This window comes from Rhipicephalus microplus, chromosome 5, assembly GCF_043290135.1.
Source record: "Rhipicephalus microplus isolate Deutch F79 chromosome 5, USDA_Rmic, whole genome shotgun sequence".
Classification (NCBI taxonomy): domain Eukaryota; kingdom Metazoa; phylum Arthropoda; class Arachnida; order Ixodida; family Ixodidae; genus Rhipicephalus; species Rhipicephalus microplus.
Window position 1 is genome coordinate 49,775,753 of NC_134704.1, and position 288,358 is coordinate 50,064,110.

The window sequence follows — 288,358 nt, forward strand, 5'->3', positions numbered from 1 at the left end:
GCCAGACAGCGAGGCTCCTCCGCGGTGTCGTGCGTGGCGCCCCAAAAAGGATGTTGCGTGAGACTCCATTTCCCTCTTGAGCTCCTGTGAAGCTCCCCCACCATTACCTTCTTCCTTTCTGAGTTCCTTCTCTGTCAGTGATGGCGATGATCAGAGGCACGTCGCGCGATGCCGTTGGTCTTTCTACGGGGATACAGCGCGGTTGCTGTGGGGAACAACTCCGGATGGCCAACTGTGCCGGAGAGAGCTAACCACAGCTAGGTGATTGTTTCCGCTTACACATCCTTCCTTCTTTTTCACCGTATATGTTTGTGACTCGATCGATGATTCTTCGCCTAACATTGGGCATGTTGTACGTCTGACGTCCAGGAGTGTCGCTGAAGCAATATTGAAAGTTGGGCCAGTCACTGGTACATTATGGGCGAAAACAGGGCTTATGTTGCGTTACCTTATCTTCATCCCGTTTGTCAGTGCGCTGTTTTCACCCATAGTGTCGATGGCCCTTCTGAGCTAAGCCTAAAGTAAGTGCGGAGCTGGGCAGCCTTCTTTGTTCCTCTTCGGGTTACTGCTTTATTTTTCTCCTCTCATTCACTATTTTTTTATATTTTCCTGGTCATCTTGTATTTCTGTCTTTCCTTCTATTTTCTTCCTATTTCTCTCTTGCTTCCACTATTTTGTTTCTATTTTTATGCGTGATTTTACTTGCGTTACTCCAAGCGACTATACAAAATACGACAGGATACGACAGCCCGGGCCCCTCTAACGCTCTGTATATATGTAAATCTATAGACTGTATGATTATATCAAGTGCTTCGCTATTGATATAATTAAGACGCTCGAAGAACTAGAAGACAAACACCTTTCCCTGGCATGCACGCGTGCTAAATATGCACTGTAAACCATTGACCACCATAGTAACGGTGCTTTCTAAAAAGTTTTACCTGGCATTGGTGGAGCAAGGAGACGAATGTCACAGGCTGCGCTGATGCAGACTACTGTCCTCTTCTTAGCCGAGAACTATGCTCAGAATTTGCACATTTACACCGACGCCTCAACCACCCAGGAGCCTTCCGCTTATGGAGTTTATGTCCCTTCTATACAAGACAAATGCTATCCTGTCGACTGCAACAGAAGACATCCTCGACAGCAGCAGAACTTCATGGCATCAAAGAAGCTGTCCTTTACATCTTGCGCCAAACGCTGGACTGATGATTAATAAAGAGGGTTAATTAAGAGAATTAAGAGGGTCATAACTCTAATAAAAAGATTTAACCTGTATTGCTAAACAGAGTTGTATAAGTGTGTATTCAGGACTCTTCGGAAACGAGACATGTAATCATTGTCTTGCTGTAGTGTAGAAGCCAGGCTGTTTATTGTGCACAATAAACCAGTTTACACCCTTACGGGGGTTTTGCCATGTCTATAACTAACACCCTTACAGCGTATGAAAGTGGCGTTTTCACGTATCAGAACTCCCATACCATGAGGTGTTCCGGATCACCTAAACAACCTTATCACAGAAAAAAAAACGTGAAAATAGAATCTACCATTCAGGGTATATGCATTTACAGATGACATCAGTATAGTCGATGCACGCACACTTCAAACCGTACACACAAGCGAGCGTGTAGCAATATGAAATACCCCATGAACGGAGCACTCGCTCTACATAGCTTTATTGGTATATAGCCATAGTATATAGCTTAAGTCGCTGTTCAGCGCCAGTAAGAATATTCCTGTTCTGTATAAATGGACACTGAACATTAAGAGAAAGCTTAAATTTATTGTATGATTGTAGATAGTCCTCAAAAAGACGTATCTCTTAATCCAAACTCCCCTAGGATCAAATGGTTCTTTAATCAGCCAGTCTAAATTATAATTTTGTTCACGGTTGTATGGACCATGAGTGCTTCGATAACACAAGGCACTCTTAACTCCTAAATGGTGTTTTAGCTAAGACAGCACCCCTTAAATGTTGTTACGGCAAAAAAAAACTCTCTTACACCCTTATTTTGCAAATTTTGGTTAGGAAAAAGGGCGCTTTGCTTTCTTGAAAATCCCTTTAAAGTACACTAAAGTCAAATAAAAATTTGCGTCAGAGTGATAGCTCAGTGTGTGACAACATCTAAAACGACAATATTATCAACAGTAGCACCCTACTTAATAAGAAATTAGGGTAAATGCACAAGAATACACGTGTTACAGTAGGACATTCTCAAAATAATCCCGATGACATCAGACGAACCGCCTACAATTAATCGCTAGTAATCAATCTAGCTGCACTAAACAAAGAATCTTCCGTGCATCAAGAGACGCAATGAGATGCTACTTGTTCGTTACTGTTTGATTCGTGTAAAACAGAACCGCTGGACGTTACTATGTGAAATGACGCTAGTGATTCAAGAATTAAATTTTCGTGTGGTTAAACTGGACAGTTCGGGTCACCTAGCGGCGCCCAGTTGAACGAAGACACGTCTGCCATCTCGGACCCAATCGCGAAAAATTTATCATTGGCCGCTGTTGCTGTTGTGGCTTTCGCTGCTTTCGTTCTGCTGCTAGTAGTGTTGGCGGCCACGCAGTAAAGCTGGGCAACGTTGTGCGTGACAACATTCACGTGAGTCAGTCCGATTCTTGAGGCGGATAAGTTGAAGTGCACTAACCCGACGTGGACCACTAAAACGTGATTTTATTTTAAAATAAGCCCTTCCTTGGCGCAAAAGGAACACTACGAGGTCTCTGGACCGTTATTTCAATAAAGTCGACTTGAAAGTTTGTCTCTTTAAAAATGTAAAGTGGTTTACAAAGTAGCAAGAGTGAGATCTAAAATGTGTATTCCTCTATGACACAGCTTTAGCTCTATTGAGGGCTAGTCATGTTCTACCCTACGCCATCCTACAGCAGGCCAGTTTGATTGATACTATAATTCTTGAAACTGAGCTTTAAAAAACACTAAAACAGCGGAGCTATTCTTAGTCTACCTGTTCATCTCTGGTATTCGTGGTAACGTACGCTCGTGCGCATCATAAACGGTTAAGCACCACAGGCATTGGGTTCACCCAGCAGAAACAGTTCACCCAGCAGAAAATTAGGCGATCTTCAAGCTTTACCTTCAAGAGTTGATTGCGATAGCGATACTTTGTCCCCTGAGGGTAGCTCAAACACTTTTAGGGCCTGAAAATCTTTTGAAACTCGTCATGTATCCACTACGTGGCTTTAAGGGAATACGTTCGGTAACGTGTGCGCCCTTTGCAGTGGGTGGCGGGCTTTAAACCATGAAGTAATCGTGATAATCACATGTTCTGACACCCGGTGGTAACGTACGCTTGTACCACGCAATATTACTGAAATATTTTATGCATTGCGAAGCATGTATTTCTGCGAAACGAGCTCTTTAACGCTATCGCGTAAGAACTGGTATGTTGCACAGAAATATGCGTGGACTATCAAAAGCTATCATCACCATAACAGCATGTGTGCCCCAGACATTGGGCAAATCCCACTGCACACAACTTCCACGAAAAAGGAAGAAAGCAACAGTTAGCGCAATAAATATCGTGCGCGTTAACATAATCAAGCCACTGTCACGTGGTACTTTGCGGTTATGAAAGGTGGTGGCTGCACCACTATATGGTGGTTTTGGGACGTTAAACCCCACAAATCAATCAATCAATCAATCAATCAATCAATCAATCAAACACCACCATCTCAAAGCTTACGAAGAGTATTCAATAAAGAGCAGTGATAGAGGATATCTGAAATGGTGTAACATAGAAATGCGTTATCCTGACGAAGGCAGCGCCACCTGTTTCACTGTTTCATTCGAGTCCGCGAAGCGTATAGCTTCCTTGAACTTTTTGGAAAACAAGAAAAATGGTGCTGTGGTTGACCGATGGGGTGTTCACGTAAGCTTTTAATAAAGCGTAATCCGCCTAGACCGTCTTGTCGGTACGAGAGTATGGTTAGCCTTCGTGATGTTGTGTCGTGTCGAGTTCTTTCGATAAGAAAACTTAATATTCTTTTTTTTTTTTTTTTTTGGTGATGCAGCAACGACTACAGCACCAACCGCAAGGCACATTGAGTGTCGTATATAGCCCAACTCAAACGAAGGGTCAGGGATAAAGTATACCAAAAATTGTTAGTTGAACACTTATACCACACCGCACCCCCTCCCCGTCGCGTGCAGGGCTTGATAGGTAAGCAAACTGAGCTGTGGGAGAAAGATGGAGAGATACGTAACATTTATTTGTGCCTCCCCCCCCCCCTTTTTTTTTTTCATTCCCATAGCCATCGGCCGTAATCCCTTAGGACTCGGTGTTGGTCAGGGCGAGAAAAGAAGCGATAGGCTTATAAAATAGATGCTGGAAATATCTGGTACATTCAACACCACGTGGATCTATGTCCAACTTTTCCGCCGTCACTATACAAGCTGACTGGTGCGGGAGCGTTTGTCAGCCATCTTGACTCTTCTTACTATTGCGCTATGTAATTGCGTCTTGTATATGTTTAAACAGCCACGTAATAAAACATTCCAGATAGATAGATAGATAGATAGATAGATAGATAGATAGATAGATAGATAGATAGATAGATAGATAGATAGATAGATAGATAGATAGATAGATAGATAGATAGATAGATAGATAGATAGATAGATAGATAGATAGATAGATAGATAGATTACAGCAATTTTTTCTTTTGGTACGCATTTTTTTCTGCCATGTCTCTATATAGTTTAGCTCCAGAACGCATGCATTTGATGTAATCCCGAACCTCTCCACAGAAACGCGAGACTTTTACGACCACCTTGCTTCGGGCGGCCACGTGCCTTCAACTCGCAGGAAGTTTTACGGGCAGCGAAGGGTTACTGACCAAAACGGCAGCTTTACAACGTCGAGGACGTGAAGACATTCACAGTTCGGGCAACTCCTTATCGCGAGCGCGGCTCGTGCTGCTGCTTATCGATAATTTATGAGCGATCTGCTCTCTTCCAGTGCTGCGTTCATAAGACGGCGTTGTTTTGCGGCCTGGTGTTAAGGCTGACCTTCACTGCTTCGTTTATTGTCGGGCGACCTCCCTTGTTGCCTGCTGAGAAGTAGCTTAATAGCGCTGGCACAGTGTCTACGAAAATATACTATAGGGGCTGTATAGCTCCGGGCTGGAGCCACAAACGTGCGCATGGGGGGGGGGGGGGGGAGGGTAGCAAAGAAGGTAGCCACCTCCCCCCCTCTTGTCACCTAAAAGAGGGGGCGCGAAGTACGCACCACACATTGACCCAGTAATAGGGAGAGGGGGGGGGGGGCTGCGCTTGTGGCAAACTTTTGTTCCCCCGACCTTTGTATAGATGTGCACACCTATGACTGGAGCTATCCACTGTATACCTCGCAGAGCTGTGTATGAAGAGCATGAATCTTTGTGGCAATGCTCCGACTCTTCTTTAAGTTCGACCGGAGTTCAGTATATGTTTACTGCAGAGCTCTACCGGATGTTAGAACACCAGAGTATAACTTTGTTAGCACAGTTTGGAACTCGGGTAGAACTTCAAAACAACACAGTAAAGTTCTATAATAGAACTCCTGAGTAGAGTTCTAGTGCACAGTACGAACGTGTATAAAACGCGGTTAGTAGAGCTTCATAGACGACGAGTTCAAGCAGCATGTTCGGCAAGCATGCAACTGGTAAGAGCGAATGAATTTGGCTCAACGTCGTCTTCTAGTGTCAAACGGCCTCGTGGCTTGCCTTTATTTTGTTAAAACGGTGCAGATAGAGGAATAAAGATTTGTTAGCCCACTCACTATAGGGTCACCCAGACAACGTCATCAAGGCGGAAAAGGGAGGGGGCATGTGAGTGTCCATAATTTGCTTTCGGGGGGTGGTGGGTGGACGGGGGTGTTAAAGTAGGGGAAGCAGCATTTAATATAATTCTCAGAGGCAGCCAAAATGAATCAGGCATTGCTGCAATCAAAACGAAGTTTAATTTCGCAAGGTTAATTGGTACACTGTATGTCAAGCTCTGCTTGTGACCCGGAGATGTTTGTGTGTGTGTGGGGGGGGGGGGGGGCGTGTAGCTATTCGTGTATAAGTACCGGAGAGGGGAGGTGGGGGGCATATCTACCCGTGTCCCATGGAACTCACTCCTCCGAAACGACATAACGCTTTATAAAATGCGAAACCTCCACTGGACATGCGCGTGCGCAGAAATTTGCCGTGTGTGAAAAGTGAAACTTGCGAGCTGGAAAGGATGACACGAAGTTGAATGTCTTCACAAAAAACGTCTTATAAGCCGCGTGCAAAAAGAAAATTGTACAACCGCGTGTTCCCAGCAGGTCGTTTTGCTGTTCTTCCGCGATTTGGCTGAATTGAACTTCTCTTTGAATTGATTTCTACAACTGAGTTGAAATGATCGCGGTGCTGGATATTAGGGGCCAAGCTTCTATAGCCGTGGGTCTGGCCGTCCCTTGTGACTCGTTTTGGTACATAACCACCTAGTTTTATGACTCACTCAGCAGGTGCGGATGAACAGATGGATGAATGGATGGACAGACAGACAGACAGACAGATAGATAGATAGATAGATAGATAGATAGATAGATAGATAGATAGATAGATAGATAGATAGATAGATAGATAGACAGATAGATAGATAGATAGATAGATAGATAGATAGATAGATAGATAGATAGATAGATAGATAGATAGATAGATAGATAGATAGATAGATAGATCGACGGACGGACGGACGGATGTATGATTCACGGTTTACCGATGAAACCCTTCACAGCTTCACCCCACTCATCATCATTCACTCTGTAGATATGCTGTTATTTTTTTTTTTTCTGAGAATATTCCGCAGTGCAGTTGCCTTAGTAGGTTACTGCACTGTGACACAGACTACCGAGCATGCGTAATGCGAATACGGCGTTATTTTCGTCTGCGTCAAATTCGTGGAATGCCAAACAATTGAAAGGTTCCGTTTTACTACGCGAGTTACGCAGGTTGCACGACCAACAGCCATAATATCAACAACTATACCCCCCCCCCCCCCCCTTTCATCCGCCCCCTAAATGCTAAAGCACCTGAGGAACGTGCGATAAGCTACTGACAACGTAGTCAAAAAGTGAACACGTGTCGGTTATAGAACGTAGGCATCGGTCGGTCAGAGTTGCCAGAGGTTTCCGGTGCTGCTAAGAAAAAGAGAAAGGTCATTCAGCTGAAGAACGTTCCAGCTCTCAACACTTACCCTTCTGATAAGCATCAGTGAGCCAAGGGTTGTGGGTATACGATAGAGATGGAGAGAGATAGAGACGAGCGAGAAGTGTGGTACGGCCCTTTATTCTTGAGTCTGCATATACTATAACACTACAAGGGCTCTCCTCACGCAGGGAAAGAACCCGCACGAGATATGCACTATAGAGCGAAGAACAACGTGCCATATAACGATCGACGCTCCCCCTTGCGGAGGAGATTAACATAGAATGAGCGGCGTGAACACGACGCTCGCACTTCCCCTTTCTCCCTCCCCCCCCCCCCCTTTTTTTTACGACCTGTGCGTGGTGGCGTCGCCCCGTGCAACGGCCCCTTTCGCCCCCAACTCAACATAATTGAAACGGTGCAGTGCTGTTTACGCTGTACGCGGTTCTTCTTGTTAAGCGAGGCAGGGGCGTAGCCGGGGGGGGGGGGGGCACACCCGGCCTGTACCCGTCTCTTTCGAAATTGCTTTTTCGCCATGATGCACAGAGCCCTCCCCCCCCCCCCCCCCCCGAAAAATTTCTTCTGGCGCCCTTGAAGCGAGGAACAGGGTATCCTAGATAGATAGATAGATAGATAGATAGATAGATAGATAGATAGATAGATAGATAGATAGATAGATAGATAGATAGATAGATAGATAGATAGATAGATTATTTGATTGATTGAGAAATTCATTGATAAGTTGCAGTAGTAGTAGTAGTAGTAGTAGTAGTAGTAGTAGTAGTAGTAGTAGTTGTAGTAATTTTTGTTGTTGCTGTTGCAGTAGAGAAGTGATGAGTGAAAAATACGTTACTTCTGTAAATGCGCATGTCTCAGCGTCTCTTGCTGCAATAGAACATATTGGTGCAAGGGCACGTGAAGTGAAAAGTCGCATTATTCTTCCTGTCATAGGCTCCGAACACTTTAAAATGGAAGCTGCAAAAGGGAAAATAAAATTCATCCACGTACGTTAATTGGTATGCCGTGTACGAACTATACGGGTGGATAGATACATGGATGCGAGCCAAAACAGTTCACGTGCGGTCACTATAGAGTAAAACTTGCAAACCCCCGTGTGCGCGATTTTTTCGCCCCTGCAAGAAGTGCCGATTGCGTTATTTGGAGACCTGACGCGATTAGTCCCCGTATTCAGAAACGCTCCTCGACTCGGATTCCGTCCTTCACTTGACTTGAGTTGAGCACTGCGCCGCTGCTTGACCGAAATTGACGCTGCGCTTCTCTAGAATCGCTGCAGAATATTGCCGATATGCAGTGCCTTGGTCCGCCAAGAGATGGCGCTCCCATCGACTTTTTCGGTCGCGCCTCTATGACAATAGCATTGGCAGCAGCCTCCTGTTCGAGGCGAGAGCTGGGGCTCTTCGCACTCTGGAGTACCGCAGAAAGTTTGATGCCACTGTGGTCAGCAACCTGTGCAGAGTTTGCGGCGTAGCGAGTGAGACACAGGAGCATCTCGTCCTTCACTGCAGGAGTCTCCCAACTTCTCAGGTGGAGGGTGCAACCCTCCCACAGGCGCTCGGGTTTCAAAGGCTTGATGAAGATGGAAGCAGCGACAATGGGGGGGGACGGTACGCGGTCGCAGCCACGAAAAGGCGGCTTACTGAGTGGTGGGCAACTATACGGCGGACTTAGGACCTAGACCACTGTGTGCGCGTCTCTTGCCTGTGTCGTTCAAGAGTGTGGATCCTGTTCTTGGTCCTTTCTTTTTTCTCTGTGCTTTTTGTTTTTCTTTTCCCACTTTTCTTTTTGAGGCCAGGACACTGAGTGTGTTCCCCCGTTGCAAAGGGGCCGGCCGCCATCACATCATCATCATCATCGGTCGAAATGGGGGAAGAGCGTTGGGCTAGGAAGGTTTTCAGCTACTTGTACATGAAGAATGTCGATACAAAATGGAGGAAGCGAACCAGGAAGTTTACTGGTAAATACTTAGAAAACAGCAGGTGGCCAAACCAAAAAGAACTATCGGTTAAGAAGAAAGTGAAGGAAACGGAGACTGACATGTGGAGAATGGGCATGATAAAGAAGTCCGCACTAGAGATCTATCGAACGTTTAAGCAGGAAATCGCCAAGGAAAGGATCTATGATAATACTCGGGGTAGTTCTCTACTGTTTGAGGCCAGAACGGGAGTACTGCGAACCAAGACATATCGGGCCAAATACGAAGGGGTAGACACAGTATGCAGTGCGTGTCGAGAGGAAGAAGAAACTGCCGAACACTTGATAATGTTCTGTAAAGGGCTTCACCCTATAGTTCAGGATGATGGCGCAGAGTTTTTCAAAGCACTGGGGTTTAGGGACCGGGAGGGCAAAATAAACTTTAAGCGGGTAGACTTAACTAGAAGGAGGTTATCTGATTGGTGGCTAAAGTCAAGGCACGAGTGAAAATTAAACTCTTCACTGCAAAGTACGAATCCTCAAACTCTTTTTCTTAAGGAAAAAAAAAATATAGTTTTTGGTTCATTGGTAATACGGCTTGGTGGCGCTGGCCACCGCCCGATCTAAAGGGTACAGCCATATCCATCCATCCATCCATCCATCGAGTCGAGGAGAGCCTTTGAGTGAAGGAGCGTTTGTGAATACGGGGGCAGGTCTGTTATAGCTGTATACATGCACTGCACGGAAACTTGCGGAACACAGCTCGGCATTGCTCTCTTTATAAGTTCTAACTCGCTCTCTCTGCTGAGCGCTATTTGAACAGACTGCGCTCCAAGAGGCTTCACGATCGTCAGCAGCAAACAGCTCTTCGGTGTGAGGGTCTGTTTGAGCCACCGATTACAACGTGAGGCGAAGTTGTGCGTACGTACATCGCCATCCCGTCCGCCGCCGCTCAGCCAAACGACGGAGAGCTGTTCTTTATAGCCGCTGCTGATAGCGAAGGGAACGCATGCGAGACGAGGAAGACGTGGCCCGGTGATGGGGCGCTCGTAAAGATAAAACAAAACTTCGCGGCAGCGTAAGCCGTGGCCCGGTGATCGCTACCCCGCTCCCCTCCTCAATGCAACCTCGCTCGCGTACAACCACGCGAGCGGCTGTGCGGGTAGCGCGTGTAAAGGCCCTTACGAGCGCATGTGAAGTGCGATACCCCGCAGCACTGGATCATCATCATCATCATCATATTTTATTTCCTTAAAGACCCCACAAGGGGGTATTACATAAGGGGTGGATGTACAGGATATAAAAAACATTTGCCACATAAGGGGCTGGTATACAGGATATAAAACTTTTGCTACATTCAAAATATAAAATATGCTACATAGGTGTGGGTATATACATTGCCATAAAGTTTCACTGACAGAGATGAGTTATTACATTTTTAGCGAAAGTTGATGGGCAGGTGATTGTGACGACGTGGTTTGGGAGGTCGTTCCAGTCCTTCACAGCACGCGGAAAGAAGGATGCGGAGAAGGTAGCAGTCCTAGTGCGGTAACGGGAGACTTGGAGGGGGTGGCTGGTGCGGTGCGAAATGTACGTCGGAGGGATGACGTATGGAGGATGGTTGAGGGGCGAATGAAACAGCTTATGAAACAGGGAAAGAGTGGCTATGCGGCGTCGAAGGGCAAGTGGCTGCAATCCAGATTGGGCTTTTAAGGATGAAACACTGATGTCATAAGAATATGACGAATGTATGAATCGGACTGAGCGATTTTGAATTGATTCAAGGTCATTGATTAGGTAAATTTGAGGTGGATTCCATATAGCAGAGGCGTATTCTAGTTTTGGCCTGATGAGGGATGTGTATGCGAGAAGTTTTACGTGTTGAGGTGCGCAACGCAGATGACGTTTCACGAATCCCAATATTTTGTTTGCAGATGAGATAAGTTTGTGACATGCGCATTCCAAGTTAGATCGGCGGACAGAGTGACACCTAGATATTTGAAACACTGTACTATTTCTAGAGGGGCGTTAGTGATTTGGTATGGGAATAGGAAAGGGTTTTTGCGGCGAGTGAATGAGACAACCTTACACTTGTTGGGGTTAAGTTTGAGAAGCGAATTGTCACACCATTCTTGAATGTTGTTCAGATCGTGTTGCAGGGTTAGTTGATCGGAAGCATTAGTTATTGTATGGTAGATCACGCAATCGTCGGCGAACATGCGGATTTTGCAAGACACAGTTAGTGGTAGGTCATTAATGTAGATTAGAAATAGCAAGGGGCCAAGGACGCACCCTTGCGGTACTCCTGACGTTACCTCGAGAGGTTCAGAGGATTCATTACTTACGTGCACGAATTGAGAACGATTAGCTAAAAAAGATTTAATCCATCTTAACACGTTAGGGTCAAGATTTAGCCCGGATAACTTCTGTATTAGTTTGTTGTGTGGAACTGTATCAAATGCTTTTGCGTAGTCAAGGAAAATGGCGTCAGTCTGAAAGTTGGTGTCAAGATTTGTATGTATGTCGTGAAGAAAGAGTGCTAATTGTGTTTCACAGGAAAGTCCCTTGCGGAAGCCATGCTGACAGGTGTGAAAGAAACTATTGGAATCGAGGAAGTTGATAACATGAGAATATATGACATGTTCCATGATTTTGCATGGGATGCTTGTTAATGAAATGGGACGATAATTGAGTGGGGAGTTGCTGTCGCCTGCTTTGTAGACTGGAACGACCTTACCAATTTTCCAGTCATTCGGAAGGTCGCCGGTGCTGAGTGACTGTGAGAATATGAGGTGCAAGTGTGGTACAATTGTACCGGTAATGTTCTTTAACAGTTTAGAATTAATTTCGTCAATGCCGCATGACGAGGAAAGTTTAATGTTTTTTTATTAGGGAAGAAATGCCGTCTGCGGAAAATGCTAGCGCAGGCATGCTGGAACCTATCAGGGTGGTTGTGGGAACGGAAGGCATACTAGGTTCTTTGGTGAACACCGACGAGAATGCAATGTTAAAAATATGAGCACACTCGGCATTTGTGGTCACTTCACCGGATTCGTTAGTAAGGGAGATAGTGCGAGATGGTTTTGGATTGACGGTATGCCAAAATTTTTTTACGTTATCACTTAGCATGTTAGGTAGGTTCGTGTTAAAGAATGCGTGCTTGGCGTTGCGAATTGCTGTAAGATAGTCATTTTCGGCGGAGTAGTATTTCTCCCATGCGCATGGCGTTCCTTTAGATTTTGCCTGGCGGAAAAGGCGTTTTTTTCTTGTTGCTAAGTCGGTTTAATGTTTTAGTATACCAGGGCTTTTGCTGCTTGTGTGCGAAGTGTTGTGGATCTTGCTTGTGTGCGAAGTGTTATCCATTAAGAGAGCAAAGATTCACCACGTCCCCACCTCCATCCCAATCCCATCGCGTTGGTCGAGTCCGATAGAAAACTAGCTCCGAAAAGTATGTAAAAATTAGAATACAGCTACGAAATGCTTTTCGCAATGGTTCGGCATTTGTCCCCGGCTTTCCGTTGGTGAAACTGAGATGTATGCAATTCTTTGAATGCAACGTGAGTTGTTCTTGGTCACCGTCATCGTCAGAACAAAAGGAAAAAAAGAAAGCATGCGTAGCCGTCACCCTCAGAATGAAAAAAAAAATACTTAAAAGTTCAGAGTGAGTAATAGTGGGGTGCATAATTACACCCCCCCCCTTCTTTCTTTACTTCGCCGCGTTCCTCGAGTTAGGTCGAGTTATGCAGATACGTTATACGCTTATCAGGACGTCATTCTGAGACTACTTCATCTCTCCTCCTCCTTCGATCGATCTCTAGCGGCCCGAGGGGGGCGCGCCTTACATCTCGCGTACAAACACACAGTGTTGCGCATAACTGAAGCACCGTGTCGTCCGCGCATAGGGGGAGAAAGCAAAGCCGCGTGTGGGTAATGGACGATCTACGCCAAGTATCGCAAGTGCATGCCCTGCACGTGCATGAATGGACTGATCTAAACAGATATGGCGGTTCGGGGACGGTAGAATTGCAAATGAGACGTGAACGCGGGCTCCGTAGTGCCGCCCAATCCTGTCGGGCTTGTTCAACGGAACGTGTGAAGCTTTCTTTCAAGTATAGTGTTAATGGCCACCTCGGTTTATCGTACCACGGAACGGTCTGTAAGGACGAATTCTGGGTGAAGCAATGCAGAACGCGTGACGGATCTGTCTTTTTTTTTTTAAGTACACGATCGATTGATTTGTGGGGTTTAACGTCCCAAAGCCACCATATGATTATGAGAGACGCCGTAGTGGAGGGCTCCGGAAATTTCGACCACCTGGGGTTCTTTAACGTGCACCCAAATCTGAGTACACGGGCCTACACCATTTCCGCCTCCATCGTAAATGCAGCCGCCACAGCCGGGATTCGATCCTGCGACCTGCGGGTCAGCAGCCGAGTACCTTAGCCACTAGACCACCGCGGCGGGGCTCGCAGTCGACTACGGAGATGTGTGCGAAATTTTCACATCGGTGACAAAACCTACCACGAAGTTTCATACCTATACACCTTCAAGCGTTATGGATATGCAGTGCGAGCGGATGGTGACGTGAAAAAGCTGTGAAAGCAGACGTCTTTATTCTCGAAAAGTGAGAGTGACAGAGGCAGAAAGAGAGGAAGGGGAGGGGTCATTTATCACTCGATGAAAGCGGCGTATGACCGGAACGCCCGGCTGAATGCGAGAGTGACGTCACTTTATATATATATATATATATATATATATATATATATATATATATATATATATATATATATATATATATATATATATATATATATATATATATATATATATATATATATATATTAATACTGCCACTTTCCTTTATATTGATCAACTGACCGATTCTTAAGCTTGCTAAGCCAAACGACACAAGAAACTTGTAAGAAAAGCGCTTTCGCTAACGTTGATGTTGGCTCAACATGTGGTTAACTACAGAGAAAATGCGTCTGGCTTGGTCTCCCTGTTGAGTTCATTGCCTTAACTAAGCGTTCCCGGTGTTCTACAGCTCATCGCCAGCTCCTCTAATATTCACCTGTATTCGCTTTTGACTGATGACTTTTATTGGTATCCGCTTTAAAAGGTCCCACGAAAGGTAGCAAGCCTTACCTATTTGTCGTAATCAGGTGCTGTTGCATATACTGCACTCTGCGTAATTATGAATGAATGAATGAATGAATGATTGAATGAATGAATGAATGAATGAATGAATGAATGAATGAATGAATGAATGAATGGGTGATTCTCAGCGACGGCAAGTTCCACGCAACTCGGTAAACTATGGCTCTCTCTTTGATCATTAGTTGGTGGTAACAAATGCAGTTATGACCTGCCTCTCAATTTTCGCCGATACTGAAAAAAATATTTGAAATCCAAAAGTTGGCGGTAGCATCCCCAGTCGCCAGAAGGGGTAGCGACGCTTCTTTCCACGAAAAGCATTTGAACCGAGTCCCACGTTTCCTGCAGCCCGGAATCGCACCCGTGTGCTGCTACGTTGTTTCGAGGGTTGTAAAGGCTTCGAGGGGGGGGGGGGAGGGTTTCAGGATATGGTAGGTTACGTCCTTATAGCGATTGTCATTTAGCCTAAGGATAACGTGCGACCGAAGCGTGAGCATCGGCTTAGCCAGCGTGCTGTGCTTACTGCTGGCTCAGAATTAGTGCGAAGCCAGCTTGAGCTCGTCGGTCCAGCTCTACGTCTCCGTGCTGTGTGGATTTGTGATGTCTATTAAGTATATAACCCGCTTATGTCACTTTGTCACGAACACACTTGCTATTTTGATGTAACATGGTCCGTTACATTTATAACCACTGTTTTGCGCAAACCATGTCCTTACGTCTGGGAACCTTCCAGGTTATTTCAGAAACCAGAACAGTCGAGTTTATTCTGGAACAAAGACGACTGTCAACTATAAGGCGTGAAACAAGGACGACTGATGTATAAGTGCGGACGTGCGGTACCGCAGATCATAATATCGACGGCAAACGCTCGAGCTGGTCGCCCTTACTGGTGCGCGTACAACGAGCCTTGCTTGTAGTTTGACTTCATGTTTCCCGGGCACAAGAATTCGTCCAAGCGTAGCTTCGTCTTGGACACGCCGACTTCTCTTTTCGTTAACGTCAGGAACACGTGACAATATATGCAACTATGTGTCGCCTCGTGTCTCTTGACTGTGCCGTTCGCGGCAGACTTATTTGACTTCTCTGTCGTATTCCTTCTTCTTTTCGCAATGTCACTTCGTATTTTAGCTGTACTAACAGCCATCATTGACGTGGACAGAGAGTGGCTTTAAGGGGATCAACGTACCTCACCTCATCCACCCCAGTGGCGTAACTAGGGGGGGGCAAGGGGGTACAAGTGCCCCGGGCGCCACTAGGGAGGGGGCGCCAAGCCGAGTCCTCGGGTTGGCGCCCCCTGGAAAGGTTGTCAATGTTTTTTTCCGTAAAACCGCCTGGAAGGGGGGAGGGGCGAGGTTGTAATGTACGACTGGAAGTGGGGATGGTGGTGAAGGAAAGGGTTGCCGCAATGGCTTTTGCATCGGGAAAAGGATCCTCTATTTTCATTTTGCTGCGCTACCTCCGTGCCTTCCCATGACCCTCGGCTAAGCTTTGTTTTGTGCTCCGCAGCACTGGGTTAGATGAGTTTCAGCGAACCCCACCAGCCTCCCAAACCACTTACTGAAAGCTTCCCTGAAACCAACCACGTACGTAAACAAAATAAAATAAAAAAGTTCGAATGCACCTTTTTTGAGTAAGAACAGAAAACTCCAACGAAATAGCCGATCGTCCAACGACTAATCGTCCACGCAGCGGCGGAAGGAAGGGCGAATATAATCCGTGACCTCGGCACCAAAGGCTAAACAAAGGCGTTTATTCGCAGAGTTCTCTGGAGGAAAGACGGAGAAAGCGTGACACGACGGCGACGTTTGTTGATTCCCTGCATCGCGGGCGCCAGCAAAGCAATAGAAGGGCGGGGGTCAACGTTTCCCACATGCCATCCACCGCCATGGGCAGGTTCATCCTTTGGCCCAAAGAACACGCACCTGCGAAAAAAGCGCAGAGCGTAGTGTACCCGACAGCATGTGCCGACTGCCCCGCTTCGTACGTTGGAGAAACCAAGAACTTCCCTGAAAGAATGCGGCCGCACAAGGATGACCTCCATCAATGGAACAGCGAACGGAGCGAAACGGCAGAACACTCCGACCAGTTTAACCCCCATACCAGACCCGAGGGCGCGGTGTCTAGCTGGTTGCTTTGTTTTGTACTCACCCTGCATTCCTTGGGATGCACAAATAGCGCGAAAGCTTAGGTACGAGAAACTTGGGCCTGGGAAGCGCCCGTGCCGTCAAGATTTTTGCAGTGTGGACTGGAAGAGAACAATGACGGGTAAGGGACTTCCGGAAGTTTGAATAAAAAAAGAAAAATACTATACAAAAACGCGGGCGTAGCTCATCGAAATCAGAACTGGTGGCCCTTGGCCTCCGAAATGGCCCGCCGCGCGCCAGTAGGCAATCGCGGAAGCCTACATTAGCGCTTTTAATGGGGGGGGGGGGGGGCTGTAGTAATAATTATTATTAATAATAATATTATTATTATTAATAATAATAATATTATTATTAATAGGAGCTGTAGTAATAATTATTATTAATAATAATATTATTATTAATAATAATAATAATAATATTATTATTATTATTATTATTAATAATAATAATAATAATAACAAACATTATCACGGGCATAATGAGGGGCGCGGAAATATATTTGCCCTGGGCGCCGTCCTATCTAGTTACGCCACTGATCCACCCACACCGAAAGTGAAAAAAAAAAACAATTCTGGCGGCGTCCTTGGAAGCAAAATAATTTCTTTAAAGGGACACTAAGGAGCAAATCGGTTTTTTTTTTAGTAAAGTACAATTTCACAATCCCGGAAACACCACTCTTACCGCGACGATACGCTTGGTAAGCGAAAAAACACGTGAAAAGAAACTGCGGGTGCAGACGCCACCTTGAGATTTCCGCACCAAACACTGTGACGTCATCAATTTTTGAGGGCCGTTCTACTGCGTCATACGTAGCATTCTAATCGATAAAATTGAAGGATATTGTAACTCCTGGGTGTCATAGACTTAGGATACGAAGTCTCAGAAGATTTCATACAGCCAATGTCGCGAAAATACGATACACACATTTTGGAATTGCTTACGTCACGCACGGAGATTACGGCACGAAATTTAAAAATAGAACTTGAACCTTGATTTTCTCCGCTAATAATGGACCTATGATAGTGCAACTTAAGGCATCAGAGTTCCCAGAGTGCCGTATATCAGTCTCCAACTACTCATTGTTTCTCTTTAGTGTCCTTTGAACCTTCACAAAGAAAGTGCTGCATGTCGATTTGCAGAAGTGACCACTGAACGCTTCAACATTACATATATACTCCTTTGATACAGCCGTCAGGTCGGGTTAACGTCGATTGTGTTAGTTGAGTTGCGCTGAAGTTGATCAGCTGGACGAAATTCACCACAACGTAAATAACTGTTCACATAGTATGCATTACTCGTTCATCTAACAGAAACCATGCAACTGATGTCATCATCGTCGTTATTAACGAATGATGGACAAAAACAAAGAACGTACGTATAAGTGCAAGATATGATAGATAGATAGATAGATAGATAGATAGATAGATAGATAGATAGATAGATAGATAGATAGATAGATAGATAGATAGATAGATAGATAGATAGACAGATAGATAGATAGATAGATAGATAGATAGATAGATAGATAGATAGATAGATAGATAGATAGATAGATAGATAGATAGATAGATAGATAGATAGATAGATAGATAGATAGATAGATAGATAGATAGATAGATAGATAGATAGATAGATAGATAGATAGATAGATAGATAGATAGATAGAAACTCATAAGCATGGCGCTAGCGACGCTAAGGCATGCAAGGTGTCTTGTAGCCGATGCATGTGCGATGGTTGTGTCGTCTGCGAGCACGCCTAAACACGGCCGCCTCTGAACTCTCGACTGCAACACACTCAAAGGGGGGAGCACGGCCGTGAACGAAAAATGCAGGCGGTTCTGCACGCATGTGGCTCGCCGGATTGCAAGCGTTTCTGGCGTGAGTCGGGGACGCGGCCTGTTATGTATAAACGGGCACGAGTTTTATTTTTCGGTTCAAAGCAAGGAGAGACAGTCAACTGAAATGCTTCCACAAATCAAGGTGTTTCCTGTTGTGTTGGGTTGATGAGGAAGGAGGCGAAACGGAAGTTCGGTTGGCTTGGTATGTTGTAAGCTGAGCTAGGCGAAGTGAAATTTACGTTAGCCTAGATTACTTTTTGATAGGCTAGGTTAGGTTATGTGGAGTTGGTGTAGGATTACGTTAGGTTCGGAACTATAAATTTGAACAGCTCGAAGGGCGAGATGTTACCTGTCTACAAGACTTGGTATGGCCACTTCGCGATTTATTATTCATGGGTGAGCTATGGTTAGCGTGGCGAAGCATTTCTGAGGTTGTTCATATTTTATAACTGGCCTGGTGCTGCCTCTTTGAACAAAGTACTGCCCGTCAGAGTTGTGCTTTTTTTTTTTTTTTGCTTACTGACAGGTGGTCCCGCACGCATCATCACAGGTTGAGGTTGTGCATGTTGGCGCTACCCTACTAACTTTCGCCTACCCACACCTCCCTCCTAGCATTTCAGATGAGCAAGCGTAGTCATTACGGAACGAATAAGCCAACAGCCTTTATTCACCCCCCTCTTCCCCTCTCCTACTCATTTGAAGGGACTCACTTGTCGTGGGTATTCACGTTCCATAACCTTGATCCTCCTAGTTAAAAAGAAAATACTGTCGTCATCGAATTGCTTCTTACGTGGCGCCGTGTTTCACCTGGACCGAACACTACATTGATATCATAACCGTGTGTTTAACCAGTTTTCTATTGTTCTCGTTCTTTTCAAGCTTTGTTAACGCAGGCAGAGACTGGCGGTGTATATGGCGCCAACACTCGAGATAACGTCATAGCGCGGCGATCGGTTACCACCATACGGTGCGGTGCCGCCATTGATACCGTATAAACCATTCTGCGCTTTTTTTTTTAATCTCTCTCTTACCGAAACGACATCCGGTCGCGGAAGCGTCATGCCCAGTATACGAGCATTTCCGTGGGAATCGGGTAAGAAGACCATGGAAAAACGGCCCATCGCGCCACCTCTGGCAAGTCTCTAATAACCATCGCGCGATGCCGTGCTCCCATCGCCGGCGTGCACGGCAATCGTAACCTGATTTTTTCCGCGGGATCGGCGGTGTTTGCGAACATTGCACGTTGGCGCGCGGCGGTGCCTTTTTAGCTACAGCGTGCCGCCGAAGGTGGCGGGCGGATGTAGACGGACGGCTTCGTGTGACGCGCGGGAACGCGACACGTCTCGTTGTCGTCGCGGCGCCGACGGGATACGACCACGAGCGGCCGTGCGACCGACAAATACAACCGTACACCGGTTGTCTCCTTCCTCGCGTGTCGCCGCGAACACTGGTGTGTGGGGCGTACCGTGTGTGTGTGTGCGTCCGTGCGTGCGTGCGTGCGTGCGTGCGTGCGTGCGCGCGCGCGCGCGTGTGTGTGTGTATGTGTATACGTGTCTGTACGTGTGTGTATGTGTGTGTGTGTGCGTGCGTGCGCTCTTGCCTCCTCCTCCGCCTGTCGCAGCTATCTGGGGTGCGTGAGATAGATTTTGTGTGTTTCAGAGAGCGAGATAGATAGATAGATAGATAGATAGATAGATAGATAGATAGATAGATAGATAGATAGATAGATAGATAGATAGATAGATAGATAGATAGATAGATAGATAGATAGATAGATAGAGAAAGAAAGAAAGAAAGAAAGAGAGAAAGAAAGAGAGAAAGAAAGAAAGAAAGAAAGAAAGAAAGAAAGAAAGAAAGAAAGAAAGAAAGAAAGAAAGAAAGAAAGAAAGAAAGAAAGAAAGAAAGAAAGAAAGAAAGAAAGAACGAGAGAGAGAGAAGCATTGAACGAGCCTTTCTCTGCCACCTCCGTGGTTCGACTCGTACTAGGGGCGTACCGTTGGGGTGTACTACACCTACCACAACGGAGCGCGGGAACGCAGCAGTGGCACGTCGAGGTGATGCGATCCTGGTGTCACTTCGGCATACGCGGAGAGCCGCGACACACAAGCCGCCTGGCGAGCCACCGTGACGTCGGTCTTTTTTTTTTTTTCCTCAACAGCCATTCTGGTGCCCCGATTGTTCTTTTTGCATATTGCTCGCCCGTCTCACGCATAGCGATTGGAGCTGACGGTCTCGCGTGGGTTTTGTTTTACCCTGACTAGTGTGTCTAGTTATTGCGTTCTTCGCTTTATTTCAGTTCTTTTAACTCTCGTGTGGAGGTATACTGTGTCGATAGGTTTCTCTCGTTGCGGGTGGTCCCGTCAACCAAGGTGACTTCGTCTGCTCGTTGTCTGGAACAGCCGTTCTGTATCCCTGGGAACACGCTGAACGAAAAAAAAAGTACAGACAACCTCGTAAGTCAGACCGGAGAGGAATGAAGACTGAAGATATAGCCCCGCTCATCCAGTCGTCAATGATGTCCATTGCCGGAGTCGGCGATCGTCTGGCTCGTGACGTCAGTCCGGAGAGAGCACCCCATTGGTGCAGACTTGTGTTTATCCACCCTTGAGGATAAAACTCCGCATGACTTCTGATTTCGCATCTTGAACAATCTTCTAATCATCATTGGCCAGCACAAACCTGCAATATCCAATTTTTGACCAACGTTAGCCGACACTAGCCACAGTGTAGCCAATAATATATCACTAACGTTGGTAATCGCTTTAGTGCTTGCGAACGAGCGGTGACGGTACGCGAGTGACGCATGGTCGTTAAGTCACGTGACAGTGAAACGCTACGTCAGACCTGCGCGCTGCCTCCTCAATAGGCCCATATTTCGGCGAAGAATCGGGGTATTGTACACCGCTACAGAACACTGAGGAGTGAAGCCAATATAGATGTTTCGATAACAAAACTATTACACGGGAAGAACGCAACGCAGGGGGCACATGCACTTTCGCTCGAAAACGAAGCGTAGGAATGAAATTACGATGCGGAACTGCTATAGCCGGCCTAGTTGGAACGCATTCATCCTTTAGCCACTTTGCATGGAACAAACAAGGACCAAACTAACAAGTGGTTTATTTTTGAAAATCCGTCTGCTCAACAACAATCCCTGTGATCCTGTATTAGCATGATTACTGCTGGAGCTTCACGTCCCACAACCATGATATGATTGTGAGGGACCCCGTACAGTAGAGGGCTCCGGAAAGTTCTGTCATCTGGTGTTCTCTAAAGTTCGCCTAAATCTCAAAACACGGGCCTGCCGCGTTTCGCCTGCGCCGATCCATTGTCTGTCACATCTCAGCATGTGATGTTATCCAAAGTTTTTCATCGACCTTTTCTTGATACCGTCTTGCCTTTGTCACAACGCTCAGTGGGCGATCTATTACAGTTGCTTGGCGCTTGATCTCGTGCCATATCGTTTAAAATTAATTGTCCCGACAGTATAAACTTATCTATAAAAGGCCGTCACTCTAGGCAACTCATGTCATTGCACTTCTCCGGTAAAAGTCATTTTGATTTATCGCTTCATTATTATGAACCTAAATATGCCGCCTGTACACTATAGCAGTGTGCATGTGAGAGATGGATTTAGAGAGAGTGTGCGTGCGTGTGAAAGAAAGTGTATGAGTGCGTGCGAGAGAAAGGAAGAGAGTGTGTGTGTACGTGCAAGAGAGAGAACAGAAAGAGCGAGAGAGAGTGTGTGTGCGTGCGAGAAAGCAAGAAAGAGAATGTGTGATTGCGTAAGAAGAGAGAGTGTATATGTGTGTATGAGAGAAAAAGAGAGAGTGTATGGGTACGTGTGAAAAAGAGGGAGTTAGTGTGCGTGCGTTAGAAGGAAGAGTGTTTGTACGTGCGAGCGAGAGCAAGAGATAGAATGTGTGCATGTGTGTGTGTGCGTGCGAGAAAGCAAGAGAGAGAAGGTGTGATTGCGTAAGAAGAGAGAGTGTATATACGTGTGTATGAGAGAAAAAAAGAGAGTGTGTATGGGTACGTGTGAAAGAGAGGGAGTTAGAGTGTGCGTGCGTTAGAAGGAAGAGTGTCTGTACGTGCGTGCGAGAGCAAGAGATAGAATGTGTTCATGTGTGTGTGTGCGTGCGTGCGGACCTACGCCATTGTTCACATCGCGAGTGTTACGGATAGAAAAAGAAAACGACTAACTGAGTGGTTAGAAAAATCTCGGGTTAATGAATTTAGCAAGTCGTTTGGAATGATGGGGCTTGTAGGGGTGGATGGGGGGGGGGGGGGGGGCTTGACCTACACAATGCGTTCTGCGCTTATTCTTCTATCTCGACAAAGGGACAAAGGCGGGAAGTGTGCGTTACTTTTGCGCTCGTCTTGATACGACTGTTGCTATGCGGGTCGATATTCTTGATATGACTGTTGCTATACGGGGCGATATTATATGCGAAGTTTCGTGCTTCGTGTAGACAGAAAAAAGGAACTAAAAAGAAATCAATTACATTGAAAATATATGCAATAAGAAATAGTGTTTCCTCAGGTTAACCTCGTCTTTCTTTCTTTTTTTACAGTTCTCGTCTTCGTTTAACAACCTTTTCCCGCTCAATTTGACCTGTATTTGTTACGATTCTTTAAAACCAAGCTATCGTGCTGTCTTAATGCTAGCTCAAACGAGTCACCGATTATGACGGTGATGATTCCCAAAAGAATGGCAGAACCCACTGCGGATCGAAAGTGCGGCAGTAGAATTTGTGGCCTCTTCCTGAAAAAAACTAGGTTTCAAAGTCTTCTTTTTTTCTTGGCGCATGTGCTGGCCTTAGTCTTATCACGAGTGCACGATATTATATAGTTTATACGATTGTCACTTGATTCATTGGAGGCACCAATTTACAACCCATGTCCGCCTATAGATTGTGCTGGATTGTGTGTACAAGGGACGGGGCTTATGTTACTCATCTTTCCATTCTTCTTTCTCAAAGTCACTGCCGCTCAGAGACGCACATCGTCACAGAACCACATCGGCGGAGCAGCCTTATTCTATTGAATCTCTTTTGCTGCTTGGCTGACACATATCTTTTTTTTTTTTTTCACACAGAAAACTTGTCTGTGATAAATGGTGCGTCTTCATACTGTTGTGCCTCGCCCAAGTTCCACGTGGTCTTCGCGGCCTGCTGGCACCTGGCAGCTGTTGATGAGTCAACCCTGCACCGGGACGGCGACGGACGCGGACAATCGGGAAAAACCACGTCGCCGGCTCCTCTTGACACAAAAGTCGTTGGCCAAGCTTTTGTCAGCCGCCGAGAGCAACACTCCGAAGCAGCGTCGACCCAGCAGCTGTACGGGGTATTCTGCCTTGCTTGAGTCAACCTGGCTGCATCAGGGAGCGACTTTGCGCATGGGATTCCACGTCATCTCACTGTGGTGCCACGCTGGCGCGTGGGGTCTCCCTCACCAAACAGCGAACTGGGCATGCCTTGCCCCCTTTCCTAGGTTCAGAGGGAGGCGGTGTTTGGCTTTCCCTCTTCGGGGACGGAGAGGAAGACGACGATCTCATTGGAGTATCCTGCGCATAAATTTTCTTTGCAAGGGATCTTGGGAAGGCGGACGATGTATAAAAACGCTAGCGCAGAGGCGCTCGGGTGTGATTCTCTTTTCATGTTGTACCACGCTACCATGTAAATACTGTATATAAACGTTTTTTTCTCCTTCTCCGGCTTCTCTACTCGTCCTCTCCGGGGACTCGGATGGCCCGAGTCCGCACCACGCTACCCAAAGGCGCAACAGTGGTGGCAGCGGTGGGATTCGCCTGCGTCGGCTGCATCGAAGTGGTGAGTGCCGCGTGTTTGCTCTTCTTTTCGCCAGACTCGTTAGCGCAGATGGTCGGTAACGTGGTAGGGTGATTTTGGTAAATTTTGATTCGCAGACCAAGAATTGGGTGGCTCGTGGGCAAAATTACCTTAGAAGAGAAACGGTGTGCATATCTAAGATGGAGAAGTTTAAGGTCCAAGAACTCCTCGAAATTTGTCAGGAGCTGAATATTTCGGTCGGCTCGGTTAAAAGAAAACAACAAATTTTGGAGCACTTGGGAAAAGAGGAAGTGAGTTTAGAAGAGGCCATTGAGGCCAGAGAAACCATTTTGGCAAAGAAAGAGGAGCGTGAGCGCTTAGCCCGTGAACAGAGAGAGGAGGAAATAAGGAGGGATCGCGAGGATAAAGAACATGAAATCCGTCTGAAAGAACTGGAGCTTCGTATGTCCGTGGGAAATCGAAATTCAGGGGGTGGAGAATCAAAGATAAAGGATCTAATCCACACCTTCAAGGCGGGTGACGACATTGCATTATACCTCGTGCATTTTGAGCGAGCATGCGAAAATGCAGGGTTTAGTAGGGAGACTTGGCCACAAAAACTGATATGCGTACTACCAGGCGAAGTGTCCGATGTTATCGCAAGAATGAATAAAGAGGACTCCGAGGTGTATGACAGGGTAAAGGCTGCATTGCTACGAAAATGTCGCCTATCGACAGAGGCTTTCCGCCTGCGGTTCAGGCACTCTAAGAGGGGCAACGAATCTCATTCAGACTATGCCTACCAAATTAGAGCCAACTTTGAAGAGTGGCTCAAAAGCGCGCAAGTCTATGGCAACCATGACAAGGTCATTGAGTTGATGGTACTTGAGCAGTTTTACCGGGGAATTCCCGAGGAGGTAAGGCTTTGGGTGCAGGATAGGATGAAAGACGTAGACATGAACAGGGCAGCAGAACTCGCCGAAGATTACTGCTCACGCCGTAGTCTCCGCAGTACACCACGAACTTCGAAAAAAAAATAAAAAGGTAGAAAGCTGGTCGGGAAACCAGGGACGCAAGAGGTTTGCAAGAAATAACTGGAAACCCGAGAATTCCAAGTTATTAGACAGTCAGCAGGGAAAGGACAGTGAGGGGACTAAGGCGGCACCTTCATCAGGTTCAAAGGCGCCTGGTGACATAGCGCATGCGTTAGAAGCGCGGAAGCCAGTTGTTTGCTACAGCTGCGGAGAAAAGGGCCACATGGCCAGGAGCTGTAAGAGGCACATGGCATTTGCCACAATTCAGGAGTCAGAGGATAGCTTAAAGCTGTTGAAGCCTTACATGAGGACACTCTCAGTGAACGGCCGAATGTGTAGGGTATTGAGGGACTCGGCGGCCACAATGGATGTAGCGCATCCAAGTTGCGTATCTTCCGAAGACTATATAGGAGAGTGTGCCTGGATTCGGCAAGTGGCAGAAAAGCAAAGCGTCTGCCTACCGATAGCGAGGGTTGTAATCGAGGGCCCTTTCGGCCAATTGTGTACGGAAGCAGCAATTTCAGCCAACCTTCCGGAGCACTTCCCTTACCTATTTTCAAATAAGTCTGAGGAAATGTTAAAAACACGTGGAGAATCATTTGCCACCGAAATAGCTTGCATGGCCCTTACCCGTTCGAAGGCGCGCGAGCTGACGCAACAGCTGAGCAGCTCACCCTCTGGGGAACAGACGTCCGAGGGCAGTGTAGGAAAACCTGAGGTAGTTGCGACGGAAAATGAGTCTGCCATGCGAGTTGTCGAGACGGAAACTGGGGCTATGGTCGACAACAGCGAGGAAATATCTCTAACGCCCGAAAACGAGGACTTGGTGACAGGCTCGGTGTTAACACCCGCGTCCACCAGTTGGTGTCAGCTAGCCAGAACCGACCGTGCAACGCTAGTGGTCGATCAAAAGGCCGATCTCGCACTCTCTATGCTGCTAGATGCCATACATAAGGAAGGTAACTCTAGGAAGAACGTTTCGTTCTACACCCAAAACGAGGTGTTGCATCGCAGGTATGAGAACGCTAAAGGGCGGGTCTACAACCAAGTGGTAGTTCCACTAAAATACCGGCGGAACATTCTCGACCTGGCCCACAGCAACGCCTGGGCGGGCCACTTAGGTATAAAGAAAACGAAAGCTAAGCTGGCTCAGGAGTTCTACTGGCCCGGGTGCTGGAAGGATGTAGAGATGTTTGTCCGTGAATGCGACACTTGTCAGCGGATAGGAAAATCAACAGACAAATGGAAGGCACCAATGAAACTAGTGCCAATAGTCACAGAACCCTTCCGTCGGCTCGTGATTGACATCGTGGGGCCTCTGCCTCCATCTAAATCAGGATATCGGTACGTCCTGACCGCGCTGTGCGTTGCCACCAAGTTCCCGGAGGCAATCGCACTGAAAGAGTTGAGTTCAGTATGCGTGGTGGACGCATTGTTGTCTATTTTTTCTCGGGTGGGTTTTCCCTCGGAGATACAGTGTGACAACGGAAGTGTGTTCACAAGCTGCCTTACGACTACATTCCTAGAACGCTGCGGGATAAAAATCGCGCATAGCTCTATTCACCATCCACAGTCGAACCCTGTGGAACGCATGCACTCGGTCATGAAACGCGTTTTGCGAGCTTTGTGCTTTGAGCATAAAAGTGACTGGGAGGGGTGTATACCAGCTGCGATGTTTTCTCTGAGGTCGGCCCCACACGAGAGTACGGGTTTTAGTCCGGCTGAACTTGTCTACGGCAGGAACTTGAGAGGTCCGCTGCACTTGATACGAGAGTCATGGACTGGATATGGGGAGGACCCTAATGTGGTTTCCTATGTACTGGATTTATTGGGGCGACTGGGGACTACACGCGAAGTGGTGGAGAGCAACATGCGCGCAGCACAGGCGCTTTCCAAGGCCCGTTACGATAAGTCAGCTCGAAAGCGAGTCTTTAGAGTGGGCGATGAGGTGATGCTGTTGTGCCCTTCAAGAAAAAACAAGCTGGACGTACAATGGGAGGGACCAGCGACAGTGATGTCAGTGCTTTCAGACACCAACTACGAGGTAAAGTGGGGCCGGAAATGCCCCAAAGTGTATCACAGTAACCTAATGAAACCCTACATGCGACGAAAAGCAGTAGTAAACCTTGCACTCAATGTTCCTGAGGATGAGGGCGCGGAAATCCTTTGTCTTTCCGATGGCACGGTCAGCAGCACATTATCAGATAGGGTAGACACAGGGAACGCCCTAAGTAAGGCTCAAGAGGAAGATTTAGAGCTTTTAGTACAGGAATTCGCTACCGTTTTCTCCGAGAAGCCAGGCAAAACGGATGTGATTAAGCACGACATTGAGCTGACGGTTAACAAGCCGATCAGCTGTAAGCCGTATCGGGTGTCACCTAGACAGAGAGAGATACTAGAGGCCGAAATTCGCCGCATGATCGACCTAGGTGTTATCATCGAAGCAGACAGTGATTTCACCTCGCCTTTGATTTTGGTTGAGATTCCGGGCCGTGATCCAAGGCCATGCGTGGACTATCGCCGCCTGAACTCTGTAACAGTCGACCAGACTTACCCTATTCCTAACATTGAAGAGAGGGTAGAGACAGTGTCTAAGGCGAAATACATTTCTACGTTAGACCTTGTTAGGGGGTATTGGCAGGTCCCTTTGACAGAGCGCGCGAGTCGATACGCTGCTTTTATCTCACCCCTGGGCACTTTTCGTCCTTTGATGATGAGCTTTGGGCTCAAGAACGCGCCGTATTGTTTCAGCCGCCTGATGGATAAGGTTCTCCACGGGCTCGAGAAATTTGCGCTGCCTTACCTAGACGATGTGGCGATATTTTCGGACAAATGGGAAGACCATGTTGAACACCTTCGGATGGTTTTGGAACGGATCAAAAATGCAGGTCTTACGGTAAAGAGAGAGAAATGTCATTTGGGCTGTGCTGAAGTAAGCTATTTAGGGCACATTGTAGGAAATGGGCGTCGTCGACCGTCCGAACTCAAGGTAGCCGCGGTGGTCGGTTATCGTCGTCCCAGCACTAAGACCGAGATGAGAGCATTCCTCGGCCTCACAGGTTACTATCAGCATTACGTCCCGAATTACTCCGAGATTGCCAGCCCTTTGACAGATAGTTTACGCAAGACCGAACCTGTGAACATTCAATGGGACTCTAAAAAGGAAGACGCTTTTCAGAAGCTGAAGCACGCATTGAGTGAGAAACCCGTCTTGAGGGCACCGGATTTTGCAAAACCTTTCACTATTCAGTGTGATGCAAGCGAACGCGGTTTAGGAGCAGTGCTATGTCAGACGGACCAGAGTGGAGAGGAGCGGCCGGTTTTGTATTTGAGTCGCAAATTGAGCAGCAGGGAAGAGGCTTATAGCACTTCGGAAAAAGAATGTGCTTGCATTGTTTGGGCCGTACAAAAACTAGGCTGCTATGTTGCTGGCTCTAAGTTTATTATAGAAACTGATCACTCTCCACTAACCTGGTTACACCAAATGTCACCTATGAATGGTCGTTTGCTCAGATGGAGCATAGCACTGCAGCAGCACAATTTCGAGGTGCGCTACAAGAGAGGTGGCCTTCATACAAATGCAGACGCCCTAAGTCGAGCGTTTTGACTCGTCAAAAGACGCGGAAGGTTTGTTTGATTTTTTTGTTTACCTTTACCTAGTTTATGTGTACTCTTTTTTTTTTTTTTTTTCAATGTGTTACAGTGAGGGCATAGAGAAATTTTTTACTGACTCCCTCGTTGTCCCGAGCTCTACAGTTTGCTTGTTTAGCTTGATTATAATGTTATCTCGATTCCAAATGGAATTACGTATGAAAGAGTTACTGGACACTTGTCCCGATTAGTATGCACATTGTTTCCTTGAGCTTAAGTTATTAAGATAAGATGTTTGCTTTGTAAAATCTGAGGCCTGGCGATGAGAGTGGCGTGCACGCGGTGCTTGTCGCATTGTGTGTGGCTGACAAAGGTCGTTTCTTGGAGCTTGTCACCCACTTTTCACCGAAGCGGGGCGCAGAGGCCAGCTCTTGGAGCATTCCAGTTTGACCAGGCCCTTCGAGAAAGCAAGAGCCTTGCCGGAACGTCGCCGACATCGACCCGGCCGAGCTGCATGGAACAACTCGACCTCCCGATGTATCATCTGGCGGCGGGGGTGCTGTTGTGCCTCGCCCAAGTTCCACGTGGTCTTCGCGGCCTGCTGGCACCTGGCAGCTGTTGATGAGTCAACCCTGCACCGGGACGGCGACGGACGCGGACAATCGGGAAAAACCACGTCGCCGGCTCCTCTTGACACAAAAGTCGTTGGCCAAGCTTTTGTCAGCCGCCGAGAGCAACACTCCGAAGCAGCGTCGACCCAGCAGCTGTACGGGGTATTCTGCCTTGCTTGAGTCAACCTGGCTGCATCAGGGAGCGACTTTGCGCATGGGATTCCACGTCATCTCACTGTGGTGCCACGCTGGCGCGTGGGGTCTCCCTCACCAAACAGCGAACTGGGCATGCCTTGCCCCCTTTCCTAGGTTCAGAGGGAGGCGGTGTTTGGCTTTCCCTCTTCGGGGACGGAGAGGAAGACGACGATCTCATTGGAGTATCCTGCGCATAAATTTTCTTTGCAAGGGATCTTGGGAAGGCGGACGATGTATAAAAACGCTAGCGCAGAGGCGCTCGGGTGTGATTCTCTTTTCATGTTGTACCACGCTACCATGTAAATACTGTATATAAACGTTTTTTTCTCCTTCTCCGGCTTCTCTACTCGTCCTCTCCGGGGACTCGGATGGCCCGAGTCCGCACCACGCTACCCAAAGGCGCAACAATACCAACGACATGCAGCAGCAGCAAAAAAAAAAAAGTTAAAAGCGAATATGACCCGGACGTGATTCGAACACGCAACCTTCTGATCTGGAGTCAGACGCGCTACCGTTGCGCCACCGAGTCCGCTCGAGTTCGCATTTGGAAAAAGCGCAACCGTATCGCTCTGGTTTCACTTTTTCATCTATGGGCTTATTGTTTTTTGAAAAATCACTGGGTAAGTAGCGAATCATTGCACATAGATAGATAGATAGATAGATAGATAGATAGATAGATAGATAGATAGATAGATAGACAGACAGACAGACAGACAGACAGACAGACAGACAGACAGACAGACAGACAGACAGACAGACAGACAGACAGACAGATAGATAGACAGATAGATAGATAGATAGATAGATAGATAGATAGATAGATAGATAGATAGATAGATACAGACGTCAACGGAGGAACAAGCAAAAAAAAATGGTGGATCAAATTCAGTTACATTATTCTTGTTGATCTTCACCAAATTTTTTCTAGCTTTTTTTTACGAATTCATGTACTTTCTACCAACGGCTTCATGCTCTTTCCGGAGAACCTCTGTCGCGATGCAGAAACTCCCACACCTGTTGCGTAAAGGCGACTTGAAGAGCACCGGTGACTTTAAAGCGAGCCCCTTTTGTCCTCCGCAACACGCGTTCAAAGCCCAACTCGGAAAGTTAAAAACATTAAAACGACGACGTCATTTATGCAGTCAACGTCAAGAATACTTTCGTCCCTTTTTACGACTGCCCTTTCTTTGAAGCCGATCCCCGAATCGACGGGCCGTTCACGCCTTTGACAAACAAAATGGCGGACGCCCGGATGTCGTCTGCTCTCTCGCACCTGTGGCGGGGCGGGGGTTGAGCTGTAGAAGGAAAGAAGACAGCACGTGGACCCAACCGTTTGCATGCGGCAACCTCTCGCTTTTTTTCGGAGTTGAGGTTTGCCGAAGAGATCTCGATTCACTATCTTCTTTTTTATTCTTTCCCGACGCTAAGTAAGCAAGCCTTAAAGCCCGCAACCGTGGCTCGCCGCCGCAAACACGAGCGCGCGGCGTCTCTTTTTATCGTCCTCCGCGAAGCCCGCAGCCGCTGCGGTGGAAAGCCGCTAGAGAGCGCCACCCACGCTGTCCGTGGGATAAACAAACAATGGCGACACATTCCTCGATGAGCAGAGACGAAGCAGCTGTACGAGTTTGCGGCTGTCTGCAAAGCCTTGCGCCTTGCTGACACAGCCGGGCTGGCAGGCAACGTGTGCTTTTTTTTTTTTTACGACTATCTGAAAGCTTTCTCCGGAATAGAGAAAAAAGTATGAACGAATGAATTGCTTAATCCCCGAAGCACACATGACATCTTAAGGTGTTTGGGATAGGTGTCGTATGCGACTGCCGCTAAAAAACGCTGGGATGGATTGCAGAGCGTTAGAAAATGCTGGAAAATCATAGCTACTCCCCTACAGGTATTCTACCTATAGAGAAATTGTCACAGAAGTCCGCGCTGGTAACGCGAGCGTAAGCTTGACAGATTGATGACAAGTTCTAAGCGCCGTGTTGATCCACTGCCCTTTATCCGCTCAGCCGTAAGCCCCGGTGAACTGAAAGCGTTTTTTTTTTTTTTTCACTTAGACCCAGGAAAATGAGCAATAGTTAGAAAAATGCCTGGTATTCCAGCCCTAAACTATAACTATCGGCTTTATAGATTCAGGTGCACGTTAAGGAATTCTTTGCCGTTCGTTCGAGGTGCGGTACTGCGCCATGACGCACACACCTCAATGTCTCTCACACACCGTCGATTCTCACTTGTTCCTCTGGAAGTTTCCTATCAATCACCGGCTCACGAAACCCGTGACAAACGCGAATGCCTCTTATTTGCAGGATTATCTTGGACGGTGCTATGGGACACACTTTCTCGCAAATGCATCGCCGACAAAGAACACACCCTTTGCCACTATGAAAGGTTGCGCCGGATAGGTTTCAGTATCAGATCGGTTTCAGTGCTGTGTTGGTACGGCAGCAAGTAGCTCGAGGGGTCATTTAAAGCTTTTTATAAACTACTTCTGGCCCCGCCACGGTGGTCTAGTGGCTAAGGTACTCGGCTGCTGACCCGCAGGTCGCGGGTTCAAATCCCGGCTGCGGCGGCTGCATTTCCGATGGAGGCGGAAATGTTGTAGGCCCGTGTGCTCAGATTTGGGTGCACGTTAAAGAACCCCAGGTGGTCCAAATTCCCGGAGCCCTGCACTACGGCGTCTCTCATAATCATATGGTGGTTTTGGGACGTTAAACCCCACGAATCAATCAATCAAAATAGGTTGTGAATCATCTCTCGCCCTGCTTCGCCGTGCACTCACACGCCGGTTCTACCTTGTCTCGCTTGGCCATCGTGCGTGGTCAGCTGATTTCGCATCGCTTTGAGCCCTTTTTGACAGCGCCAGTGGAGATAACAGCGTGCGGCCCAAAAAAATCCACGCATCTCCACGTATTGAATCATGACAAGTGGGCGACGCTGTGGGTTTCGTATGTTTGAGTAACCGTTCGTTACACGAGTGTTGCCCCATTTAATGTTAAATGAGTGACATAAATCGTATATATTGAAATGTAAGTTTATTTCGCCTTCGAGGTCAGCAATTCAGGAAGAATTTAGAAAATTGCTGGAGCGGGGGATGTTTGCAAAAGGTTTTGTACCATAGACTTTCACGTCAATCAGTGGCGTACCATCTCGTTCGCGAGTGGGGGGGGGGGGGGGACAAATTTACCTCAGGCGTATATATATATATATAAGAGAGGCTACAATAAAAATTATCACAGCGATAATGTTCGCAAACTTTCACTACGTTGTAACCTATCCTCGTAACAATTTCAATCTCCCAGAAAAAAACATAATTGAGTGATTACTGTTGTGATGGAAAACTACGCCTTACTTGTTGGCTTCCACAACGTGCAGCCAAGAGAGACCACTGTCGAAAGTGAGGGGCTCAGCCCTCCCCCCCACTTTTCTCAGGGTGGGGGGGAGGCTAGCACCCCCCTTGTCTTCCCGGCTGATACGCCTATGACGTCATTAACAATTCAACATAACATCATAAAGTTTGCTTACTGTAGATACGTTTGCGTGTAAAGAGAAAGTGGCCAACGACTTAGAGAACTCCGTAGTCTACTATATGGGACATCTGACAGCCGTCTCGAACGAAGAGTTTCCCTCGCAAGCCCAACGAGTTTGCGGCAAGCAGAACTTACTTCAAAAGTGAATCTGAGAATCGTTAGAATGGCGGTGGATTTGTTGGGATATACATTGCGCGACGTGTGCCTTGTGTTCCAGGTTTTTCTGAGAAGTCTAAAGATCTAGGCACATACCTACAGTAAAAATCAACTCATCAATACTCTTTTGGTCAAGTTTTTTTCGCCGAGAACTGTGATCTCTTATTCTACAATTATCTTATGTCTACGTTGAAGTCTATTGCAAAACCTTTTTGAGGGGCTTCCTCGCTTATTTTCAAGGCAGCGTGCTTTTTGCAGTGCCGAGCGCGCACGGACGCCAAATGGAGGGACAAGCATCGCCTGTAAAACATGACATCCTGGTAGGCTCCACACTTAGCGCTGATATTTTCACATGTCAAGACGGCGACTGTCGGAAGGGTGGTGAAGGCGTGAAAGAAACCACTCTCTCGCCTTTGAAATCGGAGTGGTTTTAGGGCACCTTTAAAGCGTTATTTTGGGCTTGTTTACACGTTTGTTCGCCCATTGTTCTGAGCGGCATGGGCACACGCAGCATATTCGATGCACGCAGAAATTGAAGGAAGGGTTTGTTGACGAAGAGTGTGGCCTGGTGAAAGTGCACAGAACGTCGTATTTAGCGGTGCTTGTTACGGAGAAAAAAAAAAGGCGCATGGTCACCTGAGACGTGTTGTTCTCCGCGGACACTAGCGCGTTGTTTTGACTAGACACACCAGCAATGGACCGTGTAAGCATTTTTTTCCTTTTCACATGAGCATCGTCCGACATTTCATCGTACGCGTGAGTTTGATCGTTTTTTTTTTTCTAGAATGTATACACACAGCTGTGCCTGACTGAATTCCTTGCGTTCTTTTTCGACGTTATACGATACGTGGCTCTGAACCGAAAGTCAACAACCCGTATCACTGCGAGAGTAAAAAAAAATAATAATAAGGTTAGCAAACAACACGAATGTCACTTGTGATCTGTTTACCAAACAAGAAAAGAAGGAAGAGTGAAAGAAAGCTGTCAACCTTTTCATGAATGAATGTCGAGAGCCTGACAGAATGTTTTAGATACTCATGACGCTCGCCTCAAACAGAACCAACTATGTTCAGTAATGTCAACTTTTCGAAATGTGCATGTGGAAACGGTTAGCTTTAGCGATACGGGTGTGACGTGTGCAGTACCGGATTCTCTCTATACAAATGGTTGTGTGTACACTCTACACAACTGTCAGCACAAGGTGATTCTAACTGAAGCCACCGACTTTGGCAGGCAGTGCGTAGCCAAGGGGATACACGCACACATACAAAAGAACGCACGAACACACATACGTTAAGTATGGTTAACCCACCCTCTCCCCTGCTCCAAAATGAAATTTCTGGCTACGCCTCTGTTGGCAGGGGAGCACAAAAACTGGCCCCTCCCCCGTTCTTCCCACCCGCGGTGTAGGACAGCTTCGCGATCCTCAAGACAAAATCATCATCATCATCATCATCATCAGCAGCAGCAGCAGCAGCAGCAGCAGCCTGACTACGTCCACTACAGGACAAAGGCCTCTCCCATGTTCCGCCAGTTAACCCGGACCTGTGCTTGCTGCTGCCAATTTATACCCGCAAACTTCTTAATCTCATCTGCCCACCTAACCTTTGTCTCCCCCTAATTCGCTTGCCTTCTCTGGGAATCCAGTTAGTTACCCTTAAAGACCCGTGGTTATCCTGTCTATGCGCTACATGCCCGGCCCATGTCCATTTCTCCTTGATTTCAGCTATGATATCCTTAAGCCCCGTTTGTTCCCTAATCCACTCTGCTCTCTTCTTGTCTCTTAAGGTTACACCTACCATTTTTCTTTCCATTGCTCGCTGCGTCGTCCTCAATTTAGGCTGAACCCTCTTTGTAAGTCTCCAGGTTTCTGCTCCGTAGCTAAGTACCGGCAACTTCAATCTCGTGGTTAGGCTCCGCGGTTATTACCTGCCCTAAGTAGACATAGTCTTTTACAACTTGAAGCGCACTATTACCTATCTCGAAGCGCTGCTCTTTTCCGAGGTTGTTGTACATTACTTTCGTTTTCTGCGGATTCATTTTGAGACCCACCTTTCTGCTCTCCTTGTCTAACTCCGTAATCATGAGTTGAAATTCGTCTCCTGAGTGGAGAGTACCTTAGTAACCTGCGCTTCGTCGATTACATTGCATTGCTGAGTAAGACAAAATCATGTCGATTCTAATGTCTGAAGCGTCGCTACCGTGTGGTCGCACACGACATTACATTCACGTGATAAGCATCGTGCGTACGTAAGGCACAAAAAAAAATAGTTACGAGATAAAGGAAATCGCATGCGAAGGGTACGAGATCGCACGCGCTGGTACTGCCCATAATGTATCACCAACTAGCCAAACTATCAGTCCTGCTTATGGTACGAGAAGCTGCTTTCATCAGCTGGAGCTCGACAACGCGAACGAGAGCGCAGCTTGCTATCGAAAAGCAAAGCTACGAGTTTCGATTTGAAGTTCGTTGCTTCAAAGTGTGCACATGCACATACCAGCATCCATATATGAAACGACGCTGCCTGTTCGGCACCCGTTTCAACGCGCGAGGAACAGCTGCAGGAAGTGCAGAGGCACGCACGTGACGTGCAGCTGTGTTTTCTACCCACAGATTTCCTTCACAGACGTCAAATACGTCACGTCCACTCACCGTCCCCCAGCTTCCACCGCGCTGGACCGGATTATAGCGCTCCGCTAATCGCCTTGTTGTCATTCCCCAGCTGCGCGGGGGTGGATGGCGGAAGGGTGATCAGGGCATCATCAAAAACAGACATTTCTCCTTTCTTATAACGTAAATGCCACGTCCCTCCAACCAAATTCAAGTCCCTTACATATACGTTAAAGGATGGGCCGTGCAAACACAAAGAAAGAAGTCATGACAACACAAGCGCCCCACCTTTGAGCACGAATCTATATCAACTGGCTCAGCCTTCTGTTACCTTAATCTTTCCATACGCTTCCCACTTTTCTGTTTGTAATCGATATAGCCGTGTTTCGCGGCGGCATCCAACGATACCCCTCACCCCAACTCTGACAAAGGACGCTGGTCCGAGTCAGCTCCTCACCTGGACAGGGGGGACCGCGGCACCGGCGCAGAACCACACAGTCGTGTGTTGGAATGTGTGCGCGGCCGGGGATTCGTTTTCTTGTGCCCACCTGAGCTCTCAGGGGGCGGTATATGGCAGCACCTGCATATGACACAGTGCTTTTCGGGTGTATGTGTGTGTGTGTGAGGGCGGGGGTGGGGGGGGGGGGGTCAGGAAGGAACTGGGAGGTGTCGGATAGAGCGCCGCACGTGCAGTTCCTTCCCCTTCTTTAAACTTTACTTTTTTTCTTTCTTAACCTACTTTCATTCTTTTCTTCTTACTTCCCCCTGAGCATCCCTGAAAACGTGTTCCTGTTTGCTCTCCGTCGTCTAATGGGACGACGGAGGCTGTAGACGGCCGGCAGGTGCGGATAACAGAGACACCGATGGCGAGGCGCTCTTCTTTTGTTGTGCGTCCAACTCCCCCCCCCCCCCCCCCCAGGGAACACTGACTACCACGTCTTTCCCTACTAACCCTCGCCCACAACCTCCTCACAATACGAACGCCTCCCCTCACAGCGGCTGAGTTTACGCTGGCTACTCTCAACACCGATGCCCTACACACACCGTGCCTCGCGAGTCGGGCCGGCCGGCGCCAGCCGATCAACGTCATTACCAGCGCAATATCGTACCACTTCTTCACGTCGTCCGCTGTGTCACTCATGGCTGAAGAACACAAAATGTGCGCTCACGAGGCAAGGAAGCATAAGAACTTTCGTACCGGGCATGTACACAGGCAACAAAACAACTAAAAGCACAATGTGGCCAGCGTCACTAGCAGCATTGCTACATTTAGCAAATGCGTTTTTATTTGAAATTATTTTAATGGTTTGTTAGTCGCATACCTACTTAATAGTGCTTTTTTGTAAAATCCGCATAACGAGGATTCACAAAAAAATCAATAGGGATGAAATTAGAATACTTTCCGGAAAATCAAACAGCGCCAGCTGAGCCCCCTCGCGGCAACTGTTACAACCTTGTCATTGCCGTGTGACACTGCCACAACTCCTTCTCCGTCGAACCCCCTAGGGGAGATTTACGTTGACGGTGTTCAACGGAGTTTGGTGGTGGCTGTGTGACAGGGGTATTAGAAGAATCCCCGTTCCCATATTTTTGCAGGATTGAGCCGGCAAGAGAGCTGGTAGATTGTTACCGAAAAGACATAAGACTAAACAAGGGGGGAGTAATGTCATGATAGTTCAACTTGAAGCGCTTTACCGTTTGAAGCGATGTCGGGTTGCCTTAGAACACGTTGTTATAAATCAATATTCAGTAAACAAGAAGAACAATGCGCATGCCGTGATGAACACAAGGAAACGACGGAGGATGTTCTGAATGAATGTGGATATGCACATCCGGGTGTGCGCTTGGAGAACGAGCTTATGCACTTCGTGAAGCCTTGGGTTTCACGACAACGGAAAGCTGAACACGAGCGGTACAGAAATGATGCGGATAGAGCACTGTTCGAAAATAACCAGTTGGAAAACTAAGGTAATTCGGCGGTGGGGCAGAGAAGGGCTGAGAAATTCCGTTTTTCGTTTTTTACGGTAAGGTCAATTTATTCGAAGTAGAAAAGCCGTTAGATCAAATAAAAGAAAGCAACATTTTCTTTTTTTTTCTTTTTTGTCTAGCCTAAGAGTGCACATGTCGACGTCCCGTATCAAAGCATCCCTCCATCCATCCAGCTGGTTTGTGTCCGGAAAATCGGTTCTGCGTAATCCAGCAAGGAAAAGGAATTCTTCAGCACTTCTTCCGTACAAACACTGACTATCCCACAATTTGAAGAATGTTGTCAGCTGGTTTGGCGTAAGTGTAGTTTTTTCGTCACCTAATAAGTAGAATGGGGTTTGAACAAAAGAAGTATGCGGGGTCAAGCACGCAACTCCTTTTGCACAGTCTTTTGCCGTTTTCCTGTTGTCGTGTATACATAGGCCAAACAAGTAGATGAATTAACATTAGTTTGCTGGAACACAGCCATTTTTTGCAAAGGAATGTTTACACTCACATGTTTCCCAACATGTTGCGCAGTGCCATTGCGCACATATCTTCCACGAAGCAAGAGTTCTATCGACGCATAGAGATCAAACCACACGAGGAAAAATTGAAGCATATAACATAAAAAAGGTTAGAATAATGCATTAGCGCGCCTTCTATACCCATACATGATAGTGAGGTTAGGTTCTGAGATGGAACGATATTTTAACTTTTCTGCTGTTGCAGAGTGCACGCACGTTGAATGTATTAAGGTTTTTTTTCAGTGTTCAAAATGTCAACTGATCTGCCTTTTCTTGCCTTAGTAGGGTCACATGGGTGTGTAGGTTGACGTGTTCTTTTCTCGTCCATGTTCTTCAATTACAAATGCAGTTGCCAGGCAGCGCTGTGGTTTGTCCCTCCGCGTATATATTCGTGCGCTTGTGTTACAGTTGGTTCATGGTTTCGGAAATATTTGCCTTTTGATATCTGCGACATTCCATACCACCTATATAAAGTGACTCGAAGGTGCTATTGCCACCTTATTTTTCTGCTTGGTACATCTTTATTGGAGCGTAGAACGCGTGCCGTGGCCTATAGCATGCCACTGCTTTGATTTGATTTGATTCCTCTAAAATTTGGCACATACCCACTCCGGGGCATCAGCCAAAAAAGCGTAGCGTAATATTTCTATGGGCATAACATCTATGGTGTCTTCTTGAGGCCACGCTCTCTCCGCTTTTGTTCGCCGTCCAAAGAAAGGCTCTCGTGTGACGTTACGTCACCCTACGTCACGCCAAAAGTTTGTGACGTTGTGACGATGTCACACAATGTTCGTTATCTGTGACGCCAGGATGACGTCGTCAGGCGATTTTTTTCTTCATCGCTCGTTTCATCGCTCGTCCCCGCCTCCGCGGGACGGTAAGTGTTCCCGTTTGATGAGCCATCTAAGTCTTTCGCTTAAATAATTGCCTGCAATGACAGAGATCGCGACAATTCGACCTTTGAAAACGTGAGACACAAATGAACATCACTCATGCTCATTTCACTGACGCACCTTCCTTCATTTTGGCTAAAGTCGCAAATTAAATAACGATTTCCTGTCTATGTTTGACATAGCAAGTTAGTATCACAAGCTTTAGTTTAAAGAGTCGACCCCGGCGATAAAATATTTTCTCAATTTTTCCCAACCAATTCTATTACAATGTATTCATGGTAATTAACTGCAGAATCGTTGGCATCAGTTGAGCGGTCTTGCCGGTCATTTATTCGGACGTGCAGTTAGCGCGGCAAGCAACATTTAGTCCTATATAGAATGCTATCGCTGTTCGATTGCCGTCGAACTGGGCCGAATGCGACGAGAGATCCTCGCATTCCTCTCTGAGGAGCTTTTTTTTTTTTGTTCCCCTCGGGTAGTACGAGCTTCTGCGACACTGGTCGTGCCCTTTCGTCAACGTTGTACCAAATAAAAAAAAATAACAGCAGACACAACTTTGGTTGTTATGGTCGCATTCGGTTGCAATTCTGTTTGTGTCCTCAGACGAGACACCACGTCGGTCTTTCAACCTGCCGAAACCCACTAACACTCATAGAAAAGTTGCGCTTTCGATCAGCCGCACATTCGATGCTCTTCTTCCGATAAACAGTAAAATGTCATTTCTGCACTTCTGCGAAAATGTCTCCTTTCGTCGTGACACTGTCGTGTGACACGAGCCCGTTGAAGGTGTTTTTTTTTCTCTTCTTTTGCTTTTTTGTTTTCCTGTTATATATATATATATATATATATATATATATATATATATATATATATATATATATATATATATATATATATATATATATATATATATATATATATATATATATATATATATATATATATATATATATATATATATATATATATATAACATGGAAACAAAAAGCAAAAGAAGAGAAAATAAAATATATATTGTCACGACTAAAGGCCAGTAGGGTGATTGAGGACGCAGAAGTGACGAGCATGAGCAGAAGCCACGGCTCAGATCAGAGCAAGACGACGTTGAGTCTCCTGCCCTTGTTTTTTTTTTCTTTGGGAACACAGATTGTGTTTTTTTTTTTTTTGTCTCACCATGGTACTGTCTCGTGTTATTTTCACCTTCTTCAAGTGCTTGCTCAGACAGCTCTTGAAAAAAAAAATGTTCTTCTACATTTCGTGTTTGATAGACCTTGTATACAACAATTTCTGCCTCACAACTGATGTATCACTTGTCTAGTTTACGCGTATATATCTTGTTGCTAAATAAATCCAGCTGTTATTGAGCGCTCGTGTCCGGTGTGTGTTCTTCGTCTCTTGTCTCAATTGCGCTATGTATCCTTATGAATGAGCTCTCCCAGATCAAAATCTTGCTGCTACAACAAAAACGACAACATTGAAATCGGGGGGGGGGGGGGGGGGAGGGGGATCCTTAAGCTTCGCCCTTAAGAGTTGAACGCGATGGCGATATCTTGTCCCTAGTGCGTATTTAGAGCACTTGGAATACACTTATTATTGTGTTTGAAGTTTACTTTAATCACTAATGTTGAAAGAGGCTCTTGTCAGCGAAGCTTGCACATATGACTCCATTCTGTGTATTAGGTGGTGTGTGTTCTTTTTTTTTTCTTTTTTGTTTTAACTTTCCACTTCTATTTCCTTATTTTCCCCCTTAATGCCTTTATGCCTGTTCCCTCCCCATTTCCTCTGTCTTCGTGTTTTATATGTACTCAAACCAAATGATGATAATAATAATAATAATAATAATAATAATAATAATAATAATAATAATAATAATAATAATAATAATAATAATAATAATAATAATAATAATAATAATAATGATAATAATAATAATAATAATAATAATAATAATAATAAGAGTAATAATAATAATATGCTTTAAACCATGAGCAATTATTCGTACGTAATCGTTTCAAACTTCGTATGCGCCCCCTATACGTGGTCCCAAGGCAATACGCGCAATAACGTTTGTGCCTTTTGTAATGGGTCCCCACCTTTGAACCACAAAGTGGTTATGATAATCACATGTTCTGATGCCCGAAGCCAACTTAAGCTTGTAGCACGCATCATTATGGCGATATTACGCGTAATGCGTAATATGAAACCTGTATAAAGTATACGCATGTTTCTGAAGCATGTGAACGTTATTCACGATGCATTTTTAGGCTGAAGAACTATTTTCCCTAAATACCGAGCAGACGGGTGGCTACGTGGCCCCGCCGCGGTGGTCTAGTGGCTAAGGTACTCGGCTGCTGACCCGCAGGTCGCGGGCTCAAATGCCGGCTGTGGCGGCTGCATTACCGATGGAGGCGGAAATGTTGTAGGCCCGTGTGATCAGATTTGGGTGCACGTTAAAGAACCCCAGGTGGTCAAAATTTCCGTAGCCCTCCACTACGGCGTCTCTCATAATCATATGGTGGTTTTGGGACGTTAAACCCCACATATCAATCAGTCAATCGGGTGGCTGCGTGGTAGAACATCTGCTTGCCGCATGAATGGCAAGTTTTTTTGCTATTTTATTTATTTCCATCTTTCTCAATTTTCGATCACGGACCAGATGGCGATTTCTAGCTCACGACCAACGACGCCGTCACCGACGCCGGAATATCTGTGAAACGAGCTCTTTGACGCTATCACATTTAACGTGTCTTCGCGATCCGTGCCTCGCAAATGCAGGTGCGTTATTACTAGCGCTGGTGGGCGCCTTCCGCACACCGCCCGCGAGCAACAGTTCAGCGGCCTCGAAAGGGCCTTTGCGTCCCACCCCATTCATACCACACACTTACGAGCAGGTATGAATGGGTGGTGTCGCAGAGATAGAAAAGACACAACGACACTGTACAAGCCTTCCCTCGCGTAATCGTAGGCTTCTCTGTAAAAAACTTGCAGTGGTGTGTTATTTCTTTGATTCATTGTTTCCTTCTTATACATATCTCGCTTTATTCAGAGCTCACAAACATCTCAAGCCAGTTCCTTGCATTTGCTTTCGCTTCGTTCATACCTGAAAAAAAAAAAAAAAGAAGACTGCGGGCAGTGTTTAGAATAGCGCATATGCGCCGCCCGGGCATTTTATCTCTCCGTTTTATCCTTCTGGCTTCCTTTTACATTTGTGCCTTCTTGCTATTTCAAAGCTAATTCCTTTTTTTCCCCTATTTCTCTCTTTTGACCGTTTCGTCGTATGCCGCCGAGTCCGCTTGGTAAACGCTTGATCTCCGCGTCTTGCCTTTTTCCAATATGCCAGGTGATTGATTGATTGATTGATTGATTGATTGATTGATTGATTGATTGATTGATATGTGGGATTTAACGTCCGGAAACCACCGTATGATTATGAGAGACGCCGTAGTGGAGGGCTCCGGAAATTTAGACCACCTGGGGTTCTTTAACGTGCACCCAAGTACCAGCACACAGCCCTACAGCATTTTCGCCTCCATCGGAAATGCAGCCGCCGCAGCCGGGAATCAAACCCGCGACCTGCGGGTCAGCAGCCGAGTACCTTAGCCACTAGACCACCGCGGCGGGGAAGCATGCCAGTTGATGGGGTCGACCAGCACCGTCTGGACTTATAGTCTGTAGAGAAGTCTAGACTAGTCGGGGATTCACTCGCTGGACTTCGTGCCGACCGGTTGTGCCCCCCCTCCCAATCTCCGACGACAGCACAGCTGTGGCCGACCGGCTCGCCCTCCGCCATCTCCTGACGCCGTGAAGCTCTCGCTGAGTGATGCCCCGTCCTCGGACTCCCGCGAACGTGTCCATCTTTCATATCTCCTCTTCCGTGTGTTGGTCGCTCTGTCCCTGCCCCTATCTCTATCCCTATCACTTGTATTCTTCCCTATTCCTTTTAATCCCTCCTTACTCCCATCCCTCGTGAGCCACTGTTTAGGTGTCGCTATATGATGCAGGCAGTTACGGGGCTCACTTTTATCTTCTTTTCTCTCTTCTAAGAATCACTTATTTATAGACAAGTCGAGAGGGTGTTGGTTCGACCCCCGACTCAAGCAAAGGGTGAAAGAGCGTCGCCGATTCGCTCATTCGTCCCCCGCTTATGGGAGCGGCAGGTGTGCCGGCGCGTGCGTTAAGGCTGGACGGCACGCGCTACCCGCACAGCCGCAACGAACGTGCCGGTGCCCCTGCCGCACGCAAACGGAGGACAAATAAGCCAATTGGCGACACTCTTGCACCCTTCAGTGCGGCAGGTGCGTTGCGGCTGTGCGGGAAGCGCGTGGAACGCTCCTAACTCCCCGAGTGCCTGAGCGCGTGAAACGCAGTCGTGTTATCTGTATCATGAATTAAAAAGAAATCAACTTAGAATAGTGACTTGAAGGTGACGATGGAAGGCTTACGATCGTAACGATGATGATGAGAGCAGAAATGAGCTAAGACGTGCCCCCTATATAACGAGGGGGATAATCTTCAGGGGCTTCGTCGGTGCCGACTCGAATGTCACGTGATCGAATCCCGGCCGCGGCGGCCGCATAAAGCAGAAAGCAAGGTGATATGGAAGCCCGTGTGTATGAATTAAAGGTACGTCTTTCTCATAATCATATCGTTGTTCTGGGTCGTAAAAGCTTCGTCCATTATTATTATTAGCAGCTTCCTCGCACTCTACGCCACATCTACCATACTTGTACAGCACTTCGGCCACATATTGGATTCCCGCGTGACTCCAGTCTTTCCTTCACTTCGTATGCCCGAATTTTTTCCTCGAGTGCTTACGAAACCCGCCTAAGTGAGATTTGCGTGTCAAAGCTCTACCGAAAAAAAACAAAAAAAGAAACACTTCCTCTTAAAACACAGTACGTCTAACGTTTCGTAGCAAAGCCTTTTTTTTTTCCTTCAAGATATGTTCGTTCCATATTCCTAGCTGCGAACGTGGTTTCCATCGTCTTCAAACGACATTATCATTTGTCGTGTAGCAGCTCGCAGCACCTAATGTCGTTTGACTTGTCTATTGTCATTGAATGCAAGTGACATCAAACATTCTTTTAACATTTAAAACTAGTACACTATGTAAGAATGACACGCGGCACTTCTTTGGCGAGAATGGGTCCGCCTAGCGGAATGTCGTTGCCATGGACCTTGAAAACAAAAAGAACTGCGCTAAACAGACGACATAAAAAAAGTGCTTAGCGCCGCATGTTTGGTTAGCCGGTCTAGAAGCAACAAGCACTCACCAACAAGATTTTTTTAACAGGCCAGCCTCAATGAAAAATATACAACATTTACAAGTGTAGTTCAATTAATGAGACCATGTGCATCTAAGAAAGTTCAAAGAGTATTTTTCGTTGCACGAATGCACATCTTATGCGTCTGTCAACAGAACGTTTCATAGGTCAGGAAAATGACCGCTTTGCAGGAATGTAGAGGTCGGACATTAGAAGTTATTTTTTTCTACATTAAACGCCATGTTATAGCAGAATATGTGATATATGTCCTCTCATTCATTGAACGCGTGCAGGGCACAACATTGACGACCTTAATTATTCGTTTCACAATACACGCAGATAGTTGCCGGCATTTTGACGAAAGGGGTGAAAACATTCGGCCATAAATCACTCTAAAATGTTTTCGGGAGTAACTGTGCAGTTTAACCGAATAGGGGTTTTGAAGGGCGCATAAGAACGTGAAAATTTCGAGGGTATGAGGTGGGGGCTGTACCTCCGAAATCCTTACCTGGCTACGTACGCCACTGCATATAAGGCCCAAGCAGTATATACGATAGTCAGTAAGAGTAAGCGTACAAGCAACAGCGCTGATTCCAAAGCATACAAATGACAGCGTTCATTTGTGTTTAGGGTTCACTCTCACATACATACATGAACACTCGCACACACGTGCACGCGGGTTTTTCATTTTTGTCTTTTTGTTTGTTTTTGCACCCTCACATGCACAATCTCTATCTCACATATAAACTCACGCGCGCACGTGCGATATAGTTCAATCACTGCTCATCGCAGATGCGAGCGTCTTCAAATAAGCAAGCATCGAAGTGCTTTATATCTGCTTCGTGAGCTTTGATGGCCGTGGGTCGAGGACCTTGGCTCAGCCGTCTGCTTTTTGTGAGTGCAAGCCGTAAATGTCCATCACTGGGTTGGGGGAATTTTTCATCTCTACCGGGCTTCCGAGGTCAGTTTCGTATATTTCTAAATAAATTCATAGTGCGTTCTATTGACCTCGGTCGACGCGTTTTGAAAGCTGTGGGAAGGAAAAATAAACAACTCGCAAGAGAGGCATGAACATGCTGCCGTAGTGGCGATAACCTTTGTGGATCGTGGACACTTGGTAGGTTAATTTAATATATCGGCGCACATGTTCCCGTGTTTTACAGCGGCACACTGGGCCGTCTTTGTTCGGACCACAAAGGCAACATCTCGCGAGTGCACATGCGTGTGTTGAATTCACAAGGTGCAGGGTATACTATAGAGCTGATCGGTTTTCTGCTTAATCAAACCACGAATCACGTCATGATAGTTTATATTTGCTGGAACTAAACTAAACACTGACGTAAGGATGTACTTACGTCCATTTTGAAATATGTCTCAGCTGCAAGGTAATCGAAGGAGAATCAATCTCGATTCAACAATCAATGTGACTTCATTTCGATCAACAATACGGGCATGTACACGCACACATAGCACACACACATACACGCACATATAAACTCACACGTACAAATACATATACACACGCGCACGGCGCGCGCACACACAGCACACAGAGACACACACCACACACACGCACACACAGGTACACACAAAACATTCTACCCCATAGCTAGTGTCTTAGCAGTTGTCGGTTACCGGGACGTAAATATCGTACCATAGTGGCCGACACGTAGCTTTTTAAAAACTCTTTAGCCGCACGACGTCGTGACAGTTTATATATGTTGAGTGCGCAAATTGAGAGTGCTTGCGTGAAGAGATTACTGAAGTGACACTGAATAAAGGGGATGGAGAGACAAACGTCGGCAGAGGTGTGCTAAAGTGCCACAGCCCCCCCCCCCCCCCCTTCAAGCCACGCCAGCACATGCCCTCATTCAAGCTACAGCAGTTCCAGCGGGCGTGGCAGTGCTCTTCCCCTCTTCCATCCGCGAAACAACACTGGTTTGCGCCCCGCAAGAGAAAATCCTGCCGACGACCATTGATGGGGATTGAAAAAAACAAAAGAAGAGTATACGTGCCGATAACGGCGGCACGGTAGGTGCGTACTTTACGGTGAAGCGGCATTGCAAAGAGACCCTATATACTGCACCACTTGTACGTTATCGTTTGGCGTATGTATACGCATGCAGGCGTAGCCAGCAAGGCTTCTTCGAGAACAGAGGCACGAACCTTTCCTGCAGCTAGTCCAGGCTTCTTCTCCGGCCGTCGACTCGTGCCACTTGCAGAACGGCCCTATGCTCCACGTGCGCGTGTGTGTACAAGAACAAAGCCGCTCCTTTTTTTTTATTGAGTTATCAGCGCAAAAAAAAAAAAAAAAGACGGGACATTTAGAAAGACGCACACGTACAGCGCTGTTCTAGAACCAACTCGCCAAAGCAGCAGTTTTACCGCTCCTTTTGTTGACATGACCGTGGCTCGAGTCAGGGGCGGTATAGGGCGCGGCCCTGCTTCTACTTCATTTTATTGCATTTCATTCTTTGAACAAACGATCTGACTGCGACACCGTCTTAACCGCTTTGTAAGCCTCATCGTCTTCTCGACTCTGCAAGTGTACTAACCGAGTGGTAAAGCAGCTGAAATTTAATACTAAACTTCATTTTATTATTACGACAAATACACAACTTACGTAAACAACGAGAATGACAGCATAAAAGCGGCATAATGGCAAGCTCAAAGGGACCCCGCCACACTTTTTTTTTAGCACGGTCAGAACGCACTGCTGATCGGTAGTGGATGCCCTTTAGGAGACGCGGACTGAACGTCACAGTGCAGCAGGTGGCCTGAAATTTAGTTAGTTCTTGAAGTCCGCTAGACCTCGTTCCCTCTTTTTTTCTACAGATGACGCCATATACCCAAAGTCACGACCATTGGCTCATTGGAGCATCGCGAGTTGCATAGTTACCGCTGCCGCAGTGGGAGGCCGCCACCTACCCTCTCTTTATCACACTGACAGTAAGCCGGGCGTTCGAAGGAGAGAAAAATAAAGCGCACAGAGTCATGATGCGCGCGTGACGTAACTTCTTTCCCCCTGTCACCCCCCCCCCCGCTTAGCTCCCAGTGTGCTTGTCAGGACGAGATAAGAGGGAAAGCAATTCGAGCGCGTGACAAATCTTTGTAACTCCGCTCGTATTTGATGGACCAACTATTATTATTATTATTATTATTATTATTATTATTATTATTATTATTATTTAGTGTTGGTAGATTCTTGAAGCAACATACTCCGTCAGTGAAGCGTTTCGATTGTTACTTGGAAATGTGTTTAAGGGCCCCTTTCCCTAGTTGATTGATTGATTGATTGATTGATTGATTGATTGATTGATATGGGGGTTTAACCTCCCAAAACCACCATATGATTATGAGAGATGCCATAGTGGAGAGCTCTTGAAATTTCGACCACCTGGGGTTCTTTGACGTGCACCCAATTCTGAGCACATGGGCCCACAACATTTTCGCCTCCATCGGAAATGCAGACGCCGCAGCCGGGATTCAATCCCGCGACCTGTGGGTCAGCAGCCGATTTCCTTAGCCACTAGAAAACCACGGCGGGGCTTTCCCTAGTTGACAAAGACAAGCAAGTACATGCCGAAAATGATTAATTCATCACACTTTTAGCAGCATCAGAAAAAAAAAAAAACCACACGCCGGAAAAAAAAGAGACGAAAAGCGGGAACATAGCGGATTCAAATGGCGCTGAAAATATTTTTCAAGGGACACATGTAAAAAGTTCCATTCACTATAACTGTTGGAGTAATGTGTTTTAAAAACAAAACATACGTTTTGATCGCATTGTTTAAATTGTTTTTTTTTTGTTAGGAGGCCACAGTTTGTGCTTGAACGCGAAAATGCCCAATGTTCAGTGTCTCGGTTTAGGCGAGAAGATTCAACTGCGCGGTGTTCACTCGTCCAACTAAACTCCCACGAGCTTTAATTGAACCATATAACACCAGCGTCACCCCGAAGGCTGATTGTGCGTCGAAAATTGCGGTACCGTATAGTCTATACAGACGCAGTTTCTTGGCTCGCGCACTCACTCGTGCGTGTGCTGCAAGTGTGTGCATAAGGAATGGACGTCTTACGGATCTGTCCACACGCTGCGCGCGCTTTTAGGAACTACACACTACTGCACTTCTAAATTCGTGCTCCCCTCCCTACGGGCCACCGCGTTTACGATCGTACATTCCTAGGACGAATTGTTTGAACAGCCATATCTACTCGCCTTTGCGCGCCTAGTATACGAGAAAGTTGACGACTGCCTCCTTGGAAGGACGTAAAAAAAAACAAAAAAATCTCGCTGCAGACGACGCGGGATGCGCACACCTAGTGTTGGAATATCTCGTCAAGTTTGTTCGCCTACGAGGGCCGTCTTTCTGCGAACGACTTGCTTAACCTTCACGTATATAGCGTTACAGCTCTATTCGCAGAAGAGACCACTCAAATGCTCACGGCATTACATGCATGGCTTTTGGTTTTCGCCTTTACCGTTCGCGCATGTCACCTGATGCGCTATTCGAAAGCACAGGTACAAGACTCACGGATGGAAGGGCGAAAGTTCGTCGTTAAGTAGTGCTTGCAATTTTGTTTCCATGGAGCGTCTACACTTCCAGCCATATCGGCATAATTTTGACTCGAATACTTACATCAGAGCCAAACATTACATTTGGTAGCCATATTTTCAGCGTCTCGACGCGGCTATCACGATCAAGTGGCCGTTGTCGTCAATATAGTATTAAACTTTCAGCAGATCCCGCGTACCTCGGGAATCGATGTTATGTGAAGCTTGCGCGGAGAAGGTGACTGTGTTGCATAATATTATTGAGCGAAACGTTCACGAAATGACGCTGAAGATATGTACGAGTCTTCTGCGGGCTGACATATCTTGAACAGTCGCATATGTTTTGTATAACCACTATAGTTTAACAGTCGCGTAATGATACAAACTGCAACATGAGTATTAGCAACACCAAAAGCAATATGGGCTCGTGACGATGATAGCCCTGGACCCTGCTACGGGAATCGAATTTCAGTGGATGGCGCTACCGAAAATTGACGTTAACCTGAGGTGGCGGCGGTAGCGTTAGTAATGTTCAAACTGGATAGCCAGCACTGCAGTCACAACTGGTGATTAACGGTCATTACGCCAACGCTACTCATGCCAGCTTTCAGGAGCGAAGCTTTTTAGGGCCGAGCTATATAGTTGGCGTTCATCACGCCCCGCAAAACCCGAACCGAAACTGAACAACGGCACAACAACAACAAAAAAATAATATGTGTAAACAGCCGACTTTTTGTTTGCAACGTTCCTCTCACTTATCGCACAGATTACACAATGACTTCATTTGCACCCGCGTCTGCGGCACCACTAATGCATTCAACTTCTCATCACTCCCACGTGCCTCCGCAGGTTGCGGGTTCGAATCCCGGCTGTGGCGGCTGTATTTCCGATGGAGGCGGAAATGTTGTAGGCTCGTGTGCTCAGATTTGGGTGCACGTTAAACAACCCCAATTCTTATTCTTCTTCCGAATAGGAAGAAGAATAAGAATTGGGTGGAGCACATTTGGCAAGCACTCTCAAATTATGACAGGTAGATTGCCACTATCCCTCAAGAGGAAGGTATATAACAGCTGTATCTTACCCGTACTTAGCTACGGAGCAGAAACCTGGAGACTTACAAAAAGGGTTCAGCTTAAATTGAGGACGACGCAGCGAGCAATGGAAAGAAAAATGGTTGGTGTAACCTTAAGAGACAAGAAGAGAGCAGAGTGGATTAGGGAACAAACGGGGGTTAAGGATATCATAGCTGAAATCAAGAAGAGGAAATGGACATGGGCCGGGCATGTAGCGCGTAGACAGGACAATCGCTGGTCATTAAGGGTAACTAACTGGATTCCTAGAGAAGACAAGAGGGTTAGGGGGAGACAGAAGGTTAGGGGGGGCAGATGAGATTAAGAAGTTTGCGGGTGTAAATTGGCAGCAGCAAGCACAGGACTGGGTTAACTGGTGGAACATGGGAAAGGCCTTTGTCCTGCAGTGGACGTAGTCAGACTGATGATGATGATGATGATGATGATGATGATGATGATGATGATTAAACAACCCCAGGTGGTCGAAATTTACGGAGCCCTCCACTACGGCGTCTCTCATAATCATATGGTGGTTTCGGGACGTTAAACCCACATATCAACCAATCAATCATCTCCCACGTGCCATACGCTTGTTGAATAGCCTTCCCAACAGCATCGTCCTACAGCGTAATCACGATAAATTTCGCGAGCATCCTGTCAACCAATTCGTTGGTAATTCTTAGCTAGTACATTTCCTTCCATGATTCATGCATCAGTTTTTTTTTTCGTTAGCAGAGTGAAGCTAATGTTTTGGGTTTTGTTCATTATTAACCACTGTAGCTACTAGTACTGGTAAACTGCGTGTTTTGTTTCACTGTTCTTGTATTCAGCCTGTCCAACACGCTCTTACATTTCTTTCTTTGTATTCAAACTTGCTAATCCAACTGACATGCTACGACCACATTGTAATTAAACTTATTTGCTGTATTGCCGCTGATTTTGATGATATTGTACACCGTTACTCATTTCGTGTACTGGCTTTGTTTTTTATGTTAAACCAATTTGTTTTTCACTGTGTATCGACGCCCCTTACGCAATGCCTTTCGGAGCCGGGTATTTGTAAATAAATAAATAAATAAATAAATAAATAAATAAATAAATAAATAAATAAATAAATAAATAAACTATAGGACAGCGCAATACATCATCACCAGCGCCGTCTGTCCGTCCATTCGTGAGTATGTCCACCTGTTCGTCCGTCCAGGCAAACGTAAATCTGTCCGTCAGTCCGTCCATCCTTTCTACTAGTCGGCGACCTCAATGTTTACATCATGGCTCTTAAAGCCTATAATTTCGCCCACTTGTAGTCATTTGCTTCGTGAAGGTGCACTGATTTATTTTAACGCTAACAAAATGAAATTACCAATGTCTTTTCGCGCCGTTTCTTGGCTGATATTAACGGTCAATCGCATGCAGTGCATTGTGCTGAAGTGCCCCGCCGCGGTGGTCTATAGTGCATGGTTAAGGTACTTGGCTGCTGACCCGAGGTCGCGGGTTTGAATGCCGGCGGCGGCGGCTGCATTTCCGATGGAGGCGGAAATGTTGTAGGCCCGTGTGCTCAGATTTGGGTGCACGTTAAAGAACCCCAGGTGGTCGAAATTTCCGGAGCCCTCCACTACGGCGTCTCTCATAATCATATGGTGGTTTTGGGACGTTAAACCCCACATATCAATCAATTGTGCTGAAGTACAGTTGATCTTAACCAGACGTGATGGCTGTATCGTAGCAGTACATGTGCAATGTCCATAAAATTGGATAGCCATAACTGCATCCCCAATTGACACTTGACGAACATTACGGTCTATTTGAAAAGCAGTTGCGGGACCTGCATGGTGTGTCTCTGTGGTAGAATACTTGGTTGCTACGCGGAATGCTGGGGTTCGATTCCTGCTGCGACCCTGATATTTTTCTTCACATTCTTCGAGTCAATGCACTCGATGTCAGCTGTTTCTTAACGCTCACGCGTTAAAATTACCCATGTGTGTTCTCATTGTTCCTGGGTAAATGTGAAGGTTCAACTACACCTGTGGCACATACCCGCATACCAGTAGCACGTACTCGCGCGCGGGTATATGCCACGGTCTGACGACGTACGCGACTGTTCTGTGACATTATTCATGTCATGTCGAGCGTGTCGTATTCGTCAAATCATCGTATACCCTCCCATAATAATTTTCGTTTACCTCAAGTTAAGAGGGTTAGATAGATAGATAGATAGATAGATAGATAGATAGATAGATAGATAGATAGATAGATAGATAGATAGATAGATAGATAGATAGATACACAGGCAGGCAGACAGATAGGTATACAGATAGATAGATAGATAGATAGATAGATAGATAGATAGATAGATAGATAGATACATAGATAGATAGATAGATAGATAGATAGATAGATAGATAGATAGATAGATAGATAGATAGATAGATAGATTGCTGCGGGGTGTCAGAGATGAACAAGGTTGGGAAGACAAGGTTTCTAAGCGTTCGCGGAAAATTCCGTTGCAATGAATGTAATATGCCAAGAACGTTCCAAACCTTCCAAGTGAGGCGAAGCAAGAAATTAAAAAAAATTAAAATGAAACGTCGGTGTCACTCACCCCTTTGACAATGGCGACGAACAGCCTCGTATATATACTTTATCGCCAAAGTTCAAGCAGCGGTCGCAAGGGGCGACAAGCAGCTGAAAAGCTGCATTGTATAGACGAGCACACTGTGCGAGAACTTTGTACATGTACCGGGGTTTATTTATTAACATATGTCTCGTAAGTGACGATGAACCTTTTATAGGCCGCGTATTGGGGCACAGCGTTGCCACTGCCATGCATGCCTTTCACAATCGATCACAATATCTCGACCACGTTCGATGTAATTATAGGGATTCCGAGTCATTGGCTACAGTTAAGAAAGCGGTGCCCTCGCGTGCAATGGTTGCTGTGGAATTGAATCGAATGGATTTCATTCAAGTGCACAACGAAAAAGATGGGATTAAAAGCACTGACGCCTAGGTGGCGAGGTCCTCGCACCTGCAACAACTACGGTTTGCACACAAGCACTGGAGCAATAAATGGAAGCGAGTGAAAAGTGTCACAAAAAAAAAAGTCACTGCCTTGCCGCAAAGGCGAAGCAATGAACGCGATAGCAACAAATTGGAAGGTCCCGAGCAGAACGGAAATCAGATCGAAACGTGCCGCGCGTTTGTCACGCACAAGTGACGCACGAAACGCACTCACAGGTACAGGTGCACGTGGATAGGCGTCTCAGTTTTTACTTCGCTGTGCCTGAAAAGCGCGCACTTTTCGCAAACGGAGACTGCAGTGATTGCAGTCAACGCCTCCTTAAAAAATTACGCCTGGAACGTTTGTCGCGAGCGCGCTGATTGATTGATTGATTGATTGATTGATATGTGGGGTTTAACGTCCCAAAACCACCATATGATTATGAGAGACGCCGTAGTGGAGGGCTCCGGAAATTTTGACCACCTGGGGTTCTTTAACGTGCACCCAAATCTGAGTACACGGGCCTACAACATTTCCGCCTCCATCGGAAATGCAGCCGCCGCAGACGGGAATCGAACCCGTGACCTGCGGGTCAGCAGCCGAGTACCTTAGCCACTAGACCACCGCGGCGGGGAAAAACAACTACAGTTTGCACACAAGCACTGGAGCAAAAAATGGAAGCGAGTGAAAAGTTACATAAAAAAAAGTCACTGCCTTGCCGCAAAGGCGAAGCAATGAACGCGATAGCAACAAATTGGAAGGTCACGAGCAGAATGGAAATCAGATCGAAACGGGCCGCGCGTTTGTCACGCACAAGTGACGCACGAAACGCACTCACATGTACAGATGCACGTGAATAGGCGTCTCAGTTTTTACTTCGCTGTGCCTAAAAAGCGCGCACTTTTCGCAAACGGAGACTGCAATGATTGCAGTGAACGCCTCCTAAAAATATTTCGCCTGGAACGTGAGTCGCGAACGCGCTGTCCTACCCTCTGATTTTCCCTCCTCATTCCGTACGAAGGCGAGCCTCTCCGACGGCCGCTCCCTGCGAACACAGCAATGCTCTCACAGTTGCCTCCGAGCAGCCGTGATTATGTCACGTGACTGAGCGGTACGGAGGCGAGCGGTCTCACGCGGCGGCTGGTCGCAACACAAGGTAGGAGGCATGGCCTCCGAGATTGTGTGCTGGCAGGAGGCTCCCACTTGAAAAGAGAGCGACGTTCCAGGCATAGTTATTCTAGGACTCGTTGTTGCAGTGACCTTTGTGCGCCCATCTACAACATAATTGTTCCAGGTAAAGCCCGAGGTCAGCCAAGACGCACGATTCTCCCCTCCTCTCCACCGCGAGATAAGGGCGCGCGAGGGAGCGTAGCTCCCCTCGTCTAAGCAAGGCAAAGTAAGCGTGGGAGATTAGAGCGCGCGCCGCTGCGCGATGTGGGGACGCTAAACGCGTGCTCGTTGCGCCATCTTGCTGGTAATGCTGAAAGCATTATAGTTCCCCCGAGATGCCCGTGAGTAGCAGTAAGTGGTAGATATAAATAGCTTGCCGTTTTAACGGTGAACGACTAGCTCCTCGGTGGCTCAGTGGTTAACGCCTCGCACTCACGATTGGGAGGACCCAACTTTGATTTGGCGCGCCGGAGTTTTGTGCGACTGGGTGTGACACATTTTCTTGATTTACCGAGAGAGTTGTACTTAATCTCATCGCGCTCACATGTATCGACGGAATTTGAATGGCGTGCCATGCCCTTTCCGGACATTTCAGCGCTGAAACTATAGCCGAGTGTCGGGCCGGAGGACGCCAGTGCCCATTTTGATAATCTGGTGTGTATCCGGCGGCACGGGCATTTGAACCCACGGCCTCCCGCAGCCGAAGCGGACACTCTACCACGAAGCCGTGACTGCGCGAATAGCAGCGCAAGTACCAGTGCTTCATATAAACTTATACAGCTTCTAGTGTTTCTAACATCTATGTCGCTGTTGTCATCGTCACGCAACTGCAAACCACTGCTAATATAGAACATACGCGGCTGTTCAACGTATATTTGTACGTGGATTTGTACATATATTTACCTCCTCTTCATAAAACCTCCCTCAACAACAACAGCAACCAAAATTATACACATTCACCTTCCATAGGCATGCGTCGCGTCCATTCCCAAGGTACGTGGGATCTGCCGAATTTTTTGATCTATCACCTCCCTTTTGTATTTTGACCCACTGTTTCTTTAAAAAAATTATGCGGTTGTCTTTTTTTTTAACTTGTTTCAAATTCTTTCCTTCCTGCGTGTTAATCCCCCACCGAACCTTTTTTTTAACAGTTAACAAACGTGTACTTAGGCATATGAGTAAGAATAGTAATTAGAAAATGAAAACAAATTTGCAGGGAAAGAACATTGACATACCGCACTTCTGCAGCACTCATTCCGGGATGCCATTGTCTGCGGCATACTTTCTCGAAGTTTTTTTTTCTTTTTTACCATTCTATACGATCATTGTGGTGAGCACAGAGGCAAGCAGTATCATTTGAAGAGCATAAATATACATACTCGCAGCATGAGAAGGCGGTACAACGACCCGCGATAATTCTCCAACAGCTGGGAAACAACTCCTCACTTTATTGCTCATGCAGCCATGCAGGCGACCTTTGGAACTCCTGCAGCTCTTCACCGCACATTTTGTTTGTTCAAAGAATTCATGAGCGGGAAGGGGGAGTCCGTAGCGGCGTATACATACAAGCCGATCGAGGATCGGTGACGTTGCGTAGAGCCGGGGTCAAGTAAAAACTGCGCGCAGGAACAGCAGCAAAGTGAAGCCCGCCCGCGGTTGAACTGGAGTCAACAGAGTTATGACTCCGCTCGCAAGACGCCGCACATCGCTCAGTCAGGTGCCAGAGACACCCCTTCGGAAAACTCTGTCGGCCAGAGAGAGAGATTGTGGTTATAAGAGGGAAAAGAAGAGAAAAGTGAGCCCCGTAACTGTCTGCACCAGCGTGCGACACCTCAACTGTAGCTCACAAGGTATGAGGGTGAGGAGGGATTGAACGGATATGATTAAAGGTATATATATAGAGAGATGCGCCAAGACAGCGAGCGACGACGTAAGAGAGATAGGAAAGATGGAAAAACGGTCACAGGAGTCCGAGGGTGGGGCACCACTTGCGAGAGCTCTTGTCAGCTACAGGAGATGGCGTAGGGCTGATCCAGTTGGCCAGAGCTGCGCTGTCATCGTCGTAGGGGACCGGCGGCAGGAGGTGGCGTAGGACCAACCCAGTCGGCCAAAGCTGCACTGTCGTTGGAGATCGCGAGGGCACAACCAGTCGGCACGGAATCTAGCGAGCGAGTCCCCATCGGCCAGACGCATTCCCTTGCTTTAGTATATCGACGTGTGCTCTCACTGTCTCCTAGCTCGTGTTTCATTTGTGTGTGGGTGGAGGGGGGTGAGCATGGGCATTCTCCCTGCACGCAAACGTAACCAATTAAAAGTCAGGGGGGGAGGGGTAGCCCACATCACAAGACAGCATAAAGGGCTTAAGCCAATTCATAATGACTGAACATGCAAAGTGTTCCGAAAGACTATTTCAAAAAGCCAATTAGATAGTTAAAGATAAATGGAACGCAAATAGGCAGTGTGTGAATGTCTATCTATCTATCTATCTATCTATCTATCTATCTATCTATCTATCTATCTATCTATCTATCTATCTATCTATCTATCTATCTATCTATCTATCTATCTATCTATCTATCTATCTATCTATCTATCTATCTATCTATCTATCTGTCTATCTATCTATCTATCTATCTATCTATCTATCTATCTATCTATCTATCTATCTATCTATCTATCTATCTATCTATCTATCTATCTATCTATCTATCTATATATCTATCTATCTATCTATCTATCTATCTGTCTGTCTGTCTGTCTGTCTGTCTGTCTGTCTGTCTGTCTATCTATCTATCTATCTATCTATCTATCTATCTGTCTGTCTGTCTGTCTGTCTGTCTGTCTGTCTGTCTGTCTGTCTGTCTGTCTGTCTGTCTGTCTGTCTATCTATCTATCTATCTATCTATCTATCTATCTATCTATCTATCTATCTATCTATCTATCTATCTATCTATCTATCTATCTGTCTGTCTTTCTGTCTGTCTGTCTATCTATCTATCTATCTATCTATCTATCTATCTATCTATCTATCTATCTATCTATCTATCTATCTATCTATCTATCTATCTATCTATCTATCTATATATCTATATATCTATATATCTATCTATCTATATATCTATATATCTATATATCTATATATCTATCTACTTGTGTTAGTGGTACTTCATGAGTGAGGGTCAGCGATCTGCCTATTCACTCCAACGTCATCTTTTTTGTGCATCTCTCTTTCGCTCTGATTTTCGCCTCCTTTTATGTGTACCATTCATTCATCGTGGCTCGTTGGGCTCCGTTTGTGCTCACATTTCGGAAAAGGATAACAGCCCCGCAGCATGGACCGAAAGGAAATCGAGCGTCATTCAGCAAGTCCATATATATGGCCTCATACATTAACTGATTCCACGCAGCACATGCGCAAGCTGAAGTGTTGATTGGCCTATAGGACGCGCGTCTTCTCTATAGTAAAGGCGGTCGATTTGTTTACGCTTTGCAGTCCCAATCACGTTCCCTTTTCCAATATGGAGACTGTCTCTTTACGCACGATACGTTATCGTCACTCGTAATGTCAGATTTCCTAGCGATTTTCTTTGCTGGCGATTGGGGTCAATTTGACGCGACGAATCCGAGCCACGAAATCACTTTTGTTTGTGTTCGAATGGATTAAGCCAGGGTTTTAAAGCTCACCGCAGCTAGTGGACCGCGGTTACCAAATTAAGTATCCCGCAAGGGCCGAGACAGGCAAGAACGTTGGAGCAACGGGGGTGTGGAAGAAGGCCTTCCACATATCTCATGCATTGGTCATCTCTAAAATTGATTTGACTACAGGTTCTGAGAAACGTGTCCATTATGATCCCGAGAATTACATACACCCGGACGCCGATTCTTAAATACAGAGCTTTTGTTCCACTGTAATAACTTAACACGTCGTCACCCCATGTGGTACCTGAAAGAGAGAGAAAAAAAGTGCTTGAGTCCAGTCACGTCTGTGTGAACATAATTATTTAAAAAAATTGAAAACGAAAAAAAAAAAGTTATCGAACCTAGACAATCGCGCGTAGGTCGGGCCACATGCTTGAGACTCCCGGTCTAAACACAGCGTTCACACATTACGCTCAGCGCCTTCCTTTTTTTAGATGCTGCACGGAACTATTCAGTTTAGATCGTGTCAATTTAGGCGCGCCTGAGAGCCCGTCATCTGCGCTCGTGAGGCACCAAACGAAGTGGTCACGATTACCCTGACTGACGGGTCAACCCTGCTGCTTCACATCGAGGGTGTTTCCTGTCCGTTTTCCCTTCAAGCGTCCATATTGCGCGGGAGTGTTTCTTTTTTTTTTTTTTTACGTGCGAATGCGGGAATGTTTGAGGGCGCCCGTGTACGAACTGCGCTTCTTTGTCGGCGCGCGTGTACGTCGTATGGATGACGACGTACCAGGTAGATTATACCATATGCGCCCTGCGCGACGTATGGGCATTCAAGAGATATGACAAGCTTATATGGTAGATGTCCGTGCAGGCCTGCCTTATATACCAGTTCACTCACCGGCTGCAGCTTTTGTTCTAACCAAACGTGTTTAATAACCTCCTTGGTTCCGAGATGTATGTGTGCTCGAGTGCGTTGCTAAGGGCCTTAGTGAAGTTTCTCCATCTATTCAGCCATACAGCATATTCTTCGAAGATTGCGTAAGAGAACTTTCAAGGCTCTCACATGTTTTGGACTCCCCCATTTTCACATTGAGAGCTTCAATCGGTTTCATCATCGAAGCAGCCGGCGAGTAAATGTGTATGATGTTTTCTTTTTTTTTCTCTTTTTTTCCCTTGTGTCTCTTTCTGCCCTGCGTTCTGTCACACACACACACACACACACACACACACACACACACATACACACACACACACACACACACACACACACACACACACACACACACACACATATATATATATATATATATATATATATATATATATATATATATATATATATATATATATATATATATATATATATATATATATATATATATATATATATATATATATATATATCTTTCCCGCCTCCGTTTCTCGCTAGATCTCTTTCCCTGACTTTCTAGCTTTCTTTCTACCTCATTCTTTGTCTCTCCTTCGTTCTCTCTCTTCTTTCGTTTTTCTTTACACTGATATCTCTCTCTTTTTTTTTTTATTTCCGTCTGGCTTTGGAGGTTTTCTGTTTCCTTTTCGGGTATGATTATATCTATTTATCTATTTCTCATTGTTTGCATATTTTTGTATTTTGATTACCTTCATTTCTCTCGCCTTCCTATCACTTTCTCTTTCTTTCACGCCTTCCACTTCGCCGAGCATAGTTCTCGTTTCAACGCTCGCACCAGCTTTTCTAGCCAGCGGGGCTTGTCCAATTCCTGTGGCACATACCCACCTGTGGAGTAATGCACGACGGACCACTGGGTTACCGGTAGCCTTAACACTTTCGATGCTCACTCTGTCGAGATCAAGAAAAAAAAAAGGCAAATAATTCCCAGTATTCTTTATTCAGCGAGGGGAAGGCGATAAGCAGCTGTCACTGTGTGTTTAGAAAAGTTTATTATCGCTGACATCAAAAACATTTCAACAGCAAGCACTTTTTTTTTGTTAGACATGCATTTAAGATGATGAGAAAACAGACTTTGTTAAGAGAAAAAATATTTGCAGAAACAGTAAACATTATCAACATTCAACATTCCAGCCGAGCATCACCTCAGGACAGAACACACACACAAATTTGTTATATATATATATATATATATATATATATATATATATATATATATATATATATACCGAGGCGCTTGTAGCAACGTCACGGCGAGTGGGCTCGGACGCCCTGTGCTTGAAGGCAGCCTTGCTATGCCAGTTGTCACGTGATCATAGATGGCGGAGACGAGCTTTGGACTGCCTACGCGGCGCAATGTCGGTACAAGCAACTCATTGGCTCGACGGCGCCTACCTCTACTTACTAACATGGAATAGGTACATCACGACGTGAGTAAGTATAAGGAAGTAAAAAGTCGAATGCACCAACCGGAGCGTTTTCATGCGCGTGCGTCCGCTGTAGCGCTGTTCATATTAGTCGTTAAAGATACAAAACGGCGAGGTTGAAAGCCAACGATGGTGGCACCGAAAGACATCCGTGAAGTAGCTTATAGTCAGTTACGACTTGTTACAAATGGAAACTTCGTCCCCACAACTTGCCAGCAATTCGTCAATATAAAGTCGCGCTCGGTAACGAGAAGTAATAATTTGCTAGGTTTTTGCGTATCAAAACCAAGATATGATTATGAAATTTCCTGTTCGTTTTTATGGTCTGTCGAACTCGCCCCATGATACCACTCGTGTTTAATTTGGCTAAAAATTTGGCGATAAAGTGTAATCACATCGCTACATTGGATACCTCTAGCTTGAATTTTCGCTCCTTTTCAAGTACACGAAACGGCCATTCTGGGTAGAGCTGACCTACCTTAAGAGGGGCTGAGAATATAACTACGCAACACCCAAAGTGGTTTTAAGAGATAAAGGAAGAGAAAAGTGAGCCCCGTAACTGTCTGTTTCAGCGAGCGACACCTCAATAGTATAGCTCACAAGGGATGGGGGTGAGGAGGGATTAAAAGGACAGGAATAAAGGTGTAGAGAGAGAGAGAAAAAGTATGCCAGAGAGCGAGGACATATCGAAGGGATATGAGAGATAGGAAAGATGGAAACACGGTCACAGGAGTCCGAGGATGGGGCACCACTTGCGAGAGCTCTTGTCGGCGTCAGGAGATGGCGTAGAGCAAGTCCTGTCCACCGCCTGCTAGAGGTTATGGGTTACAATATGGATGATTTGCACTGTTATTGTGTACAGTCTTGGTGTTGGTGCTTACTACCACTGTTCCTATGTTGTCTTTAAGCTTCTGCAGGAACATATCCGCCACTGACGTCAACAATGAATTGACGTCAGTGGTGAAAACCCTGAGTAGATGTTTCTTTCTTTCCTTTTTCTTTCTTTTTGCACTTCGCTCCCATAGCAATGCGCCGTCGGTGCCGGCAACTGAACCTGCACCCCGTTTAAAAGTACTTTTGTGAATAACAAAGAAAGTTTAACAAATGTGAATGTCCCACGAACAAGTCTTTGTACGTACTCATCCGCGAAGCAAGATCAATTTCGAAAGTTTCTCTCGCCTAATTCTGACCCTTGATCAGAAACGTAGCCAAAATTTTATGATTTCGGAGGGTAGTGGGGGAGGGGGGGATTTATTTAACTGTTTTTTATGCATGTTCGTCCGTGTGCTTTCATTCGCTCCTGCGGCATGTGTCTGCGATGATATAGCAAATTAGATGTTATATTTTTCCAAGACGAAGTTGTATAACGGAGTATGAATAATTTACGCCGTAATTCAATAATCGCATTTCCTCGCATTTAACCAGAGCTTACTAATCTTAGACAGTTCTGGATCAGCGATGAGTGTGCGCGCTCATAGCAGCAACCTCAATTTACTCTCGAATGAATGCGTAGTTGAAGTTTTTTTTTTTATTTATAAGACAAAGAACGCGTGGGGAAAGTCTTTTCCCCACGGTATTCTCAAGCAGCAACGCAAAGGGGTGCCGAATTAGTGTAGGCCACGTGTGCTCGAAAAACCGCTTCAGCCGTGCTCTCTGTGCGCGAAAAAGCAACTCGGAGGCATCTTCGCGACCGCTAACAAGAGCGACAACGGAAGACGGACGTGGTGGCGCGGGGAGTGAAGGCTTCTTTCTTAACTGCTCTAGATGCCGACGGGACCGGCCCCAGCTTTGGACCCCAGCTGTGGGGGTAGGGGACACAAAGACGGGCGTACCGCCGGGATCCCACCAGCGGCGCAGCGAACCCTGTATTCAGTTTTTGTGTTCGGCACCCGCAGCGCAACGGGTCGCGCTCTTTTATTCGAAACGCGAATAGGCGCGGCGCGCGCGCAAAGCAGCCCCGCAAAGCACGACTGAGAGAGAAAAACGGATAAACTGAAAGTGAGGAGGTTTAAGAAAGAGCGCTGCACCGTCAACTTGCGCCGCCTGGCGGTGGCGCGCGTAAGCGCGAAAGGTCACATGAGTTTCTTCGGCCAATCGGAGCGCGCGGTCGGGCGAGTGCGTTTGCGTATGGGCGTAAGATTCGTCCGCATCCCGCAAGGAGAAGCCTGCGCCCAAAAACAAAAAAAGCGGAAAAGTCGCAGCAGTCCGCCCGCTCTCGAGCAACCGCGGCAGGCGGGCGTGCGAGTAGTGACGGCAGTGCGTGTGTTTGTAAACGGTCGTGCGCGCTCGCGGAGTGCAGCATCGGAAAGCGGCGATGTCTTCACCACCTCCGGCAGTGGACATCGGCCGTGATCGTCGACACCGGCCAGTGTGATACGCTGTGTGACTAGGCGGCAACGACGACCATGTCGACGTTGCAGAAACTGTGCGATCGGTGACCTGTTCGGCGGCTCCGACGGTCTCCCTCGGAGAGACCAGGCTTCTTCGGCGGCCGCCGATCCGCCAACATGGCGACCTTCTCCCATTGGGTATGGGTCGTTGTTTGGACGCAGTTCGTGCTTTTCCTGACGCTTTCGGCGACCGCGGACGGGCAGAAGATGTACTGCCCGTCCAATTGTTCGTGCCTCGGCTCCCTTTTCGAGTGCCGTCGACGGGGATTGACCGAAATACCCAGGGATTTACCGACGTGGGTCGAGATTCTGTGAGTACCCGCTGCTGCTCTGACAGCTTCCTTCTCTTTCGTTTCGCTTTGCTGCTTCGTTTATTTCATCGTACACCACACGTGGATGTGATCGGCGCGTCGTTACATAGTAGCGCTATTCCCGTACGCCCATTGTTCTTGGGCTTTGCCATAAACGTCAGGACGTTAATAGATTGCACGCTCCCGTGCGTGGGACCGTGTACTACCGTCGCAGTTGTAACTCATCGCTGTCGCGCGCTCTCTCCTGTCATTTCGAGTATCTCGCACCGAATAATGCGTCACGGTTACGTGAGTCCCGTCTCTAGTTATTTGTACGAATATGCATCGTGGCCGAAGTGCGGTTGCGTTAACACGAAACCGTAACCGAGCGCGTCCGGCACACGGTTCCCAGAAGGAGAGCGAGAGCTGCTTGTACGACGGCGTCCTTCGTTAGGCCTAACCGCTCCCCTCCCGGCTCGGTCTCTCTCTCGCTCGGGATACCTTATTTCTCCGTCTTTTTCGTTTTGCGCGCGCAATTAGCACTCTTCGAGGTCGCATACTTTTCTCACTTCGTACCGCGAAGCCGTTCTTTCCTCTTACGTCTCACTTCCGTTCTCCTGTTGTAGTATGTGCAATTGAATGAGAGCCGCGGACGATTCCCGTTACCGCCGGCAGTTTTAGGGGATCGCCTCGGGGTTCGACAAGTTCGGCCGTAATAACGCCTGTGTTTTTGGGGCATCTCGCTTGCTCTTGCATCGACGGGCTTTAAACCAACACTTTAAAAGGAACGATGGTGTTTGACAGGACCGTGTGACGCTAGCTGCGATCATAATATAGCTTGGCAAGCATTATATTTTCGGCGTCGTGAAACGGCGTGGTTCGAATCTTACCTTTTAGCAGCCCGTTGCAATATTGGAGGTTAGTGCGTTGTTTCTGTGAGCAGCCAACCACCGACGGAGCAATAAAATGAAACTAAACTCGCGTCTAGCGCAGGTGTTCAGTGAAGCGCAGCGCGCCGGCGCAACGCAGTCTGCGATGCGTCGCTTATTGTAACCTTGATTTGTGCTCTTTTGCAAGCGCTCCCCGTTGGTGAGCGAGGGGCGGGGGGGGGGGGGTAGTGCGTTTTTCCTGTAGAATATGTTCGTGCTGGCTGCCTGCTGTAGAATTGGTCCTTACCTCCCCCGCCACCCATTCGCTAATAGCAAGCGACGGGTTTTGTTTCGCAAGCGGTTCGCATTTGACAACTCCGTTATCATCTTCGTTCGGGTCGCTTTTTGTTCTTATTAATCTTTTTGCATTCACTCGAACGATGTGTAGGTGATTTAAAAAGCACAGTTGGGGTTCGTAATTTCGTCTTTGAACGCCTGGTTCAACATGCGGTGCTAAAATGAAAGAACTACTTGCAGCTAATTTAGTGAGGGTTGAAAGAAACGCGCTCAGATCGGCGCGCTGCTTTCATCGCGCTACGTCCTTGGTTGGGTGGTAATAAAAAGTTTTAGAATGATCCTAGATTGTATCATGAATGTCTCTATTGGCTTCTGATTAACATCCACTCTACAATCTTCCAAAAAGAAATGCGACACAGCAGTTAACGTAGATTGCACACTGCTCTCGTTTGTTACAGTCGCTATAATACACTTCATGGACGTATAACATAATGTTGATGGTGTAATGTGCCGCAGTTCCGAGATTTCAAGGTTGCTCGCAGAGCTGCTGCATTTCGTCGATCCTTAATCACTGTTGCCGCGTATGTGCGTGTGTAGAAACGCCATTGCATAATCGCCCTCCGCAAAAGCTTCCACGTGCCGAAATTAATGCGCCCCGAGTTCGTTGCTTCTTTTAACATGGCGTCTGCGCATGCGCGAAGTATGTGGAGCGGCAGGGCGCAGCTTTCGGATCGCCTTGCCGTTGCTGTCGAGCTTTTTTTTTTTTTTTAGTATGTGTGGTTTCGTAGGGCATGCCAAAGTGACTGACATGCTTCTCTTTATGTTGCTTGTTTGTCGAGTATGGGTCTGCGAAGTTTTTTTTTTTTTTAATGAAGGGTCGGTCGCTCGTGGCTTGACGTTCGTGTGATTAAGGAAGGAATGTAGGGCTGTCGTAAATTTCGTGGCGCGCGCAGTTTCCGAAGTTGTGAGTGGCATGTCAGGATTGAGAGATACGTGAGAAAGAGTGTGCGGGTGGGGGGAAGGGCAGAGATAATTCTAACTACCTAATGAGGCTTTCGTTTTTCACGTGCCACCCGCATTTGCTGAAGTGCTTGACAGTTGCGGAAAAGCAAAGGAGTATGGAGGGATAAGGGGGATGTAAAACTTTGTATCTTTAGTAATGTCTTGATGGCTTCGCGCAAAGCTGCTTCTAATCCGTGCTATCAGATTTGGGTGCACGTTAAAGAACCCCAGGTGGTCGAAGTTTCCGGATCTTTCCACTACGGCGTCTCTCATAATCATATGGTGGTTTTGGGACGTTAAACCCCACATATCCGTGCTACTCGTAGTCCCGAGTTTTTTTTTCTTTAACCTTTGAAAAAAAGTGTGTTTGATTTGTGGCACATAAGAAGTATGGTATTATGTAAAAAAAAAAAAAGAAATGGGTGCCTACTAGGTCCTAAAGTGAAAAGAAAAAAGTATTCTAAGTGAAAGTAGCGTGGAGTGTGTGGGCTCATTTCGGAGGCCACAGTGTTGTAAACACCAAAAGGCACGCGCCACACATGTTCTACGGGCATCTCGCGGCTGTACCTCTTTATAACGAATTATCGGATATAGCGTAGTGATCTAAATTTGTCGCCAATATCAGCGCGCAGCGAGTATACATGCGGTAATGCGTCTGTACATGTGAAGCAGTTGATGCGTGATTTAAGAGGAAACGGCAGTCGAGAGAGATCTAAATAAACATTATTTAAAGGGCAGCCGACGATTATCATGATCCTCAGATAAGCGGCGTCCGCAGTCCAGTACGGCTTGGTTCCTGGCCGCGTTCCGTCCTCCGGTGGAAGCTGATCGCGGGAAAAGGAAGGGAACGCAACGGTGGTATCTTCGTGTGGGGTGCGAATTTGTCACATCAGGGTGTTTGTTACTTGCGTCAAAGATATGACATAGTTCAGTGCGTATCTGTGCTGCTGTTGTAATGGGTATACGAACGGCTAAAACCTGTAAACGCTTATTTCCACTGTCTGTGTGTGTGTGTCACATCGCCTGCGGAGTTGAAAGTATGCAGTACCGGCACTGGCTCGCAGCTTGGCGACAGTGTCTTGTTATATACAGCGGAAAAGGAAACGAAATGCGCATTTGCATATTCCCGGCAGGCGCATTTTCTCCGCGATATCGCGAAACGAGAATCGTAGCAAAACTGCTACAATACATGCCCCTGCCTGTTCACCGCGGTTCACTGGGTCGCCGGTTTCTTCTTTCTTTTCTTTTTTTGTCGCAGAGAATGCCGGGCACGTCTCCAAATGGAGCCACTTCCAAGCTTCCCCCCCCCCCCCCCCCTTATTTCGCGTGTTTTCCCGTTATTGTTTCGTTTCCAGCGTCTTCGTATATGTGTGTGTGTGTGTGTTTTTCCATTTTCGTTGTGTGCTGTGCGAGTCTCTTGCCGCGTTCTGGCATGATGCTCAGGGTCGGTGGCTGGCGCAGTGGATAATATTAAAGCGCGCGCATCAACACAGCGGTCGTTGCTGCAGCGGGGTGATGGCTACACGGTGGTGGTCTTGGGTGAGGATAAAAAAACAAAAAAAAACGCCAGGGCCTGCGCGGAACGCGCAGCACAGTCACGGTGAAAGCAGGAAGAACGGCCTTTCAGAGCCTGTTCTAAACACTCTTTGGGTAACTGCTACAAGCACACGTGCTGGGTACCCACTTCGCCAATAATAATCATAATTTATGGGTAGTAACAGAATCGAAAGTTGGGCTAGTTGGATATGGATGGTATAACTATCAGTTAAAGCGCACGAAAAACAGACAGGAAGACAGGAAAGCGCTTGTCCTGTCTTTCTGTCTGTTTTTCGTGCGCTTTAACTGATAGTTATGGGTAGTAGTAGGCCGGCATGTACTATCGTATGGTATCCTTCGTCATTCTTCGAAGGAACGTGGTGTCCGATAAACACTTGCAAGGAATTTTGTCGTGGCTGACGACGATGATGAATCGTGCCTGAAGTGGGTATGCGTTACTGTTAATAGGTGAACAAGAACAAGCTTTTGTAAATGGGTTGAAGCATTAAACGACTCACTCGTTACGCTATTCGCATTCTGTGACACCTGGTTGTTACTTTGCTGTTCAAAAACGCTTTATTGCTCATAACGCGATTCCTTTCCCGAGATCACGCCTACCTAAGGCAAGTTTGCGAAAGAGTCTTATGCACTAGCACGAGAGAGATATATATATAGAGAGGAAAGGCAGGGAGGTTAACCAAGCTTGGCTTGGTTGGCTACCCTACACTTGGGGTGGGGGAAAAGGAGAATAATAGAACGGAAAGAAATAGAAGAGGAGTAAGAAAGAGAAGCATGAATAGTCAGCTCGAGACTACACAGCACAGTCTCGCACAGTTCTTTCACAAACGGTCGTGAAGTCTGGTGATCCTTAAAAAGTACAAGAGGGCTTTCGTGGCTTTGCGCGAATGGGAAGCCGTCGGCCAAGGTCCCAGGATCTTCTCTTCTGTAAGCGGCCGTGAATCCAGCTGACAGAGCTTGGCTTCCATAATACGTCGGTCGGTCTGGTATGCTGGGCAATGACATAGATTGTGACATAGAATGCACCAGCATGGCTCAGTGGTAGGATACCGGGCTGGCACGCAGTGGACCAGGGTTTGAAGCTCACTGTGTCCTCTGTGTTTGTTATTTACCGAGTTTTTTTTTTTCGTGCGATAGTAGTTACGGACACCGGCGGCGGACAACTACGGTGCTGCGCGTGACCCGTGTTGTGATCTCATAACAGCTCTCGATATATATATATATATAAAAAGTCAGAAAGCCGCACTATAGGTTAACGAGGTCGCGACGAAGTGTTGCTCTATAAAGACTGGATGCATCTGACCGCAAATTCTCTATAAAGCGTTAGAAAAAAGTGTCAGGCTTTTAATATATAGAAAGTGGCCTTGATGCTCTAGTGCTGCTGTACTTGAGGACACGGGTTAGACTCCTAGCCGCGGCAACCGCGTTTCGTTGGGAGCGTATAAACTCAAACCTCACTATAAGAAAATTCCATCTTACACGAAAGAAGTTTGTTATATCCGAAAATTTGTTACAAAGGTACATTCCAAACACTATATTTATTGCAGAACTATTTTTAAGTACTTCGTTAAAACCCATATTTCGTTATATTTTGGTTCTTTATATCGAAGTTGGAGTATAGAAATGGACCACAGCAGTGGTCATAGGGACAACGACGGATTTATATGTGGGAGCGCTTCGCATAAGGGGGCTCAAGTAACGCAACTAACTTATTTCATGGCGCCCGTGAGTCAGTTTCGTTATAGTGTAGCGTTAATCGATTTGAATCGTTTACAAGCTCGTTTATATTCCACGCCTCACGGCTCAGCTGTTACGAGGTATGTAGCGAGCATAAATATAGTGGATCGTCTGTATCGGTAACCCTCGGCGTTGATTGCACTTAGCTCATTAACCATCGTTCACTATACAACACCAACAGGACCGGGAGGGCGGGGGGTGTAATGCTGCATGTTCTCCATTGTTCGCCTTCGTGTGCGCGCACAAACAGCACACACAACACGATGCGCAGTGGCTAGTGTAGTCGGTACAGAGCCGTCCAGGAATGAAAGAACAGTAAGAAGAAAAGAAAAAGAAAAGTTCGGCGTTGAGGATGACGATGTTGTTGCTTGCCGTTGCTCTGCCGATGGCTGCTGGCTTTCGCGTCAAGGCCCTTTCTTTCTTTTGCTCCGCTACGCTGTCGCTTCGTTGTCGTATACTTGCCAGGCTCGCTAAGGAGCTGCGACCGCTTGGAGGGGTGAAGGCGATTTTCCCCTCTCACTCTCCCCTATACGCTCTGCGAAGGTTGGCCGAGGCCTCACTTGCGAGTTCTCGATACGTTACACGGTGGCTTGCCGCCCCTTGTAACTTCGCCATGTAGCTGGCGCAGTGCGCGCTACCAGTCCTGGCTGGCGTGGTGTTTCGTCCCTGTACGCTGCTTTGCGACCCGAGAAAAAAAGAAAGGACCGCATCTCGGTTGGCAGCGCTTATTGGCACCGGTGTATACAGTGCGACTCGAGGAAAAGGACCAACCTGGCGTCTGCCCTCTTCTTTCTTTCTTTCTTTCTTTCTTTCTTTTTTTCTTTCTTTCTTTCTTTCTTTCTTTCTTTTTACTCTAGCGTCTTGTATGTCTCGCTGTTTATATTTAGCAGTGTCGCTTTGGAACTCTCAAGCGACCCTGTAACAGGGTATGCGCGTGTGTGTTTTGTGTGTGCCTCCCCTGACCTGCAGTGCAGTGCGCATTCAAGGCCGCATCAAAATTAACAAGAGCAACCGCCGCTCGGTGACTCCGGGAGAGAAACTGCGCCAACAGTACGCGCGTGGTGCCCAAAGTCGTGACTGGGCGGATGCGAGCGATTGCGTGTCGGGGTGACCCAACACAACTTGCGACGCGCGCAGAGTTCCATTTTTTTTTCTTCCTCGATGTTTGTTTGGTAGAGGGCGTTGCGAACATACATCATGTCGCTGTCGCAGCTGGTTGCATATAGTGAGGCTCGCGTTAACTCGTTGGCCCGAACGATGGGAACGGGATGGAGTTCTTGGGACGGTTTCGTGCGTTCTTGACCGAGTTTTCGCCGGTTGTCAAGCCAGGTGGACGCGTAGTGAAGTAATAGCAAGGTTAGGAACTCGGAGTACAGTTCGTTCTGAGTATTACAACGGCAGCGTATACCCACACACGAACAGTGGAATGAGAGACGCCGGAAACACGAGCGTGGTCGTGGGTTACCCTAACGAAATTAGTCGCTGGGACATAGTTGGTTCATTATCTCAACTACTGAATAGTATGGATTCAACACATCACAGAGAAAGTGCACCGATGCTCTTGTTTCGGGCTTACTGTGGTTTCTCTGTCCCATATGTAATCCGCGCAATGCGGTATTGAATGTTTATTTACCTCGTCCGTGTGCTCATGCGATGCCGTTGCGTAATACGATGTATAGCCCTCCCCGAAACGCACCGTATACCCGACGTGAAAGAGCTTGAGAACATTTATCGCGCGAATTTTTCTACAGCGGGCAGAAATATATGGTAAACAATGTTTTCTTTTTTTTTTTCGAATTGACCTTGATGCTAAATGGTGGTGTTTCTGGCTTTGTGGAGTGTGCGTAAGCAAAGCGAGAAGTTTTGTGCGCCAGAAAGTCAACCCCGCCATGCACTATACGCAGAAAGTGGCAGTAGGGAGCTTTAGAATAGCGCACCGCGAGCCCTTGCGGTTCGGTCGCTGCCACTGCGCATGCGTCGTAACGCGAGTCGACGTTCGCGTTTGTGATCCGCACGCAAAAATCCGAAATTGCGTGCGGTAATGGCGGCCCGCAGGCGCTGGTTTCGAGGCTACGGTGTCGCTGCGATCGTGCGTTGCGGTTCGCAACAGGGCAAATGCTATTCTAAAGCTCTTATGACACCCGCAGCGCTTTCAAACGGTATTCTAAAACTCCCTAGTGTCGCAGCCGTAACGTAAGGTGTGTCATCGCATACTTAATTGTAGTACTGCTGTCTATGTGTGAGTCCCATTAAGTCGACACTTCGTGTCTACAATCGCACGGAAGCTGTCACTGTTAATACATTCGATCGTCATGTAGTACGTATGTAAATAACCTGTCGTTTTCTTTCTTTCCTAAACTCTTGTATAAAGCCAGAAATTATGTGTCGCAAGAACGGCGTATAGCGTGGTCATGCGTCACACGGCCCTTGCTCAGGTTTGCAGCTTCGGAAAGCCTCTGTGTCGATACTTGTGGCGAAACTTCTCTCAGTCGTCTTCGTTCGGGTGTTGCCACAACTCGCCGACATTCGGCTTCGGAAACGACGTGGCTCAATAGGGTTTCGACTCTTCTTCGTCGCCGCCGTCGCAACTTCGTACGATCGATCAGACTTGAGAGGCGCGGGGCAGCGCAAAAACGCACGGCGCTTATGTGTACTCACTGTTGCCGGGCAGGAAGGCCCGCGTGGTATAGTTGTACGAGGTAATAACTGTCTGATATAACGTTTCACCTGGAATGGACGCCGCTTTCTCTCTCTCTGCGACAGATGCTTTATTATTCAATGGCGGGTTTCGTCATTGGCTTTTTGGTTGCGCTACGCCGTACACGCGTTGTAAACGCGTGACAGCAGGTATTCAATCGGAATGACGGATCTCTGCTGTTTCAATCATCCGCGCGGCGGTTGCAGATTTTTGTGAGCTCGCGCGTTCTACGAAAGAAACATTGTGGTGTACCCGGAATCGGTGAATGGGTCGTTTGCAATTCGCGTATTAGCCAACACTAGCCAACGTTAGGCAATGCTGGTGGTGTCTTGGTAAACGCGGCAGTTGAATCCGATCAGAAATCATCTTTATCAGATATAATCATAGTCGATGTGTGGGGACATGCCTATAGCAAGGCGTTATGCTAAGTATTAGTGCCGTGGGCCCCCAGTGGACATGCGTATGAACGCTATTTCGTTTTTTTTTTGTACTCCCAGCTGCACCCAAAGAGAGTACGAAAATACGCAAACAAAGGCTTGCGTATACCTTCGGGGACCCCGCCACTAAAGCTTCTCTGTTGGACAGTTTTAGAATATAGGGTATATGCAAAGCTTCGCGTTATTGTTATCGCGACGCCACTGCGCATGCGTCATCATACTCTTGCCTCTTAGATACCCCCGTGAAGTTACGAAAATAGCGTATCGTATACGCCCAGCGAACGCAAACGCTAGGAACACTCTTCTAAAATTGTCTCTCGCAAAAGTTCAGGTATGAACGATATAGAAACGGAAGCCTGTTGCTACACTTTATTGGCGCGCGCACCTGCGTCGGGCCCGTTGCCACACACACTTGCTGGAATTTTTCTTTTCTTTCTTTTTTGCTTTTTAAAGCATTGACTGTATGTGAAGAGGCATGTATCGCGCCAGCGCTGAGTCCGCACCGCGTTGCCTTTTAACGAGAGGACGCGAGTGCGTTTTTTTTTCTTGCGCAACCGCCGTCGCTAAGCGCGCTTGCATAAGCTCGGCCTTTGCGTTCATGTCGAACGCGTTATCATGTCTCGTTGCTGTCTTGTGTGCGTTTTAGGCTGCGTGCTCGTGGAGCCCTGCTATGTTCATACGTTATTTCGAAGGGGGTTCCATCTATGGCTGTTTCCCAATACTCACCGTAGACGGCTAATTATAGGCAGCTAAATGGACGGCGTTAATCTTGAGTCCCATTCCAATTTTCTCCTAGCCGACAAAGTAGACAGCTCCGAGAAGACCGCATCGTAGACAAATACGATGCAGGCTACTTTGCTGTCTAAAGAAGATGGCGGCTCAGCGAATCGCTCAGATAGATCAAATCTCGCCAGAATGGCCGTCTTCACACAAGTAGACGCTTTCGCAGGCGCTCAATGTGAGCAACGTTTATTTGTTTTTGATTTTAACATGAAATAAGGCAGAAATTACAACTATTACGTTTGTTTCTTTTAGCTTTTTCTTCTCGACGCGAGGTGGCGCATCGTCGCGTAAAAGCTCCTTAAACGTGTTCCAATTCTCTCTCAGCACGGGCTCGGTACGGTCTTTAAGCAGTCTGCGTAGACTGTCTACATGCTGTCTTAGTATTGGAACACAGCCTATGAAGGCAACTGATGTAAAAAAAAAAAGGGGACACACGAAATTACGCGCTTGAGAAGGTGTAGAGGTGAGAAAGGGGCGCTTGCGGTCAAGACGCGGAGAGCCGGTGGTCGCCGCCACCAGGCGGCCGCTTGTGCTCAAACGGGATCTTTGTTATCTTTCTTTTTTTTTCGTGTGGCGCGGCCGTTTGATAGCAACGGGACGACGACGGTGGTGGGCGTGGCTCTGGTTCCCGGAATTTCTTTTATTTCGTAATGGGCGAGAAGAGAGAACAGAATGCCTCCCGGGGAGCTACGGCTAGCTAATGCTGCGTAGAGGGGAATTTTCTGAGTGTCCGTCGCCGTATAGCCTTGAGTGAGGTGCGTTACGTAGTCTCCCCCTACGCGTTGTATATACCATGCAGCTGCCTCTTGTTTTCTCGTCAAGGCCGGAGATCGAATCGACCCGAAGCTAATTTTTTGAAGGAAGAAAGAAGCGGGTATTCAAAGACGCGAAGAATGGTGCCTCGCTAACTCGAAACAGATTCAGGCACTTGGCTCGTCTACTCTTCCATTTCAAACGCACCATTTCAAATCGGGTCTCGAAGTTCAAAATGGTTCGTTCTTTTCCTCGAAATATGAGCGCAACACAACAATAAACAATTAATTGCACAAGTGTGATTCCAGGCCCGCAAGCACGAATAATAGCCAATTCCGTGTACTACCCACAATTCTCCATGGTCGCTGAACGATCGGAGCGCCCGAATCCCCTCTCTAGTTAATTTTTGGAAGCTCTGTGCGTTACTGGGCTTCGCGAGAATTTGTTGCGCTTGGTTCGTCATCTAAAGGCCTGCGCAGTGATGTTCCGTACTTCGTTGAAGAAGTTCTCACTCAGAGACATGAAAATTCCCTATCTCGGGGATTTTTGCCTGCAAGCGCTGACAAAATTTCCAGCATATTTCCCTGCACAACACTACCGATTTCCTCCCCCATCCACGCACGCACGTGCTATAATTACGGGCGTGTCTCACGTACTGGCGACTAGCCCCTCCAGTGCCGTACAACAAAAGCATGACTTTTAATTCATATACTGTTAGTACATTATACATTGTGGTCTTCAAGTCTAACACGAGTAGTGAAGCAAAAATCGCTCCGCGTGAATATGAGAAACAAAGCTCAAGGGCTATGCTTGCGTGGTGCACGTGCCACAATTGATTACACAGATGAAGGCGCACTGTGAGCGCTAAATATCGGTCGTCATAGGGGAATTGACCATTCCTGAAATCCCCTGCAACATCACGAAGATTCCCTTTTTCTTTCCCCTTTGGCTCGAAATTACGGGCAAAAATTCCCCGGAAAAGGGAAAATTCCCTACACGGGACATCACTGGGCATGTGACCTCTCCCTATAGAGAGAGAGAGAGGACGCACAGCTTCCCGTAGCCACGTGTCTTCTCGCGCCTTCTCTCTTTCTATAGAGAGAGGGCGTGGCGCGCTGCAACGGCTATGTGTGGTCACGCCTGAAGTTTTCCGTCACGGCGCGCGTCGGATATTGGTTCGCGAATCGCGAAGTTGGCGGTGACCCGATTCCAGTGTCAGAATGGTTGCACGCGAGTAGTTTCGTATTTTTTTCTTTTTTTCTATACGAAAGGCACAGATTCTGTTCCTGTCGAGCTGTATTAGCGTGTCAGTGCTCGCACGAGCGGGAAAGTCGGGCGTGCTCTGTCGCCATTACTATTCAAGGGCTCGTGACGTATCGCTTGCCCTGGGACATGAAGTCTCCGTGCGACTGTATTTCGGTATCAGATAGATCAACAATTACGCGTCAATAGCGATCGATTACTTATTCTGTCTGTCTCTTCCCTGTTCTCTTGTCTAAATTTGCTTCGTTGCTCCAAGCGCATGATGATGATGATGATGATGTGGCTTTCTTCTTTGCATCGGTCGTTCGCACCTTTTGCATGGCGGCCCTGGAAGAGTTTAGCCTAAAGCGTGCCCCGATGCGTGCGCAGCAAGGCGCCCCGAATTATCGGTCAACGCAGCGACAACTGTCACTAGCGTTGGCGGCAAGCTGTATGCCCTGAAAGATGTGAAATCAGCCGTTCGAAGACAGCCCCACTTTTCATGGATTATACGTTTTCCGTAACGCTGCGAGTGGTCACGGAACTTTGTAAGAGAATTTAAAGTCGTGAACTCGGTAGGCAACCACATAGGTAGGTGCTCGTGGGCGCTGAAGGTATGGGCGTCGTCTCTTGTGGTCCCAATGTTTCGTTTCTTGGAGGGGGCTGTGGAGGGGGCGCGGTGGCGTTTCGCGTGCCCTTGCGGCCCTCGGCTTCCTGAGCGCCGGATCAAGTACAGCGCGGGGCGTCGCCTTCTACGCCACCACGCGACCGCCACGCCGCATGGCCACCGGCCGCCGGAGGGTCGGGACGGTCGTGTGGCCGTTTGCACTTTCGTTACTCTACTTTCGTGGACGCTTTTTTCTTGCCGCCTACACTACAGTGTCGCTATCTGTGTATACAGCCTTGAATACCTTCTGGAAAAGCCCCCGGAAAGAGCCGTTCGCCACGTCGTCCCATGACGAGCTGTGTCTCTGATGGGGGCGCTGCATTTGCGTGCAGCGTCACAGATATTCCGTCACGTATGCGTGGTGTTTAAGAATACATAGCTTATACTGTAACGCCGTGGTAGTTTTGGTGGTGACCTGGCGTTCCGCTGCCCATCCAGCAGGGTGTGTGGCCGCCTTTCGACGAACGTGGAAGGAAAACGAGAAACATGTCAACCTCAAAACGATGTCGTGATTTTGAATAATAAAACCGTAATAATAATAATTGTTTTGGTTTAACGTCCCAAAACCACTATAAGATTATGAGAGATGCCGCAGTGAGGGGCTCCGGAAATTTCGACCGCCTGGGGTTGGTTCTTTAACGTGCACCTAAATCTAAGCGCGCAGGTCTTAAGCATTTTCGACGAAGGCGAAAATGCAGACGCCGTGGCCGGGATTCGATCCCGCGACTTGCGGGTCAGCAGCCGAGTGCCTTAGCCACTAGACCACCGTGATGGGTTGATTAATAAAACCGCGTGATTTCATTAATGAGATAGGATTAGCATTGAAGCTGTCGTCAAGCAGGGGTCTGTCTATCTAGCAATTGTCAAATGCCGTAGAAATATTCGTGGAAACATATTTCATGAATAGAAAGGAGCAGACGTTTCTGGCTTGCTGATTCTCCTCGATTGATGCAAACGGAAGTGGTATGGAGGTAGATGTATGATCACGTCGACTTTGAGTTGTTTACCGCACACACTTCGCTTGCGAATTGTCCCGTGGGCGATCGCGAATAGCATTGCCACAGCATGAATGAGTAAAAGTTCGCAGTCGCACGTGGGTGGATTAGATTAATGCGGCGCGCGTATTGTGTACACCAATTAAGCTTAATCGAGCGTTACTCGTACACTGCATTTCGTAAGTTGACCCTTCCGAGCATTTGTTATACGGGCGTGCTATACGCCTGGCGTCTCGATTAGGATGATTAACGCTCGCTTACTGCGCAGGCGACCGGCGTCGCTGCTACTTGATGCAATGTCTCGCGAGTCCCGCTTAATACGTTTTTTTTTGTTGTTGTTTTCCAGTTACGCTCGCTCGGTCGCTCTCAGTAGGCTTCTCCGTTTGACCGTCACCCCCGGAAAATCTTTTCAGCTTCCGGGGGTGACGGTTTGACCCGGTAAAAAAATCGAGCACACCGCGGCGTTCGTGTCTCGCCAACCAGCGCTCCGTCGCCGTCGTCGTTTTTGACGAGAACAAAAAAAAAAGATAAATAACAAGCGGCGCGCGCATTATAATAGAGCTGCACCCCCAGTGCTGGTCCCCCCCAGTTATACCGCACGAGCAATCGGCGCCTACGTGTGTATACCCGACACCACGCCGTGTATATACCGCACCACTGTCATTCTCAGATTTTCTTATACGCGCCTTTCGTTCTTTGTTTTTGCCTCTTCCCGGCGACCCCCTCTTGTTGTTCACCGTGGGAAGCGTGCGGCGCGTCCCACGCCATCTTGCGGCGACTTGTCTCATTTCTGGGGTGGCACGCCGCCGTCTTGCGTATATGTAGTCTATTTATTTATTTATTTATTTATTTATTTATTTATTTATTTATTTATTTATTTATTGCGAATACTGCAGGCCAGTTTGTGGCCCAAGCAGGAGGGGCAATTGGCAATAAACATAACACTGTTACACATACATACAAAGAAAAAATAATAACAATAAAAAGGAGTACAATGCAGATTGGTCAAGGCATAGCACACCATACAATGCATATACTTAGTGACAGATGCTTTCCTGGAGCGCTTGGGAAAAATGTTTGGCTTGTATCACTGCTTCCGGGAGCGCATTCCATTCGGAAATTGTACGTGGGAAGAAGCTGTGCTTAAGCTGATTAGTTTTGGCGAAGATAGGCTGAAAGGAATGAGCATGCATGTGACGGGCCCTTCTTGTGCTTAGCGTTGTCTATAGCGTTGTGTATAAACCTCCCACGGTTAGACACCGCGAAACGTGTGCCGCCCCTTTTGTTACTCGCGACGCGCGCGCGCGTCACGTGCGTGCCAGTTAATGGGACTTCCGTTATGTGCCGCCGCGATTTGCGCCTACTTGCTCTATAGGATGCCAGTCACGCATCGTCCCGCCATCGAGCTGAGCTCGTGCACCGCCGACCGCTTGCAGCGCGCGCGCTCAGTTGCCTTGCCTTGCCTTGCACGCCCGCCTGCGGCGTATTGCGCGTGTTCGGTGGCAACACGTTTTCTTGCAGTGTGCCCCCTCGGGGATACAAAATGGACCGTGTACAATAACCCGTTGTTATTCGAGAATTGCGGTTACTATATAGTGTGCTGTTGGGATTATGGTGGCGGCGTCGGGATTGCTCCTGCGGCACGCTACTTATTATTTTTTTTTTTGTCGAGTGTCCTGTATACGTAGATGTGTACGTGGACTGCAATTTTTTAAAAGGTTATACCGTGATGCAATTAGGAGTTACGATGTCGCCCACGTAGGCTTCTCGGTGCGTTATACCAAGCTGTGTTTTAGTTCACGAAGAAATAAACTATAGAAAGCTTGCGCGCGGACACACTTCGATGATGGTGAAATGCACTATAGATTGAGGCCCGTGTGTTGTGCAATGTTAGTGAGTGCAGTGTTAAGGAACATTATAGATGGTCAAAATTTCCGGAGCCCTTCCTTACATGACGTGCCTCGTAATAATACACTCGGTGTTTTAGCGCGTGAAAGCTCGGATATCTTAAGTTGAAAGCTTGAGGATGCCTCGTCGAATGCCGACATGGCACGTCGGTACTGTCAATGCAAGTGATGCGAGAAAGTCGTGACGAGATGACGTCACCACCTGACGACGCCGTGACGACACAGGTCGCCAAAATCTATGACGTCATTGTGACGTTGCATGACTACACGTCATCAGATATTTCGTCGTCGCTTGGTCAGTGGTGGGGCCGATCACGGACGCCGTTCGGTGTGCGGACGCCGTGCAAAAAGTCGGTGAGATGCGGAAAGTTTTCATTGCCTCCGGGATTGGAGGCAGAGCGAAATGATTAGTTAGTTTAGTTGTTACGGACACGCAACGTTAACATTAAATGAGCAGCTACATGGAATTTCAAGCTTGAGATGTGGCCTTCACTCGATTGCTTGACGAGTGCTCAAGTTTGCTGAGTGAGGCAATTATAGCGATCGTTACGTGGAAGTTATTTAATTTAGAATCGTGCTCAATACCGACTCTACAAATCAATCTTAGAGATTTATTCGCCCCCTCCGTTGGCATTGTCGGTGGCGAATCGGGGTCGATAACTGCCACTTGACGCCGAAGAGGCGACGTAACGCACCCCTAAAATAGCGGATAAATGATTGCCTCTGGATCGACCTTCGAATCGCTTCGCGCTGCATGACTTGTGTCACGTACAGCAGCTTGTTAGCGGAGAGAAAATGTGCGAGGAATGCCGTCTCTTCGCGATAGCATTGTGTGTGCGCCGTTGCCTGCATGTATACCGTGGGGCAGCTCGATTGCGTAAAAAGCGCTCCTCGATTTATTCACGCTGTTCGCGCCGAAGCGCAGCGACAGCTTATCTGGACGCGGCCCCGACGAAAGGCCCTGCGTTAATTTTTAAGGCGGCGCGTGCGACCTTGAACGCCAAATGCACGCGGGGAGGAAGTTTCGGTTAACGAACTGGTTTGTGTAGTTTTTAGGCGGAGGTGAACGTTACGTTGGTGTTTCCGTTCTGAACGGTATATACGGCTGTTTCCGTTGGTTGTTCTTTCATCGTTTTATGTCAAGCGAATTGAGTCGTAAAAAGCCGGATTTTAGTTTTTTTTTTTGTCATTTTCTAGTTGTAAAGTCTTGTGTACCGTTATCTCGTATCTTTTGCACTTTTGCATACGTTCATTCGAAAGACTCCTTCTAAATTTTGAAATCTGATAGCGATACAAATTTACGACATGTAGATGATTCACGACATGGTCAGTGCCTGCGCATGGTTTGCTTGACAGGATTTTCAGTATCCTGTGAAGGCCTTCGTTGAAGTTTACTCTATAAATACCATCTTTATTCCATAAAAAACCGCGGGATAATCACGGGGGACGCTGTAGGGGAAGGTTTTTTTTGAAGTTCCGACCTGTATACCGGGGTTCGTTTAACGAGCGCATGAATAAAAGTGCAGGACCATTTCCGCCGCCGTGCAGGATTCCATCCCGTTACCTTCGGGGTCAGTGTTGAGCACCATGACCACCATGAAAGATAAAAGTATTCTTAGCCAAGCGTTTTTGTAGTCATAAACATGTTGCTGGACTGTCAGTTAAAAGTTGGCTTTTCTCGTTGCGTGGTAAATCGTATTGCGTCTGCAGTGGCGGAGCGCAGAGACAAGACTTCGGGCGTGGCACCCGTGTGAGACCTCTCGCTCTCCTTGTCATCAGAGGCCTTTTTTTTCCCCTCCCTCGCAGCGAATACGGAGCCGCCGGCGGAAACAACGCCCTATCGTACACGAATTAATGGCCACCCAAAGCCACACCTTTTGACATGAACGGTGGAAACTTTGGGTTGTTGGCTGCTATATAGCTGAAAGAACGTATAAGCTGCTATAGTTGAATACGAAGGGCGCGCGAAATGCGTGTTTCTCGACCAAATACGATGTATTTTTGCCACACGCGAAGCGGCGAGTCATTTCCACCGCTGAGCTTACAAGTGCCTTTCTTCGTTTCATTTTTTTTTTCACTTTTTTTGCTTCCTATATCTGCATCGTGACACAGCACTTGCTATGCGAGCCCAGGCTCGCGCTGCGCAACTTCTCCCAAGTGCGCCCCGCCGCGGTGGTCTAGTGGCTAAGGTACTCGGCTGCTGACCCGCAGGTCGCGGGTTCATATCCCGGCTGCGGCGGCTGCATTTCCGATGGAGGCTGAAATGGTGTAGGCCCGTGTACTCAGATTTGGGTGCACGTTAAAGAACCCCAGGTGGTCGAAATTTCCGGAGCCCTCCACTACGGCGTCTATCATAATCATATGGTGGTTTTGGGACGTTAAACCCCACATATCAATCAATTCGACGAGAGTGACTGACAGGGCTGGCAGACTCTATAGCGTATACACCAGCCAACAATATGCGAGCATGTTCGGTAATGTAGACCACTTGCAAACGCTCGCCTTCACTCGCAAGACGTCTGCTGGAGGACGCGGTTCTCGATTCCCGGCCCCGGCAGCCGAATTTCGATGCACGGACCAAATGCAAAACGCGTCGCGTGCTTGTGATGTAGGTGCGCGCGAAAGGCCCAAGTGGTCGAACCCAATCTGGAGTCCCTGAGTGATACGGCTTGGCTCATAACCGTATAGTTGTTTTGTCATGCGAAAAAAGTCTCGAACTTAACTAAAGTGTTCGGTAAAGTTCGTAGGTGGACCAGCCATCGGCGCTGTTGCGTAGCGTATGTTTATCAGCTCGCGACTGATTCTGCGCAGAGCTGATAAGACGAGCGGACGAGACGACGGTGAGTTAAACAAGGTTTATGTACAGCATATATACAGAGGCGTTACAATTTCGGCACTGGGGCCGACAGAGACTCGAAAAGCCGAGCTCTTCTCTCTAACACATAGGTCAGCTTTTCGCCTAAAACCGCCGACTCACACACATGCCGGCTCTCCGACACGGGGCCTCCTCTCACTCACATAGGACCGCCGGCTCGCTGTCACGTGCGCAGATGACTCAATGCACGTGGGCCAGAGACGCGCCGCGCGTGTTTACGCCGTTCGCGCCAGGCAGACTGCGGGCAGGCCTTGACCCAGATTGCCTTTTTCAGAGGCACGGCCGTTTGACGAGGACTCGCTGGCATAACAGCGCGTAAAGGTTGACTCTGTTCCTGCCCGCTTCGTCCTCTTTGAACAGGAAGGAAGTTGTTGGTTATATTCCTAATCCGCAGCCGCTGCTGCATTCTCGTATGACAAGTGGCCTTCCCGCGGTCGGTTTATTTTTGTTCGCATTCGCACCGCAACGTCGTGCCAGTTATAAAAGATGGTTATAGCATACATGCAAAAAGCGGGGCATGCATAGGTACAGGTGCTGTGGTGTTTTGTCCGCATCGCAGTCGGCCCAGTTCTCCTCTCCAGTTGGAGGCCGCGTCCTTGCCCGAGGCAAGGCAGCCGCCGAACTAGCTCCTCCGCCCATCTATGTGATCGGGCTTGCAGGGCCGCTCACTGCCCGCACGCCTGCTATGTCTTTCGAGGCGGCGACGGGCTTCGCTTGAGAAAGAATGTGCCTCCGCAACGTATCGAGCCTTGCCAGCTTATTCGAACCATCTCATTTTTTTTTCTTCTCATTTTCTTTCTATGTAGTTGTCGATCGACTCACCGTTGTGTTACCGAAGGCCGTCAAGGTCGCGTCTAACTCCTCCCCACTCACCTTCAGGACTGGTTATATGCGTATATAGCGGCGCGTCGAATTTCTCGGTTACGTCGTGTTGGCGTGGGACGGTTTAATTTGAATGTGCCTTCGCCTCATGAGGAGATTAACGAATTTCGTAAAGAAACCGGACAGCGTGGGAAAGAGAGAGAGTATTTTGGAGAAGAGAGTTACGCAGTCATTGTGGGCAGTTTTTATTTACTTTTTTTTGGCAGTCGTTAGTTCTGCATAACTAATAGCCAGCTGGAGTTTGTATGAGGGAGGGTGTGCCGCGATATCGTTGAATCTTTTGATTGCTTAGAAACTGTACTTGCTAGCTGGCCTCCCTCGACACGTTGAAGCGTCATCAGTAGCAGCACTTTACTGTAAAGTCTTCGTAAAAATAAATAAATCAAATATACAAGAATGGTAACTTCCGATTCCTGGCTATATTACTACCCTCATCTTAATGTATACCTCTATTGGCGAACATTGCCTTACTTCAAAGAGAACTTTCATCGGATGCGCCTTTGAACACTTGATATACACATGTACAGCAAACAGACTCCGCACGTTTTTTGTTCGTTTTATGGTGATGAGATCCGACCATATGTAAATCGATTTGCGCTCTGCCACTTGGTTGACGTCTCATCTCGCGCGCGCGCATGCACACACACACGCACACGCACACACACACACACACACACACACACAAACCAACGCGCGATGTGTGACTTCCGAGTCGTTACGTGTGTTACGTTCTGCGGTAATGCTGTGTATACCTGATGTATACACTCAAGATCGACCACGCCCCTCCACCCTGCTAAACGCGCTCCCAGGTCACGCGTTCCGAAGGGAAGAGCGTGTGTCTTCGTATAATAATACTACGGGTAATATAAAACATGCGCACGAAAAGAACGGACCCGGCGGGGCAGGTTGTCTAGCGCGCCTTGCGTGGTGTGCATCGCGGCAGCATGTTTCCGCATTGCTACGTGCCGCCGTAGCTTGCTTGCGAAATGTTTCGTGCCCTTGCCTTTCCTGGTATAGTTGAGTCTCGCAGTTTCCCCGTAACCATTTCTTGGTTACGACTCTCCGGTGTTTCTCGTCCCTATTTGGAAGTCTGCTCATCTTTGATGTCTCTCGCGTTCCAACGCTGTGCGTGTTGCGTTTAACGCGGAGTCGCGGCTGCCGTCTTATAGCGTATCAATGACGTATCCAGCGCGTACGTGTAAAAGGAAGCGCGATGCGTGGATGGCGCTGGTATTGGCATCCGTGCCAGGTTTATTTTTGTTTAAATTACCTTTCTTTTTCTCTCTCTCTCGATTTGACCTTCGTCCAGTTGTTCGTTCAGTTCGCGCGCTACGCGTAGCTTGAATACTCACTTATGTTGATGTCTAGGGGACTATGCTAATTTGAATAGTCTAAGCGTTGGAACGTCGTGTTCAGCGCGTTGGGGGACTATTTTAAATTGTGAGATTTGACGCTAATCGAGTAATGGTTAATTTAGTGGCTTATCTGTTAAGGTATTTCGATACTAGCAAGTGCTCGAAGAGCCCCATCCCACGCTTGAGCGGTGGACTGTTGTCAGATGTCTCCGTGCCCGTGGTGGAATGCCTTGAGCGACATTGTGCTTACCCGTTTTACGCACAGAAAATAGCCACAGACTACGAACGATTCACGTACGAGTAATAAATGGGACGAAATGCACTGTGCGCTTTTGTGATGTCGTGTGCGACGGCAAACTTCGCGGCCGACGAAGTGGTTCTTGAAAGAGAAAAGAAGAGAAAAGTGAGCCCCGTTATTGTCTGCTTCATGAGCGACACCGCCACAGTAGCTCACAGGGGATGGGGGTGAGGAGGGATAAAAAGGATAGGAGTAAAGATGTGGGAAAGCCGAAGAAGGAGAAGAGAAGAAGAGAGGTGTGGTGGTAAGCCACAGCGAGCGAGGACAAACCGAGGGGATAGAAGAGATAGGAAAGATGGAGCACGGTCACTGGAGTCCGAGGACGGGGCGCACCTGCGAGAGCTCCTTTCGGCGTCGGTGGATGGCGTAGAACAAGTCCAGTAAGTCAGAGCTGCACTGTCGTCGGAGGTGGAAGGTCGTCGGCGGCAGGAGATGACGTAGGGCGAGTCCAGTCACGAGATTCACGAGATTTCAGGTGTCTCTTTCTTTAAGTCATATGCGAGGCAAGTCAAGTGTTAAAAAAAAGTAAAATGAAAAAGTAGCGAGATCACTTTTTAAAAGACAATCGTCTTTCACGGAATTATGTTTAGAAAAATTGGTCAACGATTTGGGGCACTTGGTAATCTACTATAGGAGAGCATGAAGCCGTCCCGTGAAGTGTCGGAGGAATCGCATCACAGCTCTGTTGACATGTGCACGTCCGAGTACTGGCTGGACATAGGCACGACTGCACGAATAGGGTCCAACGAAGGAAGTTTTGCCTGTCTGCCTGTCATGCAGTCACATAATTGAACCACCCGACGAAAGTTTGAGCACTTGCTGAACGCCCAGCCATCTTGAACCGGTGGCTGCGTTCATACATGTGAACGTTGTCGATCAAAAATACAAATATTACGCATAACCGAGGCGCGGCATCAATACATAAATATAAAGTGGCGCCTTCTTTTATGAGAAATTACAGAGATACGTAATTCCGGAGACCATGATCTTTTTAGGCTGCGCTGAAAATGCGATGCTATATGTACTAAACAAGATGGCCGGCAGGATACTATATATCGTCTTTCGACGACATTTGCATCGAAGCACGCGGATACGCGGCCGATATTTTTCTCCTTCCTTGAGCGTTTTATACGGAGAAGCCTTAGAATAAATGAATGAATCCGAGACCTTATTTCAAATTGATTCTTCCGGCTTAGGCGGAGCCCTGAATGATCGTAAGCAGCTCTCTCTACCGGATATCTGATCTCCTGGTTTTGAAGATGAATCTCTTACGCAGGGACAAACAACTGACGGCGGCGTGGCTTTCGCTTAAGGTCATGCGCGCGCACTTTACGCGTGTGCGTAGTCGTCACGGCCGTTACGCTTCGCGGTGACAGCAGTTTCGGGGTTGCGTTTCTATTCTCGTCTCGGTGACGGATGAGCTTTCCAGGTTCGGCGTTGTTTGACGAAGGCTGTACTATATGTCTCCACTCGTTCGGCACAACCATTGGACGTCGGCGGAAGCGGAAGGTCGGTCGTGTGCGTGTACCTCGCTGACTTGTTGACTCAAAACGCGAGTTCAAAACTCGATTGGGATGTTTCGTTATGGGTATGTTGGTGTTTTGCGTCGCAAAACCACGATGCGATAATAGAGAGTTTTAGTACTGCGTACGCTGCGTACGTGGCGGCGTTGCGTACGTAAGGACGCCACGTTCTGCGTAGTGCGCATGCGCAGACCGCAACTCGCACGTATCGCGTTACGTACGCAGCCGCTACGTTCGCACGCATGAGATGCGTGCGTGCGTACGTATGAGCTGATCGCGCTGCTCTCGAACAAGTTCGCGACAGCGCGAGACTTCGTTTTGCAAAATGGCGGCATCGAAGGCAAGCACCGACCGGCTCTGTGGCTTAAAATATGGCCATAATCTGGCTATAACACTTGGATTGGCTCACATTGGCTGTCAACAACACGTGCTTCTATTTTGATCTACCAGATGGCGCAACACGCTTCACGCTCGTTACGTACGCGGGTACTACGGCGCACTAAAAGCCGATTAGTGGCAAACGACGCCACGTAACGCAAGGCGCTTGCGTGATGCGTACGTAGCACCATTCCGCAGTACTAAAACTCTCTAATAAGGGTTACCGTAATGGCTGAGCTAGGGATCGGTGCACGTTGAAGAACCCCAGGTGGTTGAAATTTCCGGAGCCCTCCACTACGGCGTCTCTCATGGTCATATGGTGGTTCTAGGACGTTAAACCCCACGTGTCAATCAATCAGCTCTAAGGAGCGGCACACCGGGCCCCTTCCTCTTCCCTTATTTCTTATTATTGTCCTCCGTTACGAGTTTAGTGCTGCACATCTCGTAAATACGTGTACACTTATCCAGGATATACGCACGACTTTTATCTTATCGTTCCTCCGTCCCTAGCTGTGTATCTCGTTGCACGCTGGCGCAAATGTTTTTCGCGTATTAATATTTTTTTTCTGCTTCGTTATAACAAACAGAGTATACCTTCCAGGAAGAACGTACTCCTGTTTGTTGTAAAGAAGTATTTTATAGTCATTGGAGCTGCGACCTTCTACGCATTTCTCTTGTGGCTCGATTGCCACTATAAAAGAGAGGTTTGGGTGATATTCGTTCGAGATAACTTGTACGAGCTTGTTGCAGCTTCATCTACTTGGCTTAGTACTCCCGCGTCTCGTTATTGAACTCCCCGGCTCTTTCAATGCGTAGCTAGTCGCCACACATTTAACGTTCGGACTATTTCGCCGTTTGTCGAATTTACTTAACTCATTTTTTTTAGATGTCTGCGTACTCGATGAAATGAGCTCTCCCTGTTTTCAAGTTCAAGCTTTTTCATTTGCATTCGGCACACCTGTGGGTGTGAATGGCAAGGTTGTTTTTCAATTTCCCGTCAGCGGTAGAATGAAAAAAGAATTAAGGAATCAGCGATTTTCTATTACATATTTTTTGTTTAATGTTCGCATCTATTGTGGCACGCGTGGCTGGCGTTGCGGACAGGTGACGTAGCGAATTTGCCGAGCGCGTGGTTGCCTAGCCAGTTGTTTTGTTGACTATAGCTTTCAGACTACACGGAGTACTCTGCTCTATAACATCCCCCCCCCCCCCTTCTCTAGGCTTGTTCGTGGGCATCGTTGATGGACAGAATGCGTGAATTCTTTCGCCCCGCTTTTTTCAGAAATGGGAACAAGAAAGAAGTCAAAACAAGCGTGAATGTAAGAGTATCTGACAGGATATGTTGCCGATTCAGCTGGCAACTTGCTGCGCGTGCCTCGCTGACGTACGCATGCAGTCACGCGAGCTGTTGTTGGCAAAGCGAAAGGCTTGCGAAACGTTGAGGCAACGAACTGGAAAGTTACAACGAGGTGAAGGGCGGAGACACAGCTACAGGCGTCTTGTTTCCTATTTACTAATTATGCTTTATGTACTCTTAGAGCACGTAATTTTAGACCATTATACTAACAACTTTACACTATTATTGGTCACTCTCTTACTGTTTACCGTGGCGCTTTTTGGCCATCACTGGCCCTGGCGCCACTAACCGGAAAACCCTACGGCAACCTTGGGTGTATGATCTTAACGACGGTCTTAACGGACGATGACTGTGCGTTGCGGTATAGTTTTAACCCCGTATTCATAAACGCTCCTCGACTCGACTTTCACCCTTCACTTGACGGAGTTGCGCACTGCGCCGCTGCTCAAGAACAGCAGCAAATTATAACTGATATGCAGTGACTTTCCCTGCCTAGAGATGGCGCTCCCATCGGCTTTCTCGAGTGAAGGTGGAACGTTGAGTGAAGGAGCTTTCTAGAATACGGGGATTAGACTTTTCTGGGTTATGCGTGGCTTGCCCTTGACATCACCTAAACCGCCATGTTTGGGCACTAACGTCATAGTGGTTTGAAAGGTTTCTCGTTCCAACCACTGTATACCAAGTCGAGAAGCGAAGTTTGTGATGTCACGCCTGTGTTTTTCAGTTACATCGCACGCTATTCGTGCACGGAAGCAAAACAAGAAAAATCCACTCCAGTGGCGTCGTTATGCGATTCAGCGCACGTTAACCGCCACGTGATTTTGTGACCCATGGAAGCCGCAATATTGGAGCAACAGTATACGTTACGAACTTGGGTCTCTTAGGTCGCGCGCAAGATGTAGTATCAGTAAAAGTGTAAACTGATGGAGCAATTCCTCCAAAACAATCGTTTCGAAGTTTCGTTCGTGAACTACTTCATTCACTGTGAGATCTATCGGATTAGAGAGCCCGACAACGCTTTTTTTTTGTCATCAGCTTCTCCGTAAGCCATGTGCACTTTTTTAACCGGCGTGCTTACTTGGCTAACTTGTGTGTTAGATTTTCGATTTTTTTACCTGCGATGGGCGATCTTCGCTTCTGTTTCAACCGCAGACTATATACCGGAAGGCATGGCGATGGAAAGCCTTTCCCGACAACAGGTGCATATAAGCAAGCCGCCTTTCACGCGTGTGCATACGCCAGTAGTATCTACACGTTGCTGTTTTTCCGTGCCTATCTGCGCTTGTGTGTGCATGTTTACAGTAACCCTTCATCTTGCTCACTCGAGGACGAGACGTAGTACGCCGAAGCACGTGCGTTACGGTACATAGTACAGTCTTACGAGCGTGTCTCTCTCTGCGCGTACAGGTTTGCGCGGTTTGTGCTTGTGTGTATCTATACCTCTTGCGAGGCGGGAAGGAAGAACCGTTTTTTCCCGTGGGCCACTTCACATAATCTCAAGGACTGCTCGCGCGCGTGCGATATACCTGATAGATAACGGGGCAAGACTGTCCTATCTGGTGGTGTACACGCTATACGTGCGTACGCCTGCTCCTTTGCTTCCTTCTCGCTGCTCTGGTTTTCCTTTACACACGTGGTTGCCTCAGCGTTTTCTCACTGGGCGCCGTAATCTCATCTCGTTTTTTTGTTTTGTTTACCTCTTCCATCTCGCGTCAACTTGCTTCCGTGGTTCTTTCTTTCTTTCCTTCTCTTCTTTCTTTCTTTTGTTTGTTGTTAGATGACTCGTTTCCCGGAGTTCGAATGACCCGGCTCTCCAAGGCTTTTGAGCAACAGCTATATACTCTCAAGTGAGAAAGAGAAAAAAAAAGGAGAATTAAAAAAAAGCCATCATTTGGTTAGTGAAACGCGTTTTGCATAAGCGCCTGTTATCTCTCAGCACCACCTGCAGCGTTCTAAGCGGCTGTGCGATTTGCAAGGACAATGGTTACCGTGGTTAACAAAAGAGCCGCGCAGTTTGATTTTCTAGCGTAAAATAAATTGAAAAAAAAAGACACGTCGCTTAAAACAGGGCAGTGTACTCTATGCACTGGCGTTAAAGTTGAGATTAGCGAGTTGTTTATCAGAGTTTACAGTGCTCTCGTTACACCAATGCTCGAGAGTTTCGCCACGAGGCCGTATTTTCTGTTCCTTCTGCGCGTTCTATTTGTCGTGGCCTCAAGTTGTACAGTTGTCGCGTCTTTCTCCATAAAATAATTGCGTTAACAGCGGGGTAAGCTTAACTGAACCCAAACTGGTTACCAAACCGCGATCGTATGCATCCGGTTCCCGTAAGTTGGCGACACTCCGCAACTTTACGACACTGATCGATTCGTACGAGTTTGCGAGCGGGACTACAGTTATCGGTGTGGCGCAAGATTAGTCAACCGTTCGTGCGGCCAGCAATATACGAAAATGGTCTGTGGAAACAGACAAGTATAGTTGCTGTCCTTTTGGGTAGTGACACGGTTGAGAGCAACGTTACTAGAATCTAGTAACGTTGGTTGAGAGCAGCACATGTTAGCCAGAAGCTAGTTGTTTGATAGACAGATCAATCGATTGATGTGTGGGGTTCCAAAACCACCATATTATTCCAAAACCATATGATTATGAGAGTCGCCATAGTGGAAGGTTCCGGAAATTTCGACCACCTGGGGTTCTTAAACGTGCACCCAGATTTGAGCACACGGGCCTGCGACATTTTCGCCTCCATCGAAAATGCAACCGCCGCAGCCAGGATTCGATCCCGTTACCTGCGGGTCAGCAGCCGAGTACCTTAGCTGCTGGACCACCGCGGCGGGGCTGATAGATAGATAGATAGATAGATAGATAGATAGATAGATAGATAGATAGATAGATAGATAGATAGATAGATAGATAGATTTGTGTGAGTCATTGATTGATTGAGTCACAGGCATCAACATTCGACAATGAGAGGCCTTCCAATAACTGGGACATTAGAGGGAGAGTGGATGACAAATGTCGAAAGTTGTCTGGCGTGAAACTTGGCTCTTGACGTGCATCGCCGTCCATAATGAAGTCTGTCCAGTGATGGGGTCTTACAAAATAGCTAACCGTAGCAATAACCAGAGCGAGCTGAAAGTTAGGGAATTAAAAAAGATACATATCCCTCGAAATGTGTCTGGCTAAATTGGAGCCCTCACTCTCTGCCCCAGTGTGTCGCCCGTATCCTCCCCCTGAGATAACTGCCTTCTTCCTGTCTACCACGGGGTCGCGGCGTTGCACTGCACACACTCGCCAACAACACTGGACTTTTGTAAGCTTAGCCACTGCTGCGCGGCCCGCTAATAAACTGCACACGTCCCATTTTCGCGGCTATGCTTAATCGACGTCCAACCAACTAGCCCAAGCTGTCGCACTTCCAAGCCCCGCTAAAGCGGCATCGTCCGCCCCTCCACCAGCCTCTCTTTCTTTAGTTTTTTTTTTTTTTTCGCACGACATCGTTCGCTGCATTAAGTTAACGCAGCATGGCTCCGCTGACCACATTGCGTCGTGGCCGAGAAATATTATCGGTCGCGGCGGGAAGTGGACGCAGTAACGAAGGAAGGAAAAAAAAAAAAGAAACTGGCGGGAGCCGTTCAACAGGCCAGGCCGAAACGGCAAAGTGGTAGGCCAAGAGGCTGGGACGCTTTTGCCTGCGCGGTTTTTCAGTCCGTCCCCCCCCCCCCCTCTCGCAATGCAGTGTCTCGTGGCGAGCTTTTCTTTCTTTTTTTTTTTTTGCGCACCTCGGTCGACCGCCGGAACTTGGAAATGTGAAAAATAGGGGGTGGGGATGCGCTCTTTTGAAAGCTAGGCCTATTCTCTTCTCTCTCTCTTTTCTCAGCACTTACTTTCTGCCAGCTGAGTACCACTACAACAGCCCATGTCGTATACCGCCCTTGCCAACCCCCAAGTCTTTCCTCCTCATCGCACATCCTCCGCCTGATCGTTTTGTCGGAGCGGCACACCAGACGTGGAAGCCGTTGCAAATTACATATATTTGACAAAAAAAAAAAAAACGTAAGAGAAAAAAAAATAAGGAAGAAGGTGGGGGGGGGGGGGTAGAAAGAGGAGCCGCTGACCGTTTTTTTGTTCGCGAGGAAAACGAGCGCCCGCCTGAGGGCGGTCGCGTCGTCTCTGAAGAGAGTTTGTACGTCACAGCGACAGGGAGAGTGAAAGAAGGGAGAAAGAAGGGTAACGAAATATTAAGTATAAAGGAAAAGCGTTTACGACTCGTGATGTTCCTGTTCGCGAAGCGCGGAAAAGTGGCCTCTTTGGGAGTGTAAAAGGGAAAGGGGGAAGGTGTGAGAGAGAGTGGACTGGTGCCGCCATTTTTTTTTTTTTTACCGGCTGGTTTGCTCCTCATCGCCCCTCCTTGCTTTCTCCCTCGCTATTTTGTCGGTCCAAGCCCCTGTGGTAGGGCAGTTTGGTCTTCTTGGACGGCTACCTACTCTGCTTCTTCTTTTTCGTCAAAGCTGCCGGGGAGAAACTCGGCGCACGTGTGTAGGAGCACACACACACCCCTGCGCTCTTTCATCCAGTGGCCTCCTCTTCTTCTTCTTTTGTTTACCCGGTAGTTGTCTGGTAACGGCTGCTAGTGCAGTGTGTGGGATGTTCGAAAAATCATCCGACACATTGGGGACGACTCTTGTCGTCCTCCCCTCTCTTCGCTGTGTACCATTGTTTCGCTGTTTTTTTTTCTGCGCTTTTTTTCCCCCGGTATTCTTCGTAGCGTTTCGATGCATGCCTGCTGCTGACCCGAAGGGCGCGGGTTCGATTCCCGGCCGCGGTGTCTGTGCTCGCCATAAAGCAGCGCCACAGCGTACCTGGAAATAACCCCGCGGTTCTGGCACGTAAGACCCTAGGTATTACTAAACACTTATAGTTTTCTGTTAGCGTGATAGCGGATGTTAAGGGAATAGCGTTACTGTGCGGCAGACGTTCGTTGCGGACAGCGTCTTATAGCTTAGAGTTTACGGTGTTTATGTGCCTCAGCTCGAATTGTGGCGCCACCTGTCGAAGGGTTAGCAAGTTAAAGAACAGTGAGAAGGAAACGAAAACGAGAATATTTGCCTGTGTCACCGCGCAAAGCATTGTTACAAGTTTATTTTAGTAATAATAAAAGTGAATAAATATTAACCACGCACCAAACGCGAAAGCACTTAAGTAGTCGGATTTGTTTACATCAGTCTACTAGTTAGGCCTAGAGACGTTCGAAACGGGAAGCTATCTCAAAATTACGCCAGCTTATCCGTAATACTCGGTCATCGAAGCTAACTGAAAGCAAACGGAGCCATGTTGAACAGTCGTGTGCTGCTATCGAAGTGAATCTCTCAACAGGTATACGCTAAAATCACTTGGAAGCGGGCGTCCGAAAGCGCCGCCATGTTTACGTACACCACGCCGACACGTTAACGTTAAATCTGAGAAAAAAAATAGCGTGCGTACGGTAAGTGGTACGGGTAACGTACGTATCTACGCATGCGCACTTCGATCCCACTATCGCGGTAAGCCTGCTATCCCGCTAAGCCCGGTATACTATAACTGTCTATTATTGTAGCATGCGACGACCGTCGTACAGCAATCTATGCCCGTATGCTATAACAGAGTTTCCGAGATTCGATAATCGCAATTGTGGCGGCGTCGTTTCTTCGTTTTTCCCCCCTTCTTTCTGGGGATATATACATCCATTCTCCTTGGCTGTCTCCTATCCGATCGAAGCGTACTGCGTCAGCTCGACCTAAGGTCCCTAGATGAAGCAAGTTATCTAGGGACCTGAGCTCGACTGGCGTCTCTTTTTTTTCTCTTTCCTTTTTTTTTTTTGCTCCCTCGTTTCTCATTCATTACGCCCCGGACTTCCTTCGTTTCCTGCGATATGCCTATAGATTCTGTACTACCAGTCTATGTTCTCTCGTGGTCGTGGTATAGTGAACGAGCAAGCAGTCGGTGTGTTCAAGATGAAACACTTCATTCGGGCGAATTTGTGCCCAGAAAACACAGGTGACATCATGCCCAGTGCGACATAGCTTAGATCAGCACAATCGTCGGTCGGCGAATGAACTGGTCATCGGAGAACGCGTGATCTTTTATACGCAAGTCAAGAAACCTTCTAGCGTTGTCGCTATAGTACTCGCGTAGGCTCTCGAACTGGCATGGCTCTTCGCGTCCTGTGCGTAATCTTAACATAACGATCTGAAATAAAAAAAAAATTGCGAAGCGTCCAGAACATAGCGCGGCAGTGTGCGCCGAGCGTTGCTTATAGCAATTTTCGTGGGTCAAACCAGAATGTACCATGGAAACGCGCGCCGCTTTGCGAAGCTCTTTCTTTCCCTTTGCCCGATTCTTCTAATCCATCCCTCTGTACCGTTATATATCGGTTCATCCACGTCTGGGATGAGTATCGTATAGTGTTCGTGTGGTTAGCTAATCCCGCAAAACTGGACCTTGGGTTCGTTTGCTTAGGGTAACGACTCGGCGGTAACGACTGTGCGCTCGACCGACTGTATTGGCCATGACGCTTATAACAGCTGCCGTGATTGTGTTACACATGATCGCGAAACGGATAGCTTATTAGAGTGTGGTACGCAGCGGGATGCCACTGGTCACTGTTTTAGTTAACCCGGTCGTGGGCGAATTAATGCGCATCCCCCAGCAGGATTAAAAGAAGATTACCGTGCCAGTGATCATCGTATACGTGGGCAAAGACGTTTGAGACGCCGTCTGCGGGGGTCTTAATCCTATCTTCTGTACATTCTCGATCGAGGCGATCTGGTGGTGTTCTAGTTGGGCCGTGACTGCTAGAATAACATTGCATTGAGACAGGATGCATATTGGATCTGTTGGGAGACGGGGTGCTGTTTGGAGAACACCTTATATGACTGGGTGTCGCCGCGGCGGGAACGCGAACCACGCGACTTGTCGTGCTCTTAGCAACTGAGCGGCCACTTTCATTTTCCATCTCTGTCGTGGTAAGTTGCCATCGGAGAGCACGAGATCGCACTCGCATACACACGCGCATGCGCAACTGTATGCTCCGTTAACTGTATATACTCCACTTTTTCACGCAAGCTCTTCACTAAAAAAAAAAAACATGCATCAAAAGAAAAGAGTGGGTGATTGAGGGCTATAAGTCAGTGGCGTGTAGCGGCGGGGGGCTTGTGTGATTCATCTTGGTAAGTTACCTGCATTCGGAGTACATATAGGAGTTGTTACTTTGGGTTCAGCGGGATTCCTATTCAACTCTCCCGCTTCATATACCTGTTTTATTTGTAATGTCTTGATCCCTAACGGTAATTTACGGACGTAAACTACCAAATGGGCAACTGAATGTCACGGTCTAGGTTCTTCTCTCTTTCTCCCTCTCTCTCTCATTCATCACTCATTCAGGTGAGTGAGTCAGCCACTCAACCTTTTACTCACCCACTTTTCCTCCTGTTCACTCTCTCACTCCCTCTCCATCTCACTCTCGTCTTACCCCCGCATTCACAAACGTTCCTCTGCTCGTCTTTCACCCTTCACTTGACAGAGTAGAGCACAGTGCCACAGCTCGGCACAAGATTACGCTCCGCTACTCAAGAATCGCAGCAGATTATCGCTGATATGCAGTGACTTGCCAAACCTGGAGACGGCGCTCCCAACGGCTTGCACAAATTAAGGTGAAGCGTTGAGGGAAGAGGCGTCCTAGAATACGGGGTTTAGACAAGGAACCTGACGGTCGCCGGGTTTATAGCCTATAGGGACTCGTGTGAGTCAGACCCGGAGGGGGGGAGCTCGAGGGCGAACGAAGGGCACACATATACACGGGCCCAGCTTGGGCCAAGCGCGACGCCGAACGCTCGTTACCCTTCTGAAAATACCGCCGCTGACACAGCATGCGACGAAGATGGGATCCCCTCTCCTTGCTGGGCGGACATATATATTTAAAGCGTCGCTGCGACTGTGCGGCGCAAAGAGATCATGTGATCGGAGCGGCGGGCTCGCCTTTCTTCGCGCACCTCTTGACCTTTCCCTCCTTCCTCTAAAAATGGCGGTGAAAGAGTATCGGCGCGGTTCTGGCTGAGCCCCGGAAGAGTATACCTGTTGTCGGGTGTTCTCTGGTCGTCGTGACATAACGCGAATGCACAAATGCAGCCACGGAGGCATGCAAAGACCCGGCGTCCGCGTTTTATGTCTTCGTATGTTTGTGTTTGTGCCTTTGCGCTACTATGTGTATGACGATCTTCTGAGCCCGCTGCGATGGTGTGTCCGCTTGCGCCATTCAGCTCGATACGATGCCGTCATCGGTTGGTGTTCGCATGCAGGTCATTCTCGAAGAGTCTGTCATTTTCTTCAGATTACGGCACAGTTTTCGGGCCTGGGGTGCTCGCGCGTCTCAAAAGGAATTGCATTTGCAGTGCCACAAAGGGGCACCAAGATGGCAAACGAAAGAAGCGTCGAGGCGCAGCGCTGACTAAGAGCTCAATTTATTATCGCTTATAGATATGACTAGAGAGATAGGAACAATATAGATATGAGCGATAGATAGGAACACATATGTATACTCATGACGAAGAGACAGGGCGTCCAAACACGTATACACAAGTTAAGACCCCCACGTGTAAACATTGACTAACAACATGCTTAACTTCTGTACTATTCGCGTTTGAACACGTACGGTATGTGACGTCACAGAAACAGCAAAGTGAAACGCCCCCCAACTACCAGTTTCGTCACTAGCAAGCGCATTCGCAATCGAGGGAACAACAACAACAAACAAACAAAAAAACTTTATTTCCGTGTCACGCGCGAACTCGGCCGCCCACACAATGGGTGTTTCGCGGCCTTCGTGTTTCAAGACTGCCCCTGCTGCTGCTGCTGTCCGCGCGGCACGTGCACGGTGCGGCGCATAGAAACAGGGGGTGACAACAGCGGCTCGAGCCTGCCCTTTGTGTCCTCTGTTTCTCTCCCTATACTGTACAATGCACAAAGAGAAGTATATTATACATAAGAAAAAGAGAGCGAACTTATGCATGTCCACCAACAGGCAAGCCTCTCGCCGCCCTAAAAGCGAAGCTGCGCGTTTCGCGAATAATATCTATTCCCTCTGTTGCTGTCCCTGGAGAACAATTGACGACGCGGGTATAGCCCCGACCCGACCCGACCGCTGGACGGCGGGAGCGTCAGATAATGGAAAAGAGCGCGGGCGCTTGATAACGCCTCCTGAAACAGGTTGCAGAGGAATAAGAGAGAAAGAGAGATAAAAAAAGATAGATGAGGATAGAACCTCGTACGACGAGCGCCGTTGCTCAACACTCCGAACTCGCGATGGTTTCTGGAGATCGGGGCGTTTTTCAGGCCGCCGGTACGATCAAGGTCGCGGGTTCGAATGCCAGCCTGTCCGGCGTGCGTTGATTCCGTGGATGCGTGTGCGTTTGTTGTTGTTGTGTACGCTGGTTGGCAAATGAAGCAATTTTGAAGGAGTTCCAGACGAGGCAGCTGAAGTTGAGGATAAGGCCACAACTTCCCCCGGTGCCATTTCACTCGCTAATGGCCGCCCTATGCGCGTCGCCCTCCCCCGTTTGTGTCGTCACTGTCGAAGTACCGGAAGTGTTTCGCGGTGTCACGCCGAGGCGGATCACAAGAGCAAGCTTTGCCCCCTACAACGAACTGACCGGCCCCCTCTCCCGCTCTCACCCTCTTTCACCGCAGTTCCAGGTGCGCCCAGCTTCGTTCTCGTGTCGTTGACGTTTTACAGCTTGGGACACGAGCCTCTTGCAAAGCTCGTACACCGAAAACGCCGGTGCGTGGCTCTACGAGAAATAAGTGAAAACAAAGCAGTCACGGACCGGGACAGTTTGATGTTTTTCCGGGTTCGCTGCGAGGGTAGCCCAGGAGTGGTCCCGAGCTCGCTCTCTCGGGGTCCAAACGACTCGTCGGAAAGACGAAAGTAAGGGGGTGGGGGGGAAGGGGACTGAGAGGGCAGAGGGGATCGTTTTCTTTCGCATCTTCCAGGAATAAACGGTCCCGGCGCCGAAATAAACCGCTCTCCAAGGTCCCCGGCGTCTCGAAAATAACCCGGGAACGGCTTCCTCTTTCTCTCTCTCTCGCCATCTTATCGCTGCTGCGTGCCTTCGTCTGGCTTACGCACGGAGAGCGAGTTTTGGAAGCACGCAGTCTAGCGTGAATGCTTGTGACGTGCGCGTGTATGTAGGTATTACGTGTACCTAGACACGGGGCCACGCTGTTCCTCCTGCGCGTCTCAAAACAAACGAATGCCTTCCCGAAACGGGCGCAACGAGCTGCCGGAAATCGGGGCTTCTTCAGAAAGTAAGACAGCAGCTGAGAAAGGCAGTGGAAAGAGTGGGCGTATAGTGCAGGGTCCCCCTTTCTGAAAGCACCGTTCGCTAAAAGGAAAGGGCACGCCCGGCATCGTCAAGGTCGATTGCCTCTAGCAACGATGACCTGTCAGGGTTATTTTTACGGTATACCGCGGCCGTCCCCGGCCTCGTTATGAATGGGGAATCAGAAGCGGCGGGATAACAAATAAGCAGCTTTTCGGCGTGAATGGGCGTGTGGTGAAAGACTAGCCCTTATATAACACTGCTTATCTGCGCCCATCTGTGAACGAAAAGAGGAGGAGCGAGCGAGTGATACGAACATTCTCTGTTCGGATCCCATCGGCGGAAAATGTCTTTTTTTTCGTTCACTTTCATTTTGTTTTTTGTTATATGAATAATATTGTTCAGCTCTATCACAACAGGTAATAACGCTTATTATAGGCCAGTTGTCTGGTTCATTCGTTAGGTTTGACGCTGTCATACCTCGTCTTTGTTGTCTATTCGCCTGACCGCGCGCTTCAATGAAACGCACTGTTGCTGTTCTGATCGTCGGATTGCCTGCGTTAACCGACGTCAGCCATAAGTAACACTCGCCGACAGTTGACCAGTACTCATGTGAACTTTTAACACACACGGAGCCACCCGACCTCTAGCTAAACGTCCTGGGGGATGCCTAAATCTTGTTGAGGAAGTTGAAGTATGGCTCCTGGTCAGGTGACGCTGAATCGATGATGCGCAAGCGTTTATATACTGCGCTTCCACCAAATGCCGCTGTCAGGCTTTCAAGCAGCTGGTATCGATCGGGTCAGGTGGAGGTTTAACAAAACCTCGTGCTGGCGCAGACGACGCATAAATAACTCTTGGGGATGCTTTGAGCGCAGAAGAGACAACCACATAGGCGATGACGACTTTCGTGCGTTTATCCCGTTTTGGGGGAGTGTTTGCTCTGTGCCTCAGTCTTTCCCGTGGCAGTGGGACAGCTGCAGTTTGAAACGTTTACGCAACTGTGGAAAAATGCGGTGTGACCCGAAACACTTAGAGCAGCGGATTCGAGCATTTCTCGCTCTCTTTCGTGTCTCTTCGTGGCAGCGTGAAAATAGATAGATAGATAGATAGATAGATAGATAGATAGATAGATAGATAGATAGATAGATAGATAGATAGATAGATAGAGAGGGGGGGGCACTCGGGAGCGGCGTCACCAACCAACATCGGGTCGTGTTGGTCGTGTCACCTCCGGTCCGAACAATCCTTCTCATTGTTCGCTCAAAGCGAAATACCCGTGTGACGCTGCTGTTGCCGGGCACACGACGGCACAGTCGTAGCGAAGCTCCGATGAAGAGGTGGTCGACGTAGGGCCGCGCAGCTGGCGTGCCGTAGAGACGTCGAAGACGGCCGCCCCAGCGTCGGAGTGCCCGCGGCCATGAGAGAGAGAGAGAGAATGTGGAGTGTGTTCCTGCTGCTGGGAATGGAAAGGGCAACCGCCGCGCGTCGCCATACAGTCTGCTGCTGTTGCGACCGCTGCTGGCGGCCAGGTGTGCGGGCGAGCGCGGGGTAGGGGAGAGAGAGGACGGGTCGGTCGCTCGGCGCAGCCCCAGCGCAACGCTCGTTGCGCCGGTGGGCGGCGGGGCTTTTTACGTCGACCACGTGTGCGCCCTCCGCCGACGTCTACGTCGTTCGTTCGCCGCTCTGCGGCGACAACAAACAGCACGTGACATGCAGACGAGCCCGTCCTTCCTTCGCCGCAGCTGTATCGAGGGCTGGACCAAACGCTGGGCAATTTGTGTCGACATTTGCAACGTTTCGGAGAAAAAAAGCACGGTTCAGTAACTAGCGTTGAAACTCGTGCGTAGAGGAGCGTCGCAGAAAACGCGTCGTCTTGTCGTTTCGTTCAAACGAAAGGTTGCTGAACCGCGCCTCCGCGATGGCAGGGTGCGAGTAGCAACCATTTTTTCGGGTTTGTTAACCGCAGTGCTACATGTACTCTACTTAATTGAAGAGCGTCGAAAGGGCCGAGACGACGATTTTTCGTCTCAAGCTTGGGCGTTGTCGGAATTCACGTGGTTCCCCCCGGACGGTTACGTACTTGTGCAGCCGAAACAAGTTCGCGTATCGCTCGAGCGCCTCAGTTTGACGGAAGAATGGCGCATTCTTCTTTCAAACTTCTCCTCCCACCTACCCCTTGACGACAAGCGACGGCATTGTCGAGACCGCTATCTTGTTTAGCTCGTAGTTGCAGCGTTCCGCTATCGGTCGTATACGCTATCTTGCTCGTAGGCAAATACGGCGCGTCCTCTCTGACGCCGAAGTAACGAGAAATAAAAGCGTTCGTATACGTGCAGCCAGCCCCGCGGTCACGTACGAGCCTCGACGAGCGGCAGTTAACCGCTCGCGATCTCGTGAACGATTTGGTTATTTTATTGCCCAGTAGGCTTGCGTTTGGGTTCACAACTATTTCAAACGACCGGTCGATGACTGGTCTGGACGAATTCTCCCTAACTTATACATGTAAAGCGCGCGCGCACGTGTGTACGTGTGTGTGTGTGTTAGGCCATGCTATCCGCATTAGGTTGTGGGGCGCACAGTGTACTTGGTGGCCCCGCGAGTGAGTTCGCAGTTTGTTTGATGCTGCTACATGCCGCAACGGGCGTGCCCGGCTCATCGTCCCCACGCGCCCTGTTCATGCCGCGAATGGGCAATAGGTGGCGCTCGGGTCGAGGACCGAAAGGGTTGTCGCTTTTTTTTTCTTCAAGGAAGTGGAGGCCGACAAGGACGTAATAGAAAAGTCGCTTGCAGTCAGCGCTGGCATCTATCTCTCTCTCTTGAATTGTAGAGTGATGAATTAAGGGTTCACGTGCGTCTGGCTTGGACCTATATGTGCGTCACTTGTAAGTTTGTCTAGGAGGTGCTGCCTGTACAGTGAGTGTTTTCGTGCATCTATATTTTGTATGCGAGTGACGCCCGTCCCGCGCATTACTGCCAGCATTTGTTGTATAAGCGTTTACGTACATCTTGTAATCGCCCCCAATCCCCCTCCCACGCGCAGGGTAGCAAACAGGCTGCCTATAGGCTGGTTAACCTGCCTGCCGTTCTTTTCCTCCCATTTTCCTTCCTCGTAATAGTGTATATGCACATCTTGAACGTATCTCGAGCGAGGTCATGCCGGCGCACTCGCCCACACAAGACGAACAAAAAGAAGAAAAAGGAAAGATTGGTGCTGCAGTCATTTCGTGGTGTGTGTCTGTGTGTGTGTGCAAAGCGACGTGGCGCACCAGCGCCGCCGTCGCTTCTGTGCAGCCGGAATACGGATGTGGGCGTGCGGGAAACATATTCAAGATGGCGGAAGGGCCATGCAAAACGAGGGCGACGACTCCGTCGCGGTAGTGCGGCAGAAAGCTGACCAGTGAACGTCAAAACAGCGAGGGCTCCGATACTACGTATCTACATATTATCCTGTAGATTGTATGTTTATCCCGCGTATAGACAGTGAGGAATGCTTGGATAAACGGCTTTGTCGTCCTGGGAATCCAGTTTTACAGCGTATATTTGCAGGGCTCAAAGAAGGCGGACGTGTGTACACTGGTGACGTCACGTTCCTGCCATCCTTTCGAAATAACGCTCCCCCCCCCCCCCCCACTTTATTTCTGGAACGTATATGGCAAGCCCATCAAGCTATGGGCAAACAGTTGTCCGTGTGTGGTATGCAGTCGCTAGTGTGTTGTTCACTTATCGATCAACCCGCCGCGATGGTCTAAGATGGTTGTGGCGCTTGAATGCTGCTGGCCCGAAGGTCGCGGGATCGAATCTCAGCGGCCGCATTTTGATAGAAGTGTGAGGCCCTTGTGTATACATAGGTCTAGGAGCGCGTTGAAGGAGCGCCCCGGTGGTCAAAATTTTTGGAGTCCTCCACTGTAAGCGAGGTCGCGGGATCGAATCCCGGGTGCATTTTCGATGGGGGCGAAAATGCTCGAGTGCCCTGCGCTTAAGATTTAGGTGCACGATAAATAACCCTAGTAGGTGGTCGAAATTTCTAGAGCCTTCTACTATGGCGTCTCTCATAATCATATGTTGGTATAGGAACGTTAAACCCGAACAATTATTATTATTATTATTATTATTATTATTATTATTATTATTATTATTATTATTATTATTCACTTTACAGCGTGGCGCAATAGTCATTTGGCGCCTTTGGCACGTGAAACCCTAGGGCATCGTTAATACCATGACAAAATATTCAAGTTTTACTGCCCGAAACCATGCTATGAGTCCAAGGGACACCCTAGTGGTGATTTCCGGAAATTTAGCTTGCCTGGGGTTCTCTAGCGTACAGCTTTTCGCCTCCATCGCGATGTGGCTGTGTGGCTGCCGTGGCTGAAATTGTTGCGTGTTAATGCGAGTTGAATGGTAGCTTATAATCCCTAGGCTTTGAAGTTTATATGCTGAATATCAATGTATAGTTTCATGGCGTGAGTCTGGTTTAAAATAAAGCCCCGCCGCGGTGGTCTAATGGTTATAGGTTACTCGGCTACTCGCAGGTCGGGGGATCGAATCCCGGCTGCGGCGGCTGCATTTCCGATGGAGGCGGAAATGTTGTAGGCCCGTGTACTCAGATTTGGGTGCACGTTAAAGAACCCCGGGTGGTCGATGTTTCTGGAGGCCTCCACTACGGCGTCTCCCATAATCATATGGCGGTTTTGGGACGTTGAACCCCACACACCAATGAATCGTGGTTTCAAAATGAAGGTTTGATTCAGGCGCGAGCTGTCTGGCCCCACGTGCGGGCATGTTGGGCGTCCGCTGCATCCTTGGCATACGTGGCACCCGTTGCTTTAAGTGACACGAATAAAGAAAGATAGATAGATAGATAGATAGATAGATAGATAGATAGATAGATAGATAGATAGATAGATAGGGAGGAAGGAAGGAACAATAGGAAGGAAGAAAAAAAAGAAAGAAGGAAGGAAGGAAAAGGCGTTACTGTTGCAGTCGGCCCACTGCCTCCTGGACTCCGTATGCCTGCCGCTCACTCTCTTAATTCGCACGGCGTGCTTTTTTTTTTTTTTTTCGACGGGAGGCGCGAAGCCGTCTGCGCGCGCGTACGCACATTACTACGCGAGTGTGCGTAATTTCTTGACACCCACGCGTTTTTCCACGCCCGCGCACTGTCGGCCCGGCGCGCTTCGTGCGTATTTGTGCTTTCGAATCCTTCGCCTACCTTGTACCTAGCTGTCTGTGTACCCTCGGGGCGCCAACGCGTCGTCGTTACCGGAATGACGCGGGCGTGTCGGTTCACGGAGTGACGGCCGACACGAACTCGCTCGCCCCCGAGCCCACGTTTTTTTTTTTTTTTTCGTGCTTAGTTCGAAGGCGCGGGCGGACTGTGAAGTCCCTAGATTTTTCCTTCTGGAAGACGGAGAAAACGTCTAGGGACTTTAGTGTAGACGCATCTGTACCATACAGCTTGCCGGTCGTTCTTAGATTCTGCGTAAAAAAAAAAAAATAAGAAAAACTGTTTTTCATGGATCCGCGTCAGCGGGAGTTGCTTATCATATATGGCCGCTTTAGGAGTAACGTACGCAGTAACTCTTTAGTTGTCTTGAACCTCGCGTGCCCCCATCCGAAAGCTTTCTGGAACTAACGGGGTTTTGTACTGCCTCGGAAATTGGAGGCATTGTAAGATTTTCTTCGCCTCACCTTGTATTGCACTGCCTCCGTGATCGGCGCACCTTTCGAACAAACAGTGGCGTCGTACGGTGACCTGACCTGTCTCGATAGTTTAGTAGCCGATAAGGTAATCGTGAACTCTTATTTATAAGATGCGATAAGATGCGTGAACTCTTTATTTTTGTCGTTTTGTGGTTCTTATCATGACGTAGCGCTGAATGAGCTTCTTTTGGTTATCTCGTTTGTTCCTGGATCCACCGATGGGGGGGTGCGTGGGCTACGTGAAGATATAAGTACAGTTCGTTGTTCAAAATAAACCAGTTGTTAGTTTGCGCCCGTGTTGTTTGCCTCTTCTCCTTTTGTCCGTGTACGTTTTTTGCGCAAAGAAGTCATGAAGGTAATCGCGCTCCTCGATATACTCGCAAGACGCTAATAAATTCGGTTTTCAGGTCACAGTGAGCGCAGTTCAGCGGGAAGTGAAGCGCAGCACACACTAGCTCCACCAAGGGCCTGATATCTCTATCGTGGTCATAGGTACGTGAAAACTTCGAATTTTAAAATTATTAATAATATAGAGCTCCGTAGCACGTTCCTGCGTGTTTTCTTTTTTTTTTTTCGCCGATCATTCGTTACACTTATTTGGACCGTTCGCGTTCTTCTCATTATAGTGTTGTTATTTCGCCCAATCGTGTGTGTTGCACATTGTATTTAATTTAAAACTGTTCATTTCTATTGTCTACTTCTTGTTCTCTCTTTCTCTCTCTCTTACGAAAGCCCGCTCTGCATGATCAGAAATCGTGAGACGATAACTTGGCCCGCTTGGTTCCTTCATCTAAAGGAACTGAGGCTTTATATTGAGCTCTGTGTTGCGTTTCTGCCCCTAAGAAAAGCCGGTCTTCTTTTTCTCGCTGGTTCGTTCGCACCCTACGATGGACATGCCGGGAATTAACGTAAACTGGTACTTTTTCTTCCTTTCTAGGCTGATTTACGTCATGGAACTTCGTGGGCGCTAAACGTAGGCACTTGTCGCGCAGCTATAGATAAACACACACACACACACACACACACACACACACACACACACACACACACACACACACACACACACACACACACACACACACGTGTTTTCCCTCTCTTTACTGATGCTCCTTGGCTCGCTCCTCCACGGATCTCTGAGACGGCGCACATTCATCCATCCATTCGTAGCACGCCCTCGTAATCCGTGCTCGCGCATCCCGCTCGCCTCCAAATGTAGCTCGTGACTCGTGGGCACGTTAGGCAACGTCTGGTTATATTTCGGTCCGCCCCCGCCGTTCTCTACCCCCTTCCTCTCCTTCCCATTTGCGCTCGCGTGGGTGTGTGCATTTTTCCGCGAATCCTGTACCGCCACCACGTATGTGTATATGCCGTGGTGCGTATGAGTGCGCGAAGGGCCAGCCGTGTTCCTTCCTTCCTTGGTCGTTCGAGCAGCAGATGTGTGGCTGCGTGGTGTCCCGATTTAGCGTGTGTGGTGTAATTGGCGGTCGTCGCGTGGGACTACCGTCTCTCCCGATTTCTCTCTCTCTCTCTCTCTTCGGCGTCGTGGCGGAAACGTCCGTCGTCCTTGCACGAGTGTACGTATAATTGCATAGCCGTGTCGTTTCTGGTCTCTTCTGCTTTTTCTTTTTATTCCAGTGACGAATGTGGATGCGGCTGGCTTCTTATGATTTTTTTGCTGTTCCTTTAATCACTGCACGCTCCGCCTCTGTGTGAAGGAGACGGTTTTCCGAATAGGCGGCCTCTGTTTACGTGTGGCAGCTTGGGCTAGTTGGTACGGCATGACGATAGTTATAGCGCGAGAACAAAACGACGACACAGAGACAAGGAGGACGCTCGTGTCTTTCGTGTCCCTCTTGTCTCTGTGTCGTCGTTTTGTTCTCGCGCTATAACTATCGTCCTCTGTTTACGGTTTTGTACGTGAAAGGTACGCGCACGGTTTTTGGTAGTGCACGCATGCATGGTGGGCAGCCCCGTCAATGAAATGCTTGCAGAGCACCCGTGCGTCTGGTCTCCCCGCGTTTTTCATCGCTACCTTTCACTCTCTCTCTCTCTCATTTGAGCTCCGCAGACTCGCATTGTCCGTCAATCGACACATATGTCGGTATAGGCGCTGTAAAAGACGCTTTTAGGCGGACGGGTTTTCTCGAGCGCACTGCGTAGGCCAGCCCCCCAAATGCTTCGCTCCCAAAACGCGCGCGCGGCTGGGGTTGTCGTGGTGCGCAGCGTCTTCGCTACTGTGCGCGTAATACGGTAATAGCTCGCGGCAGGGGCAAGCTGCGAGCAAGTAGTAGCAGCAGCAGCGACAAGCAGCAGCTGTTACTTCTGCTTACACGTGGCGCGCGCGCAGCTGTCAGTGCGACCGATTGTTCTTTCCGTGTCAGTTGCTTACACGCTATTGCGTCTCCTCCTCCTCCTGCTCGGCCTTGCCCTGGGTCCGCGCGTGCAGGTCCCCAACGCTGTCCCATCTCGAGCGGCGGCGGCGGCAGAGAGAAAAATCTAGGTATGCCCTAATATTCACCGCTTCGCCTGTCTGCTGGCGTCCTCTTGTTCGTCGTACATGCATGGCCCGCTTTCGGAAGGGAAGGGCTGGAGAGATGAACCGGCCAAGAGATGGGCGGAGTTACGCTGTAGACTATTCTCAAGCTGAGTAGTATCAGTAACGAATCATTTAAAATCGTAAGAGAGTAGAGACAAAGAGAGACTTTATATAAAAAAAAACACGTTTTTGCCGCCGTCTATATAGCGCTGACATGCTACTCCGCAAAGGAACGTTGAATGGGATTAAAGGATTTCAGAAGAGGAGGACGAAAATCATATAAATAAATGTGAACAAAGCGCGCTAGTTAATACAATAAACATGTTTACAACTAGGACATCAAGACTGTTAGACATTGTTTCGGCTGTTTCCAATGGCTAAGCATGATTCTCTCGTTTCCGTTGAAGTTGGGAAAGGGAGATCGCGATATTCATTTACTTGGCACAGTGCGCGAAAAGGCGACACGGTATCAAGAGATGGCGAATCTCTCTCTTTGCGTCATCTTATCCCCCGTTTGTTCGGGACTGCTTCCTCGTGAAGCTTTTTAACATCTCCCCGTTCTTTCCTCCACTGATCGCCGAGGAAGGCCTTGGTCGTTTTCTCTAATAATAATAATAATAATAATAATAATAATAATAATAATAATAATAATAATAATAATAATAATAATAATCTGGTGTTTCACGTCGCAAAACCACGATGTGATTGTCAGAGGCGCACCGTTGTCGACGGCTCCGGAAATATTGACCATCGCACAGCACAAGGGTCCCAGCCATCTCGCCTTCTCCGAAATGCGCGGAAGGGATCGAACCCGCTACCTTCGGCAGAGCACCGTGGCCACTGGGCCACCGTGGTAGACTCGTTTCCGCTTCCGTTCTCGCGGCGTTTCGAGAGAGTCGATTGCATGCTCGCAGTCTCATTCCTTCCCCCCTCTCTCTCTTTTCATTTTCGTTGAATGGAAATTCGTTTCGCCTCGCTATAGGGCCGATGTTTGGGCAGTGTCCCGACGCACCGGCGAAGGCCACGCTGTCTGCGATATTTTTGGGCGCGCGCCTTATCTCGCCGTCTGCGTTCTGTGTGTACAATAACAATAGGTCAAGTTAGTTTAAGTGAGGTGGGGAGGAAAGTAGCTGGGTCGCAGCTGCAGTTATATGAAGGTCAACTCTCGGAGTCGCACTGGACAATGATGTATGTACTGGCGCGCCTGGTCTTCGCTTTGTATAAACTAGCCTTAGGTCGTCTTTTACAAAAAGGCCATGGAGTCTGCGTAGAATAAAGGTTACCTCTAGGTTATAAAAAAAGTTTGTGTTGGTTTTCTTTTTTATGGCGAGTGCTCACTTGCCATGAGTATGGATCACTTCACAGAGGCACGTCAACTCTATTTGGGGTACGAGAATATGCTTAATAAGGTGTCGGTTCGAGCTAGTTCGTACTTTGTGATTAACTACATCTAACGCGAAATTTCTTAGACAACGCACGAAACACACACGGACAGCCGCTTGGCCCTGTATGTTTCGTCCGTCGTCTAATATATCTTGCGCGAGATCTAGTGGATCACCGAGAATATGGTTTAGAAATAATATATCTATTGGTCTGTGACATTAATTACGATTCTTCTTACGCGTTTCTTTGAATAATTATGCTCAGCAGCATTTTCTTAGCATCAGCCACGAACGTCACGTATTTTCCGGGAAGCCGCAATAATTTGCTTTACGAAAGTAGGTAGTTATCGATGTTCTATTGTTTTCAGGAGGCAAATGGACTATATACGCGGCTATAACATTTTTCTCAGCTAGAAAGAATTCTACATACTCGCCTCTCTATCTCACCATCGTCGTACATTAGTCTTCTCCCGTTTCCGCTCTTCCAGTGCAGAGTAGCAGGCTAGAGCAAGCTATCGCTCAGGCCGACTTCTCTGCCTTTTTGTAAATAAACCTGCGTCTCTCTATCTCTCTCAGTGGCATTCAATGACAGCCAGTATCTATTGATATTCAATTGAATGTGACGCGTTGTTTAATACGAAAGGGAATTTCCTACGTCCACAGAACGTCCCGAGCCATGTCTTATAATACCCACTTCGTCGGCGTGTAGTGTTTTAATGCGCAGTATAGTGGTGTTTCCTCGCCACCGCCACCATCAAAGCCGGGCCGGAAAGGCGCTCTTTGGTGTACCGGTCGGTGCTCTTGTAAGTACAATATGCTCTGCATAACACATCGACTCCCATCATTTCCACTCCACCCGCTGTAGTCGCTCGCGATGTGTTTGTTTTTTTTTTTGTCTCTCGTGATGTAAACCGACACCCCTACGGTACGACGATGTTGCCGGCGTGCATAACAACTAAGGAGAACAAAGAATACGATAGAGCGACGGCGCCTCCGAGGCTCGGCTGTCGCGTCGGTCCACTCCCGAAGAAGTCGGACAGTGGGCACACCGTGGACGCCGCTGTGTGCGGAGTGGCGTCGTTGCCCCTTGCGTGAAGTCCCCCAATCACTCGCTTCGTCGTCTACGACGACGATGTCGTCCGTGTCGTCTTTCTTATTTCTCGCTCCCCCCCCCCCCCCCCGAAATTCTCCGGGCTGTTGCGTCGCCACTGGCTGCCGCCGCCGCCTGTGTGTCGCCAGTCCTCGGTGCTGGTCCTCTTATTTATCCTCGCGCCGGCCCCTGCGCTGCCGTCTTCTTTGCTGCTCCTCGACGTCGCCGCGCTCTTCTCCTGCCAAGAAGCCTTGTTGCAAGGAGGGGCAGGTGAGGCAAGCGGTGGCAAAACTGCCCCCCCCCCCCACTCAAGACGAAGAACTGGGGGGGGGGGGATATACACACACACACAACACCGGTCCAGTTTCCGCTTTGCCTCTCCGCTTCAGCCCGCCCTTCTCTTCCTCCTCTTCTCCAACGCCGAGTGAGCGCACCGCCTTGCTTCTCCAGGTCGGCGCGCGCAATGCATGCGACACGCCGGCGCCTCGGCGTCTAATAAATCGGCCGCCCCTCCAGCTTTGTCGGCAGGCGAGGCTGGACGAGCGGTGTGTGCGTTGTCATAGCGTGGCTGCGGCGCTAAACACCGAAAATCGCGAGAGGAGGAAAGCGGGCTCGTGGTGTAGCGAGAGTTTGATCTTGCAAGAAGCGGAGGAGGGGGATGTAGTGTCGAGTAGCCATTTTTGTTTCTTCTCTTTCGGTACCGTGGCTTGTGGGGGAGAGTATGAGGTTATGGCGCAAAACGGGGCTTCCCTCACCAACTAACTCGTATAGCATCGTCATTGGCAGCGGCCATCTTGTTTCTTCTTTCACTCTCTCCATATGCGGCAGTCGGGGGGTCCCGCACCGGCTCGGGACGGTGCCCGGAGAAGCTCAGCGCTGCTTTTTGGCCCGCCATGTAGCTTCCCCCCTAACTTCGGTTTATTTCTTTCTTTTCGTAATTTTCTCTCTTCGTTGGCGCAGATTGGGGGTGGCGTCCCTCCACTGAGCGGTGCCTTGAAGCGGGGCCTCTCGTTGATACACACGGCGGGAAAGCAGTTTCTCGAAGGCGCTTATCGAGGTTCTTCTTCTACCTTTTTTTTTTTACATTTTAGGAGGTGCTTCTCCGGCGCTCTTCGCTGGTTGCTGCCGCGATGATAACGCGACGTGTTACTAGAAGGCGCGTGTTATCTCCCATGTATGTGTGTCAACTTTGCAGCGAAGACTTGGTGAAGTTGACGGGGCAAGGTCCTTTGAATCTTTCCTTTTTTTTTGCTTCCTTTCTCCTTTTACGTCTTGCCAACACAACTGTTACGAGGTGATAAGTCGCTTGAGAGAAAAAAAAAAACAGCGGTGAACTTTTTTTTTTTTTCGTGTGTCGTGAATCAACTTCCTCGGCCGTGGTGCATTTAACGTTGTCGATTTCGTCAATTGGACTGGCCGCGGCGTTTTGAGCGCCTGCCATACATGCACTTGTCCTCTTTCTTTCCGCAATCCAGATGTTTAACTCGATGGTCTGCCTGTTTTGACGCGGCTTTTAATGTACGAGACGCGATTCATTGATCGCCAGGTCTGCTTCGTCCGATTGCGAATAAAAATAAATGTTCGTAGTACGTTCGGATTTCGAGGCTTGTCTCGTGTGGGACTTGTCTTCGGTGCTTTATTTAATGCGTCGAGAAAGAAGTTAAAGGGCGTTCAAACACAGAAACAAGAGCGAAAGACTTGGCAGAACAAATGCAGTTTGCGCTGTTTCTCCTGTCTCGTGTCCGTAGCTTTACGAGCCTTCATGAATTTCTTGACGGACGGACGGACGGACGGATGGATGGATGGATGGACGGACGGATGGATGGATGGATGGATGGATGGATGGATGGATGGATGGATGGATTCGAAACTCAATTGAGGTCCCGGATGACGCGGCTTTCTATCGCGGTCGCTTACCCAATAGCCCAAATTTGGGTCGTTTATGAGCTGGAACGCGAAATTGGTGAGAGTTCGTTTGCACATTCCATTACTGCGGCAACCCGCGTTGGCTCTTTCTCGGCCTTCTGATGACGAACAGGCATATTTCGATATCTCTGACTTTGTGTGTCGTTTACGCGCGGCGTTGAAGCTCGGTTCATCGTAGGACCGGACTGCAGCACACCTTAGTGGAGAAAAGCGTTTAGGTTTCTTGTACGGCTAGCACTAAGGACACCCCGATTTATCCTTGAATGATGTTACCATGGGAACATGGGAGAGGCCTTTGTCCTGCAGTGGACGTAGTCAGGTTGTTGATGATGATGATGATGTTACCATGTAAGCGCGAGTGCCCACCCCGCTTTTTTTTTTTTGCTCGCATCACTTTAAAAGTGTGACGCGTAAGTCTGGTATACGCGCATAGTTCATGCGTCGGCATGCCTAACCACAGCTGGGTTCCCCTGAAAGAAAGGGAGGCTGTAGAGGAGTTCCTGGATCTTAAGAACGTAACCGCGTACACCCTGACCCTGGCTTCTCGGAAAGAAGGTGTACAAACCCATTCTCCACTGTGCTTGTTTATTTTTTTTCATGCGCCGTCGCGACGCGTGCACACGGTATGCGTATAATACCTGTTGTTGTCAACCCTATAGCGACGGCCGCTCCGCGCGCCACCAACCGACAACCCGGACACTTCAAGACGCACATATTTATGAACTTGCGCTGTTTATGCGGCTTCTTTCGCCGCGTCCTGTTTGTACCATCCCCGAACTTTCGTAACATGGTGGCTCCGACTCTCTTGCTTGCCGTTTTGTTTCTATCTTTCTCTCTCTGTCAACAAAAGAAAAAGAATGAAGTAACTCGGCGGTCGCTCACAAGCGCCGACGGACAGTCCCCCGGGCGCCGCAATAGTCGTACGTTACCCGGCTTCTTCATTTTTTTTTCTTTCTTAGTCGCCGCGTATTTATGCGACGTCGCACCGTTGTCCCCCCCCCCTTCCCCCCACTACGTCTCCACCCCCCCTCCGCGCAGCCCACCGGTAGCTTGTATGAGATACAGTAGCCGGGCAGGCCAACGATACGCAGAGGAGGGATCATATTTTGCGCCCCTCCAAGCCGCTGTCCCTTAATTCTCCTCTCGGAAACCTCGGCCGTCGAGCGTTTCGTCGCAACATATGCATGCATGCCGCAAGTCTTTGTGTGGTTTGGTAACTTTCCCGTGAGGTACGAAAGATTACGACAGCGTTCGTTCGCGGAACTTCGTATTGTACTCGCGAGACACCCCCCCCCCCCCCCCCCGCGCTGTGTATATATTTGAGGGTATCATACATATATGCCTGTAGCTTCACGTTGAGTTATACTTACGATAGTCAACGTGAGCGAAGCCAGAATGAACCGGCCCTGTGTTGCCGTCGGCCGCACTCTCGCTGCATTAACGGCGCTCGGCTGCTGACTCAAAAAAATGACGTGTTCAATCTCTACCGAGGCGGTCGAATTTCGATTAATTGGGGATGCTAGCGTGCTGTGCGATATCGGGGCGCGTTAAAGGGACACTAAAGTGAAGCAAGAATTTACGTCAGAGTGAAAGCGCAATCTATGACATCTAAAACGACAATATTATCAACAGCAGTGCCCTACTTACCAACGAATTGAGGTAAATGCACACGAATACATGCACCGCAGTAGGACATTCTCAAAATGATACCTATCACGTCACACGAACCGCATACAACTAATCACTAATATCCGATATAGCTGCGCTAAAGAACCTTCCGTGTATCAAGAGAGACACACACACACAAAAAAAAAAATGCTGCTTGTTCGTTTCTGTTTGATTCATGGAAAAAAAGAACGTTACTATGGGGAATGACGCGAGTGGTTCAAAAATTCAATTTTCGTGTGGTTGCGCTGTACAGGTCGTGCCATCTAGTGAAGCGCAGTAGAACCAAAACACGTCTGCCATCTCGGAGCCAGTGACAGGAAATTGATCAATGACCGTTGTTCATGCTGTGGCTCCCGCTGCTTTCGTTCTGTCTACTAGTGTCGGCGACCGCGCAGTAAAAAGCCAGGAAACGTTGTGCACGGCAACAGTGACGTGAGTCGGTCCGCTTCTTGAGGCGGGTAATTTGAAGCGCACTAACCCGATGCGGGTCACGAAAACGTGATTTTATTTTAAAATAAGCCATTACTTGGCACAATAGTAACACTACGAGGTTTTTGTACCGCTACTTCAACAATAAACGTTGCCTTTAGTGTCCCTTTAAAGAATACCAGGTGGTCGCAATTTCCGGAGGCCTCCTCTACGGCGTGCATTATGATCGTGGTTTTCGCACGTATGAACCCCAGAAAATAATATTTAATGAAGGCTGATTCGCGCATTAGCGATAGCTAAGCTATAAGGCTGCAGTTATTATTGCCTGTGAAGCTGTCGCTTAGCAAGTAACCCTGTTCGCTGGAACAGGGTTGCCTGTGTACATGATTCCAATTGCGTGAACGACGGGAATTCTGCGCATTCGTTGGGTTCGTGGCGATCGGGAAGGCCTTCCTTTGAGATCCTGCTCGCTTTTCGGTTTTGCGCGAACGCCAACGAACGAACGAGCTGCTTCAAATGCGCGACCCGGCGGACGAAATAAATGCGCCCGTAAATCGTCTTTGTCTCCCCCGACGTATTTACGGCTTCTTTGCGGACGCAAGCACCCCTCCTCGGGCCATCGCGAGCCTTCCAAACTGTCGTCCTGCAGCGGAACGACGCGTGACATTCGGAACATCGCGGGTGTGTTGCTGCAGATAAGAGGACGCAGCTCGGGATCGCAGGAGCAAAATCCGTCCCTTTTTTGCTTGTTTGTGCTTTGTGGATTGGGAAAAAAAAAACATGGTGAATTCTACAGTGTATGGAGTCTCTCGTTGAATGGGCAAGCTATATACACAGGACCGCAGTGTAAAAGATACGAAATGGGCACTGGCCGATGTTATGCGGGGAACGGGCTTCGCTATCGTGTCGTTGCGTTTTCGCGTATATAGTCTCTCTCTTCTCACGTTCGACCGATAAAGTACACGCGGTTGCCGCGCATATCGCTATACCCTCACCTATACACACACCTATACGGCTTGAAAATCAGGTAATACAGCTTCTCTCGAAACACCGTACCTGAAAAAACAAAAACAAAAACAAGATAAGTGCTTGCTTGTTGAGCTCGAAACTTAGTATCGCAATACTAACGGCGTTGCAGCAGTTGCCACGAACGATGTCGCGTGTGGGGATGAACCGGCGAGGCCGACTTGTGTTAGCCTTACGCTTTGACACACTTGTTTCGCATCCTTTCTCCGACGATCTCGTGTTAGACACTGCTTATATCACTCGCGTTAACCGTTGGCGTTGTCTGCATTGTTCTTGCCGTAATTTCTCATCACTTATGCTTTTCTTCTAGTAGTATACTTTCAGTGAGTGGTCACATGGCTCGCATTTCCGCTCGGGTCCACATATAGCTTTACACCGTTTTACACTTGCTCAATGACGCCGAGTGTCCCGCCTGTGAAATGAGTCGGGAGCGAATGTACGAGGCACTGCATTAGAATGTGGAGGGTGCGGAGAGGGTCACGTCCGTCGCAATTTCTTTCTTTTTTTTTTCAGGTTTGCATGTATATAGTTTTGTATGCAGCGTTGGAGGCGGCACACAATATATAGATGCACACATTTGAGCGTACGCACGCATATACTTGAGGTAGGGTTGCACCCTTCCCTCCATCACCAGTAAGGTAAAAGAAAAAAAAACATTCTGGCTATACGCTCTGAGTCGCTGAATAATCGTGTGTTCGCCGACCGATATCCGGACAACCGCTGACGTCGCGTGCTCGAAGCTTCGATAGATTGGATTTGACAGCAACAGCAGTCAGTGGTTGCGGCGTTGATAGAGAATTTTGGCACTGCCGAATAGTCCTAAGTAAGCATCACGCTAACGTTACGTGGCGTCGTTTGCCACGAATGGGCTTGAAATTGAAAGTACGCCGTAGTACGTGCGTACGTAACGAACGCGAAGCGTGTTTCGCCATCTGGTAGATCAACATAAACGTACGTGTTGTTGAAGGCCAGTTTGAGCCAATCCAAGTGTGCTAGCCGGATTATGACCGTATTTTTAACTGCTGTAGTACGCTACCGTAGCGAAACGGAAGTCTCGCGTTGTCGCGAACGCGTTCGAGAGCGGCGCGATCAGCTCATACGTACGCACGCACGCATCTCATGCGTAGCGGCTGCGTACGTAACGCGATACGTGCGCGTTGCGGTCTGCGCATGCGCACTACGCAGAACGTGGCGTCCTTACGTACGCAACGCCGCCACGTACGTAGCGTACGCAGTACTAAAACTCTCTATTAAAAGTACGCCGTAGTACCTGCGTACGTAACGAACGCGAAGCGTGTTGCGCCATCTGGTAGATCAACATAAACGTGCGTGTTGTTGAAGGCCAATTTGAGCCAATCCAAGTGTGCTAGCCGGATTATGACAATATATTTAACCGCTGTAGTACGCTACCGTAGCGAAACGGAAGTCGCGCGTCGCATGCGTCCGTACGTAGCGGCCGCGTATACGTAACGCGATACGTGGGCGTTGCGGTTTGCGCAAAACGTGGCGTCCTTACGTATACGCAACGCCACCACGTATGATACGTGCGCAGTACTGAAACTCTCTAATGACGCTAGAGAGTTTTAGTACTGCGGAATGGTGCTACGTACGCATCACGCAAGCGCCTTGCGTTACGTGGCGTCCTTTGCCACTAATCGGCTTTTAGTATGCCGTAGTACCCGCGTACGTAACGAGCGCGAAGCGTGTTGCGCCATCTGGTAGATCAAAATAGAAGCACGTGTTGTTGACAGCCAATGTGAGCCAATCCAAGTGTTATAGCCAGATTATGGCCAAATTTTAAGCCACAGAGCCGGTCGGTGCTTGCCAACGATGCCGCCATTTTGCAAAACGAAGTCTCGCGCTGGCGCGAACTTGTTCGAGAGCGGCGCGATCACCTGGTACGTATGGACGCACGCATCTCATGCGTGCGTACGTAGCGGCTACGTACGTAACGCGATACGTGCGCGTTGCGGTCTGCGCATGCGCACTACGCAAAACGTGGCGTCCTTACGTACGCAACGCCGCCACGTACGATACGTACGCAGTACTGAAACTCTCTAATGACGCTGATTCATCCGTGTACGTGCGCGCTGCAATTTTGTCTATAGCGAAACCCGTCGTGCCGTTCGCGTTTGCTAATGCATGTGGACGGTGCGTGCGCCACCCGCTGCGCTGTACACGCGCAAACGCATGCACCGATGCTCATACGCGTATACTCTCGTTCGATCTGGATCACGTAGGCACGGCACGACGCATTATGCTCGCGGCGGGACCCACCGCGGCGACCAAGCTGATAGCGGCGCCGAACGCTGTTCGCGAACCGAACTGTATAGATCGAGATTGCAGCGTGCATGCATGCTTATTGCGCGCGGATAGCTTTTGCTTTTGTTATGCGGTGTGTGTGTCGTATCGCGGTGGGAGTTTAGCCGCAGGTATAGGTTTGATCGCTGCTTCGCTTGTTGTCTCTTTTTTTTTTTTCGTTTACTGCTACAAAAATATACCGTATATACAAGATCGGCCACACTCCGTCTCTCCTTCTCTCCCTCTATGGAAACAGCTGACACACCCGGAAAGAAAAAATACGCTTCCTTCCATGGCGTGGGAATTCCCGCGCGCCGATTTAACCGTTGCGAGCGAGGCAACTTGTCATTGGTTCTAAACAATAATCACGATAAGCGCTGCTTGCTGCGTTATCGGGTGTCTTCGGGCGCGCTATACAGCTACGAGGTCGGGCCTCTCTTGCGCGGTGAGCTGGAACTCTTGGGAATTGGCTCTTCTTTTTTTTTTTTTTCGCGTGTTGGATAAAATATATACAATGTAATCGGCTAACCCGCCGCGAAGGCAGAATTTGTATGCGGTGGTCCACCTTCACGGCGACGTGCTGTGAGCCTTCGAAATACGGCCTCATATGTGTCATTTTTGTTTAAAAGTGACGCTGGCCGACGGAAGCAAATCTTCGCTATATCGGATAGTTCGCTGTAAAAAAAAGCAATAATGCAACGTATCTGTCGTGCTGATCTAGGCCAAGGGTTTCAAACTTGTCGCAGTTGGTTGCAGCCGCAGATGCGAAATTTCTCGCGTGAGAGTCGGGACAGCGATGTAGGTTAAAGCGAGGTAGAGGGCTGGGGAGGGAAGGGTGGTCATGTTGGGCTTAGGGATGGAGTGCAACGCCGACTACCCTTGTTATTTGAAAGATGTCCTATATCTTCCATATGGGTAAAAATTACGAAGTTCCAGCAGGAGCGTAAGCAGAAATGTTTTTGAGGGGGGGGGGGGCGCACCTCCTTGAAATGGTCATTTTTCGTTCTGCATGCCATGGGGAAAAATAAAAGGGGAAGGGGTGGGGTGGGGGGACTAGGGCCCGATGGGGTCCCGCGTCGCTACGCCAATCAATGGTCAGTACTCGAGAAACGTATCGACTTACTGATCTCCGTAACGGCAAAAATTTGAGCGCCGATTATGAAATTTAGTTTTCGTTCCATGGTTATGTTAACACATGGTGACCGCATGGGGTTGCCTCACGAAGAAAATGGTTCAGACCAGTGACGTCTACGTTGCTCATGAACGTATATATATATATATATATATATATATATATATATATATATATATATATATATATATATATATATATATATATATATATGTGTGTGTGTGTGTGTGTGTGTGTGTGTGTGTGTGTGTGTGTGTGTGTGTGTGCGCGCTTTTAAGGGAGGAACAGTCGTGTGCGGTACAGGCCGTGCGCATCCCGCTGTGTTTGGGCGCACCGGTGTAACGGTATGAGATAAATCGTTCGTTATACGGGCAGTTTGTTCCGACTGCATAAGGGGTTAAATTTGGCTCGACACTCTGCACCTTGCAGCGGCTGAAAAACTGCTTGGTGAGCAAAGCGCGCGCGAAGCCTACGCGGCCTTCTGGCGAAGCTCGAGTTGGGTCTAAGCCGGAAGTCCGATGAGGTGGGCAAAGATCCCGTCTCCTTCTGACGCCCGGCGACGATAGCGACGACCTTGCTGTTTCCCCTCGCCGTTGCCTCCGCTGGGGCCAGCGGCCCGACTAATAATCGGGCATATATGTACTGCATAACACGTACCTACCGCTGAGGTTGGGCCCCTTGCCGCCCCTACCCTTGCTTCTGGACTGCTCCTTCTGTTGATGACGACCGTTCCACTGCTCAATTAATCTTTCCTCTTCCTTCCACTTTTCTCCCTTTTCCCTTCCCCGTAGGCACTGCGCCGTGCTCCCGACCGGGTTGCAGAAATTAGGTGCCTTTTCTCATCTTCTAACCACTACCACCACCATAACACGTACGCTGTTTTGTGTAGGGGTGGTGCGGTGCCGTATGAGCGGCGTGGACCTTATAATATGCAATTTCCCCCCGCGCGTTTGGCTTTCTTCCTTTGGCTCTTCTCCCAATCGCTATTGAGTCGCTTATATACCGGAAGAGCTTCCTTGGCTCCTACACAATTCGAAAGCGTCGTAGTACGCAAGTCCGCCAGCTCCATGTTGAGGTTGCCCCGCCGCGGTGGTCTAGTGGATAAGGTACTCGACTGCTGACCCGCAGGTAGCGGGATCGAATCCCGGCTGCGGCGGCTGCATTTTGGATGGAAGCGAAAGTGCCGTAGACCCGTGTGCTCAGATTTGGGTGCACGTTAAAGAACCCCATCAGGTGGCCGAAAATTCTGGAGCCCTCCACTACGGCGTCTCTCATTATCATATGGTGGTTTTGGGACGTTAAACTTCACATATCAATCAATCGATGTTGAGGTTATTCGCTAAACGAGACATACATACATCACAAGTGTAGACTTGGACCCATGAACTGGCGCTCTTTGGCCATCAAATGGCCCTTGCGCCAAAAAACACCATATATCATCATCTGGACATCGGTGGCAGGTTGTAGGTTCGACTGGCCGCCGGGCACTTGTGCCGCTAAAACGTTTTAGGTTCGCGCTACGCTAACACGAAACGGTAACACAAAAGCATAAACGATGCGGTGTATACCCTATCAGCGCCTTTCCTAGCCGCAAACATGTATCTCACTCTGTATAGCAGCTCTACCAAAAGAGAAAGATAATGTCACGAGATCGCCCGAGTTGTTGACAGTGTACATCACGCGTCTTCGCGACAGTTCTGACTCAACTCCGACCTGACGATAATGCATGTCGCCATAGCGTACTCGCACGGCACACTTGTCGTTGTTTGTGTGTATACCTTGTATAGGAGTGATCAACAGTATTGACATCGGGCGTGCAAGAATCTGTTTTGATTTACTCCTCTCTCTCTCTCTCTCTCTCTCTCTCTCTCTCTCTCTCTCTCTGCTATGTCGGCAGACTCGACCGCTGCTTACTTTATCATTCGTGTGCGTCCACCTGCCCTCTTCGTTTTGTCTTAACAGCGCTTCTATTGTTAAAACGCCCGATTTCGCCTGCCCAGAGGAAGAGAGTTAGGCTGGCGTCGGCGTTCCTGAAAACCGACTGACCGGTGCGTGTTTGCAGTCGCACTTGCATTGCAGAGGCTTTCGCCGGCCGTATAGACACATTTGCAGTACATGTTTACGCTGTACTTTTACCTCCGAACACTTGTGTGGCGCGTCCGTTTGTGATCTCTCTCTCTCTCTCGAACACTAGTAACATGCGACACTTTCATTCTGTCAATGTGCTACACCTGTACAAACGGTGTGAGGTCTGTCAACAAATACAGGCGAATGATAATAATATCTGTGGTTTAACGCACCCGAACCCACGATATCGTTACGATGGACGCTGTATTTAGGGAGAGGCGGTTTCTGAAATTTCGACCATCTGGATCTGGTCGTAGCGCTCACATCGTACTGTACACGGGCTGCTGCAGGCGTTTCGCCTTTGTCGAAATGAGGCCGGTATTCAATGCGCGACTTGAAAAATACAGGCGAATCCGCATATATCGAGCCCACGTGTGACGCAATATTGCCTATGTCGAACACTTCTGAAATGTTGGATGTATGTTTATACGTGATATTGCCTATGCATAGAACATTTTTTCTTGTGATCTTTTTCGGAGTTGATATCTCCGGATTCGTTTGTATCCGTCGACGGGTTGCGCTATAAACAGAGCGATCGGAACGATAATCACAGTTTTCGAGATATTATTATCTCTTGCAATCACGCGATTGCCGTAGAACGCTGACTACTCCCACAATGAACTGCACCCTTTGATGCGATCGGGCAATCCCACTGTATGTTATATAGCGTTACGAAACGCCTGCATTTATTGAAGCATATTCTACGGTATACAGCACCGTGTTGAAGCGATATAATATCCGACACGGCGGTCTGCAGTTTGTTGTGTCATGCGTTTTCATTTAATCGTGGGAGGGGGGGGGGGGGCAATCGCTCGGCGGGCGCGATCACGATAGCACGAGGCAAAGTAGGCCTGTCTCCCCGCCCCGCGTACCCCTTTTATTTTTTCCATCGGGCGTGACTTCGAACCTGTTCGAACCGCATATCGATATTTCAACGCCGCCCTTTTTGAGAGATGACTTATATCGTCTCGGTTTCTCCCAGTTTGCGGTCAGTGATTGCTCGCTCGTGCCAGTTCTTTTTTTTTTATCTTCCTATATACTTGACGCACTTATTATGTGCACACAATTTTATAGCTTTTGTTTTCGATGATGGTACATTTATTATTATTCCTCGGCCTCATTTATTCCCGTATATGGGACGTCAGGGCAAATTATGCGCCGATTATATATATAAAAAAAAAAACGCCAGGCCTGCGCGGAAGGCGCAGCTCAGTCACAGCGAAAGCTAGAAGAGCTTTTTCGAAACACTCATTGGGTAATTACTGCAAGCACACTTGCTTGATATCCACTACGGCATTAATAATAAAAATTTTAGGGTAGTAGGCAGGCATTCACTGCGCTATCCCTCGTCATTTTTCTGAGAAGCGTGGTATTTATTCGCCAAACTATTGCGAGGATTTTTGCGCCAGTCGTTCACACAGTGACTGACGACGATGAGGAATTATGCCTGAAGTGGGTATGCGCCACTGTTAATAGGTGATCAAGAACAAGCTTTTGTAGTGGGTTGGAGCACTGGACGATCCGTTCGTTTTCTGCTCTAAAACACTTCACTCTTAATAACGGGATTTATTTCCCGACATCAAGCAAGTTTGCCACGAAGTCCCAAGCACTGGCGTGGCTCAGTGGTGGAACATTGGGCTGGCACCCAGCAGACCCGGGTTCGAGCCCCACTGTGTCATTGGTACTACAAGTTTTTTCTGCTAATTTCGCGTGAAATGGTTACGGACGCCGGTGGCGGCGGACAACTATATACGGCGCTGCGCGAGACCCGAGTTCGGATCTCATAAACACTTTCGATGTAAAAAAACAAAAACAAGAAAAAGCGGGAATGCACTGCGGATATAAGCAAGTCGCGTGACATTCCTGCCTTCTCGAATGTTTGGATAACAGAGCAATCCTTACATTAATTATTAAAGTAGCTGACTGGGCTATAGTTCGTTATTAATGCTTAAGCTAAGGTTTTCCACACTGTCCTGTGTGTTTGCATTTCGTGGCCGTGCTTTTATAGCGCCGTTCAGCTTAAGTTAGATCAGTACTTCCCTAAAGGGGTTCTTGATCCATGCACGTGGTATTTCTCAGATTATAAAAGCCTATATTAGGGACTGTTTCAAAAATAAATGACATGCGGCAATGCGCGGACGCAGTTCCAAGACGCACTTCGTATAAATTGCATCGATACACACAAACAAGTGTAAATTTAAGGGCTCGTTTTTTTTTTCTTGTTAGACACTATATACTAGTTCTCATTAATATCAACGCACGTATGCGGAAAGATGTGCGGCGTACCGTGGGCGAGCTGGTTTTTTGCCTCGCTTATTCATTCTCCTCATTTCTGATTTGGATGCGGCGCGATCGGGCGGCTGGTCCTGCTGTTTCGACTATACTCTGCGAGCGCTTGTTTATTCGTATAGGCTGCGTGTTTATTTCTACGTATACCTATCGTCAAATCTACATGTACGCATCCGTATACGTGGCAAGTGGTTTCATCCTTTCCGCGTCCGATTCCATTGAAGGGGCTTTACTGCCATCTTTTTTTTTTCCCGCCTCGAGACTGCCGATCCTCCTTCGGCTTCCTTATCGCACGATTTGCTAGCGGCGCGTGCACGACGTCCTATCGGTGTTTCTTTACTCTTCTTTTTACGATCCTTGGTGGCCGTTTCCGATCGCATTCACGTGCGCACGTCCGTTCTTCGGTCGTCCCTTCTATCTCTTCTTGCAAAGACCTCGTATACCGCCTCCTCACAACGTTCTTTTTCTCTTCTTTTTTTTTTAACTTTACACTCCACGCTCTAGTCGTTCTTTCTTTATATTTGTTTTCGCCACACGTTTTTCCTTCGTCGGGCTCCGCGCCACTTGTCTCCCCGGCGGTGTGTATGAAAGCGGATGCGCGATAGGCCTTTCCTCTATATATATGCGAACCGTCGTCGGTTCTGCCAGACCGCCTGTCTCCTTCTCTCCGCAACTGCGGCGCACATAACGTACCCGTCTGTATGCGGCGGCGACCGCTCGACCGAGAACGCATATACACGGCTTGCCACCTACTTACGTCTGCTTGGTTTTTCCGTACGACCGTGTATGTAGTCTTTTAACACGTATAGTTTGCTTCGACGCGTTACGCCGGATAGATGCATCGCAACTGCAGTGACGGCGATTAACGCGTTAATATTAGGTGGTACACTCTTACAAAAAGAAAATTAAAAGAAAATATTAAAATAAAGCATCTTTGCACTGTTAGTTCCAAGTTAGTAGCAAGTGCGGAGCCTTGTTTTTCTTCAGTTTTCTCGCTTTTTTTTCCCCCAGTTCTTTTGTCCCGTTTCTCTCTTCATTTCTATTCTTTTTTTTTCTTCCGATTTCCCCCTTCATTTCTCTCACTCTCTCTTTAGATCGCGCGACGTCCAGGTCAGTAGTCTATGGGACCGTTCTGGAAGTGTTGGTTAATACTGGCTAGCGCTGGCTGTCAAGTTAACTGAAGGTAATTAAATGAACGGTGAACTGACTGTCAGGGCAGTTCAAGGAAAATTAGATGCATTGGTAATTTTGCTTAATTAACCGTTAGCTAATATTGACAGCCAAGGTAAACAAAAGGTATTCCAAACGCGTTCACCGCTACGTTGCGATTTGCGAATGATTCCCCCCCCCCCTCCTTTTCTTATAGCAGCATTAGTCATTCAATATATGTCGCTGCTGTCTCTCCGATTTCGGTCATTTTTTTTTTTTTCATTTCGCCCACCACCTGTAGACGACTGCCCTTTCCTCCCCCCTGCTTAACATTCAGCACCGGAGCTCGTTTCCGGCCCCCGCGAATGTGACGTGTAACATCGCACACGTGGAGTCTCATTGCCGGTGGCTTTCGAGGGGGAAAAAAAAAGTAGTAATAGAAATGAACGCGTCAGTGGAACTTTCCCTATAGGACGCTTATCCGCAGCATTAAACGTCCTCCGCTGGGGTCGCGGTCCGAATTGGCAGCGCACGTGCCCGATTCAGCTTGCTGCGAGAACGATCTCTGCGTAATGCAGCCGATTAGTAGCGCGGGACGACGGACTGTCTGGTTATCGCGGGCTTATCATTCTCGTTTAGTCTGTGCTTGCATGGCGGGCGCTCGTTTCCAGCATAGTTCTCGTTTCATTCTGAGGGCTTGTTATCGTTAGCCCCGCGGATGCGTCTGGGTCCGAGTGGTGGTGGGTGTTGTGTACGCGAACTTGACCTTCATACACGTGGGCATTCGAGTCACAACCCTTTGAAAAAAAATGTACGCCAAAGCGTTTTCTTTCCGCGATTTGGGAACGGCGAGACCGTGTTGGTGCACTATAGTCTGTGCCGTATCTACTTGCGTAAGACTGACACACGGTTCGAGCACTGGCTTTTGTTGGCTGTAGCCATGACTAACACTGGATAAATGATGGCCAGTGCCGTGAATTTTGGCTGGCGGCATCAGTAGCGCTGGTTTATTTACTGTCGACAGTTGGGGGCTTGTGTAAACACACGCGTAACGCGCCTTACGCAATCAATCAATCGATCGATTGATCCGGGAACTCTTATCGTGTCATTCGAAAAACTTTTTTGTGTAAGCTTTCTTAAACATTCTGTGCAGACTACTCGTTTACGGCATCTCACGTCGGCAATCAGTCGATCGATCGATCGATCAATCAATCAATCAATCAATCAATATGGAGAAATTCCATCTTCTATAACGTCTTTCGGCATTCCACGCAGTCAATCCGACCAATGTTCCTCAGCGTCTTCTGAAAGTAAACGTGTGCGAGCTTTCCAGGACAACGCTGTATTTTCTCTATGGCGTCCCTTCTAATGCGTGTGTCATCGTTGGCTGGCGTGCCGTAGACGTTCGTACAAGCGCGCACATTCGATACACCAGGATGAGGAGAACTGTACACGTTCTTCACCGCGAGCGAAATCACCTCTCGTCCTTGCCCTTTCGTAGTTTTCCCTTTTCCGCCCTTGGCGCGGCGCCGTTTGGCCTGCTGTTGCATGTAACGCGCGTATATTTTATTATATATACACGCTCCGTACAGTATACATGCATGCGGAGAGATAGCCAGGCGCTGTCAGCAAAGCCGTCCGTTCTAGGAAAAGCGCCGCTCTCACGTATGCGGTGTGTATGTGCGTTTGTGGGTATACGCCGCGCAGCTGGGCCTTGCGTCCGATGTCCATTTGCCTGCCAAGGGCGAGCGCGCTGGCCAACGAGACCCTCTCCGTACTTGACCACCTCTCCCTTACTGGCTCGCCCGCTTGATGTGGTGGACGGGAGCCCATTTGCGCGCCACTTTTTCGTTCAACAGAAGGGGGGGGGGGGAGCTTATCATCTCTCCTCCGCTGCTGCGGACGCGTTCGCTTGGCACGGCGATGTTGCTAAGCGCGCCTCCGCGTGAAAATGTTCGCTCGGCCCACCCTTTTGCTCAACCTTCTCCCTCTTCTTGCTACTCATTCATGTGTTGACGCAACCGCGATGCTGAGTTGTTGCTCGCTACTGACTGTGACTTCTGTCTTTTCTGTTATTTGCTTGTTTTTTTCTTTGATCGTATAGCGATTGCGAAGGATTCATTTCGTATCATCTTAGAGAGAGAGAGAGAGAGAGAGAGAGAGAGAGAGAGAGAGAGAAAGTCCCGTGGGTGGATGTCGTGTGGCAACGCGACAAACGTACTACGCCACGCAACCAGATATCTCCAGCCGTGTTCATGCCGTCCTGTGTTCTTATTGTCACGCGGTGTATAGGGTTGGGTGGAGTCTTTTATCTCCCCCCCCCCTTTTTTTTTTCTGTTGAGCGTGAGCCAGTGGTTATTTGGTATACGAGAAGCGTCAGTGTACCCTTTGTTTATTATATCTACTGCGTCCGGCATCTCTTATCTCTTTCTTTTGTGTGTGCGTGTCTGTGTGTGTGTGTTGCGTGCGCCTATCTCGCCGCTGACGGGATGCGCTCTGTGAGGCAACATTGTTGCTAATAATGTATCCGCGGAATGGCTTTACCTGCTCACACTCGAAAGATGGACGTGTTATTCTTTCGTTTTCTTTGATTGTAGCTCACGGGAAATTTACAGCGCGTACTTCGAACTAAGTTATACGTCGCATCGTTTTGTTTTTTCATATCTGTGTTTTGCTTAAAAATATGGGTGTTCGAGAAACAGAGAAGTCGCAGTTTCGCCGCAAGGGCGAAGCAATGATTGCGATAGCAGCAACTTGCAATGTAATGCTGAGAACGGCAAGCAGATGGAAACATGCAACGTGGGGCTCACTCACAAACGACGCACGAAAACGCGTGTCGTAGCTTTTTCAACATAGCTTTGTCAAATATAAAGATATGGGTGTTCGAGAAACAGAGAAGTCGCAGTTTCGCCGCAATGGCGAAGCAATGAATGCGATAGCAGCAACTTGCAATGTAACGCTGAGAACGGCAAGCAGATGGAAACATGCAACGTGGGGCTCACTCACAAACGACGCACGAAAACGCGTGTCGTAGCTTTTTCAACATAGCTTTGTCAAATATAAAGATATGGGTGTTCGAGAAACAGAGAAGTCGCAGTTTCGCCGCAATGGCGAAGCAATGAATGCGATAGCAGCAACTTGCAATGTAACGCTGAGAACGGCAAGCAGATGGAAACATGCAACGTGGGGCTCACTCACAAACGACGCACGAAAACGCGTGTCGTAGCTTTTTCAACATAGCTTTGTCAAATATAAAGATATGGGTGTTCGAGAAACAGAGAAGTCGCAGTTTCGCCGCAATGGCGAAGCAATGAATGCGATAGCAGCAACTTGCAATGTAACGCTGAGAACGGCAAGCAGATGGAAACATGCAACGTGGGGCTCACTCACAACCGAAGCACGAAAACGCGTGTCGTGGCTTTTTCAACATAGATTCGTCAAATATGCTGACACGTCGCCGGAGGCTTTCCCGGGTGTTTTACAAGTGAACGCTCTATAGGGTGTTCATTTGCTGTATCAACCGGAGGCTTTCCGGAGAATTTCCAAATGATCACCCTATAGGGTGTTTTTTTAACGAAATAAAAAAATAAACGAAGGACTGGATGTCACCGTTACTTGGCGACGTCTACCCCTTTCCACTTGATCGTTACAAGTAAAGACTTGATTTGGGAAAGACTCCGGAAAGTCTCCGGTTCATCTAGCTATTAGATCGAAGCGAAGTGGATGAAACGGTTTTACAGTGCGTCTACAGTCAATGACATTTTACATTATAAGTCTGTCGCGCTGTTGCATGAGCACCCGACTGTTTGAATTGATGCTTCACTCGTGCCGCATTCGTTGCGTAAAGCCTGGCGGGCGTCGCACCACTCTCTGTTGTTCGAAAAAAATCAATAGTTCATCGGCAGCGCAATCGATGTGCTACGGCTGGTCTATGTGAGTTTGTACTTTAGCCTCCCCAGCTATAGGGACATCCGCTCCGTATATACGTAGTACATAGCGTCGGTTTCCGAAGCCCCCCCCCCCCCCCCTCTCTATCTCTCTCCCTTTTCTGCGTATATACATGCTCACCCTTCTTTGCGTGCGCGCGGTCCGCCGTCTCTCGCGGTTTCGTAATTTCGAATGTACGACGAGGGTGTAGTAATGAGAGAGCGCGCAATAATCGAACCGCGAATATTTCATTCGTTTCGTCATGTGGTTCGCGTGCACCACGCATGATGTGTGTCCTTGGGCAGCCTTCTATTCGGTTTCTTTTACTCTTGAAATCGCGCGTAGCCCGTTTGTGTGTAGTGACGAAAGCGCGACTGCTCAGTTTTTTTTTTCTTATGCGTTACCTTCCCCCTTTACACCCTTTTTTATCGCTGTTTCATGGAACCGCGTGATGGGTTTCTCGTGCAGCAATATTGTGCGCACGTCGCAGGTGCAGTATACAGCATGCAACGTGAGCAGTTTTAGGCGTATATGAATAATTGCTACCGCGAAATAAGCTATAGAACACGAGCCACCGCGGTGTGGTTTACATAATGCTCGACTGCTAAACCCTCAAAGTCCACAAAGCCCATCGGCCGCGGCGGCCGGCTATGGTATATAGAGGTGAAAAGCTGTAGGCCCGTGAGCTTAAGATTTAGGTGCACTCTAAAGAACACCGAACAGTCAAATTTCCGGAGCCCCCCCCCCCCCGCCCCCCCCTCACTGCGTTCCTCACAATCCTGCGATGGTTTTGGATGCAAAAGAAGAAATAGGCGGAAGGAAAACCTCTATATATAACCGAGAAAGGACAGGACCCCGCAAGTTCTCGAATTCGCACGGAAAAACCGAGCTTTTATATTTCATTTCATATAATTTATCATTCACAAGAAGATATGTGCATCAGTTTTTCGTTATAAAAGCAGGGCCCCATAACTCGCAAAGGAGTTGTGAAGGGGGCCCATAAACTCGGTTCTTAAACTCGGTTTTCCGAGTTTATGAAAATGTGCACCACGTGGTGGATGGAGCTCGAAGCAAGCGATGCGAAAACGTGGAACATCGCGCGCCGTGAGTGCTTCTCGCAAAAGTTGGGAGTTTCTTATATGCAAGGTGTTTCTTATATAGCACTCGTGCGGTGTTTTTGTTTGAACTGGTTTGATTCAGCTCGCATTAATACATGCACGAAGGAATCCGGCTTGTCTGTAGTACCGCCCCAAGTTTGTCCGGTTCTTGGCCCGTGTCGGTGGGGGCCTGTTTCGGAGTCCTGCTGCGGCGGCGTCTTGCTGCGACCAGGGGGAGGAAGAGAAAGCCGACTCGGGTCGGCAGCGCAGAGGTGAGACGTCCCGCTGGGTTCTCCGCCGCCCCGCGCGCACAGGTCGAGAAGAAGAAAAAAGAAAAGAAAAAAAGCCAAGCAAAGGGAACCTGTGGAGCGTGCGGATAAATTGTGGCCGTCTTTCTTGGTGAGCCCCACCCAAATCTCTGAAGCGCTCCCGAACGAGAACCGGCGTTCTTTCTTCTTTCTTTGCCACACGTCGCTAAAGCAAGTAAGAAACGCACGCTCGAAGAATATGGCTGCCCGTATGAAAGCCCCCGCTTTCTCGTCTCGCTGCTACGTCGCAAGCATAGTTCACTTTAGTTGCAGCTTAGAAGTGTGGCAGCTTGGGCTAGTTGGTATGGCATGACGATAGTTATAGCGCGAGAACAAAACGACGACACAGAGACTGTGTCTTTCGTGTCCTTCTTGTCTCTGTGTCGTCGTTTTGTTCTCACGCTATAACTATCGTTAGTTGCAACGTTGGGACGCGATGCGCCATTGCAGCATGCCCCGATACCGCCACTTTTCGTACTCCGATCTTTCGTTTCTTCGTTTATACAAGACGTTTCGTTTTAGCCGCGGCTGTGGTCGCCTCGTCGCGCATGCATCCCGCTGTTTTTAAATTGTGTGCGGCCTGGGACGTTCGGGAATCCTGTGTTGGCGGTCAGGGAAGGCAGAAACGCTAACGAATCGGTCTGATTGGATAGAGGGTTCATGCATGTGAGAGGACCCTTGTGGTGGCGGGTACCCCTTACCGTTTGGTCACCGATTTCTTGCGTTCTTATGTGCTTACGTGCACGCAAAGTTAAAAAAAAAAGTTGGCTTGGGAAAGTCGAAGGATGTGATGGAGGTACACAGAGTAAAAAAAGAGCGAGAAAAAAAAAAAAACACGTGTCTTGACAAATTTGTAAGCACGGCGCAGTGCTTACACGTCGGTTTACAGCCAGGCTTTCGGGATAAAATGCGACCCTGATTTTCTAGTTTTATTATCGGCTGTCGCGAATTCTCTGCCTTTGATAGCGTACGCTGCCCCGAATTTCGGCGAGACGACGGAGCGTAAACGCCGAACACCGTCTCGCAGGTGTGCACCTATACCGACATCGTACATAAAATCTGCGAAGGCGTCTGTCTGGCGCGGGTATCTTGGACGGAGCCGCGTGAACGGCCGTGTTTTCGTGGTCCCGAAGGTGTCGGCCAGATAGGGTTGACGCGACGGCTAATTTAAGACTGGCAGCCCACTGGGTGAAGAAGACCTGTTTACAATGACGTGCCTTTTTTTTTTTTCTCTCTCTTGTACAGACGCGCGTCCGGCCTTATGTAAGCTGTCGCAGACCACTTTCGCGGCTGGTGGCCGCGCGACAGAGCTGGACAGGTTCTGCTTTCGATCTATTCTTGATTCTGTTTCGGTCCGCGCGTGCGTGTGTGTGGGCCGTCGAATGCGTTTGCTGTCTGAGCGATCGTGGAGGGCGAGGGTTTGTCAGTGACTTTCTCGCCTGGAGAAGGGGTCGTGTTTATAAAATTTACTGTGTAGTCGTCAGGGAACAGAGAAAGGTTTACGCTCTTACTGGGAGCGATGCTATCCAGAGGAGTATAAAATAGTTATACCGCCTAGTTACTCTCGGGGGAATGACTCGATATTGCGCTCCCAGAGCCATTAAAAAAAGAGAGAGAGAAAAATATCCTTGCGCGAAGGCCTAAATTCAGGGCTAAAGCGTGTCGTGACAGGCTTCTGTCACGACACGCTCGCATTTTAATTTTGATCACTTTGTTCATTAATATGCCCTCAATTCATGAAAGGTGCACGCGAACCGCGTTTTACTTTTTGTTTGCTTTTGGTATTTCTTTGTTTCAGGCTTGTCACAAGATTTGGCCACCGAATATTGAGCCTACTATAGCGAGGTCGCGATCTTAGCTGCACCACAACGCGAACGCCTCTATACAACAACAAAAACAGCAACAAAAACTGGTATAACGAACGAATACCTTCTCGGCTAAACCATGGATATTGCGAACGTCACCGCACACAAGCTTTTACAGCGAGGTTTACAGCTCTATATACAGCTCAAGCATTTCATTCGCTGTAAAGAACAATTCGATACGGGCAGATATACGCTACATACACGCGTAACTCATGGCTTGGATCGACGTTCGTTCGGTGGCCGTCTTCCCGGTCCCCGTTTTGCCGAGGCTCTTTTAACGGTTCTTCACCAGGCATGCATCACGCCTCGTAGTGGGCCCATTTTTCGACGCGGCGCTTCTGCGAATCGAAGACTCGCTTGCATCTAGACAGAATAGCCTCGGGCAATATATATATATATATATATATATATATATATATATATATATATATATATATATATATATATACTAGACAGAGAATTGGGAAGGGAGAAAGCAGCGATGGAGTTTTCGTGGAACGGCGGGTCGCTTTCTTCGATTCTCCATCGGGCGGCGTTCGAAGGCAGACAACCGAGAGACGTTTGAAGCTTGGAAGATAGTATACGCGCGCGATATGATGCGGAAGAAGAGGAAGTGCTAATAGCGCATGCGTGCGAGGGGGGAAGGGGGTGCGTCCCTTACGTCCGTTCGCGGTCGCCCTATCTCTCATTCCTAATGGCTGGTACGCGAGAAGACAGACACCACCGCCAAACCGGATGCGTACATAACGTGGCGGCGAGTTCTGCAGTGCTCGTGCTTCGTTTCCGCTTTGGTGCTGATCGGTGACAAATCGCGTTTGCGAGCGTCTCGCGTTGTATGTAGTACGGCGATGTGATGGCTCGATGAATGTGGGCGAGCGCTCGCCGCGGCTCTGTCGTTTTTCTGTATTTCCTTTTCTTCGACGCGCGAAAAGCGAGTGTAAAATAATGCGATACACGATTTTTTCGGCCGTGTCGATGATCCATTGTCGCTAAGGGCTGTTCCGGCGTTTCGGAAACGCGACGTGGACGCTCGCGTGTTTCTTCCCGACCTGATTTGACGTCGTCAATGCTCTCTCTCACACTCTCTCTCCGTTTGTCTGTGTTAGAAGAGTAGGTTGAGAGGGTGCATTTCTCGGCATTCCTCTGGTATTTTTCGGTCTCATTGATAAATCGGCGCGCGACGATTGCGAGCTGTACTTTTATCGAGCAAACCGCGACCACATTTCTCACTATTCTATAGCATCCTCTCGGCTGTGTCCCCCGCCTCCTCTCATTTTGCTTCTTCAGACGCGTTTTCAGCTATGCGAACGAAATGGGTGTCACGGTGGAAATCGCGAATATGCGTCGATAACCACGTTATAATTACGTGTCCTATGGTTGTCTTGTTTTTTTTTACGTATAGTTACAAAATGTATGGATGTATTACACAGACGCTTTTGCGATGAAGGAAGGGTTTCCATATCGTGAGTTTTACATGCATGCGTGGCTTTCGTAAGTTAGAAGTCATATATAGTGCTTGTGTAGGCACACGTGAACTGGGTGTGCGTGTGTGCGCGCGTAGGGACCCTTTGTACCGGAGGCTCGCGCGTAGAAACAGGGCATTGTCTGCAGGGACTCTGTGCGGGAGCAGATAGCGACTATATAGAGAGAATGGAGCTGAAAAGGAAGGGTTCCGTCGGAGGAGGTCTTCACGCGCTTCGCCTGTGGTGTGTGACGCACACGCCGTGTTTCTACGTTAGGGTCCTTCCATTTAGTGCTTACCACGACGCGACGAAACCGTACATGTGGGCGTCAAAGATCACGACGAGCCGTCTTCATAGAGTATTTACTAATAGCGGTGGAGATACATGCGGTTGCGCGCTGCTGGCTGAAATGTGCGCATCCGGACTGGGCTTTTTCGTTTGGTTCTTTAACGCACGCTTCTTTGTTGCTTAATAAACTTTCTGGGAACCGTCGGTGCGCGATGGGCGTCGCTTCTTATTTCTTTCTCTCTCTCTCTCTCTCTTTTTTTTTTCATCGACGTCGCACTTGCTCGCTCGTGCCACACCTTGTGATGTAGGTGTGCGTGCGTCCGACGTGTGTTCGGTGTGGGGTGGTGGGGAGGGCACTATTGTTAGTATGTCTCGCTTTTACGCGTATGAGCGCCTTCCGATTGAACTTCCTTGACGCGCTTTTGAGGAACGTAATAAAGGGAAGACGAGAGTAGGAAGGAAGGAAGGAAGGAAGGAAGGAAGGAAGGAAGGAAGGAAGGAAGGAAGGAAGGAAGGAAGGGAGGGAGGGAGGGAGGGAGGGAGGGAGGGAGGGAGGGAGGGAGGGAGGGGGGAGGGGGGGAGGGAGAAGGCAGGGAGGGAGGGAGGGAGGGAGGGAGGGAGAAGGCAGGGACGTTAACCAGAAAGACATCGGGTTGGCTACCCTGCACTGGGGGATTAGGGAAGGGGACAAGAAAGAAGACGAGAGGAAAAGTAAAACAAAAAAAAAGTGCCGCCATATCCACGAAGTGAATGATGATGAGTGGGCGAAGCTCTGGAGGAAAACCTGGTAAACCATGAATCTTCCGTACATTTTGCCTACTCGAATTTATTACAATGCTCCCCCTAGCGTACGTCGCCGCACTAAATCGAACGATTGCCTTCCACCAATGACACGTGCCATATGTGACATCATTCCTATTTTATAACATCTCGCATCTTTCATCATCAACTACAAGTACCGCCGTCTAGTTTATAACATCTTGCATCTTTTCATCATCAGCAATAGGTCCCGCCATCTAGTGAGCACTGAAAGAACTAAACGAGAGGTGGCTACATGCAGGAGACGGTGCCGCCATCTAGTGAACACTGCAAGAACTAAACGAGAGGAGGCGACATACGGGAGACGGTACCGCCATCTAGTGGACACTGCAAGAACTAAATGAGAGGTGGCTACATACAGGGGACGTACAGCCCACGCCTTAAGGAGCTTCGCCCCTAAAAAGTGGACACGCCGTCTCGCGCCTTTGCAAAGAACTTCATCTCCCTCGGTCAAGCAAGAAGCTGATCCGCGTCAGCGCAGCGCTCGTCAGCGGCGTTAAAGCTCGCTGCCGCGCCGTCGTCTGCAGTTACGGGGAGCGGTTGCACCCCAAGAATATTAACGTAATGTCCCTTTCACCTCCTTATACTACGCAGACAGGGCTCGGTTCCTGATCGTTTGCTGCCCTCCTCCGCCCTTTCCTTTCCTTACCTCGCAAACACGTCGTAATAACGACGCTGACGTAGTCCTCCTCACTAAACGTTCTTTCATTCGTTCTGCGGGCCTCTCTTTATTGTTATGACATCTACCTTCGCATCGTTGCTACGGGGCCCCTTTTATTGCCTGCCCCTGGGTTGGTAGTGGTGGCGTTTATATCTCTCACTTTCTCGGTGCTTCGGCGACGGAAGTGAACACCACCGTTGCTTTCAAGGACGCCAGTTTCTCTATTTCTTTTTTCCGTCGTCGTCCTCGTCGTCTTTGCCGCATAATAATTTGTGCTGTGCACGCTCTTTAGATGTTGTTGTTTATGTTGTGTTTAGATGTTGTGTTTAGATGTTGTATACAAAACTGCTAATGCGCCGTTGTATACCGTACAGATGTAAGAACACATCGTTACGTCGGTCTATCGCGCATTCCATGTATACTGCACAGACTCGACGACACGCCTGCCCCGTGATTTGGGTCTGCAACGCCTTGTGCCCTTCGCCTTGGCGGAAATGCTAACAGCGTGAGTGATGTTCGGGAAACCATGTTGTTTCTACGAGAATGTCTGTGTGTGACTGTCGCGCGTGTGCGCGATCAAATGACCGCTATGCATCCATGGCTGTATATATGCTGTCGTCCATGCGCTAACGTTGATTGCTGTACTCCGTGCAATCCAAAGAGGTTTCCGGATTTACTGCGCACTTACCCCGAAAAGGGCGCTTTGCTCCCTCAAAACACGAAACGGGTGCAAACGTTTGCACACGGCACGGCAAGGAGCGGTGCTTTTATCCTTGTGGAGGAAAGCGCCCTGTTTTTTGGAGTAACTGCAGAAATGTTCGTGCAGTGTGCAGATGACCCGTCGGTGCATACATGAACCTGTTTCCTTCCAGACGTAGCGCGGCGTGGTGTAGTGGTTAGTGTACGCGTATGCTAATTGAGTGGCCGGGGAGCTCGAATACCGTGCTTGGTGCAAATTTTCTGAAATTTATTTCTTAATGTGACACTTGCACATCGATTGTGCATCTAATCGCATACCTGCACACACTTCGAAATGCTGGCTAAATCGACCGAAATCTATTTTTTTTCTTTTACGGAAAAATAACAACCCTTAAGGAGTAACCACGAGAGGGAGGAGTAACTTCGCAGATACTCCTATAACGTGGAGCAATGGGTGTGGCAGATTAGTTACTCCTCTAAAGGAGCAACCTAGGTACCCCTCTTCATCCTTTACGTTCAGCGTTATGGAGGCCACAGGCGGACATATTGACTTCTCTGTTTTCCTCATACGATTTACAATATGCGTGTCGTCTGTGCGGCTTCTCGCGTTTACGGTTTATCTGTCGTCTGCATAAGTTACATGTGGTCTATACGATTTTGATGTTGCCTGTGCGACATACATGTCGTCGGTGTGACATCTCGTGTTTACCACTTGTCTGTCATCCTTACAATTAGTCTGTCATGCACGTGTACGTTCTCTTTATCCATTGTCTGTCCCATTTATCTGTCTTCCGAAGGGAAGGAGTGTAAACTTACGGGCTTGTTTTCTTTGTTAGGCTACACATAATTGAGAAATGTAGAGAACATCTCGAACGTGACATGTTCGGATCCTTCAGTACGGTGGCAAGTTAGCTTTTCTTCCACTTCTCTTTCTTCACATTTGCATTACAATTACTAACAACATCCCCCATGCTACTCTTGGCATCCTTGTTCTCATTAATGTTCCCTCTCGTCCGTGCGATCTATTTGTGGTCTACACGATATTTCTGACGTCAGTACGACTTATCTGCTGTCGTCTGCAAGCGGGCCGACACGCATAATATTTATTAAATACATACTTGGCTTCTTGGCTTAACGTGGCATGAAAAACTGAAGCGGGGGGGGGGGGGGAGTCATTACGTCGCGCAATTCCGTCGCGTTAAGAATGATATAGGGGTGATTGTTACGCCTGAAAAACGGCGCACACTCATTTGGACGTCTGGCTCGCTCTCTGACGTCCGTGTTTCCATGGCAACGGGCAAAACTTGCTCGATTCTCTCGCGCCTGAAGGAAAACGTTACTTGTGTGCTCGCGAATGATTGTCGGTTGCCGGCGTGTTATCGAAATCGTTGCTTGCGCGTCCTACAGCTGTGGTGCGAGCAATATATCTCTCTCCTCCGATTCTGTTGTCCGGGAGACAGTGCTTCTTATTGCTTTTACTTCTGTACCCCATTTTCTTCCTCGTTAGTTAACCACTTGCGTAACTGTTATGCGCGGTCGCTTTCGTTGAAACTTGCGTTGTTCGGGTTGTCTTTCACAGAGACACTTGGGCTTCGGTTGTTCCTACGGGGTTTTTGTATGTATTTGACCCGCACTCCACTGTCTTTTTCTCTTTTTACTTTCTTTCTTTAGATTCATCCTTCACTGTCTGTGGCCCTTATCGTTACCGATATGGCGGTGGACGCAGATATATATATATATATATATATATATATATATATATATATATATATATATATATATATATATATATATATATATATATATATATATATATATATATATCAGCCGTGTGGAGAGGGCGTGTTGGCCGAAGTGCACTTGGCGCCAACCGTTTGATCGTTCTTTGCGCATGTTCGCCCTGTCTGGGCGAAGTTAAGCAGTAAATGGATTACTAGATACACCACCGTCTTCATTCGATCTTTTTCTTTCCACCTTTCCTCTTCATCGCTGACAGCGCGAGCTGTATACAAAGGTGACGCACTAATTAGAAAGTTCTTGGTTTTGTGTGAATTACTGTTACTGTTTTATTTTACGTTACAAGTATTCTTTCACACACCAAGCGTTGGGTGATAATCGAACGTTTTTTGTTTGTTTGTTTTTCACTCTGTTCTGCTGGTGTGCGTGATATCGTTGCCAAACGATAATCTATAACGCCAGATGTTTCAGTGTGTGCGTTTTATTTTTCTTGTTTTTGTTTAGTGAACTCGATTTAAAATGGGCGGGGGGGGGGGTTCGGTGGAGGGTGAAGAACGTTATGAAAGCTTTATGAAAACACTCCCAGTCTGTATATAGAGTGCCCCTCCCTTCAGATGTGCGAGCGTACTATTATTTCACGAAACGCGGCAGCTTTGAATTACGAAGTGTGAGTGTGTGGAATGCAAACACTGTGCTTCATTATATACCCATTCATGTTACGTCCTTAAAAAAACAACTTATAGTTGCCTTGTTTGCGTATAAGGTGGTGCTTGTTTATGGAAAAACCACGGTGTAGGTAAAACCCATCGTGCACCGATCGTTTAGTGTATTTTTGGAGGTTATGCGCTTTTACAATTATACGTTCCCCATCGCACGTTTCTTTTTGAGAGATAGACGGCGTTGAGGCGTTCGGGATGAAGTATCGAGCAGGCGCATTAAGCTGGGCAGCACATCGCGCCTTACTGGCGCTCTCCGTGTCCTCCGTCATCGTCATCGTAATCGTAGATTCTACCAGGGAGAGGAAAGCATCATTAGGACCGCCGCCGCCTTCTTGCTTTTCCGGTCGGCCATCGCAGCAGCGGCGCTGCAGCGTGTATTTATGCGCATGCGCGCGCGCGCTGCGTCGATCGCAGTAATTACCATCGACGCCATTTTATACCTCACGGCGCGCCTGGCTGGAGGCATTGGAGCGGAACCAAGAATGGGAAGAGGAAAAAGGCAGATGAGCGATATATAGATATGCGTACGCGGTCTCGGCAAGACTGAAATGCCCCCTTGCGGAGAAGACAAGAGGAAGATGATGAAGGCGGTGATGGTGGCAGGTCCGGTACGGGCCCTACCTCGCCTGCTTGATCGTTCCTTCTTCTTACCGTGCGATGGTTTTCTCTTTCGCGCCGCGGTTTTCTAGCGTTTTTTTTTTTGTGGGGGGGGGGGGGGGGGAGTCTTACAAACGGAGGAGGAGTTGCAATTAAAAGCTGACGAGCAGGTATTGTAGGAAAATGACGACGTCGCTCGAGATGATGACCGCGTATATGCGTACGTGTATAATAAGGCTGTGAGGATCGAGGAGGATTGTTAATGCCACCTGGGTTGGAGGGAGGGGAGCGGTATGGGGAAGGAGGAAGGGGGCAAATGAGAAAGGGGAGGAGGGTGCCAGGCCTGTTCTTCTGAGTAGGGTAGTGCAAGCAGACAAGAAGTGAGCGCCTCAGAGGCGTCGGAGACGCCAAGATCAGTGGACGTGATATGGCGCGACATGATGGATCCAGACTCTAATGAAGTTCCACCCCTCTTTCTTTCCTTCTCCCTTCGTACATCTCATTTTGCTTTTATTTAGGGCCATACTTTTATTTAAAGCTTGTGTCGTTTCGTTGTACCTTCCTGTGCGATGGATGGAATAGAGGATAGGAAGGTGGGGCATCGGCAAGTACATTGCTGATGTTAGTAATGATCATCATCACGATAGTACTTATAGAATGGATGATATCGCTTTTATCTGTGTGTGTGAGAGAGAGAGAGAGACGATTTGTCTGGCCTTGTATACTTCATGCTGTCCTCGGAGTACATATGACTGGTGTACTTCTGATAACACGGCATTAGGAGGCTGAAACGAATGAGTTATGACAGAGGAGGGGAGCACGATAGAAAGCGAGCGAGCTAGTCAAGTTATCGTTGATGACGATCACCATCACGACGATAACGTAAGGGTACATAAATTCTTGTCAAACGTCGCCAAAAACCAGAAACCTGAGCGCGCTCTGCGCGCTTGTCTCTTTTTACTGCCTTATAGACCATCGCCTCCTTTCTCGCTTTGCAGCCGGGCTTCGCAATTTTTCCTTCTTCGGCGGAATTACCGTGGATCGTTCTTTCCCTGCGCTTTCACTTGGAAGCCCTGCGCATCCTCCTAACAGCGCATGCCTGCCTCCTCCTCCTCCTCTTGGCTGGAGGGCGGGGAGAAACCATCTTTCTTCGCTCCACACATGTTCTTTTTTTTTCTTTTTTCTCCTCGCGCAGGTGCCGTCGTCTCGTATGTAGGATATAGTCGCACCGACGCCGCCGCAATTCATTAGGCGCCCGCATGTCTAACGAAGGCAATCATTCTTTCGGGCGGATTTTTTTTTTTTCGTTTCGTACTGTATGCTCGAGCGCTATTTCGCGGATAGTTCGAACATCGGCCGCACGTGGCGCGGGCGAAAGTTTTCCGTTCCACGATTTATTTCGATTTAGCTTTTGCACTTTTGGGTTGCGCAGTTGGTAGGAAACTCAAATGTACTTTTATACATGAATTGTGTTGGGTATTGCCCCCCCCCCCATTCCACATGGCTGCCACGTCATAATGTTTTATTCTATCTACCGGTTCATACTAGTATGGGTATGTTAAGGTTATTATACACTACTGATCATTGTCGTCTCGTTAGCGGCATCAAAATTCGTACAAGAATTGCCGTATAGTAGCCGCCGTGCTACAGCTACGGGGCTGCTTAACATCTGTTGACACATCCATACTAACATCAAAAAAAGGAGGGGGGGGGGGTGGCATCGATTTGTTTTATTTCTACTTTAACCGTAGGCAACAAATGTTCGATAAGTAAGCAAAATACGATGTCCCGCCGTGGTGGACTAGTGACTAAGGTACTCGGCTGCTGACCCGCAGGTCGCGGGATCGAATGCCGGCTGCGGCGGCTGCGTTTCCGATGGAGGCGGAAATGTTGTAGGCCCTTGTGCTCTGACTTGGGTGCACGTTAAAGAACCCCAGGTGGTCGAAATTCTCGGAGCCCTCCGCTACGGCGTAGCTCATAATCAAATGGTGGTTTCGGGACGTTAAACCCCACATATCAATCAATCAAGCAAAATACGATGGAATCTGTGACGGAAAAGAGAGAAAGGGCGGAGATTTGCTACCAGTGAAAGAAAAAGAAAATTCTTTCGAGTCACACCCTCCGGCGAGAACTTTCTAGTCTCGAAATTTTCGATGAAGCTGTCTTTTCGCCCTGTCTGGGAACATGGCGTCCTGAAATCGAATTGTTCTAGACTGTTGTAGTTGGCGCGAACTATACGGTTAATCGCTTGGTGATTCGTGGACTAACACAGTGTGATTTCGCGTTTGCAACGGAGTGCACGTCCCGCGAACTTTTGCCGCCGGTTGTACGCCGGGGCTGAGCTCCGTTGTAGTCGGGCCTTGTATGTCCGTCAAGAAGCAAGATAGGAAACCTGGCGCCCAGGAACTCTTAAAGAGTTTGCAATAGAACGAGTCTATTGGAAATTATAAGGGGAGAAAAAAAGAAGAAAAAAGTCGGGAAGGGAGGTGGGCAGGAAAAAGAGCAGCACGCCGCTAAAACAAAAGGGACCGTTCGAGCTTGTCGTTGTGGGCTGCCTTTTTGCCGAGGCCGCTGCTTTTCGTGCTCCGCCCATCGTTCAACGGGGAGGAGATTGGTGTGCCAGCAAACGATGTGCGAAGGCTGCGCACAACGTGCAACGCCAGTGTGCTCGCATAACAGAGGACGGGGAGGAAGACGGGATGGTCGGGGGGCGAACGACGCGCGGGGTCTTTTATTTTTTCGAGGAAGAGCTCCATTTATCGTCTTGGTGGGAGGATGTTGGGAGGTTGTTGCGAAGATGCGGCCCAGCGCGGATGAGCCTCCGGTCTCCCCTCTCCTCCTTGCTCCGCGTACTTTCCCGTCGCCACACGGAGCAGTTTGCCGCAGTTTGCTCTGGTTTGCGATAGTTGTGCTTGCGTCGCTGATATTCTCGGGGCAAGGCCGCCCTTCTGGTGCGAGTTATGTATAAAGGAAACGAAACAAAATGAAAGCACCCGCGGAGGCCAGCTTGAACGACGGCGTACAGATGGGCCCCGCTGTTTTTCTTTTTCTTTTTGCGATGTCGTTAGGTTTTCGTTTTTTAGCCCGTACACGTTCAACGTATTGGCGTTAGTTTCAGCATAGTATACCAACCTTGGTGTTCTAGCGGTTATGCCGCTTGAATGCTTATCCGAAGGTCGCGATGTCGAATGGTAGCCTTATTTCGATGAAGGCTGAATACCATAGGTGGGTGGGCTTCAATTAACCCCAGAGAGTCTCCACTACACACGGCGTCTCTCAATCATATCGTAGTTTTGGTACGTTAAGCCCCAACAATTATTGTTGTCATCGTGAGTTACGCAGGGACTAAGAACTGTTGTAACTTTGCTGTTGTGATAGCGGATAGCTGGCTTGTTTCACAAATTATTTTGGTCAGCATTATCAGCATAGAAAGAAGGTGAATGTTACTAAGGGGGCATTATCCCTTTGAAAACTGCACTTTCTTCGTGTGTGCTACCGCGGCGTATCTTTAGATACTGTACAGTATGAATATTTGGGTTGCACCAACAGTGCTAACTGTGCTCGGTGTAATTCGATATAGATGACAGTCCGAAACTTTCACACGCTGCTTTGAGCAATAGCCCCAGTCGGTTGCATTCACACCTAAGCGGAAGCTTCCGACGTGGTTTTTCATTGCCTCTGAGGTCGCAGTCACTGCAACTTGCGGCGCCTTCGGGATCGGCTCACCTTTCACCACCATATATATATATATATATATATATATATCCTGTTTGATAAGGCACACGAGGATCTTACCTCCATTATCCGTACAGCGTTCGCACCGCTCCAAGAAGCTTGTCGGTCGCACGACTCGTGCTAACCCATGCATATACTGCACCCCGATCTCGATCGTCCGCGCGGCAGAGCCAGGCCAGCGGCCTCACTGCCCTGCCCTGAGTCTTGTCGAACGTGGAGGCAGGCGGTCACACCGAGCGATGGTTATGCGCCTCCTTACAAGCCATCATTTGTAACATGCTCCCTCCCTTGCGAAGAAGGAGGGTAGCATCGCAAAGGTGCAGCCATCCGCGCGCGTTTCGCTGCATAGGTGCTCACTCTCTCCTCCTCTTCCATCCGAGTGCCTTCTCTCTTTTTCTCCTCTAATTTCGTTTCGTATTCTTTTTTGAGCAGGACGCCTCTCCCCCTACTCTGCTCCATCGGCAGCAATGTCGTAAGCGTCCTGTTTCCTTTTACCACGCCGCGGGCGAGATGAGGCGCCGCGCGCTGTCGTGTGTACCTGTTTATATTTCGCGCGCCTTCCTCCCTCCCCTTTCCCTCGCTCGTCCAGTTTTTGCCGCGGACGTTTTGTTTCTAGACTGATGGAAGGGGCAGGCAGAGGCGGGTAAAGCGACGGTTTCCTGCTGGCCTGTCTGCTCATATGGGGTGGTAGGAGAGAGTGTGCTCTCTCGGTGAGGAGAAAGAGGGGGGAGGGAGGTTTTAGCCGGCTCGCTGTGCCCCGCAGTGCGAGCAGCCGGCAGTAGATTACAGGCTCTCTGCGGGCCCCTGGGCTGCCTTGCCTCCAGGGGCGTCTTTCCTCCTCGCAGTTTCCTCTTTAATTCTGGAGATTCCAACGTACCGGCCCAGCCTGCATGCCTGCCTCCTTGTTCTCTGTTCTCCAGGGTTTCTGTTTCTTTGCACCGGTGAAAACTGCGCCCCCGTCCCCCTCTCCGCTCTTCCCTGCATGATCGCGGCCGTGACTAGACTGGCTCAGAGCTTTCATTTTTTTTGTTCTGTTCACAACATGCGCGTTATTGTGCGCTCTCTTTAGCCTTATAGGACGCCCTTCCTTACCTCTCTGTCTGTTTTTTTTTTTTGTTTCGTTTTCCACCGACTGACTGCCTTTCTCTCGCCGTTCTCGTCTCTGTAGCGTTCGCCCTTCGAAAGGTGTTAAGAGGACGACACTTCTCCTTTCCACGTACGTAGATAAGCAACCTCCGACGGGTGGAACGTGGGTCTGCGCGGTTTGATCGTTGTTTTTCGAAAGAGTTGCTTAATAAGCGCAACTGGTCGACGTAGATGTTAAAAAGAAAAAAAAAGATCCCTCAGTCATTTCAACTGTATATACTGTGTACTCCCCCGGTTCTACCACTTTCTACCACACCGGCGACTAGCAGCGGTCGCGCGACCATTTGCGACTGGTCGCAACCAGTCGCGAACGGTCGCAAACGGTCGCAAAGCGACTGCGTTGGCCAGTCGCTTCTTGACCGATTTTTCAGTCGCGCGACTGCAGTCGCAAAGCTGCTTAACCAATCAGCGATGCTCAATTTTTTTTTCATTGCGCTGGCTTCCTGCCGCCAGATACAAACGAGTGCGTTCCTCTGGGTTTGTGGCACCATGGCCACCACGGAATACTTGGCTTGGAGATGGCGGGCCGCAGCAACTCGAGCAAAGTGTCGAATTTACGTGGTGGCATTCGCAAGAAGCTAAACACCGTCAAAGTAAAGAGAAAATAAATTGTGCACTGTCTTTTCCCCGTATTCGGAAACTTTTTTTTCTCTTGAACTTGACTTGTCAGCGCATTCAACGCAGCGTGTTTGGAACGCGTTTGTACTTCATGCCTTGGCAACGACTTAAGACTCCACGTTCGAGACGCATTTGTGCTGCGTTGTAGGCTGTGGCAAGTCAAGGGAAATTCAAGGATGGTTTCTGAATACGTACGACTCTCGGAAATACTCCTCGTCGTGTCAGCGCAGCTCTGAAGGCAGGCGGCTTGCATGGCCGGTCAACTCCCGCGATCGAAAGGATGGTCACATCCACTACCGGCTTTTTTTTTTCTTTGGAGGCATCTGTGATGCCAGCGCTGACACCATGGCACAGTGCATCAGCACCTTGAAATTGTCTTGTTCTTCGCTTGAATCGAACTTGACGCTGTTGGGAACGCTGTGCGAGAACGGACTCAGCTGGCGGCGATCAGCTGATCGCGCCGGTCTCAGGAGTTCTCGCTCATAACGAGATCCGGACGTGACTCTCCGGTTTTGCGACTTCCGGTCGCTCGCATGCAGCCTCTGTCGGTGTGAACATCAGTCGCTTTTTGGTCGCCAGTCGCGAATGGTCGTGCGACCGCTGCTAGTCGCCGGTGTGCACCAACCTTTAGACTTCGCTTTGACCGGTGTGCAGCGGTGTAATAGGGTGGATTTCACTTACTCTTGGTTCCTTGCGTTACGTGCCAATCAAGTTGTGTGTTTTCATGCGGTGTTTCGAACTCTCCCACCCCTTTTTCCTGTGTAGGGTAGCATACCATCCCTCCTAGACTGGTTAACATTTCTGCCCCCCCCCCCTTTTCCCCTTGTTATTCTTTTCTTCTTTCTTTTATACGGTATCCATAGTGTGCATTCCCTAATGTGTGCTAAGGGTGGGAGCAACACCCCAGCCAACCCCTAGACCTTTGAAAAAGGACGGTTAAGATGTGTAAGACATTCAAAATGAAGAGGCAGTGGGATCTAATAATGATTCCCTACACACTAAACCAATTCTGACCCTTAAGGGTGTAAATGAGCTTGTCGCCAGACGAACACCCTTTGCTCCCTATTGGGTGTTCAAAAAAGGGTGCTGAGAAAGGGTGCAGAGCTCAGCACCCTTAAGGAAAGGGTGCAGAGCAAAAAATTTGAAGGGTGTAATGAGTGCACCCTTTAAAAAAAGGTGATGTGATGTCATAACACCCTTTCAAATGGGTGCTGGAAGGGTGCTCCACATCGACGTACCAGTGGGCCAAATCTAGGATTGACGCTGGAGATGGCTAAAAATGCAGATTGCTGTATACTCTGTAGACCATGCTGAGTGACAGCCCACATACAGTTTGTTAGTACTTGAACACATGTACTAAGTCGTCCATTCCACCCTGAACACGTGCACCATGCACGCGGCCGGCCCTCCACAGAGTGCCTTCCGCAGGCGCTTATGAAACTAGCACTGAAACACAGTGACAGCTCTAGGTGGGGCTTTTGCATCATCGTCTTTTAAAACACAGTGTCTCTGCAGTGAAGCTACTGGTAAGTTGGCTCCAGTGTTTTGCTTTCTCTATGTGTAGGCAAATAGAAAATCCGGCACTGTTATCGAGAAGTGCTGCAATTGTGCCTTACCCTGTCCAGGTGCTGTTCCTCATGTTTTCGTTTTCGGCTGCTCTGGATAGAACAAGCTGCACTTCTAAAGAACAGTGTCGAATTTTAGATAAGCTGGTACTGTTGCAAGAGCAAAGTTAGCTTCACCACAAAGGAAGTGTGATTTGGCGAAGCCGTTGTTCTCCAGCAGTCAACAAAGTGGAGGCCCACTTACAGCTGTCTGTACGTTTGTGTACTAGTTACCAAAGTGCCCTCGAGAAGCGCTCGGCAGAGTGCCGGATGCATGGTGCAATGTTCAAGGTGGAAGTAGACAATATGTAAATATATACCTTAAAGCAAGCTATATTAAATAAATATGTGTGTTTTAATATTCATGAAATTGATCCCAGAGTGCGTATATGGCCTGTGCTACCCATTTTTGGTCCAGAATGAATGTAATCTATTCAAGGCCCCTTGCTGCACACATGCATGCACAATTTATGGATGCTTGGTCATCATACAGACATGCATGCCTGCAAATTAAAAATTCACAAGTTTCGAATACTGGTGATTATTTCAAATGCCATATACTCACTTTGAAAGACACACAGATAATATGCACTAAATACAGAACCTTACCACATTGCGCTCTTTTAAATTATGTGTAGCAGACGTGAGCTTTTATGCATGTGAGAATGCAAGATATTAGGCCCCAACAAAAATTTATGACAAATAAATTAACATGATGCCAATAGTCACTATTTATTGTACATAGCATACAACTGAAAAAGATTGACAATAGTAAACATGAGCTATGACCTTCTGCATCGATTGTAATGGTGAGATCTTTGTGAGTGAGGATCAATCTTCTGTTTTTTCTAATCTTTTTTCTTACGAGTAGACATCTTTTTTGTGACGAGACTTCTTTTTTAACTTTTAACATTCTGACTTCCCTCCTTGCATAGTAGGTAACAAATAAATTATTTAGAACAACCAAATATAAGTTAGAGGCACCAGCAGTCCAAAGGCGCTTATTGAGGGTGTTGCCAGTGCCCACAAAATTGAAAAAGAAAATAGATAGGAGAGTAGGTGTGTGGTAAAACATGTGGGCTTATATAACATGCTTTGGTCATCATGCTAAAAGCCTTGACTACAAACTTGCTCAAGGCCTATTTACAGCTCTCCTTTTATATATGTGTGTGTGTTTCTAAACTTATGTGTTACAAAATCACAAATATTGACAAAGTAATGCAAGTGGTGTTGGATTAATATAATGTGATCATTCAAACACTTGCACAATCCATCTTCAGCTGCCCAGGCGACTTTGGTTCCTTTTACAAAAGTGTGGTCAGGGCGCTCCTTCTCTACAGCACATCCGCACCCGGAAGCCTAAAATAAAGACAGAAGTAATCACTAAAAGTTTCACAAGACAGACTGTCCAAGATACAATATGCGTTGTCATGCTGGAGTGTTCATGGTTCGATGTGAGTAGAAGTCAGCATCAAAATTCGCTTTGTTTTCAACGGAAAACATGCTTGTTGGAGGTCCCCCAGGCAAAAAACTGTGTAAACAACTTGACAGTACTTGTGGGCCTACAGAGGGTAGCACGTACAACATATTTCACATAAAAAACAAACAGCATAGTAGAAAGGAAATTTATACACAAGAAACATCTGAGCAATGATTCAGCATGATGCACACGTGAAACATGAGTTAGGTTCGAGTAAAAAAGCTATTCATCAAGTGATTGCGCATATCCGATTTGAACAAATCGAATAAGGCACTGAAGTTAATTAGGGTTTTTTAAGAATTGTAAAGTGCCAATAAGCAATATTCTAGTCTAGCTCTACAATAGTGTGTCATGTATGTAGTACTAGTATTTGCCTGTTAGGTATGCTGTAGTCATGAACATATTCAGTTTTCCTAATACCTTAAACTTATTATGTTGTAGTCCAGCTGTTCATGTTCAATAAATAATTGTTTATGGTAGCATTTAGGTTACAAAATTGATGCTAAAAATTTGGCAGACCCCACATACTTTGGGAATCGATGTTATGCGAAACACGCATAACATGTATTTTAATTTTTTTATTGAGCGATCTTATGAAGTGGAGCTCAATATAAGTACAAATTCTCGCACACACATACGTTAAACAGCCGCATATGTTTCATTTGTTATGGGGAGATGTCACACCTTTGACAACATTAGCAGTTATTTGCTGTTTCTTAACGATGCCAACAGAAACAGAAACACACTAGATAGAAGTGGTAGGCTGGTATGAAGCACTGGTGTTTGCGCTGGCACTCGCGACGATGGTAGCCCTCAACACTGCTACACAAATACTTCACAGGATGGTGCCTGACTACAATTGACTTTGACTCGACCTCACGGCTGCATCATAGGAGTGCACATGTAATAGTTATAAAATTTGATAGCCAGTACTGCAACGGCAGTTGATGTTACACAAACATTTGAGACTATTTGGAAAGTATAACCGAGGCCGGGCATGGCTCTGTGGTAGAATACTTAATTACCAAGCAGAATACTAGGTTTGGATTCCTGCTAGGACACTTGACTTTATTCTTTGCATTCATTTGGTCAATGCTGCCTATGTCAGCTTTTTAACATGATAGCATTGAAGAGCTCGTGTCGCAGAAAACCCGCCGCCGACGTCTGCCCCGTTGGTTGTGAGCGAAAAATCGTCTGTGCATCCGTGACCGAGAAATCAAGTTACCTAGTTTCCAGAAACTCAAAATTCCTACCTATGACCTAATGGAGGCACGCTAATTGCTGCAAAACAAAACCCCCAAGTTGACTACTAGACACTCAACACAGGGCTTAACACACGGAAGTCTATTGACATCGGCCAAAAATTAACGTTAGATGTACAGTGCTATTCCATTTCCCCATTTCATGAACTACACAATGCCATGATAATTGTACCCTGGTATTTTTGGTGGGCTATATCGCACAAAAAATGCAAGGATTATGTCAAAAGAATGGCATCAAATTTTACCGGCATGTCATCGAAATAGAGACACAGGCTACTAGTCTTATTTATAATGCTAAGATTATTTAAGGTAAAGGCATTGAAGATAGCTGGTGGCCTTTTTCACTATCTAGGTATCAATTTTTCACTATCTAGGTATCAAAATTCTGCCATGTCAGTCGTAGTTTACTGACATTGCAAGCTCAAGAAAAGTGTGGCTCTGAAGGCATCAACACAGCGTTTTGCCAGATCTTTTAAGAAGGCAGTCTTTAAAATTGCTAATGTTTCCAATTTTTTTTTGCTATAAATTTCGTGCTTTGCGTCCAAATGTACCTCCAACCAACTTGTTTTTTTTTGCATTCGTGCTCTCACTAACTGCTCACCTTGTCTTGTCAAGTGTTCGTTCACATAAATAGGACTACTTGATCTAAAAGGAAAGGCCACTGCAGACAGACGTAAGTTTTTTGTCTTATCCAGAACATTTCATTTGTAACATCGTTCATAATGCACTACTATTTTTTTTCAAACTAGGCTTGTTTGTTCCTACTCTGTCTGCAGTGTCAATATCATCACCAGTAATGGTTTTTCCATCATCGCCCGAAAATTTCGGACAGCGTCAAAAAAAAACCCTCATCTGAGACGCCTTTGATGTCGGATAGTTCAACCTTGAATACAGTGTAAATTCTTCAATTTTCATCTGAAGTTGCTTATTTTCACCTGGAAGTTTTTTGTGCCTGTTTCAAGGTGCGACAGGCTTTTCATGCAAAGCCTTTATTTCTAAAGAGAGCGCGTTGACACTGTCACCACCTTCATTCCACACTTCTTGAAGGACCAAAGTTCAGTATGAATTTTGTGCTTGAAATCCTCTGTTTACCATGACAAACAATTCACAGGAAACATTAGTACTCTTGCTTGGCAGGAGTGCATGCAGTACTACTAACACAATTAAAGCAGGAAATAAGTGTCTCACCTGTGCAATAATGATTTTGGCAAGCACTGTGAAGACCACACACACTGCTGCCAAACTGAGGAGAATATGAAGAGCACTTCATATAAGTAGGCAGCGTCCAGTACCTTGGTGAGGCACAGCGCATAAGCAGGTTGAACAGAGCTGATGCTTGAAAGAATGGTTCAGAGTTCGCTGGTGCTTGGGCTCCTTGACCTTGTCAGGAAATTTCCTTGAGCAGCCTCACTCAACTGAAATGACAGACCGTGCCGAAGAATTTCTGCACCAGTGCAAAAAAATTATTTTAGTGAGGTTTGTCTAGACTGCATGCGCTGCTTGCCGAATTGCAGTGAATGGCTAGAAACGCATGGCCAACATATATTTAGTGGCACGCAACTGAGAAATACAAAAAGGGCATGCTGCAGTATAAATACAACGAAAAACATGCTGCTGCAGAGCTTTTCATGTCGATGTCATACATGTGAATTTTCATTCACCTTTATAGCTCACTCATGCACGAAGATGAAGTTAGAACTTTTAGATGAAGACACTTCCTTTTAGCTGTATCGACTGCACGTAATTAAGAGATAAACATGCGTGAGTAATGCTGCTGCCTGGAATCGATAAATTATTTTCTTGAGGCTGACCAAATATATGCACGAGTGCATCCATAGAGGCACATTTGCATTTCTGTAGTTATGATACCCATGTGATGTGTTTCTTAAGTAAATGCCATGCAATATGCACCATATGAATATTTTATTCCGTAAAATTGCAATACCACTACATATACATGTCCGTATGCGCATATGCATCCACTGCAGATAAAGCATAAAATTAAAGCAATACTGACACATGAATTTTTTACGAAGGTAGTGGAGGGCTCCAGAAATTTCGACCACCTGGGGTTCTTTAACGTGCACACAAATCTGAGAACACAGGCCTACAGCATTTTCACCTTTATCGAAAAAGCAGCCAGCAAGGTCGGAATATCATCCTGCGACCTACGGGTTAGAAACCGAGTACCTTAGCGACCAGACCTTTCCGACAGGACTTCAATCTCGCTGTTCCCCCGTGTAGGGTGATAGACCGTCTTTGCTGGTCTGGCAAACCTCCCTGCCTTTCCTTCTCTACCATTTATTCTCATGATTTCAACGAATAAAGCTTCCTTCAAACGGCTAACATTCGGACGTTTATAATTTGCCTGAAATTGAGTTCACTAAATGAATATTGTGTGCTGCTTCATAGTGATCATTGATCTAAATTGTTTTGGTTGGCTAAAAAGGCACTACTCCTCACTTCTAATCAAACAGCACAAGCTGTCTAATCACCATAGGGGAGGAAAAGTGGAAACGCTAAGACAAAACATCAATCTTGAACCCCATGCCATCACAATGAAGCAGGCAAGCTTCTGCAATATAGACCGGCAACCAGGATCTCAGACACTGCAGATAGCTACATAACGTAATGGTTTCCCAACATGACGTAAAGGCAGCAGAATCACATATTGCCTAACCTGCTTCATTATGATAACGATGAGACAATAACGTTATTGGCCTCTGTATGCTAATAACAATTTACCTTGCATATCATGTGACATTAACATTCAATATGACGTCATGAATCTTGCATCCTACCATGTGGTCTAAGTACCAACAAGGTGGTTTTAGTGACGTTGGTGCAAGGCAGTAAACAACAATCACTTGGTGAACATTATTTTTGATATTATTCAATTGGTCTGATGCGTACATCTTCAAAAAACGGCAGTTTAGATTTGTTCATTCTTAGATAAATACAATGTCTAAGTTTGCATGTCAGCAGCAACATATGCACGCATACTGTGATGTATAACGTTATTGTGTTTTGAGCAATAAATTAGGCGTTCATACACTGCACATATCACAGGTCACTTGTAAATCTGCAGCGAGGTCATAAAGAATTTATGATATCAGATAAAGCATTACAGTTGTATTCGAAAGTGTCATTGGAAGCTTTGGTATAACTTAGTTTTAGAATGTTTGTAGACGTATAGGTATTCGGCGAAGTTTTAACTCTAAAGTGGGCTGCAGCGCCCACAATTCTTTTACAAACCAGAAGAATGCAATGATATGTGAGCAGGGGGGGAACAAGCAGTACCACCAAAATCGCACTCGAACGAGTGAACTACTGCTCAACCTAGCGCTTGCACAGCTAAGGTACGGCTATTCGGCCACTCATAGAGAAAATGTATTGACCCAGGCGTAATTGCACGCTTTGAGAACCACACCTACAGCACGCTGTGTCAAGTTTACGCACACCTAATTAAGCTGAATATCATGGTAATTTAATATTATACGTGCCCGGTGGATGCAAACACATTTGGTCACACAGGAAAACACATCTACCTTATAGTAGTCACACACATTTAATGATCATGTAGCTGTTGAAAAGAGGACGAGTAACATATAAAACTTTCTTCATATACTTCTTTGGCACAGAAAACGAACAAGGCCGCGTAAATACCAACGCGGACACCACGTTATTCTTCTCCATTCTTCTAAATTAAATACGGAAAGATCTAATTCAACGCGAATCACCGTAATACTCCAACGCACGCGACACACAGACGACGCTTACGGCTTCCATGCGCCGTCCCCGAACGGCGTCCGACAGCATTGCAAAAATATAGTGATTCATAGCGTGAAGAGCATCGCCCGCCGACTCACAGCATCACAGCGCACATTGCTTTAACCTCCTTCCCCACAGAAAAAATTCATCCGCGCGTAACGTCCCTGAGCTTAGACTTGAGCCTAATGAAATCAGACACGCCAGCAGGCTCGCTACGTTAATAAAAACTCACTTATCGTCTACCGGCTAGAAAAACCTTAGTTCACAACGTTATTATACTATAGCGCTTTCGGTGTTAACCGCGGGAGGAGCATAACAGCCTGGATCGGGCACGCCGCGGCCTGGGCGGAGAAGCAAAAAACAAAGCGTCGACAGCAGAAACATCCACCTACCTTTTCAGTTTGGCGAGCGCTCGACGGTACAAAGCAGCCGGTCCTCTCTTGAGTATAGTGCATCTTCGTAACAAGCAGCACCGACAGAACACGAAAGACAGCGCAAGCACACTTTGAACAACATAAAAAAATCGACTTTAAACGCTCGGCACACGGCCGTTGCGGCCTCCGGAAAGATACCGCCATTTCTGTCCTGCTGACGCCATCGATCCGCATTTGCGCACATAACTTTTTATATGATAAGTAAATAGATTATTTCTGCTTAAATTTTAAGTAACAAATAGTGAAGATAGAAGATACGCTAGTGCGTATTGCATAGAATATTTTTTACCTTTGAAAATGACAAAATCACTTTACGCGTAATTGCGCGAAATTTGAAATGTGAAAGAGCGCGCGAAATTTGAAACGTTTATTTGCTTGTGTATTTCTTATACCAATACCTTGTTAACATCTGTACATTGGTTGAGTGGTTAAGCTGGCTGTTAAAAGCAGTGTCAAAGCGGTTGTATATTAGTACAAAGTACAGGCAGCAAGCAAAATTTGTCACATCAAAATAAGCGTATTAGTTGGCAAACAATATTTTAGCTGTCTTTAGTGAATTTTCTTTAGAAAAATGTTTTAGTCAAGGCTCATTTTAACTTGCTTTGAAGAATATTTCTACGAACAAAATCAAGAAAACGTTTCTTTAATGTTATAATATTAGAACGTCAAAGTCCGTAGCCTGCCATAAAAATTGGTAACACGTGTCAACTGATACATTGTAAGGTTAACAAATATTTGTACAACACAAAAACTGTTTTATCTACCACGGTCTTGTTGGTTTGTATTTCTTTGCATCAACAAATGTATGATTTATATATACTGTCATGGACGAAGCTTTGTTTTCAGTGTTAGGCGCAAACGAGGCTATGTGTAAGTCACAATCCTGTTGTAGCTCTACAAGCTGCGTACTCCGCCATTGGCTAGTGAGCTTGTAGCGCATGGCTTGGTCAGCGCCGGCCGTGAGGCGACGAGAAAGAGGCAGCAAGAATGCAAGAACCAGTGCAGAACTTACGTTCAGCCGGGCACTCTCGCTCTTCAGATATCAGTTACTGCGGTGGGGCTATTAATGAGACCATGGTGTCTAACCACTAGACATCTAAAAGCTGTTGGTTATGCTCTATGACCACGTTACTCACAAAGCTTTGTCGGCAACTGTGCACCCTAATGGGTGCTCATCAGCACCCATTAGTTGTTGCACCCTTTTTGCACCCTAGTTTCCACCCTTTTGATGTGTTCACCCTTTAGGTTCCGCTTGTAGGGTGCTGAGACGCGAATAGGGTGCTCAAAGGGTGTGCTTAGGGTGTCGGCACCCTTTTTGCACCCTTAAGGGTCAGAATCGGTTTACTGTGTAGCTCAAGTCCAGGAACGCATCCATCTACCTGAATGCGCTACACGCGCTCTCGGTGCGTCTGCTCCTCATCCGTCGTCGTCGTCATCATCATCATCATCAGCAGCAGCAGCAGCAGCAGCAGCAGCAGCAGCAGCAGCAGCAGCAGCAGCAGCAGCAGCAGCAACAACAACAACAACAGCAGCAGCAGCATGTCCAACATACACGGCAGGACGAACGTCTCGCCCAGTGGTCTCCAGTCACCCTGCCTGTCCTGATGATTCCACTTTATACCAGCCAATTTCATAATTACGTCGCCACTACCCCCCCGCCCCCCTCACACACACGCACTTTGCCGTCCCTGGTCGCATTTCTTCACCCATTGTTATTTATTCATCCCGATTTAATGACTTATCTTCTGTTATTTGACCTCATAGCTTTAAGAAATGAGATACATAATTTCCTTTCAATATCTACTTGGATATCAGCTACCTCTGTTTGCTAGCCGATCAACGGCACAATTTTTGTTAGTTATCCCTGAGAAACCATTCTCAAGTAATGTACTAATCTAACGGACCCGTGAACATACCTGTATATCTAGAACACGCCTATTGTTTGCTTGTTTTTTTGCTTCTTAAAGTAAGGAATCTTGCAGTGCCTCTTTCGCGCAGCAGAGTCGGGGCTTCAGACGACTGTCCTCTCTCACTCCATCGCGGGTGACAGCTTGCGGAGACGGAGGGAGAGAGGAACGGCTGGTCACTCTTTTTATAGAGCACTATTTCTATATAAAAAGACAGGGACCACATACAGTGCGGTAATGGCGACGCCGCGAGCGGCGCATGACATGCCGTCGCCTCTGTGGCGTGGCACCGCCGCCTGCTAAACTGGGCTATACGGGCGTTCTTATTCTACTCATCTCTCTCTCTTCCGGAGGCCAGCAGGCTCTATACGTCTTCTTGCTTGTCTTGCCCCTTTGTCTCGCCGCGCTGTGGCTATTTTATACCCGACATCACGTGGGCTGCTGCTGCTGCTGCACCTCGTCTTCTTTCTTGAAGGCGAGCCCGGCGCAACACTATCCACCCTGTGTTAATAATCGCTTCGTTTTGGTCTTCCTGATTCTCCGAGAGATTCTATAGCGCACGGGTGCTATTCTGGACACTGTCTAATTCCGCCCATTTGTCAGATTTCGTAATGGCGGCGTTTCAAGCCAATCACAGGGGTCGTACAGCTAACTTGGTCAATTAGCATCAATCAATGGTGGAATCTGACAACTTTGCGAAATTCGACAATGTCCAGAATAACACCCCGCATCCTCTCATTGCGGTCGTCATGTAGTTCCGATTCGAGGGTCACCTTTCACTTGATAGTATAGGTGGCTCCGGAAAGATAACAAGAATGTTGAGCGTGGAATGGGGTTATTACATCTGTATATGTTGGGCTAGCTATTAACCAGTCAGTACAATAATCTTTATTATGTCCCAAACTCGTGATATGATTAAAAGAGACGCCGTAGTCGTTGTGCGGGGCTTCGGGAATTCGGATCACACAGTGTTTCTTTAACGTGCACCTGAATCGAAGTTATTATGCCTCCATCGAATTGCGGCCGTCGCGGCTGGGATTCGATCTCGCTACCTTGCTTCGGTCTGCTGTCGAGCTCCGTTACCACTAGAACACCGCAGCGGGCATGTTAACTTAGTTAACGCCTATGCATTGCGTACAGCGTGTAATAATTAGTGTGTCGCGTGGTGTGCGTTATTCTATGGGAATTAATGGCGTTCCGTCGGAACGAATGCGGCTGCATTTCTGGCTGCGTTATTAGCCGACAAGAACTCTCTGACGTCATGTAGGTATACATCCTTACAGGTTAAGCGGGATCGACTACTTGGTTAAGTTCCTGGGTGCAAACTTTCTCGTGTTCTGCAGAAGTTTCATTATTAGTGAACAGCATTTTATTTTTTGAGTTCTCGTTCCCCGTTCTTTAGTCGACGGGAACGATAACCGTAGATTAGAGAGAGAGAGTTAAAACTTCCCCTCGACAGGTATGCAAAACTGGCCAACGCGTTGTCTCTTTGCGGCGGCACTGTCTTCCATGTGCACGGACGAGCGCCGACGTTGACCGCCATCTTGCAGGCCTCATAGTCATCCAATCATCTCTCTCTCTCTCTTCCTCGGTCATTACCATCGCGTTATGTCGGCAGAGATATATACGCTTCCAACTCGGTCCGGTAACGAGCCGGAGCGACGATGATCCCACCATCGACTGGCCGCCACGCATACTGTGCTGTTGGCGCTTCCTATATGCATGCGATGCTGCAACATCTCCTTGGCCTTCTCCCCCCTTCCTTCCGTTTTCATGCCCGGGAGGTCTTGATTTTTTTTTCGGCTCTCGAGCGGTCATTACGAACGCCATATATGCGTACTATAAAACACGCCATCTCGTGTCGCTGTTTCGGACCGGCATCATAGGCAGGGGGAACGCTGCTCTGCGCGGGCAAACCTGTAACGAGAGGACACTGTTCGCGGCAGTCGCCTTCCCCGCCGCACAGCGAGGGGTGGGTGTGGCCTGGCTTGGCTCGGATTGAAGGTATACGCGCCGGACCGGCGATATTTAGGACCTCTCTCGGCGTTCCCTTCGGTAGACAGGCTCCCCCCTCCTTCACAACGTTGTCTACTCATCCGAGCGAAAGCTCTCCAAGCAAGGTCTCTGCTCTAATGCAGCTCGCTCACGCTCTTTTTGGGCACAGGAGCCACGGGGGCGCCAGAGGACCTGCATTTCCATATGCATGTCGCTCGGAATCATTAATTCGCCTTCAGCTTTGGAGAAGACCAGCCCTCCCCCCTTCCCCCCTTTCTGCTTCAGGGGGGGTAACTGCGTCTACAACTCTATAGCGCCTATATGTCCACGCGTACTTACTTACACTGGTATTACGTGCAGGCGAGCTTACGCGAAGGATTGTCGGTTATGATGATTATACGATTATTACCCAAGAGGGTATTGCACGCTCCGAAGACGCCTGCCTGCCTGCTTGGGTTAAACGATATGGCACGTTGCGCGTTGCATCAACCTCCCTGGACCTCGATGTTGCGTCTTTGCGTCGGTGGTGTTCGTGTCGTCGACCTTTAGTAAAAGCGTGCATATTAAACGAAGTAGATTAGCGGCGTCGACATTACAAGGTAAGGCTCGGGGAAGCGCTTCATCCTTTCGTGTGTTGTATAGAGAAAGGGTTCGGAAGTTACGCCGTGTGGTGGCTTTTCCGAATCGCCTGCACCTAGTGTGGGTATTACAGTAGCGGCTTCGCTCTCGTGTATAGGTATACGCAGCAGTATATGCTTAAGCGCCCGGCGGAGGCCATTGTACCTTTGATGCTCTGTCTTGAAACTGCAGCACGAGCAGTTGCAGGTGTCGTGCCACACCCGCTCGGCTAACTATACACGTAATCTTGCCTTATCGGCGCACGAGTTTTCTGACTCGATGATACCGTCCATCTTTAGTGCGATTAATGATGCCGATCGCCTCCATTAGACGATAGGGAAAGTGGGGCTGAGTACACTGGGAGTCGGCGCATATGGCCAACCGGAATCAGACGTAGACGAACTCACTACTTATCGTTGTGTTGTCTGAGGTGACGTGTTGCTGTAAGTTCGATAACGTGGGTTTGGTTCATGGCGGCCGCATTTTGAGGGGGTGGGGGGAGGGGGAGGGGAGGCATACACATCTGTGTGCTTACACAGGTTTAATTTCGAGTTAAATACCAACACTTGGCGACATTTTCGCCAGCGTCGTGCGTGAGAATCGTATCGTTGGTTTTGGCCCCTTAAGTCCAGAATTTATCCAACAAAATTTTGCCTAAAAGGGACTGTCTACAGCTGGGAAATATTTTTTTCTGATTGTGGCGCAACTGAAAAGATCGTTCATCACATCGGTGGCAACGAGCATGCTTTCGGGCCAGAAACAAGTAATTATAATTTTTAATTGATGTTGAATGTCGATAAAAAGTGACCACTAGCGCCACCCAACAACGAATGTTGTCAATCTTGACAATGTGTTGGTAGGACAATAAATCCCCGCTGGTAAACTTGTTTTGCTTCAAAACAAACACGTTTAACTATTTCAAATTGTATTTTATGCACCTGAGGCAGCTTTGGGTTGCGCCAGAAACCAATTTCTGTTTTTTGTTTTTCTCACGTGCTCAAGTAGGCGCTCGGTGGCGCTGCCAGCAGTGTGTTCGCTTGCCTGCATGCTTGCCTGCAAACGGAGGAGAAACACGACCACGGCGTCCGCCGCTGCTCACGAGAACAACAAAAGAAGTGTGTGTGTGTGCCTAAAACGACCACTAAGATATTTGTTTTATTAATAACCAAACTTCATGAAGCCTGCGAAAACCACGCGCGGTTTCAGTTTTGCACTTTCACTGGCACCGACCAGTGTTGTGGGCATTCGTCTCACCCGTGGAAGGAGACATAACGCGGACAGAAAATTCTTGTTTTAAAATTTTCTATGCACTTTTCAGAGAAACCGCTGGAAGGTTAGACACTCCACGCGGTACGCTTTTTATTGCCACACAAAACAGGAGAGCAGCGAAGGACTGTAGACAGTCCCGGCATTGTGTGTGATCGACACGATGGCGGCATCCAGCATCGCTCTTTTCTAGAGAAAAAAACAACTAAATAGGGCTTTGTTCCAAACTGGCGTCTGTTCGTCTTTGCTTTCATTCTCGATAATGGGATGCCACTTGTAATAAACCGAGCTGCTAAATGTGTGTGTGTGCGGTGAGGTGAGCGCGCAATACAAGCCGGTCGTTTGCGAACTCAGCAGACGACAGGCGCGAAGTGCCTGTCAACACTCTGTAACTGTCCCTCCAAGCTTTTAATCTTACTGACGAGCAAAAAACTCATCTGCTCGTCGGAGAGCGTTAATTGCGTTGCTCCCATTAGCAGTATGAAGCGTCGTTAAGCAGCTTCCTTTTTTCTTGTCGTTCACTCTCATAGATGATGCTTCGCCGAAAGGTCACATCCAATGAAACCAACAGAGAAGCGGCAGTTCCGCTTCTTTCGTTCTGTCGGGAGGGCACTAATTCAAAGAAAAGGGAAATGAAGGTCACGAGGCGGTGTTCTCTTTAAAACGAGCGTGGATTTTATTGTTTGCCGGGGTATATAGAACAGTTGGCGGCTCCCAACACGCCCCACAGTTGTGATAGATTGCGTCGCAAATTGCCCATATTGTTGGAAAAGGTGGCGACGGCGTTCCCCGCGAAGAAACAATTCCTCGTCTTTTGCGAAGACGACGACGGTCTTTCTCGGCAACCTTACGTAGGGCGCGTGACGCTACAGCAAGGCTATTTTAATTGTTCCCGTAATAGAGACGGAGGCGGGGCGTTAAGTTCGTTAAGCCGGGAATGATGGATGTGTTGCGCAGAATAGAGAGGGAGGATGTTAGAAATCTATCGACTTAACGCTTCTGACACGGTTGTCTATAGGCTATCGGCCCACGGCTACCTGGAATTAGATGACCGCCCACCTTCGGGCGTAAGCGGCCTGGCTTTAGAAATAGAGCTTGATTCTCTCTGTCTCCCGCTCCACCGTTCGTTTCTTGGACGAATACTGGGCTGAGCCTTCTTTATAGGCTCAGCCTAGGACACACTGCGAGCTTCCAATATCTAAAGCATGATCGGGTAGCAAGACCGCATGCAGAAGGTGCTAGCAGTCCGGTACACCCATGTTAGGACCAGGAGGCTTGACCTCTCGGTTCCGTTTAACGTGGGAGTAGTTAGGCGGGCTCTCCAATTTTGTATAGGACATTAGGTTTATTTTCTTCCACACCTCCTCCTCGGTAGGCCAACTGCAGGAATCGATTTTTTTTTTTTTACCGGGTGATCCGTTTGAAGGATTCATAATTGACTCGTCGTGTACGTAGCACGACATAGATTATAAAAGAAGCAGACACATGCACAGCATTGTGTCACTTTCTACTTAGACTTTGTCGTGTTGCGCAATGCTATACATCTGACTCGTCAATCCTAAACTAAGAGCCCAGACACTTGTCCTAGCTGCTTGAAGGCTTTCGTTTTGTATTTGCTAGGACTGCGTCAGGAAGGTACGGGACGCTGTGCAAGCTAATAAACTTTGAAAAGGAGGAGGCAGTCGGTTAAAGGGAGGTCACGGACAAGTCTACGTAGCAGCCATCTCCCCCCTCTTTCACCTGTGCGTCCGCAGTATACCTACGCGGCGTGTGTGTATGGCTGGCGCCGTCTCGTTTCGATTCCGACTCCGAAACCTTCGCCTTATCGACGAATCTCGCGCCCTGACGCAGTTTGTTTTTACGGCGCCGGTCCGAGACTTGCGTTACCTGCGAAGAGCGCCGGTCGGGCGCGCTAGTGTTGCCTACTCCTGCGCTCAACAGAGACGGGAGTGACGGAGGCAGCCCTGAAATGTTATTTCAGCGTTTGTGTCTTACGGAGATGTCGTTGAGCGCGAGTGGAAACGTGGCGTAAGAGAAGGAGGGCTAGTACGAAAAAGAAGCAGTAATCATGAGCAATACCTGACAATGGGCTAGTTTCTTAAACATGATCAGCTTTCCTGAGTTTAGCAAAAGGTTGAGGGATTTAGAGTACTGTATAAAATACCATAGGAGAGCGATAAACTGTCCGATAGGAAAGCTACTTTTGCTAACTAAAAAAAATACTGGTTATTATGAAGGATATGTGGTGTTTAGAAAAAAAATGTAACAATTTAGAGTACTTGGTGCTCTACTGTGGAAGAGCAGAAAGCCGTACAATGCGTACATAAAGCCTCGCACTGTTCTCATACACCATCTACAAAAAGGACGGGGTTCAGCCGTAGGACGTACAGATCGCGCGAGCGCAAATGTAACTGGACACAACCCCCTTAATTCCCCTTCCTTTGGACAGAGCGGCTCATACAGAACGCTAGAGCGAAAATACATTTGCGCTCTGTATCTTTTGTAGCTGCGTCCAGGTCCTTTAGTATAGTTAGCGCCAGGAAAGTCGATCAGGCAATAGTCCCTTAAACAAAAAGAGGATGCGGTTTTCTGTATGGGGGTCTTCTTCTAGTCTCGTCTGGTCGAGAAACGAGAGAGACGCAACTTGAGGGTTAGGCATGGGGAGCGCCGGAGGGAGAAGGGCGTTGGGGGGGTCGTTGAGTCCCCCGAGGAACCAACCAACCCACCCCGGCCTCCTCCGCGTCGCGCGCCTGCCTGCCTGCCTGGCTGGCGCCTCCGAAGAAATGCCGCCGAATGTCGTGCCCCCGCAGCCGGTCTCCGCTGCTGCATCCACGCGGACGGAGAGCAAAACCGAGTTTGGCGCGCTTCGCGATGCCCGCCCGGCCGGCCGGCACGCTCTTCTTCCGCCCCTCTTTCGCGCACGCTTGCGAAGCAGCAGTTCAGCCGGGCTTAGCCGCTTCCACCCTCCTCCTTCTTCCTACTACTGGCTTCATCTTCGCACTTTTGTTTCTATGCTTCTGGCGCTCGTCACTTTCTTTCCGTCCGGCTGCTGCTGCTGCTGCCCCTATGCTTCGGCCGTGGAATGAGCGAGGCGCCTCCGCTTGTTTTTGCGCTTCTCCGCCGCCCGCTGGCGGAGGAGCTTGATTGGGTTGACCGCCGGGGTCACGTGGTGCACACACACGCACACACACGGACGTACGCACAGCTAGGCCGCCTACCGACTGCGTGCGCAACAGCAACACACACACAGCTTGCACACGCGGCGGGGAAATCTTGCAGCCGTGTGCTTGAGCGTGCGTATCTATTTTGCTCCTTTCCACTCCTCCTTTCCGCTCTTCAATCGCGTTTCTCACTGCGACCAGCCCAGCCCAGCGCTGAGACGGAGAAGCGATGCAACAGCCGCGTAAATCATTGTCAGAGAAACATTTGACAAGTCCTGGCTCCCTCTATCTCCTCGCGCTGTTCTCCCCTCCCGCTGTGTTGCCGCTCTGTAGGTGTTTGTTTGGTTTCCGCCCGATGGGACGGACGTTTCGCTCGCTTATGTGTGTACGCACGTGTGAACGCTCTGCGCCGCCCGAAGTGGTGCGGCGCGTGCGTTGAGCCGTAGCCCCCATATCCCCCCATTCTCCATCTCCGTTGAGCTAGCGCTGATCATCTGTTTTGAGCGCGCGTTGTCTGCAGGTCTCGTGGAAGCTTTCCGTGAGGAAAAGCGCATGCGAGCTATGCGCTGCACCAGCTGCGCAGTTTGGCGAAGTGTCCGTTTTTTTTTTTTTTTTCGTAGCCGCACTTGGCTGCAGGCGTTAATAAATTGGCCAAGAGCAAGATAAACGAGTGTTTTCCTGAGAGATTGAAGGGAGAGAGTGGTAATCTTAACAAAAGAAAACAACGTAACGAACATTGTAACACGTCGGAGGTGTGCCAGCGCAGCATGCTATCTCGCTCGTGTTGTACACGCTTGCATGTGCGTCATCTGCACGCAGCCGCTCCGTGACGCACATACCGTGGGTACGCCGACCGGAGCGGGGGTTCTGGCTTGGTGTATTACAGCTTTCCGCGAAATGTTGTAGAGGTCATCTGGCCAGGGGAGGGGCGCCGAGTTATAAACACTTCTCCTTCACGTGAGGGGGTATGGCTTCGATATAGCACTGGACTAAACAGAGTTAATTAGTATCACGGTCAGCGTGGGGGCGCGGCACCTTTTCCAAGTTCGTTAATGAAGTCGCTCCCCCTCTCCCCCCCCACCCCACGAAAAAGAGGATTGCCCGAGAATAGCGCGAAAATAGGCTTCAAGATAGAGCCGGACTAGGAGATATGCAGGTGCTATAATGATGGTTAGCGCAGTATGAGATAAATAATACTCTTGTGTAGTATAACAAAATGCGAAATGATTCCTTCTCTGGCTTTCTGTTCATGTTTGACTCTTAACCATCTGCATGCCAGAAGCAAAGTCATCTCATTGCCGTCAGCTCGCTCCGTTTTTATTTTTTTTAAACATTGTTCGACGTTTGACAGCAGTGACCTACTTTCGATTCACTTAACTGTCAATTTTATGAAATCTCGTCGAACGAGTGCACACGTAGTGTGCTTGCGTGAGGACAGATTGCGGTCGTGTTTGAAACACGGCGGAATTCGACCCTTGATTTATTATAACTTTTGAGAAGACTCACACGCACGGGCTGTATACAGACTGCCATTTCTGGGTCATCGTAATAAACGTGGTGCTAACATGGCTCAGCGCCACGGGGTAAGCGGCAGAAGAATGAATGAACGAGATGTGTACGTTTAACCAGTGTGCGGATGTGGTTAATCGACAAAGCGACTATCTATACACACGTATACTGCCGCCTTCGAAGGGCGCAGACGATTCTGGTCGTCTGCTTCCCTCACTATACGCATTTATGCGTTTATGGCGGCCTGCCGCGGGCGTATTACATGATTTACGCTCGAAGCGTGCTCCGCATTTTTACCGGGGCGAGCGTCTGCTTGGCTCACTCGTTACTCTGTACTATTATACTATTATTGCTGGCCTCCGGCCCCCGCCGGTTGCGCCGGTGCATGTGAATTGCGACGCCTCAATGGGTGCCTCGGCGAGACTTTTTTTTATGGTGCGGGGGGCAACTGGATGGACCGTTAGGGTCGGCCGGCCTGGTTAGCTGGTCGGCTCTTTCTGTTGGTCACGGCGCGCTTCAACGAGCCGTGAAAGCCCGAAACGGGGCTCTTGACCGGCTTGAATCGTCTTGAATGCCCCACGACGGCTCTCTTCATAACGGAGGCCCGTGGACTGGAACGTGGACCGGACAGTGTAACCGTTCAATTTGCCTGATGTTATCGCGCATTTCGAAAGCGGGAGACACGGCTCTCTTCGTTGTACTTCCTTCCCCGGCCGTGGAACTTTTTCGACTTCTAAAATGAGAGAAGGGTTTATTTCTCGCATTTAGGGCCCTATCTTCAGGCGCCCTATATTCCTCGCCGGTTACTCCTTCTCAAAACGCGTGTACAACGACAGCAGCAACCGTCGAGCCTATCAAGATTTCGCGCTTCCGACTACGTGCTGGCTACACTTTTTTTTTTTTAGTAATACCGAAATTAAATCTCGGGTGGCCTCAGCCTTTCGCGAGATATATGCCTGCCCCTTCTCTCGCGTGTTCCCGTCTCGCCTCGTTTCCAGACTCTTCTTCGAGAACGAAACGACAGCGGGGCCTCCTCCGTAGAGCGCCGGCTTCCTCGGATACGACGATGAGCAAGGCAGCTCGTCCGTGTGGGGTGCCGCTGAGAAAGAGTGGATTTCCGAGCCAGGGGTGTGTGCGTGTTGAACCCAGTCCTGTTCCTCACTTCTCCTGCTGTCATATCCTCCGCAGCGAATGCGCACGCACGCACGCACGCACGTACAACACTCGAGGCTCGAGTTCTCCATCAACACGGGCCTTCTTTCCCGTCCTGAAAGGACGGGCGAGTCCCCGGCTACGTCCTTTTTCTTTTTCCTCTGCCCTTTCTGTAGCCGCTGCTAAACTGTCGTGTCTCCGCGTCTTCCGACCCGCTGCTCCCAGCTCCCGTTGTCTGTCTGGTGTCCCCTCTCTTCTCTCCACTGTCTCCCCCTGTCTTGCCTCGGCGAGCATGCGGCCTCCATCTTTTGTGTGTGGGGGGGGGGGGAGGGGGGGGTGTCTCTCGAAATACCCGCCGTTCTCTCGAGGTACTCGCCGTCGAGTCGTCCTTGCAGCGCAGTGAAGAACGCCGCGGGAATCCCGTCGGTCCTTTGGGTCTCCCAGCCAGATGCACCAAGGCAGTGCGAATTCTCGCTTCTCGCCCCCCTTTGTTCGTCCCTAATACCTCGGCCGCGCCGGCGGTGTCGTCTGAAAGGAAAAAAAAAAAAAAGAGAGATCGTCAAAAGGGTTAAAACCACGGGAAGCCCTCGCTTTTTTTCCTTGCCTGGCGCACGCAGCTGCTTACTACGGTTGTGTAGTAAACGCGACTCGGTGCGTGGAGTTGTTGTCGCCCGCAGTGCACGGAATTGGTGAGACGGCGCTGCAGTTTGTGCTGCCGTAGGGTGCCTGAATGGTTTCCCTCGCCCGCCGCTCCGTACAGGGTGGGGACAACCGCGTCGTCTGCTAGAGCGTCCGCCATTACATATCTCACCCCAACGAAACACACTGCCTGCGCGCGCGTATGAGGAGAGTTTGAGAAGAGTTTAGTGCGAGAAATGGTATTTCGCGCTATAAAAAAGCAGTCTGAATATGTGCGTCTGTCATTGGAGACTGTTTGCAGGATAAATCTACATTAATTCATGAAGCGCACGCCTTTTCCTGTTACCTAAACTCACCGCACTCCTCAGTGGCTGTGCAGCGTGCCAGCCACTCAGTAGTGCTCGCATTGTACGCGTTGAACTTACTTCATCCTGCTTTTTCCCCCGCCTTGCGTGCCCTCGCAGCTCTGAATAATCTTGCGGGAATGAGATTCAGATTTGTTACACAGCTATTTTTCTGTTATAGCTGGTTGAGATAGTGAAACAGCGTAAACATCAATTGAATCTCTCGTTTTTATGTGACCACTGAGAAAAAAATCTTACTAAGTTATTGGAAAATACAAGATGAAATGCAGTAATAACGATTTTGATGCCCTATACCTGTTCAGTTTTTCTACTTTCCATAGATATATGTAAGCGAGCAATCTAATTATCCGAGAAGTATCACTCTCGTATTCTGCCTCTGTGACGCTGTGTCGGTATTGCTTCGACCGCAATAATATTAACTTACCATAAACATTCTCCAAAGATCACAACCTTAGTCAGCTTAAAGATCACAACGCTGTTTTTATCTAAGAATGTGATATTGTATAACAAATAAGAAAAATGTCTATGAACTTAAGGAGGAGGATGAAGAAAGGACAGGGAGGTTAGCCAGTTCACAATGAACTCAAAATATTTTAATCAAACAATAAGTGTTCTGAAAGAAAAAATAATAAAATTTATAAGTGACTGGTCCAGTTCGGCTGGTCACGGAAGGCTTACCCCAGCGCACGTCTTGCTTCCGTGTTCATTGACGCCGTTTGAACTAACGTGGCGCAAATGCACGCGAAGCCTCAGTCTTGCATAATTCGCAATAAGGAGTTTTGCTACGGCGTCACTGTGCTCGGAGCAAGTCTTTACGCAAGGGCGCACCATCTCGTTCAAATAATCGGTCACGGCCTTCAACGGGGACCTTAAGCGCAGCAAGCCCTCACTCCAACTTATGATGCCCCTGAAATGCTCTTCACACGACTTGAGTGTCAGCAAAACATCCTTGCTGGGATATGTGAGGTTGCCACCTTCACTCCTGTACTCCTTCAGAATAGTCAGAGTTGCGTGCTCGCTTTCAGTTGAGCCTAACAAGGCAGAATTACAATGCCCGCATCCCGCTACAACACTCAGCATACCTTTTAAAAGGAAGCCGCCGATGTAGAAAAGGATGTTGCATTCGTTTTCTTGAAGTTCTTCAATGAACAAAATTTCCGAGTCATCAATGACATCAGCTTCCACCTCCCCGTGCTCTTGTTTGCCTTTTGCAAGCATGTCGGCGAGGTACTTAGCATCGTCGACTTCGTAGCTTGACGTTCCGGGTGCATGAAGGAACTGACTCACGCACACAAGCTTCAGGGCACACTTTAAGTCATATGCGTTAGGAACAGGCTTCCTGATGCGCACCACCGAAAACAAATTTTCGAGGCAGTCTTGCAAGATTCTGCTCGTGAGGAAGAATTCGTATCCTTCACTGCGCAAGAGAATGTCTTGGAGACGAAGAACGACTTTTGTTGTTATTAGTAAACCTGCTTGCGAAGGCTTCCACTGTGCCTTGCTTCCCATCTTCATTCCTTGAAAAACTTCGAGGGCCGAGTTCAGTAGCTCAATTGATTCGTGGTACCTCCGCATGTCTCGAAGGCTGAGAGCAACTGATGGGTGGCGGGAAGACATTAGCGTGTACCAGTTGAATACTAATTCTAGAAACCAAGCTGTTGTCTCTGCCTCCGGCTCTATCGCGTCCTCTTTAATTAGGTACCGAATCGCTGCAGGAGCTTCCCTGAAGAAGCGGACAGCAACTCCCACTTTCATTTTTGTGAAATGGCCTCGCGAAATGTGTAACTCTGAGAGCCTCGGGGCGACTTTCAGCTCTCGTTCAGCATCATACTTAATTACACTGCGCACATGGTCCACGTTCACTTCTTTTGATGGCAGATTGTGCTGGCATACTGTTGCATCACTCAGAAAGAATACTTCCGATGAAAGCAACTGTGACTTGACATTCTTCAGCACGTGTGCAGCATCTGCTGTGAAAAACAATTCTTTGTCTTCCAGACAGGGGTGAGGCACTGAACATACAGTAATGGAATTCCTGTGGCTGGAGAATCCGAGCTCGCGCCACATAGCCCGATTAGAAGCCCCCATGTCGCAAGTGACGACACGGATTCTTAAAGAGATTTCCGCGCAGAGCTGCACTATCTTCATGACGTAGTCCTTGAGGATACTACCCTCTACATGACTTCCGGTGAAGTGGTAGGCAATCACTTGCTTCCATCTCGTATTCAGGCCTCCTACCATGAACACTAGTGCGTGATGTGCAGGTTCGTCTGGATTTTCTGGCATAGTTTGCCCCCCCAACACCACATCCTCAGCGCGATCGAGCTCGTACCCGCGAGCAATCTCCATTTCATCCAAGAACAAAGCACAGTCTTTTTCAATGTCTTGCATGTTCTCTGCTTTGATTTTGAGAACATCGATGACTTCCGTCAAAATTCCGGGAAGAAACTTGAGGCCCTGAAGGCGACGTGCAAGGGTTTTTCCGGATGGCAAGGGGTAGCCCAGATTTCTTAGTGTCTGGTAACCAGTTTTTCCACAGGAAAACTTAATCTGAAGCGCCTGCTTGATTGTTTCTGCAGACCAAGTGCTTCCCTTATTACTCTGGCGCCCAAGAGCCTGCAGCTGGTCATCATTGAGGAATTTCAAACGCTGTCCGAATAATTCCATTTTGGTTTCCAATTTTTTCACCTGTTTTTTTAGTGCTTGAATGGTTGAGGTGGCTTTCCGATGGACTTGATGTAGCTGAGTGTATTTTCTGCCCATATCGGAGAGCTGCTTATTTAACTGCTTGTTTTCACGTGCCCCGTCAGGTGCATCGGCCGAGATCACAACTTCTTCCCTTTCCATAATGTGCGGTACTGAATCAGGCGTCTGAGAATTGCAGCTTTGCGGTTGCTGTGCGCCAAGACTGTCTGTGCGTGAATTTAAATTCGCCTGTGCACTTGTGAGTGGCGTACAATTAATGGCCGTAGAGTTGTCACCGCGTGTTTCTTGGCATGCATCAGGCAACACAGCAGGTCCTGCCCTGTCCTTTGGCGCCTTCCTTTGTGGAGGCAAGCCTGCAGTGCAAAAAAGGACAGTCACAAGCTGCAAGTATTACAAGGTAGCCAGCTCTAATCACAGGCCTGTACTGGATTTTAGCAGTATTATAGGTTGCAGACATATGCCTTTTCTCAGGTCGCAGGCACGTACCCCGACTTTCTTAATATCCTCAAACGAGGAATTCCACGGATCATCCTAATTTTTGAAACTAAATCATTTTAGCCTTGTACTGTTGCCACCTGTTAGGTTCATACAGAATCTTTGACGCACAGTGAAACAGTAACTTACCCCTGAAAGGGAACACCGTTGGCACAGCGTTCGGCTTCAGTTTTATCCACTGGTCAGCTCGGTGCTGCTCGAAATGGCTTGCTTCAAAATGTGCCTGTAAGTCCGTTATGAACCATGAATTTTAGCTTAGCTTAGCCTAGACAGAATTACTAGAAAGACACAGTATACCACACAACTTTTATTGAATTTCGTGATTTGCAATAAACGAATGAAAAACACTTTTCTGTAAATACGCAATTTAATAACAAGCAGCCTATTTTGTTTATACATATAGTGACTAAAAACTGGTACAAACTTCAAATACTGCGGCTGCGCCACACGTTTCCATAGCTGCACTTTTAGAGATCGCAAAAAAAGAGAGAAACACTGCAACTTAGACGTGAAGCGTTTACAGCACCGACAAAGTGACCCACAGACACGTATACACATTTAAAAAAACAAGTTTCAAAGTTCTCGACGAGAAAAGAACACATGTCGGGATACTCACACTGCATACACACGAGGACTTCGTAGGCTGCCACTTGTCTCGCTTAATCTTCACCATCCATAGCAGCCTTCTTTTGGGCTCTGTCGGAAAATGGTAGAGTTTCCAACCATTTCTGGAGTTGTTCGTGCACATGGGCACGCAGCACCCAGTCATTTCCCTAAAAAAGTATATGACAGAGCGGCCACAGCTCCTTCTTTGCTCCCGTCGCTATGCGAAGTGAGATCTGCAATGGCGGCGGCCGTCAGGAAAAACCGGTCGCGGCGGCGAGCACCCCGTCAAACAATGTCCCCACCCTGCAAGGAGCGGCGGGCGAGGGAAACCATTCAGGCACCCTATGCTGCCGCGCGCACACACACGGGCAGGCCGTGGCAGCCAGCGGCAGCAGCCGCCAAGAGTCCGGTCCGATATTCGGGCTTTCCGGCCTTTTCTGCTCTGCGTGCTAGATAAACAGAGATTGGTAGTGGGCGCGAACCCTGAGATCCTTCCGAAACGCGTTTTTTTTTTCCTCTCCTGTTGCGCATTCGATAGAAGCGATGCAACTTCCAATACACCCCTTCCTTCTCATCTCTCCCCCGTCACTTTTTATTATTCGGTATGCGTCACTGTAATATTTCGAAGTTACCAAGCTGACCAAAAACTTTAAGCAGTGTGAACAGTCAGCTTGCTGACCTACTCGGTGTCAGGTTCATCCTTGCTGGTGTGCAGTGACAGGCCGGAACAGCCTTCTTCCGGTTCCGGCCTGGCACAGAAGCCTCCTCGTGCTTGCTGCTCGTGGGGACTCACGGCGGCCTCTCTTAAGAGCTCATGTTCTCGCACCTCCTCACGCACGTGCCGTTCTTTGCATGCCAAGGGTGGCCGAGTCCTTTGGTGACCTTTGCTCTCCCTCCCGTCCGAAAGTAAAGGAGCGGCCATTCAAGCAGCCCTCAGACTTCTGTTCCTTCAGTTTCCGAAGGAGAGAAGCCTTCATAAGTCGGTGAGCTCATTCATGAGTCGACTCGCTCATAGTCGCCCCACCGCGGTGGCCCAGTGGCTAAGGTACCCGGTTGCCGACCCGCAGGTAGCGGGATCGAATCCCGGCTGCAACGGCTGCATTTGCGATGGAGGCGGAAATGCTGTAGGCCCGTGTGCTCAGACTTGGGTGCACGTTAGAGAACTTCAGGTGGCCGAAATTTCCGGAGCCCTCCACTACGGCGTCTTTCGTAATCATATGGTGGTTTTGGGACGTTAAACCCCTCATATCAATCGATCAACTCACTCGTAGTCGGATGAAGCCGTGATTCTGAATCCGAGTGAGTGATTTATATTTTATCGAATCTTGAGTTCGAGTGAGTACGGCCGACGATAATGCTCGTGAGTTTGAGCCCGAGTGATTCAGGTTGGAAGAAAGTTTAGTGAGCCTGAGTCCGAGTAGGTTGTAAGCGAAAGGCATATTTATTGAGTGAATCTGATTGAGCTCCATTTATTACGGACGCTTTGGCTGGCAAGTTCCCAGAGAGAGCCTAACGTATACTTTCCAGATATCTACTGCGGAATATGCAGCGATCTCCGTACGTCTTTCGCTTCATAGACGCCAACGCAATGCAAGTGTGTAAACCCGAACGTAGTTTGTAGTTGCCTTCTGCGTGAACCGAGTTGACTTTGTTGTTTTAAAAAAAGGTAGAAAGAAAAAGGAAAACGTGGTCTTGCGCTTATGATGCTCGCTGTTATTTACATGCATTGCGTCCCGTATTTTTGATGATCTTCTTTTCTGCAATGCTGGCTCGCTTTGTATTTCATGGCTTCACGACGCAAATTGAGATCTCAATCGTATTGGGACGCGGTAAATGTAAAATAAAAAATAAAATATAAAAAATAAAAAAAACTGCGCGCGGCGCCGTGTATGACTGTGAATAGGTGAGCTTTGTCTTTTCCGCATCGTCGCCATGGTTTGTAGCCAGGCGCATAAATTTGCACCGTAAAATTGTCCTCGACGTCTTATAATCCCTTCGCGTGTAAAGAGGGAAGCTTGTTTCGATTTCCTGTTGCTTCTTTTCCGTCGGGATTATTGCAAAGTGAAGAGAAAAAAAAAAGAACTAGCCCACGCTATCATTTCTTTACCATTCTTTTCTCTTTTTTTTTCTTATACCCCTTTACACCCCCCCCCCCCTTAATCTCTCTCGATCTCTTCGTGTAAAGCGCTCGCTTCGTCGCGCAGGTCGGGGCGTTGCGAGTCTTTTTTTTTTTTTCGTCCTCTTCGTCTTGTTATCTTGGGCTGTGCTGCATATCGGCGTCAACTCTGCGTGTGTACACACATCGCCTCTGCGTTTCTTATCTACGTCGACCCGGGCACTATATCTCTGAAACGACACACACACACACACACACACACACACACACACACACACACACACACACACACACACACACACACACACACACACACACACACACACACACACACACACGCACGCACGCGCGCGCACACAAGGAGTCGCTGCTTTATCTCACGACGTTGAGGCGCGAAAGGTCAAACGTCGGTAGCCCCACTTTTGCTTCGTCAGGATGTTGAGTAGACTGAGCGCGCTCTGTCAATAATATACGGCGCGGCCTTGGGATGAGAGGTTTGTGGATGGACCTGTATCGGGCACGATGTGATGGACGGGATCAACAATGAAGACATAATAGCGGCGATGTTGCCGACCGGTATGGAGCCTCGTTCTTTGTGTGCGCCTTTGTGTAACGGTAATCAACGAATGCGCACTGCTTCGACCTCTCTCTATGAGCACGTATTGTTTTCTCTCCGCCCTCTCATTTCTTTTTTTTTGTTGCCTCTGTCGACCTTTGGTGTCCTACTTAAAAGAGATATCTTTGTGCCACCCTTTGCGCGTCTGGGGAAGCCATTGTGATCGCCGTTGGAGGTCTTGACTCGCTTTGGTTGAATATTCCGCGGGTATTCGTTGCTCTGTACCGTGTGGTGACAGGCATATCGGCGCGCTGATTCGCTCGCTTTCGTGATTCTTTTTTTTTTTATTGCGGCAAAGACTTGCCTTTAAGACAATGCCGTGATCGTACAATAACTCCCTTTCGTACGCGCAATAACTGCTTCAAATATTCTTTTTTTCCCCAGAACTGTGCAGGATTTGAATAGTTTAAATAACCATCAAGTCACAACACAGTCTTTAACATCCTTTGCCGCTGGTCTGGAACAACAAGGAAAATAATTTTACTTGTGTGCTAGTTCTGTTTTCTTTTCTTAAAGTGAGAGTGATGTGTCATCGGTTAAAATTTTGTTACGTTTGTTTACGTTGTAAAACGCAAGTGATAGTTATTTGTTCGCTTTGTGTTATATGGCTGCCTACTATGTGAAATGTGATAGGCTGTTCTATCTGTTTGCCTGGTGTTATATGCTGATGTTTACGTCTTTTGTACCCACCTGCTAAAATTCCTCCAGGGGATTGCAGTACCAATAAATAAATAAATAAATAAATAAGACGTAATATTTTTGTTGAATGTGTGCTGTTAGGTCGGTGTTGTGTATGAAGGGAAGTAGTGTCTTGTGGAATCTGTTTTCATGTCTCCAGCGGTTGTAACTAGCTGTGTCGCTGTAGCGAAGGCCGGCTTGAGCGGCCTTCGTGATCCATTCGTTCGTTCATTTATTTATTCGTTAGTTCGTTGTGACTCATACAGGCTTTCTGATAAGGGAATTTAGGGGCCTCGAGGATATCCGCACCGCACTATCTTCAAAGGATGGATTGATTGGTTGATTGATTGGCGGATTTCGAGTGCACCCTTCCCATAAACACGATCGTCTTATATACATACACACAACACAGGTCGTGTACTCGATAAGTATTCGTTTTTTTTTCTTTTTATTTTCCTTCTGCAGTACTTGCTAAGCTCTTAACGTACAACGACTCACGGAACCGATGCGTTGCTTCCCTCCCTCTTTTGAGGGGAGGTGTATTTAAATTTAAACTCATAACGTGGGGTTTAAGTAGGACAATTGGTTTGTTAATCAGCAACGCTTTTTCTACACATTGTTCGCAATGCCTTATGTGCATGGGACTGATGCAATGAGCCGCATTCTGCGCCTTGCCTCGTCGTCGTCGCGCCTTCTAATTGCGCCCTCGTCCTCACGTCCGTTTCGCTGCTCGGCCTTCTCCGACGGGACGTTTCCTTAGCCCATCCCGTAACCTTTTTTTTTTTTTTCATTTCCCAACCGCGTTCACTGGAGCGTCATTGCATTGCATCGATAGTCGTCAGTCCAAGTGTGTGTACACACAGTGTGTGTGTGTCGATGCATTAGCGCGAGAGCAGCTTTCTTATCGGCGTTCCGCGAACGTTTCTGAAGAGGAGGAAAGTGACCCTCAGGGTCGAGAAGATGGTGGGGCAGTGGCGAAAAACGACGGCGACGTGTGAAAGGTCGTCGGGAAAGTTGACCTCGACCGTCGCCGAGCCATTGCGTACGTGGTGTAGTGGCAGTGGTGGTCCTTGCTTCGTGTCGTCGTGCTCTTTCTTCTTTTTTTATTTATTTATTTATTCACAATACTGTAAGCCCTGTCGGGCTGTTACAGAGTGGGAACTACATCATACAATGACAATTCTAATTTACCAACAAAAGATTCAACTGTGTCTACGTTCTCAAAGAAATAGGCGGCAGGACAGTTCCAGTCGACAATCGTTCTGACAAGAAAAGTTTTTAAATGTGTCAATTCTCGGTGTGTAGGGCATAATTACGTGTGGGTGATTGGTTCTTGATGAGACTCTTCCTGGGGGACGCAAATAGAGAGAAGGGTTTAAATTGAGCTTATTGTTGTAAAGCTGATATAAAAACTTTAGTCGAGTGATTTTTCGGCGAATGGCAAGTTTAGGAAGTTTAACCTCAGTGAGCAGGGTTGTTATTGACTGCCTCCTCTCATAAACGGAAAAAATAAATCGCGCTGCTAGCCTCTGAACACGCTCCAGTTTATCTATTTGATATTGGTGATGCGGGTCCCAGATCACACTAGCGTATTTTAAGGTAGGCCGAACAATAGTTTTGTACGCCTGAAGTTTAACCTCAGGAGGAGCACCTCTTAATTTACGTCTCAGTAGTCCAAGTTTCCGCTGCGCTGATCCGCAGATATTGTCAATATGTGCATTCCAATTTAGTGTATCTGTAATTGTCATACCAAGATATTTAATTTGGGTGGATCTTTTGATTTGGTTAGTATTCACTGTATAGTCAAACATTAAAGGCGTTTTCTTGTTTGAGACTGTCATGCAGGCAAACTTCTTAGGGTTGATTTCCATATCCCATTTTGCACACCAATTGTGAATAATATTTAAGGCATCATTTAAACAAGTTTGGTCAGAGACATTCTTGACGGTCAGAGACATTCTTGACATTCCGAAACGAGCGCGCCAGTCACCCTTGCTTTTACGGGATTTTAAAAAAGACCTTTGGGTGCCGTCGCCTTAGGCTGTGGAACGAATGTTCTCTTATTTTTGCAGGTGTCAGGTGTTATCATGGGTTGAGGTGTCAAAATGGCGGCGCCGAAAGCAATCCGTAAAATGGTCCATACTTTTTTATCAGGCAAGCAGCTCGATGGAGTACACCAGTGCCAGCAGTTCACTCGCGTACGAAACGTTCGGGAACATTTATCAGAACAAGATGGCGGGTCTGACTTTTGTGTAACCACTTAGCTTTCACGCTGCCCTGTCCTATCACCTGAATTTTATTTGACTATTTATGTTCTTTTGTTTTCGCAATAACGAGGTCTTCCTTATCTGAAGGTTTCCTGCCATGGTAGTAACTGGGAAGGGGGGGGGGGAGAGGTCATGTTATTATATAAAGCTCCGATGCCCACGGGTGTTAGGTTTACGCTTTATTCCGAACGTGCGAAATCAAAAGCTCGCCGTATAACTCACGCCAAAAAAACAAAAAAACAAAACAGGTGCGTGCGTATATGTGGTCATTCTTTACAGCTTGCGTTGTGCGCGCTTGTTAAACCATTTGAGCCATCCTCATTTGGCACAACGCCGTCTGCTCCACCGGAAGTAGGACAGATTCCATATACTATAGACAAGTGGCCGTCACGTCAACCGTTTCTGGTTCTCCCTCGTATCCTTCACGGACGAGGCGGGTCCTCCTTTATGGGACTGATAGCGGTTGCCGTCTTCTGCGGCACTGCTTATCGCTTTCGCGAATTGCGTCACACCGGTGTTTACGCACTTTTATCTCTCCCCGCGTCCCCGCGTCACGGACTCCAGGAAAGCATGTACTCATTACTTGGTAGGAGAGATATCCCCCCTAGCCAGCCAAATTCTAAAACGGGCTCTCGCTGATCCAGCCCCGAAACGCATCGTATGGGCTCCTGGCCATCAGGGCTTACGAGGTAATGAGGCCGCTGACACGGCCGCCCGAGCGCTTACCCACCGGGCTCCTCACCTTGGCTCTTATGACTCGGAGGCCAATACACCGCTGCTGCGGTTCAAAGGAATTCTGACCTATTATCGTGACACTCACCGCCTTTACCCGGCTCCTGCAAAGGGGTTGAGTAAGGCGGAAGAGCGAACTCTAAGGCGCCTGCAGACAGGTACTCTACTCTGTCCTGCAATCCTAAAGCATTTCGATGCGAACACAGATGGGCGGTGCCCACACTGTGGGGAGACGTGTGATATCTTCCACATGGTATGGGCATGTCCGAAAAATCCCCACCTACCCCCTTCCCCTACCCCTTCCCGAGAGGCATGGGAGACTGCCCTCCTCGACAGCTCATCACTAGAGTCTCAACGGGCTCTGGTGAGACGGGCGCGAGTAGGGGCCTCGTCATGCGGTGTCCCGGACTAAGGACGCCGACCATGTAGCAGGGTCATGCTTTGGCCCCGTACCTCTCTCTTTTACAATAAATGTTTTTCATCATCATCATCCCCGCGTCGCGCGCGCGCGCGAGCTGACTTCCCTCCATTTTTCTATTCACGTTCTCGTCGAGCCTACGTGTCTCAAGGCTCCTCCGCGAGCGCGACTTTAGCGCTCCGCGGTTTCAAAGCGCCGCCGCGAGACGTCTTCACTGAAGCGGTGCGTTAATTTCGTTGCCCGTTTCGTTATTCGCGCGTTCGTGCGCGTCTACGTGGAGAGTGTTATATCGAATACTGGGAATTTCGACCGTTTGTTGTTCTTAAACATGCGCTGACATTGCGCCGTACATGGGGCTATATATATATATATATATCTTTTCTCTTCCGTGGAAATGCGACCGCTTCGGCCGGGATCCTTCGTATTAGCAGCCCAGTGCCTTTTGTGTTCAACTGAGGCAGTAGATTATTCGAGAAAAGCGCATGAAAAGGAGGTTGTTTGCATCGTTTAATTGAAGCGCATAATAACTACAAGATAAAAAGGGGAAACGAAAGTGCGCACGGGAAGCGAACCAACAACCTCCGCGTTACTCGTGTATACGCGCGCGGTGCGTGTTGTGCTGTATAGGACAGCGGCTGGCATCGTCCAAGGTATCGTGTGTTTGTTTGCGCAAAAGATTCAACCCTGGGAGAATCAGTCATGTCTGCTAATTATTTTGTTTAATTAGAAAAGTCCCGTGAGTATTGTACACTCGCTCGCAGGCCACCGTGCGGCGTGTAACCGTAATCTAGTCGGATATAATCAACCCCCAATTAACAGTTTTCACAACCCTTTCGACCGGGAAGTAGAAATTCCCTCGCGAGCTCGGACCGTCTGGCAACGATCGCGCTAAGCCTTCTTTTTCAGATCGTCCTCCTCGCGCGCGAGGTACAAAATTGCCCATCTCACCAGTAATAACGGGGTTGCAGAGCTATAGCAGTTCGATCGCGCTTCCTCATCGAATAATAATAATAAAAGAAACCTTCTCCCCACAAATTGTTTCAGTTCGTGCGCGCATTGGACGAGGAGGACAACCGCCTTGTTAGCGAGAGCGGGGGGAGCCCGCTGATTGGCGCAATGCGTCGAAAAAAAAAATAACAAGAAGGAAGACATAAAACGAGTAACAGAGCCTCTTCTTCGTCGAAGGTAGCGCGGGCGAGCGTGTGCGATCTAATCGGTTCCGACCGGCCGCGCATATGTGTGCGCGTGCGCGCGCCCGGCGCAATTTGACAGATCACGCGGGGCTGCATGCGTCTTGCGAGGGAGCTCCGGGAGATCACGTGACCCGTCGCGTACGTCGTCAGCGCGTGCGTGTGCTGCCCCAGTGCGGACATTCATTTATGTACGCGCGTTTTCAGCCGCGCTGCTGATGCATAGCCGAGAGAAAGGACGCAGCTGTATACGATGAGGGGCTCACGATGCGCCCATTTAGGAACGGCTTGATTTATTTCGTTACGTCGTTTTTTTTTATTTTTTTTTCGTGCACGGCTCAGTTTGCGCTAGCGCCTTTCGCCTTGTGTATGTCTCAAACTCAATTACGCGCTCTTCATTCTGGGACAGAAGAGCACTATTTCGTGCGCCTGTCTGGATACACTGTCGAAATTGTGTCGGTAGCGTTTTTTTTTCTTCCATCTGTTTTTGTTTTTTGCTTTCTCTGGCAATTCGTGAGTCAAAGCTGACAAGGTGACGACTTTGACACTGTGACGTAGTTTGAACACCGGTATTTGTCTAGCCAGCGAACTGCCTGCAAATGACGCGCCACGACGGCGGGGCCTGACACAGTTAGCGCCTTTTTTTTCACGGTGCGACGGCGCATGCGCCGCTTCCCTGGCGAGAAAGTCGAGAAACGTTACGGTAGGGTTTCCGCCGATCTCGAAGGCTTTTGTTCTGGCGAGCTCGGTTGTCCCGAAACACCCGCAAAGCCCGAGCTCCCCCCCCCCCCCCTTTTTTTTTTCTTTAACAAAACGGCAGCAGAGGGTAGCGCAAAAAAAATAAAGGCGGCAGCCTTAGGCTGATTTTTTTTTACCTTCTTCATGATAACAGTTTTTCATCCCCCGATCGTTGAGTAAGGCGCTCCTGCTTTATCCTTACACAGGAGGCTCGCAACGCTCATGTGAATTTGAACAGATCCCCCTGAGCTGCGTGCGTGGCTCATGGCAGTTGGCAGACGTTCAGCCTCCCACCAACCCTGCACCACCTTCTAAAGTGGCGTGTATAATGATGGCGTTGCGTGGATCCAGGCGTATATCTGTATACGTGCACTGTGAGGGTCATGATTCACGATCCTCGCGCGGATACAAAGCTAGACTGCACCTCACGCCACCCCCAGCCCCCCGCGGGAAGCGCCGTTCAAAATGGTCTCCGTAGCGCACCAAATCCGTGCAGTGCAGTCGAAGTTTTATTACGTGTAGCATCAGCCAGTGCGCGATGTTTTTTCATTCAAGAAAACAAAAGGAAGGTTTGCCGGTAGAACATTTTTGTCTACTTCCGCATCACTAATATATTCGTGGTTCTTCATTCAACATGGCGTCGGGAGCAGGCCTTATAACGTTGGACACAGCGGATCAACGAGGCGTTTCCATCGCGTTGATGTGCGACCAGCTTGGGCCGTTTCACTGCAGATTCCCTTTATGTGCTGCACGGATTATCCGCGCTCCGAGATGTTCGCGCAGCTGCCGATGCGGTCCGTGCCTGTGTCTTTTTTTACCTCTGATGCGCACGTTCGCGGCTCGTTCTGGTGAATGACGACGTGCCGAACATTACACGGTTTTGGAACACAGACAGATGTGTGCGCTTACGCGTGGGCTTATAGTGAACATTACCATTCGCGCGCGCCTAGGAGGTATCTGCATTTTCCTCCCTCCCTCCTTCCTTCCCTCCCTCCCTCCCTCCCTCCCTCCCTTTTTCTTTTTTTGACAAGGCCTAAGGCCTTAGGAGATAGGAGACGGAAGGTCTCCTATACGACCGAGTCCAGACCACTAACCAGCCGGATTTTGTGATGAAGTTAATATGCACTTTCAAACTCCTTTAGAGTAAACTACGATGTATCATACCCCTGTCACGCGGGCACTTAAAAGTCTTTTAAGTAAGCGGTCTTTTTTCGAAAAGGAGTTCCTGACAGCAGACACACGGCACAGAGCGAACTCCTTTTCAGAAGCGGTCTTTTTCGTAAACGGAATTCGTCGATCTCTTTCCCCACTTGCCCTCGCATCCCCTACAGTTTATCAAATACCTCCCTGCGGCGCATCAGCAGCAACCAGTGCGCGCCACATGACGCGCTCGAAGCCGCTTTGAAACATGTGTTATATCTGGGTTCAACACTCTTTTCGTAGTTTCTCAATTTGTGGTTTTGGCAATAGTAATTAATTAGGGACTTTTGAATTTCAGAGCTTGTTTCGACTGCGTGGTCGGAGCCATAGTCTGTTTCGAGCTGCATTTCATCGCGCAGCGGTAGCCGATACCGCCTCGCCTCGCCAGTGCTGCACGGTATTAAACTTACCGGTCGCGGTTATTTCGAGATCTCGCGACCCCGTTCAAACTCCCCGCGCGTGTGCTTCTGAAAGCGCGCCAGCGTTATCGCATTCCGCACCTCTGAGGAGACGCCTCAGCCAAGCTGCCGCTTATGTTTGACAGAGAGGACTCGGTTTCGGCGTGTCCATTGGAATGGCGGGAAGGTTGTACAGATTCGGATTTGACGAAATCTCGTCGTAACGAAGTCGCGTTATTCCAACTGTCGCTTTACCCGAACTACATCGAGGCTGGGATCGAAGTATGCTGTGTCCAGCGCGCATTGTTCTTCGCCAAGCGGCGCGATCAGTCCAAGCGTTAAGGGAGTGTTTACACGAGTCCCATTGTGCAAGTCAGACGCACTGTGACAATCGGTACTAGCAAAGCAGCGTTTGATCACTCGTTCATGCTCCGGTTGTCATAATTTAAACCCAGCCTAAGGTTATGCAAGTCTTTTGAATGTTTTTTTCCCCCTTTGTGTGTGTCATCATCAAACGATGGAGTCTTATAAAATTCTCATTGAAGATCTGGCTTAATGTTGTACTTTTAAGAACATGGAGGAATTTGGAATATGTGTCTTGTCAAACTGTATCAAACCTGTTGAACAGCAATATTAATTCAATTGCAAGTTTTTTCCCCACCAGAACTAATCCTCGTGCGAAAAAGTTCACCTTAACAGAGTTCTTCTAAATTGGCTTGGCTACGACATTGGTGCAATATTGCGAAGTGTTGACAGAAACAGGGAAAGGCAATTGACATCTCGATCACTCATGAGGTTTTTTCCTTTGTTTGTCTGTGCAGGGACATCAGTCATAACGAGTTGACCGTGTTGGATGCAAGGAGCCTACAGCACCTCACTCAGTTAAAGCGCTTGTGAGTAATTGCATCACCAATGCACCTTTGCAACCCTTGTCTTATGGACATACTTCATCAAAGTTGTGTGAATGGAATGCAGTGCCCTACAGGAGCCAAACTGTTGATCGTTCATATAGACAGATGTCATTTTAATGTAAACTCATCCGACATAATTGAATCTTTTTTAAACACATCTAAATTTTTTCTGCATGTGTGATTATTAGATCAAAAAATTTGTTTTCACTTGTAAATTACAGTTTCACTTGTCAGCTACAAAAGCCATCTCAATATTTTTCCAACTTATTGAGTGTGGAAGTCGAAAGAGGTTCTGCTTCTGCCTTCAGAAGGGCATTTAGTGATACAATGGTTATTATAAACTATATTGTTTGTTACTGCATTTTTCTGAATCCAATCTGTTTGCAAAGAATATAGGTATGATTAAATATGTAGAGGATTATGGAAGGGAACCTGAAAGATGTAAGTCGCTGTAATGTTATGGAATTCATTAGTAGCCAGCAAAAATCAACCATTATTCACCGTGAGAGTGGAGTAAAAGGAAAAATGAATTGCTTCTTGGCAAAGATGGTAATGCCTTACTTGTAGGTTATCGCTCTCTGCAGTGCAATGCAATGCAATGCAATCAGTGCTTGAAATACAATCAGTTTTTGTGTCCGTTTACTTAGCATGGATGATGCATTTGGATACAGTGATGTTCATTGTGCCGTAACATTAAGTAGCACGACCTCAGCCATATTGTCAAGATATATAAGTTTTGCTCGCCCCTGACAGTGTGTTCACATCGAGATGTACAGAAGTGGCGCTCACAGCAGCATTGTCGATCTCGTTTCAGAAAAGCCGCCCACAACAAGCTCTCCGCAATTCCAAATCTTGGCTCTCATCCCCATCTAACCGACCTTAACCTGTAAGTCGATGTCCTGTTGAATAGATACTGTAATGCCGAAAGCATAAACAGTTCCAATGAGACATTTATTTAACTATTTCAGAGCTCACAACGCCATACCAGAACTTACCAGTGACCTGAAGAAGCTCCCTCAACTGAGAAATTTGGACTTGAGTTTCAACAAGATCACGTCTATTCCTGCTGGTGTGTTCACCAACAATTCCAACCTTCAACGCCTGTAAGTATTTGCAGCGTGGCATCTGTTATAATGACTTTAAGGCGTTATTTTTGAAATAGTCTAGATCTGCAACAATCGCTGCTTTGCAGCTACATTGTTTCATGCATCGTTTGCACCTCAATGTTAATTTCACCCTGCTATATGTCGATTGATTGATTGATATGTGGTGTTTAACGTCCCGAAACCATCATATGATTATGAGAGACGCGGTAGTGGAGGGCTCTGGAAGTTTCGACCACCTGGGGTTCTTTAACGTGCACCCAAATCTGAGCACACTGACCTACAACATTTCCGCCTCCATCGACAATGCAGCCGCCGCTGCCGGGATTCGATCCCGCGACCTGTGGGTCAGCAGCTGAATACCTTAGCCACTAGACCACCGCGGCAGGGCTGCATAATGTCGTGCCAATCATGAATATTCATTTCTACATCTTTCACAGCTATCAAAGTATGGTATACGCGTTGCTAAAATGTCACTTCTTAAAATAGAGAATACCGCAGCACTCCTGTGTGTAAAAGTAAAAAAGTGGCTGCTCTTGTTTCTTTGCGCAGGTTCCTAAGTTCAAACAAAATTTCGAGCATCAAGAATGGTTCTCTGGAAAACCTCACGAGCTTGCAGACACTTCAGCTCAACAGGAATCGTCTCTCCACCATTCCCAAGAACCTCTTCCTAAATCTTAAAAGCCTCAAGCAACTGTGAGTTTCGCACTTAAGTTTATTTACTGCTTCCCACTTTTCTTGTTTCACTACTAAAGGTGACATTCAGCGCTACTTTGTTGATCGTATAATGCGCTCATCGCATCACTGTTAATCAGTACCGGGCTGTTCGTAACCGAAAGTATTATGGCATGGCCAGCTAGAGTAAGTTTGCTTATGTGGTACTGTGCGCCGAAAGAGGAAAAAATGAAGAGTAGCTAAATTCTGCAGGCTAAGTAGAGCAAATTTGTCGCTTCAGCTGGTTCTTGTTAAATCACTATTGGAGACCTCAGTCGAAGTACGCTGGCTCTCACTTCTTGTCAAACAAGCACAGCCAAGTTTGGATGGTCGCAATGGAGAAATGATCAACCTTAGTTGGCTGTTTTAAAATTTATGCATGTTAATTTGTAAGCTATACTCTGTCACTCGCGAGTCCTCGGGAAATGTGCATAATGTTCGAAGAATGAGCGAAGTAACGCTTGCCTGGGTTAGTGAAACTGCTTACCTGCCCTGTGTTATTGTGAACTACGATCAGGTGCCCCTCCAGGTGGCAGTTGTCAGCTTGCTCTCTCCCTCTTTCCTCTCTGCCCTTGTGTATCTGTGTGTGCAAATCAAATAAGTAAGGTTCTGCTTCACTTCTTATGATGCCTGGTGTCTTACACATTTGAAAGAGCGCATTCATATCGACTGGACTTGTGGAAATGTTTCAAGGACATCCATTTTACATTTGATCTCGTCCTCCAGGGAGCTGGAAAAGAACCGGATCCGCTCAATCGAGGGCCTTAGCTTCAAGGGCCTCGAGGCATTGGAATCTCTGAGCCTACGCAAGAACCTCATCAGCCACCTCTCTGATGGGGCTTTCTACTACCTCAGCAAGATCCAGACTCTGTGAGTGAACTTTTTTTTTGTTATTTTAATGACTTAATGACATGACAGCATAGACCATTTGTTTTTTAATGTTATTTTATGCACTTGACAGGGTAGACCATTCGTGTCTGCAATACAATAAAAATTCTAAACTGGTCATTCACAAGAGTACTTTCTGGAGTTGTATCACTTTGTGTTGTCACTCTGGGGAATGCCTTTTTAACTATTGTGACACACAATTGACGTCCAACTTGACGTACCATTGCAGCAACCTTTTGCTGTTTACCAACTTATTCCCTGGATGCATGCAAGAACGTAAAAGCAATAATACTCACAAGTGATCAAACAAATTAAGACCCGGTTTGTCATTTGCAGCCTGAGTTGTAAGGTGATATTGCAATGTTAATTAAGTTGCTTGATGATGAACTGCAATGAATCTGCCACATTGTCATATATTCAAGTGCTCCTTGTAGGTATTGTAATTGTTATGACCCTTAATTCGAGGTTATCTTTGTTATGACTGCTCTCAATTTATGCTAGTTAGGTAATCCTTGTGTCCTTATATACCTTGTTTCACAACTGCTTAGCAAAGCTTACCTTGTCAGACTTGAAAGGTCTCTATACTCAGTAAGCTCTCCTTATGTTTAAAAAAGCTGGTATCTTGTGTATCTAGGTTTACTATCCACAACATAGCCTCCCACGCTTAGCTGTTTTACTATTTCGACGACTTCACCAGCACTTGAAGTTTCTTGCAGTGTAAAATGAATCTTTTGATTTTGGTGTGCCTCATTTTGTGAGCAATATCAATCCTTAATTCTCTCGGTTTGTGGCTCCTTGCAGCAACCTGGATTACAACAACATCACGGCTGTGACCAACGGGTGGTTGTACGGAATGTCGTCTTTAAGATCACTGTAAGTGCATCGCCGTTGCGACCAAAATATGTGTTTTCCTGTAGAATTTTTCGTGGTTGTATTTTAGATGCCTCACTTTTTTTTTGTCTGTCTCTGCAGAAATCTGACCCACAATGCCATCACTGAAGTAGACATGGGCGGCTGGGAGTATTGCAAGAAACTGACCCACTTGTAAGCACAATAAATAAATCAATCAAGCAGCATGTCAGGAGTAGCATATCGAGAACATGATTACGTTGGTTTTCTAATGCTGCTGCAAACCTCAACTGTAGCTTCTCAGTCTGATAGTAACAGTGGCACATTTTTGCTCGTATTTCAGAGAGTTGACGTACAACAATCTTCAGGCCATCACTAAGAGCACCTTCGCAAAGGCGGAGTCGTTGCGTTTTCTCTACCTCGGACACAACTTGGTCTCACACATCGAGGAAGAGGCCTTCAAGCAGCTCAACCAACTGAAAGAACTGTAAGTGCTCAGGCACTTAGGTGCAGTGCGGTGTTGTTCGTTTGCCAGCCTTGTAATGGCACTGGAACACGTATTTATAAGTGTTATGATGAGAATCTTGGATTATGATAGTGTCAGTCTGACCATTGGCAAAACGAACCGTCTTTTGTACAACAGTGATCAAACCTTCGAGCGTTATCGATGGTGTTCGCATAAGCTCCGGAATAAACTTGACTATTTGCATCCTGGGTGTAATCCTAACAGAACAATCTCAAACAATCGCAAAGCTTCCCACCGCACATGGCCTGCACTGGCCACTGCTAACAGTCTTTCGTTGGTAAAACTTGAATACACCAAAATACATAAACAAAGGCTCATGGTAATACATTGCGATGTATTGTTACTCTTGCTCTCTTTTTTTTTGACGCTTTTATAGTCTTTTGACCATCAGTCTCCCGAACACTTATTGTCTCGACGCCCGCTCATTGCGTCCTCGTCTGATGTGCCAATGCGTTTCAGGCACCTGGACCACAATGCCCTCTCGTGGACCATGGAGGACACGAACGGGCCCTTCTTCGGCCTGAGCAGCCTTATCCACCTCACCCTTTCCGACAACTTCATCAAGTCGCTGACATCGAGGGCGTTTGCGGGCCTCGGCCGCCTGCAATCCCTGGACCTTTCGAGGAATCCGATCACCACCATCAGCAAGGGCACTTTTGCACCGCTGCGCAGAAGGCTGACCACGCTGTGAGTGCTTGTTTGGCGTTTCTGATTCTGTTCAATATGTATTGTTCTTCTTTCCGAAAAGGAGTGGCTGTATATTTCTATGCATATTTCTTGATTAGCACTAAGCTTGGTGAGTGGTCAGTTTAACTAACGCTCAATTCATCGTTGCAAATGCACTGTATACATTTGCAACCATGTATTGTAATTATTTGGGATCAAGAATAATGTAATGTAACCAATAGTAATTAGCCCCGTTTTTTTTTCTTCTTCTCTCTCCCCTCCCCCACCATGCACACAATTATACTCTCCAGTGCTTGTAGTGTTGGCTTTCACTTATGAAAAGATGCATTATCAGTCCCCACGGAAGGTGGAACTCCCGTTCAAGATGGAGTCCGCAGGCGTACAAATAACGCCAACATAAAGTACAATATAACATGCTCCGACAGAGACATTTCAGTTGGTGGCGCCTTGCGCAACCCTGAAAAAAATAATACAAAACACTACCGACCAAGCGTGGCTGAACGCGCTTCACGTCCACATACCGCGACTGCGGCGGAATGGGAGCGTCAGGTTCGCTTAGAAACCGAAATGGTGGCAATTTTGTTTTTTCTGCCGCAAGACGCCACAAGCATGACTTGGCCCTTCAGCAATGTGACGTTATCAGTCGCCCCAAGGACCGGAGTTGCACCTCGCAGATGTTTCTCTCACTGTGCCGGTCGCTCATCATCACGTTGAACATTACAATTGATAGGACTAAGGGGTGTTTATTTCTTGCCATGAACAGTCTTCTGACTGCCACTTAACACTACCTTCTTTTTTTTTCTTTACAGCCTGCTGGACAGCAGCAGTCTTCTGTGTGACTGCAATCTGTTGTGGTTGCCTGCGTGGATCGTGCGCAAAAATTTCCAGAAGAGTGTCAATGTGCGTTGCGGCCACCCGCCAGCACTCGAGGGTCAGCGGGTACTTGACATCGCTGCCGAGAACTTCACGTGCAGTGCGTATTGTACATGACCTGCTCGCTCGCATGCCCTAAATGACAATTTTGAAAACACTTTTGTCAGGACACGCATACTCTAATAAGTAGGCCAAAGAGTGGCGATTTGAAAACATGTTCTAATTTTTTTGTCTTCTCGGAAACTAGAAGTGCTTGAATGTCAAAAAGCATTGTTGGACTTGTTCATCATATGTAAGTAGTAAATTATGACGTAGAACATGTGCAAGAGAGGGGAACACAGTGTGTCTCGTGATTTCCTCTCTCTTGCTTTCTCTCTTTTTTTTTCCTTTCATGTTCTCTGGCACTGTTTACTACTTGGATGTGTTTGACTGTGTAGAAATGAACACTGCACGGGTCACAAGAGGTTCTGTAAAACTTGTCCAGCAGCACAGGAGTAAACACCAAATTACAACTGATACTTGCCATTGTTCACGCTACTTCAAAACCAAAAAGGGTTTGTTTGGAAAAGTATGGTTAAAGTATCATTGCATGGTAAATAATTGAGTTACAGCAGCAGTTCCTAGAGTTCTGGTAAAACTGAGAGACCGGCCAAGAGCATGCAGTAGTAGATGTATACACGTGAATCAATTATGAATCGTCATAAGCACATTGTGGATACCTCTCTCGAACGAAAGAAAATAGCTGCATACAGTAATGTTAATATCACTGAGTAGTCAACAAATCAAGTGCAAGATATAGATGTGAAAAAATGCTAATGTTGATGTAGATGCTAATAAGAACTTGACATAATAAATAAACACTTAGTAAATCAATAGCTCTTTAGCGTAATATACTTCTTGCTGTTGTACTAAGTGGGAGCAGTAGCCTCAATGTCTTAAAGAGAGCACATCATGTTTGTTGAAAGGATGTTCGGTCTAGCATCTGTTGCATTCAATACCTCTCGTATTACCTTTTCATGGTGAAGTCCCAATGTTTCATTTTTCTTTTTTTTTTCTTTCTCTCTCCGGAAACAGATGACTTTCCCAAACCCCAGATATTGCTACAGAGTCCTGAAAACCAGGTGGCACTCAAGGGTCAAAACATCACCCTTGTCTGCAAGGCCGCTACTGCGAGTTCTTCCAGGCTGGAGTTTCAGTGGAGGAAAGAACAGAAGGTAATTGGAACAGATTGTTACCTCTCTTAGATCTATTTGGCACTTCTAAATTGCTGCCAATTCATAGTTACCTTGCGTACAGTTATCATTTGTTTTTTAACTAAGCACAGGCAGGCTCTTATAAGAAAGAAATGCCAAGCAAAAGAACATTAGATACAATTAAAAAAAGAGGAAACCGGGCAGGGCATTTGGCTGCAAATTATGCAAGGCTAGATCCGCCGGCTACCTACAACAACCTAATCCTAATCCAGTCACCATTTGGACGACTTCACCTGTTAACTGTTTTCACCCATGCTCCAATCATCATGCCGTTCAAGTTTACTAGGGACTAGTGAATCTGAGGAAGTAATACGGTGAAGACTTCAGCAAAAAATACCGTCCTGTGTTTAAGCTTATCACAGACTGTTTTAACGAATAATACATGTTTTGCGTGCTATGCACGATCCTACAGAATTACCATAGAATTTTGGAGCGATTTCATTTGAATGAGAAAAAAGCGAACTTGATTGGCATGTAATCATGTGAAAAGAGCCGTATTTATTGTAAAAATCACTTAATACAGTTGGGTCTGCTGGGTCTGCTGTTGTGCTTGGAAAGTTTGAGATTTTCATCAAAACATTCCAAGTGAAGTGTCTTTTTGCCAACACACTTTCCTATTGTTCTTTCCAAACAGTTCCTGTCCGACGTTGAAACCGAGGTCTCTGAGCAAATGGAGGCCAATGATGTGGTGGTATTCACGAGCTACCTCCACCTGAGAAACATTCAGAATAAAGACGAGGGCCGTTACCAGTGCGTGATCCGAAACCAGTTTGGATCCGTCTACTCCAATCAGTCCAACATCAGCGTCTACGGTGAGCGCCTTTCTCTCTCTCTCTCTCTCTCTCTCTCTCTCTCTCTCTCTCTCTCTCTCTCATCTATATAGTTTCATCACTCGTGCGCTGTTAGCACCACAGGCAAGTGCGCTTGTGGCTAACACTAAAACCTAATATTATTCACACAGTCAGCGTCACTAAACATGACATTGCCTTAACTGCAAGGGTGGTTTACTGTAGCCGGGCAATGTGCAGTACTCGCATATTGAAATGTTGCATTGTGGTTTTTTTTTTTATATTATGATGGCTTTGAGTAGTTTCTCATGACAATCGTATCATGTTGCTTCAAATCTGACTGCTAAAGGTAATGCTGGCTATGATGTAAGTTTTTGAGTAAAAGTTGTGTAGATATGACCCGAAGTGTGGACGCTGTAAAGAAAGGTGTGTGCGTTACTAAGCCTTACATTTCACGTTTCTATCTGTCAGTACTGTAGATCGTCAAGAAATGATTGCATTGCGTTCCTACGTTGGGGAGACTCCTATACAAGTTGCACAGTAAACAAAATGGAATGTGCTATGCAAAGTATCGTCCTAAGGTGCTTACAGAAAGTAGGCATGGAAATGTATAGAAAAGGACAAGAAAACATCGGACGAGATTGTGAGGAATGAAGGAGCGCTTATTTTTCTCTTCACTCTTCCAAATTGCAGTGCTGCCCTCGTTTGTGAAAACCCCTTCAAACTTGACGGTGCGCGCTGGAGGCACAGCACGTCTGGAGTGTGGTGCCACGGGCCAGCCGAAACCCACGGTGTCGTGGCAGAAGGACGGAGGCGACGACTTCCCAGCCGCCAGGGAGCGCCGGATGCATGTCATGCCCACTGACGTCGTATTCTTCGTGGTGGGCCTCAAGGCAGCCGACTCGGGTGTCTACACCTGCACCGCCCGCAGCCGAGCTGGCGTGGTTCGTGCCAACGCCACTCTCACAGTGCTCGGTGAGTGCCCTATACTCTTTCTTTCTGAAGTGTTGTAGCTCGGGCGACTTGGTCTTCCATGGACTTACCTTGTATTAGCTCGGTATATAGAAGAAAGAAAGACGACAGAGGCGTAAAGAAAGGTAGGCGCTAAACTTTTAGCTGTTTTCCGCAAAGACTCAAAGCAAATTGAAAGCAAATTGCGATGCGTCTTATGTGTGTGCCCAATGTTTATCATCGTGAGTAGTGTAAATGGACATCTTCAGCTGAACGTTGTTACTGCTGACTGAAAATAACAAAATATCTTAACCTCAAAGAAAAACTTGCGGACTTTCATAATCAACTTGGCATATATTAGCTATGTCAAGGTAACGGTATGCAATTGAAACACGCACAAAAGTCATAACAAAGCTACAATAAGAGCCTCTAAGTACGTGAACAGCCACAAAATTAAGTTTTTCATTCTTTGAAGGGATATTGTGCTTGTCTCTTCCTTTTTATCTTTTTGTAGTCTTCAAAATATGGTCATGCTAAAGTCTTAATGTTAAAATGTGGTGGCAATTCAGTCATGAGCTTATTTATTGTGAAATTGCAAAATCGAGTGCTCGTTAGATCATTGTAAATACTCTACTTGACAGCGTACCTTTTGTCAAGCTGAGCAAAATATACGCTTTACTTGTTTCTTTACTTCCCATTGTAGGTACTCCATTGAGTACTTTCAAGCAACATATTTGGGCATACTTGGCATGCTAGCTTTTGGTTTTTGGTGGCACTTTCTATAAGCCTTACAAATGATCGTGGTTTCTTCAAGTTTGTCTTAAAGGAAGTCTACTGTACTTCAACCGTTAGCATGGGGCAACGATTTCAACGATAATCCCAAAGAAAACTGCTCAACTTGGGCCTATGGTGAAGGCCGTTCTCCCATACCAATGTCTGCCCCCCGTACACATGCGCCGCCCCACCCGACAAATTTTCTTTTGCCTGTCCACAGAGGCCCCGGCATTTGTACGTCCCATGCGAAGCAAGCTGGTGGCAGTCGGCGACACGGCAGTGCTGGAGTGTCTGTCGTCTGGCAGCCCCAAGCCCCGGCTCACCTGGCTCAAGGACGGGGTGCCCCTGGTTGCCACCGAACGCCACTTCCTGGTAGCCGAGGCACAGCTTCTGGTTATCACCGACACCAGGACGTCAGATTCGGGCCAGTATGCGTGCGAGATGACCAACACCCTGGGCATTGAGAGGGGGCTCTCACTCCTCAAAGTGGTGCCAGGTGGGTATCTCGTAGTGGTGCCAAACCATCGATGGTATCATAGATAGTGTAGTAGTGTTTGTTTAGTCATTATCCGGGTATCGGTTGTACAAAAACTAATTGTAGTGCTATAGATACCATCGACAGTTTCATGCTAATAAATAATGACAGTTTCATGCTAAGAGATAATGAAGCCAGGAAAAGCATAGGAGGGGATATAAGTAGTTTCTGATATCTGGTACCTTCACTCAGGCATGTCTAATGAAAATAGGGTCCCTCAGTTCATTCGCCTTCTTTTGTTAACTTCAGTAGTAGTAGAAATATCATTGATTTCAGTATTTTAGTCACTGTCAGAATATTGTTAGTGCAAAGCAGCTCAGTGTACCATTGATGCTGGTGATAGCTTAGTCATAGTATGAATTGTTTTCTTTGTAACTGATCCTCACTGACATGACTTCGTTTTTTTGCAACTCGCAGCCAAGTCCTCCCTGGGTCCCCTGGGTCCCGACGCAGAAGGCATGACCACGGGCATTGTGGTGATTGTGGTTGTCGTCTGCATAGTGGGGACTTCCCTGGTCTGGGTGTTTATCATCTACAAGACACGCAAGAGGCAACGCCCGCCCTGCAGCGCACTCCCCGAGGCCCCGCCTCTGATAGAGCCTCTGCGAAGGCCTCCGGAGCAGGAGCCGTTCCTCACGACTGAGGCCGACGCCGGTGACATCCACGTGAGGCGGGACATGTGTGCCGACTCGGGTTCCGGTGGGTGCTCGATTCTATGCAACAAGTGCTGGCTTAGGCTGAACCTCATTGTGAGGGAATGGGATGCAAAGAGAGTAACTTACATGTTGAAGTAATTGAAATTACTCTTGAAATATACATTGAAATATGGTACTATCTACCCTGTAGTAATGCTGTAGCTTGGGCTAGTTAGTGCATTCTATAACACTTAGCAGGTAAGTGCCGAAATACACTGGCAAAAAAGAGTGTTGCACAGGACAGGCACAAACTTCCAGCTTTATTTGGGAACACCAAAGCAGAGCGCAATATAGATGTAATGTTGGCCCTCAATCCGCTGACGTGCATTCATGTCGGCTTGCTTTGGCGTTCCCAAATAAAGTCGAAAGTTTACACCTGGCCTGTATACCACTTCTATTTGTCAGTGCCTTTCGTTGATGCCCTGCTAAGTGTTCAACTATCTACACAATGTTTCGTGCGCGTGAAATCTTCCAGCAAATGCATTTACCAATCTCTTGGAACGAAATATGCGTCGGGAGTGTTGCTTTGTGCTCAATGCTCGTGTGGCATGAAGGTTTTTGGAATTTGACCCGCAGCATTAATCATCATTGTCGAGTTGCGAAGGTTTGCACTGTCCACTACCCTACTATCACTAGCTTACTATTAATGTGATAACGTTAGAAAGCTTGTGTCGCAGAAATTCTGCCGTCCGCATCGGCACTGTTGGGTGTGAGCGAAAAATCGAGAAAGAAGCAGATAAAATAAAGAATAAAATTTTCGGTCCCATTGCGGATCCAACCCGGGCCGTATGCATGGCAAGCAGATGTTCTACCGTAAAAACACCATGCTACTTGCAGCTGCTTTGGGAAAAAACACTACATAAATGCCATGTAGTGGAAGGAGTCTACTTAACGCATTTCGTTTGACTGGTGCAACGACGAAAACGAGCTCATTCGGCGATTTGTTGGTGGATTTGGGAGGCCATGAAACTACGTCGAAAAAAGCCAAGATAGTGCAGCCATCGCCGCTAAAAACACACAGGAACTTTCAAACAGCTCTTAAAAATGAACAACTATGCCCATCTAGCAGAAAGCATATGCCTTTCCAGAAGCATTGATCAAGCAAACAGCAAACGCTAGATAATGTGCTGCCATCTGTAAGGCATTGTGAGACTCTTTATGGCGAGCGCGCGGCGTATATCATGGAGGCCATGCTATCCTTGCTTTAGTTCAAAAATCTGTATGTACCATCCATGTGCGCGTGCTGGTACAATCTACTGTGTGTGTGCAACAAAACATATCAATAAGTATGCACTTAGCGGTTGAAGGGCGCACTAGGGGCCGCATTTTGCTATTGCAATCAACTCTTGATTGAAGACGAAAATGGTCTCCCAATTTTTTTCTCTCTCTTTACTCTCTCCCCCCTCGTTTTTTTTTTGTTAAAAAACTGTTTTTGTGGAAGAGCAAAATTTGAGCACTGTACTATTTGTTCTTGCAAAGAACAACTCTAAGCCAGCGAGCTGCAGTCATGCGATTCAGTTCCTCAAGGGCTGGGACAAGGAAGGAAGCAGGAGCAATGGGTGGGGTGTAGCTTGTACAGATTGTCAGTAAACATTACGATGTGATAGGAAGCCTGTACCATTTGTAATATACGGGTCATTTCTGAAGGAGATTTGGTGCCAGGATTCCAACAATATATCGAGACCGATCATCTAAATACTAGATGCCAACTCTAATTACCTTTTGTTTCATGGTCGTGTTTCAACACATGCCGACTGCATCAGATGGCTTGCAAAAACAGTGCTTCAGACCATGGTTCGGCAACCTCCTTCAGGGGAGGGCCACCTTGCATGAAGCCGACACAATGGGGCACACACAACAAACCCCCTGGAAAGGGGGGGTGGTGGGTGGGTGCGGCTGCAAAGAGGATCAAGTTAGAAAGTTTGCGCATTGGCAATACTGTATAAAACTAGAATAGAAATCGTCCTTATTTTTTGCATGCATGTCACATGGTTGCAATTTAAAAACATAAGATTACAAGTGCAAAACCTTATTGAAGTCAAAAATGTTATGTGGGCCTTCATGTAAGAAGTGACAAGGGAAGGGATGAGTTCTGTATTGTGCCATGGGCTGCATAGTACACTCAAACCTCATGATAACAAAGTTGCATCTTACTCGAAAATAAGCTTGTTATATCCGAGACTTCGTGATGAAGTTATTCCTAACATTGTATTGATTATAAGACTATTTTTCATTTATTTCGTTATAACTAAAATATCGCTTATTTTCGTGTTTGCTATATTGAGGCTTGAGTGTACTGCATTGTGAGCCGCATGTCGGACCCCTGCTTTGGACTAATTATGCCTGTGTAGCTCACCATCATACTTATTAAGAGAATTTTTAAAAAATTTAAGACGAAGACAGTCATGTGTGGGCCACGGGTTGCACGCAAGAGGTTTGCGGGCCGCATGTCTGAGGTTCCTGCCATAGAGCTTGCCTGCAGTGGTGCCAAATACGTGTCAAGTGAGGCGTGCCTTTACAGTCGTTTCTGTGTTTTGTCTTCACAGACCATTCAAGCAAGGAGAGTGGCCACCAAAGTTGTGATGACTTGGGCTCCCAGGTGGACACGAGCAGTCAGACATTCATTCTGGGGGCAAGCAGAATGCCTTTCTTCGCACGAGGTCAGTGCTTTCAGAATCAGTGTATTCATGTTGATAAATGGTGACAATTACACTCGGACCTTATCATAATGAAGTTGCATCTAACAAAAAAAATAAGTTCGTTATGTCTGAAAACTTGTTATGAAGGTAACTCCTAACGCTATATCTATTGCAAGACAATTTTTAATTTACTTTGCTATAACCGATATTTTGTTATATCCAGGTTCGTTATATCGAGGTTTGAGTGTACTTTTTGATATACTTGTAAGGAGGTCCCGTAGCTTGAAACTAAAACGGGACCTCCTGTACATGATGACAAGAATTATTATTACAATTATTTATGGCAATATATATATATTTAACAAGAACAGAGTTGGCAGATATTGAATAAATTGACATAAAAACTACAGTTTCAACATTTTGCTTGGTCTTTCATCCAACATCCTTTCGTTGCATAGTAGCACCCGACCATACTGTGTTGGAGAAGCCAACATTTGATTGGGCGTGATTTGTATGTTCTATGGTTATTGCTACGCTTGTTAAAAAATAAAACTGGTCTAGCGTGCCATATGATTTCTGTAGCGCTCTTTTGTGAATATGCTAGTGCTGTTGCTCGACTTACCCTGTAAGATTAGCAAGAGATCAAGCCCGGTGCTTTCTGACTTGGCACCCGTTATGCAACTGAAACAGCCACTGTACCTTGGAATGGGCCCTTGCGAACTTTTCCAGAGACCAGCATTTTATCTTTAGCTTGCCGTCATACCACTGTAACAGCGGAAAGGGGTCATACCACTTTCAGCTAATAACACGTGCCCTTGTGCATTTCAACTCCCATTGCAATATGGTTGCTACAGCCCATTGTTTGCTGTGGTAGTGCAGTGGCTGTGCTGTTGTGTCGCCGAACTGTGGATGTAAGGTTTGGTCAAGGATGTAGCTGCCACGTTTCGGTGGAGGTCGAAATGCGTGAGTGCTTGTGCAGTTAGCTTAAGAGTGCTTGTTAAGGGGGGGCGCGGCAAGTAAAGTGCCGATTTTGGTCAAAATATGCGATTTTCTGATTTATTTTTTTTCGTAATCTTCAGACCTTCAACTTCCTTGTTCTAAAATATTACAGCGAAACGTGCGCTACAAATCCCGCAAATAGTGTTTTTGCCGAGGCTAGTCGCCGAAAAGTGCGAAAAAAAAGCCCCTGAAACGGTGTTGTTCACGCCGCACAAACGCGCCAAGTTGTTGACCGTGGGCCGCCATTTTGGTAGCTTTGGAAAGAGGAGAAAGCCGGCTTCCTGATGGTCGCGGTCTCGTATTTCGCCGAGTGAAAATAAAAGCGCGAGGAGCAAGTAAAAAAACGAAAACGAAGAACGGCAATTGGCTGCGCGGGTCACGTGGTAGCAGGCGCGACCTCTTACTGGTCAAAGCTGCGCCGCGCACCTTGGCAACCTTGGAAGCGCGAGCGCATCTGCGGCCGCCGTGTCGAGAATCATCCGGCGTGCGCTTCGTTTTTTGCCAGTTTGCTGTTTTTGTGATAGTTCGCGTGCTTTTTTTACCAAGCTTTGTTTACATCGGTGGTCTCTTCTGAGTGCTTGCTCATACTGCGGTGCTATGTTGCCGCAAAAAAAGTTCCGGAGCGTCCACAAGTACGGCAAGCGTCGGAAAGCTTGGAACAAAGGGCAGACGACTGCGGCTGCCGTCCCAGTCGCAGTTCCGGACGGAGCATGCTCTTCAAGCGTCACGGAGCCTCTACTCAGACCCTTCGCTGATTGTTGTGAGGCCGAGAGTGTGGAAGGTGCCACATCGTCGTATGTCAGACCGCCGGATGCCGTCGACCGTGATGGACGCTCTCGCGAACCCGCTTGCGGTGGCACCGCGTCGGCAGCCGTTGCAACTCCGGGCGTGCGCGCGTCGAACATTCTATCGCGAGTTTCGGCCCAGATTCCGAGCAGTGAAGAAATCGCGCAGCGGGCGCAGACAAGGCGGGATGTTTTGGATGCCGTAGCATCGAAGTCCGCTTCAAAGCGGAAGCTCGAGCTTCTGAACGAAGGCTGCGACGAAAATGACGGCGGTAAGGACTCCACATTCTTCATTGTAAATAAGAAGATGCTGAACGGTCTGCTTTCGTCAGTAAAGTGCAACAAGTGCGACGAAGGGTCGATACGCCTCGAGACTACGCACTGCCTTGGACTCGCAGCGAGGATGGAACTTTTTTGTGACAATTGTGGCAGAGTGAACAGTGCGTGGTCGTCCCCGAGGTGCTCCGGGCAACAAAAAACGAACCCCTTTGAGGTAAACGTGCGTGCTTTGAGGGCTGTGCAGTCAGTTGGCAGAAAACAATCTGCCATAAATGACATTTTTTCTGCGATGGACATTTCGCATCGAGCACTGCACCACAAGTCCTACCAGAGACTGCAAAGGAAGTACAGCCACCCTGCCACCACATCAGCTGCCACCCGCATTGAAGCAGAAAGTGCACAGAAGGTGCATGACATTTACAAGGACCTAGGAGGAGTGCCAGGCAACATTGACGTCATTTACGACGGCACGTGGATGACGAGGGGGCACAGAAGTCATATTGGCGTGGGCTGTGTAATCGAGCTGTACACAGGCTTGGTCTTGGACCACTGTGTCCTGTCCAACTACTGCCAAGGCTGTGCTGTTGGCCCCAAGCCTGGTGACGACAACTATGAGGAGTGGCTTGAGAAACACAAGCCACAGTGCCAAAAGAACACCGATGCTAATGCAGGCCAAATGGAAGTAGAAGCAGCTAGGATCATGTTTGAAAGATCGTTTACCAAGTACAAGCTTCGATACATCAATGTGCTCTGCGACGGTGACAGCCGTACGTACCTTGCCCTCACGCAAGACAAGGTGTATGGCTACATGGTGATTAAGAAACAGGAGTGTGTGAACCATGTGAAAAAAAGAATGGGCACTTCCTTGCGCAACCTTCTTGATGAGCACAAATCCAAAGGCCGAGGACTGAGCATGGGTGGCAAAGGCCGGCTGACGCAGGGCCTGATAAAGAAGTTGACGAATTATTATGGCTGGGCCATTAAGAGCCACCCCAACGATGTTCCTGGCATGGAGAGGGCCATCATGGCCACTTATTACCATGTAACATCCACAGACCAGGATCCACACCACAACCTGTGCCCAAGTGGGACTGACTCCTGGTGCCCGCACAATCAGGCATTGGCCAAGGGAGAGCCGCTGCCGCCTCACAAACATAAACTGCCCCCTCACGTGCGAGTGGCACTGCTGCCAATCTACAAGCGCCTCTCGAACAAAGAGCTCCTTGAAAGGTGTGCGCAGGGAAAAACCCAGAACGCTGTGGAGAGTATGAACAGCCTCATTTGGTCACTCCAGTCCAAGAGCCAGTTCGCCTCCCTTCGAAGTGTGGAAAGTGCAGTTGCAGATGCAGTCTGCCGTTTCAATGGTGGCTGCAAGAGTGCGCTGCAAGAGATCACTGCTCAACTGGGCTTCAATCCAGGAGACTGCTCTTTGCGGCGAGCAGCCGAAAAGGATGCCAAAAGGGTAAAGAGGGCTCAAAAGGCGCATTGTTCCACGACAAAGAAGCGCAAAACTGGGTTGCGCTCTACAGAGGCCAAGGCCACAGCATCTCAGGATTACTGCCCAGGAGGATTCTGAGTGTTTCAGGCATGTTGTGAACTTCCAAACAAGAGTGAACTTTCAAAGTCAGTTTTCTCAACTCTTGATTTTCGCCTATGTGCCTTTGCTAGAACATCTGTCATTTTCTAACAAAGACTGATAGAGTCGTTCCGTTTTTTGCACTAGGCTCAGGAGGCCTTTAGCAGTGCAATAAAGCTTTATCTCTCTTCTTACTCATCATTTAAAATTTTTAGAACACATTTTATAATTACTGCGATGTGTGCGCAAAACAACATCCATGTTTTGGAAATTTTATTTATGGTTACAAGAACTAGAAAAATCAACTAATAGCTTCTTTGCACAAGTTGATGCTTTGGGAACATAATACTATGAAAAAATAATTTCATTTAGCAATAATTATCTCTTTAAGTGTGAAGAGCATTAATTAGTATAATTATGCTTGTAACTCAAAAAGTACAAGAGGTATTTGAAAACGGTTTTCATATTTGGAATCCTCACAATCATCCACATACACACACCAAATTTCATCACAAACAGTACATTAATAAAAAAATTAGTTTTACTTGCCACGTCCCCCCTTAAGCAAGTGCACCAGAAAGTCCCAGTAACTCTATTTTTGTAGACGGGTGTCTTGAAGGGCCAGCTGGTACGTGATACTAAGGGGGGAACAGCGCAAGAACGGGACGAAGTAAGAATGAATTGTGTGGTCATTCTCACTTTGTCTCGTTTTTGCGCTGTTTCCTCCTCGCTATTCTAGTAGTAGAGTCCTATTTTAGGTACAAAAAACTCTGGAAGTTGATCAAATGTCTCATTCGCGGCTGGTTTTCTCCTCGACAGGTCGGGGAGAAGGCAGCCTAAGCTCCAGAAGCGGCAGCAGCAGTAGTCACCCGAGCCCTCTGCATGTGCGGGCAACACTGACAAGTTTCCAGCCTCGGTCAGCGGGGGCAGCAACCGGCACCCTGTCGGAGCAGACCACGTTACGGCATTTGACGAGGCATCTCATCGCACCCGGACGGCCCTGCCTTCCTGGCGGCTCTCCCTCACCCGTCCACTCGCGAACAGCGTCCGCGACTGGGCAGGCCCGGTCCCTTTCGGAAAGCCATCTGGTGCCGTCACGGGCAGCCACCGTGCCCCTCGCACGCCGGCACGTGCGAGTACGCCGCGGTTCTAGTGCGAGCAGTGAAAGCAGCGGCGCTAGCGGTGGACGTGGCGGCAGCAGCGACGAGCGGGACTCTGGCTTTTCCACTTTTCCTCGAAGTGTACGGAGCTGGAGTTCGGCATCCCTACACTGTCGGCTGCAGCCCAGAGGTACGTTCCTGAAACAGTTGGTCAACTTGTAAAGTTTCCCATAAAAATTGCTCAAGTTACACCAATTGTGGTAGCTAAGAGTATGGTAGTCAAGCTGGCATGAGAAATATAGCGAAGGCATGGATATTCATAAACTTTGTAAGTCCTTGTGGCTTCAAACTGCACCCTAGCACTGCTCTGTGTTGGGCGTGTCGGTACTCGAACATGGAAATTCTGGTGGCTTTTGCTGTGGCTTGCACAATACTTTATCACTGAAAACTCATAATGTTGTGCTTCAGGGGAGCCAGAGATTCAACGTAGCAAGATCTGAGAAATTTCGATGAGTCAATGTGTTCAAAGTAAAGAGAAAGTAAAACACAAAAATGACGGTGTGATGTCATGGATTAGAGTTTTAGCAGAAAGTTGGAGGATGAAACTTGTCTTCATTTGCTCTTCTAATAACGAAGCCACGATTAGAAAAAGTGCAATTGGGCTCCTCAAAAAATAATCGTATACAGTAGACCTTCACTAAATAAAACTTTCTTAAAGACAACTGCTCCTTAAATGGAACAACTGCCTTTAATATTATTATTTTTGTACTTGAATTTTGCACCCCTGTTCAGTTCTCTGTTAATGAAACTCCTGTTAAACGGAATATATTTTACTGGTCTTTCTAGCTTCTATTTAACAAATGTAAATATAAACTGATCAGCGTTTCATGTTAAAGTCTCTATAATTAATGCGCTCATTTAAATCGTTCCTTTGTGCAGAGGTTGTCCCCAACGGAGGCAGCATAGCAACAGTCAGCGGGGCAGGTTCCCAGCAGTCATGCTGCCTCACACCAGCCTCCGTCAGTCAACAGGACGTGTCGTCTGCCGCAGCTGCCACACAGCAGCCCGTCGTGACAGACGTCCACCTTTCGCCGGGCAGGCGGCGCAGCCGAGCGACCCTTGCCATCGTCGGCAGCAAGAGGCCTCCGCAACCGTCGTCCCCCGCTCGTCACACACCAGCCACAATGGCTTCAGTGGTGTAGCAGCAGCGGCGATGCTTGCCGCCTCAATGTATCCAGCACAAACGGAGCGATGCTCCGTTCTAGCATATGGGGCGAAGTGAACACTTGAGCATTCGGTGGCCAGCCCGTTTTGTGAGCGCATTTGGCTTGCAGAGCCAGTGCCACTTGTGATGCCACTTTTTGAAGAACGGATGGCATGACAAGCGTTAAAAAGAGTAGCAGACCAAGCGATTTGGCTGCTGGTGGTGATCTTGAGGGGTAGCACTAAATTGGCAAGTCACGTAAGAAAGGTGCAAAATGACCTATAAAAGTGCCATCTTTCGACTGACCTCTAGTTGAAGATAAGCACTCTGCTCGTCATTTCAGGTCTTTCTTTTGTTATATGTTACTTCAACTCCAACCCTTAGGCCGAGGTAAGCAGTCGATTGACTGCACTGGCCCTTGAAACAGGCAAAGAAATACCATTGGCTCCCTGTGCCACGTTGTGCTGAAGTAGAAGAAACAGAGGTGGTCGGGTTGGTTCTCAGTAGGAAACTTTTTATCGGCTACGTTAATGATCACATACATGGGATGAATGCGGTTTGACAGAATGGCTGACGGAAGAGGTGTTTAGAATACCGATTCCTACGCGCTCCAAGAGCCATACACGATCGGCTTTGCCCGGTGGCTAGGTCTTTGTAGAAACGGGGTTTGGCCGGCCACTGTTATCCTGAAGTGTTCACTCCCTGCACACGAACTTGAACATGAGTGCAAAAACTGTAGAAATGCATTTCTTTTTTGAAATGTGCTGGATACTAGTCTTGCATCATTTGGGGGAGAACGCGTGGAGAAACCTGTTCATTGCACTAATGGAGGCACTTTTTCGAGTATCGTTAACTATTAAACACTGTTTGCCTGCAGTGAAAGAGTATGTTGCAGACGACTTAATATATATATATATATATATATTTTTTACCGATGTGGCTGAATTTGGTGCAGGTGTGCTCAAACTCGTGTAACATTTTTCTGCGTTCAGGCCATTTTTCTTCCCTGTGATGTATCATTTTGTGGAATTTCTTTCATTTTGCAAAAAGTGCATATAGTTTGAGGGGTAGCGGCAGCGAGGTTGGGTTATAAATAAAGGCACGCCTACTTCGGCAATAATATAACTTTTCCGAATTGTGGTTGCTCCGTACGAGCTACGTCATTTTGTGACCGAGACGGAAACACTCCCCTGTTGATGCAAGGCTGTGGCGGCGGCACTTCGCTCATATGAAGAGCAGCCAAAGATGTAATATTACGAAAAAATCCCGAGTGACGAAAAATGTGTGTGTGTGGGGGGGGGGAAGGGGCTACAAATGCGGCGCTCGCGCCTGTCGTTTCCATGCTATGAGAGATGTGCTATTCTGTGCCATGTTTTAGAAGAGAAGAAAAAAAACTGTTACCTGTCGTCGTGTTCTCATGCGTGCACATGTATATTTTCTCCATGTTTGTGTACATAGCGTAGTGCCAGATGTGATCGTCAGAGGGGGGGGGGGATGATGTTCGGGGAGAGATTTTTAGCTACATAATGTACATAGCAGAGCACCGAAAACACCACCACCTCTCTTAATTTAAGGAAGTAAGAATCAAGTCATCATGTATGAATGGTTGTCTCTGTGGTTGTATTACATATCTGTGGAATTTGCTCGTCCTAAACCCAACCGTTCCTAGAGGGTTACAAGCGCTTTGTAACATAGTCACGTCGCTGGTGTCGAGCGTGTTTTTAACATTTCGTGCCTCACGTTAGTCCGCCACGTACAATTCCGTTTCGTTGCCGCTGCCGGGAAAATAGTCTGCAAGATGGCCGTGCACGAGTTTGTGTAAAAAAGTGCTGTAGAAGCCGCCTCTTCGCACGGCGTCAGCAAGAACGCATTAGTGCCACTGCGACCCATGCGGTAAACTAAAACTACAGTCCCGCTTCTTTCCACGAGTCTTGCGTATATAGCGCAAGTTGGGCATCTTGTTTCGAAGTGGTTTCGAAATAGGAAGGTGCCAAATGAAATGGAGAAGCGCAGTAATCGTTGCTGCAGGAAGACCGATAATGGTGCAAGACTGACCAATTGGCTGTTTCTGTGGCAAAGGCATTAGCTTCTTTCTGCACCTAGATTTTAGGCTCCGGCTTTTCGCGATTAACAAAAATACCTGCAGCTACAAAAATGTTGTTTTTTTACGAACTGTTGCGGGAAGAAAAACTAAAGAATGAGTAGAACACATTGTTTGTGGCTTATTAATGGCCCTTACTTAACAGTCGGAAAAAGCTGTAGCAATCGTTCGAGCTTGCCATCAGTGCAGGGACGTGCGTGTGGCCACGGGAGAGAGACTACTCTCGACATGTTTTGTTTCTTCCGGTGCAAAAGCAAGCGTTCTCTGTGGGTTGTGAATAGTTATCGACAAAATACCACTACATACAACACGAAGTACCTGTATCTTTTTAAAAGAAAAGCGTCGCAGTCTCGTCGTGGCCCCGCTCAACCTTCCGCCTTTTTTTTTTATTCCCCTTCGTTTTCTTCGGAACGTCACTTGCTGTCAATTTGTTTAGCAGCTCGCATTGCACGTGAGGGCATTAACCGAATTCTGGAATGGGTCGAATTCTAGGTTTAGAATTTCGCCTGCCATGCGCCTCGTTCGACTGAACTTGATAGCGCGTGTGTACAAATCTCGCCGGTGCTTCTCTACTTCCCGTGTGCATTCGGAAGTCGATGGAGACCACTATTAGCCTTCGGAAGAGCGTTGGCTCAAGCGTCGTGGTCAGTGTCTCATAATCATCGCAGTCAGGTGTAAATACGTCATTGTACATAGCTGTATAGTCCTCGCGACAACAGCGAGATTTCATTTTAGCCTTAGTCAATGTGCAGAGAATATATAGTTTTATTTAAAAAATCGATGGCCCACACTCGCAGGGAGAGCGTTTTCGTATGGGCAGCGAGGAAGCGCGCGAACGTTTGTTTTGGCAGCATAGAAGGACGACTGCTTCGCCGGTGTGTTAGGAAGGAAATTAAAAGAAAGCTGCTGGATTGCTTTTTCTTTTTTTACCAGTTATTTCACAGCCACTAAAAGAGGTTACCTATAAAGTTCGTTTCTTAGTGAATTTGCGCGGCTGTGAATTCTCTGCAAAAGCTTTTTATCAAGAGTCTTAAGATTTTAAAGAATTTTTTTTTTTTCGGAAGGGGGGAGGGGAACGATCAGCCCATACAAATATTGGAGTTCAAGGTTGTACCATTGCTTCCCACGTCATTGTTATCTAATTGCTTCATCTGAAGACATTGCAAGGCTCTGTTGCTTTGACACGAAGTAATGTTTTTTTTTTTTTGCACATTTTCACTCAGGAAGGCATTGCCGTCAGTTTTATTGCCAGGAAGAAAAAAAAATACATAAATGAAGACTGAGGAAAACATTCCCCATCCGCATGGTTTATACTTTCTATAATTTTTAAAATCTGTTTTCTTGCAAGCTTCAATGCCCCAGTGCCAATCACCGTGTGTCAGGGTCCGCCACCTACTTTCTCCCCGAAGCTTCCAAAGGGACGATTGTTTCTTTGGTGTCGATATATAATATACATATTTGGTATTGTAGATAGCAAATTGTAAGTAAGTGTATTTAAGACTACATGTACATTTTTAATTTTTTTTTTCGTCGAGAAAAAGAAGTGATGGATATAGTGCCACTGCAATATGTCAACGGTCTAAACCAGTCCTCTTTTTTTTTTAATCTCTCAGTTGTGCCATATATGTTCTCAGTTTGTCTGAGCTCATTTACGTTGTTCTGTAGATTGCAAATTAAAGCCCACAACGGTTTTTACAGACAGCCTCTGTCAGATCAGAGAAAGTGTGCAAATTCTTGTTTTTACTCGTGCTGTGGACACATTGCATTTGTTATTTCCTGAATTCACCATTTTGCCAAATTTATCAGCTTTGTTAATGTTAATGCTTTTTTTTTTTCCGTTTCACACTTTTACTTTTGCCATAAATGATGGTGACACGTTTTTAAAGACTCAAAGATATGTCTAGCATTGTTTGTTTGTTGCAATATGCAGTGGCAATATAAAGAGTTGTAATAAAACTCAGTATGCACAGTATGTCTTTGTCCTTGTTAATGAATGAAGTAGAACCGCAAGTAGAGAGTTTTAGTGCTACATATGTACTGCATTCTCACGTATGCAACACAGTCACGGAAACCATTTACGGGATACCGAAACCAGCTATAAGTATTGCTTCTTTTTAATAGTGACCACTGTTACAGGCCCTTTAGCGGGCATGATCCACCTGCAATCATGAGTTGCAGTGCATTGTTCTGGTCTCCTCAAACTGGAAGTACAGCAGCATATCACACTTTCTCACGACGAGACTCATTGCTGTCAGCACTTATTTTGTATACGTGCACATGTGGAGTCACTTCGCAGCTTCGATCAATATTATTACTTCGCACAGACTGAAGTTAACGATTTTCAAAGTGCAACACGTATGAGGGATCATGCGGTATGTTTGCACTTGAAAAGATTTTTGTCGGTCCAACTGGTTGTTTACAGTTTGCTGAACTGCAACAAACAGTAACACACTTAAACGTTGAACGTCTATGTTGATGTTGCGACGAAAAAATCATAAACAGGGGTTTGTGTCGAGCCGTCATTTCGACAAGTCCGTTTGTCGAAATGTCGGCTCGACACAACCCCTGTTTACTGATTTTTCGTCGCAAGCTTCCATCTTCGCCATCATACCATTTTTTGGATGTTGATGTTGTTCCCTTTACGGTGCCAAATATTTTGAGGCAATTCAGTGTTCTGGCTATGCTGACCAGCCCAGCTTGGCACCCTTCTTGGTAGCTTTTCTCTCCTGTTCTGCTCAATGATCATGTTGCAATGAACACTGCCTGTCAACTGCAGTGCCTCATCAAACCTGAAAATTGCCTGGCGTCTCGCATCGGCAGTGTGAACGAGCGAGTGATGCAAAAAATAGCCACTTGATGACGTCACCCTGACATCACAGATCGCCGAGATGTGCGACGTCGCACAACGTGACATTGCGACGACATGATTGCATAGTCAAAGGTTGGCCGATGCCAGAGGCAGTGCAAAAGAAGGCGAGGTTCACAAATTCAAATGCCTCTGATCCTGTAGGCATTGCTAAACCACATTATTCGCAGAAAGCTTTCGGAGGGGGCACAATCTATATCAACCTTCGAAACCACAGAAAACATGACAAGCAGCCTTGGAGTGTAGGAGCGTCTGAATAAGATGCTTCTACCAAATAGTTTTGGTACAGAAGAGGCACAAGCTCTGCCAGGCTGTATTGAAAGCAATGTTAGCATCAGCATAATATCTTGTAGTTCTCAAACTTCCTTTGAGTACCTAATCTTCTTAAGCGTGAGAAGCATTCCTTCACTCTAAAAACGGGTGCAATCTTGCATGCACTCTATAGCAGCACGTTTTCTCTCGACGCACATGATGGGTTGACGCTTTTGCGCAGATCCCTGTTGGTGACTTTTGCGCGAGCCTCAACTAATTGTGCATGGCAAGGATAAACATTTGATCCCGGAATGTGTACAAGGCTGTGCCCGTGGTGCACCCTTCAGAGCGTAAAAAGGGCATCTTTTTGTCCCACAATAATAATCGGTGTCGTATCTTGCATTCCTTTCCTTGCACTATCACCATGTGCCTGGCACTGTCATGCCACAACATGCGTGTTATCAGCGTGGCATGGCTTTCTTGATTGGAAAGTGGCCATCACCCGAGATTTCAAGAAAGAAAGCACTAGCAAGTCGACGATTGTTGTGGGACAAAAGATACCCTTTTTACTCTATTTTTTTTTAGTTTGTTGCACTTCTGGCACATTACAAGAGTCTTCAATCTTGCATGGCTCTTGCTTTAACATTGAGTGCCTCTTGCTTTCACATCACAAACAATGCCTGCATAATATGCCTAACATTACTTCTTTAGTACGAAAGTAGCAAGCCCAGAGTGTTTAAGAAAATGTGAGAAAGCGAGGTGCCTTTTTTATGTGAGTGTGGCAGATAGCTGAGCCCAAAGGGAGAAACTGTTTCGTGACTAAAACCACAAAAATGTATCGGCGCTTCTTTTAAATGTCACTTATGTAGATAACCTGTAGTTGGATGCGCACCCATCTGCCTCGAGTGAGAAATACTACTGAATGTTTTATCTGGGTAGCATGGGAAATGGGGACGATGTAATGCTGGATGTCTCGCAACATTTTAGTATGTATCAAATAATGGTTTTTCTTATGTCATCAACCACAACATTGAGCTTGTTTATTGTGCCGCTCGAGGTGACTGTACGTCATTCTGTCCTGGATTATTGAAACTGCTTGCGAGACGCTGGGCTGGCATCTGTCACGCTCTGTGCATGAAAAAGGACAGGAAGGCACTGCAGGCCCTTATCAAGACAAGAAACTCCTGAAACCTGTTCACGACTTTTAATTGCACAAACATATTTTACAGTTACAACAGTGGAACACGAATATCTGTACTACCAGCGAGAAGTATGAACACAAGGACCTGTGCCATACACCAACGGGGCAGTGATATTTTCCAATTGCCCTAGCGTCGCAACATACCAAGGAAAAAACATTCAAAGGGACATGCAAGTCAGTCTATGCTTCTAAATCATTTGAAAACTATTGTTAAATTTCACAATCATGGGTTCATTAGAACACAAAATGAAGGTCTTCTCATTTCTAAATTTTGTTTCGAGCTGTAGCACCCAAGTGTTAATGTAGCATCGCAATAGGATGGGAGAAGGCGAAGACTCGAAGTGATGAGAAATCATCAAGCAGGGACATTCCCCTGACATCTCGTTAAGACGTCACTACACATTTCGAATGTACTCTTTCGTATTTTTCCTACACTGGCTCAATATTCAATAATATTCTTTATACACTTGCCATGTGAAGCCGCTGGCTCCCTTAGACAGCACAATTTTTACTGATTCAAATGTTACATATATAGGCTATAGCATACATCCTTGAAATCTGAGAAGTCACGGAGAGTTGGTGCATAAACCTCAAATCAAGAGTGACGTTTTCAGAAAGAATTTCTTTTTCGTCCATTTTTTTTTGCGCATCTTGCAGCGAGAATGGTGTCTTCGGTATTATGGAAGTGTAAATTGCTCGTTCGAGTGGATTCATTCGCATCAAGTGTTCTTTTAAACCTCGTGCTCAAGTGGTTTAAGCACAAACGTCTCTTGAACTAGCGGGCGACTTCACGGTAAGCGGTAAAACTACATCATAAAATGTGGCAACTGCTTGCAAGTGGAAGTAGATGTTCTTTTAAACTGCTATTAAGGTTTCAACTGCAAAATCTGCCACAAGTTCACAGGGATGTATTTGGCATGCACAGGAGTTCTGCTAAACGGATACGACTTATTGCTGTGCGTCAATGCTGCGACTGGGACATCTGCATTGACAATGGTAACTAGAGTCAATTGGAGCAATGCTGACATTTGGCAGGCAGTCAAACTGCAATTTGGCATGCAAGAAAATGTTGGCCTCTACAGTATTCTACTTGATGAGATGGAATAGTGCCAACAAACACTTTTGGCTTCTGTCCCCTTCCAGAATATTTGCCCCCAGGTTATGACAGCTTGCCCTATTATCATGTATTTGTACTTCACTGATGTTTCAGTGCTATGGCTGATTAAATGTGAGAACTGACGATTAACTGGAGATATGGTTAACGCAACATGGAAGGCAAACACATTTAAAATGTTCCGCTGTAGCAGCGCTCATTCTTCATCAGCAAGATGGTGTACCGAAATAGCCCTGAGAATTCAGATTACAGCAAAATTTTGCAGCTGCATGCTAGCTAGGGTTCTGTGAAACCAGAGAGAATGGGTGCTGAGCCATGCCTCCTGCAATGTTCAGTCATCTTTACTTACAATGATCAATAAAAGCGAGCGTGGAAACGTAGTCGCTCCAAATTAGAAATTTGTGTGCTTACAATAGTCCGTCTCGTCGCTCTTGTGTTGTTACCTCCCCTTAAACTTGTAACAGTACTTATAGAACAGGATATGATTGCACAAATACGGCTTCTGAACCTCTGCAACTCTCTATATACTGAACTATAGCACAATAACTAGGAAAATAAAAACAAAATGTACGAAGAAACGTCGATGAAAAAAAAAAAAACCGTACTAGTAAACACAAATCACAGCATCAAACTACGTGCACTCGACAACCGCAGTTGGGGACGGCTTCAACGAGCTCGTCGTTGGGATAAGTGAATTTCACATGTCCAGGGAACGAACAGTCGTACATAAATAACGCGCAAATGAAACGCACCCACAAAATAAATAACACGAAATCAGTAAGAGTACTCGGCAACCACGAAGAAATAAACAAGCTCGAGGGAGTTGGGATCACGATAAAACTTGCGCGCGGAACCTGCCAGCACGAAGAAGGTGAAAAGAAAAGAAAAAGCGCTCGATGAGCGTAGTGTGTGCATGTTTGTGAGGCGACTTGATTGTCGGTCGTGTTCACTGCAGCAGCTCTTCGTCGGTTTCGTTTTCGGCTAGCGCCGACTTCCTGTAGCCGGCTGACTGTCCGTTCATCCTCACAACACCTGCCGTGCGTGACTCCACGTCGATGGTAGCCGGAGAGCTCTCGTCGTCGTCATCGTCTTCGTCGTCCTCTTCGTCGGTTGATACGTCGACCAGACACTGGCTCTCTGTCACTCGCTCACCGTTCTGGCTGAGCTTGACGTAGCGAAAGCTTTTCGCACCGTCCGCGGCGCCCATGTTCCTCGCTTTCCGCAGGAGGTAGATAGATATGAACAGTACCCCCAGCGCGCCCAGAACGGCTACCACGACCAGTAGTGCATTTTTCATCGTCACCCCCGATAGACGCGCGCAGAGGCGGCTGTGGCGACGGCTCACATATTTCGACGCGACGACGCCCCCAGCCCGCGGGTCAGAGTGAGTCACAAAAACGAACACATGGTCACTCAGGAATGTCGCTGCTTCCTGAACGATCGCAGTCTCCGAACCAACACTCGACAAGCCTGGAATTCCCGTCGCGAACCGAATGTCCGCACGCAAACGCCAGCAGATAAGGCGATAAATGCAAACAAAACAAGAACAGCAAACAAGTGGCCAATGTTGGTTGACTTGAGGCTTAAGGTCGACTAAGTTTAGTTTCGCGCGAAACTTTTGGCGGGGTGCGGCGTTGAGAAGAAGGCAGCGCAATCACATACCACTTAGTTTTTCAAACCTGTTAGAAGGTAAGATACAATTTACAGAGTTTTATTGGAGTGACATGTGTTTCAACGCAATGCATTTTGCATTTTATCCGGATGCAGCGTACTACGTCAGGGCGTCACGCTGTGCGCGGAATGAAAGAACCGGATGTGGGACGCGCTTGAGTGCAGCGGCATCGCCATTGTCAAGCGGGGGCCTTCTGCTAAAAAAATGTAAAAACTTGGCGTTGTGCTTTCGCTACTTGTGTTTTGCGGGCGAGAATATTTGTCACTCCTAGAGCTTCCCAATGCGTTGAAGGACGTTGCGTGTACTACGGACGTTTGGCGTTCATCAAGTCGTACGTAGAGAAACCAGTGACCCATTTCTTTCACGCATCGTGCACCGAGTGCGTCCGATGTTGGCCCCAGCCTGCTGCGGTGTTCGCGTGGCTTTGTCCACGACGGGCGGCCGTATTCACTCGTAGCGTATCGCTCATTCATCGGAACTTTACTTTGTGAGCGTAGATTCGGACCCCACTCTATCCGGCTCACATGTATTCGTGTCAGCCTAACTGCGTCATGCCTCTAAAAGTCGTGCTGAAGAACTTTCTGAACCACTTTGAAACTTTGGAGGCCCGCAAGAAACTTGGGGACGACCTCTTCGAAGCCGAGTTTCAGGTACGTGCGCTGCGGTTTCTTTCGCATCCCGCGCAGTGCATGAGGCTTTCTGAAGGATAAGATGTGCACGGATAATGTTTGCGGATAGTTTTACGCTTAATAGTAAGCCCGGACGCCGGGTCGTTGACTTGTTTGATACAAAAATAGCGCCATGGCCCAATTCCTCTGCCTTTCATTCGTGATGCCGCTGTCTGAGCTGCGGCTGCTTCCTCCTTCTTTTTTTTTTTTATTCCAGATAACGAAGTTTATGACCTCGAGTGTTGCCCTCTTTCGGATTGCAAGGAACACCACTTTACTGGAATAGTTTGCCGTTTATACCCAATATACTGCGCATATCCTATGGCACATTAAGTGATAAGCTGCTATTGCGCCTTGCTGTGGAGACGATGATGTCCTTGTCTCCCATAATTTGACAAACGGCTCAGATTCAACCTTTCTTCACTTTTATTTCAGAGTTTGAAAGAACTTACAGAACGCCTCAAGCATGATCCAGAATATGCGTGTACCGAAGGTCAGAAGGAAGTCAACAGAAAGAAGAACAGATACAAAGACATTCTACCATGTAAGCATATCACAAGTTTTTATGAAGTATTTGTTCTATTCAGCAACATGGTGACACCAAGCTAACGCTGAATATATGTGCGCGAGAAATCGTCTCTGCGTTGCAAAAAGAGTTACTGTCTAGGAGCAGCTGAACGGCATGATGAATAGAGAAGTTCAAGAGCATGGCATGTCAAATTCTCTTGCTTGTTTTGTTCTCACACATCTGTCACATATATTTCGCTTGGATGAAAATTGCATGTGTAGCAACAAACTCATTGATTCCGTAAGACTCCCCTTGGGAGGCTACGTTGTGCTTATGCTGTGCTCACAGCCTATTGTGTGCTCATATACAATATATGCGACTTGATGTTACACCTGATATCGGATGTGCATTTGGAGAAGCATGCTTGTCTCAAGTGTTGATAGCACATTATTTTTTTTTTTTAATTTATTGCTTCTGTCTACTTGAGGTTTGGCAACTTTCATCACATTCTAAAATGTGCAGTGCTAATCAGGGCCATACTCAGGAAATTTTTTCGGGTGGTGTTTTTGTGTAGAAAGCTAACTTGGCAACTAGTGGTCGATGTGAAGTCGTGGAAATACTTTAATATCACTCGAAAAAGCTAAGGCATTAAAAATTTTCGGTGGGTGTCGGAACCCCCCTCTAGTTACGGCCCTGGTGCTGATGATTTCTGAATCAGCAAAGCATGACAATAGTCTTGACAACTCAGAAAATATTCCATGCTTATGCATATTAATTGTAAACTTAAATAATGTGCCTTGTGATGAGTTTCCAATTGATGATCTTCTCAAAAGAGAGTTGTACTATAGTAGTAGCAAAGCTGTCTCCACGCTTATATTCTATTGCCATTTGTACTGCAAGTTTCCTTGGCGTAGAAGAGGTTGCCTGTTTGTTTTTAAAAGCTGCACAGTGTGCTTGCTTTCAATGTATATCTTATGGTTTGTTGTATCTCTCACTCAGTATGTGAAACCTCCCTGATTGTCAGTGTAAGGTACTGATGCTTGCTGCCTTCACATTACAGATGATCTCTCAAGGGTTATTTTATCCGAGTATCCCGGAGTGCCTGGTTCGGACTACATTAATGCCAACTTAATCAAGGTATGGGAATCATAAAAAATCGGCGTTCACGGCGTTAAACTTGCTAGAATGCACCTTGATAAAGGCGAATGACTCATAACAAAGTGATGCAGAACTGTCATAGCAAATTTTGTGGTATATCAGTCATTCTTTTCTTTATCATTGCTTGATTGATTTGTGTGCCGTCTACTTTATGTAAACCATGAGTAAATAAAGCACATTAAAGTTTGTTTAGGTCTGCAGTGTGCTCTATGGCCTATGTTCCGCATTGTTTGATTCATTTTACACACAAATTCAGGAGTGCTTGTCATTATTTTCTAATGTGACATGATACAAGAAGGGTGAAAATTTGCTTTTGCTACGAAAAACAGGGCGCAAGTGGTTCCAGAGCCTACATAGCATCGCAGGGGCCTCTGCCAACGACAGTCATGGACTTTTGGAGGATGATATGGGAGTGTGAAGTGCAAGTAATTATCATGGCCTGCAATGAAAAGGAATCCGGAAAGGTGCGTGCACCATTTCCATATGTAAAGCATGCATAATAACATGAAAGCTTGAGCGAGTTGGTTGTACACAATGAACGTACTATGAAGGGGATTCGCCCTACGTATGGCTGACGCAGTAGCTTAGCTGATGTTTCAGCCGCACAAAGTCGTATTGTGCACGATTGACATCCCCTTCTTGTAGCTCGAGTCATCGCAGCTACATGGGTACGGGTGAATAAGGCAACAGGCTAGGTCAACTAAACAACACTTTATTGCTATGTTAGCAGAAATGCGTAAATGTCGCGTAGAGGGACTGTCCGCTCTAGGAGGATAATAAATGGTAGATGATTACCCCTTTGGTCGTCAATGTCCTTGGCTCACAGGGGGTATCTGGAGGTTTTTCTCCATCTGGTGGCCGGCACAAGAGAGACCCTCTCCCCAACGAGGAGCCAAGAAGGGATGACTCGACCTACGGGAAGGTCCCCTTCCCGTAGCTCTAGTCATAGGAAAGAAACGTGGGCGCACATGTTTTCCCACACATAAAAAGCCTTGTACAACCTTCTTCTTATTGTCATTGTCTCGGTTCATCAGTAGAGCATGCATTGTTGAACAGTACTGATGTGATCCCCCATTAGTGACTCTCATCGGGTACATTGAACTTCGTCTGCCTCCTAATTGGCAAGGAGCTAGTTGCGCCCATTTCAGGTTTACACCAGCTGCGGCACAGGAAGATAATTCCCTCTATGAACTGATGCTGATTTGTTGCCATGTGAAAATATTGTGTAGCAAACGCCAGCCCACCTTGCAGCAGAGTGGTGCAATCGTGGATTTTTGATTGGTTAGCATGTACAGCTGAACTTCTTTATGAAAGGCTTGCACCAGGGAGCAATCTTGCCTTTTTGTATGCGATGCCTTTTAAAAGCAGTGTGCCAAGTAAATTTTTCTTTATCAACACCTATTTCAGTGCAGGCACATTAGTGTTTCTTATACCAGCTTGTCTCTTACATCAGTATCTCTTATGAAGGGGTTTGACTGAAATGTTGCTTAAACAGTTATACAGCCGAACCCCTTTATGAGAGACACTAATGTGCCTACATTGAAATATGTTGATGAGAAAATGCATACGTGGTACTCTGCTTAAAGAGGCATCTCATATAAAAGACAATAATTGCTTTCTGGTGCAGGTCTCTTGTAAAGTGAGTACAGCTGTGTTTCGAAGTCAGCCCCTCACTATATGTGTGTTATTTTAATTTTTCGCTATGGTAACCCACTCTTTGTATTTGTACCTCGCCCCTTTCCTTCCGAAGTAACAGAGCCATTTCAAAGGCCTTATTTGAAGTTGGTGTAAATAAATACCGAGAGGTTTTGAAGTCTTTTTGCAAACTTTCTGTGGCTTATTTTAAAGATTTCTATGTCTCGCCAGCTTTTTGTATTTACCTATGACATCTTTTATTATTTCAGTATAAATGTGAACGATACTGGCCTAACGAAGGAGAGAAGAAACAGTACGGCAATATCACAGTTGAACTCGTAAGTAGCGAAGACAGCCAAATCGCACGGTTGCATCGCATCTCATTGTATCTGCTAGTGTAAGATCCTCAGAGCTTCTTCTGAAATCTTGGCTGAGGCAAAGGTTTTAGATCTGCTCAGTTTGTATCTATTGACACAAAGTACTTTGTGATGCCTGAACAAAAACGACCCTCTGAACTTCATTTCGATCAGACTTCCTTTTTTTATTTATTTATTTTTATTTTTTTTGCTGTTGCTCTCATTTTATCTTATCTTGTTGTCTATCATCAATGCTTTGGCATATTAGCTATTTGTTTGGAGATTTGGAGATGTACATGTGCCCTGCAAAAAGGTGGACCTGTCATGACTAACTATGGTACGTCTCTAGCCCTGGACATTAGCAACAAAAAATTATGGTCAAGTTCAATCGTAAAGGCTATATCTGCACTGCACAAAAGACAAACAAGAGGTGCATTGCTTCACTTTTGCTGTGGGAGTGACAGCTTTAAGTGCAGTGTGGTTTTCTTAGCAGGAAAGATTTTTCTAATGTATTTCCTGTTTTTCTCGCATTTGTCGTTAAGCTGTTAACCACAGATTGAATGTTTGGTTGTGATTCCTAAGTATGTCATAACAAAAAAATGACCCCCCTCCACCCAGGAAAAAAAGAACTGAAATACATTCATCCTAAAGAGTCTTGAATAATTTAACCCTTTGACACTCCATGTACCCATTCGTGTAAACCATTTGTTTCTGCTATTTCTATCGACCAGGCACTAAGAAAGAGCAAGATATAATGAGCTTTGAATGAATTGAACCTCCAACAAAATAAATTTGTCTAGATTTAACTTTATTTTGTAGTGTACTGTCGTATATAATCACTGTTCTGAAGGCATGACCATCTTTAAGTTGTTTCACATGCTGCTTGCTGCGAGCTATGTGAAAAGTATAATTTTTCTATGCTCAAAATAAACGTAAGAAAAAATGCACTTGCACTGTACTTTTAGCCCGAGATTTCATTCTGCGTATACCAAAAGTGGGCATCAATGACTTCAGGATAAATAGATTTTAATTACAGCTTAATTGTTGTAATTAAACTTGCTGTCTTCCACAGCCTTGTGTTTTGCTTTCAGATGGCAAACTTAATCAATAAATCATTCAGTAAGTTGCTCCATCAACCATTCTGTCACTCACTGCCATTCTGCCTGTGTAAGAAAAAAAAAAATCTTTTAGAAGCAATTATTTTGTCACAATAAAGACAAGAAATTGTGGTTCTCACTTTCCAAAATGCCTGTTCGAAGTTTACTGAATAATTATGACATCTATTTGTGCTTGCGAGTTGCAAAACTGTACTTTTCAAGATTGTTTGTGGTTTTACCTACATTGTACACTCCTGATTTTGACGTGTACATTGTAATTTACTAGCTCATAGTTTTGCATGTTGCAATAAAGTGTAGTTGATTGTTTGTGCTGTACAATGTGGTGTTTGATGTGGTGTTGTGTGCAGATTACTGTGTGCCCTTTATAGTAATTTATCTAGAATTTCAGGGATCATGGTTGTCGTCATGGCTACTGGGGGCACTCATGCATGCTCTCACATTTAAATGTACACATATGCCCCATAAAGTGGACGGAGGGATGGCCGCCATGGTAGCTCATTTGGTAGAGCATCGGACGCTACCGTATTCATTCACAGTACCGGAATGAATTGGACACTGCCGGTAATTTCTGCCGTATTTCTGGATGACAACTGCCACGGGATGAGACGTCACTAACACTTGTGCAACTAAGACGCTCCTTTGATGGAGATACTAGGTCCACCTATCAAAACTTCGGTAAGCCCGACTGAGGCACTTGTTCGTGCTTGGACATCGTGTACATAGCATGGCTGTTTTTGTGTTACTAAGGCACTAGGAACCAGGTCAGGTGTCTTAGCCTTTAGTTCCAGCACCACGACAGTCATTAAACTCGCATATTGTCATAAGTATATAGAAAAGTGCTACTAATAGCCTTGGTCAACCAGTCTTATCAATCGCTCACTTTGCCTAGTCAGTCATTGCTTGAACGCAGCATACGCTTTTTTGCCCGTGACACAGGTCAAATGGAAGCAGGTGTGCCCGGACTTTTTGCTCCGCACGCTGCGCGCCCGCTGCGGCACCGAGGAGCGCACGCTGTGCCAGTTCCACTACTGGTCGTGGCCAGACCACGGTGTGCCGACCTCTGTGGGCCCCATCGTGGACCTGGTGCGGCTGGTGCGAGACTGCCAGGCCTCGGAAGCCCTGCCTGTGCTAGTCCACTGCAGGTGCGTGGGATAACCTGGCGCTAGTGTTCAAACATTTCATTTCACCATGCTCGCAATGTATTTATGCAATATATAGAGTCAACTCTCAGTAGATGGAACTCCTGTTAAACGCTCAATAATGTCGGGACCCGCGGTTTCTCCATTAACCACAAGGTTAGATTTGTGTCGTATTGGGCTAGCGTCGTCTCTTGTGTCCCTCTGTCGTGTAGTCGTGTCTACAAGGGCCAGACAAGCCGGTGTTCAAACATACGTCTTAGAGAACGTCAGTCTTCCTAGCAGGGCAAACCCCTAACGCACCTGGCCTCGCACTGCGCCGAGTGCCAGTGCGAAACACAATTCTCCGCCACAGAGATCTTGTTTAGACATCAGGATCGCACAACGCAAGAGCTTGCCGAGGTTTACCATATTAATTCGAGGGCTCGTGTGTGTTGTCAGCAATTCTTCTTTGGCCCTATCGGACAAGGAAGTTGCACTACTCATGGAAAGGGGGTAGACTGGTGGGGAGGGGGATGCAGGAGGTACGTTCTTGGATTGATTTATTGCCTTCTATTTTGCCCACGATGCGCATGCGCAGCATTCAGTCGAGCACCAAACGTAAGTGTTATACATTTTTGGTTAAAGCATTAAAGCTTTCAGTTCTGAGTAAGCGCTTGTGGTGTACACTTTCTTGTCCATGTCTTTTTTGCGCTACATTTACGACGTAAATGAAACATATTTTCTTTGCCTTTTCAGGTTCCATTTAGCAGGAATCTATTGTATTTACACACACTCCAGTGGTGAATTGTACACATAAACTACAGTAAGTAAAGGGAACCTGAAGGGACCGGAAAAATGTTTCATTTAACAGGAGTTAGTTTTACTGGGAGATGAACATGGGTGCAAGATACAAGCCCGAAAACAAGCTTTGCAGAGGCAGTAGTTCCGTTTAACAGATTTCCATTTACTGAGAGACTACAGTAAATAGGTTTGTCATGCATGGTGTTTTACTTCAAAGGGCTTGAAACTCGATGTGCATGTTTGCACACACTTTCCGAGTGGACAACCAGCGTTCATTTAACTCCATTGCTGATTTAGCACAGTGGTTATGGAGCTCGGTTGTTGACCCGAAATTCACGGGGTCAATCTTTGCCGTGGCGGTCACATTTTAATAGAGGTGAAAAGCAATAGGCTCATGTACTGCACGATGTCGGTGCATGTTAACACCAGATGGTCGAAATTTCCGGAGCTCTCCAGGGCCTCCACTGTTGCGTGCTTCATTACCATATGGTTTTGAGCCTGAAACCCCAGGTATTTTCAATATAATCTAACATAGTCGCGACACATGTAGCTACAGATGATCACTTTGATAAAAATACTGCACCACACTTATAAGTCTTGACGTTCTGTGTTAGGAGAGTAATCCCAAAACTATGATTTTTATTTTCTCGGAATGAACATAACCATTAAGAAGTTGCTTATAGATAATGAAGCTAAGGTTTGATTATTTTCATACAAAAATACAACATCACTGACTTCAGAATATATAAATACCCTAGTTATCATATATTACTCATTACTATATTCTCTTTCTTGCTGTAGAATATCGAGTGCCTGAAAATAAGCCTGCATAAATTTGACACACTTAGAAACAGTCCGTCATAATTTCCGCTTGAAAGGGCTTATAGCGTGCATTTGGCAGTCTTTACAAATATTTTCTTACCAGCTGTTTTTGTCATATTCTTTATTGCTGTGCACAAACTTGGGGCAGCTTTAACCTTTTGAGACTCTAATTTTTTGCCAAATGCAGCCCCCAAGGTTGATTTTTTTTATTTCTGATTTAAATTGTTTAGGTGAATCTATTTCAGAAAAAAGTTGTTGGAACTTTTTTGGGGGATGAATGTAAAGTGACAAAAAGATTGCGTTGTCACATATGCATGGTTTACTCATGAATAACAGTAATATAACGTAATTCACAGACATCAAAACCAAGTTCACAAATCGTCGTCAAATGAAACTGGGCGGGAGAAAAGTCTCCTTTGGTCCAACCAGTATCGTCTCCCCTTAACGTTTGAAATGTCTCACATTTATAAACATCTGTCTTGCCTCGTTAGTAATTCCTCGTATGATGACTGATGTACAATGAAATCCAATTATTCTTAATAGGCAATCAAGTGTCAATTCGCAGGAATTGTCGCTAGACTCCCTTGTACTGAAAACTGGATGGTTGTACACGCATTCGAAAAGCAAAAATTAGCGAGAAACCTATATCCTCCATCTTATCGCCAATGAGATGTAGTTGGTTTCTGTGAGCCCCCAAAACGGAAAATGTAGTCACGGCGGCATCATTTGTGTCAGTTCTTACACGGAAGCAGGTGTAATCGCGCACCAAGGAGCAATGAATTATACAGTGCAAAGCGGTCAACTTTTGAGAGGCTATAAGCCAGACAATCATCACTTCTATAAGCGCAAAAAGTGGAAACCAACCGATGGACGAAATCCACGATATCTAAACCAGCCGCTGCAAGCCTCCTTGTGACCAGATGAGCAAGCGATAGCCTGTGCACCGCTGTAGCAAAGCATAAAAAAAAACACTGAGAAACATCGGCACTAGAGAAAAATTTCATGTGTTTCTATAATGTGGCAGGAAATGCCAAGCTAGAGAAATGATCAAAAAAGGCATGATTTTTAAACATACAAGCGATGATGTAAATGTACGTCATTTACCATTTTGAAGATTTTCACAAAGGATGTGTACTTCATTGATTCTTAAAGGGTAAAATGTCTTTTTTTAATGTCTAACTGAGCGATGTGTCGTCACTGTAGTCGTCATCAGCCTACATGTAATCACTGCAAAATAAAGGCCTTCTTCTTTCTTCTCCAGCAGCGTATCATGTTGAGTAGTACTGTCAGGTTGCTGATAACTTCTGGCAAACTGTGATATCATTTTGCTGTTCCTGCTTCGGTGGTCATGTGACTAGCACTTAAAAAGCCCATGTGAAAAATGATCTTATCTGGTGGCTCCATCACATACCAGAATGCCTGTGCCCTAACAACGAAGGAACGAAGGGAAAAATCTAATGGCTCGTATTTCTTTGTTAGACACAATAATGAGAACTAAAAGACAACAATGCCAAGAAAAGCATAAGGTATGTATTATTAGAAATTACAATATAATTGTGACAAAAAAAGTTGATAAAAAAACAGTGAAAGCCTTGCGTTTGCTCCAACTACAATGCTGAATGACTAGTGGTGTGGATGTCATCCGTGCCCTCACAGAGCTGCCTCGAATGTGTTTATTTTTAATGTCGCTTATTCTTTCCTTTGTGCTATTTACACAGTGCTGGATGCGGAAGGACGGGAACGATTTGTGCCATTGACTACGTGTGGGGCCTAATGAGAGTTGGGGTGAGTTGCTTGTTTCTAAATTCAGCATCTTCCATGTGTTACGCAATACTTTATATCTAGCAGTGAGGCACAGGCGCTTCGTCTCTCATTTTTCGTCATGCTGCTGAACCGTATGTTAAAGAATGTCTCGTCACTTTTACGCGATTAACACCCCACCCAAGTGCTGCAACCACAATTGGATGTGACGAAGTAGTGGCATACAATTGCAGATATTGGTAATAATAGAACCTAATTAATGCAGTAGGCGTACGGATGCGATTTCCCCATATCTTACCATGACCTTTCAATCATATTGACACGAGCATGTAGTGGGTTTCTGAACCCGGCTCTACGGAGCCTACTCGGCCTTTTTTTGGGGGGATTTCTGAATGCCTAACATAGCTGTCGCTGAAATTCTTTCCAGTTGGTGATAGACGGCTCATGGTTCTCATACCACATGTGAGCATAGTCTTCAAGCGCGAAATAGACGTAGCGAAGCTTCTTGTTCTCGTTCGATTTGTTGGCGGCTGCGACCCGATTGAAGTGGTCTAGCCAGTCATCTACGTCCTCTAATACATCACCATGAAACGGCTTCGGGGTGCGTGTTGTGTAGACGACGCTTGGGGTGGATGCGAGTTGGTCTACGTTGCTCTCTTGTCGTTGCCGTTGTGGTGGTCATTCTTGCCGAGCTCAAGGGACCAAATTAAGGAGGTAGTCCTAGCAAGCGGCGGCTGAGGCGAAGTGCCAGGTTTTACCCCGGAATTGTTGAAATGGTGGCAGAAGCTAGAAGCGGCTTGAGTTAAAACTAGCGAATTGGGATTGTACCCAGCCGCTCCACAGTTTGTCACAATATTAAAATCAGTGCAAGTAACAGTGTAGCAAACAGCGGAACAGCTTCGATGGAGAAGCGCGAGTTCGGGATCATCTTTCTGCCGACCAAATCCTTCGACACGCACAAGTAATGATTACACTAGCCACGCAACAGCCAGAAACCCATTACATGCTCGTGTCAATATGGGTAATTGAAAGAAATCCTTTTTTTTTTTTTTTTCAGGTTGAGGTGCTAATTGAGTTAGTCTTGAAACCTTAAGAGCTTGTTGACCAGTTGTGCAAATCCTTTTTTTTTTTTTTTTCATTCCATTTCAGAAGTTGAGCGATTCTTTCAGCTTGTACCAGATAATCCGGGAGATGAGATTGCAGAGGATTGCTATGGTACAGACAAAGGTATGTAGCCGCTGTGGATGTCTGCAAATTTTTTTTTTAAAGTTCTTGTGCCTTTGGTGTGAAATGTAGCGACAAAATGTTTTGTGAAGTTTATTTCGATAGCTGCACACGTGTTAAACTTTGTTTTTCCTGTTAAATAGAAGTGCTACACAGCCTTGCCAGCATGCAAATAACATAGTCGTGGCAGCTGTAACTGAAGCGTTGCAGGGAAAAAAAGGTTATTGTTTTTTACACCTAAATGCTTAGTTTATTTAGATCACAATGTGATGATATTGCTGTGAGACTTGTACTGTGGCACTTGCAAACAGCGCTCTCTATTTTTATGAAGGGTGGGAGCTTGGGCATGCTGGTAGCGCATAAAAAAAATGCGGGAACAGTGCAACAGACAAGGACTGATAGTAACAACACTCACAACACTGACTTTCAGCAACCTGTTGAAAGTTGCTCAACAATTTGTTGAAAGTTGACACTGTGTATCCTACCTTAATCAGTCTTTGTTGGTTGCACAGTTCTTATATTCATTATTTTTAAAGCATTCTTCAAAGTGCACATGGCAGTAAAGGTTGCACTAGCTGACAAGTGTCGTAATCTTGTTCCTGATGAGCTTTCCAGAGTGAATTTCTAAAATAGATTTTGTAGTTGAACAAGTGTTGCCCAGGCAGGCAAGTGCTCAAATTGTGTCACTTCTTTTGTGTATATTCTAGGAGCAGTATGTGCTGGTTCATCGTGTAGTGGCTGCTCTCTTCGAGCAGCAGCTCAGGATAATAGACAGTCACACTTACGAAAACCTTGACGAGGACGGGGAACCACTTCTGGGGTCTGGCGAAAACATTCAGAGCAACGAAAAGATCTACGAAAACCTTGACGACCTCGGTCTGGAAAACAGGAGCAGGGAAAAGGAAAATGCGGAAAACGGCAAGTTCTTTCCCCCTGTATGTCGAGACTGTCGTATGAAATGGCGTGGCTTGGCACATCACAGTAAAATTAAAAATTTGTGCCTGTTCTTGTGCTTGTTTTTGAAGATTTAGTGTGATCCGATTAGCTGTGACTTACCTAATTTAATTGTTTGTTGCCTTTACAGATGAAAAGTGCGATAAAGAAAAAGAAGTGGCTGTAGGCAGTGAAGAGTCGAAGGCAGCACCGTCGCAAGAACCTGTACCCGAGTCAACTGGTGCCGACGATGCTTCGCAGAGGCAGGCTCGGGCAAATCGCTCCATGTCGTGGAGTCCCGAGCCCAACTCTGCGGCGACATCGTCTTCCGCATTATCATCCTCTGACGCAAGGGGAGGTTCACGTAGTTCGGTTATTACAGACGACGAAGATAGCCAGTCCTGCAAAGACGACCCCGTGCAAGTAAAAAAGAGCCTCGGTAAAAAGAAAACAAACGAAGAACAAAGCAAAGCTGCAACTCTTAGCCGGGTTCGAAGCCTCTCCGCAACGAACATCTGCCTGGAGGAGCCACCTGGCAAGCCAGAAGCAGCGGACAGCGGAGGAAAGATCGTTGGAAAGGCAACTGTTATCCGCCGTCCCAGCATAGCAAGGCTCAAAGCTCTCTTCGAAAAGTCCGACTCTGACGACGTCAGTGGTGGAGAGGCAAACAGAAGGCGGCCTGTGTTCAGGAGCTACAGCCAGAGAGTCGCGCCGCGAAGACCATCGGTGGCGCAAGTTCCTGACGCCGTCGAAACACCATCCGTGTCGAAGTTCAAGCCATTGTTGTTAAAGCGCAAGAGCCTTGGTCCATCTGCTCGAAAGGCGAAGGAGTTCCGAGACCAAGAGAAAAGCCAGAAGCAAGTGGGAGCGAGTTCGGGCACTGCTTCGAAGAAGGAGAACCAGACAAGCCAAGTTGAACAGTGTGTGCCTGAGACTGCTACAACAACGAAGGTCACGAGTACACCCATGCAGATGGTGAGCTCGTCGAGCGAAGCGGCCGCTAAAGCACAGTGCCTTGCAGCGAGTTGGTATGGTGACAGTGGTGACATATGGGAGAAGAACGTTCTCTACAAGTCTTTGAGCAGCTCCAACCTTGCAGGCCTCAATTCGCACGGTGGCAACAGCGCACCAGGCTCAAAGCCTCTCTCAGAAACATCAAGAAACTCGATCTCTAGTAGTGTTTCGTCCAAACTGGGTCAGAAGTGCGATCCTCCGCCGCAGCTACCTACAAAAAAACGAACGGTGCAGACCCTGTATGCCCCTATTCCTTTTTACACAGTCGATGTATCGAGAAAATCTCATACACTTCCTGCCTTGGCTTGCGGTGGTGACAGTGCGCAGCCCCAGAAGTGTGAACCCCGAGAAAGCAGCATTTACGATTTCCTGCCGCGGAAGGAAGATGCACCTCCCCGGCTTCCGCCAAAGACAAAACTGACGAAGCCACAATCTCGCGTCGTACCCATATCAGCTTTGAACAACACCTACGTGAATGTTTCAGACATGGTCTTGGCCAGGAATGAACTCATGTCTCGTTTGTCTGATGGCCGTTATATGAACGTAAACTTGGAAGCAAAAGAGAATATGAATCGGATCGAAAATGTGATCAGGCAACATCCTCGGGGAGCCATTATTGATCTCACTTCGAGGAAGTCATTCAATGACCGCATCGCTTCCGGCTCCGTGTCCAAGTACGAACAGGTATGGGATGGGAAGACATTTGTGAAGAAAGATGTGAACAGCAATGAGGTGAAGATGGGCAAGAGTTCAATCGCTAGTCGGCCTCTCAAGATTGAAGGGGACTCTGCGGCTGGCACACGAAGAGACGGCTGTGAGAGCAGCACCCCTGCAGACGATGCCACCTCTGCAAACAAGGAAAAGTCAGCAACCCTTCCATTTGCGTTTCGTACGCACGCAAACCAGAAGGAGTTGCCTCGCCAAAATGTGAGGCAAGATCCATTAGCCGCATCTTCGTCGGAGATGGACACCTCCGACATTTACACGACACATGACGAACGATCAGGCACAGAGTACGACACCCTGTTTGCAGAATCTAGTGATGCTACGGAGACCGACGCACCTTGTGAAAAGGATGCCAGATGGAAGGGCTTTCTAGCTGTCCAGCCCAGACAAATGCAATCAGGACCTGCACACGTGACGAAAAATAAAAATGTTTCAGGTTCCCATGCTGAGCAGCATCAGCACGGTAGAACAGACACCGACGTGAAGCGCCCTCTGCCACCGTACGAGACCATATATCCAGTGCAACCGGGCTTTATCAGCAATAGTGGCAGGGCCCATTATTTGGCCAGCAACCCACCTCCAAAGCCACCACGCACATACGGCTTTGGCACCAAGTATGAATCTGGGCGTGCTAGCAATGTGACCGCTGGATCCCCGAAAAAACCATTTGAGAGCATTTACCAAGTGCCACCACAGCCAAGGACAACACCGCATATGATATCTAGACCACTGCACCGACTGCCATCTTCCTGCGATCCGATGGCCCACTTGGCGACGTCCGTGCCAACTTTTGGCACAGTCCCCTTTGCTCCCGTGTACCACCCACGCCAAGGTGTGTCGGCCATCAGAAGTCCAGACTACGAAAACGTGTATGCCTGCCCCTCTGCCGTAGCAGACGCTCAGGGTGCAACGAGGCAGCAAGGGACGCGCCTCGTGAAGCATCACTCAGAGTACCGTGCACAGATCAGGGTTCCTCAGCCGGAGCCCGTTGAAGTCTCGAAACCGGCCAGCTCTATGCCTGTTGGCAAGATGCCGCTACAACACTCGTTCTCGGACGCCAGTATTTACGAAGCACTTCGTGGTTCGCTGACCAACCAGCAACAGGAGCAACAGAGGCTGGCGGAAATTCAAGCGCAGTACGCGGTTGTAATGAAACCGAAGAAGTCCGGACTTCAAAAGAGCAAAACTGTGGTCTCGGAAAGTGCGCTTCTCGGACCATTGGGACCGTCTGCCCCCCCGCGGTGTCGGCGTCCGCCGCTGCCGGATTCTGCTGGTTAGTTTTATGCACTTATACTTGTTTGGCTGGCAATATATATAAAAATGAAATAGCCCTCACTAAATTTCGTCATACATTTTGGGCGAGTTGGTTCATGATAGAGGGAAAAAGTAGCTTTGCAAACAGGCACCCAGTGCTTGTGTGTATGTGACTTTTTTTTTTGGGTGATGGGTGTCTATTTGCTCTGGTACTTGCTTCCTTGAATACTGAACTTGTTGTAAGAACTCTCAAGCACTTAAGAAAATTCCTGTGGAAATGTTGCAAAAGTTGTAAATAATAATAAAAAGAACTGATGATTTAGGAAATGTATCCACTGAAATGGCTACACACAAAAGGTGTCTACTTTGTGTGAAATCGCTAATCCAGTCAAAAGGCAAACTTCCTCTGGCATTTGTCATGTACAGTGGCAAAAGCTAAAACAACTGGTCAAAATGACAAGGAATGTAAAAAATTTTCATTTTCTTACAGCTGTAACTCACTCCAGGATTCAATTAGTGTGTTGCATTTATAATACATACAATTGAGAAATGGCTCAATTGGAACACTGATGATAGTTACATAGCCTTGATAACCTGTTATGTAGAATATCTTGTGTAAAGAACAGACAAACACAGCAAAAAAAATGTAGACATAAAGCTTGCTCTTTTTCTGTCTTCTTTTTCTGAGTTTGTTCGTTCTTTGCACATCATCTCCTACATAACACATCCACCAACTCGCCAAGCTAGAAGTTTGCTTTAATACCCTCGCCTTTCGCTACCTTTTCGGAAAGCTTCTGTAGCTTAGCAGGAAGCATGTCTGTGTGTTTGTGGTTATATTTAATTCAAAATGCATTGGTTTAAATAGTTGGAGGAAACCTGGAAAATGTTGGCAAATTAAGACTGAGTTGTTAGCCCTGCAAAGTGCTGCAATTTCACCTACACAGTTCCTGTACCACTTTTTTCCAGATTCATCAGATGGTGTTGGCAGCAAAGTAAGTGTATATCACATTCACTTCTTTTTTTTTAAGTTCATAGATACTGTGATGAAGGAAGCATAATGTAAGAACGACAGTCTTGTCTGCAAGTAGGAAGCTCTACTCGTTAATCATCTCTCTGAAATAAATTTTTCAGTGCATAAAGTTGCGAATGCAGGAACCAAACTGAAATTTTTATATATGAACCGGGTATTGCATTCTTAGCGATGTGTGAGTGGTTTCTCACCTGACGGCTTCAAAAGCTGTATTCTAGGTATGTATGTGTTGCTTTTGGACGTCAATCAATCAAGCAATCAATTACTGTCCTAAAGAGAAGCCAGCGCTTTCATTAAGGTAGCTGCCTATATTTTAGCCACAGCGGCTGCATTTTACTGGATGCGAAACGCTAGAGGCCTGTGTACTTAGATTTAGGTACACATTAAAGGGACCCTAAACCACTCAGGAGTCAAAATTTACTTGTAGTGTTGCACGTGCGCATGAGCCTACAGCGAACTCTTAGCCGTGAGAATTTTTCGTAACAGTGCCGTAATAGCGAAGTTGTACGCAATCCATGACACAAAAAAAGCTGTTGCTCATTCCTCTCTTTTGCTGTGCTCTGTTCGTCGACTTGTCTCTCCTCCTGGCTGAGTGCTGCGCCTCATCGTGAGAGGAGAAATATTGACGAGCGGACGTACCTTCATTACAAGCAGGTTCTGTTTGTGGATGGCGTGAGCAGCCAGCAATGTTCACGTCACGGTGAATGCTGAGGGTCTGAAGACTACCAAAAGGCCGGGAGAGGAGAGGGACATCTTGAAACTTACTGGGTGCTCACGACTCGTAGTGCTGCCATGTCTGTTATTGTTGATCGTGATGGCATTCTGAACTCAATGCGTGTATTTATTCGAAATATTATAAAACTATCGAAGGTAGTTTGGGAGCCCTTTGAAGAACTGCGGGTTGTTGAAATTTCTAGAGCCCTCCACTATGGCGTGCACTAAAATTATATTGTGTTTTGGCATGCAAAACCTTGGAAATTATTATTAAGGTAGTTAGCATCATATTGGACCTGTTTGCACGTGCCACTATGAAAAGCTACTCACCATGATGTTGAAACCTGGTAATGTAGTGTTTCAAAAATGTTCCACTCTTGGCATTTTTCAGCTGGAGAAACAAGGCACTCCTGATGATGTTGCACAAGTTCATGTGAAACCGAGCAAAAAAGGAGCAGCTTCCGGAAGCAAAAGTAAGCGTTGTGAAAATTCAGGCTAGCCCGTTGCCTTTGCACAGGCTTTGCCGCCTCTTTCTGTGTTCTCATGACCTGACATGACTCCCCTCCTCCGGAATCTGCCACGCTGGGGGAGTGGGGAGTGACGTTTAACCCCTCTCACCCTGTAGCGGATGTCGACTGCGGCGCCGTGCGTGGAGTCTCTCAAGACGATTCCTGTGCGCGCGTCGGGAGTGAGAGAGAACCTCTCCGGGATGACATGGGCTAAGCACACATTTCTTTTCTGTCCGTCGGCTCCCTTTGTTTGGGGCTCGTTCAGACTTCGTCAACGCCGCCTTGTGCTCGCGTCGAATGTTTACTCTTTGTCGGCCCCCCTTCAAACTCTCGGCCGAATAGCAGTGCGGTGTTCTAGTGTGTGGTCATACTATGCCAACCCGTACTTCTCGGAAGTCAGCGCGAGCAGAGTTTTACCCTCGCTCGAGCGACTAAGCCCTTTTGTCCCGGTGTCCCCGTGAATCACCTTTGCCCACGGAGCCGTGCTCGCGACACCCCGTGTAGTGCATCTCGCCCGGGGTGTAGATAAGCCCATTTGCTTTTCTGTCACCCCTTTTGCAACAGGCTTTGTACTGCGTTCTTGGTGTTGCGGCAGACAATAAAGTGTTGCGACCTTAAGCACTACCGTGTTCTCGCCACGGCGACGGTTAACGCGTGCCCTGCGGCTTGCTAAGGCTGAACCCACGTTAGTGGCCGTACTCCTTCGGCATACGTGTAAACTACAGCGTGCACCGATTTCAGCACCTGTAGAGGCCGAACAAGTGGCATTCTGCATGAGCAAGACCTTGCTTTATGTATCTCTTTATCACAATACCTTCAAGTTTTTTTTCTTATGCTTGACAAATCCACTTCCTGTTACTTGGCCACATGAGCACATTTGGTAATGCAGCTACTAATGCTATTCTGTGTTTATATTAAACGAAACTTGGAATGTGTGCTATGATGACGTTTGATGTGTACTGCGCAGTTGTTATACGAAACCTTCTATTTTCCTTTCCCTTACACTTATTTGTAAATAAGGTGGTGGTCCTCCCACGAATGTTGTGCTTAAGTTTTCAACTTGTGGGCTGATGCTATTATAATTCCTGCTGTCCTCTATTCCCGCCATGACTAAAGCATCTGAAATGTGTTGTCTTTTTATCAGCGCTTGTGGGAGGAAACAGGGAATGTATTGGTTAGGGCAAGTCGGGCTTTTGTCAGGCTAGGTTAGATTACAGATCATTTGTCACTGCTACGTTTGTCATCCTTCAAGTTTTCTAGAAGTGTCTGACTGTTGCTCCTGACTCTGGATGCAGGCCAGTCCAAGGAAGGAAGCTCAAGCGGCAGTGAGGGCAGTAGTTTTATCTCGGGCACACTAAGCAAGGCCTTTGGAAGGCTGAATCCTTTCTACAAGGTAAGCAATGCAAGTCATTCGGCTATTTTTTATTGACTGTTTCCAAGCCTCAGTAATGCCTTGTCATGGTCGTTCTGGTTCTCGAGGTCACTCACACTGAAACGACACAAATGCCAACCATTGCAAGCCCAGTTTCAACCTTTTACGGACACATTAAGCAAACTCCAGTGTTCTTTCATATGTGCTCCTAAAGTAGAAAGGCCATTAAAGTGAGGTATCATTTCCTTTATTTCTTTTTTATTGGAATATTAGATATTATCATAAGCTAACATATACACTCAAACCTCGATATAATGAACCTGGATATAACAAAATCTATCTATAACGAAGTTAATGAAAAATAACGTAGTCTTGCAACTTTTATAACGAGCTTCTAGATATAACGAACTTATTTTTATGTAAGATGCAATTTTGTTATGATGATGATTGGGTGTATAATGTCACAATACATTATAGCATAATCAGAAGCACTCGCTTTGGTTAAATCACTTTGCACTGACAGCTGCTTGGTCAACATCGAAATTTCGTCACAGTTGTCCTATTGAGCATCGTCGCGAATTTCCTGAACAAAGTGTACTTTTGCAGGCTTGTTTTTCTCAATTCTAGATGTATAATCTTCGGAGTCACTTTTAATTTAAAGAAAATTTGTGAATGCTACATAACCTTAAGAAAAGTTGCAATAGACGGCATCACACTCTATTCAAAATGAAATTTCACTATCGTATGCATAAACTCTGAATAAGCAGCATCTTGTGCTGTCTCTAAATAGACTTCCAGCAAAAAGAACAGAATTATTGTTAATTTGTTCAAATAACTGCATTTTTTCTTTATTTTTGATTTGTAATTGATTGTTCTTTTTCAGTTATGAAGTATGCTGTCCCATGATTGCAAGTTCTAATGTTTTTATTACTATTATTATTATTATTTGCTTTCTATAGGGGAACTCTGGAACATCGGAAGAAGCAAAGAAAAAGACGCCCCCCGTGCAGCCTACAGGTAAGCACCGTTTAGTTTTGTGCTTTTCTGTGCCACTGGTCCTTACAATATAGTGTTAATTTAATAGTTTCACATAACTAGAATCATTAATTATTTTTGTCCCTTTTGTTATGACTTATAGTTGGGGTACTGATTGGCTTTTCGCATTGGACCTTTCACGATACCTTGTTCTTCGAGAAATTCCCAGCTATTCTTTTAGCATGGCAAAGTTGACATGAAAAAGTAAGAACATGAAAAATGAAAATAAGCAGGAATCTGTTATTAAAATGGCTAGGCTAAGGGTAATGTTTTGGAAACAACTTCATTGGTGTCCCTGAGGACACTGTATAGTTAATCTATTACAAAATACACCCTGAACTAATCTGAACTAATCGTTGAAATCTGTGTATATAAGGGTATGTTATTTGTACCAAACTTTCATCTATTACAAAATACACCCTGAACTAATCTGAACTAATAGTTGAAATCTGTGTATATAAAGGTATGTTATTTGTACCAAACTCAGCTTAACAAAAGATTTGCTATTGGGGTTACTCAAGACAAAGAATTTTTAAAATGCTTGGTTACAGATGCACAAAACACCTGGAATTTATATATGTCGCACTGTATAAAGCAGCATTACTTGAGGAAATAATAGGTTTAAGAGCATTCGAAACATGTGTATTATTTACGCATGCAAGCAGAATGTGCTAGCCATACTTGTTACTCGCATCTGTGTTGTCTTCTATAGCAGTGGCAAATAATGTCAGGCAGGTTATGGCAACGTTTCTGACATGTGGTCGTGTCGAAAAATGGTAGCAGCCATCCTGTATCTTTAACACACTGTGCTTGTCTTCACTACTTATCCCTTCGGAAAAGCCTTGTACACATTTTTTTTCCGTTGACCTATTGTTGTGTAATATTGTTTACAGCTGGGACTGGCTTAAAGAAACCCGACATTCCTAAGAAACCAAACAACATCGCCATGCTGCGAATGTCCAAGAAACGGCCTGCACCGCAGCCAAAAGTATCCAAGGCTCCGGACTTTTCTGATCGCCCTCTTTCACAGGGCCCGAATGACTTATCAGGATCCGAACATTGGACTCAGGTCTGAAAACAACCGTCGTGCTTGTTCTCAAAGGACATCACTTGTTATGTAGCAAAACTGTGGTATGTGCAGGTGTTTAGTGTGGCCTGCAGATTATCTTGTTGAGGTAGGTGCAACACTCTTGCTGTACAGTGTAACGCTCCTGGTAATGCTGCGTGTACGTCTTAGCGTTACCGTTTTGCCAGAAGATTCAGATGCGAATTCGAACGTCCGTGCCAGCGGCGGCATATAGTTCTGTAGTGAAATGATAATGCGCTGCAGTGTTGTCTTATTGCGCGACATTTCTCTGGTGAAAAATTGTATCGTATCACGAAATTCTTGTTCTTTTGAAAAGCTGTTCACCATCCAGCAATAGCACTGAGCCTTAGAACCCAGTGCAAACTAGTTGTGAGCAGCATCACTTGATGTTGTTACTGATACTTCCGTTCGCTGGCTTTTTTTTTTTTTCTCCTGAAATTTTGTCAAAACTGTAATGCTGAAATGTATAGCTACCAATTAACTCTCTAATGGTTTCGCTCGAATGAGTTAACTATTTTAGCACAATTCCATGCTGCTGCTGTCCCCTCTAGTGCATTGTAAGGCGAATGCACCAGCGTAAAGGTCTTCACTTTTGCCGCGCTAGTAAGCCTGATTTTGTTCACCGGCATTGCTACTTAATACGTTAGCTTTTCAAGCTGACGAACTCATGTGCAACTATCACTGGGTAGTTGACAAGAACAGATTCTCGAATTGTTTCTGTGTTGCCGAGTCAGTTTCGGTGAGTACCGAAGGGGGGTTTTATCGTGTCTTTATTTGCATAAGGGCGTTGCATTCTTTTTTTTTTTTCTCGCTGGTGTCATTTCCCTCATTTCATTTTTAATATTTATGTCAACTTTATTTAAAATTCTCGTTTTATGTTCCACTTTTATTGCTTTTGGGAACGGTGCCTGTTTTTGGATTGAACATTTGTAGAGGTGAGATTGTCGCATGCACTTTGTTGCTGTCATCTTGTTGCGGCTGGGAGTCAAACCTCCGACCTTTAGCTGAATGTTGACGGCTTCTCACTTCTGAGTTCTCACTTCTGCAAATATTTGATGCTCTTAGGCAGCATTGCCATACTCGCCTATGGTCTCACTTAAGAAGTGTTTTTCATCTTCTCCTTGAGAAGCGCCGAGCGTTCTTACCATGATAGTTCCTAGTGAGTGAAATCACTGCTTGTAGCTTGGCTTTTAATTTATGCAAGGACTCAAACGTGACACCGTTTTTCCAATAATATATGTTTTAAATCTTAACTTATTAACCTTCATTATCTATTTGTGCACACTTCCATGGCAACTGCATGGGTGGCATTTTGTGTGCAAGTGCTGCACGCCGGTGTTCATTGCGCGAGAGGTGTGTTGGGTAAAATAGCTCTTTGTGCATTTTTGTGCTAGGACTGTGACTACGGTGCACTGATATGCCAACACAGATTTCAGTGCACGTCTGCTCTTTCTGGCACCACTGCTAAAGGAAAGAACTACAAGAACTCCGCAGGTTGAATCACTAGTCCTAGGCTGTAGTGGCCTGTTTAATGACACGCAATCAACTGTGGCCAAGACGGCACTGTCTAAGCCTTGTGAAATCGTGAGTAGATAGCGCTGGGAACTTTAAGCCCGCCTTTTGCTTGTCAAGTAATGTAGGGCTGAAGTAGCTGAGTCAGTCTTGGTAATAGTAGGACGCACCTCAGGTAGTCCAGAAACTGTATATACAAATAGACCTGAACTTTGGTTATAAGAAAACCCGCAGGTCGCGGGATCGAATCATTGCTGCGGCGGCTGCATTTTTGATGGAGGCGGAAATGTTGTAGGCCTGTGTGCTCAGATTTGGGTGCACATTAAAGAATCCCAGGCGGTCAAAATTTCTGGAGCCCTCCACTACGGCGTCTCTCATAATCATATGGTGGTTTTGGGACGTTAAACCCCGCATATCAATCGATCAATTGGTTATAACAAAGAGACTGCAAGTTATCAGACACCACTTCGTCCTTCATTTTATGTGTGTTTGCACCTATGTTAAGGTTCTCCTACACAGCATGACATAACATTCCTCCTTTGATATGCCTCTTTTATGCAGTAACATTTAGAAAGATTATCATGGCTGGGATTTGAAACAGACTTTGCCTTGAAGCATGAACACGGGAATGCATCGATGATGCAGCCAAGTTGCAAATGAGATGCGTTCCATGGGGCTGCCAGGAATGTGCACGAATGTTCTCAATTCATCATAGTGGTTTTCGTTCCCCTCATGCATATTCCCTTGCTCGTGCATGAACTGTTGCTTGGCGAAATGTTGTAACTTATGTGATAGGCAATTTATGCTATGCCTGTAATGTAAAGATTGCTAGTGATATGTATATGCCCTAATCAACAGTTTTTTTCTTCTTGTACATTTTCTAGGTAGAACGGAAAAGGACTGTTCGTTTGTTATCAGAATATGTTATTGCCAACCAATGTTTACATAGTGCTGCGTTTCGAACAGTGATGTCTTTGAAATGTTATGGCACGCAACTTTTTTTTTATTAATACTTGTTGAGGGCAGTCAAATGCTGCATGACTGCTTCGGCCTGTTTCGGTTGCGTGGCACTTGATGGTTGTTACGTTCTTGCAACAAGTCCCAATATCGAGCTTCACATGATGCAATGATCTCCCGTCGTGTTTGTTTTTTTATCTGCCACTGTTCACAGCTGTAGCAAAAGTCAGGTATAGATGTTGGTATATTAGCTCTATTTTCAGATATTAGAATGTATTTTTGATGCATTTTTTGCAGCAACATGTTCTCCTTAACAGTGTGTACATCCCATGTCCTTACCACCCCTGTGGCATTGACTGCTTGCATGACAAAAAGAAAGGCTGCGTCACATGTGCAGATAACTTGCAAAAACTTCATGTAACGCCAAGTAAATTGCAGGTTCAAGTCTTTCACTAAAGAGTTTGACTTGAGTTCTGGAAACTTGTAAGCATCAAAAATGTCGAGTAAAGACATGTAGTGTCGGCGGCAAAAGTTTGCGTTATCTGCAGCGCATCGCGGCGGAAAACTCCATTGCTGCACCACATGCCATCACTCAGGCCCTGCCGCGGTGGTCTAGTGGCTAAGGTACTCGGCTGCTGACCCACAGGTTGCGGGATCGAATCCCGGCTGCGGCGGCTCCATTTCCGATGGAAGCGGAAATGTTGTAGGCCTGTGTGCTCAGATTTGGGTGCACGTTAAGGAATCCCAGGTGGTATAAATTTCCGGAGCCCTTCACTACGGCGTCTCTCATAATCATATGGTGGTTTTGGGATGTTGAACCCCATATATCAATCAATCAAGCCATCACTCGGCATAGAGCCAAGGCTATCGACTGTGGCCTCTGCGATTACAAGCTGCGTAGTATCATGGAAATGAAAGCTTTGTCTTCGATACTAGGTATTGTTAACTAATAGTGCACTGTCTTTGCTCAAGAGAATTAATGCTCGTAATTTCGATCATAAGCTGTGTTCATGCTGTAAACCGGAGATCACATTGTTGCCTTATTTTTGCTTGGCTACTTACTGCCTTGTGTGCTGCAACCAGTCTCTTTAGTGTTATAATGAAGCTGTCCATTTACGCTCAATTGTTTTGAATTCTCTATTATAGTACTTGAGATGTGCCAAATGTGCCAAAGTAGTATCACTTTGTGCTGTTTTGTTCACTGTTTCCTAAAACACTGTTATGTTTTTTGTCATATACAAAATTGTTGGTGTACCACAGTCAGACTTTGTTATTGCGAAAAAAAAAAAAAAAAAACTTGTACGACACAAGAGTACAGATGCAATTTTTGTTGTGACAATGAATTCCTGACAAGCTAATATTGGTGTGAAATTTTAAACTGTCACAGTATGTTTTGTGCTGATTAACATTGTTAGGTTCTAATGGTACCAGAGGTGTCAAAGTGTTCAATTGTGTTCAACAGATGAAATCAGTGCCCTTTATATAATTGTTCAAAAGTGTTTATGGTTTCTTTAGTTCGTAAGGTGGTTGACAGAAGTGTGAGCATTTTTTCATATTGAAACATATTTTATTTAGCGAAACGCCAGAGGTCCGTGTACTTTGACTTAAGTGCACAGTAATGAACACCAGACGGTCAAAATTTGCAGAGCCCTCCACTACGTCGCCCATCATATTTATATTGTGGTTTTGGGACATGAAACCCCAGCAATTATTGTTATCATTTTTTTATGCTAAGCCAAGACATCAAAGTTTAGAGGTGGTACAAATAGCATTTGTTATTTCAAATGAGACACGCAGGAATCTTCGGGGAGATGGTAGGCATGTTTGCAGGGGAATTGGGAGGTGCCATCTCTGAAGGAACATGCAGCATCGGCTAACCCTTCGATTCATTTGATTGAACAGCTTCTTCGAAAAGGGTATTAGTGCTTGGTTCATTTCTGAGACCAGAACAAATGTTCCTTCGGATGGGACGTTTTCGTTTCGAGAAAACCATGCGAGTTTTCTGCTGCGTAGTTTCACGCCCCTTTTAAATAATCGACAACTACCTCCCCCACAAGTGAAAACGGTCGACTACAGTGAAGTGCCTTCTAGAACAGATAAAGTGATGCAAGAATGAGATTGTGCTCATAGCTCTGGTTATGTGCATTGAATTGTAAAAATATACGCTTGCCATGTATGTACCTGACAGATGTGTTGCTCGCCCCACTGTTTGCAACTAGTAGCTTTTTTCTTGAGCTCAGGCTGTGATTGGGGAAGCCAGGCTCTTGCCCGTAGATCATCATTTGTGATCGCTTTGTCACGTGGTTCCGACTGAGCTGTACAGAGTGCCTTTGTTGCCGCTGGTGCAATGTGATGAAGTCGTGAACCTACTGGAAGCACACTTGCCTGAAACAGTTGTGCCTTCAGTCAGCTCGACATTATTGGCGTTTGTGGGTTAATGTTAATTGAATTTGAATCTCGCATTGTTGCCTTGACTTTTTCTGGCTGTGAAATCGTGAATCTGTATGTACATACTCGGATAAAACGCCCCCCCTTTTTTTTTGTCGCAAAATTAATGAGTCTCCATCCACAGATCCTACGAAATCGGACAGTTCTGAATGCCTTTACAAACTACACATGCCACTTGTAAAATATGTGTCCACCAGTAGTCATGGCATCCCGTGAAAAAGGTTGATACGTTTAAACAAATACAGACAAACTTTATGACATCCCATTCAAGTAACATCTGTTTAACTTGACCATAAAAGACACAATTTGTGAAATAATTTAGTACAGGACCATATCGGTGATGTTTTATGTTACTTAGCCACCCAAAAGTAGTGCGAGACATACAAACTCTACGAAATTGGATCAAATTGAGTTCATTTCAACAGATGACGCCCTGTGCAAAACTGCAAACTGAGAGAGTTCAACTGAGCATAGCGACTGCAGCGTAGCCTCTTTTGTGGAAATATTGCCATTTTATCATTGTAACTATATGGCTAGGTCACATGGCCTCTGCATTACAAGCGGCATTTATGAACTCGGTGAAGAGTTTTTGCAAAAAGCTCCTTTACTTCCTATTTTGTGGATACATCTTAAAAACAGACAAGTGATGCTGTTACATAGAGGTAGATCCAGTATGATTTTAATGAAATATGATGGTCTCTAAATGCTGCCTTGGGCAGATTTTCTATTGCATACTGAGGAAGTGTTATAGAAAGCACTTTTTTTTATTCATACATCAGGTTTACAGCTTCGTTTCCACAGTTGTATATTTTAAATATGTAAGCCTTAATGCAGACAAAATCGAAGATAAACTTTCAGTACATGAAGAAATAAAAAGAATATAAATATTTTAAATTGGACATTTAAAGAATATCAGTATATATTAAATATGGCTCCGCATGTTGCTCTGCTTCTAAGGAAGAGTGTGAAAGAGAAAGGAAAAATACTGCTTATTTCTATCACTGTGCACAAGCATGTTTTATAGATTGCTCGTCTCCTCTAGATGACTTTTTACACACACAGAAAAAGGAAAAGCCGTTACAGTTCATGACTGACATTAGAGAAAGCGTTTCAAATGAACCCTAGCCCATCTGAGCAGTGTCCGAACTTGAGTGCTATGCTCCATTTGTCGTTTGATTTATTTTTCCATGCTATTTTTTCGTTGTGCATGTACCAGTTCAATTTCAAGAAAAAAATTTTGATGTTCACAGCTGCCATTTACCCTCAGCCACAATCAAATACATTGATATGAAAGAAGTATTTTATTTGCATTCAAGATTTAAAACAGTCCCGCACTCCCAAAAAAGCACTATCACAAAATGTTTCGTTACTGTCACATAACATTCGTAACGGAAAATCTCATGCATAGTGATATAACTTCATTTTCATTTAGCTTTAGTATAGCCGTTTTGCAGTTTTCAATGCAACCAACAAAAGTGCTCCTTTCTACTGTCAAAAACAAGTTTCCTTTTTGTTCCCAATAAGAGTTAACATACCTTAAAGTATTAGCCGCTTGAGCAACATGCATGTTACTGATATCCGGAGCTTACACTGAGCAATAAACTGTGAAAGTTGTGAACACTTGCACAGCCTGCATGCACTTCTAAAATTACCAGCCTCGGATCCACAAAACTTCTCATACATCGGCACTGTCTGTAAGTGGCCATTACCGTTGAAACCATTGCCACGTCAACAGCCACCATGGGTGGCGGGTCTTCTAGCACCCAGAATATGACGACGAATATAGAAGAGTATTTGAAAATACAAGCTCATGTTTACAAATGGTGTTAGTACTTCGTGCGACTGAGATGTGTACTGTTTTTCTGTCAGCCAATGTAGCCTCTGCAAGGAAAAGCTTTTTTTGTAGAACTTGTGCATTGAAACTATTGATGACCCTATGCGAAAACAGTCGCAACATATCAACAAAGCGGTGACAGTACTATAGACATTCAAATATGTGCTATGAAGCTCGACGTTTGGTTGGTGCAAAAAGTACTTTTACTGTGCGGACACAGTGAAAAAAACAACAACGCAAATGTCGCAGACATTTTTGGCCAGTTCTTGTATGGTACCTTGAAACATTGCGATGGCACTGGGATAGTTTTCTGCATAAATGCTATCAGGATTATAATAACAAAAAAATACAAGACAATGTGGCACTGAGCTGAAGCATTTTGGCATTTAGTCATAGTAGTACCTTGTTTTTAATTATTCTTATCTCCAAAGTCAAGAAAACACTTAACACAAGCTCAATAATTGTGAAAATTGCAAAAAAAAATTCAAAGTTGTGAGCATAGTAGAATGAACACTAGAGTAGAACAAGGTATTACAAGTATTTCAAGAAAGAACTTAAGAAAGAAGATACATATCACAATAGAATTTAAAACCATAAATCGTATCACTTTTAGTGCAGAGCGTTGCAGGCTATGTACTCTTGTCGATCGGGATGGCACAGAGAATGTTACGTGATGGAATTAATGAGGCTACTAAGAAAAAAAACCATTATCAACGTGCAAGTACGGCAAATGAAAAGTACAGATACATGTGATCGAAGTATAGACACCAATATTTCAAAGTATCAATTTTCTTTCTTTTTGTTAAAAGCTGTCATTATTGGCCGCTTGCCTGTGTCCAAAATCGCATAGTACTATGTGGAATATGCATTTCAAAGGATGTCAAGTTCAAACTGAAAGCGGAGACGAGCTGTATCTCCGTAGCCTATATAGTAGAGAATCTTGCGCATTGTGAGGGAGCTGTGGGCTTGGCTCCTACTAGCAGCAAGCACTTTTTTTTCTTCGAACTTTATTTTCTCTCATTCAGTATTTAAACAGTCTCATAAATATAACTGATAACTAATTATACTTTGTAATTGGGAAAAGTTGACTAAATTTCACTCAAGTTTTCTGTCACTTCACTGTATGTAAGCATCGCACAAGCATTATGCACTAGGGTAGTTGCTTCACATTTCAAACAGCCCTTCTGTGAAAAAAAAAGGTCATTCCATGAATTTCAACATGCACCACCTAGAATCGCCTGTTCATACAAGAATGTAGCCACTGTGGCAACCTTTTTAAACTGTAAGCCATTGCTCGTCAAAGATGTACTGAACCACCCCATTAGTATTGAGTTACTATATCCATCGCCTTCTCTAGAACAGGCATCACACATTTCGACATTTCGAAATGCCTCGCTCCTACACTGATATGTAATAGTAACAAACACTACGTACAAGAACTTCCTACAAATCTTGAAAGCTTGCAAACCACACAAAGCTGCATAAATGTCTCTGCAAAGAGCACCCTGTAGATAGATTTCGCAGGTACAGATGGGTAAAGGGAGTGGTGGGGAATTTTTAAATATTGCTCAGTGTACATTATGTGAGCACTATGCACCAACATGAAATGGGAAAATTTTATTAGCATTGAAACAGTTATTTCTGCAAGGGTGTATGTTAATGATTCCCACTACTTTTACCATATTGTTCACATATAACATTTCTTTCAACTTCAGTTTAGCCCAGAAATGAGAAAAATGACTGGCTTCAAATGCAAACCCGGCGCTCTCTTCCATTTTGTGTCGGCTCATGGTGTACTGAGTCGTGCGCTCTTGGTAGTAACATGTCACTGACATTCACTCCTGCACATTTATTTAGGTTTAAAATTCGCAATGAAACATTCAGTGTAATTATGCAAAAATTAGTCTGCAGGCATTTTTAGCCAACGGACAGACACCATAGGAGAGTGTTCAAACAATTTCAAGCTGCCATCATGGTTGTCAACTTGAAGAACTCTTTTAGTACCATATCCAATGTAACCTGAACACCCAGTGTAAATAAAAGTAGTGGATGCCAAGACACATGCCTGTTAGTAAAGAATGAACATTTAAATTTTTGTGGCTATTGATACTAATGAAGCAGTTGACAACACTGAACATGAAAAATATGCAAAGCGCTGCTTGCTTTGGGTGGCAAAGTGCAAATAAGGATTGGAGTGCAGTACATAACTAATAAAGAATGGCATGAACTTGCCCACTTAGCATATTGTCTCCCATAGAAAACATAGTAGTTGACCAGAAGAGATGGTAAACCTTTAACAACACTACATTGCCTGTAAATTCATTCACTATATTAAACAATAAACCAGCTCACTACTTCGGTTTCAACCAATAGTTCATATGACAGCTCTGCTTTAGCAGATATCGAGAGTTTGGTAGCCTAGCAGCTATTTTAAGGTTTTGGTGTGATGGCTTTGCTTGTAATTCTGCGCTCTTGGAGACCCATGCATCTGACATCAACTTGCTGAGCCAAGGCTTATTAAGTGTCCTTTTCTGAGATATTTTCTAACAGCATCTCCGCTCACCGATGTAGTGGCTATTGCCTAAAAACATATTACTGAAGAATCGCCACGCCTGATACTTACACAACATTGTGTAAATTTTCATGCATCTATTAAATAGGAATACTTATTGCAATTCACTGTCGAAGATCCTACGAGACAAATTTATGCTTAGAACGGCCTGTGCGTACAACCTGAGAGCTTATTTACTGCCCTACACATGCAGCTGTTGAGATATGAGACATTTTGCCAGTAAAATGCTACCTAGCGGAAATAAAAGCAAATATTGGCCAAGGGAACATGCACATTCACTCATTAGCTTGGGGGCAATGTTATGATGAACCAACATTTGAATGAGCGGCGAAATGCCATCAAAACTTTCAAAACTACCAAATGAAGCGCATACAGTTCACAAGTGCATCAATTTAAGTTGCAAGCTTGCCAAGAGCTTTACAATGCATGAACAAGAGCGGCAAAAGAGCATTCACGGTGACAACACCACTTCTGCGCCCACGTACCTACCTAGATCGCTCGAATGGCTTTTAGTTCATGCCACTGCATTTGGTATATCTTCAAAACTACTGCCCAAATATGAAAGCCCCTACCGTGTTGTTGAAAGCACATGCGTGGTGAAACTACCTGATCGAACCCACAGGGCCATCTTTCGGGTGACATGTCATCGGAGATGACTGCAAATTACAAGTCAAAATTCAAACACCAGCTTTCGCTGTAAATATTGCAACTAAATATATAAATAAAATATAAGCCATAATAATGTCAGAACATCACAAAAGCGATGTATTAAAAGGATGCAAAAAGTAAAATGTTGGACCTGCTTGGCTTGATTTACACTTGCACAAAAACAAGTGCTGTCAATGGTCTCGAAAGTTATGGCTGTTGGAAGTCTTTTGAGACCAATTCATAAAGACCAAATGCTGATACTACTTTTGAGCATGACGATTCATTTGTCCTTAATTACCTTTAAAAAGGCTCAATGATAATTATTTTATTTCTGTACATGAAGGTGAGCAATACTTAAGTAAAGCATGCCTTGTTGATTTAAACACAATCGCACTCTTGAGTGGCCGACAGAACTGTACATCTAAGATCAAAAGTATGTGGAACACGGCCAACATGCATAACACAAATAATGAAAATTAACTAATCAAATGTCAACTACCCGATAAATCAAACAACCTAAAACTGCTGCATGCACTGCAATGTATGCAGTGTTTTTGCATAGCATATTATTCTTCAATGCTGAGTTACATGCCAAAGCATCTAGTTTTTTTTTTTATCTTTGAAAATCTCGGTCCACGTATTATAGATCATAGATGTACATGCAACACTAGTATACATGACAAAAGCAAACGACTGTGGATTACAATATGGTCTTGGCAGCATATTGCTCCTTCAAAAAGCAGTTTAACTTGCGCTAACTTTAATCCCAAGGACAAAACATTGTTCGCGAAAAGTTCCCTCTCAATTTGCGTATATCCAAAAAGCATATAATAATTAAAGTAGTACTCAGAATTAAATAACATATCATACAAAATCAATTTGTGTACATATATCCAAAAAGCATCTCGGGTTTTAAAACAGTACTCAAGATTAAACATTGTATGATACAAAACAATCAGAATTTGCATAAAAGCATATACACAGGTATAAAAGCAGATAAACAGGCACCGGCTGGTTCGAAAAAATAAAAAATATGTAGTGATGTCTGAGTCGATGTGCCGTCCATATACATTAGATAGCTTTAGTGCCGGATCTCCAAAGTAGCTCGTGTACGCAGGCTCTCGTGTTCATTTGTATTCTCTTTATGTGCAGCTGGGAGTTCAGAAGAATGCAATAGCGTGTATATACAAGGTGGTAGGGGTCCTTGACACTAAAACTTCCATTGAGCATAATATCACCAATTGGATACCATATTGCAGCAGGAATGTTTGTATAGGGCAGTATCCAAACACATCAGCATACAGAAATTCAGCTGCATGTTAAAAATAATAGCCAAGTATGGCCATAATTCACCTGGAGTCCCTAACCGTGGATGGTCCATAGTCCAGAAGATGATAAGAGCCTAATTAGCTCACTCAGTCAATTAACCTTTTTGAAGTGAAGGAAAAGAAAGAAGAGCTCCAATGAGCATTTCAAGTATCTGTGCCTGAAGCACGTAGTCGGGTCAATCATGCGTCGTTGTGCACATTTTACACCTGTGAATATAACATTAACCCGAGTGTCGGACAGGGGCAGGTTTTAACTACTCGTGGCTTAAAAACATCCTACATTCAGCTGCTCTTAAGCCGTGCTGGTCAGCTTTCGGAAGACCAAGAACTTTGCTTTGACCAAAATAATCTGACAGCTCACTTAAATAAAGTGACTTGAGAAACGCATAAAATGCACAAGTTTATGTTCTAATGTCCAACAGTGTGTGAAAAGAGCTTTTTCAGTTATCCAAATTATTATTGCTGTGAGCAGATGGCATTTGGGAGAAAGTTTGATACACGATGGGAACGTTTCTGTACAAGAAGCTATTGCACCCGCAGCGCTATGTTATCTAGCTGCCATGTATGAGGTCATTTCATGATGGTGGTGATGATGGTGCAGGAGGCGGGTTCAGCTTGCCATAAATGGCAAGGAATCGTGGCAGCTCAGCTTCTTGAGTCCATGTACTGCCTGGCAGAGCACTCTATAAAGTGCGTGAGAGTACTATTATCACCATGGAACGAAACGCATCAGTCTAGGCATACGCAACATGCTTTCGCTGTCTTTACTACGTCGTCAAAGTTTTGGCTCACATGCTCAGGCCAGAGTTCACGTCACTTTTTAGCAATCAGAACAGTAGTGGCCGGCACAGTGCTCTCGAGCAATTGTGCTGATTAGGTGTTCTACTTGAAGGCTCACTGTTGCCTTTCGTTCTATGTGTACTATACACACAGAGATTCAATACACAAACCGAGTCGTGCGCCGATTTCACCTGCACCTTCCGAGCTTGTACTTGCGCATGACATCAACGAGGAATTCAAATCTCTGCACCCTGTTGCGCAGTCTGTGTTGCGGGTTTTGCACGTGGTCCGCAAAATACGACGACGGCTTGTGCGGCACGTGCACCAGCCACACGTGGGGAAGCACGAGAAAGACGTAGCCAGCCGCGAAGAGCTCGGTCACGTGGGTGATTTTGTTCATGCCGTATCCTGTGAAACGCTCGTCGTACGGCGGAAGCTGGGCAGTGTTTTTGAGCACCAGGTATGGCTCGTACTTGTCGCTGAACGTTTGCACCACGTACGGCTTGTCAGTGCGGTACCACTTCCAGTAGTCAGTGCTCTGGTGCGACTCGGGGCTGACGTCGTGCCGAAATGGCTGCACAAAGGGATCCTGCCGGTGCAGCAGCTGCATCAACTCCTCCTTAGTTTGGGCAACACCATCAGATTTCTGCGGTAGCTCCAGGTATTCAAAGGCCGGAACCACAAATGCTACCTTGTCTGTGTTGGCCACTGACCTAGGAGACAAGAGAAATAGTCACATCACAGTTCAGTATATATAAATGGAGGATCTGTGCAATATCACAGGTTTGCAAATACGTAACAAAGCCTCGTAGAGTGTGGAAGTACACGGCTTTCATGATACCTTTCATCATACCTTTCATGGTACACATAGTACCATGCAGGGCCGTAACTAGGGGAGAGTTGCGGGGGTTCTGACACCCCCCAAAATCTTGTCGTGCTTTAATTTTTCGGGTGATACTAAAGTATTTACATGCCTTCACATCGACCACCAGTTGCCAAAGTTTGCCCTTCCACATATAAACACCCCCTAAAAAAATTTCTGGGTACGGTCCTGGTACCATGAAAGGTACAATATGTATCTTTAGGAAGACGATAAAGCCTGTGACGATAAGTGCTAGATGTCCAATCTTAAGATGATGAGCGTTAATTAATGGAGGCTTACATCAGTTTTTATTGGTACAATGGTAGCTGTTTTGTTATAATTTGAGAAGGTAAAGCAAACATAGAAATTTTGGAAAAGTTACCAGGAAGTAAGCAAGTTTTGTTGCAATTGGGATCCCACATAGATGCAGTGTAAGTAAAAAAGGCGTGCATCCTTCTAGCAGCATTGTCAACACTTCACTGCTGCTGTTGGTTGCTGCAGTTGGCATCTTTTAGATGCGGAGCATCTCTTGCTTGTGGGGATGTCGCCCGTCCATAGTCCGCGCTCACACTACACATGTGCGACCCTCCTCCCTTCCTCTCTCCAACAGCTGCACATTACTCTCGCCACTTCTCTCCCACCACCTGCTTGCACTCGCTCTCCCATTGCACATGAGCGTGCCCTCCACTCTCGCTTCTCATATACACTCCCCTCCCCTGCTTTGCAACGCCGACACAGAGAGCATCTGCTAAACCAGACTCGCTCTCCCCCTCCTCTCTTCTAAGCGTTCCTCCCTGCGGCGTCTCGCAAAGCCGACGGAGGCAGCGTCTGCTAGCGAGTTTCTTGATTGAAAAAAAAAAAAAAAAACCGACTGCTCGCTCTGCATAACCGCGATGCTCCGCATCACCGTTCAGAGAGATAGTGTAATGTTTTGAGATATTGTTTCACGCTATTATGTTGCAACTTGAAGCAGCTTTGTCAGAACTGTGCTGCCAATAAACACCTCATCAATTAATGCAAGTTCTACTTTAGAGTGTTAGTAATGTTCTGTAAGGACAGGGAGCAAACAGGGGTAGTGGACATTCTGGTCGACATGAAGCAAAAAAAAAAAAAAAAGATTGACTAGGGCTGGCCCCCATAATGCACAGGAAAAACAACCGGCAGAGAGTAAGAAACACAGAACGGTTAGGAAGGGACGGAAAACACAGTTGAGAAAAGCAGAGAGTTATATAGAGTGTCGAAATTGAGAAGTTTGCAGGGACAAAATGAAACCGGGTAGCACAGGACACGGTAAACTGGAGATTATTGGAAGAGGCCTTTGTCCTGCAGTGGACTGAAATTAGCTGAAAATGATGGGGGTGACGATTAATATGAAAATTTTGCAGAGCAGAAACTTCAGGTAAAATAGTGGATTAAGAAGAGAGCTTACCTAGTGGACAGGAGGAAGTGTTTGTGGAAATCGGGTGATGGCTGGAAGTCAGCATCGGCGGTGAGCAGGTATTCACAGTTTGTCTGTTTGATGGCAGCATTGCGGAGAGCATTGATTGGGTAATCTCCGGAGCCTGACACACCGTACGCAAGTGACACGTGGCTGTCTGGGTGCAGCTTCAAGTTCTGCAGCTTTTTCTGAACGTAGAGCTTTTGCCAGTCTCCGTCCACTTTTCCTCCCTGAAAGGTTATAGGTGTTTGTGAAGCATATATAGACATACATATGCATATCAGTCGAGCGTGCATATATTGCCACGTTCCATTTCCCAAATTTTTGTTATCGTTCCGAAACACCACACGATTCTCAGCGCAAACCGCGCCTGCAGGTTTCGAGAAGGTTCCGGACTGTAGTAGATCATTTCGATAAGATCACGCCCACTGTGCGAACGGTACAGATTGTTCTGGAACCTACGCCACCACCAGCGATAACGCTAGAACATTCGACGGCAAGAGTATAAATGCCGACGCGCTTCGCCGCTTGTCAGTTGTTGATCGAAGGCCGACGCTCCGTTCGCCGCTATCAGTCCGAGACTGCTATCTGTGCGAGACTGCTGCTGTAATTGGACTTTCCGTTTACCGGGCACGGGTTCGCCCAAATAAACAGTTAAATCCCAACAAGAAGTCTCCTGTCTTCGCCCACGTCACGACCCCGTGACAATATCAAGTTATCTACTTATTGCTAATATGAAGCATTTATAAAATTCTTGAATATATTTTTGATATATAAAATATTTTACATATCGAGTCATCTATATACAGAAATTTTTCTAATTCCCTTGGGATTCGATATATGTGGGCTCAACACTATAATCGTGCCTCAATGCACAACCATCTACAGATATTGAAAAGTTCCTTATTTTTCCATCTAGTTAACACAAAAATTAAGCATACAGGCCAGATGTTATAAAGTGGGTTTTCTAATTGAAGGCTCTTTATTATTGAAGTTATGTGCCAATTATTTCAATTAGGCTGTGTTAAAATATTTTATAAGGTAACTAACAATTCGACCAAAGGTGTCTCAAATTTGAACTAATGAATTCATTTCACAATTTTACTGTGGAAATGAAAATGCAAATAAGCCAATTCTTATTACAGCAGCATTGAGACATTCGTTTGGCATTATTATGCATTGCCTTTATAAATTTCTGAGAAATTATACTTTCATAAGAGCATGAAGGCATCAAGTTTCTGTACAAGGTCAAAATGATGCTGCTAAAGATTGCACATAGTATCACACAATATTTGCCTGAGGATGATAGATCTGCAAAGTTAAAAAGCCATTTAAAGTGTGCAGGACAAAGCTTAGACAAGTGTGTGTACTATCTTTTGTATGCTCGCTTGCTGGACCACTATGATTACGGCTCCCAAAGACTATATCACCAGTGTTCCCTTACGAAATATTGTACGAAACAATTTTTACGGCAATGCTCTTGCTAAACCATCACAATCCATCACAATTAAGCCCATATTTACTAGCTAACCTTATCCTTACTTCGTGTTTTCCTTGTAGGCTTCGTGCTTTTATCGCGTCTCATAAACAAAGTAAGCTGGTATTTGAAAAGCGATTTGATATTACCATTTTTGTGCCCTTATAACACATGTAGAGTGTACAGACACTTACAGATAACATGAGATAAGGATAAGGTTCGTTAGTGAATATGGGCCTTGGGCTTAAATACAAAAACATAAATGCCTAAAGCAGGATGTATAGCTATATCGCACTTCCTGGAGGGTCATTAAATTTCTATGAAAGTTAAGATGTGTTTGCATGCATGTTCTTATTACACGGTTTTGTTTTGATTGTTTTATTACTGGGTATAAGTGAAGAAACGTCAATGTGAGCGATGCCGTGTGTAAACTGGGGTTTGTTATAGATCCTTTAGAGCAAATTTAAAAATGAAAATAAAGAGCTTTAATTGTGTGGCTGGTATAATGAAGATAGGAAAGAAAAGAACCCTTCCTTCCTCCAAGCTTTAAGTCAAGCCGCATTCAAGAGAAGCAAAGCCCTGCATAAGCTACAATGCTCATAGAGCAGCAAGTGTCCTCCACTGAAATATAAAGGTTGTTTACACAATTACAACAAATCTGGGGAACAATCTTTGGCTATTGTGCTTATGTAAATGCTAGATAAGCTGGCCTATCAGTGGTCTCCAGCCAGCATTTGTTAAAGAAACACATTATCTTATCTCTGGTTTGTTTAGGGTTGCCATCTTTTCTCGAAAAAATGAACTGGCCCTCTGATGTGGAGGAGGCGGGGGGATGAGCTATCAAGAGATTAAATTAGTGTTGAATAATACACACCATGTCACATCTTCAGTATGCAGTGCCATTTAATGTAACATTGCTTCCTTGAGCCAAATAAACCTGATGTACAAACAAAAATGTCACACTGAGCTAACGTACTATAGCCTAATTGCTCGCATAAAAATACCTGTAAATACAGCGGGGCTTTGTTTACTGCTCAAACAAAAACCAGCCAGTGACGTCGGGTGGGTACCAGCAACTGGCCCACTCTTCTAAAAACCGGCTGAGCTGGTCTAAAAATATACATGTGGTAACCCTAGGTCTGTTAATACAACAGCATTTATCTTGCTTCCTTTCTTGGTAGATGTGCATTATTCGTTCTATTTCCTTAGTCCACAATCGTGTTGTAGCAACAACATCAGCCCATTACATGCATGTTGATGAAAATGTTGTCAAATTCTAGCTGCCTGTGCCTGAGTACTAGCCCACTCAACCCATGCACCCCTGTCGAGTTGACGTAGCAGCCATAGATGGCGATGCATGATTTTTCCTCGTTATTAAAAACAACGAACTATTTAGATTTTGTGCACCCAAACATCATTTGGAATCGAACAATTCTTGCAACTTGAAAGCCGCCCACCCTGGTGCATGCATTAATTTGTATGCCTACGGTTTCACGTCTTCTATCATTAGGCGGGCAAAACATAAATGTTTTTCATGTGTAGCCTTCACATGTAAGCGCCGATGCACACGTATATCTCTAATTTTTCGCTAATGGATCTTCAATCAATAACGGTGTATGTCTCTCGAAAATGGGCGCTATACCTTCAAGGGAACATAAATGACCAGCGATACGGGCCCTTCCCACAGCTGCAGCGTGTGTTCCAGGACGGGCAGTCGGTCCATCGACAGCTGCGTGACCAGCGCAACGTCCTTGTTCAGATGACGCTTCTTCGAGGACGACGAGCGCACTTTGCCCAGAATGAGCTCAAACTTTAGCTTCTGCCTGCGGTGCGTTGAGGGCAGGCTACGCGCCGTAGACGTCGGACAGTCCTCCAGCAGATCGCGGGCTCTGCATGCGTGGCCTGCAGCCGCGGGCTCGACTAAAGGCGCGAGCCTGACGTCCGTGAAGTGCGCCACGCCTGCGTAACCGTAGCAGCCGAGCATCACCGTCGCCGTGGCTACGGTACGATCAGAGTGCGAAGCCGCGTAGAGCCCTTCTCGTCGAGACAGGGTGCTCGTGCTCGCGGGGAACGGCACGCGCAGGAACTCCTCGCTGCCGTCGCTGAGTCTGACCAGAACGAGAGCGCCCAGAAAGGAGTCTGCAGTCTGGGATTCGAGTTGCTCGGCTGCGACGCGCAGGGACAAGCTAAAGCTGCGCAGCGTGAGGTTACGTCGGAACGAGAGGTGCTGGTAAATGGCGCGAATGGCATTCCGCTTGCATGTTATGGAGAACGCTTTGGAACACAGAGCCCACGGCTCGTTGAAGCACTGCACGTCCGTAGTGACGGCCGCCTGGTCCTGCCACCATCCGTGGACGTCGATCTGTCCCCTGCCGATCACGTCGCGAGAGAGGACGTTGGCCGAGTCGTCGGATGCGTGATCGGCGCACGGCCGCCCGTGCAGCGCCGTGGAGAGGTTCGCGAGTCCGTCGACGTCGTAAAGGTCCGCGCGCAAACGACCGAACCATTGAATGAAGATGTAGATGACGGCCGTGGACAGGGCGGAATAGACGGTTACGCCGTAAAAAGCGACGCGGATGGCAAAGCGTAGGTTTCTCATTCTGATTCATGCCAAAGCCGGAGGAGGCTCACACACTTTCAGGTCGGGTCACATATCGAGCCGGCGGGATGACGTGAAGCGCGTCTCACGAAACCTGAACACCCGGACATGAACGACACATCGCGACCGCGAAGCTGCACCGATCCGATGGAGTAGGTTGATCACGAATTAGCGATAGAGGCGATGTTTCTAATAAGTCGTGTAAACCTTGATCAGACGACGCTTCAGCCATCATTGCGGATTGCGCGTTGAAGTGGTTGCCAGCGCAATTTTTACAATGGTCATTGGAGCCCATTGACATGCTTTCGCGCGCAATCACTCCCGATTGTGTTGTAAACTTGCCCGTAATTTGAAAATATAAGTTGGCATGTTTTATTCGTATTATATTAGGCTTTTTGCAAACACCACCTAAAAGACTCAATTATTTGTTACTTCTGAATACTAGTTTTGTACCAGCTGCAAATCTCAAAGGCTATGCTTTTGTTAATTGGAAATATGGTTTTTAGGGGCCATACTGCAAGACACGTCGTCGCCTTGGGCCGCCATATCGTTGATATGGATTCCTTCCTACATGGTGTTTAGAATACCATAATGTTACCATGCATGGTATTATGGTCTTCGGTTATTATCGGTTATGTTAGCTTTGTAGTTACTTTGGTTTGCTACGTCACTACATATGCGACATGAAAACATGTTGACTTTTTATTTTTTAATTGGACACGTTTTATGACGTAAGTCAAACGAAAGCACGTGTGCCACAGGCAGCGTTTTCATTGGCTGCTATTCGCAAATGGGCGCCATCGTGCGTTTGCAAATTTGTTGCCGTCCTTTCCGTCCTTTCTCTCTTTTATGCTTTCGCGCGTTCTTTTGGCGCTCTCAGTTTTAACACGCTACTCTCTCCATCTTGCTTCCTCCTCTTATTCGTTTCATCCGGTTGTTTGCCTGCGGTTGGGGCATTGCTGGAAGACTCCTTCTTCGTGTAGCACCGCGACGTTTCTCTTCTACGCTATGTGCGCCCAGCGTTGATGTTTTGTGTTCGACTCGAGGCACTCATCTTTCAACCACCGAGCAGCGGCTAGCCTTTCGCATCACGCCAACATGCCTCTCGATGTACAGTGGCCCCTTCCGAACCTCAGCCAGCCCAGCAAATTATGGCAGCTCGGAAGCTCCGTGGTCGTTCCTGCCGTTGGCCTGCTCGCCAAACTGTTTCACGGTAAGCCAACGATCAACCATTACGGTTTGCCAAAAAGCCGAAGGTTGTTTTAGGTTCAACAACTTGCTTGTGTGTACGCTCGTTACGCAAACACGTAGCTGCACCGCCTACTTGCTTTCAATTAAATATATCCCATTTGTACACGCCGCACGATTTTGCGAACATCGACGTAATCCTTGTTACGCCGACTGAGTGGTGCAATCTGTTGTCCCATCTACGTTCTCTTATGGATATGCTACCCCAGGCGACGGTTGTCCGAAGCGAACAGCGAAAGGATTTCCCTCTGGGAAGTAGTCGGCTGTACTTCCGTCCTATTTAGGGCCGCCAGAGCCCTTCTATACTTGGATAAACGTTGCAACCTCTGTGGGCACCACTCAAAAGATCTTTCCTTGCTACCAAGGTAACCGCCAAGGCGATGCACCCGCGTGCCTCCTAATTAGCATGGCATGCCGTATCGGTGATTTGAAGGTGAGATAAGCCAAGGCCGAGCGAGGTGATCGAAGTGATTGCCCCCACTTCGAGTGCACCGATCTTTTTGACGTAGTTTTAACCTCACGAAAAGCAGTGATGACCGGTTCTGAGGGCATCAAACTTCTCACGCGCGCTTATTTATAACAGTTTGGTGTTTTGCGCAGTGTGATTTTGAGCTGTTGGCGCGTGACGCACGGAACGATTGCAAACGCGAGCCGAGGCTAGAAATGCATCATGCCATTGATACAGGGGCGAAGATTGATTCAAGAGAATAATAAAAACTCTATTCTTTTGGCAGCAATGGTGGTAAATCAGACATTTGTGAGACCTATAGTTACACGACACACAGCTGCCGTCGATCGTGATAGGTTCCATTCGGAATATTGCGCAGATCCCTGATTAGTGATGCTCCGTGTGACACGTATAGCTGCCCTTTGATAGGCATATCAGCAACGTTGAGCGATTATCTAAGCCAAACGTCAATCTAAAATCCTAGCTCAAATAAACAGTGCAGTATCACCAACCCGAACAATGGAATGAGTGTGCTGTAGTAGTTTCAAGATCGAAAAACCCTTAACCTTATAAGAGTTCCGGTCTCTGCCTTATCTGTCTAACTGTGCTAGGTACTGTAGTGCGTACACATGCGAACATCTATAATGGGGTATGGCAAAGTATGACTAAAAAAGAACTTTAAACATTGTGTTTTCTCACTGCATAAAAGAAATATCATTTTTGTCACTAACATTAGAGCAGTAGCAGAGACAAATTTAACTTGGGAAGATCTATCTAGGTTTTCCCACCAAAATCAGTGTAGGATGAGGCATGTGCCCGTACACATCGACCCTCTCACGTGCAGTGGTGAGCACTGTTTGGGTGAACACGTGAGCACGTGGCCGACGGCACTATCAATGCCAAGTAACATCCATCGTTGGAAACATTGTACATGCGCAGCATATGCTTTGCGAAACACTCTTTTCATTGCGTGCGTCACGTCATTGATACGCTTGTTCGTCATCTGCTAGCCGCATTTTTTGTTCGCTGAGCTGATACCTTCTGCATTTCAAGGTCCATCTGGATTGAAGATTGGCGCGTGAAGGAAAAAAGTGAGTGTAAGAGGGATAATTATTAAACTCTTTATTCAAGAAATTTGCACTTTTGCAATTCAAGTTAAACAAGACCATGAGAACAAATATAAAAACATGAGCAAATCTAATAGCGAGTCATGTGACCACTTACAGCAACGACTGCAGCTATTCTAGACGGTAACGAGTCGTAAAGTGATCGAACATATTCCCGATCGGCTTTCGGCCTTTCCCACTCGTTGCTGACTTGCGCCCACAACTAGCCCGAAGTCGCGGAATAAAGGGGCTTCCTTGTCAAAGAAGCTTTCAGGCGGCCCCACACGTTTTCTATCACATTCAGGTCCGCTCATTTCGGAAGCCATTCCAGTAGCTGCATGTACTGGTCCGCATGGAACTCCTTGACAGCCCGCCCCGTGTGTAACGATGACCGGTCCTGTTGGAACGGGTAATCACCGTCTGGAAATAAACTGGTCGCATATGGCAACAGCACATTGTTCAAAATGTTGCAGTATTGTTCTGACGATAAGTGTCCATGTATACGTTGCAGGGGCGCTAAACCATATCTTGAAAAGCACCCCACACGCTCACACTCGATCTCCCTCTGGCAGAAACACCTTGCACGTTGTCTGGGTCGTTCCTGCGTGGCATTTTGACGTTAACTAAAGCAATTGCTTTTCAAAGCAGGAAGTTTGCCTCACCGTGTGCCTGGTAGTCTCGAAACGCGCAATTTTTGGTCTTGTCGCTCATCCAAAAAGATGACGCGACCCCACTCTTCTGATGTCCATGCTTCGTGCAACTCAGCGAACTGCCGTCGTGCGTCCTTGTGTGCCGCCGTTAGTAGTGGCTTCTGCGCTGCGACGCGACTGTGAAGGCTCGCAGCACGCAGGCGACGTCGAACAGTGGTGTCCGAAACGTCCAAATCCAAGTCTTCGCGTATTGCTGGAACTGGCAAGAAAGGGTTACGAACAGCAGCTGCAACTATGAGGGCGTCTTCATCGTCTGTGGTAGCTTTAGGGCGGGGCGCATCCTAAATGCGACCTTCATACTTGTAGGCTTGAATTATCCTGTTCACAGTCTTCAGGGGCCTATTAACTAAAGCGCCAATATACCGCTGGGAATAACCTTTCAGGGAAAGATCGACAATTGAGCGCCATTCATCATCAGGAACCCTAGCCATAGTACGATCTGGCGACAGAATGAACGGCTGCAAAAGATGTTTGGTTGTTTTATATACGGCGTTGCATGCACAACAACCTTTAAGGGAACGAATAGACACGCCCCCATAGATATACAAGTTTTTTTCTTTTGTTCTGTTCAAGCACAGATGTTTAAAGAAATCTTAAAATGCAGGATGCATGGGCTCAGAAAACAAAAATGCGGCTAGCAGACGACGAACAAGTGCATTCATGACGTCATGCGTGCGGTGGAATAATTATTTCGCGGAAGGCGTGATGCGCATGCGCGTTTCCAGTGATGACCGTAACGGGGCGCTGATAGTGCCATCGGCCACGCGCTTGTTCACCCTAACAGCGCTCACCGCTGTACATATCAGCAGTTCATCCCCTCCCCACTTTTTTTTTTACCAATGCTACCTGGTGCCCCACCCCTTTAACTAAGAGTGACTAATTACTAAACTCGAATATTTGGAAACAATGATTAGCAAACTAGAGCTTACTGCTGTGAACCCTGTTTTGGAAGACTGATATCTTATCAGGTGTGAGAAGCGTATTGCCGAGCACCTATGCAAAGCTTGGTTTTACGCACACTTATTGGGCATTTGTGTACCCTCTGTTTTTTCTGTTTGAAAGCATTTTGTTTTTAATGCGAGCAGCTGTGGCTTATTTTTCAGTCTATCGCATGATGGTGCTTGTTTGTTCTCACTGACATATTGTTGGCAACCCACACGCAAAGCAATTGGCGTAGGAGAATTGGAAACCAAGTTGGGCAAATAACTACTAGCGTTATCGTGGGCAGTACTGCGATCTCGTAGAACAGGAGTACGGTCCTCTTCTACCTTAAGTTAAGGTGCACTGCTTAACTGACTCTCTATGCTAGAATTCAGCTAGCTAGGGCATTACCAGGGATTGCTGGTTAATCGTTGGAGAGGCAGATGCACCGACACAAAGTTCACAGCGTATGCTTTGGTACGGCTAGTTGAAATGGGACATTGTGATTTCTTTTTTTACTTTACATTGGTCTGACTGGTTTATGAAGGCTGTGCCTAAGTTAGACTGATCTATTAAACATTTTTCCAGCTGTGTAGGATAATGCCAGCATTTTGCTTTTGTAGGCCGCTTTTGAAGAATTTCCCAATATTTTATACATGACTTTAGGTGCAGCATCTGTTTTAGTTGACACAGTTCAGAGCAAGGACATTTTCCGACATACATACAGCTGATAGAAAAATCTGGGATTTTTCATTTAAACGTTATTTTTAACATTATAGTTGCCCCTCAGCTCACAAAAGTTACATTTTGTACTTATGTTCATTTTTTTTCAATGCAGATTAGCTATTGTATCATTTGCCTTTTCTAGCTGCCTATGAGCTTGCAAGGTAGACCCAATCCTAACGGCCCTAACCTGCTTAATTTGATTGTGCGACTCGAAGCCAAAAACATTGTTTTTTGATGTTGTGAATCAGCACTGTTCTCCATTTTTCGAAAATAAACTTCATGTAAATGGCTTGGCTAGTCTCCCTTTCCTATATCCTTTCTCATGTCTGCTTTTTGCAGTAAGAATTTGTGCCACCTGATGCAAGTGTTTCCAGAACTCTAGAAATGTCTGACACATACCTAGTGTTACTCTAGATAAGTGTTCTGGCATTCCATGTATGTAAAGTGCAATGTCTTGCATCTGGGATGTGAAACGTAAGCCAACACTGCTAACACGCAAACGCGTGTTCACGCCATATGTGTTAGTAACCCCTTGCTTACTGTTGCAGCGACGCGTCCAACTTTTTAGATGCGTTCCCAGGAAGTGTGTCAATCTGTTTTTATTTGAAGCTTCATCACATTACAATGAGATATTTATGCGGGCTGATATCTCGTCACACGAGCGTTATGCTTTTGAGGGATGATGCAATGCGCCACTGTCACTGTCGCATTTATACAAGTAGAGGCCATAGTACAATACAACACTGCAGGCTCGGAAAGTGTCATGCGATTCACTGCTGTCGCATCTATTCAGGTAGCGAAGGCTACAGGGCTCTGACACACATTGCAGTGTTAATGTAATTAATATGTTCAGTGTTCCTGTCTATTGCTCATATCTCATTCAGAATTATTGATGTAAGATTATTCATTATAACTGCTTGTTAATAATACATTCCCATTTTATTACCACTTGCTCATCAAGATTTTTTTTCTTCATAATCTAATTGCATTACACACATAAGGAATTCAGTTGACAGAGCCGTTCTGCCCACAGTGGAAACCTACATAAATGGAAAGAAGGTTTATGGGTCGAACTCCAGCTGTTATGGTTAGTACACTACATCACAGCCAAAAGAAAAAAAAAACGTGATGATGTTTATCTTTATTGCATCGTTGTTAGTAGTCCACAAATTTCAATAGTTATGTTGTCAGTCCTAAAACTAAGGTTCGTGACTTTTGACTAAGGCTCGTGACTTTTGTAAAAGGTTTACACATTACTAACGCTTCGGAGCAAGGTTTCTATTATGTGCAATGCAACAAAACAAATTAGCAAGGTCTTGTGGGCATCGTTCGAGAGAAATCGTTAGTTAGCGTATACTTGCAGGGAAAGAGAGTCATAAAGAAGTTGCCAGGCAAGTAGATTTTCAGACAGCTTTGTCAGTTACCATTTTTTGTGGTGTGGTCTTAAACAAATAAAAAAAAGAATATAAAGATCACAGGAACAAGTGAAACCATACTCATTACCATAAAAAAGGTGGCATCGCTTTTTCTGCGGAAGTGTTAAGTTACTTACACTTGGCATATTGCCTCCACTTGCAAACTGTAAATGTTGTTCTCTGCTGCCTAGAAAGCCTAGAAAGTGCTCACAAATTGGCCATTCCTTGACTTCTGGTTATAATATGTTGTCTGAAACATACATTACCATGAAAGCCCAATGAACAGGGCTTGTTGTGTGCTATGTTGAGAAACTTTCAGTATTAAGTGTTATAAAGTTTTCTCTTGTTTTTATTGCGAGGAACATCAAATATTTTTCTGTCCTAAATGATGTTGCATGTGTATAACTTGCTTCAAGGTAAGAATGTAGTTTTTTTTTTATGGTGTGGCTGAGTCTTTTCTTCTGAGATTTAAGGAAAATGTGACGTATTGGTTTTGTAATTAGTTTATGCTCACTGGCTGGTTCTTTAGTAATTGCATTGTTTATTGTGTTACAGTAGCAATGTTGAAGCTATTTGAAGCTTGAGGAATGCCCACTTAGAAATGGCAAGACTTGCTCCAGTTTTCATGATCCCTCTCTCAATACTTACTGGTCAGACGCATTGAAACTACATTTGCAAAATAATTAGCTCGGCTATTATGGTGGACTGTCTGTATCAAGGTGATAACGTTACGTAGTTTCTTTCCAGTGTGGAGGGCATGTGCTGGGAGTATTTAAAAACACGCTACACATCACCCTCGCAACTTGTCTAGCTGCCCTATATCATATATCATCTGAACAAGTGCGTTATGATAAGGTTGACAAAGTGGAACAGCCAATAAATCTGAACGCATAATCGAGCAGCTTGCCTTTAACTGTTGTGTATTGAAATACATGTCACTGTTATGCAACACTGTGTCCAGACACAGCAAAGTGCAAGACTTGCCTGGCAGCACAATACGGCATTAAAAGGACAATCGCAGCTCCAGGATATCTCTAACCAAACAAGACTGAGCTAGCGTATTTCATACATATGTGTAGGCCAACTTGTTAACCTTAAAACTCTCTTAAATCTTCTGGACCCAAAGTGACAATGTGTAGTGCCGTGCCACTTCTTTCCAGGTGAAACTTCAAAAACGCAATTTTCACCAAGTGGTTCCCCAATGAAAAACGTCTTTACACCTTTATCTAAAGCAAATAAATACTTAATATATGGCTGTTTTATTATATTTCCTATTGTAAGAAGGAAAGTAATATAGGAATTTCCCCATTTATAGCAACAGGGAACTTCAATTAGAAATATGTCGCATGAATGAACGCAAATATAGGCCTTGCTTCGTGCCCTGATATGATTTTAATGGACAAACAATGTTGGGTATGTAAAGAAGCGTTGTTTCTTTGGTTTATATATATCCACTTTTAATCATTTGGAGATAGCTGTTTGGATGATAATGTAGGATGATTCATAGTGTTGTAGATTGTAAACTGCACTTTGGCAGGGCGGTAAGCCGTCTGTATTGACAGTTCATAACGCGAGAACCTTGGCAACAATATAAACCAGAACAGATGAAACATGTCTAGAATTTCATGCTTGGAGAAAGCATGTTACATATGTAAAGACCTGGTGAGCTTCGCTAAGGGTCTCTACGTATTACATACGTAGAGACTCTTTAATCTATTGCGTGTTGGCTGTTTTATCCTGATTAACCTACCTTAAATCTTTAAGCCTTAGAGACATTGCTCATTAAAATAAATGAGGGGCACATTTGGATCTATGTTCTTTAACTAGTGATAGAACTCTTTTTATCGGTCAACAAAATCGGTGTTTTACTTTACATGAGCTTTTCGCGTTTGTGCTATGTCGGAGCACTTCACATTCCATCATTATTTGCATGGTGCGAAAGTAACTGTGGTTATCAGGGTCATGAATGAGTTCCCACAGCTGCAAAAAGAATGACAAGTGGCTGCAGCTTGCATTTCAGGAAACTGGCCAACAGGTATGACGGGAGAGGAATTTGATTGACGCACATGCTTTTTCCTGTTCCGTCAGTTTTCTTTGATGGCTACAGCTGTCTGTTTATTTACATGTTTCATGAACGTTCACAGCCTATTTAAATGGCTTTTCTGGGACGTGGGACATAGCTTCCCTTCCGTTCTGATAGTTTAACTATATGCACATCAGATTCTTGGGGATGGCACCTTTTTTTTTTTTTTTCAGTTAAAAGGTGTACATTGGCAGTTTTTAGTGCTTGCTTGGCCGTGTGTTTGAATGAGAGCAACACTAGAAAGAGTAGACCTCATTGAAGGGCTTTCTTGCTGCCATCACTTGCTAAAAGAAATAAGCTGCACTGAAATTTAGTGAAACAAGTTCTCTGTGCTATTTCTCTGTTCTGGACATTTTAGAAAGGGGATGGGAAGAGTTTTCAGAGCCTGGCATTTTTGGGAAATGCAAAAGACCTATGCGTTGCTTTTCAAGTAACTGTATAAGTACGATATAGAAAGCTGTCTGAGGCAAAGTTCTTCAATATCATCGAGAAATTTTTGTATCATCTGCAAAGCTTTCCCGGGTGTTATGTACACTGCTAAACCTTTTGTGCTCCAGGTTGTTTTCTCTAGCAAATCGGCCTGTGGCAGCCTCTTTTGCGAGCCCCTGTAGGTTTGGCTAGAGACGTATTGAGATAGCTGGGCGAGTCTGGATATCTTTGAAGTAAGTAAGTGACGTGGACGACAAGAGGCATTGAAACCCTCAACTGCAATTTCAATTCAGAAGCATGGGGGCTAAGTAGGACGAGACATTGGACACATATACTGCAAGCTAAAGAAACTAAAAGCAAAGAGACAGAAAACTACAAATCGGCAAAAGGGGAATGTGCAATAGACGACACATGGATCACGCTAATCAAGACTCAATTGCTTTTTTATGAAGGGCAGTCAAAGAATCTCCAAGACATTTGTCACATGTTGTTCTTTGTCACCGGCACTTGATGCCCACACTGTTTACATTCTTCAAAGAAGAACTTCTTCATATAGAAGCATTAAAAAAGAAAGAAATGTGTGCAGAAGTATCCTCTCTTGTTTCTACTTTCCCAGTCGTACATTTAACTTATGGCTGTCTTTCTTATGATTGTCTGTTTTTCTTTCATTTGGTGTACGCAATAGAGCCGCAGTTTCTTAAGAGGGCACAGAACCCACACAGACCCCGAGTATTCCGCACAACAGGTGAGCTTCCCTTGTGGAACTCACTTCTGCCTCGGTCTTTTGACCACTTTTTAAGAGTTTTTTTTTTTTTTTTTAGGATACGTAATTTTTTGCTTAGGTTTATATTTTCATGTCGCAGTCTCCCCCTCCCTCTGTTGCAGCACATTATGCGTGTTGTGTGATCTGTTGTATTGTGCACGTCTGTTATGCAGTGACTTGCTGACAGTTTGCATTATGCTTTGCATCTCAGTGCTCTTCAGATGAGTTTGCACACGAATGGCACTGTGTGCCTAATTTCTAGTGCATGGCATGTTGTCTGCAGCGGGAATCGTAGCAGTTAGGAGCACTACGTTTCATTCAGTCCTTCTTTTTGTTTCACAATATAGCTCGTGTAGCTAGTCCGAGGCACATGTGGTCTAATGCGACAGTGTCCGACTGGCTTGCATACCCATTTAACAAGAGATCGATATTGCGAAATCTCAAAAGTTGGCTTAAGTCCTAAAACATGATCATTTTTTAGTATCTGCTGATCTAGCTCATGCCATAACCGTGAGATGTCATTTTTGTCCAGGGCTTTAGGATGGGTTTCTTATTTGTCACCATTCTGAGATCCTTATTTGATTGGCACGGCCATGGCTTGGTTAGGAGCTCGGTTAACTTGGGCGACATTGGCTGCGGGCTGTTTGTGTGGCAATTGTCTTGAAGCATGCATCGTATGCTTTTGGTTACCGTTCGGGGCACGCTGTATAACTTTTTTTGCAGCAGAATTCGTTCAACCTTTGTTCAAACATAGAAGCTTGTTGGCATTGGCTATGCATTTATTGGCACATTTTGCTCCATTAGTTATTATGCAAGGCGTGTCCTGGAACTCAAAGAACTTGTTGAGTTTTGACTTCAACAACATTGAATACTTGTCTAGGTACAGACTTCTAGGAGCAATACCTTTCAATGCATGTGTAGCGCGTGCAATGCAGGAAGCATGCACAGTGCACATAGCTTGAAGCAATGTGCAGCATTTGATTGCATGTACTGCATATTTACGCTTACTTCACATCTCTTAGGAAGTTTGAACATTGGCTTTGACTGTCTAGGAAACTGTATTTTTTATCAGTGATATAGCGTTGTCATTTCAATGCAGTTATTTTCTTCAATGCACATATTATGTTGCATTATGAAGTTGGTAGTAAATGTCAAGTCTTTGCACGCTTGCATGACAATACGCAATCTAAGCTTCTGCTTGATTCTGTGTTGTGAAGTATTGATGTTATTTAGTGAGCCATTTTCGCCCTGCTTACGGAACCATTTGGATACGGGGGTCTTTTTATTTGTGCTATGTCCTTCAGTATATGCAAATGCTTCGGCATTAAGCACATTTTTGCACACGTAATCTGCCTTTGCACGTGACCTTCACTTGCACTAACGTTTCAAAAAAGAGCGGGCTTATAACTCCTCGCAATGCAAATTATTAAAAAGGGGTATTTTCACTGTCGCTACTTTCACTGCTCTACACTCTGTTAAAGCGCTGTATGGCTGCACAGTAGGGCACAGCGAATTACTGCAGAGCTGCACATCAGTGTAATGTCAATATGCTTGAATTTCGACAGAGGAAGGTTATTGATGTGAAATCAAGTCGTAGACATTGCATTCTAATTTCATCTGCTAAGAGTCGTGAATGGTGTGTGTTGGTAGCAAAGTCAAGTAGGCAAGAAGCCATTTGCTATCTGTAACTTTTTTTAGCTATAAATGAGCTTGCCTGAATAGAAAGAAATGCTGCTTTTGCATCAGACTTCTGTTAGCAGCCCCATCTCTGCTACTTAGCTTGTTCTTTTTTTTTTTTTTTCATGCTATTCCACAGCAGGCTTTTCTACACTGTGTGAATCCTCATGCACTTCACATACTTGCTGAATTTGACATGTACTCTCTTTTCTTTGTTTCAAGGCTGGTTCAACACAGTGAATGTGTACAACAAGGAGATCCTCATCAACGCCATTGAAAACCGACCGGAAGATGTTCCGTTGATCACAGTCTGCAACCACCACTCTTGCCTTGATGATCCTTTCATTTGGGGTGAGATAAGAGTGACATAATGTGCACAGCATCATTGCCAACATCTTTGGATGGTTGAATCTAAGAAGTTCTTGGTGTGGCTTTGTTGTTATTTGACTCTTGGGTTTTCCATATGTTGATTGCTCATGTATTGTACGTACATGGCTCATTAAGGTTGATTTTCTAACAGGTACTGTCATTGGTTCATAAAAAAATGTACATGAAATGTTGATACAGACAAGACCTTTAGTAATTTTTAAACCTGCTAATCTGCAATATATTTCGTTGTAAAGAATAACAAAAATGTGCTTCATGCAGATACACAGCGCAAGGAGGGTGGATATGGGTTTAAGGGGCCGATGCTTCTTTGAAATTTTAACCAGGCCCCTCGCGACCCATCTTAAAACACCACAACTTTGACCCTGTAGTTAGATTTTTCAGTGCTGCTCCTTCCCACTGAAGTTACTAAGTTCATTGTAGCTGTCCTATTTAAAAAAGAAGAAAAAGAAATGTTGCTATCGCATTCATCGGTTCGCCCTTGTGTCAAAACCAATTTTTTTTTCTTTCCAAGCTGAACAGTATCACTCGACCATTGCACATGTGTATTGTTTTAACTGATCTCACTAGATGACATTGTGGCATAAGCATCTTCATCTGCATTTCAGCATTACGCCAGTGTTGATAAATTTAAGCTCTTGTGTGGTCTTGCAGGAATGCTGGAGCTGAAGCACATACTCCGACAGAAGTGCATGCGCTGGAGCGTTGCAGCACACGACATCTGCTTCACGAATGAGCTGCATTCACGATTCTTCGCTCTGGGCAAGACAGTTCCCGTGTGTCGCGGAGAGGGTGTCTTCCAGAAAGGCATGGACTACTGCATCGAACTGCTCAACCGTGGCATGTGGGTCCATATCTTCCCCGAGGGAAAGGTCAACATGGTCACTCAAGAGTTCCTGCGACTCAAATGGGGTGCGTGGTCGTTGCAATCATTTCATTCCGCAGGTGCCTGGTAGTCGAGGGACGAAGTGTTCATTAATTGGTTTGCAGGCAGGCGCTCTCAGTGCCCATTGTGTTATTCATATTTCTTAGGTAATGTTTCATTATTAATGAGAAGGCATGATGTAGTTTTATAGAATTTTATGTAGGATAAACATTAATAGTGCTGTTAAAATACTGGCTTTAAAACCTAGTTTACTTGCTCTTTTTCCTGCCACATTGTTTTCACAATGACGAAAGTGAGGTTCAGTGTATTATAATAACCTTTGCACTAGCCATGTTTAATTGCGGTGGCAAGTACTGCTGACTGGGCAAATTGGTGCATGATAAAATCATATTGCTTTAGCCTAGCTCAGTTTGAGCGCAAAGAAAATATTCTAAAGAGATGACAGCGCTCTCACTGTCCACTGTTTTTTCCCCTTCTTGACTGCATAGCACCTTTTCTTCACGCTCAAACTGAACTGCGCTCAAGCACTATTATATACAGGCACCCTTGACGGGTTTTTGTCGTCGTCATGTTGTGTCCAAATCAATAACTGAGCTCGCACATCCTGTGTGCCAAGTGCTAGTAAAAGCAGGCATGCGTACGTGATGAGTTCAGTTCATGCAGAAATGAAATGACCCGGTCATCTTCATCACGTGAAAGACGCTTGCAAAGACCTCACCACACATGCGAGTTTTGCCGTCAGTGGTGTAAAAGAAAGACTGCAAGACTGCGAACTTTCGTCATAATTGCTGGTTTGCATTTCTTATTTGCCGAGGAAGTTCAGCAGATAGACGAGATTGACAACCTTGGGGGGATAGTGTGGATGGGGCAAGCACACGACCTATTTGCATAAGCATGGGAGAAAGTCATTGACCCTACTATGGGCATAGCAAACCTGATGACGACGATCACTCGTCATACTTGTATGGCATATTGGTTCACCGTAATACTGCGATGGTAGTGCACCGTAATGAACGCGGATGGTAGTGCAAATTTGCCCATGTGTCTTGTCATTCTGTTCTTCGTCTACGTTCAGTGAGCGTCTTACACTGCATTTTTGCCTCGCAGTTATCAGCGCTTGTGAGGGCAACCTTCCCAATCGTTTACTTTCAGGCGTTGGCAGACTGATTGCGGAAAGCAAGAAGTGTCCCATAGTCATTCCATTCTGGCATGTTGGTGAGTGCTGCAAGTCGATACGGCCGTGTCGACATCTCAGTCGTAAATAGATGTAATAACTGTCCGTCTCACTTTCAGGCATGAACAATGTTTTGCCAAACAAGGAGCCCTATGTTCCACAGTGGGGACAGGTATGTTCTTTTATTTGGTGATAATACTTGTGTTAAAAGTTGAATAATTGTAAGAAAGTAGGTTGTGCTAGTTTGTTGCTATGTGGGAGTTGCTTAATTAGTGTAAGATGAGCAACCACATGACGTGGATGGAATAATGAGAAAATTTGTAATTAAAGTACTAAGGGGGTGTCATTCAGCTTGGTATCAAGCTTTCAACTTGAAAGGTATTACTGCATTGTTTTGTTGTTGTGACATCAAATAATGGTGTAGCCAAAGAATTGTTTGAAGAATGAGCACTTTATTTGGCATATTTGTGTCTTGCAAAAGCAATTAGCAACAAACATTAGTAATGGTGAGTACAGTCTTTGGTTCTAAAGTTATGGTTTGCAGGTCTAAAGGAAAACAAATTCCGGGAGTTAACATGCCTGTATCAGGTCAGCCACCCTGATATAGTGTAAGCTCCTTGATTTGACCCTCGTTAATTTGTAAAATTTGATTTTTTGGACCTGCTCTCTCGTTCTGGCTAGCACATGTATTGCTTATTGGCATCCAACTCAATCATGTTAATTCGGACGAGTCTCGGAGGGCACTGCAGGTGTGCAAAGCGGAGAAATGGAAACGGTGCTCACGGACGAACGAAACTAAGTGGTGCAGTCTACAACCATGGGATAATGTCGGTAACAATGTTTGGGGGGATTTCAGCTTAGGATGTTTTGGGTTAGTTAGGACAGGAAGGTCGTGAGTAGCGATCACATTGAATGAAATCACGAGTGGTCAAAATTGCAGCGTTTTCCACTGTTCCTGTGCAAGGTAAGGGATTTACAAGTTCATAAAGAAAATTAAAGTACATATTTGTAATAGATATTTGCTTGTTGTTTTATTGATACTCTCACTAGTTGATAATTTGGTTAATTATGGCACTTATTAAGGCCCCGTAAAATCTTAATTAACAACCTTTTATTTCATGCATTGGTATAGCAAGGAGCTGTTGGTGGGTTCTGCCTCTGGCATTTGTGTTACATTGTTCTCTTATATCTGCCTTTGCATGCTTCATTCTACGGTGACCTCCTTACCAACTCTTTGTAGTTCCACTTGGGGATGCTTCAATTGCCACAATTTGCTTCAGAACAGAGGCACTTATTTCTCTAAATAAGCACCCCATCTTGCTTCTATTTATAGTTGGTGACCATTCTAATTGGAAACCCCATAGACTTCACCTGCCTCCGGAGTACCATGAAGAAGGAAAATAAAAGTGCGGTAAGGATGACATATAATGCGAGATCATAATCCTGCAGTTCACTGACATTCAAATGTGCCGATTCACTGTAGTTGGTGGTCACTTGTTGAGGCTTCGAGATTGACTTGGATGTGTTTTAACAGGTGCTGTGTACTTTTGAAATTCCTTAGAACGAGCTCTTTAAAATACAGTTTGTGTGTCTTGCTGGAATACAAATGTTTTCTCACACTTTATGAAACAACACTTTTTGTTTCTTTATTGCGCTGGCATTTTGATTTAGCTATGAATTTCTTGTTAGAGAACGTAGCACATTGCTGAAGCCTCGCGCATGATTGCTGAACCTTTGTTCCTTTTTGCATCATTGGTGGAAGGTTGTTATAGAGCTGTAACCACACTTTTCTTCAGTGCTGAGTTTTAAGGCATGATAAAGGACAATAAGAACGGTATTGTTGTAAATTTATGACTCACTGGTTCATTATTGGTAGACAAAGTAATAGTCTTTATTTTTAAAATTTTGCATTTGCATGCTAACAATGTTTTCTGATTATCACAAATTTGAGAGGGTTTGATATTTTTGCATTAATAATATAATTGTGTTGACTGGCTGAACACCCTTATTTGGACCATATCCCAACAAAGATTGCAAAGAAGTCATGACGTATTGTGTTGAGTCATTAAGTCGTTAAGTGCATTAATATTTACTCATTGATAATGTGATCCAAAACACTTCTCCAAGATTGACACAGACATTGTTACTACACATAATAGCATATATGTATGCCGTTGCTAAAAAAATAATTGCCTTCATCTCTGTTTAGCTTTTTGCAGTTGTCGTTTAGTGGGCATGTAGCCCCACCAACCTGTTATGTCCTTTACCAATGCATGACACACAAGTCATTCCCTCACCCAATGTTGATTTGGGTGCACAGACTATTAAAAACCAGAGCAGCGGCCATGCGTCAACTCCGAGCTCATTGACTGTGTAGAGGAGGTCTCTTCTATCTTGGTGTCAAAATCATCAGAATCCTCCGTAACTTGACGAATGATTTCGTCATCGGTCAGTTCCACACACAGCTCGAGGCCTTTGTCAGCATCGGCAAAGCCCTCAAGGGTTATCCCGGTTGGAATCGTAACACCAGCAACGTGCAGATCGTCGAAGGAAACGCCCACGGGTGGAATTTCATCACGCTGTCCACTCCGTGTGAGACGGCCGTCTCGACGTCTAGTATGAAGCTCACGGGAGTGAAAACTGTTCCAAGAGGTCTGTTGCGTAAACGCCTTCTACGAATCTGCAAGCATGCCGACGGCAGACCAAAGGTTAACAGAGTAGCTTGTCACGGCACAGCACCATGTGGCCTAAGGCTGTGGCCAAAGCTACAGCCAGAGGCTACGGCTGGCAATGTATTGGCGTGTGCAGGTTATGGGGAAGTTGACGGAAGTTGACGGAAGTTGACGGTCCAAATGATGAGTCCGGGAAATCGGGCATGTCCGGAAATGCTGGCGTCCCAGAAAGTTGGACTTCGACTGTGTTGATAAAGTTTGCTTAATCAACCACCACATGTTGTGATTACCCACCAGTTACGAAAACAAAAGCACCACTTCGTTATCATTTTCATAGGTTTCCATGTGAGCATTCGATTGCATGTACTGCATACCTACGCTTACTTCACAACTCTTAGGAAGTTTGAACATTGCCTTTGACTGTCTAGGAAACTGCATTTTCTATATAGCATATAGATATGATATAGCATTGTCATTTCAATGCAGTTATTTTCTTCAATGCACATATTATGTTGCATTATGAAGTTGGTAGTAAATATCAAGTCAAGGCTTCTCGGAAGTTTATTGATACACTCAATGGTTGCAGAGAGCATTGTTAAGTAGTGAGTAAAACGAAATATTGGTTATAATGAAATAAGTGAAAAGTAGCCTTGCAATAAATTAGGGTGTTAGAAATAACCTTTATAACAAAATTTTGGATATAAGGAATTTGTTTCCTTGCAAGATGCAATCTTGTTATACTGATGTTTGAGGGTAGTTGCAGCTTTTGGTTTCCCGTCACCGTTTGCCTTTATGTATGTGTGTGCTTAGATGTTAAACATGTGGCACAACAGTTTACGTGTCCCTTCCAAGCATCGTATCGCCGTAGAGGCAACAACACCACCGATGTGCTACGAGGCCGAGTTACTCCAGGCTGCCTATCGAGACGGCAGAACGACAGTGCACTGGGGATGTGTCTTCGAGTGAAGACGAACAAACACTGGTTTCCTGCGCCTTGGGAGAGCGTTATTTACGAGTTATATATTTTTGTTTATGGATATTCAGTGACGTGCAGGACTATGCGTTTCACAAGTGTACTCTGTGTGCGTCATGGTGTTTTATCATGTTGACCGAGTTTAAAAGAGGTGTGTCTTATATGTCATTTTTTCCTGCAAAAGTTGTGAAAAGTTAGGGGCGCATCTTATACAAAGGTGCTACCTGTACACCGCAAATTGTGGTACGTTCAGAGGGGTCCAAGACACAAAATTGTTAGAGGTAAACACAACTGGCTGAGCCATGTTAGTGCAATATAAAAACTGGCAGACACGTGCTCTTTTTTTGACGGTTTTTATTTTGTGCAAATACATCTCTGCCAGTGGTGCACAACTATCTAGCCCAAAGTTTATTCTTTGAGAGGGGAACACATTTACCGAAGCACAGACGGATGTGTTTTATGATTTGAGAAGTATGTTGTGAACATGCTGTTGTTTATTAAAAATAGTCTCAAAAAGACCACTGGAAGATTGTGGCAAACAGCAATCGGGATGGTCTGTGGACTGCTATGGAGGCTACGAAAGCAGCTGGGTTGTCATGACCATGGATAAAGTTGTGGCTAAGTTGCATCTGATAGTGGAGGCCTGCTTCAAGAGAAGATAACTCGAGATGTGGGCCAGCTTTTTGTAATGGACAGGGTAGCTCGCCAGTAGCCATGGATCCAGATGCATTTTGGCTTCACATTTTCAGCTGTGTTTGATTTTCCGGTGTGATTTTCTGTTGGAACAATCATTCATTCAGCGCTTTCCTCTTTCTTTAGATGGAGCAGAGAAAGAAGATAACAGACGTCATACAGGACGAGTTTAGCCAGCTGAAGACTCAGGCTGAGACGTTACATCATCTCAGCCTGCCCTCGTCGTCTTAGCATTGTCGGGATGTCGTCATCGGCTCGCTCGTGCGCGCTGCTGACTGCGGCGAAGAAGCCTCGGCACTTCACGGGTTCCTTCTTAAACATCCACCACTGAGGCCATGCACTGATAAAGAAATGGAATGACGAGAGAACTCGCTGCCTGTAGCCCTTGGTCGTGGCGAACGCGTGTGCCGAGCTGTAGGGCAGAGTTTGGTAGCGTAAGGTTTTGTGGGCAGCTGCACAGCTTCTTGAAACTAAGTTCGCTGGCGACAAATCTTGGGTGGCACTCGGGTTAAGGGAAGAGACTTGTTGTTTGCTTATTGTTCTGATCTTATGGCCGCTGGCTACTCTTCTTGAAGTGAGGGGACGAGAAGATCAGATCGAAATTAGCATTGTCGGTCGGTTTTCTCTTTATAGATTGATTCTGGGCCTCGTACAGAGACTTTTCTTATTTCGTATGCATCATTTGTTTTCTCCTCCCTTTTTCCATTACGTGTTACTTGCAATGTGTGTCTGATTGAAAAGTACAAACAGGTCGGTGTCTGCGCAAGCTAAACATCCGTAGTTAGGCTACGACATTTTTTAGGGCATAATACACTGAAATCTTTCACACGCCTTTTACAGTAAGAAATGCACTTATTCCATTACATCTACGTGCCCTTCTGCTGTGGCTTTTTCTTCTTTCTTTTGTTACGTTTTTGTTGGTTGGGGGATTCATTCAAGATGGCTAGTTTTGTGAATATGATTAGTTACGGGTTGTCTCAAGTTATTAGTGCACATTTCGTTGTTAGATTTTTTCTCATGCCCACTTCTTATCAAAGTAATATTGAGATAGAAACTGCATTCTGTGAAAATGCACCCATATTCATAGCTGGCCGTTTTTTATAATATCTGCTCTCAGGATTTTACATGAGTGTTGATATAGTCTCTCTTCATAAATACGATGTTTCGCTATTAACCTTCGACAAAAAATTTGTTTGCTTCATTGTGTAGGTATTTCTTCTTTTTTTTTCAATGGATCAAAATCAAACCATATAAGTAGGCTTGAAAAACTGTTTAATGTAACGTGTTTATATGAATAACAGTACACTAAAGTTTTTATTCAAGCTGTCTGTATACAAGCTTGTCTGTGCATACTTAAAAATTTCGTATAATTTGTAAGCATGGTAAGTGTTAGCGTTGCAATATTATGCTTGCCATTTTTAAGATGTATTGCACTAGCCAGCAATACATTCATGTTTTGGTACTTATGTGGTTAGGAACACTTAACACAGTAGACTAATTATTCAGATATTCGAGTTTTTACATTTCGAAAATATTTGCGAATAGATACATTGTTATTGTTATATTTTGGATATATTAGTTTTTTATTGGTGCATTGATAGTTCTGATAGCGATTTTATGCCTGAGAATTCATGTGCATGGCGTTTTCTTTTAGTGAAACACTTTTGTGACATTTGCGTTATTCCAGGTTTGCTTGCTGGCTAATAGCTTCTGCTTTGGGTTTATTCATTGAAGCGATCTTGCTTTTATTGTATTTGTGGTGTTTGTTACTATGAATTTAGAAAAAGCAATACCTGTTGCTTTCTGTTCATTTGCAGCTCCTGCTTGATGATAAGCTAAAGAATGGAATGTTGGTAAATTGTTTCTTACTGTAGCCGAAAGAAAAAAAATGTCATAAATACGTTCATTCTAATTTTTTTTTTTTGCTGATGCAGTTTTTCATACGTACATCAATTCAGTCTTCTGAAACCCATGCAACTGAGAATGCTTCCCTTTTTATCATATACTTTGTTTGCAATTGAAAATGGACGTAAAGGTGTGCGCGCACTGTTACAGCAGTGCCACTTTTTGTTTGGCCTTTTTTAAACATTTTTGGCTTCGGATAGGGTCACACATGTTGTGATACCAAATATCTTATGATTAGCATTTTTGGTCGGTTTTAAAAGTTAGTGCTATTGTCTTGCATCTACAAATATTCCTTTAACATTTGTGCTAAACAGCACAACAAAGCTGTGGTGCACCTATCTGCAATGTTTATCTGCTATGTTGAGGGAGGCCACCGAAATATTTTTTCTGTAAGATGTCAGAATTTTTTTCGAGACCTTTGTCACGTTGCTGCACCACATCGTTGCTACTAACAACAGCACTGTAGTGAACTTCCACCACCCTTAAGCTCCGCTTAAGTGATCAGTGCTAACTTATTTTTACAGCATTCACTGAACCCAGTTGCAGAGTTTCGCGCGGTTGGTTATTGTATGATCAAAAAAGAAAAAAAAAAAGCTCACGGGCCAAAAATTTTCTGTCGCAATTGTTGAGTGATTTTTGGAACTGTTGCTGTTGATTCTGTGGATACTGTGATATATATACATATATATCTTGGTTGTGCTCTACTGTCATGAAAGTTGAGTCCTAGCTTCGGTTCAGTCAGTCGTAGCTTTTTTATTATTATTATTAATCTTATTATTATTTTGTGATGCAACAAGTAATACGATGCAGTTGACGTTTGTATAGACTATGTTTTAAGTTATGCGTGTTCGCCACACGCTTATGCATTCGTTTTTGTTAGTGTAATGTGATTTCAGTACCTTTCCTTGCTTGCTACCTTGTTGTGCGACGTGTGTAATTGGCGTGAAGTGTTCTGCGTCAATCGCTGTCTTAGTAATTCTCACTTGCTACATGAAAGACCTCGACAGTAATACTTCTGCCCTAATTAAACTACGGACACTTTGCGATAGAATTGGTAATTTCACGGTACCACTTACTGCATTGAAGTACTTACTTTCGTTGCATACATGTTGTTTGCTTTTTTTTTTTTTGCTCTTTTTTTTCATACAGTCACGTCAGTTTTGGGACATGTTGCAAATTTTCCTGCCTCAGCATTGTTTTTCGATTGATTCAGTGTGCGGCAGTAATTCTGTGTTATGGCTGTTGTCTGTCTTGATCTGATAAAAAAAAACTTGTCCAACACTTCTGGAGTCATTTTCTTGGTGTCTATCCGTTTTCCTGCTTCCACATCTCTATTCGAAATGTTCGCTCATTTGCACTCGAGAACTGAGGTTTGTCTACCCAAGCAAGTTTTATGTTTTTTAATGAAAAATATTGGCTTGATGTGTAATATTATTATGAACAAGGTACTTTCTTCTGCCTTGTGAATGCACAACACTTTTTTTTTAAGGCATGCAAAATGTAAAGCTTCATGTGTGAGCGTACTTGCATTTAACTTTACTTGATGATCATAAATAGTACATAAAATTAACTGCACTGTAGTTTTGCGACTCTGCCTTGTTGGTTCTGTGCATGTTGATTTTTAAATTCTTGCAATACATATAGGCTAAACGCAAATTATGTGTTTCATGCGAGCTCGCATGGTGTTACATAGAAGATTCTAGTTTTTAATATGGTGCTGTTTTTTCAGACACTTGTATGATGTCTTCAGAGTTAATGGCTACTCTCCAGCCCCCCCCCCCCCCTTCCTTTTTTGCATACTTCAGTGCACTGCAGATTGATTAAATGGGTTTATTCATTTACTGAGGATGATTGATTTAATTTCATCCTGAAGCATTTTGATTGCATACTTTCATTGAGTGAGGCAATAAAACTTTATCTGAATACCTAGTAAATCATTAAAGATATTGTAGTTGCATTCTTAGGAAGGTAACACAAAGGCTTAATGATGCATTTTCCAGTTGCCCCGCCGCGGTGGTCTAGTGGCTAAGACACTCAGCTGCTGACCTGCAGGTCGCAGGATTGAATCCCGGCTGAGGCGGCTGCATTTTCGATGGAGGCGAACCTGCTGTAGGCCCGTGTGCTCAGATTTAAGTGCACGTTAAAGAACCCCAGGGGGTCGAAATTTCCAGAGCGCTCCACTACAGCGTCTCTCATAATCATATGGTGGTTTTGAGACGTTAAACGCCACATATTAGTCTATCATCAAACGCATCTTCCAGGTGCTGCTTGGTTGCAGTGACAATAACTAGCGGTCAGTTGTTGCTATTTTCTTTGTATTGCAGTAAATGTGTTTCGTATTGTAAACATGTTTAAGCAATTGTATTGTTGAGGACCTTGTAACAAGACGCACTAGCGCACATGCTATCTTGCATGTCAGTTGTTATAGAAATTCAGGTGCTTTGCCACTCACGCTTGCACTGTCATTGTAAACTACTGAGGTGTCAAGCCAACGAGAAAGCAACATTCAGTAGTTTCATGGTGGTTGACTCTCCTTGGTTGAGAACTAACTTTCATAGTAGTGTTGAGTCGGATTGTGTGTAGTTTGAATGCAGTGTTCAAAACACCGTTACCCTGTTTGCTTTGATCTAAGCATACCCTTTGTAGTGAACTGCAGACTCTAGGATATCGAAAAGTATGCCCCGGTGGAACAGTGGCTACGGTGCTCGGCCGCTTACCCAAAGGTTGCGGGTTCGATCTAGGCCACAGCAGTTGCATTTCGATGGAGGCAAAGTGATAGCGGCCCACGTACTGTGCGATGTCAGTGTACGGTAAATAACGCCAGACGGTCGAAATTTCGCGAGCCCTGCACTGGTTACGGCATCTTTCATAGTGGTATGGTAGTTTTGGCGAATGAAACGCCAGATATTATTAGGCTATGAACAACAATGACAGAGATAGACATTTTAAAAATGGGATATTGTATGTACAGCATAATGGAGTTCACCTAGAATTTGTTTAGTGGATAATTGATCTTTTAGGAATGTAAACAAAAATGCAAAAGCTGTTCTTTATTCTGTGGTACATGCTTGCGTGCATTCTTGCAATGTAACCTGCTAGTGACTTTCTACTATATCATTACTACTCATGAGCTTAAAACTTGGAGGAAGACTGATCCATTGCTTACGCTGAGCGAGTGTTCTCTGGTTGCCTAACTTTGGTTGCGAGTACTTTCTGTGGTAGCCTAGCTTTGGTTGTGAGTACTTTGAAAGCCAAAATGTTCAGTTAACCAAAAGCTTCATTAGGAATAAGTGACTTTGCAGTGTCTTAAAATTGTGACAGTTGCATATGAAAGCCTTAAGGTTTTTATTTCTCCCGAGTTGTTTTACTTAGGAGCTTAGCAAGAACGCTCATAACTGTTTCAAACATACTGGTACCGCTGTTTTGCAGCGTTGCTGAACGAACTGTTGTAAAACACGCAATGTTTACTGGCCAATTTGAGTGATCTTTTCACACTGAAAAATCGGTACCAGCTTGAACTATTGCTAATAGTTTCAGAGAGAATAGAAATGCTAAGCGACATTGGCATGTACTGCTTGAGTTGTCGGAGGCTGTGGCAGTAGCTGACTACTAATACGATTGTAGTCTCTGTGACAGTTTCATTTCGCAAAAAGCTTTTCCAAGTGCTCGCAAACTGTTCTTGGAAGTTTTTTTGCTGATCGTGTATGCACATTCAGTGTTTTTACAAGCTTTCTCCTCTGCAATATTTTGCACTATTGAAATCGCCCAAAAGATCAACTTAATTTTTGTTTGTCTTTAACTGATGTTAGAGCATGGACAGGTTGTTTCACGCTTGGGAGAAAACTCTTTGACTGCATTGCAATGTACTCCAGTTTTTCTCCACGTTTGAAACAGCCTACACACTCACCTATTTTCTTTGTGCACAATTCAGCACCAAAAGCTACTGTGGCGACTCTAAAATGGCAGTATAAAATTCAGCCATGTAATATTCAGTAACAAGAATGTTACAGATAACAAACTAAGGCTTGCATTCAAACTGTGCTTTGGCATGCGACCACTGATCTTGGAATGGGGGCGAGTACCTGCCATTGACAAAAGAACGCACATGTTGATGTACAAGTTTATTGCGTTGAATCGTGGAAAAAAAAAAGAAAAAGACAACAGTAGGAAATAAATGACTCAAAATTCAACAACGGAGGTAAAGGCATTTCCTTCCTCGTAAAATAGCTTCAAAACATATATGCCCATTGTTTCTTATAGTAAACGAAGAGATAAAAGGGATGCGGCTCGCGTATCACACATTGCGTTTTGCTCGCGCTGTCACACGTGTCTGGTAAACATCGCTTTTCTTTTTAAAGGACACATTGGCTGCAGACCGAACACTGATGGCCATCCTCTTCACATTCGCAATTGAGAAGGCAAGTTTGTGCATTTACACGAAGAACGGCTGCTCTGGTAGTCTGCCAACATTTCACAACCAACAGTTTTGAAAAATGCGAAACACATGCGAGGAACAACGCACAAAAAAGAAATCTGTGAGTGCATGTGCTTGTAGATTCCTTTGCACAAACGCAAAGGTCTCAAGCTTTTGCAGAGTCTAACCTGGCATGTTTGTATAGTTCCTGCCTAGGCGAAGGTTCTCGTTATTTATGTACATTGTATAATCTCTCTGTTGGCTCATTACGCGGTGCCGGCACTCGCCTCGGCACGACATTCGTAGCTATTTACAACAGCAACTGACTAGGCGATCTACAAACGCAACTCTGCACGGGCTGAAAAGTAAAAAGGCATCTGAGACTTGTGGGTGGTGTCGCAGAGCTTTTGATTATGGCGATGACCATATGTACAAATGGATTTCGTGCGTGGAATGCATGAGCAAGGCCTCGAAGGGGAGAGTTGATTAGCTGGTCTTAGTTTGCAGAAGATCGGCTATGGACGCCCATTTGCAGTTGTTCTGCATCCCCTGTTCGACGATGCTCTTGAATGTTTCGTCTCGGTTTGCGACGGTGCCGAAAGTGTACACCTGCAATAATGACACAAAGCAAACGGTTTACTCATTTTCAACATACACACGCGCATACTTTGTGCAACTCTCATCCGGTCGCATACGCAAAAAACATTGGAAGAATGGTTTGCAATCTTTACAAAAAACAAAATAAAGTGCATGCAAGTAGTCAAGTTATTAATAGCACGTTTGATGCATGACTGCCCCAAACAAACATGGGATTGATTACTTTGGATTTAAAGCACAATTAGGTAAGCCTCAAGGTGCGTGTGGCGACTTATTTCAGCGTTTGTGATGCATAACGCTTGTAATAACTGTCAGTCGCCAAGAAGGAACCACTATAATTTATATCTGGATATGCCTTCTTAGAAGTGGGAATCACACTTTCTGGATAAACTTTGTGTCCTGTAAGCTTTTGCTGCCAGGCGAAGATAATATAAATGTTTTGATCAAGGACGCCAGACTTGGTTTAATGATTGATTGATTTGTGGTGTTTAACGTCACAAAACCACCATATGATTATAAGAGACGCCGCAGTGGAGGGCTCCGGAAATTTCGACCACCCGGGGTTCTTTAACGTGCACCCAAATCTGAGCACACGGGCCTACAACATTTCCGCCTCCATCGGAAATGCAGCCGCCGCAGCCGGGATGTGATCCCGCGACCTGCAAGTCAGCAGCCGAGTACCTTAGCCACTAGACCACCGCGGCGGGGCGATCCCCCAGACTTGGTTTAAACTTCTAGTCCGCTGAGGATTGAAATCCTGGTTTTTTACCAAATTCAACCTTTTCATATATATATAAATGTTAGCTTGGTTTTGAAACTAGGTAACTACGAATTACCGTAAAGCTTTTTCTGTGCTTTATAAAAGATGAATTTGATGCTTGCTTGGTTAGCTACTCATCAGCATTCGGTCAGATATGCTCTTAAAAAAAAAACTGGGCACAGCGTACACTAAAGGCGCAAGGCTAAAGGCACAGCGGAGCTGATGCCGAGTTCCAATCGAGCCCAGCACAATCGCCTCTCGCCGTTTAGGCCATGTTGCGTCGTCGACTACATTAAAAGGCTTGCCCCACTTTTTGAGCATGGTCGGAAAATTCTGCCAATCGGTTGCGAAGGCTTCTGAGAAGCATGTGAGCCAATCGTAGAACAGCACGTAGCCCGGAATTTACAATTCTCAAAATTGGCCAGAAATATTTTTCGTTTATCTACAAATGATGCTACAGGCGGCAAATGACCACGCTATAAACCCAATGCTCATGGCTATGGGCGGATTTGAGCGTTGTGATCTGTATATTTACCGCTGCCGCCGTAAGATGGCGCAGCGTGTCCTCTCCCTCGGTCGCGTCCCCACTAAAAGTTAGCCGCACGTTCGAAGTAAGAAAGTGCTTAAGGTAGTAAATCACTCATGGCGTAACTTCTTTCCCCTATGCCATCCATCACTAACTAGTTTCTAGCGCGCTCGTCAAGACGAGAAAAGAGAGAAGGCGCTTACAGCGTGCTACAAATCCCTGTAACTCCGCTGGTACAAGATGTATTCTAAAGAATGACACTCGATTCGTGAAACAATAAACTTCCGCAAAGAAGCTGTTCAAAGATTACCCCGGAAGATGCTGCAGGGCTCCTTTACTGCAGTCTCGCTTCGCAGCGTGCCGTGATTCTCGGTAAGCGGCTTTCCCAGAGAACACCTAGCTTTCCGCCGTCGGTACGAACCTCCTTCGATATCTCCATGTCTGCGTCTGGCATCGCGCGCCGCCGCCACGCCTATGACGTCACGTCTGGCGCGGCCGAGCGGTTGCGCGCAGTGTCCAGGCAGGCGAGCTAGTTAGTGGCGTAGTAGTGTATGGGGTAGCTTAAACTTCCTTGGGGGTAGCGAACCAGGCGCGCAGCTGGTAACCGGTTGCTAAGCTATGCACGGTGGCGAATTCGAAACGCTTCCATTTTATTTCCTTTTTAGAGTTGGTAGATTATGCAATAATCATATCAGGTGTTTATCCTCCCATAAGTAGGATGTGATTATAAGAGACGTTTCGGTGGAGAACCCCGGAAATTTTGACCCTTTGGGGCTCTTTAACGTGCACCTAAATCAAAGTACACGTGCCTCCGGAATACAGCTCCGCTGTTAAAAACCCTACTGATAGAACAACGTGACTAATTGCTTACGCGCAGTGTTGTGCTAAACATTACATTAACAGGACAGAATGTACTGTGCCTAGAGAAGCTACTTACTTCGCCGCTCTTCATTGTCACGATGAGGGAAGTTCCATCGCCGGATATCCACGATGTTGGCTTTCCCTGAAATACAGTGGACAGAGGTTCATTACCATCAACCTGGAACTGTACCACTATACAAATAGCGTCACTCCTGCGGCGAGGAATGCTTCAAATGTCGTGAAATGCGCAAAGGAGAGAGAGGAAACTACTGATGGCGACGCCGCCTAGAAGTTCCGACGTCAGATCGCAGTGATGCCATAGATTTTTACGACGCCTGTTACAAAGTGAATTAGTTCTGCAGCTGTTGGGGGTATAGCTGGGCAAGTTTAAGGGTGACATTATTGGGCTAATGGTGATCAACTGCGAAAACAAAGAACTCAATTATGTGACGTCACACTGATATGTATCTGCTGGGGTTTGGAGTGAAATTCCGAAATGAGACTTTGACATTGTTGGTACATTACAATTTACTGCAAATGAGGCTAACCGGACCTTGTTTTTTACCAATGAACCTATGATCGGGATGCTCGTGGCAGTAGAGTACAAGAACTCATCAGTATGGACGTATTCATTTCTGCACTTAAGTCTCTCTTTGAGCATGGTTATTGCAGCAGTGTCTTGTCGAATGAGGGTTGATACATATTTGTGTAGGGACGACTCACCTTTTCGAGCTTCGAAATCTGCGAGAGGTGAATGGTGAAATTCTTGGGATGCTGCGTCTTGTACCGCAGAAAAAGCAGGTAGCTGCATTAAAAAAAAAAAGATGCAGACACGTTAGCAAACTCTCTGAGTTTTAAAATGTGTCATATAGTAAGTTTCGCGCCTGCATTACTTTGTGCATGGTGGTTGCAGATTTTTCGGGAGCAAAATGTAAGCTCACTTATTTTGTATTCTATGCACTTCATGTATTTTTCTTTCCAAAGGTGAAAGAAAATCAATATAGGAAAGGCAGCCGTGCAGTGGCGTAGTTACGAAGTGGCACACCAGGACTACCCCCCCCCCCCCCCCAAAAAAAAACGAACGTTTTTTTTTTTTTTTTTCCATGGCGTACATAGAGCAAAATGACAATTTGCCTGTTATCCTCGCTCCCGCCCCCCACCGAAAAAAAAAATTCTGCCGCGTATTAAACACGTAACTTTTCAAATTTTTATATTTCAAGTTGGTGCATGCATTGCAGGCATGGTAAAACTCGGCCGTTTTTCTTAGAGTCAACATTATTGCGTTCTAAGTGATACACAGGGGGCGTAGCTGACTGTCACCCGAGTAAATTGAAACGGAACATATGGCGCACGCGAGGATAAGGCACTGTTCGATGGAATCTAGCCTTCGTCAAACTTCTTGTAACGCCTCATATTCGTATTTACGCTACTCGGTGTTTTCATGGCGCTCTCCTTCACAAACGGCTGGAAACCATGTGTAGCCGTATACGTATGACGTATGCGCTTCGACCATGACATCGATGGAGGTGCCAGTTAGTGAAACGCTATGGTTGTGGTAGGGCACTTGGTAACCGTTGACGGTTTGCTTCGCTAGGTTACTTCTAGAGGCCTTCCCTCGTTGTACGCCACGCGTACGGCTGCAAACTCTGTTCTTTTGCAGCTAGTGTCACTGGCACATTCCTCTGCGGGCCCTGCGTTCACCGGGCGTTCAACATACCGCGAGCGCTCCATAGGTCACTTCGTGACAGGAGGTTGTTAACCGTCGCTGCTTTCGGAGCTTGTCCATACACCTGATAACCGGAGGTTGCTTTTTTCAATGAAACCACTGTTGTGATGAACCACTGGTTGTTGTTTTTTTTTTCGATGAAAATGATGTTTAGTGTCCGACTATTAGCTATACGCCGGTTGAAAAGAAAAATGGCCTATGGCAGGTACTACACATTTTGAATCACCGTTGTTTCCTCGTCGCAAGAAAATCACGTCTTTCCAGCGAGACGATGTTCTGGCCGGACGCTGCGTCCGTCAAAAGCGTTCCAGATGATGTGATACCATATAGTCCTACAATGCTATCGAAGACGCTGCCGGTACTAATTTTTGCCTTTGATGGCTAACGAAGCTCAGGAGTGGGCTTCCTCTTATAAAGTGTGTTGTTGCGGAGAAGCAAACTTAGGGAAACTTTTTTAAGTACAATTGCGCAAGAACGTTTACGGCCACTTTTACTTTTTTGTTGGAAGGAAGAGGGGGGGGGGGTGCAACTACAATATTTAGGACACCGTGAGTGACATCGGGGCAGTTTGACCAAATGTTTGCTGCAAACACAGACGCGCGTGCAGTTCCTGCACAGGACTGCTACAACGGTAAAATATTTGAAGTTTAAATGCACTACCTTTCTCACTGAAGACAAATCGTGAAATTTGCGCAGGTGAGCTTTTCGCTCTTATTGTGGTCGCCAAAAGCACTAGGCTACGGCTGGCTAACGTTGAACCCTGTGCACCCTAATGGCTGTATTTGCACGTTGCGAGCGGTGACGCGTTTGAAGCTGATATGGATCCACGGCATTTCCTCCTCGAAGGCGCACAGGCTTGCACTAATGGGTAACGCACTTCGGGCTTACGTCATGAGCCGGACGGCCCGTGACCCCGCCTTCAGAGAACATAGACGGGTCCGTGAGTGGGACTATTTCTTTAGTCGCGGAGGTGACTAGGCATGCCGTGCTTCGGTGGTCTGGGCGAGGCCTCTTCAGAATTCTTGAGTTATATGAGACTATCGAGTGACCCAACACATGATGCTCTTTTTAGTGATATCACATTCAATGAGAACCTCGCAGCAAAAATATTGTAAGCTTTTCTGGTGGTTTAACAGCGCAACAGTACAGGTAGCACTAACGCAGTTCACAACTTCATACTCACTGGTCTGTCAAGTAGAGGCGACCGTTGCGGAACGCTGAGGTGAGAGAACGCTCCTTCTTGACCAGCGTGCACTTCCTGCCTTGTTCCCAGCCTGAAATAGATCGAGAGAGAGATTAACTTTGAATGCATACATCGTCACGCCTGTTGAGAATTCATTGGTTCGCGAGAGAGAGATAGAAATAGAGAGGAAAGGCAGTGAAGTCAACCAAGCTTGGCTTGGTTGGAAAACCATGCACGAGTCGACGAGCTGATGATGCGTCCTCTTGTAAAAAGTGCTGTTACTGTAGCCTAATGAAAACAAACAAAAAGAGACATACACAGAAAAGTGGGTAGTTGACATGCATGGATGGGTGGTGTAACCTTAATGATTCCCAAAAAATAACCCTTTTTTTATTTTTCGTATTACCCCTTTTTTACGTAGTCTAAAACTCTCCGTGAGTCCTCCTTTTAGGTTTTAAGGTTTGGATTGTTCGAATGTGTTCATTGCGCATAGAACACACAGAGCTGGAGCCAATCGCAAACGCCGCTATATAGAGCCCTGTCCAATCAGTACACGCTGAAATGGACATTCCAACTAATCAATTGACTCCTAGAGGACCGTATACCCTTGACTATACTCTGAAGCAGTTGGGCTTCGTTCCTCTATTATCGCGGTCCATCACTTCGTCCACCGCATTTCCCGACTCTTAACTATACCCTGTAAGTGAAGCGACACAGCAGCGTGTGCTCATTATAAGTTGTGTGAGAGAGAGAGAGAGAGAGGGGGGGGGGGAAGAGAGAAAATAATTCTGAGCTGAAGAACGCGCCCGCAGTATAACGTACCCGGCAGGCACATCTCCGAAGTGGGTATGTCGAAGATGCTGCTGAGAACTTCGTCGATGTCGTCACCACGGAAGGAGAGGGGCGACTGGGACCGACTTTCGCTCGCGTTGTTGTTGATCGTTATCAGGGGCGGTTGCTGCACAGAAAATCAGCCCTCATTACAAACCCCCCCCCCCAAAAATACTCCTAAGCTTAGTCGATCTCAGGCCGTGTCCCTCCGTCTTTTGCAGGCGGAGTCTTACACCAATCCGTTAACGTTAACGCTAACAATAGATGTCCCGCATGAAATAAATCCGCCATGCTAAAGCACATCATGGTTGACAGTCGAAATTCTACCCAAAAAATCAGAACGGGGGAGTGGCGAGAACTCCTCACAAGTTCCACGTTCGACCCAACTCACGGCCATCCGGCGGGCCCGTGAGGTAGCTGATAGGCTGAGCCTGTCTGCTCCGACGTGGGCCTAAATCTGTGAGCGTGACATCATCGCGCCCTGCTGGACCAAATAAAGGTTGCTTTCATACATTCATTCCACGTTGCAAAGCTTCTCGTGAGTGACTGACACATAGCAGGCACGATTCTGGAACCGCGAAAGATGCCGTGGGCCAGTGGAAGGCCATATTTTGTTTTGAGAACTTTGAAAATTTTATTTTGCGCTTGCCGCTGCACCGTTCTCGCTCCAATTTCGCACAAAGAGCGCATCTTATTACTCTCGTTGTTTTCAGTCGACTAGCTTCTAATAAATGAAAGTAAAACTTTTTTTGTTTATTTATGGAGATGCTATAGGTCCTGCCAACATGGCGTTAGCATGTTTGTCGCTGCGTTCCGGAAGCTCAAAAGGCTCAAAGCGCCAACATTTACGGAATTCCGCATCACGGTCGTCGTATCTATACCGGGACTGCCACTCGGATTATTATTCATACTGAGTGCCGCTAAAATCTGATGGCGTTCGGAGTAAATATGGCGTGCCTGGTTCCCCTCGGTTACATTGTTATACTCGGCGACAACTTTTCTTGGCCCTGAAGGGGAAGCTACGGAGGCGGAGCTTCTGCACGTGTAGCACTACGCGAAGTATAGTCCGTTTTGGCGCGCGTCTCGTAACGCTGTGGAAAGTGACGGGGGCGCACCATCAGCGTTTCAAAGACGTCGCTTAGCGTTTGAGGTGTACGTAAAAAGGCGGGACTTCCTGGCGCGTTCAAAAATCCGAAGTCAGAACGAATAAATAAAATTAAATACGACTATCTCAATGGTGGGAGCTGCGTCCTGTCTCAAATAGCTCCACATAGAAAATAAAGGGGGAACTTCTGTATATCACGGTGAACATACGGGCGCCGTTGTGTAACTACATTCACTGGCGGTAGGATGACCGCGATTGGGCTCTGCTATAGCCTTCGCCCCAAAGCCCGGACCTTTTTAATGGAGAAGAGGATTTACTCCTTTCTGGGCTGTTGCACGAGAGTACGAAAGCCAACTTCACAGCCTCGGCAGTGAATTTCTTTGGGGGACTCGCGTGCTAACAACAGCCCAGAGAGGACTATACGGCGGCACCCAGAAAGCTTTGAATGAAAAGGTCTATAGCTGAGAAGTTCTCACGTCGGACTGAACGCCGCCGAAATCTGACGGCGTTCGGAACCGATACAGCGTTTCTGTTTGCGCCTCCTTTAGAGTCAATTGGGTGAGGATCGTGCTTACGTCCGACTTCTTCTTAGACAGCTTCTCCTTCTTCTTGTTCTGGCGCGCCTGCTTCTCGATCTCGGGCCCCGTGGGCAACTCGTTCCACAGGATCCACGCCAGGTCGTACTTGGCGCGCACGCGCGGGAACCGCACGAACACGTAGTCCAGGACGAAGGCCTTCAGAACCAGGCCCGTACCTGCACAGGACAACGAGGCATTAGTATGCACGAGTCTTGTCAAGTTAAGGATAAAGGAGTGTTTCAAGTGGTAGGGCATACAGCTGTGACGCTACAAATAATCCCAAGGAATACAAATAAGCAAAGCTCAGATGAGTTTTCTCAGTTGTAACAATGTTGTCGGAGAGCGAAGGAAAAGATGCAAACAACTTGGGAGAACTTGGCCACCTTAAACACACACAACAGAAAAGTAGCAGTTAACAACAAAAGAGAGAGGTAGAAAATGTGCCGCACATTTTACGTGTTATACAGTCATTCAGCCGACGTGAGAGGTTAGAGGACCACCAGGCCTGACAAAAATTTCCACCAATTAGCGACTGCATTTGGTCGAACTGCACAGTAAACGTGTCGATAGCAGGCTTTAGAACATAATAATTCGTGGGATTTCAATTTGACGTCACCAAACCACGATATGACTTTGAGAGACGTTGCAGAAGAGGGCTTCGAATTTTTTTACCACCTGAGGGTCTTTAACGGGCGCTTTAATTCGGGCCTCTAGAATATCGATTCTATAGAAACGCGGCCGGCGTTCGATCCTACGACCTTCGGGTTATAGCAGTCAACCACCATAGACCACCGCGGTGGTATAGACTTTACAACAGGCCGGAAATCTAAACTCGGGGCAGCCTGCTGAAAAGCCGGGAATATTCAGGTTTTCATTGAGTCTCACTGTCCCTAAGCATCTGACGCTGACTGTAGATGTGCGAATTGTACACGTTTAGTGGTACTGTTTTAAAATATTTGTTCATATTTCACTCAAGTTCTGCCCCGAATTTTTCCTGCCTACAATAAATCAGTAGGAATGTTATATGCTATAGAGCTTCGGAAATACTGTTGCAAGGCGTTATCCGGTTTTATGCATGGAACGTTCTCTGAGCCACGCGCGCCTTTATTATGCAAACGCATACGCGACACATGATCGCAACGATTTTCATTTCAGCATATCTTTGACGATACACATTTCAGAGCACGTCGAAATGGTGTGCTATGACATGCGGTCAGGGTATACACACCGAGTACTTTGATGACTTCCGCCGTGGGCCTAATCATTGAGTACAGCGTTAGTACAGCTAGGATGCCCAGTACTTTGACCGTCACTGCCGGATTCCTCCACGTCCACAAACTGCGACAGATGCACGTGCGAAGATTAGTACATCGAATTAATTACTTATTATTTATTGAATTGGTCTATTTGATCATACGTAATGATTTCAGAAAGACAGTCTGCATTACACGAGTCGCGCAAGAGGCACTCACCTTAGTCCTTTGTCGAAAGCGTCCGAGAGCACGTGAAACGTTTTCTGAAAGGTGGCAGGAAAGGGAAACGAATATCGTGAACTTTCTGTCTGTATATGTCTAGTTAACAGTGATAAACCACGTGGTTTCCGAAACGAACAGTATACTTACCGCTATCTTCATGTTGAGGGACATGATCGCGGGCACTTTGTCGATTCCCATGCCGATACCGAGCTTCTTGTGATCAGTCTGCGAAGTGAAAATGAAAGCAAAAAATAATTAATTAGATGAGAAAGAAGCAACTGATCGATGTTATGTGTACACGTTCTGCTCTTGCAGAGTGCAAAGGAAGTCTGCAACTTCGCTGGAGAGTCCTCACGACGGTTCGCGTGGCAGCGTTTGCTCTACTTTAGAGTATTTGTGCTTTGCTGTTATTTTACAGTTTCCGCTTTGTTCTTTTCTTATTTTACGATCATTAAAATGGAGCCACTAAAAACAAGGGTGCATTTAACTCACCGTGAAAACGTCGTCTGTAGTTGCGCCCAGGAAGCCTCTGCAAAAGAAGAAATGCAAATTTTCTTGTGAGTCAACAACACTCGTTGCAAGTGTTTACAAGATATGTGAACAGAAAGATTAGTTAGAAGCAATTAATATAAAGTGGCGCGTTCCACTCAGATGTGAAATATCTTGTTTGGGGCAGTGTTTATAATCTTTGTTGTTTTTTTGTGTTTTTTCGCTCGCCTTTGTTGACAGCGGCAACCTGTCTTAGCCGCCATAATATTCTGGTGCTAACAAGTGCGCTCTCGATCTGATGTCAGTTTAAAACGATAACATTCATAACACTCCTACAAAATAATATAATTCAAACACATTTATAACACTCTTATAAACACTCTGTCTTGTGGAATTCGTCTCAACCGATCTGCCATGGCGTAGAGCAGTCACTTGGTCTAGAACTTACGTTGTGATTACAGCACAGCAAAGTAATATGGAGTGGAATCAGCGTTGATATAGGTAACGGGACACTCACTTCATGCTCAGGTAGTTCTTGACGAGACCCAACGCGACTCCGACGAAGATGAGAGTCAGCAGGCAGTCGTTCCAGAGACCGTGGAGAATGGCCTGCGCACAAAGAAAGCCACGCGTTGTTCCAGTATTGATTGATTGATTGATTCATTCATTCATTCATTCATTCAGACACATATACGACGTTACTTTAGGGAGGGGGGGGAGCTAACAACAATGCAATACTTGTCTACAAGCAAGAAAAAAAGTAATCAAGGAAAAGGCATGTGCAGAAAGCGCACTAAAACGCATAACACATTTGCGTGGCGATGAATGACTTCTTTGCGGAGTTTTTTTTTTTTTTGTTACGTGCAGGCTTACCAATGATCATAATACCATGACTAAAATGTTTATGAACATTTATGATACCCTGCCAAAAAACGTTTGTTAAATTTGCGTACAGACTGTTGGAATGGGCACTTCTCAGCCTTCCCTGCCCCGCCGCGGTGGTCTAGTGGCTAAGGTATACTCGGCTGCTGACCCGCAGGTCGCGGGATCAAATCCCGGCTGCGGCGGCTGCATTTCCGATGGAGGCGGAAATGTTGCAGGCCCGTGTGCTCAGATTTGGGTGCACGTTAAAGAACCCCAGGTGGTCGAAATTCCCCGAGCCCTCCACTACGGTGTCTCTCATAATCATATGGTGGTTTTGGGACGTTAAACCCCACATATCAATCAATCTCAGCCTTCCCTGTGACGTCCCAAAGTAATCGACCCAAGGTTCTTGAAGTGGCCGTGCACGGCTGTATGTTGTGATTCTCCTCTAAAGATTCTCCGAGCTTCTCTTTCTTTTGTTGTTTAACTTTTATGACTATGACAAAAACTATACAAACAGACAAGCGATGCTCACCGCGACGACGAGGAGCGTTTGGAGTGGCGACTTCCACTGGAGAAGCTTCGTGCACTCGTGCTGAACCGCCCGCAGGGAACAGTCGACGCACGCTGTTGGAAAGAAAACAAACAACAACAAAACCATAGCTTATCTCCTTATATAGAAATCGGTGTAACAAGAAAGTGAAACGTGTCTTTGCAGAGGTAGTTGAGCGTTCAGTGTGCATTGTTTTAGCAATAGCTAGCAACGAATGGCAATGTCACGTTATAGGTATGCCAAGCAGCTCGGAACATGCCGTGCTCACATCAAGCAGAAATCACTCGCGAAATTAGCATACGCAGGACGAGCGCGGACTAACAACTGTCACAGCTGAACATTTAAAGCGCGCTGTTCAAACAGAAAAAAAAAAACGCACGAAACGAGCGCACAGGTATACACCGGACAATTCTTCCAGCGTCGTGTGTCAGCAGCATGCTGCTTTTGTAAACGCGGCCGTGGGAGCGTGCGCAGTGACCTCCGTCCTCTCCCAAATACAAGCTCGCGCAGAAGAGACCACGCTCCGTGGAGGCGGCGCTTCGTGAAGGCGGCGACCTTTAGAGTGCGCCCACCGCGAGCCTTTCGCGCCACATCGCTACTGATAACAAAAATGTGCTAAAGTTAAAAAAACTCTGAGGACAGCTAAACGGTGTATGGTGTATATAACCAGCTGGGTGTTAGCTCTCCGGACGACGTACTAATTGTGGCGTAGTGGTTAGCGCCGCGCGCTGACAACTGAGAAGTTGCTGGTTCGATTACACGCGACCAATGCTTGCCTTCTGTTTTTTTTTCTGCTTTGTCATCTTTTAGCAAACATTTTTCAACGTCACATACGTGACGGAGGTACGTCAGTGTAACTGTGGTGGACTCCGGCTTTCGTGTTTCATGCCGGGGTCCACCATGTGAGCTTCAAATGGCGTAAGCCAGGAGTGGCACACGGAGTGCGTGCCGTTCCCCCCCTTACTCAATTTTTTTTCGCCATGACAAAGTGAATAATGGCCATTTCAAAGGGTGTCCCCACATCCCCCATCGCCCCCCCCCCACCCCTCGAAACAAATTCTGCCTACGCCTCTGTGCGCTGCCTTATTTTAATTGTACATGCTACGACCCTCAAAAGGCCACGGAACATACATACTGGTTTCTTTTCTAGATCCTTCTTTCGTACGTGGCAAGGGCCGACAACGACACCACGTGACGTAACGTCAACCCCCCCCCCCCCTTTTCTTTAAAACTAACACGTCAAAGATGACGATGGAGGCGCCTCTGACGAAGGCAGGTCAACCATCAAAACTTCGGCCAGCCTAATCTGAGGCACATAGTAGACTATATACGACGCTTACAAGTATGATTGAGACCGTTCGATGCTTGCAACTCTAAAACGGCATCAAGTTTTTTTGTTGTTGTTGTTTTTTTTTTTCAGCGCGACGCGAACGAGGACGAAAGACCGAGAAAGAATATCTCTATTCTCGGTCTTTCGTGCTCGTCCGTGTTGCACCGGAAAAAATAATTGCTCATTACCATGAACCAAACAACTCACACTATAGGTCCTGCTAAGTACAACGGTGGTATCGAGGAAGTCGCACTTACCGAATCGAAACAGCGTGTCCTTGGTGCTGGAGATTGAAAAAAAAAAAAGAAAAAAAATAGGATGAGGTTGGGCAGTGATAAGAAGTGAAGTATAAGCGATTTAGCAATTTTTTATATAAATCAAACGTCTATACAAAATACATAACGCGAACAATGAAAGAAAGTAATTGTGAAAAGGATATATATATATATATATATATATATATATATATATATATATATATATATATATATAGTGTGGTTAAACGCCCTCTCCCTCACCGCCAAATACTTTCTGAGATTGCGTACGGTGGCGAGCACTTACTACTTGAGCGAGAATGCCTCTTCGTTGTCCTTGGGCGGCTGGTCGGGTACCTCGACGGGGTGCCACTCGGAGAAGTCCTCCTGGAGTTCGGCGAACCAGCACTTCATGTGGTTCAGCTGAGCGGTCATCCAGTCGGAGGCGGTGGGCTTCTCCGCAGAGTGAGGCCGCAGCGCAGGCGTCTCTGCACGTTGGTCGCGGTTGTGGTCAGGTCACGCAAATGCCGATTAAGGACGTGGACGCGATATAGGTACGTTCTCGTGAGTCGGAATAAAAAAAAAGTAGCATGTACCGACTAGTCCAGCAGCAAGTTCTGTCAAGTTTTACTTCGCGGGAAAATGTCGAGTTGGTTTAGTTAAACTAGTATTTATTATAACGAGTAAGGTAAAGCGAGAAAGAGAGAGAGAGAGAGAGCACGAAAGAGAGAGAGAGAGAGAGAGAGGCAAACGACGGCAAATGAAAATTACGGCAGATCCCTCTTCCGTGGCAAGTGCAACTATCGCATTCATCAACATGACCTGCGGTGAGAAGTTGTGGGATTGCTATTACGAACTTGGTTCGCTCCGATATTTGGGCTTCGATCAAATCTAATTCCGAGCGATCGTTTCAGTACATCACATCGGGGATCAGTAACACAAAACGCGGTGAAGTTATTAAATAGAAGTGCGGAAAAATATATGTCCTAAAGTCACCTAACAGTTGCGTCGCACAAATCGCAGCTTTGACCACCACCACTGGATATGTACTGAGCGAAATGTGCAAACAAGGTAAGATGAACCAGAATGATTCTTGGTTGATTAGCAATAGTCTACGCATAATACCACTTATTGTGCCATAATTACTATTAATAATCATTGCCTAGTTGAAGGCGAAAATAGTTTGGTGAGAAAAACACTCACCACAAGTAACCTTGATGCTTGGAATCCTGCCTGCGCTGTTTTGCACCAGGGGGCTTTGAGGCGCCGGGAGCTTTCGCCTGAGGACATGCAAGAGAAGACCTTCAGCTGAAGAGCGTACCAGATATTGCCGCTGTATAACGTCAGTGTTTTAAAGAAAAAATGAAGTTTATAAAGTTCGCTTTCTGCACAAAAGTGATAAAATGCAACGGCGAGTACGGCTTCGGCTCCATCTTGCGTGTATCTTTGAACGTGATTCTGGCCCATCGTTCGCCGCTTCAGGAGAAGGGTTGTTGGTCTTCCGAAGGAGCGCACAAATTTTGGGCGGGTATGGATTAGAACTGAAATGATATGTTAGAGAAATTGTCCGACAGCAAATCACCTACCACGCTTCCCCAGACGCTTGAAAGCACACACGCACAGCATGTGTCGTGCAAACAGCGATCACATAAAGTCGAACATTGGTGAAGCCTTCTTCAAGCCGCTGTATACTTTCAACAGCGCGTTATACCGTGGTCCCATCCGAAACATTCTGTGCTAGTGAGGGCTGAAGCCTACAACGGCATGGTGTACTGTTTCTATTCTGTTTTTTTTTTCTATCGTCACATTTTCTTTTTATTTATCTGTTACGTCTTTAGACATAAAACACGCGAAGCGGCTGAAGACAAGATGACGCGTAATTGTGCAAACGCCGAATCGCCGTCGCAGCATTGCTATTGAAAATTTTCAAACGTGTAGACGTGTTCGACGTGCACCGCGCCTACGAGAGCCTTTAGACAAAAGGACGGTGCGCAAACATTAAGCACAAATAATGCGGTGTCTTAAACGTGAAAACGCGATAAAGTTCTGGTTCGCAATGATGAGGTTCTAGTTCACTGACCTCTGTCGGGGAGCGGGTCGCTTCATGGTGAGTTTCGGAGAACTGGAGTCATTCTGGGAGGACTTGTCACTCTGGGTGTGCAAGGCGTCGTCATCTGAAACTGAACGAACGTTTGAAGACACGGTTACCTTTTCGCTTCTTTTTTTTTTTCATACTATAATTACGGCGCTTAACGTTGACAAACTACACCTGCGCGGAATCCGCATTTCACATATGGAACGTTATAGCAACATTTTATTTATTTATTTGATATGCATACACAGATATACCAAGGGGGGGGGATAAATAACAAGAGGGAAGGCAGGGAGGTTAACCAGGCACATGCCGGTTTGCTACCCTACGCTGGGGGAATAGGAAGGGGGCATAAAGATGAGAGAGAGAGGAAAGAGGAGAGAGAGAGAGAGAGAGAGAGAGAGAGAGAGAGAGAGAGAGAGAGAGAGAGAGAGAGAGAGAGAGAGAGAGAGAGAGAGAGAGAGAGAGGAGGATTGTCAGTCAATCGGCTGGCACGTATGCAGCGGTGGCACTACACAAAAGTTAAAGGTGGTCACATAGGCCTGTAGTCCTCAAAAAGCACAAGACAGCTTTAACCAAGGACACAGAGCAAAGATGGAGAAGGCAAGCTGGCAACTGCCACCTGGTGGGGTGCAACGCCTGCTCACTCTTTTGGGAAAATGGAAGATGCAGAGCAAAGAAAGAGAGGAGGGTAGAAAAAAGGAATAGCAACAAAGATTTTAAAAAGCAAGCATGACGTCGAAGAAGAGCTGCCTCATTAACCCTTGACGAGCATTTAGCATTATCACTCGCACGCTTCAGCATCGTACGTTTCAGCCTTTTTGCAACGCGCTGCGTGTGTGATTCTTTTGACATTTTTCGCTATCGAATTTCTCGTTCCGAAAACCCTGCTTCTATCCACTCTACTATAGTACTGGCTCGTATGCAGTTACTCGAATTTACTCTAATCGAAAATCCGTCAAAAAATAAATTTGTGTATACCTAGCTGGAAAGGGGCACGCGTGTCCGTGACGTCACTGTGACGCAGCATAGCTCGCGGAGTCAGGATGTTTCGAGGTGTTCCTGCGCCAGAGCGGACGCTACGTGTAAACACAACCGTGCCTCCTATTTGTTTTTTTTTTCGTTTATTTTGCTACACTGTGAGGCATCACGCGGCACGAATACACGTCACTTGTTGCAAGGTGTCGCCTTGTTTCCTTGTATTCGACACAATATACCATAACACCGACGTGTGCAGTTGTCCTTTCGCTTCATCATGACGTCATATAGACATAACTTCGACGTAATATTAGCGTGCATCACTCATATCTCGACCAAGCAGCACAAATTAAGGTTGCGTGGTTCCTTGTGCATTAAGACGACTCGAAGGTTAAAGCTATCTTTTTCATCTTCTCAGTTAGATTGTACTGATTAACCATATCTCCGAGCCTAACGTGGTTTTGACCAAGAGATGATGTCATCTATATCTAAGACTTCAAGTGATGTCACGATGACGTCATATTGACGCCATAAATGTTGTTTATATGTGGCGTCATGATGACGTCACAATTATTTGTTTAAGGTCGTGTTGACGCCGACAATCAATTTTCGCGTTTGATGAGGCATGTAACGTTCATAAATGCGCGGCGCACAAGCATCCACGTCCACCAAAAAACAAAACAAGACGTTCGTAGTTTCGGTCTCTCTTTCTGCGACACTCATTCTAAAAACATGCGCATGTTTGAAAAGTCTTACGCTTTTTTTAACGTCTATATAGCGTCTGGCTTACCCTCTAGTTTGCGTACGCGATAGTTTTCACCAGTAGCGAGCGATTGAGGTTATTTCGACGCTGCGCTACTCCACTTCACAGCGGCGGCTGCATAGTAGGTGAAAATGCTCGAGTCTCGTGTACTTAAATTTAGGTGCGTGTTAAAGAACTGTTATGTAGTGATAACGCGTCGCTAAAAGCTCTTCCCAACTCCTTATTTTTTTTTGGACGTGCATAGGTGCTCAACTTGCCGTCTTCATGAAATGAAATGAGGTAACTATGCAGTACACTGAAGCATTCACCAACAGCTTAATGTAATTCGAGTCTGAAGGGGTTGCGTCCCAATGTCACAGCCACATTGTCTGTGAGGAGACCACCTGGCAGGCGGAAAGATTAGGACCGAGTGTTTTTCGGGGTGCTTACGGAAATCTTGGGACACGTGCGTTTATGCATTCCGCCTACGTGTCGGGTCCGATAATCGAACCCACAGCTTCCTCCTCGGCTGTCTATTCGACGTCAGACTCCGAGCTTTCGCGGCGAGCGTCGGAGAAAGCTTGAGATGCTTATACGGAAACAATGGCGAATGTAAGACGATGCGTCACCGATGTAGTAGTTCCAAACAGCATTAAGCTTATGAAGAAGCCGAAAAATGTATTTATTTATTTATCTATTCATTTGGGGAGAGAGGGAGGAAGATAGCTTGACATCCCGAAGTAACAGTGATGGATATTAAACAGTGCAAAAGTTCACGATAAAATAAAGCTTTGATGTGTTAAGTAGTTCAACGAACTGTAATGCCGTTGAATCAAGCCAACGTTGTGACAAGTGAACTTGTCAGAGTCAGAGTCAGATGACATCTTTATGAACGAGTAAACATCATCACCTTGATACTTATAAATGAAGTCTAGCGATTTTGTTGACCCAATCATGAGGCGGTGTTCGACTAGATTAACAATGTAACACTCTCACAGATGTGTGCTGCAGGTTTTTATTTAGCAGATGTGGATTATTGATCACATTGCCTTCCGAATCTCATCCATTTTTTATTTATCCTTTTGCCTTCATTTTTACTGAGCAGTAATTTAGTTGGCGTGTAATAAGCAGCACAATTTACATACCGGATTCTGGTCTTACGTTTTTTTCTGCACGAACGAGGCCTTGTACACCCTCACCAATACATGCACGCCATGCCCGTAGCATGGAATTTTTTCGAAAATACGGTGGCGGAGACATACTTTCACATATTTCTAAAACACGTGAGAAACAGGTAGTTTCATTATTTTCGGCTGAACGCCCCTTTCCATCAAAATATCGAAAAAGGGGGGTGAAGGGGGGCAGGCTCCCAGGGTAACTCCCCCTCCCCCTCAAAAGGACGTTTTTATTTTGTATGCATGCGTCGAGAGCACGCAGAAAAGCGTGCATATAGTACACTGAGCTCCGTGTACCTGCACCGAAAGCAAACCTATCTACGTAGAAACTGCCGCGTCACTTTT

General features: G+C 46.4%; 6 protein-coding genes, 1 long non-coding RNA gene and 1 other non-coding gene across 14 annotated transcripts in view; 3 read left to right on the plus strand and 5 right to left on the minus strand.

Annotated features, from left to right (window-relative positions):
* Positions 1-29,933: 29,933 nt before the first annotated feature.
* On the minus strand, positions 29,934-30,005 carry TRNAW-CCA (transfer RNA tryptophan (anticodon CCA)). The gene has a single exon. It is a non-coding gene; the product is annotated as a tRNA-Trp (tRNA).
* A 32,442-nt stretch (positions 30,006-62,447) lies between these two features.
* On the plus strand, positions 62,448-197,157 carry LOC119173873 (leucine-rich repeats and immunoglobulin-like domains protein lambik). Its single transcript, XM_075895403.1, has 19 exons — positions 62,448-62,925; positions 177,453-177,524; positions 178,357-178,428; positions 178,511-178,645; positions 179,198-179,341; positions 180,086-180,229; positions 181,049-181,120; positions 181,220-181,291; positions 181,440-181,583; positions 182,082-182,309; positions 183,119-183,282; positions 184,257-184,396; positions 185,070-185,247; positions 185,917-186,198; positions 187,169-187,444; positions 187,901-188,182; positions 190,725-190,838; positions 195,276-195,746; positions 196,496-197,157. The coding sequence occupies exons 1-19, from the start codon at positions 62,732-62,734 to the stop codon at positions 196,756-196,758; spliced, it is 3,447 nt and encodes a 1,148-aa protein (XP_075751518.1). The 5' UTR covers positions 62,448-62,731; the 3' UTR covers positions 196,759-197,157.
* Positions 144,134-146,979, minus strand: LOC142817774 (uncharacterized). The gene is made up of 2 exons (XR_012895348.1): positions 146,843-146,979; positions 144,134-144,271 (listed from the first exon to the last, which is right to left on the minus strand). It is a non-coding gene; the product is annotated as an uncharacterized LOC142817774 (long non-coding RNA).
* LOC142817773 (uncharacterized) lies at positions 163,043-166,582 on the minus strand. Its single transcript, XM_075895404.1, has 3 exons — positions 166,289-166,582; positions 165,802-165,895; positions 163,043-165,530 (listed from the first exon to the last, which is right to left on the minus strand). Exons 1-3 carry the CDS (start codon positions 166,439-166,441, stop codon positions 163,135-163,137), a joined length of 2,643 nt encoding a protein of 880 aa, XP_075751519.1. The 5' UTR covers positions 166,442-166,582; the 3' UTR covers positions 163,043-163,134.
* An 8,950-nt stretch (positions 197,158-206,107) lies between the features above and the next one.
* LOC119173872 (uncharacterized) lies at positions 206,108-231,819 on the plus strand. The gene is made up of 15 exons (XM_037424655.2): positions 206,108-206,616; positions 207,070-207,178; positions 208,203-208,279; positions 208,630-208,764; positions 210,205-210,273; positions 212,346-212,551; positions 215,869-215,935; positions 217,061-217,138; positions 217,843-218,053; positions 218,220-221,081; positions 222,029-222,054; positions 223,198-223,279; positions 224,611-224,708; positions 225,647-225,704; positions 226,616-231,819. Exons 1-15 carry the CDS (start codon positions 206,491-206,493, stop codon positions 226,795-226,797), a joined length of 4,386 nt encoding a protein of 1,461 aa, XP_037280552.2. The 5' UTR covers positions 206,108-206,490; the 3' UTR covers positions 226,798-231,819.
* Positions 231,820-237,079: 5,260 nt separating this feature from the next.
* Positions 237,080-245,539, minus strand: LOC119174583 (uncharacterized). The gene is made up of 3 exons (XM_037425567.2): positions 244,308-245,539; positions 241,180-241,418; positions 237,080-239,601 (listed from the first exon to the last, which is right to left on the minus strand). The coding sequence occupies exons 1-3, from the start codon at positions 245,262-245,264 to the stop codon at positions 239,076-239,078; spliced, it is 1,722 nt and encodes a 573-aa protein (XP_037281464.2). The 5' UTR covers positions 245,265-245,539; the 3' UTR covers positions 237,080-239,075.
* A 680-nt stretch (positions 245,540-246,219) lies between these two features.
* Positions 246,220-264,355, plus strand: Taz (tafazzin, phospholipid-lysophospholipid transacylase). Of its 2 annotated transcripts, XM_037425565.2 has the most exons (8): positions 246,220-246,477; positions 255,036-255,095; positions 257,013-257,141; positions 257,832-258,089; positions 259,216-259,278; positions 259,357-259,409; positions 260,571-260,648; positions 263,702-264,355. In XM_037425565.2, exons 1-8 carry the CDS (start codon positions 246,363-246,365, stop codon positions 263,804-263,806), a joined length of 861 nt encoding a protein of 286 aa, XP_037281462.2. In that variant the 5' UTR covers positions 246,220-246,362; the 3' UTR covers positions 263,807-264,355. The 2 variants fall into 2 exon arrangements, with proteins under 2 accessions (XP_037281462.2, XP_037281463.2); XM_037425566.2 differs by lacking the exon at positions 255,036-255,095 and having other exon boundaries at positions 246,230-246,477.
* A 5,233-nt stretch (positions 264,356-269,588) lies between these two features.
* LOC119174581 (GRAM domain-containing protein 4) overlaps positions 269,589-288,358 on the minus strand; it is a 121,604-nt gene continuing 102,834 nt past the window's right edge. For 4 of the 6 annotated variants that reach the window (XM_037425561.2, XM_037425559.2, XM_075895406.1 and 1 more), the window contains exons 4-20: positions 286,100-286,180; positions 285,107-285,206; positions 284,230-284,306; positions 283,334-283,514; positions 283,030-283,055; positions 281,425-281,516; positions 280,543-280,634; positions 280,029-280,065; positions 279,684-279,761; positions 279,534-279,577; positions 279,290-279,399; positions 278,059-278,237; positions 276,370-276,505; positions 275,548-275,638; positions 273,362-273,443; positions 272,715-272,780; positions 269,589-270,503 (exon numbers count right to left, since the gene is read on the minus strand). In XM_037425561.2, coding sequence (XP_037281458.2) covers positions 270,381-270,503; positions 272,715-272,780; positions 273,362-273,443; positions 275,548-275,638; positions 276,370-276,505; positions 278,059-278,237; positions 279,290-279,399; positions 279,534-279,577; positions 279,684-279,761; positions 280,029-280,065; positions 280,543-280,634; positions 281,425-281,516; positions 283,030-283,055; positions 283,334-283,514; positions 284,230-284,306; positions 285,107-285,206; positions 286,100-286,180 — 1,595 coding nt within the window. In that variant the 3' untranslated portion in view covers positions 269,589-270,380. The remainder of the gene's footprint in view (positions 270,504-272,714; positions 272,781-273,361; positions 273,444-275,547; positions 275,639-276,369; positions 276,506-278,058; positions 278,238-279,289; positions 279,400-279,533; positions 279,578-279,683; positions 279,762-280,028; positions 280,066-280,542; positions 280,635-281,424; positions 281,517-283,029; positions 283,056-283,333; positions 283,515-284,229; positions 284,307-285,106; positions 285,207-286,099; positions 286,181-288,358) is intronic. The other 2 variants (XM_037425560.2, XM_037425563.2) reach the window with 2 other exon arrangements.

Bases quoted from the DNA above. Each gene is read 5' to 3' on its own strand.
- LOC119173872 (XM_037424655.2), top strand. From the start codon at position 206,491: ATGTATTCGTGTCAGCCTAACTGCGTCATGCCTCTAAAAGTCGTGCTG. The intron at 206,617-207,069 runs GTACGTGCGCTG...CTTTTATTTCAG, and splicing joins TCTTCGAAGCCGAGTTTCAG to AGTTTGAAAGAACTTACAGA. The intron at 212,552-215,868 runs GTGCGTGGGATA...CTATTTACACAG, and splicing joins CCTGTGCTAGTCCACTGCAG to TGCTGGATGCGGAAGGACGG.
- LOC119173873 (XM_075895403.1), top strand. From the start codon at position 62,732: ATGGCGACCTTCTCCCATTGGGTATGGGTCGTTGTTTGGACGCAGTTC. The intron at 182,310-183,118 runs GTGAGTGCTTGT...TTTTCTTTACAG, and splicing joins CGCAGAAGGCTGACCACGCT to CCTGCTGGACAGCAGCAGTC. The intron at 183,283-184,256 runs GTGCGTATTGTA...CTCCGGAAACAG, and splicing joins TGCCGAGAACTTCACGTGCA to ATGACTTTCCCAAACCCCAG.
- LOC142817773 (XM_075895404.1), bottom strand. From the start codon at position 166,441: ATGACTGGGTGCTGCGTGCCCATGTGCACGAACAACTCCAGAAATGGT. The intron at 165,896-166,288 runs GTGAGTATCCCG...ACGGACTTACAG, and splicing joins AGTCCTCGTGTGTATGCAGT to GCACATTTTGAAGCAAGCCA. The intron at 165,531-165,801 runs GTAAGTTACTGT...TTTGCACTGCAG, and splicing joins AACGGTGTTCCCTTTCAGGG to GCTTGCCTCCACAAAGGAAG.
- LOC119174583 (XM_037425567.2), bottom strand. From the start codon at position 245,264: ATGAGAAACCTACGCTTTGCCATCCGCGTCGCTTTTTACGGCGTAACC. The intron at 241,419-244,307 runs GTATAGCGCCCA...ATAACCTTTCAG, and splicing joins TCATTTATGTTCCCTTGAAG to GGAGGAAAAGTGGACGGAGA. The intron at 239,602-241,179 runs GTAAGCTCTCTT...CTTGTCTCCTAG, and splicing joins CACTTCCTCCTGTCCACTAG to GTCAGTGGCCAACACAGACA.
- Taz (XM_037425565.2), top strand. From the start codon at position 246,363: ATGCCTCTCGATGTACAGTGGCCCCTTCCGAACCTCAGCCAGCCCAGC. The intron at 246,478-255,035 runs GTAAGCCAACGA...TGTACGCAATAG, and splicing joins GCTCGCCAAACTGTTTCACG to AGCCGCAGTTTCTTAAGAGG. The intron at 260,649-263,701 runs GTAAGGATGACA...CTCTTTCTTTAG, and splicing joins AGAAGGAAAATAAAAGTGCG to ATGGAGCAGAGAAAGAAGAT.